This window comes from Saccoglossus kowalevskii, chromosome 13 (genome assembly GCF_978046115.1).
Source record: "Saccoglossus kowalevskii chromosome 13, keSacKowa6.1, whole genome shotgun sequence".
In the NCBI taxonomy this organism is placed as follows: Eukaryota; Metazoa; Hemichordata; class Enteropneusta; family Harrimaniidae; genus Saccoglossus; species Saccoglossus kowalevskii.
The window spans coordinates 19,321,934-19,610,291 of record NC_140653.1 but is presented as its reverse complement, the minus strand read 5'-3'; the positions used below and the strand labels follow the sequence as shown (position 1 = coordinate 19,610,291).

General features: G+C 35.1%; 15 protein-coding genes, 4 long non-coding RNA genes and 2 pseudogenes across 21 annotated transcripts; 13 read left to right on the top strand and 8 right to left on the bottom strand.

The window, feature by feature from the left end:
* Positions 1–5,660: 5,660 nt before the first annotated feature.
* LOC100372892 (uncharacterized) lies at positions 5,661–13,590 on the bottom strand. Of its 2 annotated transcripts, none has more exons than XM_085507021.1 (6): positions 13,531–13,590; positions 10,903–11,043; positions 9,328–9,472; positions 8,424–9,005; positions 6,888–7,031; positions 5,661–6,387 (listed from the first exon to the last, which is right to left on the bottom strand). In XM_085507021.1, the coding sequence occupies exons 2-6, from the start codon at positions 11,026–11,028 to the stop codon at positions 6,140–6,142; spliced, it is 1,245 nt and encodes a 414-aa protein (XP_085363147.1). In that variant the 5' UTR covers positions 11,029–11,043; positions 13,531–13,590; the 3' UTR covers positions 5,661–6,139. The 2 variants fall into 2 exon arrangements, with proteins under 2 accessions (XP_085363147.1, XP_006823772.2); XM_006823709.3 differs by having other exon boundaries at positions 10,903–11,054; positions 13,531–13,588.
* A 26,964-nt stretch (positions 13,591–40,554) lies between these two features.
* Positions 40,555–43,000, top strand: LOC144363552 (uncharacterized; annotated as a pseudogene).
* Positions 43,001–47,819: 4,819 nt separating this feature from the next.
* On the top strand, positions 47,820–51,865 carry LOC144363553 (uncharacterized). The gene is made up of 4 exons (XM_078014147.1): positions 47,820–47,945; positions 49,410–49,554; positions 49,875–50,456; positions 51,825–51,865. Exons 1-4 carry the CDS (start codon positions 47,820–47,822, stop codon positions 51,863–51,865), a joined length of 894 nt encoding a protein of 297 aa, XP_077870273.1.
* A 15,183-nt stretch (positions 51,866–67,048) lies between these two features.
* Positions 67,049–73,768, top strand: LOC100373335 (uncharacterized). Its single transcript, XM_006823710.3, has 6 exons — positions 67,049–67,116; positions 68,556–68,707; positions 70,138–70,282; positions 70,587–71,168; positions 72,295–72,438; positions 72,719–73,768. Exons 2-6 carry the CDS (start codon positions 68,582–68,584, stop codon positions 72,964–72,966), a joined length of 1,245 nt encoding a protein of 414 aa, XP_006823773.1. The 5' UTR covers positions 67,049–67,116; positions 68,556–68,581; the 3' UTR covers positions 72,967–73,768.
* Positions 73,769–87,116: 13,348 nt separating this feature from the next.
* LOC102805759 (epithelial sodium channel subunit beta-2-like) lies at positions 87,117–102,628 on the bottom strand. The gene is made up of 11 exons (XM_085506741.1): positions 102,493–102,628; positions 94,277–94,801; positions 93,820–94,004; positions 93,295–93,401; positions 92,252–92,415; positions 91,298–91,393; positions 90,394–90,505; positions 89,953–90,031; positions 88,495–88,626; positions 87,820–87,895; positions 87,117–87,524 (listed from the first exon to the last, which is right to left on the bottom strand). The coding sequence occupies exons 2-11, from the start codon at positions 94,709–94,711 to the stop codon at positions 87,366–87,368; spliced, it is 1,545 nt and encodes a 514-aa protein (XP_085362867.1). The 5' UTR covers positions 94,712–94,801; positions 102,493–102,628; the 3' UTR covers positions 87,117–87,365.
* An 18,529-nt stretch (positions 102,629–121,157) lies between these two features.
* On the bottom strand, positions 121,158–128,320 carry LOC146735053 (avidin-like). The gene is made up of 6 exons (XM_085506740.1): positions 128,256–128,320; positions 123,459–123,649; positions 122,955–123,015; positions 122,530–122,667; positions 122,207–122,405; positions 121,158–121,453 (listed from the first exon to the last, which is right to left on the bottom strand). The coding sequence occupies exons 2-6, from the start codon at positions 123,612–123,614 to the stop codon at positions 121,354–121,356; spliced, it is 654 nt and encodes a 217-aa protein (XP_085362866.1). The 5' UTR covers positions 123,615–123,649; positions 128,256–128,320; the 3' UTR covers positions 121,158–121,353.
* Positions 128,321–130,041: 1,721 nt separating this feature from the next.
* LOC100373490 (DNA-directed RNA polymerase III subunit RPC3-like) lies at positions 130,042–140,854 on the bottom strand. The gene is made up of 12 exons (XM_006823711.3): positions 140,643–140,854; positions 138,219–138,340; positions 137,457–137,590; positions 136,970–137,143; positions 136,762–136,856; positions 136,418–136,522; positions 133,305–133,478; positions 132,864–132,915; positions 132,457–132,584; positions 131,814–132,049; positions 130,750–130,902; positions 130,042–130,154 (listed from the first exon to the last, which is right to left on the bottom strand). Exons 1-12 carry the CDS (start codon positions 140,787–140,789, stop codon positions 130,082–130,084), a joined length of 1,593 nt encoding a protein of 530 aa, XP_006823774.2. The 5' UTR covers positions 140,790–140,854; the 3' UTR covers positions 130,042–130,081.
* Positions 140,855–141,084: 230 nt separating this feature from the next.
* Positions 141,085–154,747, top strand: LOC100373639 (m7GpppN-mRNA hydrolase NUDT17-like). Its single transcript, XM_078014150.2, has 6 exons — positions 141,085–141,180; positions 142,464–142,574; positions 145,590–145,799; positions 148,852–148,944; positions 150,610–150,842; positions 152,829–154,747. Exons 1-6 carry the CDS (start codon positions 141,097–141,099, stop codon positions 152,980–152,982), a joined length of 885 nt encoding a protein of 294 aa, XP_077870276.1. The 5' UTR covers positions 141,085–141,096; the 3' UTR covers positions 152,983–154,747.
* A 10,672-nt stretch (positions 154,748–165,419) lies between these two features.
* On the top strand, positions 165,420–174,516 carry LOC100373790 (m7GpppN-mRNA hydrolase NUDT17-like). Of its 2 annotated transcripts, none has more exons than XM_002740438.4 (6): positions 165,420–165,577; positions 170,908–171,018; positions 171,432–171,641; positions 172,864–172,956; positions 173,313–173,545; positions 173,680–174,516. In XM_002740438.4, exons 1-6 carry the CDS (start codon positions 165,494–165,496, stop codon positions 173,843–173,845), a joined length of 897 nt encoding a protein of 298 aa, XP_002740484.1. In that variant the 5' UTR covers positions 165,420–165,493; the 3' UTR covers positions 173,846–174,516. The 2 variants fall into 2 exon arrangements, with proteins under 2 accessions (XP_002740484.1, XP_085363146.1); XM_085507020.1 differs by having other exon boundaries at positions 173,313–173,460; positions 173,680–173,837.
* A 4,138-nt stretch (positions 174,517–178,654) lies between these two features.
* LOC102802367 (uncharacterized) lies at positions 178,655–182,512 on the bottom strand. Its single transcript, XM_006823702.3, has 2 exons — positions 182,126–182,512; positions 178,655–180,017 (listed from the first exon to the last, which is right to left on the bottom strand). The coding sequence occupies exons 1-2, from the start codon at positions 182,393–182,395 to the stop codon at positions 179,955–179,957; spliced, it is 333 nt and encodes a 110-aa protein (XP_006823765.1). The 5' UTR covers positions 182,396–182,512; the 3' UTR covers positions 178,655–179,954.
* Positions 182,513–195,643: 13,131 nt separating this feature from the next.
* On the top strand, positions 195,644–210,242 carry LOC100370478 (sorbitol dehydrogenase-like). The gene is made up of 9 exons (XM_002740418.4): positions 195,644–195,810; positions 199,659–199,692; positions 200,726–200,890; positions 202,381–202,540; positions 204,707–204,825; positions 205,197–205,262; positions 206,534–206,709; positions 208,258–208,379; positions 209,731–210,242. Exons 1-9 carry the CDS (start codon positions 195,751–195,753, stop codon positions 209,888–209,890), a joined length of 1,062 nt encoding a protein of 353 aa, XP_002740464.1. The 5' UTR covers positions 195,644–195,750; the 3' UTR covers positions 209,891–210,242.
* A 5,018-nt stretch (positions 210,243–215,260) lies between these two features.
* Positions 215,261–219,997, bottom strand: LOC100373939 (protein dcd1A-like). The gene is made up of 14 exons (XM_078014148.1): positions 219,932–219,997; positions 219,425–219,626; positions 218,512–218,609; positions 218,154–218,224; positions 217,865–217,914; positions 217,684–217,742; positions 217,556–217,590; positions 217,334–217,428; positions 217,107–217,220; positions 216,823–216,917; positions 216,613–216,723; positions 216,398–216,512; positions 216,026–216,242; positions 215,261–215,393 (listed from the first exon to the last, which is right to left on the bottom strand). Exons 1-14 carry the CDS (start codon positions 219,995–219,997, stop codon positions 215,336–215,338), a joined length of 1,386 nt encoding a protein of 461 aa, XP_077870274.1. The 3' UTR covers positions 215,261–215,335.
* Positions 219,998–222,577: 2,580 nt separating this feature from the next.
* On the bottom strand, positions 222,578–226,489 carry LOC102804761 (protein dcd1A-like). The gene is made up of 14 exons (XM_006823714.2): positions 226,481–226,489; positions 226,156–226,288; positions 225,878–225,975; positions 225,662–225,729; positions 225,473–225,522; positions 225,243–225,301; positions 224,989–225,023; positions 224,798–224,892; positions 224,586–224,690; positions 224,302–224,396; positions 223,897–224,007; positions 223,585–223,699; positions 223,037–223,253; positions 222,578–222,856 (listed from the first exon to the last, which is right to left on the bottom strand). Exons 1-14 carry the CDS (start codon positions 226,487–226,489, stop codon positions 222,799–222,801), a joined length of 1,248 nt encoding a protein of 415 aa, XP_006823777.1. The 3' UTR covers positions 222,578–222,798.
* A 2,987-nt stretch (positions 226,490–229,476) lies between these two features.
* Positions 229,477–237,252, top strand: LOC102804876 (sorbitol dehydrogenase-like; annotated as a pseudogene).
* A 4,174-nt stretch (positions 237,253–241,426) lies between these two features.
* On the top strand, positions 241,427–252,803 carry LOC100374094 (sorbitol dehydrogenase-like). The gene is made up of 9 exons (XM_078014151.2): positions 241,427–241,539; positions 242,556–242,589; positions 244,784–244,948; positions 245,428–245,587; positions 248,833–248,951; positions 249,260–249,325; positions 250,870–251,045; positions 251,309–251,430; positions 252,384–252,803. Exons 1-9 carry the CDS (start codon positions 241,480–241,482, stop codon positions 252,541–252,543), a joined length of 1,062 nt encoding a protein of 353 aa, XP_077870277.1. The 5' UTR covers positions 241,427–241,479; the 3' UTR covers positions 252,544–252,803.
* Positions 252,804–262,539: 9,736 nt separating this feature from the next.
* LOC100374247 (protein dcd1A-like) lies at positions 262,540–268,251 on the top strand. Its single transcript, XM_078014149.2, has 14 exons — positions 262,540–262,623; positions 262,947–263,079; positions 263,722–263,819; positions 264,037–264,107; positions 264,190–264,239; positions 264,341–264,399; positions 264,551–264,585; positions 264,683–264,777; positions 265,417–265,530; positions 265,784–265,878; positions 266,008–266,118; positions 266,271–266,385; positions 266,618–266,834; positions 267,920–268,251. The coding sequence occupies exons 1-14, from the start codon at positions 262,558–262,560 to the stop codon at positions 267,975–267,977; spliced, it is 1,317 nt and encodes a 438-aa protein (XP_077870275.1). The 5' UTR covers positions 262,540–262,557; the 3' UTR covers positions 267,978–268,251.
* A 1,118-nt stretch (positions 268,252–269,369) lies between these two features.
* LOC100374395 (aldehyde dehydrogenase 1A1-like) lies at positions 269,370–277,098 on the bottom strand. Its single transcript, XM_078014141.2, has 13 exons — positions 276,954–277,098; positions 274,639–274,743; positions 273,192–273,332; positions 272,974–273,100; positions 272,659–272,849; positions 272,458–272,571; positions 272,165–272,267; positions 271,820–272,004; positions 270,952–271,116; positions 270,419–270,576; positions 270,248–270,322; positions 269,759–269,798; positions 269,370–269,538 (listed from the first exon to the last, which is right to left on the bottom strand). Exons 1-13 carry the CDS (start codon positions 276,993–276,995, stop codon positions 269,512–269,514), a joined length of 1,473 nt encoding a protein of 490 aa, XP_077870267.1. The 5' UTR covers positions 276,996–277,098; the 3' UTR covers positions 269,370–269,511.
* Positions 277,099–278,346: 1,248 nt separating this feature from the next.
* On the top strand, positions 278,347–279,236 carry LOC102802604 (uncharacterized). Its single transcript, XR_438571.3, has 2 exons — positions 278,347–278,492; positions 278,943–279,236. It is a non-coding gene; the product is annotated as an uncharacterized LOC102802604 (long non-coding RNA).
* A 1,402-nt stretch (positions 279,237–280,638) lies between these two features.
* LOC144363550 (uncharacterized) lies at positions 280,639–281,440 on the top strand. Its single transcript, XR_013422752.2, has 2 exons — positions 280,639–280,765; positions 281,133–281,440. It is a non-coding gene; the product is annotated as an uncharacterized LOC144363550 (long non-coding RNA).
* Positions 281,441–282,969: 1,529 nt separating this feature from the next.
* On the top strand, positions 282,970–284,170 carry LOC144363549 (uncharacterized). The gene is made up of 2 exons (XR_013422751.2): positions 282,970–283,149; positions 283,888–284,170. It is a non-coding gene; the product is annotated as an uncharacterized LOC144363549 (long non-coding RNA).
* Positions 284,171–284,989: 819 nt separating this feature from the next.
* On the top strand, positions 284,990–285,885 carry LOC102802691 (uncharacterized). Its single transcript, XR_438572.3, has 2 exons — positions 284,990–285,144; positions 285,562–285,885. It is a non-coding gene; the product is annotated as an uncharacterized LOC102802691 (long non-coding RNA).
* Positions 285,886–288,358: the final 2,473 nt, after the last annotated feature.

Here is a 288,358-nt window from a genome sequence, read left to right as displayed (position 1 = left end):
TTGAAGTCATTGTAAAATGGTAAAATAATTACAAATTCATACCTTGATGTGCCAGTTGCAGTACTGCAATCGTCCTATGATTCAACACCATCTAAATACTCCGCAGGTTATGCAGTCCACCAGCAGTCACTGGCATCAGCGTTACTATGAAATTTCACTGGGGATCGAGGCAATATTCGCGAAATTTCATTTAAGTGTACTTGGAAGTGCCAGTGAAACTTGGGAAAAATAAATTCCCACACGTATATTGAGGCTCTTTTCTGGGCCATTATATTTAGAGACATGAACAAAAATACTGGTCATTTTATGTATGTAATGAAAAATAAAATGACCATTATACTGCCCATAAAAAAAAAATGTTCATCAACTCCATCATTCAAAAAGCAATTGTAATTATTCTGACCAGTATAAAAAACATGGGTCATTAAAACCACCATTTTAAAAACACTGGTAAATATTTTGGTCACTTAAAAAATTCTGGTCAATACTCTGGCCATTAAGAAAATAGTGGCCATTATAATGGCCAGAAGTGACTTTTTAAAGGGGTCTGAGGGGTGTAAAAACAGTGTTAAAGTGAAATGAAGAATTATTATAACCTTCTCACTAACCTAAAAGCACAAATAAATATTCAAAAGTTTTGAAAATTAAAACTTTCCGAAACGCGACGGAATTTCCGAAAGTAATCCGGACGCTGTTTTAACAGTAATATTGTTTCTGGTCTGGATTAATTCTGATCGATTTATTGCACAATTCGTTATTAGTACATGTGAAAGAAAGTCAAACATTAACACATTCCACTGCTTTCCCTGTATATTTGGTTTTGGTATATGGTTGAAATTAAGAGTGTGAAAGGTTGTAACGATATTGACATACAGAACCAAGAAACAAACACTGTTCTATGCTTTTAAGACATCATCTGTAGACAATCAGCTAACATCTGTGGGATATGTGGTGATGTGTTTGGACGTAAACGATGACCTTGGTTGCGCTGGGTCACACAAAAGTACTTAAAAAATCCAGGCAATTATGTAGAAGACACTAGGTTGGTATACTGCATTCATATTTTGACTTTAGGGTCTTGATATTGTGGTGCAAGTAATATAATTTTCAAAAGATCAGCATCATAATTACACATACAGAGTGAAACAATCTGTATCAAGATTACAAGTTTGTCAGTACGTAAATTTAAGTTTATCTGCAATAGCAGCAATTGTAGCGTCTTTAATCAAATGCGATATTTGAGATCCAAACTAGACTGTCAAAACTAATAAAATCAAATGAGCCATAGCATTTGCGAATAAATATATAAGTAACATATAGTACTATACGCAACGAAATTTATAAATGATCAGCCACTCCCAATCGCGTGTTTTTCTTTTAAATCACAGCAATTTTTGAATTTTACACTAAAACTATCAGGAGACAAAACCTGATCCAGTTTCCAAGCAATCATCATCCTTGCTGCCATAATCCCAATCTCATCAGCTGCACTAGCACCATGTCTATTACCACCAACTGCCACTCTCAGTGTAGGTGTCACTATATCACAGTACACATGGCCAGTCGGTGTAGTTGTTATAACACAAGAACCGCCATGTGCTGACACAGGCTTCACTCCTGGTAAAACATCTAGGGAACTTAAATGTATTTGGTAATTACCATATATTGCCCAAGTGCGAATAATAGTTATGCAATATTCATATTTCCTAATGACTTGGATAATCGAAATGCACTTGTTAACATGCATGTTAGTTAATCGTATTAATACAAATAACATGTCAATGAATATATAATTTGATCAGTTCTCATTAAGTAATTATTACACTTATTGATCAGCATGTATACTGGACAATGAATGTCCATGACACTTAGATAGTATATGTCAATTTACATAATTGATATGCAATATATCATAACTATCTTGTAAAATGTTGAGATTTGCATAGTTATTAGTGCCATCACAGGCATCACACATGCATATTTACTAACTGAAACTTTTGTATATATACTTCACATTATATATAAAACGTGCAGGAATATGTATCTGTTATCTAACACAGCCCTCAATAAATCTGGCATCATCGTTTTTACTAAACGTCCTTCATCATAATGAAAAGAATAGATTGTGTGTACGGGGTTTTCTGCAAGATTATAAAAAGAAATGAATCATTTCAATTTAACATGCGTCTATTGCTATACTTCATATAACATGATTGGCCCATTTCCACCAATCAGACAGCAGGATGCTAATGTTAACGTAATTTGAAATGTCAACGTATTCATTTAGAAAGGGAAATTGTAGCAAGGAACTGCATAAAACTTTTGTAGCAAAAGTCTCATTGATTATATGTAAAATCAGAATCTGCGATGTAAGTGGAGATGATAAAAATACTCCTGTGTAAAGTGAATGAAATATTATTTGATGTTTACTGAACAAAAAACAATCATTTTTGACTCGTGCTGTTTTACAGAATCAAAATTAATGATATACTGAGGTTCACTCTACTGTAAAGTGCTTCATATTCACATATATTCGCGTTTTTCAATAAACAAGTTAAAATGTATATTGTCCTATATAAGTGAAAATAAGGTTCGCACAAAACAGCAAAAGTCAATTCCAGACAGTCACAATTTCTGTGTCGAGATTGATAATAAAATAAATATATAATCAACATGATTGCAGATATGTTAGAAGCCCATGACCTTTGTATAGGTTGCTTATCGTGCAATGATCTATGCTTGTAACAATGCTGATAATGGGATGTATATCATGATATGGTGAACAGATATCACAATATGATGAATAGATGACATACTACGGTTAAAGTTTATGATAAGGTGAATGGATATCATATATGAAAAGATATCATGATATGATGAATGCATACCACAATATATAGATCAGATATGATATGAATGGATGTCATGTAATACTGTATGAACGTTAATACAAGGCGAATAAACATCACAATATATCGAATGGTGTGATATATGGTTGTTGAATAACATGTGGTGTACAATGCAATATACAATATGATGAATTGGTATATGGTGAATTATTTTGTGTATATGTAATTTGCTACCCTATGGGGTGGATATCATGATATAGTAAAAGTATATCATGATATGGTGAATCGATATACATGTAGAGACTCAAAATCTTGTATAGGTCGATTGTCATTCATGCTTGTAACACTGCTACACCACTCCATCAGTGATTAAATGCATGACAATAAACGTGGCAATGGATATATAGCGATATGATTCTACCTCATGATATGGTAAAGGGATATGATACAGTAACAGCGATTGAATAAATAACATAAAAGTATGGTGATGGGATGAATTCCTTGATATGGTGAACATACATCACGATATGATGACTGAATGTCATGATATGATATGATATATGATAAATTGATACAATGATACGGTAAATGGATATTACAAATTGGAAATCATGGAATGCTGAATGAACATCACTATAAGATATATCATGGAGAGACATGGGCATATTGCTAGACGGTCCCTCTAATAGCCTGTAAACAAGAAGATAGAACAGTTCTGGTATAGATATGCCGGACTAGGTGATTGTCAGAGGTTTCTGGTTGTGGGGTAGCCTCCTCTGGTGGTCATTTTAAATGATCTCGAAAGGAGTATACACCCCTAGACTATCACTATCAATGACGAATAGCTTCCTGCGAGTTACTAGTACCATTAGATGTGGGGAATCAACTAAATTGTTTAAGGTGATAGACATAGTTTAAATAGGCAAGATCACTTAGCTACCGTGCACTACTAAAAGCATGTCTAAGTGCAGCAGAACCGATAAGACCAGCTCCAACAATACACAAGTTTTACTTTAATTTACTACTTCATTCATGACTGCGACTCAGAACTCTTTGAAAACTGGAAAATAAAATTGAATAATACATCTGCACCTCAATATTGGAACCATTGCACATTCTAGACAAATGAATATTTTTTAGAAAATTCAAATTTATATTTATAGAAACAAACTGGGTATATTTAATATATTATTAAGACTGGCCTTATATGCGTCATTGGCATATTTATCAGTGAATGGTTTAAATTGAGGGCACTCTCCTTATAACAATAAATTTGTTTTAACAATATTTTATTTCACCCATGTGTCCGTCATACGTTATTATATATAAAGTGATAATTAACGACCGGGGGATAGTGTTCTTCGCACAACATGTTTTCCAATTTCATGTTAATAAAAATGTATATTACCGCATTGTATAATGGACCTATATCGAACACTTGTGGAATAAATTTGACGATCAATAATCAGCTTTTTGTTACCTTTGATCTAGAACCATAAGAAATGACATTAATGAAACAATAAAGAAATAGACAAGGAATGATCAGCAGCCAATATACAATTTTGAAGACTGAAAGGCCCAGACATTTGTTATTCTTGTTACTGGTTACCACACACATTAGTCAAAAATAAGCAAAATAAAAGCACAATATTTGTAACCATTTTAAAAATAAACAAATAAACAAAATTTGGAAAATAAATTTGTTTTCCGGGCCTAATATTATTTAATGCTAGACGACAGTCAATACACAAACATAGTATCTGTCTTATCAATATTACTTTATCTCTAATTGCTTACACAGTCCAGGTGGAACACTACTGGCATTTTCTTTCTATGCTGGTGTCAACAACCTAACCATTATCCACCTAATAGTACATTATCACTCAATAATATCAACGTGTACTATCATAGAATGTAATATCATATCACATGGTAATGGGCAAACAGTCTTTTTACAATCAATAACAGTACTGTACAGTTAAACTTGTAAAATCAAATGTCATTATTAATTTACTTCCGCATGTTTTAAAATTATGTAAACTTCATATCCTATTAATTTATTTTCTGTGAAAATGTCAATGATACAATTGATCTGTTTTAGTTTTTACAACACATCAACTCAGAGATACATATTCACAAGAACATGAACAGTTCAAACCAACAGAAAGCCTGTAGAGGACGTTGTATTCTTCAGTGGTCACCTGACATATTAAATGAGGTTTTAAGTAGTTACACACAAATAGTTCTTTGTTTGCGCAGATGCTCGAGAATGTTTTTTGTGAATAGCACATTTCAAACAACAAAATACTCCCTGCCCCTCAAAACAATTGAACCATATCATGTTGTTGTCCAGAGATTCTGTTCCGTCTACATATCTGGCTATATAGATTATATAAGCACAATTACTGGTGTTTGTGCTGCATGCTGGGTAAAAAATACGTAGATTATTTGTTATGCAGTATTAGCTGTCAGCTAACAGTGAGATTACCTACCCGCACTTCTGGTTCCTTTGATCGACACTTATTAATACATCACCAGCGTTACATCATTTATTATGTCAGGTGACTACTGAAGAATACCGCGCCCTCTATATATTCGCGTTTGTTTTCAAATGTTTACGTTTCTCCATGATCACGCATCTATTCCTTTTTGTTCCGACTTTACGTGTTGCGGCAGAACATTGGCAGAGTAACAGAACAAGAGACAATTTCAAAAGTATCGAACCCTGTGCTATCACTATACATCATTTAAGATACGAGATTTTTCTCCTGATATAGATACAGAATGTCAATGAAAGTACCAAAATCCCCATTTGTATTCAGATATTTTATTCATTCTATCGTATTTATTCATGTAAATGTATTTTTCTGTAATATTATTTTTATGGCCCTGTGAAAAACAACCACTACTATATTGTAGATAGCTGACCGGATAACAATACACAAATTCACCAGCTATCCAGTATTTATTATGTCACAGCAATGTGTTGTTGCAGGGGGTGCATTTATGTGAACCAGTGTTGCATTAAAAATCTTTGCACACGAAATCTAATTAACATATTTAATGCTATATATAGTCATATGACCACATTAAAAATGCACAAATATCATGGCACTATTGAAGATCTGATGGTTTTGTGTCATGCCACATGTTTTTCGCTTGCATGGCCCAGAACAAAGACGAATTTTCTTTACTTTCTTTACAGTATAAATGCTGTTTTAACTCCCTGACTATTCGCAGCGAACCAAATTTATAAATGATCGACCACTCCCAATCACATGTTTTTCAAATCACAGCAATGAACTAGCTTTGTTTTTAAATTTTACTCTAAAACTATCAGGAGACAAATCATGATCCCATTTCCCAGCAATTATCATCCGTGCAGCCATATTCCCAATCTCATCAGCTGCACTAGCACCATGTCCATTACCACCAACTGCCACTCCCAGTGTAGGTGTCACCATATCACAGTACACATGGCCAGTCGGTGTAGTTGTTATAACGCAAGAACCACCATGTGTTGACACAGGCTTCACTCCTGGTAAAACATCGAAGACACACAAATGTTTAAGTAATTAGTATGCATACAAACAAATGAGTATGCATTTTCGGTAGATAAAATTAGCTAATCAGTGTGAATAATAGGTATGATTATTGGGTAATCTGAATGCAAACTGGTCAACATTCATGATAGTTAATCATACTAACCCAAATATGATAGTAATTAGTCAATGAATATGAATACACACTTATCAAATCGGCATGTATATTAGTTAATGGATATGCATGATAGTTAAACGTTATATATATATATATATATATATATATTCGATAAAATACATGCACAGTAGTCAATAAGTATGTAAATTTACCTAATTGATATGCAATGTATCCTAATAATCTTGTTAAATGCTGATTTGCATCGAGTTAATAGTTTTGATATTAGTGTCATCAGACATACTTACTTGATAAATGAAACTTTTTACATGTACTCAAATTCACATTTTTCTAAAAAGTGGAGGAATTTGAACTACCCACCTTTGACAATATCAAACATCATATCTAAAAGGGGTTTATGTGCTGACGCGTGTCCCTCAGTCCAGAACCAGTCTGCTACTTCTTTCTCTGTGTTGAGTACAGTGTTGAGTTTAGCACCATGTCCAATCTTTAGATAATATTTACCTGTGAACAAAATCAACCGTGTAACAAAAAGAGTAACATTGCTTACAATGTATTATATCATAATTGTATTGCATCGTATTATATTATATTATATTATATTATATTTTGGCACTACAGACATTTCAACACGTGTACAGACATGGTAACTTTATGCAGGATATGAAGCTGCATGCTGCATGTTTACAAGGTCTGATGGCAATCTAAGCTATTTTCACCTCCTCTAATTCACCTCCTCTCAGACAGCAAGCATTGTTGTTGAATGAATTTATCTAGTTTAATGTCATTGAGATTTATGCTAATATTAAAGAAGATGAAAACTGACCTGATCCTTTCTTAAAGCTATTGATGCAAAGATGCATGTTGTACATATTTATACTTATACATATAAAAAATACTATAAGTGCACTATACTATATCCTTACTCTTAAACAAGTTGAAATTAATTATGTTCATGTACACCAAAATACTATCAAATCTCAAACTGTGTATATGAATTGTCGTTGTAAATCTACTCCTCGTTAACCGATATAACATTATTGTGGGTCAACAAACTTGTAGCATATTGTAAAGATGATATGTTTCTGCTTTCATTAGTCTATATTTAGATCAAACGTGCAGTTGAAATCACCAACCATGATGACTGGTGTCTCATTTAGGGTATTGAAGTCATATTTTTTAATATAGGCTGTTAACATAGATGTTATCACATGACCTGGCATAATTGTGCAGCGTGAAATAGGTTAAGATTGGTAGATTTGTGAAAATAAAATGGGTACACCTACAACATTATTACTCATGTAAAACATGACAAACACGTTAAACAACCCTACATGTGGTTCCATATGACAGCAAGATATGTACTCTTGGAGCATACAGAACACATGGATGAGTAAACTGTTTGGCTGCAACATGACAGCCATAAACAATATACATTTTCTCATAAAACCACCTATACATTTACATTATTTAACACAAATCTGTCGACATGAACGATTTTACATGTTATAAGGTGGGTCTTTTATGCCAAAGTGACACATGTGTCACCTCTAATAATCGTTTTCGATATGAGACTCGTAGCGACGTACACAACCCGCGTAAAATACATTGTTTGTATACATGAAATTCGCAACGACCACCGGCCTTACGTAACTTGGCATTTCATGTTTTGGGCACAAGTTGATATACTGTGTACCTAGCTATCACTTCACTGATGCCAAGATAAATTAATTAAAGTTATTTTAACTATATAAAACTATAATTAAATAGCATTCAATTATAATTGTCTTTAATTAAATTGTATTTAAAATGTATTACCATGAAGGATTGGCATTTAATTAAATGGCAATCCATATATTGGCTTTATATTATAAAAAAAGTCGAACTAAATCCTACCGTTGGGGTATTTAATTGGTGGCAACATGTAAAGATCATGATTTCCTTCTTTTGTATATTTCCGTCCTATAGTTGGCATGTCTGTCAATCTCTTAGCATCTTCTGGTGTCAGCTCTGCGAAGGCCTGAGTCTTAGAATATAATGTAACGTCTAACTCCTTGCCAGGTGGTAACAGATGTCTGAATGAAGTGAAGGCACCTGTAGTTAATAGCACTTTCCTAGCACGCATGATGTGGCCTTTATGTGTAGTCAACTTTAACACATTGTCGACAGTTGATTGGTTACATTCAGTCACATGATTAATGATGTCATCAATGATGTCACATCCTTGCTGTCGAGCAGCTGTTTGCTGTGCTAATACCTGTTTCCTTCCACTGACGTATCCAGCGTGATTTAACTCAAGTATGGCCTCGTCGTTTGGGCGCATCGACAGATAATCATACCGCTCAGTGAGTTCAGTTTTATCAAGAATGTCAAATTTCTTTCCAAATTTCACTGCCATGTCTTTCATAACTGAAGTGTATTGATGTCCCTCTTTCACACTAATCATCATAAAGCCAACATCTGTGAAAAAGCGTGTTCCTGCAGAAAACAATCATATCAAATGGTTTCTACAAGATTATGTAATTGTCGCTAAATATTAGGGTAATACAAATCAAACTGCGACTTGTTTCAAGAAGCATCATGCACGCTGTATAAACTAATAAACGAATATGATATTTAAACTACAAACTAACTTCAACCTGATTTCTGCATTACATTAACATATAAAATATTGTACCTTAATATTAAAATATCTTTAAATAATTAGGGGTTGATATTATCTATATCATTATCAGATATCATTGTCTCCATATAGATAGATACATAGACATACGAAACAAAAATAAATAGCAAGACATACCAGTTTGTTGTTGAATTCCCTCATATCGTGATATTGATCTGTTATCTAACATAGCCCACAATAAATCTGGCATCATCGTTTTTGCTAAACGTCCTTCATCATAATGAGAAGAAAAGATGGTGCGTTCGGGGTTTTCTGCAAAATTCTAAAATGAAATGATTCAATTCAACGTGCACCCATTACTATACTTCATATTACATGGCTGGTCCATTTCCACATTTCATGAAACACACTGATATGTATGATGTATGTGCCAAATATGAATGAAAATGGTACATAAATTGTGGAAATATAGTAGTAAGGCCAAAAATTCAGATGGCTGTCAATTGGCCATCCTTGACAAGATTTTGAAACAAATTGTCATGGACATGCATCCTAACATGTATAAAGTACATGTATGTGCCAAATTTGAATGAAAACTGACAGAGCACGTCCAAGATACCGCATAAAAAAACAAGATGCCTGCCAGTCGACCATCTTTGATCCAATTGCGAAATAAATCGTCATGGACATGTATTCGAACATGTATAATCTATGTACCAAGTTTGAATGAAAACTGACAAAGCATGTCCAAAATACAACATTTTCAAAAAACAAGATGGCTGCCAGTCGGACATTTTGAATCAAATCGCTAAACCACTGCATGTGCATATGTCCCACATAAGGTACTAGGCACATGCAAAGAATGAACGGAATCGGTCCACAGGATTCTGAATACTAGTATGACTCTGGAAGACTGACCCACGGACGGATGAACACACGGACGGACGGACAGACTCAGGAACTCACGGACCGTCGGGGACATGTTTCTAACATGTATGATCTATGTACTAAATTTGAATGAAAACTGACGAAGCAAGTCCAAAATACATTTTCAAAAAACAAGATGGCTGCCAGTCTGCCATCTTTGATCCAATTGTGAAATAAATCGCCATGGACATGTATCCTAACATGTATAATCCATGTACCAAGTTTGAATGAAAACTGAAAAAAGCATGTTCAAAATACAACATTTTCAAAAAACAAGATGGCTGCCAGTCGGCCATTTTGAATCAAATCGCTAAACCACTGCATGTGCATATGTCCCACATAAAGTACTAGCCACATGCAAAGAATGAACGGAATCGGTCCGAGGGATTCTGAGATACGACTACAGACGGATGCACGGACGGACGGAGACCGAATTATAAGTCCCCTTTTCGGATTTCGTCCGAACAGAAACTAAAAAGACGTACATATACTTGACTAATAAACAGGAAGGCCTACACTATAAATCATGGCTTTTCGATTCAAAGCTGTTGATTTCAAACTGAAATTGAGAACTGGATAATATATTGGCTTTACCAAGTATTGAATTGATATAAAGATGAATACATAGATATGAATGATAAACCAATATTGTGAATAGAAATCATGTACTTGAATTAATAAACCAATATTGGGAATGGATATGATATTGTAAATTAGTATAAGAATATATGAAAAGATATATGGTGTATTGATGTAAGGCAGACATCAATTTAATACCTCCAATTGTGCCCTTTGCATTGGGTTATAAAATACTGTACTGCTTACCACAGGTTCTTTGGGTCCAATTAAGCATATTTTAGCAGCTGGTGATATAATAGTTGCATGTCTTGCTGCAGCAGAACCGATAAGACCAGCTCCAACAATACACAAGTCATATACTACTTCATCCATGACTGCAAATCAAAACTATTTGAAAACTGGAAAACACAATTAAATAACGCTTCTGCATCTCAATATTGAAAGCAATGCACACTCCAGACAACTGTATATTTTTAGATAATTTAAATTTATATATACAGAAAAAAACTGGGTAGGTTTTACATGTTATTGTATATAAAGTCTGGGCCTTCTATGCGTCATTTGCATATTTATCAGTGAATGGTTTAATTGGGGCACTCTCCTTAAAACAATAAATTCATTTAACAATATTTTATTTCACCCATGTGTCCATCATACGTTATTACACACAAAGTGATAATTAACGACAGGGGGATGATGTTCTTTGCGTTTACCAATTTCATGTTAATAAACAATGTATATTACGCGCATTGTATAATACAGTCATATCGAACACTTATGGACTTGATATGATGATCACAAATCACCTGTTTGTTATCTGCAACCAGGAAGCCGCATAAATGACATTAATGAAACAATAAAGAGATAGATAAGAGATGGTCTGCAGCATATAAACAATTTTGAAGACTGAAAGGCGCGGACATTTTTATTCTTGGTACTGTTCACCACACACATTAGTTAAAAATAATTAAAATAAAAAAGCACAATATTTGTGACAATTTTGAAAATAAAAGGCCTAATATTATTTAATGCAAGACGACAGTCAATACACAAACTTGGTCCTACTTTATCTCTAATCGTTACCTGAACAAACTGAACGCCACATACCTGGTCCAGTTACACAGACCAGGTGAGACACTACTGGCAATATTCTCTATGCTGGTTTCAACTACCTCCCCATTACCCACCTAATAGTATATACATGTACTGGCACTTAATAATATTTATGTGTACTATCACTATACCATATGGTAATGGGCAAACGGCCTTTTTTACAACAGTAATGTTGTAAAATGTAAAATCAAATGTCATTATTAATTTAGTTCCGCATGTTTTGAAATTATGTAAACTTCATATCCTATTAATTTATTTTCTGTGAAAATGTCAATACAATTGATCTGTTTTAGTTTTTACAACACATAAACTCGACGAAATACGCATTCACAAAAACATGAACACTTCAAACCTACAGTAAGCCTGTAGAGGGCGTTGTATTCTTCAAAGGTCAACCGACATGTTTTAAGTAGGTACAAAATGTACAACAAAAATAGATCTTTGTTTGCGCCGATTTTCAAACAACAAAATACTCCCACGCCCCTCAAAACTATTGCATCATATCACGTTGTTGTCCTGAGCTCCTGCGCCGTCTATATTAGCCCTGCGTACAGTGCCGTGTGTACGGGGACGCGTTCGGTTGATAGATGTGCCCACCATCTATCAACCGAACGCGTCCCCGTACACACAGCACAGTACGCAGGGCTACGTCTATATATGTGGCTATATAGATTATATGAGCACAATTACTGGTGTTTGTGTTGCATGCTGGGTAAAAATACGTAGATTATTTGTTATGCAGTATTAGCTGTTAGCTAACAGAGAGATTACCCAGGTGCAGCCAACGGCCAAATTTTCCAAAACCGTCATTATTAATAATTGTCCATCATGTACATACTTTTTATCGATATTTGACACGTTTTTAAATTTGGAGGGGAGGGGTTAAGCTGTTCGTAATTCCCCTTCCACTAACGTCAAAAAAAAATGCCCTCCCACTGCATCTTGGTTCCCGCTGCCCTCTCCCCACCCATCACCCCCTCTCACTACCTTCCCTCCCACTAGTGCCTGCAAAAAATGCCCTCCCACTGGGTAGTGGTCTTCAGAGCCCTCTCCCCACCTGTTCAATCTACTTAAATCCTACATGCAGTTAATTCTTCAACTTGATGTTTTATGTGTAGATTCAAACCATACTCAATCATACCTCAGCCATGAATCAGCATATTTCATTAAACCTCAAGTAGTGTGCGGGATTTGTTTTGTTTTTGCTAATTATTATTTTGAATTTAATTACTTTTTGTCAACATCTAATCATAATGTTGTCAAATTGGCGTGCTCACACGCACGTGTTTCCCATATAAGGGCAGACGTTGATTTATCAACAAAAGAAACTAATATCAACAAACATAAAACTCGATTGATCACTGATGGACGAATGTTATCCTGTCGGCTTCTTCGTCGCACTGAACTCTTCGCTGTTTGGTGGCGTTCATCATATCAAAGACACAACTGACCTCGCTTGACCCAATCTGGCAACCTGACGATTCATCTGTATTCTACGGGTATTATCTCTATATTCTCCCTCCCGATATTGTAACCACAAGTTCTTCTTTACCCACTGATAGTTATAATTTTCTGCCCACCATATGTTAACAATTCTGCCTGCCCACTTCCAAAAATGCATTACCCACACCCACTCCCCACAATATTAAGTCAAATTTTTCTCCCTCCCACTGATTAAATTAAATTTTGCCTGCCCACAGAAAAACGTTCGCGAACACCTTTTTGCACGAACAGCTTTGTTGACTGCACCTGATTACCTACCCGCACTTCTGGTTCCTTTAATAGAGACTCCAGTTAATACATCACCAGCGTTACATCGTGACATCGATTATTATGTCAGGTGACCACTGACGAATACGGCGCCCTCTACAGACTCGCGTATGTTTTTATATGTTCACGTTTTTAAATGAACACGCATCTATTTCTTTTTGCTCCGATTTGACGTGTTGCGACAGAACATCGGCAATAAGACAATTTTAAAAGTATCAAACCCTGTGCTATCACTATACCTCATTTAATATACGAGATTTATCTCCTGATATAGATACACAATTACAATGAAAGTACCCCAACCCCTATTTTTATTCATGATTTTATTCATTCTACCCTACCTTATTTGTATTGCCCCGTGAAAAACAGCCACTACTATACTGTAGACTGGCTGACTGGATAACAATAAACAAATATCACCAGCTATATACGTAATTCTGATGTCACAAGATTGTGTTGTTGCAGGGGGCATTTATGTGAACCAGTATTGCATTAAAATACTATGCACACGAAATCTGATTAACATATTTAATGCATATATGGTTATATGACCTCATTAAAAATGCATCACTATCATGGCACTGTTGCAGATATCGATGTTCAATGTCTGATGTTTTTTTATCGTGCCTCCCGGTTTGTATGGCCCAGAACAAAGACGAATCTCCGTTACTATCTTTATAGTATAAATGCTGTTTTAACCCTCTTTCTGGCTAAGATAGATATATTATGCTATAATACATATATTATTATAAACAGGGTGGTATTATAGCAATTGTGGACTTCTAATCCAGCTGGTCGCTTTATAGGCTTGCACTTAACGATAAAACCATATGAAACATGGCTTTAAGTTATCTAATACGCTATAATGCAATTGTCTTTAACATCACCACATTCAACTGTTTTGCCTGTTTATTTGGTTTTGGTAGGAAGGTCGAAATTACGAGTGTGCACAGGTGTAACGATATTGATATACAGACCCACTGAACACACACTGTTCTATGTTTTAAGACATCATCTGTGAACAATCGGCTAACAATATGTCGAACAATATGTGGTGAGATGCTCAGGCCCGTAGTTTGGGGGGGGGGGGGGTTGATCGAACCCCCTAAACTTTGGAAGTGAATAGATTTATGATCGTAGATTAGAACATAATAAAACAAACAGTATTAATTAAAATAATTATCACTTGACTCCATGAGGTAACTATCAGAGTAATGTAATGAGTAATGCATAGTAATGAGCATTTAGGTGGCAACGAGCTTTAAATGTCAATCTTGAAGTTATGCTGTCTCAGCTCAACAGCAGCCAACCAAAACAGGTTGTTATAAATGGGTATCTTTTATTCGGTTTTTCCGCGATGGTGTAATGAAGATCGCGTTCAAGCACCTGATGTTAAATATTAAAACAACATTGAAACAATAATGTAATGGTAGTCACTATCTGAATGATGTGGTGGTCCTGATAAGGGCAGTTTGTCTTGTGCTAATGTTCGCTCAGTTAGTAAAGTGTGGGGATCGAACGGGAATGACACGACAACACAAAACTGTACTTTCCTAGTTTGGTTCATTAGTTTTGTATTCTTCAAGTTAATGATGGCATATACACTGTTTTGTTCCAAGTGTATCAGCCAAATGTAGTCAACTTATTGTATTAGTACGTGTAGCCTGTGTTATTGGACAATAGTGTACAGCTACGGGTTGGACATATTACAAAAATGCCAAAGATTTATCATCACGAGTTGTATAGGTGGAAGAGCTTATTGTAGCCAACAATTTACCCTACAGTTTTGCTTCAGCACAGAAACTATGCGATGAATCATAAATTGCAAACATATTTTTTTTTACACGTTTTTTTTTTTTTGATGTCTCAGAAAATTTACTATATTTTTAATGGGTTCATAAAAGGAGTTGTAGTCATTGAAGTCTATTGATACCGCTGCTAAACTGCCACTGTATGCATATTATATTACCGCCCTCTAAAAACAGATTTACAGTGAACCAAATATATTTACATACTGTAAGAAACTTGGTAGTATGCCATTGGTTAGTGCATTTAAATTGTTTGATGCAAGCATTGTGCCAACTATTTCTTATGGTAGCGATATGGGGGTACGTAAATTCGGAAATCGAGATGGTACAGATAACATTTTGCAGATATCTACCCGGTACTTAGCATTAATAGTTGTACAAACAATGTAGTGATGTTAGACGAATGTGGAAGGCTGCCACTGTGCTGTGGTTATTTCAAGCGTTGTATCTCATATTGGTTAAAATTACTGAAACCCCAAAACATGTTATATCATGCTTAAACGATTAGACAAGACCGGCATACTTGCTTGGGAAACCCACATAGAAATCTCCTGTTCAAATATGGTTTCGGCATTGTCTGGTTTGAAAAACAAGTTGGAGATACTGCAAATTTCTTAGGTATATTTACTCAAAGAATAACAAAATAGTGGCATGCCTCAATTTCACAATCACCCAAGCTGTGTACTTTTGGAAAATCAAAGTAGTATTATAACATGGGAGATTTATTGGCAAGCAATTATAGACTAAAATATATACTGACGAGTTTACGCTGTTTTGGCCATAAACATAATGTAGAATTAGGCAGACACAAAAAGATACAGTTAGATCAATAATTTTTTAGTTTTTGCAGTGATACGTTCGAATTTAGCATGGTAGAAAATGAAATTCACTTTGTTTTTATATGTCCATTATATAATGATCTAAGGGCTGATCTTTTGTCAGTAACCCTATGCAACTATGCAAATACTGACAGTCTGGGCTTACTTCGTCGCTTTACAAACTGCCACACCATATATCAAATAGCTCTATATTTTTTAAAAGTTTTCAAGCGACGAGATGAATATGAATTCAGCTTAATTTAGTACCATATCTTTACATGGATGTTGTATTGTGTTTAAAACGTGCTATGCACTTTTCTACCCATTACATTTTGTACAATAGGCTGAGGCCCTGTACAGAAATAAAATTACATAATACAAAATTGACTAATACTAAAATGAATAATTGTAGACAGATTTCGACATGAAATCGTGTCACTTTTATGTGCGCTAACATCTGCGAAGAGCGAAAAAGCTCGTAAGTAGCCTTCTACCTTAAAATACTTAGACAATAATGCTAAGATAAGTACAGTCTTGTCTTTTTTGTGTACAACATTTTGCCGTAGTGGATCAATGGTGTGGATATTTTTGTCTGTAGGTGGGGAATGGCTCAGGACCCCTTCTCTAAAATGGTAAAATAGTCCAAAGATGTTATGTGAAATATCTTACCAATGTAACGCAAAAGTAAACCAATTGAATTTAGAATCGATAATATAAAAATATCTGTAACAGAGCTCAAAAACACTTTTTGAATATTATAAAATTCACACATTTCACATCAAATATATAATTGTTGTTTTCGAACCCCCTATTCAAAAGAGCTGGCTACGGGCCTGGATCCTTGGACGTAAACAATGATCTTGGTTGCACTCGGTCACTCAAAGCTACTCCAGGGAAGTTACGACACTCGGTTGGTACACTGAATTCAGATTTGGTCTCCAGGTTCTTGGTGGCGCATGTAATATACTTTGTAAAAACATCAGTAAATCAAACTGTATTGAAATTATAATCTTGCCAGTATGTACGTATACGTTTATCTGTAATAGCACCAATCTTTAATCAAATGCGATATTTGTGATCAAAGCTAGATTGTCCAACATTCAAAATCAAATGAACTATTGCGTTCATGCATAAATAGCATATAATTTTAAGTAACATATATTGTAGTACTATTCGCAGCGAATCAAATATATAAATGATCGACCACTCCCAATCACATGTTTTTCAAATCACAACAATGAACCGGTTTATTTTTGAAATTTACTCTAAAACTATCAGGAGACAAATCGTGATCCCATTACCCAGCAATTATCATCCGTGCTGCCATATTCCCAATCTCACCAGCTGCACTAGCACCATATCTATTACGACCAGCTGCCACTCCCAGTGTAGGTGTCACCATATCACAGTTGTCACACGCAACGTAATATTACCGTAATTGGTATAGTACAGGTGTGATGGTTCAAATACCAAAATGGCAACAGTAACATAAAGACTTCCCTGGCGGCGATGATAACATACGAACACGGAGCCAACAGATGAGGTTTCAACTGGTACTGGTATTATTATACTCTGCAAACATCAAGTACAATAACGCGGTAAAACTCCACTACTCCAATAACTAGATACTTAAACTCCAATACAATTCAACGAGATCTCCGATCTGAACTCAGTGCTAAACAACTCTTTTATATATACCTCCACTGTCTATAAATAGACCATTACATCAGCATACATAATGAGTCTGGCACTTACTATAAATTTCTAGAATGTTCCATTACCTTCTATTGCCTCCTACAGTGTTCTATTACCTATTCAACCAGTTTCTAAAAAAATCTAGAATATTCCACCCAGACACAGTACGGTTCTAGAACATTCTCAGTTACACAGAAGTGGTAAATAAGTCGTATGCGACAACAGTACACATGGCCAGTCAAGGAAATTCAAATGTTTAGGTAATTAGTATGCATACAAACAAATGAGTATGCATTTTTTGTAGGTAATATGCATATTAGCTAATCAGTGTGAATAATAGTTATGAATATTTGGTAATCTGAATGCAAACTTGTTAACATTTATGATAGTTAATCATACTAACCCAAATATGGTAGTAATTAGTCAATGAATATGAATATACACTTATCACATAAGCATGTATATTAGATAATGAATATGCATGATAGTTAAAAGTTATCTATATTAGATAAAATACATGCACAGTAGTCAATAAGTATGTAAATTTACTTAATTGATATGCAATGTATCATAATCACCTTGTTAAATGCGGTTTTGCATTGAGTTAATAGTTGTGATATTAGTGTCATCAGACATGCATACTTGATAAGTGAAACTTTACATATACTCAAATTCACATTAATTCATAAAACTTGAAGGAAATGAACTACATACCTTCGACGATATCAAACATATCTAAAAGTGGTTTATGTGCTGACGCGTGTCCCTCAGTGCAAAACCAGTCTGCTACTTCTTTCTCTGTGTTGTGTACAGTGTTGAAGTTAGCACCATGTCCAATCTTTAGATAATATTTACCTGTAGACAAAATCAACTGTGTAACAATCAGAGTATCATTGCTTACAGTGTATCATAGCATATTGTATTGTGTTATATTTTGTCACTACACAGGCCCGTAGTTTTTTTTTTTTTTTTTGGGGGGGGGGGGGGTTCGGGACGAACCCCCCCAAATATTGGAAGTGAATAGATTTATGATCGTAGATTAGAACATAATAAAACAAACAGTATTAATTAAAATATTTATCGTCGTTTGAATCACTTGACTCAGTGAGGTAACTATCAGACTCAGCCGAAATTGTATAGTAATTGTCATGATATGTAATCAACAAAGCATGTTAATTATCAACATATGGCAATTGACCCTGTGCACACAGGAAGTGCTCATTATGCAAATTATGTAACCTTGTTTACTGATACTTGTTTGGAGTTGAATAAATCAGTTCTTAGTAGTAGTAGCTAGAGACAGTGTCTTTGTCAATTACTAAACATAACATGGTGTCAGAAGTGCTGATTCCTGCATGACAATTGTTTGAAACTCACCACAGAGAAGTGAAGTGACAAGGGGTTGAGCTGAAGAGAAAGAACTTCTGAGAAAATCATTTAAAAAGCGAGATTTCCAGAGTCACCCAAGATCAAGCTACAACAGTGCAGAGAACAAAGAAAACAAAGGAACTCACAACAAGATACTGTGACCTTTTGACAAGAACAAAGACAACTGAGAAGTAAGTGTTCCTAGAAGTTATTGTAAATTATGGCACACAATAATTTTAGACAACTACCAGAAATGGATTTTACCACTGAAGGCAATAAGGCTGAAAGATGGAAACAATGGAGGAAAACAGTAGAGTTGTATTTAGATGTTGGTATGGCAGACAAAACTGATGCTGAGTTCACTGAAGAAGATGATGATAAAAGCACTGTACCAACAGACATCCTAGACAAGTTTGACAAACATTTCGCCTTAAAGAAAAGCCTTGTAGTTTCTCGTCACAAGTTCAACACTAGAAATCAAGAAAGAATCCATTGATGATTTCGTCACAGCACTAAAAATATTAGCAAAGGATTGTGCATTTGGCACAATGCGTGATGAACTGATTCGTGACAGAATAATATGTGGTATTTACTGTGAGCAGGTTAAAGACAAACTACTGCAGAAACAAGATCCAAACCTAGAGAAAACACTAACCATATGCAGAGCCCATGAAGAATCAAACCAGTGTACATAGTGTAAGATCAAAGAAAACTTATGCGCAACAAAAACAAATCAATAAATCTAACTACAGTGGCACAAAGCAAAAACAAAGCCATGATTATCCTAAGAAAGAGAGGTGTGGCAAATGTGGGACTGAACATGCAAGAAAACAATGTTCAGCATATGGCAGAAGATGTTTGAAATGCCACAAAATGAATCACTACCAAAAGTACTGTAGATCCAAAATCAGCGTCCACGGATTAAATGAAGAAGAATCAGATACTGAATCCAGCACACTATGTTGATGCCATCAAAAAGAAATGCAATACTGAGGTCATGGAAGACGAGTGCTATGTGACTACTGACATTCATGGTACAGATGTGAGATTCAAAATAGATACAGGATTTCAAGCAAACATCATACCAGTGAAGATATTCAAGAAAATCAAGGACTCTAGCATTCAAATTCAGAAGACTCGCATTACACTGACAAGTTATAGTAATGAAAAATTAAAGGTACATGGGAAATGCAAGTTAAACTGCATGGACAAAGATCTGGATTTCTACGTCACAGAGACTGACCAACCACCTTTACTGGGATTTAAAGCTTCACAAGACTTGGGCTTAATCAAGGTAGTCATGAATATTCAAAAAGAAGAGAAGAAAACCATGATAATGGAGAAATTTCCACAAGTGTTCGATGGAGGATTAGGCTGTCTAACTGAACCATATCATATCAGGTTAGACACCTCAGCTGTACCAGTAGTACATCCACCAAGGAAGATAAGAGCATCACTTCGTGACAAACTGAGAAAAACACTGGACGAGATGGAAAAACAGAAAGTACTTCATAAGGTAGATGAGCCAACAGACTGGGTGAACTCCATGGTTGTTGTAGAGAAACCGAAGACGGGTAAACTATGCATATGTCTAGACCCAAGAGACTTAAATAAAGCAATCAAACGAGAGCATTATCAATTGCCTACACTTGAAGACATAACAACACGTATGTCTGGAGCTAAAGTTTTCTCAAAACAAGATGCCAGCCATGGATACTGGCAAATACCACTTGATGAGTCCAGTCAACTACTCACTACGTTTAATACACCCTTTGGTAGATATTGCTATCTGCGAATGCCTTTTTGAATCAATTCAGCACAAGAGGTATTTCAGAAGAGAATCTTGAGAATTTTGAGAACCTACCTGGTGTTGAAACAGACATAGATGACATTTTGGTATGGGGTACAACAACTGCCAATCATGATGAAAGGTTGAAGGCTACACTCAAAAAATGTGAAGAAATAAATCTCACACTCAACAAGGAAAAATGTGAGTTTGGTGTCACAAAAATCGGGTACCTGGGAAATATTCTCACACCAGAAGGAGTACAACCAGATTCAGAAAAGATTCGAGCTATAACAGAGATTCTGCCACCAACAGACAAGCAAGGAATTATGCGATTACTGGGTACAGTAAATTACCTTGGTAAAGTTGTGACTAACCTTGCAACTATAACAGAGCCAATTAGAAGCATACTGAAAAAGAACATAGAGTTCTACTGGTCAGAAAGTCAGCAAAGTTCATTTGAGGCAATAAAGAATATCCTACCAGAACAAACAGGCCCTGTGTTAAAATACTATGATGTCACTAAACCAGTAACTGTTAGTTGTGATGCATCAACATTTGGCCTAGGAGCTGTATTGCTGCAGGAAAACAGACCACTAGCTTATGCATCTCGATCAATGACTGACGCTGAGACCAGATATGCTCAAATTGAAAAGGAGCTATTGACCGTAATGTTTGGTCTGGAGAGATTTAACCAGTACACTTATGGTAAGACAATCCATGTTGAGTCTGATCACAAACCCTTGGAATCCATCATGAAGAAACCACTTGCAGCAGCACCAGCACGACTGCAGTGAATGCTTCTCAGACTGCAGAAATATGACATATCACTGAGATACAAACCAGGGAAAGAACTAGTCACAGCTGATACGTTGTCAATGGCTCCCTTATCATCTAAGTCACTGGAAAGTAATGATGACAGCATCATGGATGAAGAATTGTCCTACGTCGTGCATCATGTCATATCAAATCTGCCAGTATCAGATGAAAAGTTGCAGATAATTAGAGACGAAACAACAAAAGATGTCTCTCTCCAACTTCTTACATCTGTACTAAGGAATGGTTGGCCAAAGAACAAGTCACAACTCCATGTCAGTATTAAAGAATACTGGAAGCACCAAGATGAACTAACCATCATGGATGGAGTAATATTCAAAGGAGAAGGAATACTGATTCCACATTCTTTAAGACAAGAAATGTTGAAATTAGTACATATAGGTCATATGGGGATAAAGAAGTCAAAGCAACGAGCAAGAGACATTCTGTTCTGAACACTCAAATTGTGGACATGGTATCAAAATGTAGTATTTGTCTGGAATATCGCAAATCAAACCAGAAAGAACCAATGATACCAACACCAATTCCAGATGGTCCATGACAAACTGTAGCAACTGACCTGTTTATGCTAGACAACACTAACTATTTGGGTTTGGCAGACTACTATTCCAAGTTTTTTGAAGTTATGAAGCTTGAGAATACTCGCAGTAGCACAGTTGTAAACTACACCAAGTCCATTTTCTCAAGACATGGAATACCATTTGAAGTCAGAAGTGACAATGGACCACAATACACTGCAACTGAATATCAGCAGTTTGCTAAAGAATGGGGCTTCAAACTTGTAACAACTAGCCCATACATGAGCCAATCAAACGGTTTGGCAGAAAGAACAGTACAAACCATAAAAAATCTACTCAAGAAAGCACGAGATGATGAGAAAGACCCTTACCTCAGTATATTGGAGTATAGAAATACACCAATTAATGACATCGAATCACCAGCACAAATTGTAATGAGTCAGAGGCTGAGATCAACATTACAAACGACACAGATGCACCTAAAACCAAACGTAATAGAACCATCCACCCTCAAAGAGAAACTGAAAGTCAGACAAGATCAGCAGAAAATGTTTTATGATCGCCATGCTAAACCCCTACCTCGCTTAAGCAAAGGAGAAACCATTCGCGTTCAACAGGGAGGAAGATGGGTGACAGCAAAGGTATCAGGACATGCCAAAACACCTAGATCATACAACATTGAAACTGCATAAGGAAAGCACTATCGTCGCAACAGAAGACATCTAATGAAAACAAATGAACAACATTATTTTGTAGATGATAGTGACACAGAAGAAGAAACAGAAGTCATACCAACTCGACCAATTAATGAAAGGACAACAGTGACAGCAGCAACAGTGCCTAATAATGCCCCTGTACCTGAAGTGAAAACAACTAGAAGTGGAAGAGTTGTCAGAAAACCAGACAGATACCAATCTTCTGTGTGATGGAATAAATACAAACAAGATCACAGGGCAGAATAATCCCTGTTTTTAAGTCTCTCATATCTATTGAATAGGATAGTCTACCCTATTTCAATATAGTTATAAACAAGTAGTATTAATTAGTTAGATGAAGTTTAAATTGATGATAACTGTAAACAGAACAATAAGTGTGAACTGATATGCATTCAATTAGAACAATAGAGTAATTAACTCCCACTGCATGGAATACAAGGAACTTTATAATGCGAAGAACTGAACTATAACATGCACTAGCATCGTTTTGATTTTTTAAATATTTGTCTCACTCATATTTTAACAATCTAAAAAAAGGGAGTTGTCATGATATGTAATCAACAAAGCATGTTAATTATCAACATATGGCAATTGACCCTGTACACAAGGAAGTCCTCATTATGCAAATTATGTAACCTTGTTTACTTATACTTGTTTGGAGTTGAATAAATCAGTTCTTAGTAGTAGTAACTAGAGATAGTGTCTTTGTCAATTACTAACCATAACAGTAATCACGGAATTTAAATGTCAATGGTGAACTTATGCCGTTTCAGCTCAACAGCAGCAAATAAAAAAAAGTTGTTTTAATTGGGCAAGCTTTTATTCGGTGATTCCGCTATGGTGTAAAGATCGCGTTCAAGCAGCTAATGTTAAATATTAAAACAGCATTGAAACAATAATGTAATGGTAGTCACTCTTTGAAGGATGTGGTGGTCCTGAATAGGGCCGTTTGTTTTATGCTAGTGTTCGCTCAATTACTAAAGTGTGGGAATCGAACGGGATTGACACGACACAGTACTTTCCTAATTTGGTTCATTAGTTTTGTATTCTTCAAGTTAATGATGGCATATATACTGTTTTGTTATGTGTATCAGCCAAATGTAGTCAACTTATTGTATTAGTACGTGTAGCCTCTGTTATTGGACAATAGTGTACAGCTACGGGTTTAACAGATCAATACAAAACTGATTTGAGAAAGATTTATCATCACGAGTTGTATAAGTTGTAGAGCGTCTTGCAGCCAACAATTTACCCCACAGTGTTGCTTCAGCACTGAAACTGTGCGATGAATCATATTTTTCAAACATATTTTTTTATACGTTTTTTTTTTTGTGATGTCTTAGAAAATTTAATATATTTTTAGTGGGTTCATACAAAACAGATGTAGTCATTGAAGTCTACTGAGACCGCTGCTAAACTACCACTATATGCATATTATTTTACCGCCCTCTGAAAACAGATTTACAGTGAACCAACAAATTTACATATTGTAAGAAACTTGGTAGTATGCCATTGGTTAGTGCATTTAATTTGTTTGATGCAAATATTGTGCCAGCTATTTCTTATGGTAGCGATATGGGTGTACGAAAATTCGGAAATCGAAAGGGTACACACAACATTTTGCAGATATCTACCTAGCGTTAATAGTTGTGCAAACAATGTAGCGATGTTGGACGAATGTGGAAGGCTGCCATTATGCTGTGGTTATTTCAAGCGCTGTATCTCATATTGGTTAAAATTACTTGAAGTAAAAAATAGCTGGAACCCCAAAAATATGTTATATCATGCTAAAACGATTAGACAAGACCAGCATACTTTCTTGGAAAACCCATATAAAAATCTCCTGTTCAAATATGGTTTCGGCATTGTCTGGTTTGAAAAAACAAGTTAGAGATACTGCAAATTTCTTAGAGATATTTACTCAAAGAATAAAAAAATTGCTAGCAAGAATGGCATGCCTCTATTTCACAATCATCCAGGCTGTTTACTTTCGAAAAAATCAAAATAGTATTACGAACTGGGAGATTTATTGGCAAGCAATTATAGACTAAAATATTTATGACGAGTTTTCTCTGTTTTGGCCATAAACAATGTTGAATTAGGCAGACATACAAAAATACAGTTTGATCAATAAATTTGTAGATTTTGCAGTGATACGTTTGAATTTAGCATGGTAGAGAATGAAATTCAATTTGTTTTTATATGTCCATTATATAATGATCTAAGGGCTGATCTTTTGTCAATAACCCTATGCAATTATGCAAATACTGACAATCTAGGCTTACTTCGTCGCTACACAAAGTGCCACACCATATATTAGCTCAGTATCTTTTGTACCTCGTAACAGTTTTCAAGCGACGAGATGAATATGAATCTAGCTTAACTTAGTACCATATGTTTGCATTGATTTTGTATTGTTTTTAAAACGTGCTATGCACTTTTCTACCCATTACATTTTGTACATGGGCTGAGGCCCTGCACAGAAATAAAATTACATAATACAGAATGAAATCGTGTCACTTTTATGTGCGCTAACATCTGCAAAGAGCGAAAAACCTCGTGAGTAGCAAGTAGCATTCTACCTTAAAATGCTTGGACAATAATGCTAAGATACATACAGTCTTGTCTTTTTTGTGTACAACATTTTGCCGTGGTGGATCATGGGTGTGGGTGTGTTTGTCTGTGGGTGGGGAATGGCTCAGGACCCCTTCTCAAAATGGTAAAATAGTTCAAAGATGTTATGTGAAATAACTTACCAACGTAACACAAAGTAAACCAATTGAATTTAAAACCGAGAATATAAAAATGTCTGTAACAGAGCTCACTTTTTGAATATTATAAAATTCACACGTTTCACATCAAATATATTATTGTTGTTTCGAACCCCCTATTCAAAAGTTTTGGCTACGGGCCTGCTACAGACATGCCAACACTCTTGTTAATTTGACGCAGGATATGTAGCTGCGTGCTGCATGTTTACAAGGTCTGTCATTGCCTCTGATGGCAATCTAACCTATTTTCAGCCTCTGTAATTTTATGAAGAGGTTCACGCAGACAGCGAGCATTTTTATTGAATGTCTATCTAGTTTAATATCACTGAGATTAATGCGATTATTAACGAAGATGAAAACTGCTCTGATCCATTCTTAATGTCTATTGAAGCAAAGATGCATGTTATACATAATTATACTTATACATATAAATACTATAAGTGCACTAGACCCTTACCTTTAAACAGCTTGCAATTCTTAATGTTCATATACCAAAAATACTATCAAATCCCAAACTGTGTATATGAACTGTCGTATATTTTGTAAATCTACTCCTCGTTAACCGATACAACATTATCGTGGGTTAACAAACTTGTAGCATATTGTAAAGATGATATGTTTCTGCTTTTATTAGTCTATATTTAGATCAAACGTGCAGTTGAAATCACCAACCATGATGACTGGTGTCTCATTTAGGGTATTGAAGTCATATTTTGTAATGTAGGCTGTTAACATAGATGTTTATCACATGACCTGGCATAATTGTACAGCGTGAAATGGGTTAAGATTGGTAGATTGGTGAAAATAAAATGGGTACACCAACAACATTATTACACGTTAAACAACCCTACGTGTGCTTCCATATGACAGAAAGATATGTACTCTTGGAGCATACAGAAACACATGGCTGCAACATGACAGCCATAAACAATATACATTCTCTCATGAAACCACCTATACATTTATATTATTTAACACAAATCTGTCGACATGAACGATTTTATATGTTTTAGGGTGTATCTTTTATGCCAAAGTGACACATGTGTCACGATTTCAACTAAGAGCCAAAGGTGGACAAATTCCCCTATGTTTCTCAGGTTGAACTATTACCAAATAATGACACAAATGTATGGAATAATATATTTTACTTTCATTTATAGTACCAGAGGTACATTACTTGGGGTTTGTAACTACGGTGACATGATACCAAGATCCCGTCACAATCTCGCTCTCGCATAAGCGTTCCAACTCAGAAAAATGCGAATGCGCATGCCCGAGGTAACTAGGATACTGGGATGTCCAGGTGGATCAAAATAGCTGCCCACGATATGACGGATTACGAGAACTATATTTCCTTTACATTTTCGATGTATTACATTTTTCACTATGATAGTGACAAGAAAAGTTTTATTGTTGCATTACAAACCTTGAACATTGATATATGTCATGTCAGAAGGTCGTAGCCTCAGTCTCGCTATCTACGAGAAGAGACTTGAATGGGATCTTGACATGATGTCACCATACAGTACTATGCGAGTTGCAAACCCCAAGTAATGTACCTCTGATAGTACTTGTAAATAAATCAATATATTGCCATAAACATATAAATGAATTTACACCACTCAAATATATATATATAGTTACATTACAAGGATATGCTCTAAGTACAGGGAATAATAGGGTCTACTTATCAAATAAATGTCAAGTATATTCCAGCTGGTCCGAATGGCGTACGAGTCTTCACCACGTGGCCGGTCTTTGTTGTATCACGAAACTTGCAGAGCGACGTTCCTTAGTCTTGATATTTCTTACAGGGCGGCACTGACGAATTGGACTGCATCACACGTCAGCACATAAACCCCTTTTAGATATGATGTTTGATATCGTCAAAGGTAGGTAGTTAAAATTCCTGCAAGTTTTTTAGAAAAATTTGATTGACAGTATATTTAAAAACGTTTCGTATATTTTATCTAATATAGATAACTTTTAACTATCATGCATATTCATTGTCTAATATACATGCTGATTTGATAAGTGACTATTCATATTCATTGACTAATTACTATCATATTTGGGTTAGTATGATTAACTGTCATGCATGTTAACAAGTTTGCATTCAGATTACCCAATAGTCATACCTATTATTCACACTGATTAGCTAATATGCATATTACCTACCGAAAATGCATACTCATTTGTTTGTATGCATACTAATTACCTAAAACATTTGTGTCTCTTCGATGTTTTACCAGGAGTGAAGCCTGTGTCAACACATGGTGGTTCTTGCATTATAACAACTACACCGACTGGCCACGTGTACTGTGATATGGTGACACCTACACTGGGAGTGGCAGTTGGCGGTAATGGACATGGTGCTAGTGCAGCTGATGAGATTGGGAATATAGCAGCACGGATGATGATTGCTGGAAAATGGGTTCACGATGCAACTTGACGTGTTGATGAACAAGTCTCTGCTGAATATGCACATACTTTTTTACCTGATGTGCGTCATAAATTACTTCTCCCAACAACACTGAGAGAACAACAGCATGCTCGGAATAAATAATTAGGTTAGATGGTAATGCTAGGGTTTCAGTGATGTTATGACCTTTATCTGAGAAAGGGCCAACAGTCTTGTTATGTGAAAACAAAATCTGAGTGGAAACTGTAGAGGGGGGAGCTACATTTTGTTGGGAATTATAGAGGTGATACTGAAACAAACCAGGTCCTGTTAATGCACAAAGACCTGAATTAACAAAGAAGTCAAGTTGTTATTAAAGATACATCAAGGGTTACTCAGATGTATGATTCAATTTCTTAAGCATGTGTGAGACATAGTTTGGTTGCACTTGTGTACTCTGAGATTTTAGACATGGGTCAATGGAAGTTTTCATTTATTACTAAACGCTTCAGCGTGGTATTAAGAGTTTGTTTTCAGGGGTGGGTGATACCAAGGTGGGAAATGGATGCACATATGGGGTTAATTCCTTGAATTGCAATATAGAGGGTTCAGGCTGAAATACAATATATAGTGTTTTCATGTTTCGTCTGATATTTCTGTGGTATTCTGCTGCTGTAAGTAATGCACGATTTGTTCCGAAATTCAGTATATTGTGTGTATTCCAGGGTTATTCGTTTTTTTGCTGAAACACCCCTAATTTTTAGTGGCAGAGTCGAATAGTCTCACTCCCACTGGGAAATCTGCATTGTTGCTTGAATGTGAGTTAATTAAACACATTTTCCAGACCGGCGAAAGAGTATGCAACAGCCAATTTTAACAGCCTGTCACATGATTTTACTCTGAATGTCAACATGAAAAGATGCTAGTCCATTTTACGCAGGAGTAATTGGGAGTAGAATATGTGAGGGATAGTATCAACAGAGATGTGTATAGTGAAAAGTAATATCTATCCTTCATTTGAATCTCTGAGCATTTCTGTTTTAGTATATTGGTTTGAAAATGTTGAACTTGCATAATTTGCAATGTGTTTTTTTTTACTGGGACTCCCCTATTGATCGAATCCCGGGTTTGAACGAAAACGGCACACCACGTGATTCGTTTGAATACAATGCTGATGGCAAACATGCCGTGTTACTGCGGTACTCCACTGACGGGATGACTTACTAGTACTGCATGCTACAGCTTCGCTTGTGATGTTGCTTGTTAGCCATGGATTACATGAATCTTGATTACCAGTCAAATGTTGCTCATTTGACGCTGGTAATCTTTATTTGGAACTGAGTAACTTCCTGGTACTTCGTACTATGATAAAAATCAGTCAACATACATCAAGTTCTCTCAATCGTAGTATTCCATGTGGTGTACACCTAATATGCCAAAAATGTTGCTGAACGATTTGAACTGAATAAAAATAGCAGACGAAAATTTGTTTACAAAATAAAAATACTTCGGTTGCCAATGAAAACCGGTAAAAAACAAGCAATATGTTTTCGGCTGTTATCATGGAAGAACATGAACGTGAAGCTAACGTCTGTTTATAACTAAAACCGGGCACCTTATACGAGGTTCGCAAAATAACATGACAGTCATTAGAAGTCACTTTATTTTATTGTTAGGACGTATTCAGCCGTTAAATGTATTATTTCCAACTGTTTTGCGATAGTATTTTCTAGATTGGAGGCAGCATTTACATTTTATTCAAAGTTCAAAGCTGCGTTGGGATTACGTTGACAGTGGTAACAATGTCGGCGCAGGTGATCTCTTACCAGTGTGCAACGTAGCCAAAGTAAAAGGCATGATCATTTGGGCACTGCTATTACAAGACTGGTAGGAGGCAATAAATTTGGCGAAAGTATTCAAAAAACAGATTTTGGCTGTTGCCATGGTAGCGGTGGGTCAGGATTGTTTTTTCCAATTAGTGATGGTACGACCTGCCTGTCAAGTATGAACAAAATCAGCCAAGCCAAAACAAATCACAGAAGAGTTAAAAAGCCATTCCTGCTGAACAGTTACTCTAACTTCGGTGTTAACTTTCTCATTAATGAAAAAAGATATCAAAAATTCAAATAGTAACTTTTTGCCCACACTCAAGCCGAGTACAATGAGCTATGTCTGAGGTGTTGTATCACAGGGAGTTGGACAAACTTATGTATTTTAATAAATTATTGAATAATAAAATGTTATATAACTTTTCTTGGTATCTATTTCAAGTATTTTTGTCATGTTCAAATCGTTCACCAGCATTTTTGGCATGTTAGATGTACATCACATAGAATACTAGGATTGGGAGAACTTAATGTTTGTTGACCACCTGGAAACTGAGTTTTATATATCTTGAAGGGCTCTCGGAAGATCCACCCGCTGCCTGGACCCGCAGTAAAATCTCCGATTAATGTGGAGCCGCAACCATCAACATCGATATACCATGAGGTTTCTGCTGGCGACGTTGCGGCGTTACTCAGTTCCAAATAAAGATTACCAACGCCAAATTAGCAAAATTTAACCGGTAACCAAGACTCAGTCTATCCACGACAAGCAAGCAACATCACAAACGAGGTTGTAGTGTGCAGCTCACGAGTCAGCTATCATGATTTATATTTCAGTCAGTTTGACAGTGGTTGCCATGACATATACTGATAAAGGTTAATGACAAGACCAGATGGCGAGCTGGTCGAAATCAACCAAAAACATCTTATGACTCTGCAGTTTTTAAGATACAAGACAGTAGCTGTAATTCTAAACCAATGTTGTTTGCGATTTTAACTAAGGTAGTATCTTTGTGGAATGTTAGTGCGAGATTATTACCCCATCAATATTAGTTAGCGTTGACAATGTATAGAAATGTTTTCTCTAGACAGCTTGACGAGTAATTAATTGATTATGATGTGTAAAACTTTCATCATGATGTGATTGGTTGTTTGTTGGAAGGCAAGGCCTTGGAGTCTATTATACTGATTGTAATTGGTTAAGGGGTGACAAGAGATAAAGATTGATTTAATGCTGTCTCGGGTGAAAACCAGGGACTTGGCAGAGAATCGTTTTGGGAACATGAACGAAGCTTGTGTGTGTCTTTTGTCAGCCTAGCGTGGAAACGACCGAATCCCGGTTACCTAAGTGAAAGGTTTTTAACCATCAAAAATACCTATCACACAGCGACGACCGATTTCAACGAAAGTCATTCTGTCAGTGGAGTACCGCAGTTGCACGGCATGTTTGCCAATGCACAGATCTGTGGAGGAACTTTTAACTTCAACATCAACCGTGTATCGTAGTTGCCCAGTTTAAGTTCTGGTTCTGTCGTGGTCCCAACTAAAGGGCGGCAGTCGTCATGTCGCGTCCTGTTCGATATGGGACTCATAGCGACGTATACAACGCGTGTAAAATACATTGTTTATTTACATGAAATTCGAACACGCGCTGCGCTACGACCACCGCGCTTAAACATCCACGAGTTATTTATTCGGACAATGACTCAAATTAGACGTCTGATTATTTTATTTTCACACGTACAGCGACACGCGTTCTACACTGACAAGCGTTGTTTGGTCGCAGCACTGTCTTGGAGCATATTAATGGGCAATCGGGTTCCCCGATCTAAATTTCTATCCCGGTTTGTTGCACGTTCTTTTTTTATATGAAATAATCAAATATGGGACATATGTATAATAACAGAACCCCACACCCTCCCTGTGGCTTCGCTCGTGAAAGTACGGCAGCAGGATACACCGCATCACTCGTGAAAATAAGTTCCATACGCAATGAAAGCCACGGGGAGGGTATCTGTCATAATACTTCATTGTCACTGAAAACATTTTTCCCCTGAAATAAATTCCAGTGAATATGCTATTTCCCTCATACTCTATTGAGACACAGCGCAGTGAAAATTGGATTCACATGTAATGCTTGAAAACATGTCAGCAAAAATAAATTAAGTGAAATTCTACGTGACTTCATAATAGTTGGAAATGAACACATTACACCCGACCCTACCACTCCATATACAATGTAAACTACACCTCAAAACATCCTTTCACCCACAGTTACTACCGTGTTCCACCAGTGTATTCTATTTGACGTCAGGAGAAATTGAAATAAATAAATTAATTATAATTTAAGCCTCTAGTTGATCACTGATTAAATAAACTACCTCGTCTTTATGTCAACTTGCAGTTATTCGTTGCCTACATCAGTGACTTCAAAAGATATGTTTCAATCCCAGGAATTTCACTCGCTGTTAATTGCATGGGAGTGCCAGTCTTTAATGAATGTCTATTGTCATGTCAATTTCTTGCGATTACTCGGAACATTAAGCTGTAACCACATACCGCCTAGGTGCTGTAATTAAATCCTGGTGTAAGCACCATATGAACTATGAACAATGCATGTGAAGCCAGCTGTGGGGTATATTCAATCCTATAGATTTGTCATTGTTTGGTAACTATTTGCTGCAAATGCAACAAATATCAATATAAAAAATATTACCCACACAGTATTCTACAGGTTACTTGTCAGTACAGTACTAGATTAAAGGAAATCACTTTATGGTTAGTTGTACCCACATATAATACATATCAATTCACCTGTTTGCAGATGTTCCATGTATTAATTTAACATGAGTATTTTATAATTAAATGACGGGGACTGTGTCTAGTTTTGATCTCCAATGTCGCATTTGATTAAAGACGCAATAATTGTTGCTATTAAAGATAAACTTATACGTACTTACTGGCAAGCTTCTAATTTTGATACAGATCGTTTCACTCTGTATGCGTAATTATGATTCTGATGGTTTTACAAGTAAATTACATGCGCCACCAAGAACCTGGAGACCAAATAGAAGGAATAAAATACATGAATTAAAATGGGGGTTGGGGTACTTTCATTGTAATTGTGTATCTATATTAAATGAGGTACAGTGATAGCACAGGGTCTGATACTTTTAAAAAATTCTTTTATTGTCAATGTTCTGCCGCAACACGGAGCAGAACGAAATAGATGCGTATTCATGGAAAAATGTAAACATTTGGAAACAAACGCGAGTCTGTAGAAGGCGCCGTATTCTTCAGTGGTCACCTGACATATTAAATGATGTAACGCTGGTGATGTACTAATAGGAGTCTCGATCAAAGTACACAGGAACAAGAGGTGCGGGTAGGTAATCTCAGCTAATACTGCATAACAAGTGATCTGCGTACTTTTACCTAGCACGCAACACAAACATCGTAATTTTGCTTATATAATCTATATAGCCACATATATAGACGGTGCAGCAGTTCAGAACAACAACGTGATATGATCCAATTGTTTTGAGGGGCGTGAGAGTATTTTGTTGTTTGAAATGGACTGTTATGATCGGGAATCACAAAAACGCATTCCGAGCATGATTTTGTGTGAAAATCGGCGCAAACAGAGATCTATTTTTTGTATAACTACTTAAAACGTGTCAAGTGACCTTTGAAGAATGCAACGCCCTCTACCGGCTTTGGTTTAAAGGGGTAATTTTTGTGTGAATACGTATCTCTTTTCCGATCAATTGTATTATTGCCATTTTCACAGAAAAATAAATTAATAGGACATGAAGTTTACGTAATTTCACATCATTCGAAACTAAATTAATAATTGACATTTGATTTTACATGTTTAACATTACTTTTGTAAAAAAGGCTGTTTGGCCATTACCATATGGTATAGTGATAGTACACATAAATAATATTAAGTGCTAGTACATGTATATACTATTAGGTGGGTAATGGGGAGGTAGTTGAAACCAGCATAGAGAATATTGCCAGTAGTGTCTCACCTGGTCTGTGTAACTGGACCAGGTATGTGGCCTTTCAGTTTTCAAAATTGTATATAGGCTGCAGACCATCTCTTATCTATTTCTTTATTGTTTCATTAATGTCATTTTATGCGGATTCTTAGTCGCAGGTAACAAACAGGTGATTTGTAATCGTCAAATTAAGTCCATAAGTGTTCGATGTGACTGTATAATACAATGCGGGTAATATACATTGTTTATTAACATGAAATTGGAAAACGCAAAGAACATCATCCCCCTGTCGTTAATTATCACTTTGTATGTAATAAGGTATGACGGACACATGGGTGAAATAAAATATTGTTAAATGAATTCATTGTCATAAGGAGAGTGCCCTCAATTAAACCATTCACTGATAAATATGCAAATGACGTATAGTATGCCCGGACTTAATACCCATGCCACACCCATTTTATTCTATATATATAAATTTTCTAAAAATATACAGTTGTCTGGAATGTGCATTGCTTTCAATACTGGGGTGCACAAGTGTTATTAAATTGTATTTTCCAGTTTTGCAGTCATGGATGGAGTAGTATATGACTTGTGTATTGTTGGAGCTAGTCTTATCGGTTCTGCTGCAGCTAGACATGCAACTATTATATCACCAGCTGCTAAAATATGCTTAATTGGACCCAAAGAACCTGTGGTAAGTAGTACAGTATTTTATACGCCCATACACTCGGCACAATTAGAGGTCGAATGTATTAAATTGATGTCTGCCTTACATCAATTCCCCATATTCTTATACTAGTTTACAATATCATATCGATTCCCAAAAATGGTTTATCAATTCAAGTACATGATTTCTATTCATAATATTGGTTTATCGTTCATATCTATGTATTCATCTTTATATCAATTCAATACTTGGTAAAGCCAAAATATTATCCAGTTCTCAATTTCACCGTTTGAAATCAACGGTTTAGGATTGAAAGACCGTGATTTCTAGTGTGGGCTTTCCTGTTTACTAGTAAAGTATCTTTATATCTTCTCTTCATCTGCTCTATGGTTTATCGCAATCCTAACACGACATCTTCAACCATCATGTTTTTAGTAGTGCACTGTAGCTGAATACTATATCCTATATATTCTCTGCCTCTATGGACAAGGTTCTTTCTTTTGTTTGATAGATTATCCGTGACCACTATGTGGCTTAAGTGACAATCACACCAACTATATCATCGCCATGCGCATATCCCTTTATCATATCATGTTGTATATTCATTTATTACTGCCTTCATTGTCATTCATTTAATCACTGATAGACAGATTTAGCTTTGCTGCATGCATTATATCTTTCTACCATATGATATAAACCCACCATAGAGTATCAACTTACAGTACTAAAACATATCAAGAATATAGAATAAATTTTGCAAAAATGCTAAGAATGAACAAATCGTTATTTGAAACAATAATAGGAAATAATTCATCCATTCTAAAATTTTCAAACTTTGGGGCATATATGAATAGAGCTTTGTTCTTTGATTTGACAGTTATTACAATATAAAATGTAATCATCACCTACTTCATTGCATTCGTGGAGATTATATAGCCTGTTTTCCTTCGAAATGCTTTTATGTCTACCAGATTCAATGGGAAGGGAATGTGCAGAAGTTCTAAATTTAGTATAAGCTATTCTATGATTTTTATTTTTAATTGTTTCTAAATAACGTTCAAATTCAAAATTTTCTTTAGAACACCTGTAAAAGTCAAACTTACAATTGTTCAACAGATTATTTTTCCACTTCATACGGTACAAACATTTGAGCTTCTTTTTTAAAATATCACAAAAATTATTCTGATGTTGGTCTGAATTAGTTAGATCTGTTATGACTAGTAATTTTTGTATAAAGTTAATCCATGGGCCATGCACAAAAGTTTTGGATTCTTCATAGGCTGCATCAATGATAGAATTGTCTTTGATAATATTTCATAACTGAAACACAAATATCCATTGATATTGACCTAATTCATTAGATGCTTTCCTGTGAACACCCAGAACTCATTTACAGAATTTATTGTGAAGTTTTTCTGCAATTAATTTATTTGAAAAGTATTTTGTTTCAAAATTGCAATTGTCGACTGTATATTTATTTTTACAAGACCCCTTGAAGATGTTCAGCATAACCCCTCCCCACACATCAGTTCCATATAAAGCTGTGGGTTTGATAATAGAGTTAAATATTTTTTTAGCCAGACTAACAGAATAACATTCCTCACTGATCCAAAGCATTTTGTACATCTTGAACAGTGCTTTCTGTGCTTCGTCTCGTAGCCTTGACATAGCATTATGAAACTTACCATTTGTTTGAAAAACAATGCCAAGGTAAATATAAAAATTAACACACTGTAATTTAGTGGCGTCCAAATAAAACTGAAATTTGTTTTCTAAGTTTTTACCTGAATAATGATTTTGCTTTTGTTAATATTAACTTTTAAATGCCAATTGTTACAGTAATTTTGGACTGTATCACTGCACTTGTGTAACCCCTCTTACAATAGTAATTCATCAGCATATAACAAACAATTGAGCTTGAAGCCATTTAAATCTACGGGGTCAACATTTTTAACATCATCACAGATTCCATTAACAAAAAAATTAAAAAGTTGAGTTGATAGTCTTATAAAAAAAAATTCCCACACCTAATCGAAGAAGTTTATATAACAGCCCTTATCGTCAAACTGAATCAAATGCTTTGGAGAAATCAATGAAACATGAAAACAAATAATTTCCTGATTTTTCAGTTTGCAATTGACATATTTATTAATTAAGGATTTAAGAATATAAATATTATATATCGTACGATGGTTTTTCTTGAAGCCAAACTGATTATCCACTATTTGATTAGTTCCTTGTAAGTACTTTGCTGTACTTAATCTAGTATTTAGCATTATAGTATATAATTTGGATACACAACTAGAAATGGCAATGCCTCTATAGTTATTAGCATCCTTTGGGTTACCTGACTTAAAAATAGGAATAATACTACTGTTCCAATGTAATGGCATAATGCCTGAATTTAAAACTTGTGTGAACATTTTAGTAAGAGAATTAATAATAAAGGGAGCCCCATGCTTCAACATTCATTTGAAATCATATCAATGCTTGAATTTTTGCCTGACTTTAAAAGTTTAATATGCTGCAATACTTCCTTATTAATGAAATCTTGATTAATAATGTGATTCTAATCATCTAAACGTTCCATACTACTAATATCATTTACAATAGTCTGTGAGAAGCTTTTATCTTCCACGTTAACATTTAAAGTGATTTAACCATGACTCTACACTGATGTTGTCATGGTTTTGTAGGTTTTTATCTAAATCACCAAGTTCCTCAAGTAACTTCCAGAAACACTTAGGATTAGACTCCTTAAGCATAATGATTTTATTACATAAATTATCTTTATATTCCTTTTTTTTTATTCTTAATTAGATTCTTGTATTTTGTATTAATTTTATATCGTTCTTGTCTAATACTATTGTGCTTAGGAAACTTGTCTAATAAATGTAAATATCTAATTAGGTTTCTTCTTACCTCACTGACATCATTGTCAAACCACTTTTTATGTTTTGGTTTATTAGCCTTTTTTATTTTGGGATTGATAACTTTAAGAGAACTCGTTTCTGCATTAATAATACTTGAATTGAAATTAGCCACTACTTCATCTACAAAATTGGAACTCTGAAAATATTGAAGTTTTTCTCCTATAGTCTTACTAGAAATTGCTTTAATATAATTTAACCGGCTATCGCCATCCCAAATGAATTTGCCAGGTAAAAGGGAAAGCAGGCTATGATCATCTACCATATTATGTTACATCCAGACAGAGACACAGATATTGGACAATGATCAGATAAATGGCCAAACTTTGAAATATTGAACAGCACAAAAAAGTTCTGAACTAACAATACCATAATCTACCAAACTGCTACACCCATATTGGTGACTCGTAACTTTACCCAAGGAGTCACCTGGAACTCTACCATTCAAAATCCTACAGTTACTAGCACAACAAAGTTTAACCAAAGCTTTACCATTTTTGTTGACAAATGAATCCATATTGTTTCTGTAATAATGTTCATCAATATTAAAATAATCTAGTAATGGTAAGTGGTCATTTTCATCATTAATAATGAAGTCTGACAGTTGAGCACTTCTAGCATTCATGTCACCCATGATTAAGACATCTCCAAATTCATTAAATCTGGTAATATCATTTTCTAAATGATCAAAAGTATCTAAACCTGAGTGCAATGATGAATTATAAAAGCTTGACCCCTCTGGAGAAAAGTAGCAAAAAATGTCCTGCTCATTTTAATCCATAAAAGATCTTTATGATTGCTATCGATTTTACTGAGACCCTTTTGGATTGCAGTTTTAAAAATAACCATAATCACCCCTGAATTTCTACCTCTAATTCTATGTCTAACTCTATCGCTACGAAAACAATTTAAACCAGGAAATCTAATCTACACTCACTATCCAACCAAGATTCTACAAATCCTACACAATCATGGTTTTTGATAAAATTTAAAAGTAAACTATCTTGTTGTTTATCCCCAATACCATGAATGTTCCAGGATGCAACTTCCAGTCTCCTGTGCATTAAAAGTGTCAAAATTGTCGCCATGTGTTCTTGTAACGGTGATTTCCAAGGTGGTGACTGGTCATTATAATACTGCTGATTATACTGCATTTGTTGTGGTAGTGTCTGCTGCCAGTAGTTTGCATCATTCCAGGATCTTTTGTTGTAATTGTTACCTTGCTACATTCCTTGGTTTGGTGTATATTGATAGTCAGGAAGGGCGGCGTTATTTCGGAAGTTGACATTGTATTCTCCATAAAACCTATTGTCATTAGCTTGCCTTTGCTTCTTGTGTTTTTGAAAGATTTTCTTGAAATTGGACCGATGCATATTACGTTTGTATTCATCATTGGAGCTATGGTTGCTGTGATATTTGTAGTTGGTTTTTCTTTTCCCATTATTAATAACAAAGGGTTTTGACACTCTTTTCTCTTCACCCTCTATACGTGACATCTTGAAACTTCTTCCAGTTATTCATTCAGATATATGTTCACCAGTTATGATATACACCTCATTATCAGCATTGTTACAAGCATAGGTTATGAATGAAAAGCTACCTCTACAAAGGTTTGAGGTCACAGAGTGCGAGCTGTAACACTACAGCACTCATGGTGATTATATGTTTATTTCATTATAAATCTCGCCATGAATATTTTCTGGTCTGACTCATGCCCCTAGGTAAAAAGGAAGCCAATACAAATGCATGAATGACAGAATGAATGACTGTCCGTCTGTTTATCGTGTTTTATTTTGCATCCTCAAAACAGTTTAATCTAATACTAAGAAATACTTTATTTTACCTAGAATACTTTTATGTTTGGCTGTTTTGTGTGAAATTTATTTTCACTGATTTGGGAAAATAGGCATTTTCACTAATACAGTGAAAATAGCGAGTATAAATTGTATGTGAGTTTCGGTATTTTGATTCTATGAACAGCATTAGCAATGCTGAGGCAAAAATTGATTGTGTGTTGGTTGTTCTGTAAACATCAAATAACATTGCATTCAGTTTACACAGGAGTACTTTTAGCATCACTAGTTTCAGTGCAGATTCGGATAAGGAAAGTTAAATATAATCAATGCAACTTTTGCTACAAAACCTTTATGTAGATCCTGTTTTCAACTGCTCCTTCTAAATGACGACGCTGCCATTTCAACTTACATTATAACATTGACATCCTGCTACCTTATTCTGTGGAAATTGCCCAACCATGTTATATGGAGTATAGCAATGGGTGCACGTTGAATTGAAATGATTCATTTCATTTTAGAATCTCGCAGAAAACCCTGAACGCACCATCTTTTCTTCTCATTATGACGAAGGACGTTTAGTAAAAACGATGAGGTCAGATTCAGTGTGGGCTGTGTTAGATAACAGATCAATATCACGATATGAGGGAATTCAACAACAAACTGGTATGTCTTGCTATTTATTTTTGTTTCTTCCATCTATCTATTTGATAATGATATAGTTAATATCATAATATAAACCCCTAAATATTTAAAGATATTTTAATATTAAGGTATAATATTTTATGTTAATTTAATGCAGAAATCAAGTTGAGATTAGATTGTACTTTGAATATCATATTTGTTTATTAGTTTATACAGCGTGCATGGTGCTTCTTGAAACAAGTCGCGGTTTGATTGTTATTCCCCTAATATTTAGCGACCATTACATAATCTTATAGAAACTATTTTATATAATTGTTTTCTGCAGGAACACGCTTTTTCACAGATGTTGGATTTATGATGATTAGTCTGAAGGAGGGACATAACTACACTTCAGTTATGAAAGACATGGCAGTGAGATTTGGAAAGAAATTTGACATTCTTGATAAAACTGAACTCACTGAGCGGTATGATTATCTGTCGATGCGCCCAAACGACGAGGCCATACTTGAGTTAAATCACGCTGGATACGTCAGTGGAAGGAAACAGGTATTAGCACAGCAAACAGCTGCTCGACAGCAAGGATGTGACATCATTGACGACATCATTAATCATGTGACCGAATGTAACCAATCAAATGTCGGCAATGTGATGAAGTTAACTACAGATAAAGGCCACACCATGCGTGCTAGGAAAGTGCTGTTAACTACAGGTGCCTTCACGTCATTCAGACATCTGTTACCACCTGGCAAGGAGTTGGACGTTACATTATATTCTAAGACTCAGGCCTTTGCAGAGCTTACACCATAGGGCGGAAATATACAAAATATACAAAAGAAGGAAATCATGATCTTTACATGTTGCCGCCAATTAAATACCCCAACGGTAGGATTTAGTTCGACTTTTTATAACATAACGCCAATATATGGATTGTCATTTAATTAAACGCAACTAAATGTCAATCCTCGATTGTAATACATTTTAAATACAATTTAATTAAAGTCATTTATAATGGAATGCAATTTAATCACAGTTTTATATAGTTAAAATAACTTAATTACAATGAAACTTAATTTATCTTCTCATCAGTGAAGTGATAGCTCGGTACACAGTACATCACCTTTGACCGCATGAAACATGAAATGCCAAGTGACGTAAGGCCGGCGGTCGTTGCGAATTTCATGTAAAAAAAACAATGCATCTCACACAGAATGTGTACGTCTCATATCAAAAAAGAAAAAAGGTGAGACATGTGTCACTTTAGCATGAAAGACCCTCCAAATAACATGTATGCTCAAAGAGTACACATCGCTGTCATATGTAACCACATGTAGTGTTGTTTAGCGTGTTTGTCATGTTTTACATAAGTAACAACGATGTAGGTGTAAGCATTTTACTTTCAATAATCTTAACCTATTTCACGCAGCAAGATTATGACAGATCATGTTAACATCCTACATTACAATATATGACCTCAATACCCTAAATGAGACAACAGTCATCATGGGTGGTGATTTTCAACTAATGAAATCAGAAACCGAGTATAAACGTATCGTCTTTACAATTGCTGTACAAGTTTGTTGAAGCACGATAATGTTAATTTTATTTAAGACGAGCTGATATGGTTACATCTGTGAACGGGGAGTAGATATAGTATAATATTACAATGTTACATCGACAATTCATGTACACACGATACGATAGTAATGTGGTGTACATAAACATAATGAATTTCAATCTGTTTAAGAGTAAGGATATAGTATAGTGCACTTATACTAGTTATATATATAAGTATAAATATGTATAACATGCATCTGTGCAACAATAGACACCACGAATGGATCACGGCATTTTTCATCTTTGGTAATATTAACATGAATCTCAATGACATTACGCTATATAAGACATTCAACAAAAATGCTTGCTGTCAGCGTGAACTTCTTCATTAAATTGGAGGGGTAGAAAAGTATTCCAGATTGCCATCAGAGATGATGACAGGCCTGCAGCATGCAGCTACATATCCCGCGTCGAATTAACAAGAGTGTTGAAGTGTCTGTAGTTCCAAAATATAATATAATACTATGCAATATGATATGATACATTGTAACCAATGATACTCTGATTGTTTACATAGTTGATTTTGTTTACAGGTAAATATTATCTAAAGATTGGACATGGTGCTAAATTCAACACTGTACTCAACACAGAGAAAGAAGTAGCAGACTGGTTCCGCACTGAGGGACACGCGTCAGTACATAAACCCCTTTTAGATATGATGTTTGATATCGTCAAAGGTAGGTAGTGATTTACAGTACATTTAAAAACGTTTCGTATATTTTATCTAATATAGATAACTTTTTATTCATTGTCTAATATACATGCTGATTTGATAAGTGTATATTCATATTCAATGACTAATTACTATCATATTTGTGTTAGTATGATTAACTGTCATAAATGTTAACAAGTTTGCATTCAGATTCCCTAATATTCATAACTAATATTTACACTGATTAGCTAACATGCATATTACCTAGCGAAAATGCATACTAATTACCTAAAACATTTGTGTGTCTTCGATGTTTTACCAGAAGTGAAGCCTGTGTCAACACATGGCGGTTCTTGCGTTATAACAACTACACCGACTGGCCACGTGTACTGTGATATGGTGACACCTACACTGGGAGTGGCAGTTGGTGGTAATGGAAATGGTGCTAGTGCAGCTGATGAGATTGGGAATATAGCAGCACGGATGATGATTGCTGGAAAATGGGATCACGATTTGTCTCCTGATAGTTTTAGAGTAAAATTCAAGAATAAAGGTAGTTCATTGATAAGATTTGAAAAACACATGAATGGGAGTGCCGATCATTTATAAATTAGATTCGTTGTGATTAGTACTACGATATATGTTACTTATATTTTATCCGTGAATGCAATAGTTCATTTGATTTTGAATTACTGTTGGACAGTCTAGTTAGTCTCCTTTTCATGTGCAGCCTGAAAAGGGGAGTGTAGTTTCTTTTTTTCGCCTTCCGTCTGTGACATCTGTAACATTTTCTCAGAAATTCTGCAGCATATATCGATGCAATTGACATGTTGATGAACAAGACTCTGATGAATATGCACATACTTTTTTTTCCTGATTTGCGTCATAAATTACCTCTCCCAACAACACTGAGAGAACAAAAGCATGCTCGGAATAAATAATTAGGTTAGATGGTAATGCTAGGGTTTCAGTGATGTTATGATCTTTATCTGAGTCAGTGACAGGGTCCACAGTCTTGTTATATGAAAACAAAATCTTGAGAAAAAGTGGTCAAAAATGTTGTTGTATATTATATCTTTAAACTGTAAATATTGCATTCCATTATTAAGAGCCATCACTGAAATACCTGATCATAAAGTTGAAGATCAGTAAAAACACTTTGCAGTTACTGTTTATAAATCTTGGTCAGGCACGTTGACACATGTGGTCTAAATATAGCTTCAGTTGTCAGGGTCGTGGTAAAAGAGGTCATACCGTTACAAATCTCATAGAAACTGTAGAGGGGGGAGCTACAATTTGATGGGAATTATAGTGGTGATACTGAAACAAACCCAGGTCCTGTTAATGTACAAAGTACCTAAATTAACAAAGAAGTCAAGTTGATATTAAAAATACATCGAGGGTTACTCAGATTTATGATGCAATTTCTTGAGCATGTATGAGACATAGTTTGGTTGCACTTGTGTACTCTGAGATTTTGTACATGGGTCAATGGAAGTTTTCAGTTATCAGTACAGTACTAGATTAAATAAAGGATATCACTTTATGGTTAGTTGTACCCACATAGAGTACATATCAATTCACCTGTTTGCAGATGTTTCATGTATTATTTTAACATGAGTATTTTATAATTAAACGACGGGGATTGTGTCTAATTTTGATTTCGCATTTGATTAAAGACGCAACAATTGTTGCTGTTACAGATAAACTTATACGTACTTACTGGAAAGCTTCTAATTGTGATACAGATCGTTTCTCTCTGTATGCGTAATTATGATTCTGATGGTTTTACAAGTAAATTACATGCGCCACCAAGAACCTGGGTACCAAATAGAAGGAATAAAATACATGAATAAAAATGGGGGTCGGGGTACTTTCATTGTAATTGTGTATCTATATCAGGAGAGAAATCTCATATATTGAATGAGGTATAGTGATAGCACAGAGTTTGATACTTTTAAAATTGTCTCTTATTGCCAAAGTTATGCCGAAACGCGTCAGATCGAAGCAAAATAAAATTGATGCGTGTTCATGGAAAAACGTAAACATTTGACAACAAACGCGAGCTATAGATGGCGCCGTATTCTTCAGTGGTCACCTAACATATTAAATGATGTAACGCTGGTGATGTATTAATAGGAGTCTCGATCATAGTACAACGGAACAAGAAGTGCGGGTAGGTAACCTCACTGTCAGGTAATACTGCATAACAAGTAATCTACGTATTTTTTACCTAGCATGCAACACAAACACCAGTAATTGTGCTTATATAATCTATATAGCCACATATACAAACGGCGCAGCAGTTATATGATCCAATAGTTTTGAGGGGCGTGGGAGTATTTTGTTGTTTGAAATGTGCTATTATGATCGGGATTCACAAAAAAAGCATTCCTGAGCATGATTTTGTGTGAAAATAGGCGCAAACAAAGATCTATTTTTTTTATAACTGCTTAAAACGTGTCAGGTGACCGTTAAAGAATACAACGCCCTCTACCGGCTTAGTTTGGTTTGAACTGTTCATGTGAATATGTATCTCCGAGTTGATGTGTTGTAAAAACTAAAACAGATCAATTGTATTATTGACATTTTCACAGAAAATAAATTAATAGGATATGAATTTTACGTAATTTCACAACATACGCAACTAAATTGAAAATGACATTTGATTTTACATGTTTAACATTACTGTTGTAAAAAAGGCTGTTTGGCCATTACCATATGGCATGATGCTACATGTACTATGACAGTACACGTATATATTATTAAGTGATAGTCCATATATATGATAGTATATACTATTAGGTGGGTAATGGGAAGGTGGTAAGTATGTGGCGTTCAGTTTGTTCAGGTAACAATTAGAGATAAAGTTGGACAGTTACTATGTTTGTGTATTGACTGTCGTCTAGCATTACATAATATTGGCCCTGATTTTGTTTATTTGTTGTTTATTTTTAAATTTGTTACAAATATTGTGCTTTTATTTTGATTATTTTTGACTCCCGTGTGCGAAGCACAAAAAGGAAGTCTTTGCAGTTAGTGTGTCTGTTCCACTGATATCTCAATAACCATACATTGATTGTTGATGAAACTTGGTGCATAATCGCTCTGTGCCAGTGCGCAGATTTGATTAGGTTTTGGTAAAAATCCTTGCATATTAATTACCTAATTTGCATAATTAATTAATTTTCAGCTTTTGATATTTCTTGTAGTAATCATCACATTTCAATAAAACTTGTTACATAGATGTCATATGACACTGCACATACCTGATAGTTTTTAGGGTAATATCAGTACATATTAATTACCTAATTTGCATAATTAATTAATTTTTAGCTTTTGGTATTTCAAGTAGTAATCATCACATTTCAATTAAACTTGGTACATAGTTACAGAGACCTGATTTATTAGCATAATTAGTTAATTTTCAGCTTTTCGCCTGATAACTCAAGTACTGATCATTATATTTCAATGAGACTTGCTATATAGATTTTCTAGGACTATGCAGAGACCTGATTAGTTTTAGGGTAAATAATTGTGGATATTAATTACCTAATTCGCATAATTAGTTAATTTTTTCCATGAATGTTCCACTGATATATAAAGAACCACTAATTGGATTTTAATGAAACTGAGTATTCGTCATCACATTTCAATGAACTTAGGACTATGCAGAGACCCAATAGTTTTTCGAAAATATTTATGCTTATTAATCACCTAATTAAGGTAGAGATGCAGTTTACCTGACAGGTATTTTAATTAGTTAATTAGAAAACTAAGATGACCTCCCTTGTCCACAAAACTATATATTTTCGGAAAGCTTATTGTATGAATTTTAAAATGTTGTTAGTATTTTTTGTTTATGGACAATGTAGTTAGAAATATGCACAAAAATGTGCTTTTTTGGTCAAAAGTGATTAAAAAAAATAGCTTCTACACCATGCTTCTGTTTCCTGTCAAAATTGGTCTACGGGTACATCTGTTTACTATGAAGAAAGTGCCGTCTTGAAAACTGTCTACCAGTTGTCAATTTTGCAGGGCAGCAGCTCAAATTTCACTACTTCAAGTTTATGCATAAATTAACACCCAGGCTAGTTGTCTGTGCGATTGTTGTAACACTGTTCAACCAAAAACAATGCCCTGACGGGGTTTTGAAGATAAACACATTGTCAATCATTTGTGAAAATTTCAAAACAAAAGGTCAAAGCGTCTAGGAGCTATTTTTTTAAAGTTCTGGGATGTGCACTAAAAAGAAGCTGAGATAATTGCTAATTTGCATAACAATTCACTCTGTAAGACGTTCGCTAATGCTCATAATTAAAATGGCTGTAACAGTTCCAAATTTAAATGTATTATCGTTTTGTAAAAAGTTAAATATAGTGCATAATATGGAGATCCTGTCATTCCTGTTTTTCAACATGTCTCTTTTTTATTATTTATGTACAGCCCTGCTTAATCTTGCTAAGCATTCAAAAGAGAGAATGTTTGTACCTGTTATTTATATTTTAAAATCGTCTTTTGAGTATGTTCCTCTATAGCCAAGACTGTTTGAATAATAAAAAGCAAAAAAAAAAAAAAATTCACTCCCACCACGAACCTGCATCTCTACCTTAAAATAATTAATTAATTGATATCTCCATTACTGATCATCACATTTGAATAAAATTTGGTACATAAATGCTCTAGAACAATAGACAGACCCCTATTAATTTTGGGTTGAAACTTGTTCATACTAATTCTCTAATAATAATAGTTTTTATGTTCTAATCACATTTCAATGAAACTTGGTACATATATATTACATTACACAGGCCTTTCTAAGCTTTATTTGATAACTCATGTGTGTGGTAACCAGTAACAAGAATAAAAATGTCTAGGCCTTTCAGTCTTCTTCAAAATTGTATATTGGCTGCTGACCATTTCTTGTCTATCTCTTTATTGTTTCATTAATGTCATTTCTTGCGGCTTTTTGGTCGTAACAAACGGTTAATTTTGTGATGGTCATATTAAGTTTTCGATATGGCTGTATTTTACAATGCGTGTAATATACTAGTACATTGTTTATTAACATGAAATTGGAAAACGTGTTGTGCGAAGAACATCATCCTCCTGTCGTTAATTATCACTTTATATTTAATAACGTATGACGGACACATGGGTGAAATAAAATATTGTTAAACGAATTTATTGTTAGAAGGAGAGTGTTCTCAATTAAACCATTCACTGATAAATATGCAAATGACGCATAGAAGGCCCAGTCTTTATATACAATAACATGTAAAACCGACCCAGTTTTTTTTTTGTATATATAAATTTAAATTATCTAAACATATACAGTTGTCTGGAATGTGCATTGCTTTCAATATTGAGGTGCAGAAGCGTTATTTAATTGTGTTTTCCAGTTTTCAAATAGTTTTGATTTGCAGTCATGGATGGAGTAGTATATGACTTGTGTATTGTTGGAGCTGGTCTTATCGGTTCTGCTGCAGCTAGACATGCAACTATTATATCGCCAGCTGCTAAAATATGCTTAATTGGACCCAAAGAACCTGTGGTCAGCAGTACAGTATTTTATAACCCAATGCAAAGGGCACAATTGGAGGTATTAAATTGATGTCTGCCTTACATCAATACACCATATCGTATCTTTTCATATATTATTATACTAATTTACAATATCATATCCATTCCCAATACTGGTTTATCAATTCAGACACACGATTTCTATTCACAATATTCGTATATCATTCATATCTATGTATTCATCTTTATATCAATTCAATACTTGGAAATGCCAATATATTATCCAGTTTTCAATTTCACCGATTGAATGATGCCATGATTTCTAGTGTAGGCTTTCCTGTTTATTAGCAAAGTATCTTTATGTCTTCTCATCATCTGTTTGTGGTTTATCACCATCCTAACACGACATCTTCAACCGTCATGCTTTTAGTAGTGCATTGTGTGGCTGAATGCCATATCCTATATATTTTCTGCTCTATGGACAAGGTTCTTTCACTTATTTGATAGATTATCCCTGACCACTCTGTGGCTTAAGTAACATTCACTCAACCATCTAATCACCATGCGCACACTCCTTTACCATATCATATCATATACTGCTTTCATTCATTCAGCTTTGCTGCATGCATAGGTTAATGAATGACAAGCAACCTATACAAGATTTTGAGTCCTTATTTATATATATAAATTCACCATATGATATACGGTATAATAATAATAATAATAATAATAATAATAATAATAATAATAATAATAATAATAATAATAATAATTTTTATTCATATTAAAAAATTGCTCACCATATACCTGTTCATCAAATATATGCTTTCAACACATTATATTCACCATATTGTGATGTTTATTGACATTATATTAACGTTCATACAATATTCCATGATATCCATTCATATCGTATCTTTTGGTATCTTTTCACAATATGATATGATATACACCTCATTATCAGCATTGTTACAAGCATAGGTTATTGAATAAGCAGCCTATACAAAGGTTTGAGGTCACAGAGTGCGAGTGTCATTCTACAACAAGATTGTAACATTTCTGCAATCATTGTGATTATGTGTTTAGTTTATTATAAATCTCGCCATGCAATTTGTTTGGTCTGACTCATGTCCATGGCATAAAACGAAGTCATTACAAATGCATGAATGAATGTCCGCCTGTTTATTGTGTTTTATTTTGTATTCTCAAAACAGTTTGATCTATTACTGTAAAATACTCTATTTTAGCTGGAATTAATGTTTGGCTGTTTTGTGCGAAGTTTATTTTCACTGATTTCGGAAAATAGACATTTTCACTTATACAGTGAAAATAGCAAATATACATTTCAAGTGAATATGAAGCACTTTAGCATCTATAGTGTCAGTGCAGATTCTTATAGGGAAATTTACTGCTATCTTATTTGGTGGAAATGGCCCAGCCATGTTATATGAAGTATAGCATTGGGTTTGCGTTGAATTGAATTGATTCAGTTTAGAATTTTGCAGAAAATCCCGAACGCACCATCTTTTCTTCTCATTATGATGAAGGACGCTTAGCAAAAACGATGATGCCAGATTTATTGTGGGCTGTGTTAGATAACAGATCAATATCACGATATGAGGGAATTCAACAACAAACTGGTATGTATATTTATTGTTGTTTCGTTTGTCTGTCTATCTATATGGAGACAATGATATCTGATAATGATATAGATAATATTACAATATCAACCCCTAATTATATAAAGATATTTTAATATTAAGGTATAATAGTTTATGTTAATTTAATGCAGAAATCAGTTTGAAGTTAGTTTGTACTTTGAATATCATATTTGTTTATCAGTTAATGCTGCGTGCATGGTGCTTCTTGAAACAAGTCGCGGTTTGATTGTTATTCCCCTAATATTTAGCTACCATTACATAATCTTGCAGAAATCATTTTATATAATTGTTTTCTGCAGGAACACGCTTTTTCACAGATGTTGGCTTTATGATGATTAGTGTGAAAGAGGAACATGAACACACGTCAGTTATGAAAGACATGGCAGTGAGATTTGGAAAAGAAATTGACATTCTTGATAAAACTGAACTCGCTGAAAGGTATGATTATCTGTCGATGCGTCCAAACGACGAGGCCATACTTGAGTTAAATCACGCTGGATACGTCAGTGGAAGAAAACAGGTATTAGCACAGCAAACAGCTGCTCGACAGCAAGGATGTGACATCATTGACGACATTATTAATCATGTGACCGAATGTAACCAATCAACTGTCGGTAATGTGATGAAGTTAACTACAGATAAAGGTCACATCATGCGCACTAGGAAAGTGCTGTTAACTACAGATGCCTTCACGTCATTCAAACATCTGTTACCACCTGGCAAAGAGTTAGACGTTACATTATATTCTAAGACTCAGGCCTTTGCAGAGCTTACACCAGAAGATGCTAAGAGATTGAAAGACATGCCAACTATAGGGCGGAAATATACAAAAGAAGGAAAACATGATCTTTACATGTTGCCGCCAATTAAATATCCCAACGGTAGGATTTAGTTCGACTTTTTTATATTATAAAGCGAATATATGGATTGCCATTTAATTGAACGCAAATGTCAAATCATTCATGGCAACACATTTTAAATACTTTAATTACAGACAATTATAATGGAATGCAATTTAATTACAGTTTTATATAATTAAAATACCTTAATTTAATTTATCAGCCCAAAACATGAGATGCCAAGTTACGTAAAGCCGGTGGTTGTTGCAAATTTCATGTAAAAAAAAACGATGTATTTAATACGGGTTGTGTACGTCGCTACGATCCTCATATCGAAAACGATTATTAGAGGTGTCACTTTGGCATAAAAGACTCAGCCAAAAACATGTAAAATCGTCCGTGTCGACAGATTTGTGTTAATAATGTAAATATGTAGATAATTCCAGGAGAGAACATACATTGTTAATAGCTGTCATGTTGCAACCTAACAGTAGTGTTTTACCCATGTATGCTCCAAGAGTACATATCTTGCTGTCATATGGAACCACATGTAGTGTTGTTTAACGTGTTTGTCATGTTTTACATGAGTAATAATGTTGTAGGTGTACCCATTTTATTTTCACCAATCTACCAATCTTAATCTATTTCAAGCAGCGGGATTATTAAAGATCATGTGATAAACCTCTATGTTAACAGCCTACATAACAAAATATGACCTCAACACCCTAAATGAGATACAAGTCATCATGGGTGGTGATTTCAACTGCACTTTTGATCTGAATATATACTAATGGAAGCAGAAACCGAGCATAAACATATCATCTTTACAATATGCTATAAGTTTGTTGACCTAGAATAATGTTAATTTTAATTAGGACGAGCTGATATGGTTACATCGGTTAACAGGGAGTAGATATACAAATGTACAATGTTAACGACAATTCATATAAACACAGTTTGAGATTTTGGTGTACATGAACATAATGAATTTCAAGCTGTTTAAGAGTAAGGATACAGTCTGGTGCACTTATACTATTTATATATATAAGTATAAATATGTATAACATGCATCTGTGCAACAATAGACATTAAGAATGGATCAGGGCATTTTTCATCTTTGGTATTATTCACATAAATCCCAATGACATTGAGTTAAATGAAGGCAATCAACAAAAATGCTTGCTGTCTGCGTGAACTTAGAGGGAGTCAAAAATAACTTAGATTGCCATCAGAGACGATGACAGACCTTGTAAACATGCACCATGCAGCTACATATCCCGCATCAAATTAACAAGAGTGTCGAAATGTCTGTTGTGCCAAAATATAATACATTACAATGCAATACAACATGACATGATACATTGTAACCAATGATACTCTGATTGTTTACATAGTTGATTTTGTTTACAGGTAAATATTATCTAAAGATTGGACATTTAGAGTATATTTAGAGTATATGTAATAAAGTTTCACTTAGTTAAGTACGCATGTTTCACGCATCACAACTACTAACTCGATGCAAGTCAACATTTAACAAGATTATTATGATACATTACATATCAATTACGTAAATTTACATACATATTGATTACTGTGAATATATAATTTATCCAGTATAGATAATGTTTAACTATCATGCATATTCTTTGTGTATATTCATATTCATTGTCTAATATACATGCTTATTTGATACGTGTATATTCATATTCATTGAGTAATTACTATCATATTTGGGTTAATATGATAAACTATCATGCATGTTAACAAGTTTGCATTTAGATTACCGAATATTCATAACTATTATTCACACTGATTAGCTAATATGCATATTACCAACCGAAAATGCATACTCATTTGTTTGTATGCATACTAATTACCTGAACATTTGAATTTCCTCAATGTTTTACCAGGAGTGAAGCCTGTGTCAACACATGGCGGTTCTTGCGTTATAACAACTACACCGACTGGCCATGTGTAGTACTACGAAATATGTTACTTATATATTTATCCGTGAATGCAATAGTTCATTTGATTTTGAATGTTGAACAATCTAGTTAGTTACCGTTTCAGGCTCAGCCTAAAAAGTGGAGTGTAGTTTCTTATTTGCGGTTTCTGTCTGTGACATCTCTAAAAAAATCAGAAATTGTGCAGCAGATATCGATGAATCATGGCAGGTTGATTTATAAGTCTCTGTTGAATATGCACACAATTTTCATAATAAATTACCTCTTCCAATAACACTGAGAGAACACTCATATTCGACTTTCCTATCAAAACCAAATAAACAGGCAAAACAGTTGAATGTGTCCATGTTAAAGACAATTGCATTATAGCGTATTATATATAGCGTATATAAAGTGCAAGCCTATAAAGTAGCCAGCTGGATTAGAAGTCCACAATTGCTATGCCATCCTGTTTCCTATAATGCATGTAATATAGCAGATCTATCATACCCAGGAGGGGGGTTTAAATATCATTTATACTGTAAAGAAAGTAAAAAAAATCGTCGTTGTTCTGGGCCATACAGGAAAAGCATGTGGCAGGACAAAAAACATCAGATATTGCAGATCTGGTTGAACCTCGATATCTGCAATAGTGCCATGATAGTTATGCATTTTTATTGAGGTCATATGACCATATAAACTATAAATATGTTAATCAGATTTCTTGTGCAAAGCATTTTAATGCAATACTCGTTCAAATTGTCTCTTGCCAACGTTCTGCCGCAACACGTCGAGTCGGAGCAAAAGAAATATATGCGTGTTCATGGAAAACATTTGAAAACAAACCCGAACCTGTAGAGGGCGTCGTATTCGTCAGTAGTCACCTGATATAATAAATGATGTAATGCTGGTGATGTATTAATAGTAGTCTCGAACAAAGTACGGCATGCAACACAAACACTAGTAATTGTGCTTTTATCCCTCGGGAGATTGCACAATGGGAGTGACAAGTATTTTGATCAGTAAAATAATTTTCGAAAAGTGAAAACTAGAGTGACTGTGAAATTAAAGTTGGTTTTAAATATTAAATATCATGGAATTTGCTTGAAATAATGTAAGGAAATTTAACTGAGAGGGCAGTAATCAAGGTTAGAATCAGGGGGTCAAAATACGTCACAATACATCCATCAAGGCGTTTGCAAAGCGTCATCAACTATGTATGCTTTAAAAGACTTGATTTGCAGTTTGTGTGAATTACCGGGGAGAAAGATTCATGCAACTTCTGTGCTTCTGCTTTTTTTGTGCAATGGAAATTAATACAAGAAATGCTGCCAAAAGACATGTCCTTCTAGTAAACAAAACAACCTTGAAACCTTTATCTTGAGAAATTGAGAAGACGAAAATCCCTTGGGACAGTCGTTGTGAAACAATAGACATTCTTTTCTAGAGTATTTGGATTATTTGATGATAGAAATTGCTGCTTTATGGAAGAGCAAAGTTCAATGTCATTTGCCACAGTGATGATGTTTTTAGAGGGGTGAATTGCAAGAAGTATTCGCCGTGACTCCGACTTTTCATTAGGGTTTATACAAGACTTACATGTTACTGCCTGGGAGGTTTAATGTCTTGTTTGTATTTGCACAGTGCAAATGAGGGATTTATTGTCAAAATATATACGAGTGCTTGAAACTATACAAAATTCGACCAACGCACATACGTTTCATGTGTTAAAAGAACATTGCGTTGATCTCGTGGAATTGTTGAATCACCAAACTGTCAGCTGTCACAAAACTAAACGTTTTGTCGACTCGTATGCAATTGTAAGATTATATTTCGGTATACTCGAAGTGAATCTCAGCACTGTGCTTTTTATAAATGTCATGGTTTGTTTGCAAGTCTCAGATAAATTGGGGCAGTCAATTTGTAAACAACTCGTTAGCGAATTGGCTAACTGCTTGGGTTTTGAAACAGCTAGTTGGCTTTCGAATCTCACTGGTGCCGACTTGTTCGCGTCTACTTTGGGCAAGACTATATTGCTTTAGGTGACATAGAATGGTTTTATTTGGCCTGGTACATGTCTGGAATCATCTGGACGCTTTGCCTTGTTTTGCAAGGCGTGAAAATAAAAGTAATACGAGTAATTTATAATTCATATTGGAGTAGCCATCTTGAACACGGCTTGAAACCAAACAAAAAGACACGTTGAGAAACAGTTTTCAACAAACCGGGGAGGAAATTAAATTTTCACATCCAAACGATCCGTTAGGGTAACATTGAGTCAAAACCTACACAGTTAACCAATTTGCTAGCGAGTTTGCAAATTGGCTTCCCCAATACTTCTGGGACTTGTAATAATTTACTTGAAACTGTACAGCAAATCACATATTTTCATTATTAGTTGTTCATAGTTTTTCTAAATTTCAGTTTTTTCAGTCAAAATTATTTACAGTAATAAAACATGTTTCCGTTCTGAAACTATTCCCAGTAATGACTGTGTACATGACAGCTTTGCCCCACAAACAATAGGACGATATGTGCGAGTGGATTAATAGGCCACTCCTTTGCTTCAATTCCAAGTATATATCTGAAAATATTCACTTGCTGTTTATCACCCATATTTCGATATCCCACAATGTGTTGACTGCGTGTCTGGTAATTCTAACTACTATTTCGCAAAATTTGATCAGCCTTGCTTTTACCAGTCATTTAAGTCAAGACCTCAGGACAACAACGTGATATGATCCAATTGTTTTGAGGGGCGGGGAGTATTTTGTTGTTATTTTGTTTGAAATGTGCTATTATGACCGGGATTCACAAAAAGGCATTCGCAAACAAAGAACTATTTTGTTTTAACTACTTAAAACATCACAATATGTCAGGTGACCTTTGAAGAATACAACGCCCTTTACAGGCTTACTTTTGTTTTGAAGTGTTCATGTTTTTGTGAATACGTATCTCTTCTCAGAGTTGATGTGTTGTAAAAACTAAAACAGACGTATATTCCAGTAGTGTCCCACCTGGTTAGTGTGAGTCGACCAGATATGTGGCGTTCAGTTAGTTTAGGTATTAAACACTTGTAGATAATATAAAATGGACAGGGCAGTTACTATGTTTGTGTATTGACTATCATCTAGCATTAAATAATATTAGGTCCGGAAAACAAATTTATTTTCCAAATTTTGTTTATTTGTTGTTTATTTTTAAAATTGTCACAAATGTTGTGCTTTTATTTTGCCTATTTTTAACTAGTGTGTGTGGTAGCCAGTAACAAAAATAAAAATGTCTGGACCTTTCAGACTTCAAAATTGTATATAGGCAGCTGACAATTCCTTGCCTATTTCTTTTTGTTTCATTTATGTCATTTGTTGTGGCTTCTAGGTCATAGGTAACAAACAGGTGATTTGTGATCGTCAAATTAAGTCCATAAATGTTCTATATGGGACCATTATACAATGCGGGTAATATATATTGTTTATTAATATGAAATTGGATGTGCAAAGAACACCATCCCTGGTCCTTAATTACCACTTTATATATAATAAAGTATGACGGACATATGGGTGAAATAAAATATTGTTAAACAAATTTATTGTTATAAGGAGAGTGTTTTCAATTAAACCATTCACAGTACTGATAAATATCCAAATGACGTACAGGATGCCAAGTCATAATAACATATTAAACATACCCAGTTTGTTTCTATATATATAATTTTCTAAAAATATACAGTTGTCTGGAAAGTGCATTGCCTTCAAAATTGAGGTGCAGAAGCGTTATTCTATTGTATTTTCCAGTTCTGAGTCGCAGTCATGAATGGAGAAGTATATGACCTGTGTATTGTTGTACCTGGTCTTATCGGTTCTGCTGCAGCTAGACATGCAACTATTATATCACCAGCTGCTAAATTACGTTTAATTGGACCCAAAGAACCTGTGGTAAGTAGTACAGTATTTTATAATCCAATGGGTCTTTGAGGCTTACTTTCAATAGATCGAAGCGAAGCGGCTGCTCTGCTAAGTACGACACCCCGATCCACAATCGAGGTCAAAGGTAGAAAATTGATGTCTGCCTTACATCAATTCACTCATATCATATCTTTTCACATATTGTTATACTAATTTAACGTATCATATCCATTCCCAATACTGGTTTATCAATTCAAGCACATGAATTCTATTCACAATATTTGTATATCATTCAAATCTATCTATTCATCTTAATATCAATTCAATACTGGGTAAAGTCGATATTTTATTCAGTTCTCATTTTTACTGATTGAAATCAAAAGCTTGGAATTGGAAGGCCATTATTTCTGGTGTAGACTTTCCTGTTTTTTAGTAAAGTATCTTTATGTCTTCTCCCCATCTGCTCTGTGGTTTATCACCTTCCCAACACGACATCTTCAATCATCATGCTTTTAGTAGTGCACTGTAGCTGAATGTTATATATTTTCTGCCTCTATTGACAAGGTTCTTTCTCTTGTTTGATAGATTATCAGTGATCACTCTGTGGCTTAAGTGACAATCACCCCCACCATATCATCACCATGCGCATACCTCTTTGTCATATCATGTTGTATATTCATTCACTGATTTCATTGTCATTCATTTAATCTCTGATAGACAGATTTAGCTTTGCTGCATGTATAGGTTAATGAATGACAAGCAACCTATATAAGATTTTGAGTCCCTATATGTCTATCAATTCACCATATCATTATATCCTTTCACCAGATGATATATGGTATCGATTCATATGGAAAAAATCGTTCACCATATACCTGTTCATCAAATATATGCTTTCAACACATGATATTCACCATATTGTGATATTTATTCACCTTATATTAACGTTCATAGAGTATTCCATGATATCCATTCATATCATATCTGATCTATATATTGTGGTATCCATTCACCTTATCATAAATATTTACCGTAGTATGTTATCTATTCATCCTATTTTGATATCTGGTCACCATATCATGACATACACCTCATTATCAGCATTGTTACTAGCATAGATCATTGAATAATAAGCAACCTATACATAAGGTTTGAGGTCAAGAGTGCCAGCATGTAACATTGCTGCAGTCTTGTTGATTATATGTTTATTTCATTATAAATCTCGCAGCAGAATTTCTTTGGTCTGACTCATGACCATAGCGTAAAATGAAGCCAATACAAATGCATGAATGAATGTCCGCTTGTTTATCATGTTTTATGTTGTATCCTCAAAAACAGTTAGATCTAATACTGTAAAATATTTTATTTTAGCTGGAATTAATGTTTGGCTGTTTTCACTGATTTCGGAAAATAAACATTTTCACTTATTTCAAGTGAATATGAAGCATTTTACAGTAGAGTGAAATCCGGTATTTTGATTCTATAAAACAGCATTAGCAATGCTGATGCGAAAACATGATTGTATGTTGGTTGTTCTGTAAACATCAATTAATATTGCATTTACTTTGCACAGGAATAATTTTAGCATCTTTAGCTTCAGTTCACATTCTGATAGTGAAATTTACATGTAATCAATGCAACTTTTGCTACAAAACTTTTATGCAGATCCTGTTATCAACTGCTCCTTCTAAAAGACTACACTGACATATCCTGCTATCTTATTTGGTGGAAATGGGCCAGCCATTTTATATGAAGTATAGCAATGGGTGCATGTTGAATTGAATTGATTCATTTCATTTTAGAATTTTGCAGAAACCTCCGAACGCATAATCTTTTCTTCTCATTATGATAAAGGACGTTTAGCAAAAACGATATGAGGGAATTCAACAACAAACTGGTATGTCATGCTATTTATTTTTGTTTCGTATGTCTATCTATCTATCTTTCTGATAATGATATAGATAATATCATAATATAACCCCTAATTATTTAAAGGTATTTTAATATTAAGGTATAATATTATAATATATTATTTTGTATATATTTAATGCAGAAATCAGGTTGAAGTTAGTTTGTACTATGACGGCTTAATTCTCGTCTTCTCAAACGTTATCTCAGGTAACCGTGGATTGATACGACCACAACTTTTTCGACCAAGCAAAGACCACACAGATCTGGAATTCGTGTCAACCGCTAGTCTTTGCACCATGTGTCAAGTGGTTATTATTCGCCTTTCTAAAACCATCGCACATTACATGGAAGTTCAAGATCTTGAGGCGTGGCCTCCACACATTCCACTCATGTAGCCAATCACATGAAGTATTTAACACGTCATAACATAATTGATTAATTGCTCCCAATACTGGGAAGTTACTTCTACATCCATATCATTACTTTATACCTGTGGGCACCAACAACATTAAAATAACATTTCGTAGCAACATTTATCCCCGTAATTTGTTCCAATCACTGACTCGACTACCCCCGACATGCCGTATAAGCCTAATGATGACCGATTATAAAGAGTGTTGAAAGATCTCGCCCAGCCTTTCCATCAAGAACCAATTATCCATCCGTAATCAGTGAATGTCGTTATAATCACATCTAAATACATGGACATATAAATCATGACACTTCCCCCTCTCACACTAGACTTATTCCTCCTGGCATACTACATTCACAAGTTAAATATGTCGTTATTCACTCAACACTTGTCATGCGGGCTAAATATAATATCAATACAAGAGGTATAAGTAAAACACACTGATTAAGTACAATGGCTATAATTCACTAATACAATGATTATAATTCTAAATATCCTACCCTTCCGGGGAGAAGTTGCAAGTACGTCACCTATTCACCAAATATTCAGCATCTGGTTCCCTATCTATGCATAACATCAATCATCTCACGCGGAACTTTAGTATAAAACTCAGACAATCCTACTAACAATCTGTAATAATTCCCTAAATTTTCTACAGCAGTGCACACTCTATCTTTCCATTTTGGGACCTTAATAGCCTTGGGCAAGAGAATCACACTCTCTTTATTATTAATCATATATTTCAAATCATCCCATCCTATATTTAACACGGAAGTGAACATACCTTGATCAATAGTCAGACTTTCAATTACAGGTCGCTTCACGAAAGTTAATTGACTCAGAGGAAATGTGCAGGGTCATGACTTTCACTAAAACAATTTGTCATTCGATAGTTCTAGTATCAACTTAGTACAGGGTAATTGGGGGCATGATGCATTATAGAATGATTGCGATAGCATTTACACAACCAAATAATTATTATTAAGGCCAATACAAAACCTGAACACAATCAAATTAGGGTTTCCTTTCGAAGTTGGATCACAGAATGCTTCCAATCTTGCAAGGGATGGTCAGTGATCAAATCATTTACTGGAAGATATAATGTTTTAGCCCAATACACTCAGGGCCCTCATGTTACATATAGTTCAAATTGACAAGATTAACGACACCCTACATATAATAGCTAAGTATGGTTTCAATTCTAGTAACAGATTTGATCCCCAGGAATGGTATTTCAGGAATTTCATTCAATGTATCGCTGATTAACTTGACGGCTGTAGAATAGTAAATGGGTCTATTTTTCTTCAGTAAGCCCACAATTTTGTTTAAATCCACTTAGGCTATCAAACGCGCGTCAGAACGCACAATTCCAATTTCCTCTATTAATCATTTTATTAGGGTGTTCTACATTCCACGGACTCTTATACATTGATTTCTCTGTAATTTCTATTAACATTTCATAAAAATGTATTAGAAAAGGCGAATTTACTGGATGCAAAAATGTAGGGGTCCCATCTTCAGTGCAGCCGGTCAAAAACCGGGATATATAAAAGTTAACTGGATATATAGCACATCCACATGGCAATTTAATTATACACATCGTATAACCTTTAATGGGTTCTGGATTTCTATCCCCGCATTTCATTAACCACTCGGTATTATTGCTATTCACTAATATATTTCCACCCCCTACTTCAAGCACCTTTGGGTCGTACACAGGATTAATTATTAAATCTATTTTACATGTATTATAAATTTCCTCCTTGTTGTCATAGTACAGAGCCTTCGTGCACGATAAGTCGCGCATATTTATTATGGTAATTACGGAGGGACAATCTCTTACTGACAGACCATTACAAGACGAAAATTGATCTGCAGTCATCTCAATATAGAAGGTCCCGAAATGTCACTTTCGCATTGTGATATTAATGATCCAAATTTGTATATACCAAATCAAAAACAGGATAATTTCTTTGTACCCTCTTTCTTTTAAAGCATTCTCCAACACCTTTGGTTCGACTAACTGCAAGGGCAACGTGTTAATTGAGCCAACTCTATGGCGTGTCTCTCTTTCAAGTAACTGTTACGTAATGTTTGCAACTGCTGGGAAGCATATCGAAACATAAGATGCGTAGATCGCCATTCATAATTTATCTCTTTTTCTAACGCTTCCTGAGTTAGTTCCGTGTCATTCAACCACTCTCTCCATTGCGATGAAAAATCGCTTCATGTTTTTTTTTTAAACCCACTTAGAGCAGTATCTATTCTCTTATTTACTGTGAAAACATACGAATTTAAATCTTCTTCATATGCTACAATTTGGTTCGTCATGACCTGGGTGGAGCTTTCTAGCGCCGCTACATGCCGTTTTATATGGGGTGAGAATACCGCCAAAATTAGCTTGGTGTCATTATTTGAACATTGTTTAGTTGTTTGGTCTTTATTTGGAAACTCGTTCGGTTATTATTTGGTCATTATTCGGTTATTTGGTCTTTATTTAAACATTATTTCGTGCTTATTCCATTATTGTGTTATTACTGCAGCATCCTATTGCTATTGTTTCATTATTTCAACTTTATTTCTTAATTATTTCATTATTGTGTAATTGCTACAATATTATGTTGTCATTGTTTCATAATGTTACAATTGTGTCGTTATTTAGACATTACCTTGACATTCAATTGTTATAAGATTCGATTATTTTCACGTCCAAATGTCTTGACATTCGGTTCGCTTAACTTGCGATTACCTTAACATTCGGTTCGCTTGACTTGCGATTACCTCAACATTCGATTACCTGACCTACATTAGCTGACCCCGCTATTCAATCCATAGTCATGGGCCGCCTCCGATAAAGCATCATTGCTCAAGATGGCAATGCGGCCTTTGTAAAAGTTAGCGGGAATTTTTAAATAATGGTCGTTTCGCCAACATCCGTCGTCAGAGCCTGTTGGTTAGAGAATATTACTTCTCCAAATGCGATGACTGAAGTGAGGAGGAATTATTACACAGTTGATCGTGACACGACTGACACGGTCAATAACCGGCCTTTCAGCGGACTTGGTAGTGCCATCACGGTTCTTTTTTTTAGTACAAGTTGAACCATGTATCATTCTGATTCTCATTCCCCGGCCTCTCTTATCTCAGGTACTTAATGACAGACATATTCCTGTTATGGACGTGATTTTTTTGCGTTTAATCCGTTATTGTCAAGATGCCGATATATTTGTACGGCTGATTTATAGCGCGCCATTCATTTCATGGCGCTACGAAATCGGATGTCTTCGTTGGTAACAACTGCATTGGCAATGAATTTGTGGGTATTATTGCCAATAGCAATCACGTCAGTGTCACGACAGTTTTTCGCCAGCCATGCCTCGCATCTGCAGTAATCATAGTTATGCTGTCTTCGAGGTTTTCGTAAATGTCGACTTCCGCTCGCAAAGCAGTTTCACAGTTTCAATTTTGTTTTGATTTGATTGCTGTGAATGTCTCCTCCGTCAAATTCCCCATATATTACTGGCCAAAGTAGCTTATTCCGACGGTTGACAAAACCCAATTCTGTAATTGACTAGAAATTTGCTATTTAGTAGACGGGGAGCTGAATTCCATCGAAATGCATGCCCCGATTGCAACGGGTTTTCATAAGTTGCGCCATGGACTAAATAAACTGGGTTGCAGTTGTAACTGTGAAATTTCGCTTGCTGCACACGGTTCTCGATAGATGAAACTGTGGTTATAAACATTTGCTGCTCAGTATCACCACACAATGTATTTACATAATTTCCAGAAATATCAGTATGTATGGGCCGGATTCATTCGTTTTATCGATCTTTATACATAACCTTTGACGGTTTATAGAATAATGTATGTTTGTGTTTATTCATATCACATTTATTGAAAGTATACTTCTTAGAATCATCATTTCATAACCATATGTTTTCTCCGTATTTCATTTTATGCATGTAATCCTATGGAAAAATTACTAGTAAGCACACCGAGCATTAATTTGGCCAATATTTGTTCGAACATCGGAGTAAACACCGTATTTATATTAGGTCAATGAGAACGCCTCCGCCCTAAAAATTGTTACTCGACGAGATCTATGGCAACGTAAAACGGTGTACGTTTTTGGCACTCGTATTGGATCATTTGCGTTTTAGTTCACATCTGTATTTCAGATGGAGCTGCACGAAATTTTACATCGGGGGCGAAATCTGCTCACAACCTTTAGGGGGTCCGGGGGCATGCAAAATTTTGAAATCTAGACCCGCTAAAACGCTATTTCCTGCATTAGGGGGACATTTTGCTGACACAAAAGATTTCCGCTTGATTTTGGAGGGGCGACGACCCCAACATTTTCCTCGTGGGGCGACCGCTGGCGCTGTGTATGTATGCTATTGAAGAATAAATCGAGGTTGAGTTGTAATTTTCACGTGCCCGTTTCAGTTTCACTGTTAAGAAGATCGACCCCCCCCCCACACATACATACGCGGGTCATAGATTGGAGTAAATTCATATCGTTTTCTAACGAAACTAAACTAAACGGTCCTTTTCAGAGCCACCATTATCTTCCCAAAAGAGTGATACCGTACCAAAAATTACATAATTTTATTATATTCACACAGAAGTAATAAACTGTCACACATACTCGCCACGACTGACAAATTACTCTTTGTGTGGAGTATAAACAAGGAAAAATTATTTCTGCGTGTTTTTTTCCGTGTCCCTAAATCTTTTGAATGAAATAAAAAAAAATGCACGCAAATCAATGTTACTATAGTAGTCTGAGATGTTATGACTTAAGGTTAGGAGTACTTTAGGGTCAACTACTAGTATCTTATTTCGGGATCGCAAAGACTAATTGATATACAGTAAAATACTTTATTTTAGGTGGAAATAATTTTCGCTGTTATTTCCCCCAATCACTCACGCAAACGCACACACATATGCTATTTCCATATATTGAATACGTTGGCAACGGAAGGGACAAGTTTAAATCATATTTGTATTAACACAACTTGAAAGCAACAGTCTCACAATGAATATATGTTCATCATTTATCAAACTAAACATTCAATGAAGCGGACTGTGACGGTTAAAACGAAAAGACAACTTGAAGGTTAAGACGAAAACATGTGGCAGTACGATTATTCTCGTCTACTACACGCTCGGGGACTACACGTTCAAGTATCCAACTTCCCAGCTTACAAAACATGATTAGTATCAGCAATAATTTATAGTACTGCCTGGATAATTGCGTATTATTAGTTGACATCAGACATAACCCTGTACAAGATCGTTTGAACAATGTCTCAAATTCCCGAAAGGATATATTCAAATAAGTTGGGATGAATATGAATTGAATATCCATAAGATCTTTTGAAAAATCAGCTAAACAGTTCACCACCACGATTATGGTGAATTGGCGAGTTTTCAACGAAGACGACTGGACGTCTCCGGTCATGAGCTGGCTGGTTCGAATTTATCCACTTTTACAGTGATGAATATTGCGTTCGAGTTGAGTTACTAGTAATTTCAAGCCTGATTTACATTTTTTCTTGTGGTGTTTTTGTCAAGGTATTAATTATAACTGCGTTGGGAAATGGCATAATTATATTGCCTGAGTGAAAGAGGCTGGTGAAACTGTGTCACAATGCGTAAAATTTATTACCAACGCGCGTGGTCGACGCCTCTGATTGAGTTTATTTTTGTATTTTTATTTTCGAAATGTGTCGCTGGCTGCGTTTTTTTATTATGTCTCGCAACTGAACGTTAAAGCTGACCTTGTTTTGGCTGCAAGTACCCTATCCACTAAAAAAATTTCCCCTGTTCCTCCATTTTTTAAGAAATCTGCCCTGACCACTGGGGGGGTACTGATATTTCCCGCCCCCTACAAAAAAATCGGCTGGTTAGATATCAGTATACCAGTGTATAAATAGACAATGGATAAAGGCTCCAGCCAGCTCTTTCAAATTTCGCGAGTTCGCGACACGGTAACGAGTCTTGTGATTAGCTCTTAGCACATTCTGGTCATCATATAATGATAAAGTCGGATCATTTCTCGCGAATTTCGCTATGAGCGCGTCGTGTCAGCAACAAGTTTTGCGGCATTTGATATTTCGTTACGACAGGCTCTGACGACCTCAGTCAGTTCCCTGGATGTTGATGAAACGGCCATCATTCAGAAATTCCCACTAACTTTTACAAAGGCTACATTGCCATCATGAGCAACGCTTTATCGGAGGCGGCCCGGGACTATGGATTGAATATTACATGTATAGCGGGGTCAGCTAATGTAGGTCAGGTAATTGAATGTTGAGGTAATCGCAAGTCAAGCGAACCGAATGTTGAGGTAATCGCAAGTCAAGCGAACCGAATGTCAAGACATTTGGACGTGACAATAACCGAATCGTATGACAATTGAATGTAATAGAATGAACAATGACAAAATAATATTGTAGCAATTACACAATAATGAAATAATTAAGAAATAAAGTTGGAATAATGAAACAATAGCAATAGGATGCTGCAGTAATAACACAATAATGGAATAAGCACAAAATAATGTTTAAATAAAGACCAAATAACCGAATAATGACCAAATAATAACCAAACGAGTTTCCAAATAAAGACCAAACAACTAAACAATGTTCAAATAATGACACCAAGCTAATTTTGGCGGTATTCTCACCCCATAGTTTTAATATGTTTATATCATTGATGTGGCTGTTCCAAATAAAGATAATGACACTTTTCCCTCAAAATCTAACAATCCTCTCTTCTGCCAATCGTCGTCTGAATTTCGGTTCTCTATCTCTGGGAATAACACCCGAATCACTCTCTCATCCCTCGAAATATGAGACATATAGAATTTATTCTGTTGCTCGACTAACTTTAATATCTCCCCGTATTAATTAGCGCCGCTCCTTTTCATAATTTAACCACGGGTTTTATCACTGATTCACTTTATGCAAATTGAGAAAAAACAACATCAATGAGGATGAACCTGTCAAATATTAGTATTAGTCATGAATGTTGTGCGTCCCAGGGTCTAAATAACGTCGTGCCTCATTACACCTAATCTCTTTAGAATACTTTTAAGCTATGGATCAATTTCTCCCGCCTTCTTTTGTTGGCTCTATCAGAACCTATCAGGGGGACTGGATTTTTCTCCAAAGATAATCTTGCTTGTTTTCGTTTAAATGTTCATAACATTTCCACGAATTTTGATCATGCGGCTTATCTGCCCATTTAATAAGATATTCTTTCCTATCATTTCTTAGTCGTCCCTTAATAATCTTTTCCATTCCAAAATATTCGATATCCTCACTATTATTTGGCTGGAACATGGACACACAATATGACATTATGTGCAATACTTTAAATATAGCCTCGTTAGCAGTACGCAGAGATTATTCTGATATGGTTTTTATGTGTCCGTGTTCGTCTTAGGACTGTACAGTTGTTGGAAATCAGTTTATATTACACGTATTTCATTGTACCAAATGGACGCATTGACGTCACTAAGAACGGGATTTTAAGTCGTTTGCCTAGGTTTTTTAATAACAACATAAACTGCATTTTTTTTTTAATCTGGGATTGTCAACTTTAAAACAGAAGGTTCAGTCTATTGTTTTCCATTTGTAATTTCGTTTACTGTTGTATTGTATTTAACAAATGTGTCTACTAACACACCACTGTTATTGGCCTTATATGACTGTTGTGGTTAAATAAAATAAATAAATAAATAAATAAATAAATAAATAAATAAATAAATAAATAAATAAATAAATAAATAAATAAATAAATAAATAAATAAATAAATAAATAAATAAATAAATAAATAAATAAATAAATAAATAAATAATAAAACCATCAGACATGGCAGATCTGGTTGAATCTGGATATCTGCAATAGTGTCATTTTTAATGTGGTCATATGACCATATATGCCATAAAATATGTTAATCAGATTTCGTGTGCAAAGTTTGTTAATGCAACACTAGTTCACATAAATGCACCCCCTGCAACAACACATTGCTGTGACATCAGAAATACGTGGATAGCTGTTGATATTTGTTTATTTTTATCCAGTCAGCCAATCTAAAATATAGTAGTGGCGGTTTTTCATGGGGCCATTAAAATAACATCACACAAAAGTACATTTACATGAATAAATAGGATAGAATGAAAAAAATACATGAATAAAAATGGGGGTTGGGGTACTTTTATTGAAATTGTGTATCTATATCAGGAGAAAAATCTCGTAACTAAAATGAGGTACAGTGATTGCACATGGTTTGGTACTTTTAAAATTGTCTCTTATGGCCAATGTTCTGCCACAACACGTCAAATCGGAGCAGAAAGAAATAGATGCGTGTTAATGGAAAAACGTAAACATTTGAAAATAAACGCGATTCTGTAGAGGGCGCCGTATTCGTCAGTGGTCACCTTACATAATAAATGATGTAACGCTGGTGATGTATTAATAGGAGTCTCGATCAAAGTACAAAGGAACAAGAAGTGCGGGTAGGTAATCTCACTGTCAGCTAATACTGCATAACAAGTAATCTACATATTCTTACCCAGCATGCAACACGAACATCAGTAATTGTGATTATATAATCTATATAGTCAGATATGAAGAGGACACAGGACCTCAGGACAACAACGTCATATGATCCAATTGTTTTGATTGACGTGGGAGTATTTTGTTGTTTGAAATGTGCTATTATGTCCGGGATTCATAAAAAAGCATTCCCGAGCATGAATTTGTGTGAAAATCAGCGCAAGCAAAGAACTATTTTTTATAACTACTTAAAACCGCACTTAATATGTCAGGTGACCTTTGAAGACTACAACGCCCTCTATAGGCTTACTTTTGTGTTGAGGTGTTCACGTTTTTGTGAATACGTATTTCTTCTCCAATGTGTTGTAAAAACTAAAACAGACGTGCATGTACCATGATCAATTGCATTATGGACATTTTTACAGAAAAATATTTAATAGGATATAAAGTTTACATAATTTCACAACATGCGGAAGTAAATTAATAATGATATTTGATTTCACTCGTTTAACAGTACTGTTATTGTTAATTGTAAAAAGGGCTGTTTGCCCATTACCATATGGTATGATATTACATACTATGATAGTACACGTATTTAATATTAAGTATTAGTGCATGTATATACTATTAGGTGGATAATGGTTAGTTGAAACCAGCATAGAGAATATTTCCAGTAGTGTCCCACCTCGTCTGTGTAAGTCGACCATATATGTGGCGTTCAGTTTGTTTAGGTATTAAACAATAAGAAATAAAATAAAATGGATAGGACAGTCACTATGTTTGTCTATTGAATGTCGTCTAGCATTAAATAATGTTAGGCCCGGAAAACAAATTTTAGTTTGATTATTTTTAACTAATGTGTGTGGTAAGAAGAATAAAAATGTCTGACCTTTCAGTCTTTAAAATTGTATATAGGCTACTGACCATTTCTTGTCTATCTCTTTATTATCTATCTCTGTTTTATTAATGTCATTTCTTGCGGCTTCCTTGTCGTAGGTAAAAAACAGATGATTTGTGATCGTCAAATTAAGTTTTCGTTAAGGCTGTATTATACAATGCGGGTAATATACATGAAAATAACATGAAATTGGAAAACGTGTTGTGCGAATAACTTCAGCCCCCTGTCGTTAATTATCACTTTATATTTAGTAACGTATGACGGACACATGGGTGAAATAAAATATTGTTAAACGAATTCGTTATAAGGAGAGTGCCCTAATAAAACCGTTTATTGATAAATATGCAAATGACGTATAGAATGCCCAGACGTTATATATGTTAAACATACCCAGTTTTTGTCTATATATAAATTTAAATTTTCTAAAAATATACAGTTGTCTGGAGTGTGCATTGCTTTCAATATTGAGGTGCTGAAGCGTTATTTAATTGTATTTTCCAGTTTTCAAAGAGTTTTGATTTGCAGTCATGGATGGAGTAGTATATGACTTGTGTATTGTTGGAGCTGGTCTTATCGGTTCTGCTGCAGCTAGACATGCAACTATTATATCACCAGCTGCTAAAATTTGCTTAATTGGACCCAAAGAACCTGTGGTAAGCAGTACAGTATTTTAAAAGCCCATGCACTGGGCACAATTAGAGTTCAAAGGTAGAAAATTGATATCTGCCTTACATTATTACACCATATCATTTTTTCACATTTTGTTATACTAATTTACCATATCATATCCATTCCCAATACTGGTTTATCAATTCAATACTGATATATTATCCAGTTCTCATTTTTACCGATTGAAATCCAGAGCTTAGGATTGGAACGGCATGATTTCTAATGTAGACTTTCCTGTTTATTAGTAAAGTATCTCTATGTATTCTCTTTATCTGCTCTGTGGTTTGTCATCACCCTAACACGACATCTTCAACCATTATGCTTTTAGTAGTACACTGTCGCTGAATGCTATAACATATGTTCTGCCACAAAAACATCATTCACCATATACCTGTTCATCAAATATATCTTTCAACACTTGAATGATATTCATCCACTATTTATCACACCTTTCACCATATTGTTCATACAGTATTCCATGATATCAATTCATATCGTATATGATCTATATATTGTGGTGTGCATTCGTCAGATAATATTATATCTTTTCACAATCGGATATGATATCAATTCACCTTATCATAAATATTCACCGTGGTATGTCATCTATTCATCATGCTGTGATATCTATTCACCATATCATGATATACACCTCATTATCAGCATTGTTACATACATAGGTTATTGAATGAAAGCTACCTGTACAAAGGTTTGAGGTCACAGAGTGCGAGCTTGTAACATTGCTGCAGTCATGTTGATTATATGTTTATTTTATTATACATCTCGCCACGTATATTTGTTGGTCTCACTCATGCCCCTAGCTAAAAAGGAAGCCAATACAAATGCATGAATGACAGAATGAATGACTGTATGTCTGTTTATCGTGTTTTATTTTGTATCCTCAAAACAGTTTGATCTAACACTAAGAAATACTTTATTTTACCTAGAATACTTTATTTTATGTTTGGCTGTTTTGTGTGAAGTTTATTTTCACTGATTTGGGAAAATAAACATTTTCACTTATACAGTGAAAATAGCGAATATAAATTGCATGTGAATTTCGGTATTTTGATTCTATGAACAGCATTAGCAATGCTGAGGCAAACAATTATTGTGTGTTGATTGTTCTGTAAACGTCAAATAACATTGCATTCAGTTTACACAGGAATACTTTAGCATCTCTAGTTTCAGTTCAGATTCTGATAAGGAAAGTTACATATAATCAATGCAACTTTCGCTACAAAACTTGTATGCAGATTTTATGTTTTCAACTGCTCCTTCTAAATGACAACGGCGACATTTCAACTTAGATTATAACATTGACATCCTGCTATTTGGTGGAAATGGCCCAGCCATGTTATATGAAATATAGCAATGGGTGCACGTTGAATTGAATTGATTCATTTCATTTTAGAATCTCGCAGAAAACCCTGAACGCACCATCTGTTCTTCTCATTATGACGAAGGACGTTTAGTAAAAACGATGAGGTCAGATTCAGTGTGGGCTGTGTTAGATAACAGATCAATATCACGATATGAGGGAATTCAACAACAAACTGGTATGTCTTGCTATTTATTTTTGTTTCTTCCATCTATCTATTTGATAATGATATAGATAATATCATAATATAAACCCCTAATTATTTAAAGATATTTTAATATTAAGGTATAATATTTTATGTTAATTTAATGCAGAAATCAAGTTGAAATTAGTTTGTACTTTAATAAACAAATATGATATTCAGTTTATACAGCGTACATGGTGCGTCTTGAAAGAAGTCGCGGTTTGATTGTTATTCCCCTAATATTTAGCGACCATTACATAATCTTATAGAAACTATTTTATATAATTGTTTTCTGCAGGAACACGCTTTTTCACAGATGTTGGCTTTATGATGATTAGTCTGAAGGAGGGACATAAATACACTTCAGTTATGAAAGACATTGCAGTGAGATTTGGAAAGAAATTTGACATTCTTGATAAAACTGAACTCACTGAGCGGTATGATTATCTGTCGATGCGCCCAAACGACGAGGCCATACTTGAGTTAAAACATGCTGGATACGTCAGTGGAAGGAAACAGGTATTAGCACAGCAAACTGCTGCTCGACAGCAAGGATGTGTCATCATTGACGACATCATTAATCATGTGATCGAATGTAACCAATCAACTGTCAGCAATGTGATGAAGTTAACTACAGATAAAGGCCACACCATCCGTGCTAGGAAAGTGCTGTTAACTACAGGAGCTTTCACGTCATTCAGACATCTGTTACCACCTGGCAAGGAGTTAGACGTTACACTATATTCTAAGACTCAGGCCTTTGCAGAGCTTACACCAGAAGATGCCAAGAGATTGACAGACATGCCAACTATAGCGCGGAAATATACAAAAGAAGGAAAACATGATCTTTACATGTTGCCGCCAATTAAATACCCCAACGGTAGGATTTAGTTCGACTTTTTTATAATATAAAGCCAATATATGGATTGCCATTTAATTGAACGCAATTAATCGTCAATCCTCGATTGTAATACATTTTAAATACAATTTAATTAAAGTCATTTATAATAGAATGCAATTTAATTACAGTTTTATATAGTTAAAATAACTTAATTACAATGAAATTTAATTTATCTTGTCATCAGTGAAGTGATAGCGCGGTACACAGTATCAACTTTGGCCAAAAACATGAAATGCAAAGTGACGTAAGGCCGGTGGTCGTTGCGAATTTCATGTAAAAAAAATAATGCATTTCACACGGGTTGTCTACGTCGCTACGAGTCTCATATCACAAAAGATTAGAAGTGAGACATGTGTCAGTTTGGCATAAAAGACCCACCCTATAACATGTAAAATCGTCCATGTCTACAGATTGTGTTAAATAAAGTAAATACATAGGTTGTTCCAGGAGGGAGCATACATTGTTAATGGTTGTCATGTTGCAGCAAAACATTAGTGTTTCACCCATGCGTTTCTGTATACTCACAAAGTTCACATCTTGCTGTCATATGTAACCACATGTAGTGTTGTTTTAGCGTGTTTGTCATGTTTTACAGAAGTAACAATTATGTAGGTGTATTCATTTTATTTTCACCAATCTACCAATCTTAACCTATTTCACGCAGCAAGATTGTGGCTGGTCATGTGATAAACATGGTGGGTGGTGATTTCAACTGCACGTTTGATCTAGATATAGACTAATGAAATCAGAAACCGAGTATAACATGCACCTGTGCAACAATAGACATTAATAATGGGTCAGGGCATTTTTCTTCTATGGTAATATTCACATAAATCCCAATGACATTAAGCTAGATAAAGAAATTCAACAAAAATGCTTGCTGTCTGCGTGACCTTCTTTATTAAATAGGAGGGGGAGAAAGTAGCCCAGATTGCCATCAGAGGCGATGACAGACCTGCAGCATACAGCTACCTATCCCGCGTCGAATTAACAATAGCGTTGAAGTGTCTGTAGTGTCAAAATATAATGCAATATTATGCAGTATGCTATGATACATTGTAACCAATGATACTCTGATTGTTTACATAGTTGATTTTGTTTACAGGTAAATATTATCTAAAGATTGGACATGGTGCTAAATTCAACACTGTACTCAACACAGAGAAAGAAGTAGCAGACTGGTTCCGCACTGAGGGACACGCGTCAGCACATAAACCTCTCTTAGATATGATGTTTGATATCGTCAAAGGTAGGTAGTTGAACTTCCTGCATGTTTTAGAAAAATGTTAATTAGAGTATATGTAAAAAAAGTTTCACTTAGTTAAATACGCATGTTTGATGACACTAACATCACAGCTACTAACTCGATGCAAATCAACATTTTACAGGATTAATATGATATTGTGTACATTAATTAAGATAATTTACATACATACTGATTATTGTGCATATATGTTATCTTTGTTAAAATAACTGTCAACATATCATGCATATTCATTGTCTAATATACATGCTCAATGTTTTACCAGGAGTGAAGCCAGTGTCAACACATGGTGGTTCTTGCGTTATAACAACTACACCGACTGGCCATGTGTACTGTGATATGGTGACACCTACACTGGGAGTGGCAGTTGGTGGTAATGGAGGCGGTGCTAGTGCAGCTGATGAGATTGGAAATATGGCAGCCCGGATGATGATTGCTGGGAAATGGGATCACGATTTGTCTCCTGATAGTTTTAGAGTAAAATTCAAAAATAAAGCCAGTTCATTGCAGTGATTTGAAAAACACGTGATTGGGAGTGGCCGATCATTTATAAATTAGGTTCGTTGCGAATAGTACTATATATTCTATTCATTCGTGAATGCAATAGTTCATTTGAGTTTAATAATTTTGACAGTCTAGTTTTGATCTCAAATATTGCATTTGATTAAAGACGCAGCAATTGTTGCTATTACAGATATACTTTTACGTACTGACTGACAAGCTTGTAATCTTCATACAGATTGTTTCACTCTGTATATGTGTTTATGATGCTGGTATATTACAAGTGCCACCAATAACCTGGAGACCAAATCTGAATACAGTGTACCAACCGAGTGTTTTCGTCATAACTTCCCTTAATTTGAAGTAGCTTTGAGTGACCAAGCGCATATGTGATATATGGGCAGCTGACAATGTATGCCACCACGTGTAATAATATAATTCGTAAAACATTGCCACCTGCAACAAATCACCCTATACCGTCATTTCATCACGATGTGGAGGTGCTAAAATCACTTTTGTATTTTTATTCAATGTATCTTCGGGAAACTTATGCGGGTGTATTGAATCACTTTTATCATAAAATGTGTTTTGAGTCATGTGTTGTATCAATTTGAATCACGGGATTTGCCTTATACAAAGACATGTTACTAGAGATAGACAGGCAGGCAGATTGACTCAGACAGATTCGGACATATACATCGGACCTGGTCCACTTGTTTGCTCTCTGGACTTGGCCGTTTGGCCAACGCCCAAATACAACTTTTGTACTCTATGCTTCGTTTTTCATCCGAATAAAGACCACCAGTTCATACCACTCTGCGCCACAGTTTAAATTCATTATTGACACAATGTACCTTATTGCGTATTATATAACCTAAAGCTATCATGGCCAGGGAGAGGGCTAAAACAGCATACTGTAAAGAAAGTAAAGAAAATTGGTCTTTGTTCTGAGCCATACAAGTGAAAGCAATGTGGCACGACAAAAAAACCATCAGACATGGTAGATCTGGTTGAACCTCGTTATCTGCAATAGTGCCATGATATGAATGCATATTTAATGAGGTCATATGATCATATATACCATTAAATATGTTAATCAGATTTGGTGTGCAAAGTTTTTTAATGTAACACTGGTTCACATAAATGCACCCCCTGCAACAACACATTGCTGTGACATCAGAAATACGTGGATAGCTGTTGATATTTGTTTATTGTTATCAAGTCAATCTACAATATAGTACAGTTACAGAATAAATAGGATAGAATGAATAAAATACATGAATAAAAATAGAGGTTGAAGTACTTTCATTGAAATTGTGGATCTATCTCAGAAGAGAAATCTCGTATCTTAAATGAGGTATAGTGATTGCACAGGGTTTGATACTTTTAAAATTGTCTCTCATTGCTAATCTTCTACCGCAACACGTCAAATCGGAGAAGAAAGAAATAGATGCGTGTTCATGTAAAAACGTAAACATATGAAAACAAACGCGAATCTGTAGAGGGCGCCGTACTCGTCTCGTCAGTGGTAACCTGACATAATACATGATGTAACGCTGGTGATGTATTAATAGGAGTCTCGATCAAAGTACAAAGAAACAAGAAGTGCGGGTAGGTAATCTCACTGTCAGCTAATACTGCATAACAATTGATCTACGTATTTTTACCCAGCATGCAACACAAACACCGGTAATTGTGCTTATATAATCTATATAGCCACATATATAGACGGCGCAGGAGCTCAGGACAACAACGTGACATGATCAGATTGTTTTGAGGGGCGTGGAAGTATTTTGTTGTAAAAAGCATTCCCGAGCATGATTTTGTGTGAAAATCAGAATTACGTATATAGCTATTGATATTTGTTAATTGTTATCCCGTCAGACAATCTACAATATAGTAGTGGCTGTTTTTCACGTGGCCATAAAAATAACATCACACAAAAATGCATTCACATGAATAAATAGGATATGATGAATAAAATATATGAATAAAATTGAGGGTTAGTGGACTTTCATTGAAATTGTGTATCTATATCAGGTGAGAAATCACGTATAAGATACAGTGATAGCACAGGGTTTGATACTTTTATAATTGTCTCTCATTGCTAATCTTCTGCCGCAACACGTCAAATCGGAGAAGAAAGAAATAGTTGCGTGTTGATGGAAAAACGTAAACTTTTGAAAACAAACGCGAAGATGATGTCTCCGGTCATGAGCAGAGTTTGCTGTGTTAATGTTAAAAAAGAATCCGTGTCGTGGTAACCCTTGACGATGTTTGCATGGAGAATTCCATGCTAATTAGCTAAACGAGAAAGTTTGTTTTTTTGCATGTGTTCAGATTTCGACAACTCCAGAACCAATATGTGCATGTCCATATACTCCTGGGGTCATGTACAAGTACGTGGATGAGTGACATTGTGGGATCATGTACAAATACCGGAATGAGTGACATTTTGGAGTCGTGTATAAGTACCAGAAGGGGTGACCTCTTTGGGTCATGTACAAGTACCAGGATGAGTGACCTCTTGGGGTCATGTATAAGTAGCAAAATGAATGACCCCTTGGGGTCATGTATAAGTAACCTGGATGAGTGACCTCTTGGGGTCATGTATAAGTACCAAAATGAGCGACATCTTGAGGTCATGTATAAGTACCAGCAAGAGTGACCTCTTGGGGTCATGTATAAGTACCAAAATGAGCGACATCTTGAGGTCATGTATAAGTACCAGCAAGAGTGACCTCTTGGGGTCATGTATAAGTACCAGGATGAGTGACCTCTTTGGGTCATGTATAAGTAACAGCAATAGTGACCTCTTGTGGTACCAGGATGAGTGATCTCTTGGGGTCGTGTATAAGTAACAAATGAGTGACATCATGGGGTGATGTATAAGTACCAGCAAGAGTGACCTCTTGGGGTCATGTATAAGTACCAGAATGAGTGACCTTTTGGGGTCATATATTTAATGCACGTGAATTTCCCAACAAAGGTTTAAATGTTCTAGTTGTCTGTGGTGTGGCACTGGTGTGGTAAGCTGTCGAATAAAATGTCGACAACCTTCGAACACATTGTTATGTTAATTTTATTTCCGGCATGTTAGTTGACTGAGAAATGAAAGATTTCTTGAATTTTCTCGGCGATAGCTACGTGATTTTGAACCAAAATTTTATCGGCAAGACTCAGAATGCGACAGTGACAGCCACTGAAACGTACTTGAAGTCAAATGAACACGTCAAGCAAAAAAGACTGTTTTGAGTTGTGGCATAAAATGGAGACATATACCATATACCAAAATAAGCGAGGGAGCAAATCGTTTTTATACACGCAAATTCCTCTATACTGGACCAGTATTGGTCCAGTAATTGTCCAGTACTGGTCCGACGCGTTATGGATAGCGATCGGGTCCGCCTCCATTATGGACCGTTATATACTGGTCCATTACTGGAGAGCTTTGGTTACGGTCCAGCATGCAGTTGGACCAGTGCTGGTCCATTGCCGGATCAGAACGAACGCACTGCGTTATGGATACATTATGGATACATTATGTCACATGACCTATGACATCACGAATTACCCACAATGCCGTACAGAATGCAATACAAAATGGCAGCCTTATTTGGTGGCGTCTTCTGCTGTGCATTATTTGTTGTTGCTGTTCGTTTCAGTACTGCCACTAGGTATTTGGTCTATCAGATCAAATAACTCGGCAATACAAAACGAACAACAACGCAACCAAAAGAAGCAACAGCTAGATCCAGTTATGTAAATTGGCTTCGGTGTAACGTCTTCCACAGTCTGAATTTCAGTACAACTTGTAATCAACTTTAGAGATTACCGACTATGGATGTTATGGGGTGTATACTACTGGAGATAGGACTGTAGAGGTAATTTTGGTGTGTTTCTATGTAAATTTATATTTAGAAATGTAATTTTCTGTCTGATCCGTTGTGTACAAGTGACATGCTATAACATAAAATATGAATTTAAAAATGTGTGAATTCTTAGCGTTTAGTAGAATTTTTTTTTGTCTAATCTTGATTTTAATGTTGCTGTTCCATAACATTATAATATACACTAGCTTTTGAATACTTGCATTAGATTTGCAAATCAACCCCTATAAAAAGAGTGAATTAGATGCATTATGCCATCAAAGTTGCAAGCAATCAAGATTAAAAAACCCGGCAGATTTAGTGTTGATATTGCTACCAATGTATACCTTATGCTGTTCATAACAGCATTTATCCACACCAACATTCATACATTTACGTTTATGATACAACCACAATGAAACAAAATTAGAATTCAGTATATGGATTACATTCATATTGTCGGTCACCCCACTCTTAAATGAAAAGTGACTGTACATTTATTTTAAAATTTGGAACACAATATTTTAATTAGAAGTTGTCAATTCTCGATGAAAACAAAACATTATGAATTCCATATTACATGGATGTATAACAGTAATTTAAAAAAAAAGAAAGATAGAACTCCTGTGTATTGAAGACATTGAAGACATTGGAGGTACATGTATGAAGTACAAATACTATAATATTAAAAACACATTTTCAATACACATAAAGTAAATATTTGGTTTATTGCATGCAAAATCATTGAAACATGTCTCATTTTGACCATAGACCTGTTGTCATTTCTATTCACATAAAGTACATGTGCTTATAATAGAGCAAATACAGTATTAAAAAATAAAACTGCAAGCAATGATCATAATTGGTTCCAAGTAGCTATGGTTTAATAAAAGATTATTATAAATACATGCTCTCATATATTTTGTCAGACAACACAAATGAAGCACCGGTTGCATGTCCCTATCTACAACAGTATTTGTTACCTTACAGTTATGCATATTAAGAAACACATATGAAACTAATAACAGGTAATTAATTAATATGCATGGATTTCAACCCTGAAGTAATCAGATTTGTGGATTATTAAAATCACCTATGTACCTAGTTTCATTAAAATTTGATCAGTGGTACTCGATATATTTGTGGAGCACCTATAAATTGATTAATTTATGCAAATTAGGTAATTAGTAAGTACAAAATGTAACCCTAAGCTGAACATGTAAATTGATTATCCCTAAGTATATACGTGTGTATGTACCAAGTTTTATTGAAATCTGTTTAGTGGTTCTTGACAATAGGTGAAAATGCTTAAAATTTGCTAATTAATATGCATTATCATTATTATCATCAGCATTATCCCAGAGTATTCATGTGCCAAATTTCATTGAAATCTGTTTAATAGTTCATGAGAAACAAGTGAAAATAAGTTAACTAATATTAAAATTAGGTAATTAATATGCACATAATTTCAAACAAAACTAGTCAATAAAATCTGATAATTGGTTCTTGAGATATTAGTCGGACACACACACACACTAACCGCAAAGAATCTCTTTATGTGCTTCGCTCATGGGAGTCAAAAATAATATAGTATAGAAATTTCAGATGTAGTTTACAAATTATATTACTACATGTAAATAATAATAATTAAACTGGTAACCACGGACTATTTGTTAAGAGAAATCTGTTGTGTAAATAATCATTATAATTATCGTTATGAATTAATATTTGCTTCTCATTGAACACCAATTGCCTCTCTATAACCTGTTGTGCAAATCCAGAAACAATCTTGCATGTTGTTCCTTCACAGTAGTGAACAAAGCTTTCTGCCTGCAGTATAGATTTAGATGGAATAAAAACTCGATGATTGGACAACTCGTATGGTTTACAATGGTATTTTGTTTGCTGGTGGTATTTGCATTTTCTTCATATTGATTTCCAATCATCCAGTCACTAATTGTTGGATATATTTCATGCTCTGAATTATTCATGATTCGTAGTGCTGCAACAAATTTGGCATACTATATCTGCAATGTATGAATACATAGTAATTTGTGTTAAATTATATGCTACAAAAAATTAAGACCTTGAACGTACTTTTTGGACTTTAGTACAACGTCATTTTAGTTTGATTACCTAACGTTTTTAGGTTCTTGTGCTGTAAGTTACAGAGCACATACCTAAGCGGTCGTCCCTCAGCAAATAATGAAGCAAAGGCATTTTCGATCTCGAAATCGCAAAACTCTCCCTTTTTACGCAAACTGAGAAGTTCGAATTACTAAACGAAGTACAGAACGACGAAGATGAAAAAGTGAATATTCGTGATGTATTTTAAGTCTAACCGGGCCGGAAGTGGGAATTTGTTAGTAACATATTTTAGTATAAGGTAGTGATAAAGAGTTATTGTACATTATGTTGATACATTTTGATGAAAATTTACAGATACGGCTTCAATACTATAGATGATAAAACGGATTTTGGCCCGATTGACAACGAAAGTTACTAGTGTTCGGTCGAACCATGGAAACAAATTGGAACCATTTATTAAGCCACAATATAATCATAGATGAAAGAAAATGATAAACTTACTGAAAAGCCGTATTTTTTTCTGATCGTTTTCATCTCTAAAATCTCGTTGAATTCTCGTTACATAGACATTGGTTCAGATGTATGTGGCAATAGTTGAAAGAAATAAAAATTTGTTTTAAAACTGTAAAAGGAAAATAAATATATAACATAAAAACACGCCGTACAATACTTCAGATTTTAATCAGATTGTGCTGTTATGCACCATCAATTTTTTGTTTTCAGTAATTAAAGTCTAAATTAGAAGACAAACCTGATGAACACAAATTTAGAGAACTGAGGCCAGCACGATTTTTGAAGCCAATAAATTACAATCAAAGAAAGCTTACGAAGTGCTCTGACGTGCTTAAGAGTATTGGAACCAGGATGTGCAAATAAGGAATGCTGTTATACTATATTAGAACCTCCAAATTACATGAAGCAATAATTGTATTAATCTCATGCTAAAATTATGTCTTATTATGACCACAGACTTGCCTTTTGTCTGAGATATTAGTTATGTTTCTATTATAGCACTAATTGTATGTCCTTATAACAGTGCTTGAGATATTACACTTATGCATATTAATGTGGCCAAATGAACCCATTATATAAGGTGGATAAATGATATACATGGAGTAAGTTTCATTTTCATGAGATATCGGTGAACAGACACACGCACGCACACACGCACGCACGCGAGGGGAGAGAAGAGAAGAAAAGGGGGGAGAGAGAGAGTTCTGTTCAAATGTCATATTGTCGTGTAATGTATAATGAGAGTTGTGACGTTACGTTAGTAGAATTAAAGTCGATGTCGTCATATCATCAGCAATGGCAGCAAAAGGCAAAAACGTCTGCTAGACACCGGGTTTATTTCTATTTGTTGTGGGTAGAAATTCTGTTAAAGATGAATCGGAAATTGTTCTAGATTACAGAAACGCAATAAAGAATATAATATAAATGTATTGCGGTCTATCCAAAGAGGATGAATTGAAGACTCTCCTTGTCTACTGCAAGACAAAACGAACGGCTTATTGAAATGCAAATTTTGTTACGATGCCAACCTGATAAATATGCTTACGTCCAGAAAGTTAGAAAAAGTGCAAAAAAAGATTGACCTCGCAAAACATCCAAACAACTTAAGATTCTATTTCTGGTGAGCCACAAATTGAAGGAAAGTCGTTGTTCAGATCACCAGAGATCAAAGACACTGTCAAATTAAAAATGATATTTTCAAACACCTTCAAGAGTGGTTTCCAGATAGTAGGCTGATGGATTCCTTCTGTGTGCCAGGTCCACAATTTATGCCTGTCGAGTTACAACTGTCAGTGGTGAGAGGGGATCTTCTTAGTATAATTTAATTAAAACAGCACATACAAGTTTATTAATAGTTCGTTATGTTAATAATCTTGCCATGACTTTTGTAGAGGAGGGCCTGACATACAGTTTCGATTTTTATGAAGTCTGGATCAATATCAAGAACAATTCTAGATTTTCATATTTTTTGGCACAGGCAGATCAAGTTGCTGAAAAGGATCTATGAAAGCGTGAGGGTTCAAACTAAAAAAATGTCAGAACAGGTTAATCAGTTGGCAGAGGGCGGGAATTCGCATGACCTGTTCACTCAAAAAGTAAAATATGGCATTAATCAGTATAAGCATAATATCAAAGTTGCGGACGTATTAGAAGAGGCGCAGTCCAAATTGCAGCTTGCAAAATATGACACGTGAAAGATAAACTTGCTGCAGGTATAGACTTAATCGAAGAAATTGATTCTACTTGTAAATACCTCTGAATACGGCTGGAATACAGCCCAAGAATACATCTCGCATGACTTGGCTATCGACAGCAAAGACGAGCTAAGAGGAGAATATGGAAGGCCGAAACGCGATTGAGCAGAAAAATCAAAGAAAAAGCTCAGAAGGAAAAGAAGACCCGCAGTCGAAGATTTGTCAGCCAACAGGACCTTACCAGTTCCAAGAGTTTGACTTGGCAGTAGGCATCCAGCGCTAGCAAAGGATACAGTGGTACCAGACAGGGAGTTTGTATTGGTTGTGGTCGGCAAGGGCATTGCCATTTTGAATGCGGAGCTATGCCAACAGGTGCAAATCTGCAGACGGGTCCCACTAGTGAAAATTACTATTACATGAAAGAAATGTATTCGAGATAAGTACCGATTCTCGTTTCCTCTGTCACAATTTCTGTTTTTCGAATGGTTGCGATACGCTTTCAGATGGAGGTGCGATGCCACGGTGTAGTCCGGTTGTGGTAATGGGTCGTCTTTTGAAACATATAAATGCATGGTTACAGTTTTTTGCTTCTAAGTCCGTTATCGATTCTATTAGGTTTTAGTATAAAATACCCTTATTCTCCAATGCGCCACCTATGTTTCTAAAAAAAAACAGGTCGGCACTCAATAATTCTACTTTTGTTGAGCGTTCCATTTCTAACTTGTTTTTGTCCACAGCAATTGAGGAGACGCTAGTGCATCCTTTAGTTTGTAACCTTTTATCAGTGGCGAGGGGAAGGTTGTGGTCTATATTGATGATGGTCTTGGTGCCAGAGGTTCACTAAAGTCTACTTCTGCTTGCGCAACAGCAGTGATTTAAATAATTTTGGTTTCTTAAGCAATGATGAGAAATGTCAATGGATTCGGGTTTGTAAGTTAGTGTGGTTGGGAACAGTGCTCGTTACAGTTGATCGCTTAGAGGTGGCTATCACTGATATTTTAACCAATTCCGGACATTTACGTACAACGTCCAGGTTTGTATCACCCAAGAAAGTGGCTCACGTTACCGGGCAGATTGTTTCCATGAGAACGGGTACAGGTAATATTGCTGTAGTGCGCCCTATATCCTTTGAGTTATTGGGATAGTTATTTTTTATTATCGGAAAGGGCCATTGTTGAACTAAATTTTTGGAAAGACGGAGCTCGTAAGGTTGGTATACTCTGACAAGGCGTTTGATAGGTATGTGGTTGAATGTGGCAATTCCGTGGTACGCTAGTGCATCCTTTAGTTAGTAACCTTTTATCAGTGGCGAGGGGAAGGTTGTGGTCTATATTGATGATGGTCTTGGTGCCAGAGGTTCACTAAAGTCTACTTCTGCTTGCGCAACAGCAGTGATTTAAATAATTTTGGTTTCTTAAGCAATGATGAGAAATGTCAATGGACTCGGGTTTGTAAGTTAGTGTGGTTGGGAACAGTGCTCGTTACAGTTGATCGCTTAGAGGTGGCTATCACTGATATTTTAACCAATTCCGGACATTTACGTACAACGTCCAGGTTTGTATCACCCAAGAAAGTGGCTCACGTTACCGGGCAGATTGTTTCCATGAGAACGGGTACAGGTAATATTGCTGTACTTGTGACTAGGACGCTGTAGTGCGCCCTATATCCTTTGAGTTATTGGGATAGTTATTTTTTATTATCGGAAAGGGCCATTGTTGAACTAAATTTTTGGAAAGACGGAGCTCGTAAGGTTGGTATACTCTGACAAGGCGTTTGATAGGTATGTGGTTGAATGTGGCAATTCCGTGGTACAAAGGGATGTGAGATGAGACAGAGCAGTGCATCAGTTCTACATGAAGAGAACTACAAGCAGTTTTCAGTCTTGTGTTGTATTGTACATATACTATCAGGCCATACTGTTAAGTGGTTTACAGATAACCGGAATGAAGTGTCTGTTGTACACAAGGGCAGTATGAAGCCCGATTTGCAGGTTATTGCTTCTGCTATATTTAGTAGCTGTTCCCAGCATGGGATTTCTCTAGATTTGGATTGGATCCCCAAAAGTTCAAATGAAAAGGCTGATTATCTAAGAAAAAATCATCGATATAGACGGTGTGGGCCCTTTTCTCAGTTGATAGGTTTGCATCATCTTACAACGCTAAATGCGAGAGATTCAATTCACGTTTTTGTTGTACAAACACAGATGCTGTGGATGCTTTTACTGAAGATTGGTCATTAGATAACAATTGCTTGTTACCACCTGTATGCCTCATTGGCAAAGTTCTGAGACATTTGGAACCTTCCGGGGTAGGGGTACATAGTGACATTATGCAGATCGACATATTTCTGGCCATTCATTTGTTCAAATGGAGTGCATTTCTTGCCAAACGACTCGCATTTGTTACAGGCAGAGCTCAAACACTGTTTGGTGGGAAATTGTTAAATTTTCGTATTCTGGCTTTGAATGTATGTAGAGACCATAGGTAAAAATGTGTCTAAACATTGCCTTGCAGGCTTATAGTTGTTTTAGCGATAGAGGGTATTGTATGCTTTGTAAGCCATAAAGGCATGTATTTTAACTTCTTGCCGAGTACAGGTAACTGCACTGGGTTCAAATGACTGAAGTAGTCCAAAAAAGAATGTTTTTGGTTTTCGCTTTTTGCTGTGATGGCGTCAGATAATGTACCTGGCTCAAGAGATTGATGGATCCATAGCAGCCTGCTTTTTGAATTTTTGCCATGACAATGGTTTAACCAATAGTCCTATGCTTGAGTGAACGAATGCGGTCCATAGCAGTCTGTTTTTTTGAATTTTTGCCATAAAAATGGCTTAGCCAATAGTAATTGGCTCGAGTGATCGAATGCGTTCCATAGTAGCAGGTTTTTTGCTTTTTCTGTTTAGTTGTACTTTTTACGTTTATATACACAAACTCGTCATATTTTCACTATTTCACCAGATACTGATGTATTTAAATTGGGAGTCTGGGAAGATCTAAGAATGAATAAGGAACATGCTAATCTTGTGTCAACATTGGAAAGCATATCGCTAGCATCAAGAGCGGACTCCACAGCCAAGAGTTATCTTAACGCATTTAATAGGTGGGCTAAATTCGCTAAAGGATGTAGTTTCCAGGTATTTCCTGCCAATCTTTCCCGTGTGTCATTATATCTAATTAGTCTGATTGAGGGCGCCATTCATAGCCAGAAAACGAAACAGTGTGTAGAATCGGCATGCTATAGCATTCAGTGGATTTACACTTTGGCCGGCTTTCCTTCATCTACTCAACATCTTTTATCAAGAACATCGTGGAATCCTCTAGACGGTTGCTTGGCAAACCACCAATCAAGAAAGAGCCCGTTACAGCAAGTATTTGGGACTTTTAAAACATTCTGTTTTTATGTTTACTTGCCTTTGCTGTGTTTTTTAGATATAGTGATTTTGTAGGCATTAGGGGTTCAGATATTGTTTTTAATGATACACATGTTTGCACCACTATCCAAAGCAGTAAAAATGAGCAGTACTACAAGAAAGGCAATCAAGTTCGCATTGCCAAAACGGGTAATCCTACTTGCCCCGTAGTATTTACAGGCAGCAGAGATCAAAGTAGGTATATCCGATCGTTATCTAATGAGGCATGGCCGTTGGAGATCTGATAAGGCCAAAGAAGGCTACATGAGAAACGATATGGAAGGTATGCTTGGCGTTACTAAGTCTTTAGACATTTTAAATATTTATGTCTTTAAGCTGGTGTGCTAGACTATCATGTATCATATTGTACTTAATTTATCACTAATATTATTTTACGTAATTCATGTTTTCAAGCATTTTCCCCTTTTGTTTTTGTCTATATTCGCTCGTCTGTCACGACAACACTCTGAATAATCGGGTGTGCTTACTTTTCTTGCGGTGCGGAGTAAAGCCAGAAAAAGATGTTTTGGTGGCACCTGTTAGAGAGCGCATTTGGCATACCGCATTGGTTTGTGGTAGTGTATTGTGTGACTTGGTCAGTCTATGCGTTGCCACGTCACAGCCAACAGCTCGTCAAGTGTGTATTTTGTATTATTTTCTATCATTTCAAGAGCTCTTGTTCAATTTTTTTTTTGGATAAATTAGAATGTATTAGGGTGAAACCCGCCACCCTCCCTCAGGCGCATTCAGCATGTGGCGGGTGTAGATTTCCAGGTTTTTTTTTATTTCCTTCATTGCGTGGTTTTTTTAGCTCTGGTGTTTTCTACACGGCTTTGTGCGCCGGTTATATGGCACTTAGTTATTTATACAAATTATTATTGTGCTGTAAATAACGATAATTAATAAATGGCGATTCGCTCGTGGCAGTGTGACAAGACTCTGAATATTCGGGTGTACCTACTTTTTTGTTAACCACTGTTTTAAAAACAAAACTAGTCCTATAACATCACCTGTACCTGACTCGGATGCACCAACCCGCTGTACAGTGTCAACACGTAAATGTAATTGACACAATCGCATATTGGGTGTAGCACCCTCTAGTGGTGAAGCCAGTGTGTAGGTGCCAATATGGCGTCATTCTAAGAAGTCCAATGTATGCAGATAAAATCTAAATTCATTTTACAGTTTTGCCGTCTATTGCTGGGTTGAGTTTTGAGTAGTTTGAAGGTTAGAAGATATTTTTCAAATTCTTTACATTTGTTGGTGGATGTTTACACGAAGCTTATATTTTCCAATGTATAGCATGCTGCTGTTAATAACAACTCAAAATGCTGTAGGTTAAATACCAGTTAGCTAAAATACATTGGACTGCATGCTCTGTATTCCAGAACTATGAGACAATTTTCTCCACCATTATACCCGGGCACTATGTAGAAATTGTCTATTAGGGACGTGCCATTGAAATGGGTCATGTTTTTTTCGAGATTGTAGGTATAAATATATATGGGTCATTTTTCTGCCCAAATAGGTATGTATTCTGGGTATAAATATCTGTAATATTTGAGCTGCACTGAGTATCTTTTTTGAATAAACACTGATCCATATGCAAGACCAAAATTCGATTAAATATTGTTTCAATTACCCCTAGTGATGTTTTTCATGTAGCCAAGTCAGATACACACAGTAAAATAGAGGGCGCAACTCCATTAATAACTACATGCTGGTTCAGCGCATGCGTACTGAGTTGACATAAACAATGGCAGCAGTTGTAATATTTGGTATAATTTTCTATTAATTAGTTTTCATTCCAGCGCCATCCTATGCAGGACTTGCCATTGGTTCTGTGACAAGTCAATATATACCGTCCATTTACTTAGAAATCGTAAAACCCTGACTCCGTTGAAATTAACATGTAATGCAGTAATAAAAAAAATCGCACAATGCACTCGCGTCTTAAAATCTGCATCACATTTCAGCAAACAAATCACTGCATTTTAAACATATAATCTTTTGCGTTCATAGCAGTATATCTGCCAATGATTAAAGAAACCCAGTAAAAAACTCTACAGCCAATGAAAGCATCTCCTTTTGATTTGATTGAAGCACGAAGATATGTCGGGTAATTGTTTAACAAATACTTAAAAATGTCAATAAAACAAATTCACACCTTTATGAAACCCATTGTATAATTGTAACATTTGACGTATGAAGTAACACAACTATATGCCAACTGCAACAATTTCTGTTTTTACAAGATATCAAAGTCAGAGATTATTTGCAAATATCCGAACATTTCCATAGATTCGGTAGTGTTTATATAGAGTTCTGAACATTTTAGGCGTCGTCAAGTCCAATCGAACGCGAAACTTTCCGGTCAACGATTTAAACAGTCTTTGTAAATCAAAATTCGATGTGATGCTTTCCCCGTTAGATTCTTTGCAATAAATCGCTGTTTTCCGGTAGCTGTACATTCCTTCCCGGCTACATTTGTGCAATATTGGTTGCCACTGCATCCAAAACAACTTCGAGCATTTCGTACTTCTTGGCTAGTTGTGCTGAACGGGTTATGAGCGAGCTTTTCAAACCTCGTTGCCTATATTGAAGATGTTCATCATGATACAATATTGAATTTCTGTAAACAAACCTCGACATGTAGTTGTTCAGTAATTAACATTCACATTTCTCTATAGAAAAAAAAAATATGCATGTTTTCCCAAAAAATGTGATCATGGATCACCTGGTTTGAACAAGGTAAGAACTCCTAAAGATACACAATGTGATTAGTTGTTCGCAATGCGACGACCACAAGTACTTCCAGGTCAATAAAACGTCAATGTATTCATGCGTTCACTGGCTCCATCTGGCCAGCTGTCTTCACTTTTCTACACGCTATATATATAAGCACACACAGGAATTCGATCAATTCGAATAGCGATACGACAGAGGCACCAATGTAGAGTCCCATAAGACCACCTAAGTTGCTCAGCAATCCGGTTTCCTGTCGATGCAGTTCATATTGGTATTGTAACGTACCATAAACAATTGTCAATAGTTATAAAAAAATGTTTTTTTCTTATTAGAACGATGAATTATAATATATATCCTCTTGGATGGCTTTGATTATAATAATATAAGAATTAACTTTGAATGAATCAGAAGAACGAGTTGTTTTGTATTACAAGTGTTGTGTGCGCCCTCTATCAACGATGGCGAGCAAAAACATGCAAAAGTTCTAAACCGTAATGAATTATTTTACATACTGTTTACAACTACCAAATTATCTATGTACTTACATCGAGAGCCGGTTTTTCTGTAATACTTTGATAATTCAGTTCTTGATAATATACTTTGAGCTGAATTAAGTTTCTCCTGTAATAAAAACGACAGTGTAATGAATTACTGGCATTGGCATTTCAGCAGTTAGTTTCCCGACTAAACGGTCTTCCAAATAAATCGCCGCTTACCCTACAATTATAAAATGGAACTGCCCAGTATATGTGCAGAACAATACAGCTCGTCGCTTTAAACGCGGTGATCGTCACGCAACGCTTGTTCGAATTTCATGTAAATAAACAATGTATTTTACACGCGTTGTATACGTCGCTATGAGTCCCATATCGAACAGGACGCGACACGACGACTGCCGCCCTTTCACCAAAACAAGACAATTCGATCACATCAGTTTCTAGAACACGTTATAATATACGCTGGATACCTGAGAGAATATACTAGTAGTTCCGTAACCAATACGAGATCTATGCTTAACAAACTTCTCCTCCAGGTTAAATCGATCAACACATGCCGTGTCTTTGCAAGCGCTGTCCCAATAATTAAAGAATAAACTACTTCCCAAAGGAAAGCAATCTTTTTTAGTATTTTTTAAATAACTTTTTAAAATGTAGTTATGTACAACAGACTTTCTGGATTTAGGGTGCTTTAAAAAATAAGTAAAAAAAACCTGAAGGTACCTTGAGTCTTCAATCGATCCTAACTGGTCTTGTATTTTGCTGCTTCTTTTGCTTAGCCTCCTGAAGAGGGTATCGTCGTAAGCCTCTGATGGCCACTGTGACATCGACACAACAGTCTCGTACGTCCGATCGCTGTAAAAACAAAAACAATCTGAGCGTTTCTCAACACGGGCGAATTGGACCCTAAGATGTCTGTCGTGCGCCACAGTAGGTATGTGTTCACAATATGTAAACATCTGCGTGGTCGTTCATTCATGCAAGCCAGGAAAACTGTTGTTTTGTCTGTGTGTGTGTGTGTGTGTGCATGTTTCTTTATTTTTATTGCGCGAAGTTTTCAACCATCGCAAGAGGGGCTGGTAAACAAAGTGGTCGTATTGCCTATGGCGGGTATTGTTTATTTACGGTAGTTGGCGTCATTTAAAACTTATTGCAAGATTTCCTTGACGTTTACCATATGGCTTCATTTCATGCCATTGCTCACAAAAAAGTAGGGTCACAGAACTCTTATTCGCATCAAAAACCGTGAGCAATTTACCGTTAATTCCTATAGTACAAAAATCAGCATATCTCAAATGTTTGTCCTAGTACATAGGTACAAATATTTATATGGTTATTCAGAGTTATATTATGTAATTCTGACGAAAACTATTTATTTCTTTTTATAAAATAATGCTTTAATAAACATGGGTTCCTGTAGCAATAGTTCCAAAAAGATCCTTTTTTTCAATTGTATTTTTTCGACAGTTTTGCTTTCAACAAAATATCTCGTGCTGGGTTAGAAAAATGTCGACAACACGTGTCTATGGCAACAACAAAACGCGATATCATTAGTTCGCTCTTCTGTATTGGATAAGTCGAATTGCCACAAAAGACCTTAATGTGGGGAACACTGCTCAAAAGTTAATTATTTTAAAAATAATGTTCTTTTCCACATATGTGACATTTCATGTCACAAGGATGGAGAAAGCGATAAAACTAAGGGGTACTATTCGGCTCGGATAAAGTTGATGTAAACGATGGAGTGAAACTAGCATGATTTGTCTGTTTTGCGAAATTTAAACATTGTTATCCATGGGTAGAAAACGTCGCAATATTTAAATTGTTGATCGGTGACATAGGGCGAACACATGATACATAGCGTCTTGCAGTGTACTTTAAGTCTAGAAGTATTATAAAATGACATTATTTATAATGAATTTAACTTTTACATGTTTTCACTGCTGTCTATGGATGCCACTATTAAAGTCCACGTACTGTTCACTAATACTAAAACGAATAATTGTTGCGCAAAATACTGTCCCTGATTACATACGCGGTAAAATAGGTCAAAAACGCAAGAGCAGCATTCTATCAAAATCAAAAAAATCGAACACGCGCTTTACATAAATGATGACGTACTACAATGACGTAATAAAGCTGATATACATATAGTGTATGTTATCGGGATCACATACTTACTTGCAAGAAGGAGGACATGTATCCGTGCAGCCGAGCTGATTTTTGTTGTGTTGGTTCGTGACACCTGCTTGGCACGTTGCTGCAATTCCCAAGATTGATTTGTATTAGTTGAAATATACGCCAAAAAGAGTCCTTGTGGGCTGACGTGCTCGCGCTCTATCTATACCAGTGAATTAACGTATGTTGTTATTGTCACGGTTGCCTAGGACGCAATACCTGTGTATGTGACCCCTTTAGAGTATGGTACACTTAATATTAAATATTGACAAATACGATTGTTTATGATTGAGTATTTGCGGTTTGCTGGTGCACATGACATTCTGTTCGACGATGATTCGATGTGGACTTTTCAGTTAGTACTGAAAGACGAACGAGACTGAACAAGTATGGCGACAGAATTGCGACGTGACGTCAGAGCTCGCAAATATTAGATTTACTTACTACCACCGGATACCTTGCTGCACATTTCGACATCGGCTGAATGAGGTAAAGTTGGTTCATAGCATAAACACGTATCGATCAGAGCTTGCTGTAAACATGAACTGAGACACGCCTGGAATAGATGAAATGAACGCTCAAATGTGCATCGTACAAACAACGCAACATCACAAAGTTAATTTCCCCCAGCCTCTATTATTCTAGAAACATTGACAGAAATTTTCTTCTCACTTTTTTTTTGAAAAACCCATATCCTAAATTATAAAAAAATAAATCTTAACATCTTTTAAATCTCCAGCTATAAAATGTAAAATTTACTCATGTCTGAAGAAATTCATTTTGAACCAGATTTTTCGACGAACAGCTCCGTTGAATGAACTAGTGGTCATGACTATGTGTAGGACAACTCACTTTCCATCACTTTATTGACACTTTGAGATGCAAACGCACCCACAGTATACCTATAATGAAGGTACTGCGATCTAATGGGTAATTTTTTCAACCAAATACGTTGCATAAATCCGCCATTTTAATTGGGATACATATGTATAATGCTTCACAATTTAAGACTGATACACGTGTACAACTTGAATGAAACATCTGGGCACAATACCCCATTCATAGCCCCGGTAACAATTTATTTGTGCATGTTGTCAAAACACCCACACCAGCGTTATTGTATTTGCTTTGAAATAAACCCAACTGTGACAATACATCGTCGTTCATAAACAACTATAGCTTACCTGGGTTTTATTTGTTATACATTCCTTTGCGCACTAAAATAACCCTTGATAATGTCTTTGTAATTCAACTCAACGATGCACAATGATCCGTTGTGGTTAGGTGGTTGTTTAGCATTGTACTGGTGTATTAGAGTGGAAAATTGGTTTAAAAACACGTGACATACCTCCCGGGAATACGAATAGTCATCATCATACAACATATCAATGTCTGTCCCGTCTGTGCAGTCACTGTAATCACCGCCTTTTCGAATGATTTCAGACTGGAAAACAACAAATGTAGATACGAATACATAAAACATGTTATTAGTAACTGTTGGTAACTTTTCAACAGACTGAACTCGTCGATACAGGTCACACTAATAGCGATCAGAGTCGTGTCGTAAGCCATTAGTGTTAATTGAAACAAACAATGAATAATTTACGTACTTTTCATGCTTTTGACTAAAAAATCTAAATTGATATGTTTGCACGGGTTTCTATAGTGAAATTATTTCTTCGCTTTTCAACATTTTCAGTTTGGTCAAAAGTCAAAACGGTTTTCCCAGGATTTACAATTCTACCTTCAATTACTAGTACGCTCTCGCGTGTTGAAGAATCACGTGAGTGGCTAAAATATCGGCGGGACGCCCGGTGCAGTTCTCCCCTGTATTTTTAGGTGGGATTGCTTTGCAGCCTGTTTGTGCCAAAAGGATCCTGAATTTTACTAAAATGGCCAAAAATCTAAAAGATGTGATTTAAAAAGTTCAGTTCGGCCGTGCCGTACTTTAACTATGGGAGTATCTCCTTTACCCGAGAGAGACGCGACGAACTTTCAAAACCGTATAACAGGGAAAAATAGCTTGTTATCTGAATGCTTAAAACCTGTCTAGACATATAATAAATGGTTATTACAAGTTCCAATCGTGTCATACGCCTAGGGCTCTTTATCCGCCGTGAACTTGGATACTCATTGAGCTGGTTGTAATGTTGACAATGACGATGTTGACAATTCTTTGTGAGTGGATGGCTATGCAAATTATCAATTGGTTTTGGGTAACAGTGAGAACATTTGTGTGTATATGACGCACCGGTAAATCGTGCCAGTAATGCTCAACAAATGTAAACCAACAGGAACTTACCAATCTCACTCCTATTGACGTTGAGAATCCTGGTGGGACTTCAATACCCTGCTCTTCGGGAAATGCGACAATTGAATGTGGATGGACCAAAACAACTGCTCCGGCGTTTTCGGTATAATCAGTCAAATACTCGTCCTGTTCTATAAATAACGTCAAAGTCAGGCCTAGAGAAATAAGAAGTTACAAGACCATAACAATAATTAAAACTCACGTGTCGACAACAATGTATTCCAGCATTGGATAATTCATAATGAGGTACAGTGGTTATGACTGTCTATATATAATTAGAGCGTTGATGGATCGGATCTTGACAGTTCTATATTGTTGAGCACTCAATTCCTTCTGTGCTTCTCTTCAAAGAGGTATATGGGTAACTGACAGGGGGGTTATTATTACAGGTGTGTTGAGCCCCGATGTGCCTTAAGCAACTCAAATTGAATGTTCCCCGAGATTTCATTGATTCATTTAACCAATTAACAAGGCATCTATAAACATTTCTCTATATGAATATCAGGGTTACTATCATTAATCTATATGATTTATTATACACCCTTGATACAGTGAACTCCATGGAGACATAAATATTTGATATAAACTAACTTGAACAATCGCGGGGCGTTAACGGGTGCACAACAGTACCTAGGTCAATGATTGAATGAAACCCATTCACGAGTAATGGGCGCTACCAAACGTTTACAGATATTTGTGGGCAATTAATAACACTCACACAACTAGAGCATAAAAACACCATACTAGAGGCACTGGAGGAAATCGAGTAACTAGCTTACTGTAGACTGTCGACAGTATTGCTGAACTAATGGGTATTTTTTAACTAAAATGATTTTACCAAATACCGTGTGCAAGAGATGATACGAGTGTGTGTAGCACGCCTACCTTGATACCCAATCGACTTTCTAAAAAAAAAAATAGATTGATCATAACTTAGAACAAGAAACTGTGCTTCACGGTGATCAAAATATCACGGGACTGAAACTCTTTTACATGTAGCATAGTAGAAAATATTTGTTCAAGCTAATACATACCTCTTGTAGGGCCGGGACGGACGGTCGAGAGGATCTCACTGTCGTTAATACCCGTGTTAAACGAGAAGCAATTACCATATTTGGAATTGAGTACTAACGTAAAATTACTGTAAATAAAATATTGTACATAATATGTCAGTGGATACGATCACAATGTAAATTTGCGTGGCAATTTTGGCGAACTCAATCAAATACCAATAGCAAACTATATTAATTATTTAGAATCAAAGACAATGTGTAATGTACAAATTATCAATATTATCGTTGCAAAACATGCTAAGGATAGCTAATAACACGAAGCTGTTTTACCGTGATTTACCGTAACAGAATTGAGCTGCTGTTTAATACACTGTTGTTCAGATTGCTCACATATACTGTTGGATTTTAACTTACTGTGCATTTTAAATCCGAGAAGCCACAAATAAACGTGCAAGTACCTATGTCATACATATCATACATAATAACACGCATGTAACCATCTTAGGCACGAAAGCCGCATATTATGTAATAAATAATACTACGTACGCAGTTGAGCACTTCCCGCCATTGAAAGTACACTCTTGAATGAAATCTTTGGATTGGTGACCGACTGATTTTCTTAGACTTGGATCTAGTATTGACATGATTCTGGTAAGATTAATCTCCGCTGCGTACTCGTCATCGAACCCATCGAAGAAATTTGAATCGTCGTCCCAGTCGCTATCAACAGGCTGTCATAGAGAAATTACGATATTAGCCGGAGACGCAATTATATCGGGTATTTTATGTACAGACGTCATCTTTTTATTTCGCAATATTTGTTGTTTTATGCAAAGTTTCAGAGTGATTTTAAATCACGGGTGCAACTTCCATTGAAAAGACAAATACGATTTTTCAAGGCATCACCACCATCGCCATTCTCATTACCATCACAACCACCATCGTCACGTGACCGCCATCCTACTATGACTAAGGGATATATACAATCAATGACATTACTCACAATTTCGGCATTCCAGTCAAATTCTGAAGTTTGGTTGTCATCCGTGGTATCAAAATCTAAAAATCCCAGTTCATTTAAATATTCCGTCCCCAAGTCACCAAGCTTGGATTGCCGTAACGGATTCAAGTTGCAGATCGTGACAGCTGGAAATGGAAGTTCTCTAAAAACCACAGCGATATCGTACGTCACATCGTAGTTAAAGTATTTTTTGACTTCGAGCGAGCCCTGCCAAAGAAAGATTCCCCACATAAGGAAACATATGACGAGCCAGATTAATCGTACAACTAACGACGTCGCTGCAGTGAAGCGACCAACACCGTGAGCGGTTGTTCTCTCCCCGAAATCTACCGCTGCCGCCTTGATGGCACTTCGTTTTGCAGTGTTATTGTTTTCGGGTGAATTTGAAGGCTTTTCTGTCAAGGTGAAATTCTCCATTTCTGTAAAACAGTCTTCTATTATAATATACTCTTTCAAATCAGCAAACAAATTGTCAAGTCTTGTCCACGGCAATAATATCTTCTATGACTGAAAAATGCAACGTATGTTTAGAATTACCATAACAATGAGCACGGGCTGTGTATGCGATTGGGTTACAGGGACTCTGTTCAGAACTGCATGGTGTATGCCTTAGAAAACGAGTTTATGCTTTGATTAATTGGGGTTTAATAGACGAATGGGACTCCTGTTTTCTGTGTGGGTCATTAATTGTCGGCTTTTAGTTTACACGTGCATAACTCTGATGATTTGTGGCAATATTTTGTGAATTACACATCCCCTGTCAGAAATTGTTCGACATTAAGTTGAAATAATGTAAACCCACAGTTAGACCATACCGCATTGTTCTGAATCTATGGACTGTGGTCTAATCTATTTTGTTTTGACTATTTGTCTGTAATTTGAACTTTTTACTTATGAATGTTCGTCTTCTGCAGAGAACTCAACGAAAATGTCTTCACTTAAAGAGTGGTCTCGGCATCAATGTTGCATAATTTTCAATAACAAATTTTAAATAAATAAGCTTATTGAAAAATACGCTAATCACATTGTGCAAACGGGTCATGTGTACAGCTTGTAAAATGAGCCATGGTTTAAATTAGCAAGAAGAGAATTTTTTAATTTTCTCTTGATTTTTCAAAAATCGATAAAACGTTTGCTTCAGACTTTGACACACTATCCCAGCTTTTCAAAAGATTGAAATTTTGGTAAGACGCTTCTCAAACTAGTGTTTTAAAACACAAATAACTACGGCTGCCGTTTCGCGGATATTTGCCTAATGTGTATCTTTGGGACGGCTTACATGATAACATCTTATCTGTATACTAAGTATGTTGTTGAAGATTGTCATACTATGACGGGTGATAAGCTTCCTATCGAAAACAATGCGTGTTTATCAAAGGTTCATTGACACAGGGGCGTCGATCATGGGGGGACAGGGGGGACACCCCCCTCCACTTTCCGAAGGGTGGGGGACACAATATCAACTGTACCCTCCACTTTCCAGACTTACCCAAATATCAATAATAGGCTTATAAAGCCTGCGTTTGTGTTAGGCCTTTGGTTCTGCCAGTGTGTACATGTACTGTATTCTTAATGATCAAGAATGAAAATCCCCAAGTATGCACCAAATGACTTCATTTTGGTTGCATTTTTCAAAAATTTCTACCTTCTGGGGTGGCACATCCCTCCTCGGGGTTACACACCTATATTCCGACACCCCTATGTTCCGACGTTCCTATATTCCGACAACCCTATATTCCGACAACCCTATGTTGAGATGCTAATAGGTTCTGACACCTACGAAATTTTAGAAACTTTTTGACATTTCACTGCGTTTTTATCTCTTTACTTTACTATACTATTCTTATTCAAATACTATTCTACGCTCATCTTTTGTAAGACAATGTTACATTTCTTTACATTAAAAAATAATTATGCCGGATTATACTTGCCACTCTTCTGGCCATGGGCTTTCATGGAGGTGTTTTTGTGACCCATCGTCGGCAATATTCTCAGACGCGATGTATCCTATCAAGCTTCAGACGCAAAATATTTTTTTTTTTTAATTATTGCCAAACGTTCAGATCAACAATAAACTATGTACCTGACAGTCTTCATGTGGGCCCCTGACAACTTGTACTCGGGGAGACCTAAATTACATTGTTTAGTACTTTTATGTTCGACGATCATCCAATAAATTCTGAGCCGGCCAGAATGTGCCATATTTTCAATGGAAATATGTACGCTAGTGGTCGGAAGCCAAAATTGGATAAATACCCCTCGCCATGGTAGAACAAAGCAACATGTCTTTTTCTCTGTTCAGAGCGATCAGTCTAGTTACAGAATACTGACTGTACAATTAAAATTAAGACAAGGCTGTCAAATTTACATGCCATAAAATAGACAGAAACATGGGAATTAATTTGGTCAATTTTGGCTGTAGAATCTGAGCCGTTTTGCCTCCGAAAATCAGGGTAAATATGTTAGCTTCAAAAAATTATACACAACGTCAAATAAAAAGAGAACTTTATGGGATCAACCTTATACAAAGATATAATTACGTAATAGCCTGTCACATATTAAATGGGAATACCGCAGACAAACACCATCATGTTATATATCAAATTAAAGCTATATCGGTGTAGTATCAGGGGGAAATTCTCTTTCTCTCGGGTTCTCCACACTTGTCAGGGGGGAAACTCGTCTCGTCTCTATATCTCGTCCCCTTGAGGTACGGGATCGGGAAGGTCACTTATACTTTACAGTCACATAAGACACACACAACGAAATACGTTTCAACTCTCGTCTTAGTCGATCTTTTGGAGCACTCTATAAGACACAGCGCCCTGGGGAAAAGTCCCCAAGACTCTCCCAAGGCTGAACCAAGACTCGCCCAAGACTGGACTGCGTCAAGGCTCGCCCCAAGACTCTCTCGGACTCTCGACTGCCCAGGACTGCGTCTGTCGTGGAGTATTCGCCAAGACCAACTCAAACTCTCTTTATTCATTTTCAAAACTCTAACCAATTACAAAGCAGTAAAAAGACTCTAAGGCGTAAACTTCAATCATAAAGCCAATCAAACTAAGTACTGAATACGTCATATCTTTTGATTAATCGTTCACTACATTAATAACTACGGATGTCAGAATAGCGACGGTATCTTGTAATTAGTTCCAAATCACTGAGCCAAGTTCCGTCCAAAACTTCAAATAGGCCTACACGATGACAGACATAACACAGCAATTCGCTAATAATCAGTTAATTAAGTCGGTCAACAGATACGCGAAAACAAATTCATGACACATCCCTTCACCCAAACTGAGATATGCCTCTTGGCATAACACGTTCATAAATCAAAGATACCGTCCTCTACTCATCGTCATACAGGTTAAATACAATACTAATAATAAAAGGTATAAATCAAAAAGAGTAAAACACACTAATTAAGTACAATGATTATAAAGTCTAAATACAATGGTTATAAAGTCACAAATATCAACGGTTATAAATCAAAAACAAGGGAAAGGCTACCAAACGACTCACTTTTCTCAAAACGGTTCGCTGAGATAACCCTTCGCTACACTGTCTCCGTTACTAAAGGTTACAAACTCTATATCAAAAGGTCAAAAAAAAAACTAAGGCGTGGCGGTGTAACCAAGCGATCAGCCAATCGCTGCAGTCGACAGCATGATCACGTGATTACCAGGGATGCGTCTCTCGGTTAAAGCATTGCAAAGCGGTAACTAATAAACAATGAATAAAAAGCTATTAATCAAACTCCTGTCATATACGCTTATGAACTTCAACTGAACTCACAAGTCATTAATCTAAGCAAAAGTCATACGGCGTGGAAACAGAATGCAAAGACAAAGCCGCTATATAAAACATTACTCCTCTGGCAAATAAGACGGGGAAAAGCGAAACGATAGAAACTACTAAGTTACATATAAACCTGTCAATCGTGAACAAAAGCTTGCGATATCAAACAATACGTATATAAGCGCACCAAACTCTCACCTCAAAAAGACATTAAAAAAACGTTACAAAGGCGCTCTCAACTCAAAAAGCGTCAGAAGTATTCCGGAAACAACACGTAAACAAAAACAACTCTTAAAACGTCGATATCTCTGTATTCGACAAATCTCAAAACTCTGAAAAAAAACACGTGGGGGCATCATTCCTCCCATCATAATACGTACTCATGAACTCATTAAAACACAATAAAAACTTAACAAAACTCAAAACACTGTGTTGCAAATACTTGTCCACTGAGGCGCGCTTAAATCGTTATAAAGGACCTCGAACGTCACTAAATATCATTTCAAAACAAAATCTGGGCGCTTACATAACATACAATTCGACATCACTAAAAGAAACGGTAAAAACGATAGGAAAAGCAAGCAATACATTACATTACTGAGCAATAGGGTTAGGATTCTGGAAAAGAGTTCAACGTCCTTGAGTTACACAGTGTCAGTTACAGTGTCCAGCGAGTGGTTCTCTAAGCAATACACAGATAGCTAAAGTCAAAGTCTATAAGCGTCTCTTCTCTTGTCGCGTTATTCCGGGTCGTTCTTTGTCATCTTCTTGTCTTTAATGTCGCTCAATTCTTAATTATACAGTCCTATCCGGTACTGGTCCTTCCGAAGGGGTTCTGAAATCTTCATCTCTTCAGCGTTGTACATCGGTGTCGTTCGGTAAAGTCGTTAGTCGTCAAACGCAGTTTCCGAGTCGTCTCTGCCATCGCTGCTAGTTAGTTCGGTTCACAAGAAAGACACATCTTCGCCATTTCACTTCTCTTCACAGGATGTCAATGTGTGTTAAACACCTGCCCGGGTTCTCCACCACGTATCAGGGGGAAATTCTCTTTCTCTCGGGTTCTCCACACTTGTCAGGGGGGAAACTCGTCTCGTCTCTATATCTCGTCCCCTTGAGGTACGGGATCGGGAAGGTCACTTATACTTTACAGTCACATAAGACACACACAACGAAATACGTTTCAACTCTCGTCTTAGTCGATCTTTTGGAGCACTCTATAAGACACAGCGCCCTGGGGAAAAGTCCCCAAGACTCTCCCAAGGCTGAACCAAGACTCGCCCAAGACTGGACTGCGTCAAGGCTCGCCCCAAGACTCTCTCGGACTCTCGACTGCCCAGGACTGCGTCTGTCGTGGAGTATTCGCCAAGACCAACTCAAACTCTCTTTATTCATTTTCAAAACTCTAACCAATTACAAAGCAGTAAAAAGACTCTAAGGCGTAAACTTCAATCATAAAGCCAATCAAACTAAGTACTGAATACGTCATATCTTTTGATTAATCGTTCACTACATTAATAACTACGGATGTCAGAATAGCGACGGTATCTTGTAATTAGTTCCAAATCACTGAGCCAAGTTCCGTCCAAAACTTCAAATAGGCCTACACGATGACAGACATAACACAGCAATTCGCTAATAATCAGTTAATTAAGTCGGTCAACAGATACGCGAAAACAAATTCATGACAGTAGCGTACAAGTATTACGTTGGATATTACATCGTATATTCCATTACTTATTGACATTATGAATTCATTAACTTTATTATACATTATTCAAAATCATCAAATGACATTTTCTGGGCAAATCCTGTCTATGATAAAATGAATTAGTCATGACATATTCCTGTATTTTTGCATTCTCAATATTTTATTTATTTATTTAAGAGAACGCTATTACACTGCCAAGAAATTACATATAGATAAAAAGGGAAATCAAATAGATGGCGAGACGTTGCCTGACCTAAGATTTATATAAGTAAATTAAACATATGTAGCAAAGAAGTTTGGGTAATTTTCACAAACGTAAAATACAAAATCGACTACTGCACAATGGAGCGAATAGGCAGTTTCAAATACATCTCAAGAACACGAAGGATATTGACAAAGAAATAATGTAAAGTATAAATACGGGATATACATGTTTTGGCAGATATAAGGATAAGTATTTACATTGTGTTATACCAACTGTAATTTATGAGTGTAATATATGGGAATATTTTCAGAATAAAGAGGAATATCAGAATAATGCAATGGAACAACGAAAAATAGAATAGAATAGTGCTTTCTGACTTCCTTAAGGAAATCTGTCTAATATGGACCTTAACCTTGAACGATGAATTATGCATCACATTTGCAGGTAGTATAAACTTGTGCAATATCCTCGCATTAGAGGAAGCCGGCCTATTGTACATTTGAATTATCGGATAAATATCTGATAATTCTCGATGTTTTAGATTGATATTAGACAGGGTCTACAGCTGGGTGGTGGTTTAATTTTTTTAAACTTGGAATTCTATGAGACCTATCAATGTCTTAGATTGATAGGAAAACGTATAACGTGTGGAGGTAATCAAGGAATGTTGGCCGAAAACACACAATATAGGAATGGAAAGAAATAGTGTGAAACCTTTATATTTTTTGGCAATTTCAAAAACTTATGCAAACACTACGGAATGCTAAATGCAGTGCCTATTCATCTCTCGCATAATAAATAAATAAATAAATAAATAAATAAATAAATAAATAAATAAATAAATAAATAAATAAATAAATAAATAAATAAATAAATAAATAAATAAATAAATAAATTGTAATTAATATGTAGATAAACTTGGAAAGGTGCTACCGGATGTATACGGCAACCTTGCAATTCCGCTACTGATGAATATCGAAGTACAACTTTCATAAAAAAGGTAAAATAATTCTCCGATAATTATCGATCTAAAACTTCGATAGTTAGGCAATCGGAGGATTTAAGGTTAGAACCACATCCAACAGACACGGATATTGTCAAATAATTGTCGAAGTATTAGAATGATACAATGGGCAACATTGTTTGATAATTCTCTGATAATTATCCGATAACATTATGCAAGATCCCGTCTTCACGGACTTTCGAGCATCATGGCCGGACTACACTACAGTTGGATTTCCAGTATTAACCCACAGGACATCCTGGTTTTATCAAGGTAGCAAAAGGTCACGCACGCCTAGTCAGATTAAGTTTGACACAAGTATACTGTGTGTCGGAGCATAGGGGTGTCGGAACATAGTGGTGTCGGAACATAGAGATGTCGGAACATAGGGCAGTCCCCCCTTCTCAGACACCACCCTGTTCGCGCAAGCCCGGACATTGGCCGCTTACGCGGACACAAAAGTGTCCCCCTCACTTTTCAGAATGGATCGACGCCCCTGCATTGACAGCATTATTATCAGTCAAAACTTCGTTCGAGAAACACAGTCATAGCTTTGCGCAACATTCTATTAAATCGCTTTTTTATTTCGTTTTATTTTCTAATTCAATATTCTATTTTAATAACATAATCATTCACACAAATGTACACACACCATTTTGTAATACAAACTGAACTGAGTTATACTTGTTTATATAATTGTCTATTACTACTGTATTATTACTAGTATTTCACTGCTATTTATATGGGTGAGTTCATTACTCCAAGGCCAAGAACGTATTTTAATTCTCTCTAGTCATGGAGTTTGTGGGTTCGATTCCCTCAGCCGACTTTATACACGGCAGTCCAATTCTCTGGTTAACAACGGGATTTTATATATTTCTCTAGTGTGAATGTGACCATGCGTGTACTAACAGTACACCCATCATGTGACTAAAGAGCTCCATAAATTATAGCGTACTTGTTTTTTTAAGTTTGTGAAAATGTTGTATCATGAAACAAGGTCGTCATTAGCAACTCCCGGGGTAGCAACTACGAACTATTTTCACTGACATTACACCAAATGATCCGTAGTATTTACCTCCGTATTGTAATAAATAATATTGAAATACTAACAGGCTGTGTGATATATCAGGGGAGAACAAAACTGTTATACGTCATTGGTATGGAATAGGACGTCGGCCGGCTTGACGTGCATACAAGCCTGAGTTTGTCCAGAGACAAAAGCTCTCTTTCTCTCTATTGTCCTTGAATTGGCGTATGAATAACCGCGTCACATTCATGGGTGGTGTGGATCGTTTGCTACCGAGCGCTCTCCTATGACTTTGCGATCCAACGCCTGTAGACGAGTACGTTGTATTACACCAAATGTATGTATTGTAATATTTTGTGTTGTATGTCTATATTATTGAAACGAAATAAAAATATTTTTTAAATAAAAAAAAATAAAAAAAGTTATTACACCAAATACCTATCACTTAACTTACCTGGTTATGACATAAACACCGGATTTCTGCATTGAACTGAATTTAACGATCGCGACTCAACATGATCTCTATCGTGATGGCATAATACAACAGCCAAGTAACAATTTATAGACGTAACTCCCTCACCGTTCTCAAGATTGAACAGCCGATAGCCAACTCAGATTTCACAATGTGTTTATTGAGTCTTACCCGTCTCCCTAACTTCACGTAAAGAAACACATAGAATCACAGTAATATATTAGACAATTACCATAATAAAGGAAGTGTCCACTGAACAAGTTACCTGTCAAAGTGTGTCCCATCGTAGCGGACGTAGTGGAACCGGCTGAGGGCTATATCGTTACGCCATTATTTCCGTGGGTTCGCTTGTGTAGAATCGAAATGGCTAAAAATTAGCACCGATGAAAAAAAAAAACTTACAAGTAATATGCGATGTTATTAACACATAGATAGTATAGTGCCTGTCAACTGAAAAAACGAAAATATACCCCCATCCGCATATAATGGATCACCCCAATACAATACAGTGTGTAACATTTCATAACGTCCATCGGACCAATAACAATACCGGTTCTATTCGCTGTAGACCTACGTAGTATTCACTTTCGTCCCAATTCGTCATAAAAATACTGTGTTAAATCTCAGCTGTACTGTTTAATTGCGCATGTGACAACTAAAACGAGCATTTCGTAAAGAATTAACTCAGGCGATGCATGACTTGCCAGAGCAGCGTTTATGGGAGACTTCAATTTACGCCTCGCGAATATAAACCACTTACAATGAAATGTGCTATCTATTGTTATAACTCTGACACGTTTGCACAAGCTTGTTGCTTGGCAACAATGAATTTAACAACTACCTGTCGGATGACCATTGTCGCTGAACGTGGCTAACGTGCTATTCACGTGACCTCCACGGAAGTTTATGTTTGTAAACAACGGCTGTTACCAGTTTATTGCATGGTATTCACAGCCACAGCGACCGTTTCTGATAAGCAGCCATGTTGTCGCACCCGTCTTCGTCGATGCCTGTCTTTTTCATCATTATTTCCTAATTTTATTTATAAACAAAGTGTCTTGTTTTAGCCTATTGACGTAATAGAGATTAATTAAAATGAAATTTACATCTCAGTTTACTTGACTTCAGATCTCCAAAAATACCGTGATTTCTTTTACAACGGATTTACGCGTTAGTTTCATCGATCCTTTGAAATTATGTAAGCAGCTTTAATTTACTGTATAGTCGTCTATCATGTAGTAACACGGCATATTCCAGTATTTTTAATTGACGCACAACAACAATATCGTGCATTGTCGCATTCACGATTTAAAAATAATAATATTCATGGCTATAACTAGTATCTAGTACCTTTGCACTCAGCATATAATTTATGTTGTCAGCTATTTATATGTTTATTGTCAATATATACTAGTATGCCATATTGCAGCTTAATATGAACAAATTAAAAAAAAGCAATTTGTCATGGTAATATCTCTTGATTTATTTTCTTAAATTAAATTTCAATTAAACATGTCAAATTTGGCATTCTACCTGTAACAGCCTAATATGTCTGAAACAATTATGTTTTATCATTGTTTTATTTTTTGTATCTGATCTCCCATAATGTTGCGTGAAATAGTAAATGTGGAATAATATAAACAGCAGTAAAAAAATACATTGCCATAATATCAATTTCAAAGTATGTTGCCTTCTCATTGCCGCATTTTATTGGGTGCATGCGCGTCAAAACACACTGGGTCTTCAGTAGATGACAACAATGTAAAGGAAAACATTTTGTCGTTCATTCAGGCGATTCATCGATCTACAAAGGGTTTAACCTTTACAGCCAACGGCTCTGATTACTGTATAATACCAATTTATTTTCTTGTCAGTAAGGGTGCGTGACACGCGATTATATGGTATGTGCTTTACATACTGATAAACATACACATTATGTATAATTATGGACGTCCTCATAAACGTCGAAGGCAATCAATCACCGGAAATTCATTTTAATATTTATAAATAAATGGTGCCTATTTCCAATTTAACTATAATTACAAAAGCAAATTGACATGTCCAAATAAGGTTACGCGCCCAAAATAGTTGCGTATATACAAATTAAATTATACGACACGACCTTGATATAAAATCTTAAATAGAAGCCTGCTCATAAATGGAGATACCCAATATGACACAATTATACCCCTGCCAATGCCAAAGTGAAAAGTTTCGGGTCACCAGCAAAGTTTTCGATAAAATGATGTTACTTCAATAAATGTCAGCCATTTTGTATGTAACGTGTGCACCATCAGTTCTTATTGTCAAAGAATATTGACTCATTGGATATTATAACTGTCAACAATCCACATGCAATATTGACACATTGGTATTATAACTATCAAATACCCACATGCAATATTGACACATCGGGTATTATAACTGTCAAATATCCACATGCAATACTGACTCATTGAGTATTATAACTGTCAAATATCCACATGTATTATTGACACATTGGGTATTATAACTGTCAAATATCCACGTGTACTATTGACTCATTGGTTATTATAACTGTCAAATATCCACATGTAATATTGACACATTGGGTATTATAACTGTCAAATATCCACATGCAATATTGACTCATTGGGTATTATAGCTGTCAAATATCCACTTGCAATACTGACTCATTGGTTATTATAACTGTCAAATATCCACATGCAATATTGACACATTGGGTATTATAACTGTCAAATATTCACATGTAATATTGACTCATTGGTTATTATAACTGTCAAATATCCACATGCAATATTGACTTATTGAGTATTATAACTGTCAAATATTCACATGCGATATTGACACATTGGTTATTATAACTGTCAAATATCCACATGCAATATTGACTTATTGGTTATTATAACTGTCAAATATTCACATGCGATATTGACACATTGGGTATTATAACTGTCAAATATCCACATGTATTATTGACACATTAATATTGGGTATTATAACTGTCAAATATCTACGTGTACTATTGACTCATTGGTTATTATAACTGTCAAATATCCACATGTAATATTGACACATTGGGTATTATAACTGTCAAATATCCACATGCAATATTGACTCATTGGGTATTATAGCTGTCAAATATCCACATGTAATATTGACTCATTGGGTATTATAGCTATCAAATATCCACATGCAATACTGACTCATTGGGTACTATAACTGTCAAATATCCACATGCAATGTTGACACATTGGGTATTATAACTGTCAAATATCCACATGCAATATTGACTCATTGGGTATTATAACTGTCAAATATCAACATGCAATATTGACACCTTGGGTATTATAACTGTCAAATATCCACATGTAATATTGACTTATTGAGTATTATATCTGACAAATATCCACATATATTATTGACACATTGGTTATTATAACTGTCAAATATTCACATGCGATATTGACACATTGGGTATTATAACTGTCAAATATCCAAATGTAATATTGACTCATTGGATATTATAACTGTCAAATATCCAAATGTAATATTGACTTATTAAGTATTATAACTGACAAATATCCACATGTATTATTGACACATTGGTTATTATAACTGTCAAATATTCACATGCGATATTGACACATTGGGTATTATAACTGTCAAATATCCACATGTATTATTGACACATTGGGTATTATAACTGTCAAATATCCACGTGTACTATTGACTCATTGAGTATTATAACTGTCAAATATCCACATGCAATATTGACACATTGGGTATTATAACTGTCAAATATCCACATGCAATATTGACTCATTGGGTATTATAGCTGTCAAATATCCATATGCAATACTGACTCATTGGTTATTATAACTGTCAAATATCCACATGCAATATTGACACATTGGGTATTATAACTGTCAAATATCCACATGTAATATTGACTTATTGAGTATTATAACTGACAAATATCCACATGTATTATTGATACATTGGTTATTATAACTGTCAAATATTCACATGCGATATTGACACATTGGGTATTATAACTGTCAAATATCCACATGTATTATTGACACATTGGGTATTATAACTGTCAAATATCCACGTGTACTATTGACTCATTGAGTATTATAACTGTCAAATATCCACATGCAATATTGACACATTGGGTATAATAACTGTCAAATATCCACATGCAATATTGACTCATTGGGTATTATAGCTGTCAAATATCCACTTGCTATACTGATTCATTGGTTATTATAACTGTCAAATATCCACATGCAATATTGACACATTGGGTATTATAACTGTCAAATATTCACATATAATATTGACTCATTGGTTATTATAACTGTCAAATATCCACATGCAATATTGACTTATTGAGTATTATAACTGTCAAATATCCACATGCGATATTGACACATTGGGTATTATAACTGTCAAATATCCGCATGCAATATTGACTTATTGGTTATTATAACTGTCAAATATTCACATGCGATATTGACACATTGGTTATTATAACTGTCAAATATCACATGCAATATTGACTTATTGGTTATTATAACTGTCAAATATCCAAATGTAATATTGACTTATTGGTTATTATAACTGTCAAATATCCAAATGTAATATTGACTCATTGGGTATCATAACTGACAAATATCCAAATGTAATATTGACTCATTAGGTATTATAACTGTCAAATATCCACATGCGATATTGACACATTGGGTATTATAACTGTCAAATATCCACATGTAATATTGACACATTGGATATTATAACTGTCAAATATCCACATGCGATATTGACACATTGGGTATTATAACTGTCAAATATCCAAATGTAATATTGACACATTGGGTATTATAACTGTCAAATATCCACATGTAATATTGACTCATTGGATATTATAACTGTCAAATATCCACATGTAATATTGACTCATTGGGTATTATAACTGTCAAATATCCAAATGTAATATTGACTTATTGGTTATTATAACTGTCAAATATCCAAATGTAATATTGACTCATTGGATATTATAACTGTCAAATATCCAAATGTAATATTGACTTATTGGTTATTATAACTGTCAAATATCCACATGTAATATTGACTCATTGGATATTATAACTGTCAAATATCCAAATGTAATATTACAGTTTATTTATTTGCTTGATAGTATGTGTTTGTTACTAGCACCGCGTTGTGCAGGTTGACTAATGTCTCATCGTTTTCCTGTTTAATCCTTGAGTTCGAAATATCTTATCAATTCACGTGGATTGACTGCTATCCTGGCAACATATCGACTTCAAGTTTCTAACCGAGAACTAAGAACACAGATCATAGCTGTACGAGACTCCGGTGAGGATATTTATTGAATTAAAATAATGTTGCTGAACTCTGCATTTGCACGCATGCCATTTCATTGTGACGTGTTACGACTTGAACGAATCATATTAAGTATTTTATGAACAAACATTGTCTCAACTATCACGTCGGTTTTTATCTAATATTTTTAAACAGTTAAATATGTTGAAAACTCTTTTCTCAAAACGTATTACTTTATGACATGTCATTTACCGAACACATCGGAAGAATATATTTATTCAAACAAAGTAACCATATATCCATCATATTTACGTTTTTTATCAAATAAATATTGAAATAGTATGGAAACAAAGCGAATAGTGTGAAACGCGTTTGAATCAGTCATTAAGTTTGAGATAAAATTGATTAGAATTCCATTAACAGGGAATGTTTGATTGATTAAATTACAAATTATATTAAAATAATTACGTACCTTTTAGTGCATGTACATAGTGGGTTTGTTTAGTGGGAAAAATCAATATTTAACTGTTGTGGTTACAGATCAATAGAGGTGGATAAATACAGAAACAGGTTTCAATAAGCACTGTATCCGATATACTCCGTGGTATGACACAGTGGGTGATTAACTGTATCGATAATCTTACTGCATCAGTGAGGGTATCGATAATCCAAAAGTATTTCACACAGTAATACATGTTGAAGTTTTTTACTAGACGTATTGTAATATATGATCATAGTTAATAGCGGACCAACAAGTAAGGATATGTCAAAGTTAAACTATGTTGCCTACCATCCGTGAAGAGAACACGCGCCTTAATAAATGTTTTTTGCAGCTGGGACTGCGCAGTATGCATTAGCATAACTATTTACGCCAAAATCTCAATACTTCAACAATTGATTTAGATTGACATGTAATATAATGTAACATATCTCAATAATTTAATTTCCAGTTCTGTTTCTGAGGTAATCTAAATAATCTCCGAATTATCTGATGTTATGGATAAAAAATAAAGAAAAACGCGTTTAGTCGACTCACCTGCACCGAGACGGTAACGATGGGTTTTATAGAAGACGGACGGTTGTACAACCCCGACAAAACACGTGAGCCCAGTATAAAAGTAACCAATTACAGTCATTACTGTTCATGACAAGTCCATGCCTATTGCAACGTATTTATACTAGGACAGATACAATTGTGACAGTTTGTTTTGATTGGTCGCCAGGCAAGTGACAAAGTTTACATTTATTGTTTGTTTTTTTCAGTTTTATATCAGATGAAATCGATTTCAATAGATCAAGCTGTTCTAACGTACTAGTAACTTCTTCCGGAATAGCGAGAGCCCCGATGACGCCACTGTTACCGATTATCTCAATTTTGAGCAACTTTAAGTTGAGTTAACATTTAAAAAAACACTTCGCACAAATAGAACAACATTTTTTGAGGGCATATTTAAATCATATTCACCAACAAATCGTATAACGATTTGCAAATAGTAGCATTTTTTGTTTTACTTGAACGCGTTTGAACGATTTATACGTCAAGAACCATCACAAGCGTTGTGTTAGTGCCCGGGCCGATTGATAGGTGGCGCTGTCTAACCCCACTAAAATAGTTGTACAGGGCGAAATTTGTTTCCACCATAATGAAATTTGTAAAGGATTATGGGTTATAAAATTGAACCACAGAGAGCGTTTATGGGAAGGGGGAACTCGTATCTTTTCCATGCAGCTTTCAAGAAACGTCGTCAGTTTTTTTAAAAATTGTATGGTTATATTGGTGGTCTTTCAATTAATGTCATTGGGAAGATAGTTATAATTTATTGGCTGCAAGCTGTCTGTCTATAAGTATGTACCCAATTTTTAAAGAGAATTCAACAATTTGCTTGTGTGTCAAATTTCAACTTCCAATTGAAATATGCATTATTTATAAACCGTATTAACTAGTCAGAACCTAATCGAATTTAGCCTCTCCCGCTGGAACGCGATTTAACACAGCTATCTGCCAGCAAAATATTATGTTTGTTCAAAATGTTGCTACGAGATTAGTAGTGTTTGTTGGTTCTACCCTGAGTTCAGATCACATTCTTCAGATTGGTATCTGCCACTGATCTGCCAAAGACACTGAGGCTCTGTTTCGATCGCGAGTGTATGTGTTCCAGCATTGCCTACAGCTGGTCAGCGCTAGAATACATGATACGTGATAACACTAGGTTCAAATGTATAGCCTATATGACACGCCATGATAAAATCTACAAAACGACTTTATAATACGTAAACGGCTATAGATATACTATCCTGTCACGGAGTTTCAACAAGGGTTACAGGTTCCTATTTCGATTATGCAGTTCATTTTTAAACAATCCCTATCTACATAAACTGTATCAGCCATAACATAAAAACGTTTGGGTAGGCGTTGACTTGTTGCAGGTTGAATATTTTTATTGACAATCTTAAATAAACTTTAATTTTCGATAATTGTTCGGTATGGTACATATTAAATGAAATGTGAGTAATAAAAAACAAACATATCTGTATTGAATTTCACAGCACACACATGCGCTGTTTAAAACTCACTGAAGTATACGATCCGCGTACGGTAAAAAATACATTTGTAACTTGAAGTGGATACATTATTTTTAATACATTTGTTGTTTGCTTTATTCGAAATTTCATTCTAATCCAATATTTATCAAATATACTCAAATCAGAATCAGAATTATGTTTTACAACAAGTGTGGATGTGAATATTAGTGTTTTTATTTAACGCTTGTATTAATCAGGGGATTATGTGGCTGTCATTTTTGACTTCCAAATGGAAGTCTTCCTATCCAAGTGACGCCAAATCCATGGACGCACACCCAAAATGTGAGTCAATAGTGAGACCCCTTCACTTTTTTTCATAATTTATATTAATATTTAATCGAATTTAAGTCAAGTTTGCGAAGCTTAGGTTTAGTATCGGAGGAAGGTATGGTTCAGTTTATATTAATATTAATATTAATATAATTGTACCATACCTTCCCCGATACTAAACCTAAGCTTCGCAAACATTTCTATGTTCAGTCACGGGATATTCAACTTTTATTTAATTAAACTTAATCCAGGTGCTCTGGAACTATTTAGACAAAAAACATGGTGAAAAATAAAATGTATTTTCTGTATGTATGATAAATTTTGATAGTGTGAATCACATTTTTTTCTTCATGTTATGTATCTCAAATTAGTTGCCAAGCTTCTTGTTTGAAAAGCAAATCTCATCTTTATTGATTTATAAATTTTACAGGCCTCGAATATTCACAAGAACGTCGACCTCAAACAGGCCGTTAACTACAGTTAGCCGTCTCGTAGCCGTTCTTCAACTATCGGATATACAGGCTCGTAACGTATTATTTATTGCGATGCAGTAATCAACAACCTCCTACGTGTGTTAAAGTTTACAGACACAAAATTCAACATAAATATCGTCTATTCGTAGAGAGGTAAAGCTATGCCAATTGTTGTATAGCATTTGTTCTCACAAAAATACATTTGTACCGTCGTATTTACGATATCACGCGATGTGGTATACCTGGCCAAGAATACGTGGCGTTGAAAATATGTGACTCATCAGCAAATGTTCTCAAACAATGCCTCGGAACGTCTGGCTATTTTGAATAGTTATTTCGGGCAACAATCACCAAATATTACCTGCCATATATCATGTTTATTACGTGTACATGGGAGCAGACAAAGAATATTGCAATGTTCTTATTGTTTTGCATATACGACGTTTTAATTATTTAAATAAAATGGCCTCACGAGGCAAGATGGATAATAGAATCGATTTCTTCAATGACGCACAATAAAGCGAAATTTGTATAGTCTCGGGAATTCCGGAATCAACGGAATGAAATATATATCCGTGACAGAAATATATGTGATATCACTCATGATACGGATCATTTGTCATAAATGATTCGAGGTTATTGTTTAATTTGTGTGTGTGTGTGTTTTGTTTTTTAGAGCTAGTAACAATACCGGATTCTGTCGTAAATTGACCAATCGGAAAAAAATCGCCACGGACGAAAGAACGGCTGGTAGGCCTAGTCCTTACTTGGGATTCAACACTTCAAAACATTATCATCAAATATTTTATTGGGACTTTTATTTTATTGAAAAGTCCACCTAGGCCGACTTTCAATGCCGGCAGTTGGACCACCCAAGACGATAGAAACTATTGCAGAAGCTAATCATAAAATGTGATGCATGTTTTGTTGTTGCTACAGTTACTGTTCTACGTACAACATGGGTTCCCATACACCCGAGATGCTGAATTAAAAAGTAGACCGCCTAAGTTGTCATTACAAAATCACATTAACGAACCTGGTACGCCAAAGACTTTTTTTTAATTGTATTGGTAACAAAAGTATGCAACCCGGTCATGCTGCATTTCACAATTGTTGATTATTACTCAGAGGTAATTATAATAACGTACAAAAATAAATTCGTTGAAATATTTTGAATTGTAAATAATATTCAACTTAGTTTTGTAAGCGAATGATTCCGGTCGTATATAAACGCTCGATGCTGTACGATATCCGCCATGTTTTTCCCTTACACAAAGTGACCTGGAACGGTGTTCTTTAACCTGATAGGTCAAATGGCTGATTATCCAATCAAAATGGTGAATGATATCAACGTGTTCAAATTATTATTTAAATATGTTATTGAACGCAAGATATTTGCTGATGTTGTAGTACTATTTTGGACTTGGATGTGAAAACGGCATGATTTTTTAAAATCAAGAAATCAGTCGGTTGTTCGAAAGATGAACTGAGCGTTTAAAGAATAATTTAACATTGTTTACAATGATAACAGCTCATTGTCGAAACGAAGCTTACCCATTCACGTTTGTCACAACATCTGTCTTTCATCTCCATGGTCACAATAAAATAAACATCATACTCTTGAATATGCGTTAATAACTACGGTAAAACTTAAATTAGAATTAATTTTATGTCGAAAAATGACGTCAAAATATTGTTTAAAGACACCTTAAAAACTGTCGATGTTGATCCCATTTTATTTTTTTAAACCCAAACTGCCGTTTAACGTCCCAGGGCGAATTTACGGCGGAATCCGGTAGTTTACACAAATTACCATTAATGCATTGCGCAGTTCTTTTCGAATGTGCTCGTCTGCGGCAAAATATGCGGTGTGCCAACAGCTGTTTCAGTTGTGACAAAAATAGCAATGTACAAAATAAATAATGTATTTATTATTATCCGTTCTACGTAGATCTACAAAATTAACGAGAATATAACAGCCGAACACGTTATTATATAAAAATATTAAAAAATATTGCAAACTTAATTATACATTTAAGAAATTAATTAATTCCCATTAATCTGTAGAAATGTTATTCATGTTGTCATTGTTTTATTCGTGTACCGGAGGCACCATTCGACGAATAAATATAATACCGATAAATTGAGCGTACCTACCCCCCCCCCTACACACACGCCTTGAGTTGCGAGAATATGAATCAGTTTAAATTCATTCTGTCAATCGCAATCACCAAGTTCTATGGACAATCACTAAACGTAAAATCATAATAGCGTTTTAAATTATTTATTGAATTATCAATCAAACGCCATCTCACGAAAGTATAATTAATTAGTACATGTAATTTTTCAGCTACCTGGTACAATAGAAAATTCGTTCTAAATTATGGTATTACTATTAAATATAATACATACCCGGCGACGACGTGAGATGACAGGAAGTCAATCACCTCTTTTAATGGCGTTTTTCAGTCGTATTCTTATTGACATATTGCCACTGAACACATTCATGATTTATAAAAGCGAAAACACCCGGTAATCAGAATAACGTGACAAGTATTTGTTGTTCGCAATATAAAAATAAGATTTGATTTTTTTTACACGGGACAGTTGCCACAAGAGTGTTTATCGTGCAACACCACTGACACCGATAACAAGAACGTTGTCAATGATAGATATTATCGTAGATTCATTGTGAACTTTTTACATCAAGCATTTTAACTCGCATTGTGTGAAATTTCCTTTCCTTGACGGCATGACTGTGACATGAGTGACTACCTATGCACATCCAGTATATATATAAAAGGTAAAACTGGGGAAATACAACATGGAGGAAAGTTCCTTTCCAATTGAATAAACAAAACGTAGATAATGCCAATTTTAAAAAATAACAATTATGTATATGTATAACTTAATTATTTATAACATCTGTTGCTTGGTGTAAAGTTCCATAAATAATAACGGCGTGTAACCGCAACAATGTCTAAAATATATATATATATAATGTTATTATTCCTAGTGCGAACGAATGTGCCTCTATATTTTAACAAAACGAACGAGTATTACGGCACATTTTTCATGTATGTACAATGTAGTGATGTGTAATATATTTGTTCTCTTCAATCAATGTATACGAAAACAAAGAAAAATTAAAACCAAACATAACTACGATATTTATGCTGCCGCTTCGTGTATTTCAAATGGTAAAATGCTACTTCTAGAACATAACTCCGGACTCCCTGAGAACGCTTCATAGCGTTTGATTTGGTTTGTAATTTCCCTAAAAAACATTTAAAAAATATTGTTGATATAATACGATATCAACAACGCTCCGGCGTTTGTTTATTGGTTAAATAGTATTAACAAAACTGTTGTATTCATAATGTATCAACAAATACTTACCGAGTGCGGAAATTTTGCTGCAGAGTTCTCGGCCAGGCTGAACAAACAGACGTTCAATTTTTAGAGTTGCAAATTTTATTAAATGTACCAGCGTATCATATCTCGCGTGAAGTCGTTAAAAGAGTTAATGGACGTACGCTTCATTAGTGAGAACAATGATATTAGATGAGTCACGTCAATTGTCAATCATCACTCGTCAAACAATAACACCTTGTTTTGTGACATTTGGAGTCTGCGTGCGCAGCTGTACGCTGAGAGCGACCTCTCCTGGGAATCTTTCATTTTATGATGTAATACATTATAAATGAGAATGAAATTCTCCGGAGATACCATTAATTTACATTCTTAAAATATATGGTTCATAAAAAAATAAAGGTAAAATACTCAGAAATGAAATTCATATCGTAATTAATCAATATACGTGCCATAAGGATAGACAAACTCGACTTCACAAAATGAACGAAGAAACACATTTTGCATTGTCAGCCCAGGGGTAACAGTTAGTTACACGTACAAAGCATTTCCTGTTTTGTAACGCAGTCAAAAACCATTCCGTCTAAGGAAAACACATTCAGTATCATGGGAGAATAAAACAACCTATAATGTTGTTGACTTTTTCACCGTTTTTATATTCTCGTAATTTCGTGCCAGGAAGTATACAGAAGTTGGTAGGTACCCATCGAGTTAATAGTTTTTATCCAAATCGACGGAAAATCAAGACATCCCGTGTACCAGGAAGAATACATTTCAAACCCCAAACCCCAGAACGACAATGAATTACATATATTTGGTCACGTACTCAGCCCCGCCCAGTGAGGTTACTTTTTACCCAGAAATACCTAGATGTCCAATCACTAGAATTCGGTTATGCGTTGAAGACTGTAATTAACATATCGTATATAATATACCGGCAATTTAAATGTCAAAATATGTCGTTCTGATTGGCTGATAACGTGTTTTAATCAGGCGAATCGTAAAACATACTTAATACACCATATACCACGTTTTTTCATGTTTCACACACTAGAAGTAAATCCTGTCATCTACTGAAATCGAAATATTTTGGGATTCGAGCATAACGGGAACATTGCGACCTGTTGGAATTAGAATTAGGTTTAAACGACGCGTAAAAATTATGGTAGCTCGTAAACTCTGAAGTTTTGTCGATTCAAATCGGGAATACGGCGTTAATTGACGTCTTTTTATTATTATGATGATGTTGATTTAGCGGAGTTTACACATATCAACGTTGCCGTTATTTTACTAAGGGTGGGCGGGTGCTGGTTTTACGTTTGGACATGGTTTTTGGACTTTAACAGTTATTTCAATGTCCCAGAACATTAGACAAATATTATAACATGAAACAAGGCACTCGAACTCACAATCACGACAATCGCTCGGCCTGTGCAAGAAGACGCGCTATCTATTAATGTAAGGGCAATACATTACCACCGAAGTCAGGTATACTACTTTATTTTGCTCAATAATCTCCATATCGGAGAACATCTTTTGGTATAATACACCCTTCAAACCCTAGAGGACAAGTCACCCGCTTGTATTTTTGTATGTGGAAACTTTATTAGAGACTGCACTACTGTAAGGACAGCACAATATAGATCCGAGAGTTAAATGTTCCTTCCGACTGAACGCCATATTCCCAACACCGAATGCCGCTAGTCTGGCTAGTATGCAGTATGTACTCTTTCCATCATTGCTGATTCACCGGTGACTGTGCAGCCAATCACGAAAGTCAAACTTGCTATCTTCCTGAACATGGATCTAAGTAAGGAACCAATTCTCTGCGCATTATTGGCCAGAGAAAAGTCTGTTCGAGTTTAATTAAATAGCCAACAATAATTAGTTCACCATTACTAATCCAGTCTTAATGAAACTCTAGTTTTTGCGTGGAGGGTAAGAATAAAGTTGACTTTGTTTGCGAGATGAAATAAACTAATCTTAAAAATGAAATATGCAAAATAAAACGAAACTGTCAAATCGAAAGCGACTCGAAATTCACTGGTATTATTCTTTGGTCGAATGTGTATATTTGAAAACCTATGTACAGGAAAAAAACGTCGACTGACACGGCATCCTTTATTCAAATATATATACTGACTGATCTCCCGATTCGTGTGGCAACAGAAACGTTCAAATCAGATAGAGATACAATGCTTTTAATGTATCTCTGATTATACTGTTATTAATGACAACACGTGCATACATTTGTTTCACACGAGGTTGCAGTATTGTTTAGGATCAACAACTTGCATTTTTTGAGTAGACATTATAAACATATATTACAGGAATTTTATAAATAGATTGTTTACTAATTGTGATTTGTAGTGGCACTCCACAGAGCTTTAACAGTGAGACACATTCCTATTAATCACGTGACCGATTGCAGCGATTGGCTCGTTGCATGTTTACTCTGCCACGCCTTAGTGTTTATGAGGGAGTTTGTAAGATTTGTAAGAGAGGGGGAGGATGAAAGTGGGCAGCGAGGCGTGGCCACAGTTGACGGTTTGGATGCATAAACCTGAACTATCTGATACGAACATGTATCTATTCCGTTCTGGTACGACCCTGGTGTAAAAGTGACGTGTACGGGTCATCTGCACACTTGCCTGAGTCCCCTCACCTCGATGTTGATTTTGCAACATATGGTGGAGAATCCGGGCAACTCTATTTACGTGAGATTTCGTTTGTATGACCATCAACGTACATTTCAGTACGACAGTACGAGTGAATGACGAGTCATTCAGGTCGAGCCGAACAGGCCCGTCTGAACACAACTAATAGTTCATTCAACCTGACGCCACAGTTCTTTCAGAAGAATTTATAATGCCTCTCAGTGACGCGAACTCGCCATCCCATGTTGTCAAGTTATTTTTATTACATATCGGAATTACAAAATACCCCAAAATCGTTACTCAAATTCTTCAAATTCAGTTTATGAAAATTACTGTTTAAATTATACAAGGCTTTCAATGTTTTAAAAAACATTCATGGGCTGATTCTAAATAAAGATCATCTTGTTATCTACTACAGATATAATTCAAATATTTATTAGAAATTGATTTAAGAGCTCAGCATTGTCCGGTACGCCCATACATCTCGCACATGCTTAACGTGACCCGGACCACCTACTTATACTCACTATGAACCGTTACTTGCCAGTATTTGACGATTTAGCAGCAAATTTATCGAATTATCAGCCAACTTCGGCCGCTTGATTAACCAATTTCCGAATTTCTCACAAATTTGTCATCTTTCCAGCTAACTTTAACAACTTTGCATTCCAGTTTTAAACTTTTCACGCAACTTTTACAACATTCCATTATTGTTTACGACATGTAATTTGCAGAAATTAATTACGGAATTCAACCCTTACTAAAAATATTAGTTGTGTTGCGTCATCGCGTCTCTCGCAAAAATTATAATATAATCGAATTTGTTACATTTCAATATCACACTAGGTGTGTAGTAATACATGTTCACTCATTCGATAACATTGTCAATTTCAAACACAAAATAAATGAGGGAACATTTCTCCAACCACTGGGTTCTTGGAACTAACATGTTTCACACCGAGGTTGTTACAACAAAATAATTATTGATCATTTTTGTTTATTTTAGAAGACATTGAAAATATAAGGTTAAAGGGCAGTAGTCGTCGTGCTGCGTCCTGTTCGATATGGGACTCATAGTGACGTATACAACGCGTGTAAAATACGTTGTTTATTTACATGAAATTCGACCACCGCGCTTTAATCTTAAGCAGTGGTTAAAATTTAAATGCCTAAAGGTACAAGTATCTTGTACAGCTCGGTTGTTGAATCCCACATTATGACAGTTTAAATAAGCATATTTTGGTTGTTTTTTTTAAAACTGAACAACTTGATGTAAATAGATGAACTAGGACATAGAACGATTATTCATGAAAAAATTGAATTTACTTATTTGAACTGAATTGGGAAAAATACACAAATTAATATTTTCATCTAACTTCGACTACTGTGCAACCAATTTTTCGACATGGACTTTTCGTACTGCTTTTCTGACATTCCAACTAACTACGACAACTTTGCAACCCATTTTCTATTCTTGCTAACTTGGCAACTTGGCAGCCAATCTTTCGATTTTGCAACCATTTGCAAATTTCTAAGTAACTTCGACCACTTGGTAACACTTTATTTGATTTTGTACATATTTGATTTGACGTTTCTGATAATTGCCAATCTATTTTCTGGATTTACAAACAGCTTTAATAACCAACTAACTGTCAACACTTACTAAATATAATAGAAATTCAGTCGCGTTATTATCTCGCCATCAAGAAAAACCGAAGTTGACAATTTCAAACACCCCAGAAATGAGGGCACACTACTTTTGACCAAACTACTTTGAACGGCACATTTCAAATGACTGGGCACCTGAAGCTACCATATTTCAAGCCAAAGTACTTATTGATAATCCCTGTCTATTTTAGGAGATGTTGAAAATATACAAGGTTAGTCTTGACCAGTGGTTAATTCACAAATTCACAAATGGTGGGACACTTACAATTGTTTTCCGTCAGTCACAAGTATATAAAATATATAATCACATATATTTACAATAGAAAGGAGGAGATAATGATCGTATTGGCGGTGATAATGATCGTATTGGTGATGATAATGATAGTGTTGGGGATGATGATCGTATTGGTGGTGATAATGATCGTATTGGTGGTGATAATGATCTTATTGGTGGTGATAATGATCGTATTGGTGGTGATAATGATCGTATTGGTTGTGATAATGATCGTAATGGTGGTGATAATGATCGTATTGGTGGTGATAATGACCGTATTGATGGTCGTAATGATCGTATTGGTGGTCGTAATACTGATCGTATTGGTGGTAATACTGATCGTATTGGTGGTGATAATGATCGTATTGGTGGTGATAATAACCGTATTGGTGGTCGTAATGATCGTATTGGTGGTGGTAATGACCGTATTGGTGGTCGTAATGATCGTATTGGTGGTGGCAATAATCGTATTGGTGGTGATAATGATCGTATTGGTGGTGATACTGATCGTATTGGTAGTAATACTGATCGTATCGGTTGTGGCAATGATCGTATTGGTGGCGATACTGATCGTATTGATGGTAATACTGATCGTATTGGTGGTGGCAATGATCGTATTGGTGGTGATACTGATCGTATTGGTGGTGGCAATGATCGTATTGGTGGTGATACTGATCGTATTGGTGGTAATACTGATCGTATCGGTGGTGGCAATGATCGTATTGGTGGCGATACTGATCGTATTGGTGGTAATACTGATCGTATTGGTGGTGGCAATGATCGTATTGGTGGCGATAATGATCGTATTGGTTGTGATATTGATCGTATTGGTGGTAATAATGGATCGTATTGGTGGTGATAATGACCGTGTTGGTGGTGATATTGATCGTATTGGTTGTGATAATGATCGTATTGGTGGTAATAATGGATCGTATTGGTGGTGATAATGACCGTATTGGTGGTGATAATGATCGTATTGGTGGTGATAATGACCGTATTGGTGGTGATATTGATCGTATTGGTGGTAATAATGGATCGTATTGGTGGTGATAATGACCGTATTGGTGGTGATAATGATCGTATTGGTGGTGATAATGATCGTATTGGTTGTGATATTGATCGTATTGGTGGTAATAATGGATCGTATTGGTGGTGATAATGACCGTATTGGTGGTGATATTGATCGTATTGGTGGTAATAATGGATCGTATGGGTGGTGATAATGACCGTATTGGTGGTAATAAATATCGTATTGGTGGTGATAATGACCGTATTGGTGGTGATAATGATCGTATTGGTGGTGATAATGACCGTATTGGTGGTGATAGTGACCGTATTGGTGGTGATAATGACCGTATTGGTGGTAATAATGGATCGTATTGGTGGTGATAATGACCGTATTGGTGGTGATAATGACCGTATTGGCGGTGATAATGACCGTATTGGTGGTGATATTGATCGTATTGGTGGTAATAATGGATCGTATGGGTGGTGATAATGATCGTATTGGTGGTGATAATGACCGTATTGGTGGTGATAAATATCGTATTGGTGGTGATAATGACCGTATTGGTGGTGATAATGATCGTATTGGTGGTGATAATGACCGTATTGGTGGTGATAGTGACCGTATTGGTGGTGATAATGACCGTATTGGTGGTAATAATGGATCGTATTGGTGGTGATAATGACCGTATTGGTGGTGATAATGACCGTATTGGTGGTGATAATGATCGTATTGGTGGTGATAATGACCGTATTGTTGGTGATAATGACCGTATTGGTGGTGATAATGATCGTATTGGTGGTGATAATGATCGTATTCGTGGTGATAATGATCGTATTGGTGATAATGATTGGTGGATTGTGATGAATGATTATGGCGCCCTCTATATACCACAATGCATGTCGGGATGGCTGCAATAGTATGGGTACACAAGCACTTATACTTACACAATCTACACTGACAACAAAATACCCACGCAATGCAATATATACATGCTGTTTTCAACAATAAACGCTGGTGAAATAATGTTTTTATTTATTGTGTACCGGGATTACGAGATAAATACAGTTACCATCACCTGTACGCACACTATAATTTCACTGTTATTACAATGTTGGGATTACAATATACTATTAACACATTTCAAAACACAAACGTGTTTGGTGATCCATGAACGCACGCACGTCAGACGTCTACTTTCTTCCCTTCCAGGGGAGTGTGAGTGTTCGACGACTTGCGGGGACCTGGTGCATTCTCGTAACGGGTGAACATCTCCTGGCCAATTCTGTAAAATTTAGATTTAATAAAGACGTATTACTAACATATAAGATGGTTTAATCTCATCTCAGAGTCGCGTACACCGAACATCAATAGTTCCAACTCACAACGTCAAACTAGCTTCTGAAATTTTGCACACTATTCTGCCTAAGCAAGAATAATGAATATGCAAATTATCTTTGGCTATAGCGTGATATTTTCATAATTTTTGTGGGTATTTTGGGAGTAGAAAAACTGTGTCACCGTCATATTTATTCAGTGAACACACGCGCACCATCAGTAATTTTATTTGAAAAATCATCTTTTTCAACTTCCCACCGATTCCCGATTCCCGAATTACCGTCAGACGCGATGTAATTCTATTTTCGCATGCTTAACCAACCAAACAATGGGCAAGGGTAGGACCAAAATATAAAAAGTCAAAAGAACACCGGCAGACATGCACCCGGCAGAATTCGGCATATTTGAAACATTTTTTTTTAAAGATAGCAGACTGGGTGAGTGTGGGTGGGTGGATACAAACGAAAAAGTCGTTTGCAAGGAAAGCCTGTGGCAAGCGCACAAACGATGAACGCGCAAACGCTATCGGGAATCGGGAATTATAAACAACAACCCAGCGATCTAAAATTTAAAAACTTGAATAACTGCTATGGTTGTGATTTTCAAGCAGCGCATTGAGTGAAATGTTTTAATGATATTGGCTACCAGATCTCTATAAAAATATTACGACAATTCCATTCGTACAGATTATTTTACTGACCTGTTAGCCATCCATTTATCTTTGCAATTGTCAACGGTACTTGTTAAAACCCAGGTTGTGTCTAATACATGGTTGCCTTTGCAAATCAGGCATTGGCCAGCCCAGCTCGTGACAGACTCACCCTCGTTCCAAGACACGGAAAACCCAAAAGTTGTACCTGAGGTACTCGCGGTGCCATGAACGATGCTGTATGATGTTCCTACAATGAAAGCGTACCATTTTAATAATACTTAGGTGTTTGGCGAATTCGCTTACACTTTGTTCGCTTTATAATCGCATGTTGATGGCGCTGTTACACAGCTGGAGCGTCGCGACAGTCTTACCTGCACTCCCTTCACGTACTTCCACTGCAGTGCGGAATTCCCCGGTAACACTGCCATCATTATGACGTGTCAGCATCAGTTCGGAACCATTCTCATTGTACCAAGTACCATCGATAGAACATAATTTGTTACCATTGTCTACAGATGAAGTTAACAATGACTAAAATTAACAATAAACATAAGATAACTTTATTGACATAATAAGTAAAATAAAAAAGTAAAAGGATAACATTTAAAATATTATAAAAGTAAGTAAAAAAATAAAATAACAAATTAGTTAAAGAGCAATTGAAAAACTAATACTAAATTACTGAATAGTAGAGAATCAGGTGGTTTACTATTTTATTATTACTTATTATTAGTTAATAGACATTAATTAATGATTGATATCAAGTTGTGGTATATTTAGTAAATGTAATAATTACCATGATCCACCAACTTGTATTCAGAATGCTCGTTTATCTTGGGTAGGATTTCATCAATTGTCTAAAGTAATTAAAATAGATTGAAGCGAGTCAGTATGCAGCGTTCTGCCACCATCGTCGCAGTATCCATGATGTTGCAGACAGTGTGCGTGTTACTCGCGAGATTTGCCAATTTTCGGTAAAGAATTTTAGTATTCACGTTCGTATTGGACTTTTTTTATTCGACAACGTAGTGTCATTCTCTTATTTGTCTGGCACAAGATCAGAAATTACAGCGTCTGTTGTCATAGTGAAATAATGAATTGTGCATATGGTAAATATGTATTAAACCTTCTCACAATTAATTACAGTAGATACGAGTTTACATTGAGTACAAGTATAAATATTACACATTACACATTACAAAGGCATTCAAGATAATAAAGCACAACCATCCGTCGATAGAGGGCGCGCATCACACGACTCGTCAAAACAATATCAGTTTATTTGAATAGACATTAATACCTCAATAGATGCTACTTCGCGATAGTCATTCGGTTCCTCTTCCTCGGAAGACGAAGACAGATATTGATAGTGCGCTTCCGTCTCCAGCCGGTGAAACATGGCATTAGACAACGTTATTGCCATGGTGACAAGAATACACGGGAGCAATATCTTCATGATGACGTAGAGGTGACGTAAGTGATGCTGTGAAACTAATTAGCAAGTGATCAAGTGATTAACTACAGAGATCAGTGATATCAAATGTAAACAGTCATTAGCATCATTGAAATACCCAGAGGAGTCAAGTAATCTTTTTTTTTCAAATTAACTTCAAGCAACTTTGAAATAATAAAATGAATCGAGATATGGATTCCTACATATGAAAATTTGTGCTTACAACTGGTTTTTAATCCGTGTCGAAAACGTGCACAGAATGGTGGTTTTGTGCACGTTTTCGACACGACTTATCAGCTACCTCAAGTGCCAAATCCATGAAATAAACAACCAATGTCAGTAGAGTAGCCTAGGTGTTAAAAATGGATTAAGTACTGGCAAACCAACTTCTGCATAGGTATGTCTCTAAACGCTTGCTTTCTGGTTGATTTAGTCATCTTTTTTGAACTCAGAAGCCCGCAAAACCTAATATTACATGTGAGAAAGAAACAAATCCGTCGAGATTTCCCGTTTTCCCGTAAAAGGGATGCTGGCTGTTCCCTCTCTGGACTCCCTCCCCGCGTATACTAGTACTGGTACTACTATGGATTAGTACCTTCCATGGTACTACCAACTCTAACCATATCCCCATTTGGTGACGCATGTCAAGCTATAAATGGGCATCAATACTCATTCCGCCCAATATTTCGCTTCTATAACATTTTAATCAACAGCATATCGCTTAATTTCCGACCGGAAAAACGACCATGTTTTTATCCCTTTTTTTTCTCACTCGCTTATTAAAAACACTGACCGCTTGTTGAAACACTGAACACTGGCACATGAGTTGTCGAAATGGTTGTTTTAGTGCTAAAGTTTGAGGATTCAACAAGTATTAACCATTATTTAATTTCGAACGACACTTCCAAACCATCATACTTTTTTTTGTTCGCGAACGTAACTTGAACTATGACCTCTTGTTATGTGAACGTTCCACAACAAGCTGTTTAGAGCGGGACTGTGTTCCGCTTGAATCCCAGGGCTGCTACCTCGTTTCAACAATATGATTATCGAGACAATTACGTGATACAGGCAATGCTAACTCCTTACGACAGAGAGCAGAGACACCAGGAACATATTGATGTCACGGCCATGTATTTAAAATGCGAGCATGCAGACGGGCGATATTTCTGGGTTCGCGCGCTCGAAAAAATAAGCGAAAATTATTCAACAGGCGGTTGCAAAAGCGATTAAAAATGGTTGGGTGAAATTAGTGCTGTTCATTCAGGTCCTTTGTAAAAATACGATCGGCCAAGATCTACAGTATATCATTCTGAGGCACGCTAGAGACAGACAAAAGGCAGTTTTAAATATTGACACCGTTCGTATTTTTTACATGTAAATGAGTCAAAAAATAGCGATGATCGATCGAAACGGACTCGCTTTGCAAGTTTTAACGGCTACGTTCTGCTGAAGATGTAAGACTTCACTTTCGGAGTTATTACCGAAGATAATGTACGACAGCAAAAAAACAACAACATTTGGTTATGTGAAATAGATTAGCATTCATGTAGGTCCAATCAGTACTGTTGTATCGTTTATTTCGTCAACTGAATGTTACTACCCGGACCTGCTCGTCGATTATTATTGCAAATGTCATTTCTTCCTCCCTGGTCAATGAATCCAGAATCAATTGGGTATAAGTACGTTATTTTAGAATGATTTTCATTTGGTTTCACGTGATAGTTAATCTGATTTATCATATAGCATTACAAACAGGAAGTCCTCGGCATGGGTCGGAGTACCAGTATACCCCAGACCACTCGTTTTGTGATGAATGGTCTGGGTGTGGCTTGTGGGTAACAATAAAAAATGAATTTCGGTGAGGTTGTGATTATTTGGATTTTTGAGAACGGATTTTTACTATTGAAATGAAATTATCACGTCTAAGGGTGAATGGTTAATAGGTGTAGTGATGTTAAAAACATAAGTAGTTCTTCTTCTTGCGTACACCACAACAACAAAGGTTTATTTTTTAACACATATCTCCAGTCGTTTGGCGTTTGGACGTAACCCCGGAGTTAAACCATAGACAATATAGTAGGAAGGACAAGCAACTCCAGCGATTCTATTGTAGCAGGGTAGGCTGGAAAAAAGTTAAGCTGCTATAGTCTTTGTTACAGGTATTTTAATTAGTTAATTAGGCAACCAAGATGACCTCCCTTGTCCACAAAACTATATATTTTTGTAAGTATTTTTTTATGGACACTGTAGTTTGAAATATGCACAAAAATGTGTATTTTTGGTCAAAAGTGATTAAAAAAAAAAGCTTCTAAACCATGCTTCTGTTTTCTGTCAAAATTGGTTTACGGGTACATCTGTTTACTATGAAGAAAGTGCCATCTTGAAAACTCTGTTTTAGGCGGCGAGAGTCGTAAACTCTCGCGAAATGCGGTATTCTAAATGATCGCGAGTTCCCGTGTGTAGATGATTTGCTCGATGTTTTTTTTCGGATTTTGATGACGGTGGAAATGATAGTGCAGAAGATCCAAACGCAGTAGACACAGCAATTCGTGTTAACAACTTTGTGTGTGTGATTCAGAGCCCGGGCATCCACATCGAAAATAGCGAAGATTTGCGTTTTCTTGATCGTCACGTAAAAGAAACCCTTTGAAACGCTAACAAAAAACCGAAAATAGTGAAAATAAAATAATAAAGACAATCGTGCCTCATTTATACACAAGTATTCGAGTTATTTTGTTGAAACTATTAATAAAAACAGGGTATAATGTAGGTAGACGTGTATTCAGGCTGAAAGACTGGACGTGTAGTCAAGATGGCGACAGACGTGAAAACGGAAGACGGAATGAAAGTCTATTAAAAAAAATGCGAGACAGAGAACAACAAAAAACAAGCGTAGTCGGTGAAAATACAAAATTTGAAGTTTCATGCATCATAAAAACTAAAATTCGAGTGTGAGCTATAGTCAAGATTGTGACAGACGGGAGAACATACGGATTCAGTCTGTTTGAAAAAAAATGCGTGGCAGAGAACAATAAAAAAACGAGCATAGTCGGTAAACAATAACATAATAAATATGATGAAAACAAAAATATTCAAATGTTTTGTCGAAAACGTGGTACAAACTGAATATAGCATGTACGGAAACATTACTGCCGTCTGAAACTAACTTTTAATTTATAATTAGACAGGAACATATATATTAAAAGTAATATTTACATCTGATAACTATTGTGTGTTCGAAAGATGTGTATTGCGGAAAGAAAACGACTCGTTTGGGGAAAGATACTTGTAGTTCGATACGAAAGTTGTGACATCGCATCGAAGTAAATAACACGTCATTGTTTACTTGCTCATTATAATATTCCAGCCCAGCTTGCGTTGGGCATACGGCGTTTGACTTTGGTGTTACCATGGAGCATGGACATTTCTACCTCCATAATCTTATTACCTCCATGGTGTTACTATACTACTATACTGTCTATGGTTAAACAGGGCCCAAATTGATAGGGAGTAAAACACGGAAGTGGAAGAGCTGTCCTTGCATTGACCAATCACACAAGAGCTCACAAACACCAAAGAAATATTTGTTGTTGTACTTAACAAAGGGATTTGGCACTAAAAACAATGGAACGTTTATAGGCTTAACGTTGGATTTAGATCGTGTTATAATCCAAATCCCCTACAAAGACTTGTAAGCACAAATTTTCATATGTAAAAACAAATAAACGTCATCATTACGATACACTGCCAATAATGACAGCGGATGGTCTGTGTTATTATATTGCTACAATCAGTCAAAAAAATCATTCCCAGAGGTAAGTGATACACCAGACACTCATGGCGGATGTTAAAAAAATGACGATAATACTTGAGGAAAAAGGAATCACTATTTAACTTAATAGCACAAAATAAGTCTCTGGATTTTCATTCAAATAATTTTAATCGCAGCCACGTTTTAGACTGCCAGGGCTTTGGGACATAACAACTGCCAAGTCCGAGACAATACAATACTAATACTACTAAAGTCGTTTGTGTGGCATGTTTACAATCATACTTCAAAGTTCTAAGGGCGTTTCATCTGTAACTTTGCGGCTGACTGAGAAATATATCAAGATTAGAAAGATAATTTGTTATCAATAAGATATTAGATTACGGCATGTTTACAGTCGTACACAAAGTACGAGGATTTACAGATTAAAATAACAACCACGGTACCATATACCTCGTAAAATATTCTAGTAGACGTATTTATTACCTTGTTTTTTTCAGCGTGAACGTTCGTGCAACACACCAGAGTCTCAATGGGCGGTTTCAATAGTTGACTGATTTAAGCGAATACGATGAGAATACATGTTTTTTTTCTATCATTCATACAACACTGTTTCGTTGTGATCCTGTTTTTATATTTTAACTTGTTAAACGGCGCATTAGCTCATTGATCAAGTTACCAAGGATAACTAATCTGCGTCATGGTAATACGATGCACGCATTCACTTCAAGATCTGTCAGCCTTCCGAGGTGCCCGAACACGGATGGGTAGTCTTCAAAAGCGCCAAAACATAGCGGTCAACTCCTTTCAAGATTTTGATGAAAACTCGAAAATCTCAAATATTGCCTGTTCTGAAGCGAACCTCAACTTACCTGCTACTTCTATAAGTCGATATGCCTGCGATGATCCTCCTACGTCGCTGTGTGCACTTTGCTCCGATGTTATCTTACAATACCCGAGGAACAATAGGACCGATTACAACGTCGGTTCGACAACCTAACGCGTGATCGTACATGACGCACAAAGTATCAACCAATATGCAGAAAATATGTACAAATATATTTTGTTCATTTACACATGACTGGGCATTTTATTTTGTGATTCAGATTGATAAACTGGGTCTAAATTGTAGTACCAATTAAGAAACTGCGTTATTGCAATATTTTTTATGGACTTGTCACATCTGACGGACTTTTGACTGAATACGGACGGAGACATTTTCCCGGAGAAAAAAAAAAAAATTTCGCCAACTCTGCTCACAAATGTGGTGAATAGAAACACGGAAATCGCGAATTGCTATTAAACTAGATACCAAACATGTCGCTGGTGGCGCTGTTGAAGTGAATTAGGTTTTGCAAAGTTCAATACCGGTATATCTACAAAATAATTGACCTTAAGCCAGACTTTTATTATCCCTTGTTTCGCGAACCCGCCAAATGAACAGGAGCCGAAAGTGAAATAAAAATAAAATTTTATTTCAGCGTAATTTCTCGCTGTAAGTGCAAAAAATTGCTAAAAACAATTATTTTTATCTTCATTTTTTTCACCGCCCGCTGCATAACAAATCCAGGTTGCATTTTCGTGGGAGTATCATGATCAAAGTACCGAAGTCTCACGCAGATGAGAAACAAGGTTATACATTGAATAACATTTTATTTCATTTCTTTTCTCCGATCAATGATCTCACTTACAATTCTTTGAGAATCACACAAATCTAATGAAAAAAAAAAGAATTAATTTTATTTTTTCCACTCTCCTCAAAAGAATTGCCTTATAAAAGTCTGGCCTTACAAGAAAAATAGAAGCCAATAATGAATGTTGCGCCACACTTTCAAGACGAGGTCAACCTCAAAATATGATATTGGAGCTGTTGGTCAACATAGTGATTTTCAACTACTCTAAAAAACAAATTAATAAATGTAAATTGAAAATATGAAAAATAATAGAGAAATGAGAAAAGTAGAAAAAGTCAAAATTAGGATATTATTTTGATCAGAATGGTTCTTTTTCAGGTGTTTATTTTGTTTTAACAAGTAAAATCATCTTCAACATCTACAGTATTAGATGACACAATATTTTTATGATAATATTAATCATTTACTCTATTAATTTTAAATGAAACTTTAATACATGAATAAATCAGGCGACAGTTCCAGACATTGAATGTCGCTGTTGTTTCTCCTGACTTTTTTTCTTTTTTGTAAGTGCAATTTGCAAGTGCTAGTGCTGACACATAATGCATTTTGCCACAGAAGTCATTTCCTGTTTGGGACTACATGACAGGGCTATATGGCCATCTCCCTATCAAATGGCAATTTTAATGCACTATCCTGGCGTCAACAAGGCTCGGTCGAACACAAGCACCTGCAGACCTTAACCAAGGTTCCCCCAAAGTCACATTCGTTAGTGAATGAATCTCGGCCAGTGGAATTGGCCTTCCCATTGAGTCTGTGGCACACTCACCCAGGGTAGGGGGGTCGACCCTTTAATGTTCAGCCTAAGTTCTACCGATCATGAGTATGATGTGTGAATGGTTTAATTTTAATAATTTTAATTATTGTGTAACACATTTTATGGTTTTTGATGACAATGCACATGTATCTTGATACACAGTAAATAATGATGGGAGTAAGCTTGACACAGAAGACAAAGAAGCAGTTATTTGGACTTTAAATTTTATTCAAACACCAAATCCTGTTCATACAACCATTTGTACATAGCTAGTAAGGATAAATATAGTTTCTTCAACTTGTAACTCACTTTGCTCCAATCTGAAAACGATGAAAGAAAAAAAGATATCAGTGTGTATTTTTTCAAACATTGTGGAAGTAGACATAAAAAATATTATTTTAAATACAATATTTTGAGACACAAAATGTATAAATCTGAAAAGAATAAACCAAATATGCCCGCGTAAACAGACAAAGGACATAAAACTTGTAAATAGGACGTAACATAAATCTATGAATGAGTATGCTGTTTTCACCTGAGAATCACAAATAAAAAATGGTAATGCTCAAGAAATCTATATAGACAAACCCCACTATCAGCAAAATGATTTGGCATGAGACAAAGCAGGGGGGAAGGGTCTATAAAAATAAGTCATAGTAATGTTGCTCAGTCTGCTTTAGAAATGTAAGACTAGGTTTTTTCTTTTTATCACCACACATTAGTAATTCTAAACCAGAAAAAATCACCAAACATATTTTAAAAATTCAGTTACAAGTTTCCTGTTTGGCAGAATCTTTAAGCATTGGAGTCAGGCAGCCAATCAGCAAGAGTCTTACAAAAGAACAGCTGGAAGACGAGGAATAAGTACAGAAACATAAAGCCTAATTGCTTTGACATCAGACCAATCATACTTACTTATTGACATTGTGTTTGAGTTTGTTGAGTTGTGCTCTTTCAGGTGGAGTTATCATTTCTTCAAGTTCCGCTGTTTGTTCAGGATTACCATCATTGTTTCTTAAAGATGCAGCCACTACTGCCTCTATCCTCTGTGACCTCTCAAGCAGCCTCCTGAGAGGAACAAATAAATGAAATAATGCATCAGTATAGCTAGAGTTGTCATGCTAATAACTTATCTAAAAATATGCCATTTTTCTGTTGTTGTCATTCATTTTTGTGGGTTTTTACTTAGTTATTGATTCTAGAAATCTACATATATGCAAACTATTAAGTTCCAGTAGTGGCTTGATCAATCTTAAACAAAATGCAATCTAGTCCTGGATTTGCCATTTCATCTGAATTAAAACACACACTCAAACAACAAGCAAAGTTTTAAAGCGACAATATCTGTGATTTCAAACATTTTTTGTTCAAATATAACCACATAAATATTACTTTTGACACAACAGCATGGATAATGTGACCCTACACAAAAGAAATGTCACATAAAATGTGACGTGGTAGCTAAGAGTTGAGTAGTCTTTGAAAATTATAATGAACAACGCCTACTATTATGAGAAACAATGCTCAGCCTCTCAAGATTGCAATGTATTCTGACATTTCGTCTAGGGCTTCTGGTTGGTTGTCTTCTTTACCATAGTCTCTGAGGTTCACTTGACAAAACTGTATTTCAATATATGCCGCCGTTTGGAGATACGGGCACAACACCCGGCCATTTTTTCCCCCACTTCCAATTGATTTAATGTACAAAGTTGGTCTACAGCATATTTGATTCGCCTTCAGTGCCACATTTCAAAGTGGCACTAATGACACAGAAAATTAGAGAGAAAAAAAACGATAGCTATTTACAGCTATTGTCGCATTAATACAGAGCTTAATTTCTTAAAGAAAAAACAAAGTATGGAATATCATTCCTGAAATACAGAAGACAACAAAAAGGAAACTGCTAACAAATGAAAAACGTAATAAAGCTATATTTTTTAAGATGGCATAATGTAATTTCACAAATACCACAAAAATACCTGTTTTCATATGTGTCATGTTCTCGTCTGGCTATTAAATTAGCGTTGGTTTTGTAACACCTCTCAAGCAGCATTCGACAAACTTGGTTCAAGTTCACAGAAAATAAATAAAAGGTCCTAGATGGTGCATGGTCAGGGGTTCTGGGGATTTCTTGTACGGATACAAAGTGTTCAGAAAACATTTGGTATAGAAGTTCCTTGGCCTCTTTAGCTGGAATCATTGCAAACTCTTCAACCTGAAAAATACTGTTTATTTTACGAAATATACTGCATAAAATTGGTATTAAGGTATGCCACCGGTGTGTTTTCTACGCTGATATGACACGCCACAGATGCAACAGAAAATCATATGTTGATATAGTGATCTTGAACAAAAATAATTTGATGAAATTAAATTCACATTTTAAAAAAAGTGTAAATACAAACAAATTCTGGGGCCACAACAATTTTGTTTGTGCTTCAGGTCATCTACACAGACAATTTTCTTTTTTCTTGAAGGCGAACCTCCAAGCTTCAACAATTAAGCAGCCATAACTTGATTTTAGGTGCACTATATCACCATTTGTGGGTTAATTATTACAATATATAAATATAATTGATATAATTATAATTCTAGTAATGTAGGTTCTGAAATGTTTCTTACCTGTTTTTGTTCAAGGTGCTGCTTCAGGAGTAACAACCTGAATATTCTGTAACATTTTGAACCAAACCTTTCCTGTACAACTGACTCTATATGGGCTATACACAGTGATTTTATAGCTTTGTAAATATCTGAAGACAGTTTTAAAGAATAGTACTCAACACTGTCAACCACCTTATAAGACTTAATGGTAATCTCATTTATGAGTCTGATCGAAGGACATCAATTAAAAGTCAGAACACCTATATTTATATACACTTTCTTGGGAGTTGTATTTCCTGTTACATTGCTTGCAATTGACATACATGAGGATTTAACAAGTCTGACATGTATAATGTATATTTCTATTTTAATATAATATTTTATTATGTGCACTTAGTAGCTAAAAACCATACTAATATAAAGGATACTGATGACATATATCCCACCACCGCTCTCACCAGTTTTATTGATGAAGTCAATCTGAAAACAATCAAAAGACAAAATTAGTAAAAAGTGATATATAAAACAAGATCCGACGAATCCAGCAATACGCATATTTGTATGAAAATACTGCTTCCCAATAAGTGCAAGAATTTCAGATGCTTTTCCATAAAAACTATGCACTTCCAGTAATTTATGGAATGTGTCAATGTCAGCTAGGTCTTGAAAAGATATGATCACTTGTGATATAACATGACATTTTCTTGTTGTCTGTGAATAACCTCCAATTTTTAGTGCTTGTAAAATTTCCATATTTCTTACTAGGCTCAGAAATCTCATAAATATGTACATGTGATATATATGATCACTGAACACAATATGAACCACATTATAAATATACGAGTAAAAAGTAATTTGAGAAAAATAACCTGGTCATCAGCAAGAAGTTTTAGGTACTGGTCTAATGTGGGTCTTGGGATGTTAAGTTCTCTTGATAACGCGTGAAATATTTCATGGCTGGACATTGGTTTGGTCAGTGTTGCCTTGGGATCTGTGGTCAATTCACTCATACGTAACATTGTTCGTACAATCTCTGCTCCAATCTAAAATGAACAACAATGTACATGTAAATGACATAGTACAGTAAATAATTTCAACACTAGGAATTTAACTTTTTAACCTTTTCAACACCAGTTTCCTCTTTTCATCACAAAATTCACAAATGTCGTCCCAGTTTTAGACTGCACTTTCCTTCAGAAGATTGGGACAAGAATAGCCAATTTTTTTTAGTAAAAACTGAAAATTTATGCAAATTATGGTTCATTTAGAGAAATATTGAAGAATAAAAGAAATCAAAGAAAGCTTAGAAAGAACTCCTGTGTGCTGGGACTATTGGAGACACATTAAAATTAATTCAAAATTTAAGATTTGCTTTCCAAACGAAAAGCTTGGCAACTAATTTTTGTCTGCTATTTGAGATGCATAACATGGAAAAAATGTGATTCACATTATCAAAATTTATAATACATACAGAAAATAAATTTGATTTTTCATCCATGGTTTTTAGTCTAATTTATTCCAGAGCACCTCTGCGATGAATTCAATTTAAATCTGACTTTTTTAGATATCAGAAATGGGCTAATAATAGATAATCAATATGCATGTTTATCAACATTAAACATTAAATCATGTCTGTGGATTACCTCAATGAACCAAATGAATTATTATACAAATTATTAAAAGCAATTATTATGCATAGATTTAGGTCTGTATATTGTTTCAGGATGCACATGTACAAAGTTTCTTTATAATGTGATGATTAATTCTAACTAAATTAGTGGAAAACTGAAAAGTAAATTATTATGCAAATTAGATAATTATTATAGATGTATATACCCCTAAAACTATTTTGAACATCACATTGTGTTAGAGTACATATGTACCAAGATTCACTGAATTAAGATAAGTACTGTCACAGACCATCTGTATACGAAGTTTCATTGAAATGTGATTAGAACCAAAAATTATAATTTACTATGCAAATTTGGTAATTAATATGATCTGATTTTAATTCAAAACTGTGCATTGTTCTGTTCAATGTTCAATGTACCAAGTTTCATTGAAATGGGATAATTACCGGTAGTACTTGCGATATCAGTGTAAAAGCCAAAAATTAACAAATTATGCAAATTAGTTGATTAATATGCACACATGTTTACTTTAAATTAATCAGGTTTTTGGATTGTTCTAGAGCATCTATGTACCAAGTTTCATTGAAAAGTAATGGTATTTGAAATATTAAAAGCTGAAAATTGATTAATTATGCAAATTAGGTAATTAATATTTCACATATCTGCTAGACTGGCACAGTCTGGGCGATTTATTTCTTTTTAAATTTAAAATTAAATTTGACCTTTAAACTATATCTAGTTAACCTTTGTACCTAAAGGCTTCACTTTCCTTCAAGTTTCTCGATCGTCAATCATAACAAATGAATTACTATTTATAACGTTCCATACAAATTATTCTAATGGAGAGAAGTAGCCTGTGTGTAGCTTTATCTCGCTTGGGTTACAGTGAGGCGCGATCTGCACAGAAGACAAAAATTTATTGTTTTACTGACAGCCACAACGTTTTCGTTGCTCTTCCGACCGGAAGCGGCAAATCGATTGCATTTGAAGTTGCTCAATTCTGTTTAGATAAACATCAGTTTGGCACTGTCGAATCAGATAACTTGAAAACCATAGTAATTGTCATCTCTCCTTTGCATTATGTTGCGTTGATGCAAGAACAAGTATCAAAGCTGCAGAAACTTGGACTGAAGGCATGTTATTTTTATGTGAAAACGAACACTATACCAAACGACGTTCAGCGAGGTAATTTCAACTGGGTATTCAGCAGTCCGGAAACCATTCTAGCTCACAGAAAACTGTTACTCTTCAAAGAATACAATGTTTACCTCATTATGCAGCGCTCACGCCCCCACTCCTTTTCTGTATCTGTTCAGTGATGTCACTGCATATCATGAATCAATAATAGTAGCAGATTAGCTGCAAATAAGACCAGTCTGTGGTGGTATCGTGTTCACCCCACCTTTTGCAAAACTATTTTTTCCATTTTTTTTTTTAAAATCACCACAGCTGGGCCAATCTACATATCTACCTGTACAGCGTCCTATGTATCTATGCAAGTTTCAATGAAATGTGATGACTAGTACCTGAGATATCAGTGGAAAAGCCGAAAATTATTAAACTAATCATTATGCAAATTAGGTTAATTATATGCGTAAATTTTTACCCAAAACTAATCACATCCGTGCATTAGTCCAGATCGTATGTACCATGTTTCATCAAAATCTAATGAATGGCTCTTTAGATATCAGTGAAACAGTCAAAGAACAGCTAAAAATTAGCTAATTAAATCAGGTAATTAATATGCATGGATTTCAACCAAAACCTAATTAAATCTGCGCATTAACCCAGAGCATTTTTCTCCAAGTTTCATTACAAACCAACATACAGTTCTTGAGATATCAGTGGAACGGACAGACAGACACACACACACACACACACACACATACATACATACATACAGACAGGGTAACTGCAAAGACTCCCATTGAGTGCTTCGCACACGGGAGTAAAAAAGTGCAGAATAATTTGGGTGAGAAAGTCAGGTGGCAAAAAGGTTAAACAGCAAAGTCAACTTTTGCAACCAATCATAGGCTCTGAATCAGTGTAAGTTTCAATTATGCTGCAATAATCTGCTAGTCTGTGCAATATGTTATGGTTCTTTACATGCACTGAGAACAGAAACAGCACACATACGGGACTGATTTTATGACTCCTTCAACTTGATTCCATATTCCTAACACTGAATGCTGTGAGCATGACAAGTAGGCAGTATGTACATATCTTTTTTCACTATTGATTGGGCAGTCAACCATGGATTTCAAACCTACAATCTCCCTGATACTGGACGGCACGCTAATATTGTGACACATCAGATTGATTTTTTTTCTAATAATATCACCTCTACTTACTTTATCTACTCTTCTCGACACTGCATCAATGATAGCCTGATCTCTGAGATGCTGATGGAATCTATCAAAATTAGTATGCCAATAAACACCATCATCTGGAAAACTCTGCAAAAAGTAGACTGAATTTAAAATATTAGAAGATGCAAGCTTTATAAAAGAAATTATGTATGCACACCCAGACAAGTTTGTAGCAACTTTAAATGAATTTAGTACCAATAACAGTACAGCAAGCATGTATGAATACATATTCATTACAATTAGATACAAAGTGAAATCTGTAATTGGTATTCCCATATCCCAGTATAGGGTCTACAAGTGTGAATAACTCTACAATATACATGTACCTCACTTGGATCTTCAGATGCAGTGGAATCAGTTCTTATTCTTTTTGTTCCCCTATCTTCATCTTCTGATCTTCTTCTTTTTCGGGATATACAACCTGAACACAATTTGAACACAGGTAAAAACTCACACAAGTAGTGATCACTTAAACTGACTTTCATGCTAATTAGAAACGGACATTTGATGGAGACTTTAACGACTTTACTTTACCTTCAATTTTCATTGCTTCAGGTATTTTGTATAAATCTTCTTCCTCAATTGCTGTTTCTGACTCTGTAACTGTTGAATCGATGTCTGATGGTGGATTCACTACTCTTTGGAGAAAATGGGTGCTCACCAAATCAATAAATTTATCCCGCACAAAACTTTCCTCTACCGTTCTATCTGTGAGAATAGTAGACAAAACATTTGAAATAATAGTTGCATATTATGACCAGCTTGTAGCATAGAATACCAGTTTACATCAATCTATATTGAATAAATACTTAACTTAGCCTTGAAAATTAACAAGTCACTGACATGACACAGCCCGCTGAAACTAGTCAGCCGTTTTTAATCAGAACCTGACTGATGTACAACTGATTTGTAAAGTTTAATTTGAGCAGGTTCAGTATAGGTAGAATTCTTGATGCATTTTGAGCTTTATTGACACCATTGAATCACAAACAAATGCTTGAGTATTTAAATGCTTAATCACCTTCTAACGCTTCATTCAATCTTTCTGTCACTTTGCGCACCACTTTACTCATCAATAATTGACCATTCTGTAAGATCTCTTCTACGATCAGTTCTCCTGCATCTCCATAAAGTGTTTTGACAGAATATATATACCTGAAAACAAAAATAGTTTAAAATCAATATTGAAAACACAGTCCAGTTGTTTTTCGGACAATCAGATATTTGAACTTGTGTACGCACACTTAAAAAAATAACAAAAGGGATATGTTTCATAAAATACAAACTTTGTTTCCAATAGGTATTTTCTTGTTGTCAACAGATTCAATGGATGGAAAAGAACCAGAAATTATCAGAAAAAACTAAATAATTGAATGAAATGTGCGTTGTTTGATTGATTGACAAGAGTACTATTTCTGATAGGAGAAACCAAAAGTATTATATCAAGAACGGTCAGTCACAGCGAGTCATTCAATGAGGGCGTACTACGTTTTTTTTACGTTATTTTAACCTAGATGCATCAAGTTTTTTCAAACCTGTGAGTACTTTGATTGTCTTTCAAAGGATTGAAATTTCCAAACTTAAATTCGATGAGTAGGCATGTACATAAGATGTTACTGGCTAGAATGGATTATGCATATGATTTACATAAAATGATACGCATTATACATTAAGTCTTCTATCCAAATAGTTCGGTGTTCTTAGGAATAGGAGTAAGTGACTAGCGCGAATACATGTGCAGTATAAGGACTTATGCCAGCACTAGTTCTGCAGAGTTACATACCTTGGATACCTTGACAATAGCAATACAGTTTTCACACTAACTTGGTAATATATTATACCACGTTTGGTAGACGTGAACTTTGCCATATTGTGCGTTATAAGAACACACAATGCTTTGCGTACCTGAAAGACAGGATGTTCAGAGATTAATGCTTTGCATACCTGAAAGACAGGATGTTCAGAGATTAATGTTTTGCGTACCTGAAAGACAGGATGTTCAGAGATCAATTAACCTTTTCATCACAAATTCACATAATTTTGTTTATAACCTGCACTTTCCTTCAGAAGATTGGGACATAAATAGCCGAATGTTTGAACTACAAACTCTGCAGTCTGCTGGCTCCAAAATTATGATTCATTTCGAGAAATATAAGAATATACAAAAAAAAAAAAAAAATATTGGGCTAGGTCTGATGGTGAAAAGGTTAATAGAATCCCAAACCACAGGAACTTAGGATGAGGTTTCATCTCGTATGTATAAATAATTAAATTCTGTACGATACATTTGAACCTAAATAAAAATGTAGTATCTTCTTTAAGGCAGAAGCCTACTCATAAATAAAAATACCTAAAGTTTACTCAGCAATAAATTGTACTCTAGGGCATTATAAAGACATGACTTAAAAAGTTGGGGGGTCACCACCCAAATTTTCGAGAAAATGATGGTTGTATTATAATGGATAGTGGCCATTTTGTCAGTATCATTACGTTTTTACTATAGGTTCTTATGCAGAGATATTACAATATATGCCATATCTCAAAATGTAGGTTGGTGACATACGTTGAAAAAATTTAAATATTGTGAATAAGAGCATAATGTCAGTCCTGAATTATTAAAAAAATCAGTGTTTTAAAACAGATCAGAAAATGCATTTTTTCTTTAATATTGTGTTCTGTGGAATTGTTCTAAAAATGGGGATTTTTGAGATATATTAAGACAAGTTTCTCAAAATACGTCACTGTAACACACAAAGAAATTCTATTCCACACAGCCATGGGACAATAACTCAATGAATGATTTCACACAATAAATCAATGAATGATTTCACACAATAAATCAATGAATGATTTCACACAATAAATCAATGAATGATTTCACACAATAAATCAATGAACATTGACCAATGTTTCTCAAATATCATGAGAAGGCTTCTACTTTAAAGCATATTCTATTCTATTTATATAGCTGGTACATATGTATAAGTTTTTAAATTTTCTTCTCTGATACATTTTTTTTATAGGGGTGAGGTTTCTAATGATAGCAAAAGTAAGGACTAGAAATTAGAGAGAATTGAATTAACAAATTATCATCTTATGAATAACTCAAATATCTATGCAAAACAATTAATAGAAAAATTCTAATGTTCTTATAAAATGTTTTGATGTACCGGTATTTGAGCATGGTCACTACAATTGATACACCATAAACCTTTGAAAGCAAACACAGAATCATTTTTACATAAGAAAATGTGCACGCACATGTATTAATTAGTGCTGCACAAAATAAAAAAAACATTATTTCATTCTAAAATTCCCATCATTACCCAGAGTTAGTTTATTATGTAGCTACTTCTTGGGTGCTTTAGTGTGTTCTACTTGTTTCTTTAGCATTATAAATGTAATACACTGAAATGGTGGGGAATTGTATATTTCAACAGCTTAGACTGCAAAAATTGTAAAGCTATCTCTGTGTAGCAAAAATAGAAACTGCAAATTCAGGAATGGTTTAATTCTCTGTGTATAATATAAACATATGATTTTCTCAACAAATGTGGTCAGTGACATCTAATTTTGTGAAACTTAATTGATCCCCCTTGATCAAATCTTTGTTAGAACAAATGTGAAGAACCCCCAAAACATGATTTATTTTTCTTATTTTGATTACAGGCCTAATTGTGTTCATTACCAGAATATTCAATAATCTGCATAGCGGTAACCATACTGGAATATCAAATGCTTGTACTGAATTTCTGAATACAGTTAGTATTTATATTGAAAGTATCTTTACACTATCAAAACAACAAATGTTTGCAGAAATTTTAAGTTCAAGAGATGGGTTCATTGCCTGGATCCCCATCTCTTGAACTTAAAATTTCTAAATTTATTACAGCATATTATTTTACTATAAGTAATTTTATTCAGATTTTAGTCTTTTATGTATTTTCTTTTCCTTTGTGTACTTTTGTTTTATTATATTTAATGTCTTTTAAATATATTATTTTGTGTCAAATAAAATATACTATATTATAAATAAATAAATACAGGTGGTGAGCTGTACGTGGAATCGTTATACAATGAAGCTAAATGATTTCACCAAGAGCTAACAATATCGGGACACAGTGTCGTATCCCCCCCCCCCCCACACCACCCACTATTTCGAATGGACCATGGTAAACCCTTGGAAAACCTAGAGAAAGTCACTTACCTGATCTAGTTTTAAGTTCGTATCTAGAGCGATTGCACGCAGTGCTTTCAAGCCATACTTTATCAAGTATGATCCGACCTTTTCCACAATTTCACCGTAGTTCTCACGCAATAATAGCGAAGCTAGTCGTATTTGTATGTTTGACATTTCACTCAAGTGTGTTGCAAAAGTTGCATATATGCGGTCTGCTTCTAATAGCCTCACAACGCCGATAGTGTGTTTAACTCATCCGCGTTTCCGTAAATAGTACTATATCAATGCATGGTATATAGTTCACTATTTTCTACACTTACATATAAATAATGCATTAATGATATAATATTTTATTTAAACCTCCGTACTGCTCATCTGTTTATCGATTTCAACTGGGCGAAAGAATACTACCGCAGTTTGCGCAATGACATGATTGAAAGGTCACAGTGAGTTGGTTGAGGTGAACAGCTGATTGGTGAGAATGGCAACTCCGTCGAGTTCACGTGTTTGGGTTTATCTTCGTAAAGGAGTTGAAAACAAACCACAATTGGCGAAGTTTATACAGGTATAGTTAGTCCAGTGTTGTCATGAATAGACGTATACCAAATTGAATTGTCGCGTTCTTTGATGATTGGTGTATTATGGCAATGTACAATTTTAAGTTATCATGCAGCCAGCTGAGTGCGAAATTAAATGATCAACGAAACAACTTGTCGTTTAAAGTTTAATAAAACGTTTATCCGAAGATAAGTAATTAGATTTTAATCGTCACCCCCATAACCCTTTCGTTTAATATGATAAAATTAACATTACTGAAAGAAGCTGTCCTGTATGCGATATTGAAGATGAAGAGCACTTTCTGTTAAAGCGACGTGCCGCGTCCTGTTTGATATGGAACTCATAGCGACTAATACAACTCGCGTAAAATACGTTGTTTATTTACATGAAATTCGAACGCGCGCTGCGCGACGACCACCGCGCTTTAAAATGTCAGTTATACAAACGTAAAAGGCAGATCCTTCTCAACACAATTAGACAGTGTTCTGAGGACAACACTGATACAAGCTTTATCAACATACTATGCACAAAGAATACTGTCATGCTAAAATGTCTAGCAAAATACATATATGAATGCTTCAACCTAAGAGAAAGCAAATTAAAACAACAGCTGCCTCACAGATATCTAAATAAGTAACTTTCGGGCAAGTTTGTTGTTTTAGTTTTGTTTAGTTATTTTTTCTACTAGTGTATCTTCTTTTTTTTTTATTCTGAATGTTTCTAACATGGAATGACAACAATGCTTTATTGTACTTAGATCTATGTCCATTTTTTGGATACAGTGTACGACTTCAAAAAAGACTATATTATTATTATTATTATTATTACGATATTAAACAATTATTAATCCCCATTTGAAATTGTGGTTGAGAAAAATATATATATATGCTTGAGTGTGTCCCACAAAACACTTGATGGTTTCCCAAAATAGATAGGAAGCAGATCTATTGTCAATGGATCTTTATTTAGCGGTAAAACATACACGTCAAAATACACTGCTGACTAAAATGAGACTGAAATGTGGCGCACAACTGGCACATGACTAACTAGAAATTTGAAACAATGTAACAACACTGTGGCGCCAACAGGGACGCATGAAATATCAATGTACTAGTATTCAAAGTGAAAAAGTGTAAATAATTGAATGGAAATAAACGAATATTCGAACCCATCCCCGACAGAAATAAACATCTATAAAAATTTTGATATAAAACAAATTTACAACTTCATGAAATCTAACCTAACAAATTTGTTTTTATATTAAAGCAAATGTTTTTTTTTACTTTTCAGAGCATCTTGGATTTTTTTGGTTGCCATGGACACATAGGAGAAGTTAGTTGTGTGCTTGAAGACAACAAGTTAATAATTTCAGACAGTAATGAGAACCGTGTCTTACTTAAGGTCATTAATATGTTGGATTTTATAGCAATTTTTATCTTTATGCATTTAATTCTTTTTATTCAGAAATGTTATCCCCAACAGGAAAACACTTGAAATTCATGATTATGTCATACAGGTATCCTCATCCTATTGATTGTCATTGGTCATTAAAACTGATGTATGTGAAAAGTATGTCAATTTCATAAGGTAAAAATGAATTGCTTAGTATCGGTACTCCAAATCACAATAAAAAGCACGCAAAACACGGATTAGAAACATGAGTCTATGAAACATTGTACACGCGATACAAGAACAGGCAACATACAAAGTGGAAATGTACATGAAGGTACATAAAATGCAAACAGAACTAGTATAGTGGTTTGTACTGATAAAGAAGTCATGCAGTCAGCACCACTTTTGAATAAATTACATTTCCCATGTGACGATTTTAACTATTGAAGGCCTTCACTATGGTTGTCATTGAAAGTTTGTTTTAATTTTCTGCACTTCTTTTTAGTCCCTGTTCGATCGCAGTCTAAAAACGGGGACTTATGGATTGACCTTTGTGCATCTGTATGTCCGTGCACCTGTATCTTAGACATGATTGGACCAATCACAATCAAACTTCACACATACATCATACATAATAGTATACATATGCACATTAATTTGTTCCCCATTTTGATTCAAGATTGCTGAATAGTAGTCATTTTTGTGCTAAAAAATCATCAAAATCAACTTTAATGCTCTTCATTTTATTTTTCATATCGGATTTAAAATGGCCGACTGGCGGCCATTTTTTTTTTAATGAATGCAGTTTTAGTGCCATATCTTTGCCATGCTTTGATTATGTTTGAATTTTATATATTCATTATACATCATGACATAGATATATATATACTGATTCAAAATGGGCAAATGGCAGCCATTTTTGTGCTAAAAAATTAAGCATTCTGGCATACCAGAACTGAATCTTGGTGTTTATGGATGGATTTGGTACATACATTAGAGAATATTAGTTTCTGATGCACATCATTTAATTTTTAGATTGGATTCAAAATGGCTGACTGGCGGCCATTTTGTTTTAAGAAATGCGCTTCTAGAGCCATTTCTTTTTCTCAAATTTTATATACTAGTATTCATCATACATCATATTATAGATATATAGATGTATTCAAAATGGCCGACTGGTGGCCATGTTTTAATTAATGCTGTTCCAGAGCAATATTTCTCAATATGGACAAGTACTCGTTTGACAATCAGATACAAGATGTCGATCATTTTAATGTTAAAAAAATCATCATAATCAAGCATCATCTTCTGGATCCCATCTTGAATTTTCAAGGTGAATGTTTCGGCGAAGCACTCCACTACCACCTTGAAGTATTTCATTAGGAATATGTGTATGTGACAATGCCCTCACAGTTTGGAATCAGTTTACCAACAGCCAATCATATTGCTTCTTTCATCAACGCGCTTGGCCAAGCTATCAACATTGTCGGGGCATATGCAGGGTAATCTTGTTACACGGTTCAGGGGGTGTCAACAACCATCCCAAAGTACCGTTTTCTGAGAGTTTTTGGCCTTTGTTTTCACCATGATGGTTGCCAGGCGGTGAAAATGCTCGCACAGTGGAAGCTGTGTTAGCTTGCAGTGGATGTTGAGGCAATACAACATTCGGACAAAAGCCGTTCAGGGTACTTAGTTCGGAGTCTGATGTGTTCGTTTTTAGTCGCACTGGAAATGGTAAATCATTATGTTATTATGCTTTACCAGCCTTGCGACCATCGAGCGTGGTAATAGTGTTGAGCCACTGTTGAGTATTATAGAAGAGAAGGTGTTATACCTCAAAGTTCATGGTGTCACTGCAACATATATTGACAGAAATGAAGCCAAAGATGAAGACATCAGAAATGCAAAGCCCCAAATGCTTTTTGGTAGTCATTGTAACAAAGCTTTCTATTGGTCGGTAAACTTTCTATCGCGCAACCATCTGACATACACGGTTATGAATAGAATTACCGCACGGTGTTGTGGAGGGAGGAATGTTCGAACGGAGCAACACCGTGCAGGCAGACGATGCTGGATCCATACTCCTGACATGTTTATGTTCCAACTATATTACTATAAACAAAATTATATATCTTGATGTGACGGGGGACTATGTCATGCATGACTCGTTAATTGTTGTCTCTCGTAAAAATGACATTTATGAAAAAAAAATTTAACCATTCAGTGCCATCTACAAAATAATTTTGTACAGTCTGGCTGCTTCTTTTCACATGAAAAATTGATAAAAATTGACAAAGCTGATTGATCAAAAACTAAAAGCAATATCTTAAACAGTCTGTATCACCAAAAATAATGATGAATTTGAGTGGGAATAAATTTCGGGATGGGAAAAAACTGGTGTTCAAAGGTTTAATCTGACCTCTGAAATGTATATGTGTGAAAGTAAAGTGCCATAATTGTTTGGTGATTATTTATAACTTGTAGAGAATTCTATCAAATTCTGCATGCGATACAGTCGGTGTCATTACTGTGACCGCAATTGCATTTGGACATGTTTGACTTCAGGCAGAAAGTATAAATAATTCTCTGTTTTCCGGTAACACTACTACTTGCCCATATTTTTGGGGAAGTTTATTTATGTACTCAAATCTATTTATTTTTATGGAAATTAGCTAGGGGCATTTCACCTACATGTATGCTGTAATTTTAGATTCCCTTTACTACTTCTTTGCAGTAAATGACTACGGTAGCATTTGAGTATGGTTCACAAAAACCAAAGAATACAACTAATTGGGAAAAATTAAATAAACTAAAAGTACCCCCTCACTACCCAGTATTTGTTTTACCATTACCGAAAACACCAGATTTGATTTCAGTTTTTATTTGGCCTCAGTTGATTTTGTGATGTACATATAATTCACCCATCTAGCAAAAATACCGATTGTGATATATATTTTGCACATTTTGTATGCTGTCTGTGGCGGCTCTTTAATCGATCTGAAACATGTTTTCATTTATTCATAGAGACCATCATTCTGTCCAATTCATTGCATCAAATCAGATCAGATTAGTGCTGTATCTGAGTCAGTCCTGCAGCGTGGAGTTGATGTTGGTGTAGTTACGTTATTGAGAACCAAGGATAAGAGAACCCTACTTACGAGAAGAGCCCAACATCTGAGAATCTTCCCTGGTATATGGGTTCCTCCTGGTGGACATGTAGAGCTAGGAGAAAGTGTAAGTTTTTCAAAGTAAGAAATTATATCATAAAAGACCATTTATCCCCCGGTAATCCCTTTTGTGATAAAAATGGTCACGTTAATAAAATACATATAGTCCTGGTGGAATACTGTAAAATGACTAATTTTCACTGGGTTTAAATTTCGCTGATTTACCATTTCAGGCGTATTCAGTGGGTTTTAAATTCACGGTTTTATCATTTATATAATGTGTTCTATGCTAAGTTTTACATATTCACTAGGTTTTAATTTAGCGCAAAAATTTTTGGTAAAATTTTTGAGGTAAAAATCAAGGATTACAAAAACATTAGATTGAATACATGGTGCATCATTTGTTGTAGGAAATCAAAATTTCCATCAAATCTCAATTATTTGCAATGTTTTATGGCCAAAAAAACCTGATTTCAATCATGAGTTAGCACCGTGGAAAGGACGGATTTATTTATAGGTAAAATACCTTGCATTTGTCATTATGAAATCTGTTATATGCTAATCACCTATTTACAAAACATCATTCAGCAAAATCAATACGATAAAACCAGAATAAACTTCAACTTCAATGATAACAAAATCAGCTCAAAGAACACCATTGCAGGTTAACTCATATTCTGGAAGACATGGCAGAAATATTTTAAAACATTTTCTAAAACGTGCTTTCACAAAAAAACAAAATTGAAGTTTTCATATGATTTAAAGCAAACCAAAGAAATGATATTTTTTTTGTATTAAGCTATGACTGAATAATAGACAGTACTGTTACATCTACAGTAAAGTAAGTTATTTTTGTGTGTACGTCTACAGCTGTAGGAGATAGTTGCATGATGTTGGCAATCTTTCAGCGTCATTAACACCACAGACTGTCAGTTCAATGATTTTTCTTTCCATTAAGTAAAATCTATGTTAAAGTTGAACCAGTTTTTCCAGTTTTTTCGACTTTTTACAATTAACATGTTTTGCACCGTACTGTGAATACATGTGTTCAGAGACAAGATCCTATTTCCAATGGGCTGGAGCGTTTCTGTGTCCAGTGTAAACAAAGGAAAGTATTTGTGGGTAACGTCAATAACCTATCGTAGTTTACCATATATGAGGGGAAATTCAGCAATTCAGTTATGGAACAGCAAATTTTGTTTTCAATGTAGAATAAGTCGATATTACACATGGGTATTTTCTATATTTTATGCCCTTGTGGTGGGTAAGTTTATATCGCAAAACTAGGCATTGAGGTGTTCTTTTCGTCACATAAAACAAATTGACTAATTGTTATTGAATCGAACATTGATAGTGTTGAGGTCTAATTCAAAAAACTTGTTTATTTGTACTCAGCATGAACATCAATACATTGTACAGCAAATACTTCTTGATATAAAATATGGATTGTTAAATAATAGTTTCATGAGGAGTTGACATCGTAGAGAGCATAGGAAGGAGGGTGTGCGCAACAAGCATGAGGTTGCGAAGCCACCGTAGGAGGAATTACAGCGATGGCCTGAATCGGGCTTCTCACGACAGCGCTTTGCCTGGTTAATGTAGTTGTTGACGTTAGAGCGGCATTTGTCTCGGTGACAACTAATCGGAGAAGTGCCAAACATGTGTTGGTACTCTAGAATATATTATGCCAAAAAACCTTCCGAAAATAAAACAACGCTAATGATTGACGCATACAACGAAAACGTAACACTGTTGTTCCATATTAGGAATGACAAGCGACTAAGACGATACAGAACTTTAGCAAGAATTTTGGTGGTAAGCGACAAAGTATCATGACAACGCAATGGAATGGGAAACATCGTAGCGATTGTTTGGAGATAGCGTTGCTACAGAAGCAGATCTAGTCTCTCAGGGTTCAACTCGTGTTTATCAAAACAATGTCTGAAGTTACAAAACTGACTGAGAACACATCAAAAAAAGTGTAAAATTTTCAATGTTAGTTAACTGCGCGCGACAGCCCTCAAGTAACGATTTATGAATATGGCTGACAGTTATGCCATTCACAGTGTTGGTAATGTTTTCATCTGTAGTAGTCTGCCAGTACAAAACAATGTATTGAGAGATATTTGAATTGGTAAAGCTTACAACTACATCATTTCAATGTGTGCCTTCACTTGAGGGTACTATTTACAGCAATGATAAATTTCATGTCAATTATTTTTTGATCTGATCTTGATTGGCAGAATTCTATTTTGGTTTTAATCCTTTTGAGCACAAAAGTCAACATTTTCTCCATCACATATTTTAAACCCTTACAATTTTTTTTTCAAAATTTTGATCAAGATTTGTAGCTGGTAGTAAATTATGTCTATTTGGTTCAAAATTATCAAAAAAAATAGAAAAATACATAAAAACAAGAAAAATATACCAAAATGTTGTTAAAATTATGACACTCAAAGGGGAAAAAACAAACTCAGACATACAGTACCTGAAGAGTTTCATTCAGTTTTGGCTTGAAAATCGGAAAATAATAGATTGCTGATGCACAGAATTTTGTTCCAGTATTTGGTTGAAAAATGTCCGAGTGGCAGCCATTTAACTTTTTTTTTGCTGAGTGGCTGATATAATTTCCCCGATGTAACAATTAAAGAGCAAACAGTGAAATAAGAAAAAACAAAACTCAGCGAACGAGTATCTTGTATTTTATACAGTATGAACATTTTTAATCTATTACACTTTGGTTTTATGTTGTATCAACCTTTTCACCACCAGTTATCTCTTTTTATTACAAATTCAACAAATTGTCCATCAGAAGATTGGAACAAAAAATAGCCATATTGTTTGAGTAAAAACTGTAAATAGACTTAAATTTTGTCAGTGGGTGCAAAAATTGGGGTTCATTTCCAGAAATATTGAAGAATATAAGAAAAAAGTGCAGAAAAGTTTGGGTGAGAAAGTGGTGAACGGGTTAAGGCTGACACAGCACAGAACATCTTTGTATTAATTAATCATTTCAATGTTATAAACCGACCAAACCAAATATAATCCTTGTATCAAAACATATAAAACTATGCAAAATTAAAATTCTAACCCAACTTCTATTTATTTTTTTGAGTTAGTTATTTGAAGCTGGTCTCAGAGAATTACATGAAGAAACTGGTCTCTCACTGAATCCCAAGGAATGCCCTGGCAAAATAATTTGTTTGTGGGAGGTGAGTTGTCTGCTAGAATTATATTGTGGCTATGTTTGATGCAATATGGATAAAAACATTTTATTAAATTGTTATTTGATAATCAAAGATGATTAATATTATTTTATCATGAAGTAAATAACGGTTGTACTGATTTATTTGATGAAACAATATAAATCTCTTATTCACGTGGGCACTGTATGTTTCATTAGGCACAATAATAATCACTGCACGTGGGTATTAGTGTTTTCTGTTGAATGATTACTAAACAGTATTAGTGTGGGCTGCAAAAGTAACATGATAATCATAATGAAATTTGGTTATCAACATGCAGTATGAAACAACAATGTTAATAGTATACGATAATGATCATAGTACCGTTAGATATAATGTGTACTGGGGTCAGTCAGAGCTATGACTGTGTATCATCATAAACCCATGGCACATGATGCCATCGTGCCAATGTGCTTGCGATTACTCCATTCAGTGCACGTCCCCTATTGGGACTATTAATTGTATTGGCTTGTGCAATAGAGAAACAGCTTCACAAGATAAGACTATTATAATATTTTAGCATCATTGTACATTACAAATAACAACAAAAATTAAAAGGCCTTTCAATGGGCAAAGACATATTTCGTTTAACACAAACTGTGTTCTAAGCTTGTTCTAAAATTAAAGGGCTATGGTCGTGTTCGTTATGGGACTCATAGCGACGTATACAACGCATGTAAAATACATTATTTATGTACATGAAATTAAAAAACAAGCTGGGCGGCAACACCTGCCCTTTAATATTGATTGTTTTTGTTTTTTTGTTTACATATTTTGTTAGAGTATGTTTTTAGGGTGTGCCCGACAAAACAAATTACAACAAGTGACAATATTTTTATAATCTGTTTATAAGTTCCTGTTTGGACGAAGTCTTTTAATTTTATAATGTAGATGTCAAGTGTAATTCACAGATAGATCACCATTGTTTGACACCCCCTGCCATGTGAATTTAAATTAAAGGCATGACAAATGTTAAATTGTATTCAACACATTATTTTGAACTGATATTTATTAAAACTGCAAATTTGAAGATACTGCCTTCATCATTTTTTTCAACACAAGAGGGCGCTTGACTTGTAGAATGGGTCTATTAGCCACTTTAGTCCAGAACTAACAATACAATTACAAAGAGTTGCAATTGCTGTATTCCCTATCCCAGAATCTCAAATTCGGTCATTACACATATGTTTACATTGTAAGCCCCATGTAAAGATTTATTGTAGGGCACCATGGCAACAAGTATTCATATTCATGAGATGTATGGTAATGTAATTTTAGTGCCTCATGTCGATCCTCAGACTTGCATTTTCTCAAACATACTTTAAACAATTTTAGAAGGTGCAATAACATAGACATGCACCTCAATTTTTTTTCACTTTCACTTGTCATCTATGTTTTTCTTTGCTATGTCTTAAACTGGAGGGGTCATCATGCAACACCTGTTAAAATTTGATGTAAATAAATAATCTGCTGTACTTGCCACTTGGGACTCAAGTTTCAAGGACATGCTCTCAACAACGACAACCCCTCCGCTTTAATATTACCGATACACTTTAATATGACGTCAACAATTTAACGGGACCAAGTCATTTTCAATGACTTGTTGACTATAAATTGTGTTTATTATTTCAGTCTGTCTATCCACCCTATTTATCCAGAGGTTTACCAACACGACATCATATAATTGTGTATATGAGCATAAGTGTAGACCAATGTCACGATGACCTTGATAAAAATATCCATTTACAACGTAGTGAAGTAGAAGCATCTGCATGGCTGGATGAGATGACCGTTCAAGCTATTGTCGCTACTGATGAAGAAAGTGCAATAGAAGCAAAGAAGTGCAATTTACCAGAAAATTTTCTGTGAGTTGATTTATCATTATATTGTATTGTTATCTATTTGGTTTGCAGATACCTAGTAGTTGACTTAAAGTGCCTGTGAAATGGCTGCTATTTTGTCTCCTAAAATCATTCATTGGTACATCAATATATTATTAATTTTTATGTTTATAAGCATAAATTATTTTTTTAAGTGAAAAAATGCGTTTTAAACTCAGTCTAATGCAATTTGATTTTTGTGAATTTTAAAACGAGGCTCCTCATTAGCTTCTCATTTGCATACAGAAATTCCCCTTGTGATGTCAGAAGGGGAAGTTGCTGGGCAGCTTACATTGCCAATACATGTAAATAAGGCAAATTGCTTGTACTAAATGTGCTTGACTAAATTGCCACTTATGTACTTGTTCGTTGAGGACAAATGAACTATAATAAACACATAGTATCAAGTTTGCACAACGATCGAGTTGTTAAGAAGTCGTAATACATTGACAGCCCGCGTCAAGCTGCAAGTAACAAGCGTGTGAATTCAAAATTCAACTCCATTTACCGAACAATTCAGAAACTTTTAGCCTGCGAAAATGAAAACAATTAGCAGTGTGTAAGGGCTGCAAAATTTCCTGTTTGTCCGACACTTCGTTTTGCGTCAATATCAAAATTATTGCCATCTTTTACATAACACAGTCTAAATGGTCTCTATAAAGTGGTATTTAGAATCGCAAAAAAAGTCAAGGAATCTATTTCTTTCAAAAGTGTTGGTGTTGCGCCAGGTTTAAGTTTTCGGCGCTTCTCTTTAAACCTAGTTTTTTTTTTTATGAACAAGGATAATTTTGCAAAAAAAAAGAATCTGCAGTAAAGTGAACACTACATATGACGCTGTATGGAGGAGGGCCATCCCAACCTTATCCCTGTTGCTTTCACGGCTGCCATCCACTGACATTGAACCGCAAAAAATGTATATCATTTAAAAGTAACTGTAAAATACTTTATTTTTCGCTTGGAATTAATTTTCGCTATTTTCACCAAAGGAATAATTCAGTGAAAATAAAATCTAGCAAATATACTTTTTTTCCTATATTTTACATTCAACTCATCAGAAATCAGTGAAAATAAATTCCATCTAAAACACCCAAAAAATCTTTTCAGCGCAAATTAATTCTAGCTAAAATAAAGTATTTTACATTATGTTGAGAAACGCAGTGTACGGCTCAGGAGTATGGCTTTCTCTAATATTTTGGCATTTGGTGGCGCACTTTTGGTGAGAGTCGGAAAAACGGAAAAAGTTGAATACTAGTAATCATTCTCAGCAAAAAAATCAATAACTGCCCAATTTAGTGGAACTCAGATCTAAAATGGGAAACGTGTGGGTGGGCATTTCACAGGCACTTTAATTTGTTTGAAAAAAACACACACACATCTGTCGTATAAACGTCGTAAGGTCAAATAAATTTGACTCCTGTTTACAATTCTTTTTGAGTAATTCAGTACTGTAAAATACAGGAGTGGTTCAGCAAAACACACGATTTTTGCATAAATGTTACATCCACCATCTCAACCAATATGTGTTGTACTGTATAACAGCAATATTTTTCTCATCTCTTATATCATTTGTAATATGTCCACTCTGAACAAATGGATATATTATAATATTTAATGACTTTTTTATATACTCATTTTCTTTGATATATGTAGGGTGGTACCTTGGGTGAACCTCTATCAGATTTGTTCATTTTATGATGATACCTTCTATTTTCTAAATGAATGTTTTTGTCATGCTTTCATAGGTACAGATTTTACCATCATTATGCATGATTATGTTTTCAGAGAATCATCACGAAGAGCGGAGATATATCAGCTTGTTTTAGCTTGTCTACTATATTACCGGTATATAATCCAACCAAAATCAGTGCATGTTTTTTCATGTAAATTGATACTGTTACACTATGCATGTAGGGTTGCATATTCAGTTCATGTCAGATCATCTTTACGTCACAGTATTTGCATCTCTTTCAGTGCCACTGTGCTAGGCGACGATTCAAAGCAACACCACAAGCAGTTGAACACTTCTGTTCTTCTCAACAAAGCTCCTTTGTCTGGTAATGATACTGAAAGGATCAGCACAGGAACCAAATTTGCATTATCTCAATGGCTGGATTTTAACAAGTAACTTTAAAACATAATATACATGTACATCAGTGGTGCAATACATATTATTATTATACATCTGTCAGCATAACGCCATAAGTTACAGTGTGCCGTAATTTTGTGTTTTTTTACAGGGTATTTTCATCCTACCATATTAGGAAATGCGAATTCCAAATATGGAATGATTATGCGTGTAAGCGTCCTCTAACAATAAAAACAAACATGGTTTGACCGGACTCCATACAAAGAAGTTCGCTGATTCTGTTCTAAACTTTTGGATTTCGGCATTCCCATGATGTATCTTTGAAAGGAAAAGATGTATATAATAATAAGGTTATTACAAGAATACCTCAAGAATATCTCAGACAGTACGCCGTGCATCAACCTCTGCTGCGTGTTGGTCGATACTCCCGCTGTACTGTCTTCGAGCATACTTTGAGGTATTCTCGTAATAACCTCATATTATCTTTTTAGCTCTTGTGTATGCTTAGCTCAGTCTTACATGGGTACACTTATGAGTGTACTCTCAGGTCACTTGACACACAGTCATTACTTGAACACTTTGATGTGTATTAATAAAGCTCAATCTCTGAGTTGACTCAAGAGCCATCAATGCTGGAACGCAGATGGTACGACGCATGATGAGACAATTCTTGTAAATAGGTTGTATCTGTACGTACAAATGTATCAAAATCAAGCGTTGCTGTTAATTATGTACATGGGTATAATTGGGTATGTATTGAGTAGATTATGTTCTAATGGGGGTACATTACTAGAATGGCAGATGGTAACCTATGTTAGTTCTAGTTTTCAACTTATATTCATATCGTTGACATGCCTGGCCTGCATTTACTCTGATTTTACAAGTGTTTATACATATACTAGTAGTACATCATAGAACACATACATATTTCTATAGTGCAAATTGCCTAATGCCATTATGGTAGGAATATGGTCACATATATTTGCATATATTTGCAAAGAATGACTATACCATAAAAATGAAAAAGAAGAATGAAAAAGCGACATACTATTTTAGCGAATTGTGGTAAATGACGTAATAGCGAAATGTTGATTTAGCGAATCTCTCTTGTCTGTCTGTTATCACCTTCATAAAAACAAATAAAAACTGTCAAGTGTAATAAGGAAGCACTCCAGATTATTTTATAGTTTTCTGTGTTGTTTACAAAGTATGTGTGTGGAGAAAAAAACGTTGTTTGGCTGCCATTTTGAATTTATAATGAAGTCATAAGCGAATTAGTTCTCTAAGACATGCTCATTAAAAACACAGTTTTACAGTATGTTAACACACTGGCAATCATCAATGCCAATAATCTTAACATAAGTGAACAAATTGCAAACTAAGCAAATGTACATATAAACTGTTTTCAACCAAAAATTTTGTATTAATGATATTACATTATATTGTCGCACTCATTTTCAATTGTACTGTATATTGATAATATTCTTATTTGAAAAAAAACTTTACACATGAATATTTATATGATCATGCATTTGCTGATTATTAATGGAATAGACGCTCATATTTAAAAATCTAATCACAGTTTTCATAAATATCCTAATTGTTTTGTCAGCTGAAACACAAATTATAAACAATTTGTTGGAATACATGTATATGAACTTCAGAAAGTTCTAGCTTGTGTGCAACTATAAATTGCTATTAGTCTGCGGTGTATAAGTGAATCCTGTCTCTCGATTATAAGGAAATAGCACAAGGCAAGATTTCTCAGGGAATTGAAATAAATATGCACTATTCTACTGTAAAATTGTGTATGTGTTTCATATAATGTATGTATTGTGTATTTCTTATAACTTTCTTGTGAATTTAATGGTAATTTGCATACAAAGTTCTTCAAATTGTACTTGTTATTTGCCAAATGTGGACTTTATATTGTTTTCACAGTTTATATGTACCTGTTAATATATACTTATTCATTTAGTAACTAGGAAACACTTGGGGAGCACAGACCTCCTTCCTGGAGCTCATTTCCCACATATTGTGACTTACACCTAAAATTAATGCCCCGATACTTTTTTATTTTATCTACATTCTTAGATTAATTGACAATAAAAACATACACTCTGCACTTGAAATTATATAATTGCTATCTCCATGAAATCTTCACTAACATTGATTGGATTGGCTATTGCATCATACCCAAAATTGCTCTTTTAACATCTCTACCAAAATCTTATCGAAATTGCTGTTTCTATAGTACAAGGGCAATCCCTCCTGGAAGTGTAATTTTTTTGAGCTGTACCGCAGACACACAAACCAATGCTACCATTTGATTGAGAATCTGAATGATATATTGTGGTTTCACATAAGTGCATAATGTTCTTAGTCAATTCAAATCCCCTGACATCACTTCATGCTCACCATGGCGACCTATGTATCTTTCTTACACTCTATTGTTTGTTGTTCCGCCTTTTGTATTGTGCTTTTGGATTTGTAAATTTCCCATTGATTATAAATTTGGTTACTGTGTATATTATTTCACCATTTCTTGGTGTATATATTTAAAATGAATGATTCGTCCAACTTGCATTGGATGACAAAACTCCATAAAACACCGAAAAATGCTAGACATGTTCCAAAAGAATTTTGAGAAAAAAGATAAATAACTTTCAACTTTAATTAAAGCTTCCATCCTGTTTTCCACTATGCCACATGGTAATTAAAGTTATGCATTAAAGGGCTATAATCGTCGCGTTGCGCATCTGCGACATTTGTGTTGATAAACATTGATTTTCTAATAATGCAGTGCACTCCTGTATTAGAATTCATAAGTATGAGGTTTGACCTGGGAGCGACTTGAACTAATTACAGCCAGTGACTCCTTTGATATCGCCTAAAAATGTAAAATAGCCTAATTCAAGCTTGGTAGTGTCTGTTTTTTTTCGTTGATCTGCGCAACAGTTAAATTCGCCATTTTTGACTCCCGTGTGCGAAGTACAAAAAGGGAGTCTTTGCAGTTAGTGTGTATGTGTGTGGGTGTGCGTGCGTGCGCGCGCGCGCGCGTTTGTGCGTGCGTGCGTGCGTGCGTGTGTGTGTGTGTGTGTGTGTGTGTGTGTGTGTGTGTGTGTGTGTGTGTGTGTGTGTGTTCCACTGGTATCTCAAGAACCATACATCAGTTTTTGATGAAACTTGATGCATAGATGCTCTGGGCCAATGCACAGATTTGATTAGGTTTTGGTAAAAATCCATGCATATTAATTACCTAATTTGCATGATAATTAGCTGATTTTTAGCTGTTCCATGACTGTTCCACTGATATCTAAAGAACCACTCATTGTATTTTGATGAAACTTGGCACACAGATGCTCCAAACTAATGCACAGATTTGATTAGTTTTGGGTAAAAATCTGTGCAATATTAATTACCTAATTTGCATAATGATTAATCAATTTTCGGCTTTTCCACTGATATCTCAAGTACTAATCATCACATTTCAATAAAACTTGGTACATAGATGTCATAGGACACTGCACAAACCTGATAGTTTTTAGGGTAATATCAGTATATATTAATTAGCTAATTTGCATAATTAATTAATTAATTTTCAGCTTTTGATATTTCAAGTACTAATCATCACATTTCAATGACACTTGGTACATAGATGTCATAGGACACTGCACAGACCTGATAGTTGTTCGGGTAATACGAGTACATATTAATTACCTAATTAGCATAATTAATTAATTTTCAGCTTTAATATTTCAAGTAGTAATCATTACATTTCAATGAAATTTGGTACATAGATGTCATAGGACACTGCACAGACCTGTTAGTTGTTCGGGTAATACGAGTACATATTAATTACCTAATTAGCATAATTAATTAATTTTCAGCTTTTGATATTTCAAGTACTAATCATCACATTTCAATGACACTTGGTACATAGATGTCATAGGACACTGCACAGACCTGATAGTTGTTCGGGTAATACGAGTACATATTAATTACCTAATTAGCATAATTAATTAATTTTCAGCTTTAATATTTCAAGTAGTAATCATCACATTTCAATGAAATTTGGTACATAGATGTCATAGGACACTGCACAGACCTGATAGTTGTTCGGGTAATACGAGTACATATTAATTACCTAATTAGCATAATTAATTAATTTTCAGCTTTTGATATTTCAAGTAGTAATCACATTTCAATGGAATTTGGTACATAGATGTCATAGGACACTGCACAGACCTGATAGTTTTTAGGGTAATATCAGTATATATTAATTAATTAATTTTCAGCTTTTGATATTTCAAGTAGTAATCATCACATTTCAATAAAACTTGGTACATAGATGTCATAGGACACTGCACAGACCTGATAGTTTTTAGGGTAATATGAGTGCATATTAATTACCTAATTTGCATAATTAATTAATTTTCATCTTTTGATATATCAAGTAGTAATCATCATATTTCAATGAGACTTGCTACATAGATCTTCTAGGATTATGCAGACACCTGATTAGTTTTAATTGGATATTAATTACATAATTTGCATAATGTTCCACTGATATATAAAGAACAACAAATTGGATTTTAATGAAACTTTTAAAGAGAACTATGCAGAAACCCAATTAGTTTTTGGTACATATTTATGCTTATTAATCACCTAATTAACATAATTAATTAACACTGATATCTCAATTACTGATCATCACATTTGAATAAAATTTGGTACATAAATGCTCTAGGACAATAGACAGGCCTGATTAATTTTGATTAATATTAATTCTTAATTAGCATAATAATTCATAATTTTTTTGTTCTGTTCTGTTCATATTAGTTACCTGGTTTACATAATTAGTTTTCAGCCTTTCCATCAATATCTTATGTACAAGTAATTTTGAATTAATTTTTAATGTGTCTTCAATACTCTCAGCACACGGGAGTTCTTTCTAAGCTTTCTTTGATTGTTTATATTAGAACAATATATCTCGCACATGCATGGCACGAAGACAACCGCCAAAAAAGGTCATCCCACCTCAGAAGCCAATCAGCGACGACATTACATTTATATGGCAATTTCGGTTTCAAAAACCCCAGGAAACTATTCTATATTCTTTGTGTAAATGGGTACGTGTTCGTTTGCAAGGAATTTTTCCACATAAAAAAGATAAATTCGGCGATTGGCCTATTATGTTACCCAAACGGATCATTTGGCTGTAAAAGTTTTTTTCCTGATTTGTAGGACTGTGAAAAACTTGTTTCTCAACTTGTCTTTTATTTAGTTTCATGCCATATTCAAGATTGCGGCCCCCATATAATAAATATCGCATTGATTGTGCATGTGTGCGTCCAGACCTATATCATAGGCATGCCTGGACCGATTACATTCAAACTTCACACATACGTCATGCATGATATTATACATATGCACATCAATTTGTTTGGCGATTTGATTCAAAATGGCCGAATGATTAAATTGCCAGTTTTGTGTTAAAAAATCATCAAATCCAGCATTTCTGGCATTCCGGAACCGGATCTTGGTCGTTTATGGGTGGATTTCATTCGGATCTGAAATTAGCAACTTGTGGCCATTTTGTTTTTATGAATGCCGTTCCAGAGCAATATTATACATGCTTTGATCATGTTCAATCAATAACGTAAAACGAAAACACAACAGAAAATTAGAAAAAAATACAACATATAACAATTGAGTCCATAAACTATTATATAATTCAATATACTTTAATAAATTACATGTCAAGTGAACCTAACATTGTCTCACTTTTGTCTCAATTTGTTGTGGCCTTCCAGATTAGAAATGACGATGTCTGTCTGGTAGTTATACTTGAATATTGAAATCATTGAACAAAATCGTGGTTTAATTGTTTTAAGTTTAGAGTGATAAATGTGAAGTTTACAGAGCAAGATCAGTGCCGAGTGTTTATCATTACCTAATAATATATCGTTTAATGTGAAATAGCGTATATCTGTTTGGCCTTTTTGACCAAAAATCTCTAATGCAATAGCATTCATAAAATAAATGTTCTATTGTTTCCAGACTCGACTCGCAGAATGTGCACACAGCCGATTCTGTTTTTCCCATTTTAATTAAACTATAGTTTGTAGCTAAAAAACTATGAATGATTTTATATTGAAAGGCTTGCAATTTGGTTTCTTTGGTTATTTTGAACGGTCTAGCAAATATTAAATGCCATTCATTATCTGGCTCGCCTAAAATTGATTCCCATTTATACATGATTTTACTTGGCATTTGTTTAATTTCATTCACTAGATGGTTATAGACGTTTTTGAAGGTTTTCCAGTGAAAATAAACTTGTCTAAATATGGATTTTTAACAAGTTCAACATTTTTTCCTTCTTTTTCTATTTCCGTTTTCCATTTCTTTGGGATTGACAATAACGTCGATTGGAATGTAATAAATCATTGTTGTTGGAACTAAATCATTAACGTTGTTTATTCCTTTGTTGTGCCACTTTGAAATAAATATAGTTTTGTTACCTTTTTGAATTTCCCAGTTATACCACACTGTTTCACCCAGACAGTTCTTTGCTGTCTTAACTTGTCTAGTGCTATCTGTCACCCTGCTCCATATGTTCGTTATTTCCCGCCAAAATTCATTACTAACCTGATCGCATATTGTACGTAGCCCATTGCTCTTGTAATTCCAAACAAATTTTCCCTCACAGAAAGCAAACTTTGTTAAACATTTGTTTCCAAGGACTGGAACTTTGGGTTGAGAGGGACCTTTTTATACAGGACATCTTCTGACTTTTAATTATGCTCGTTATGTGTGGCATTTTCACTCCTCCAGAGTATATATTATTTACCAGAATGTTTCTACTAACCCTATCCTCCTTACCATTCCATACAAAATTATATAACAATTGTTCTAATTCTTTCATTATTTTTTGTGAAGGTGTAGGCAACTTGAAGGTTGAGAATAAATGATTAAATGTTGGCAATATTAGGCTTTTGATGAGTTATTTTTCCAATTATCGTCAGGTATCTTTGTTTCCAAATGTTCAGCAGCCGTTTACTTTCCTTAATTTTAACTAGAAAGTTTATTTCAATAATGTTCAAACTTTATATATATATATATATATATATATATATATATATATATATATATATATATATATATATATATATATATATATATATATATATATATATATATATATATATATATATATATATATATATATATATCATGTCGCACATCAATCTGATTAAAATAAGATGTAGGTATGAGGCTCCAATTTGTTTTTTAATATTATTTTTTTATATACATATAACCTTTTATATTATATTTATTTGTATTTTAGTTAGAGGCGAGTGGGACACAATTTTCTAAGAACTAATTAACGACAAGAAAAACCAAAAAAATCGACATATTCAAACTAAAATACAAATAAATATAATATAAAGGGTTATATAAATAAATAAATATATATATATATATATAATTGGAGCCTCATACCTACATCGGATTTTAATCAGATTGGTCGCACATATGCACAGGTCTGACAGGTATGAGTTTGACAATCAAAAGCAAGATGGCCAAATAGCGGCTGTTTTAATTTTTAAAATAATCATCAAAATCAAGCATTTCCTTCATCCCATTTCGCCATGTCTGTAACATTCTTTGGGCGATTGCAATCACGTTTTACAGTGATATTGTTCTTCTTAATTACTATGCATTTGTTTCAAGTTCTAATTAAAAATGACCGACCGGTTGCCATTTTGTTTCAACTACCCGTAATGTGGTTCCAGGGCAATATCAGATACAAGATGACTGAATCTCAATCATTTTAATGTTAAAAATAATCATAATCAAGCATCAGCTTCTGGATCCATACATCTCAGACATGTTTATGTATCGACCTATAAACAAAACTATTTATGTTAAATTTTATAACTAATGGTTATTCTAGAGCTTTGCATTGTTTTGAGAAATTAATTTGACCTACATTCATCACTTTACCTTGTCAGTCACGGTAGCTATCATTTTGTTTGGTTAATGTTTGGTTGAGTTTACGTTTGTGTGCATTTCTCTGTGCGTAATTAATGTTTAGTATATAATTTATTTGAACATGCCTTCTCGCATATATGTATAAACTAGTCTATGTAAGAATATATGAAAAACCCATTTATGCATGCGAGTCACCCATTAATGTATTGAAGTTATGTTCTGTGCTTGGTCATGAGGTAACCAGAACCAAATACAAGAGGATGAAAGTACGTTTTGGCGTCTTTATATTTTGGAATGGCTTGACCATAGCTGGTGAATACCAGTCTTGTAATCCTACGATGTGCATGTACGTTCATATGTTCAGGCGATGGAGGTTGCCACAAAGTTTGTGTCGGTCTGAAAGGAATAAATAACATACCATGTATTTGGCTTTTGAGTGCACCGGGAAACGTCCATGGCTTGTGCCTTCTATAATCATTTGGTGAATTAATTAGTCTGTGATAATACCTTTACACTTAACCCGCCCATTAGTAATTGAAAAGCTTGCTTAAGATAGCCAACAATGCCAATGATAAAATGAGGTGATCTAGCATATAGGCTCCATGTGTAAATGGAATGAGAAATAAGTACGTGATATGAACGGGATAAGGATTCGACCTTTGTCTCGGTCCTAGTTATTTAGATTGTTTTCTCACTCTTAAGGACATACCGCTCGCAAACAGACTTCGACAGACGTTCAGAAAACCAGTCTGCAAATAAAATAAATGTAGTTTTCAGAGTATACTGCTTTCAAAGCTATAAAGAAAAAATACGCCGTTTGAAATTAAATTCGTGTGAAATATTCCCTGCTATTTGTGACATTCACAAAGCTATCAGGAGAACAAATTCGATTAGAATACGCTATTTTAGTGACATGCCGTAATGTTTTTTTTTTATTTCTAAATGCCCTTACAGTGAACTCCTAATCAACAAAACTGATTCCTGACTGCTGCAACATGTTTGACATATCCACTCGCTTTAAAACAATATGGTAGTTACAATTATATGTGACATAAGATGGAAACTTGTATTTAATTTTATTCATAAAAAATATCGCGGAATATACTTGTGTTTCATTCAAATCCAAGGGGCTCTCCTAATGGATAAAGGATGGGTTTTTGCGGGCTCCTTTCATTCTTTGGCTAACATGTGTCAACTCATTTGTTTAGCCTAAGGGCTTGGTGATGGGTAACTGGGGGAATTCTGTGACGTTTTCTTCACCAATTCACGATTAGATAAGTTGTGCGTGTGCGAGGTTTTGTAAATATATTTTTCTTTTGTAATTTTCTCGTTAGATTATTTTCCCTGTATATGCTTTGGTACCTCCTCCACAATTCTCAATGTTCGTCTTGTTTGTTAATAACTTACTCAACAAAGCAAGTACAATCCGCTGTCATAATTTTGACATGTCTCTTTTTGAAAACTATCCACACTTTGTATGCATCTTTATTCATTCCCGTTCACTGAATTACCCTTTTAACAAATAAAACAGTACTTTGCGTTGCCGCAAACCCTGTTGTATTCGAGCTGAGAAACAAATCCAGTCAAATACAGATTTTGTCCTTTTTTTACGGTTTTTTGACTTTCAGAAAAAAATATAGCCACAAATTACGATACTGTAGAGCAATTAAGATACATCTAGTAGTAATTGTGTTACTGACTTTTTGGCATAGATTGTTATTTAGCATTCTTTACAAAAGACATATAAATAGGTATAAATTGCTGATAAATGGTGAGGAAAGTTGATTAAAGGTATGTCAACTTCTGCTACCATGTAAAAGTGTAGGTGAACATCCGTAATACAAAAGCATTTGAGAATATATAACTGACAAATTTCAAACATTCAACGTCTTTGAATGAAATTTATCTTCCTCCTTAGTTACTTCAACGTTCAAATTTAAACAGTGTGTATTGGTAGCAGCTAGCACTAGTTGGGAAATTCCGCTGCCACAAATATGTTTTCAGAGCGTTTACTTTCATCATTCAAACGATTCGATTTTTAAATTGAATTTCCTTTTTTATAGCTCAACATCAAAATCTTAGAGAGGGTAATATTGCGTTGAGATACTCTCACTTCATCAAATTTGATAATCATCATAAGATGTGTATAGCACATTAATGAACGTGTAATCACCTCCGAAATACTTTCGCATTTGTCAAATCTCACTCCATGCTTTGTAGTCACTATGACGCTTTGAGCTTTGTTCGGTCTATTAATGGTATCTTGACTTTAATCAATACCTTTTTCTGGTTTATCATATACTAGTACCTCGTATTGTCCGACCTCGTAACGCTATGGAAAGTGCGGCTTCAAATCGGGGCAATGATTTCCTATCGCGCCCTGCCCTGCGCTTTCATCGGTCATAACATAACGCGTCATTCAAAATTACGTCGTGTGTTTAAGGTCAGGGCGTGGTAAAATTGGTATATGAGAAAGGTATATGATAGAAAAAAACGCCGCTCTCGCAGCACGACCTCGGGCCACAAAAGTCCGAAATGGCATGCATGTTCTCTAACATAAATGGGACATTATTTCACACAATTGTGTTGCAGCTAAACTCTACCAGCATGTTTAAAGGGCGGTAGTCGTCGCGCAACGCATGCGCGACATATATGGGTCTCATATAAACAAAAATGGCGACTTTGACCAGGCCCAGGTCAAACCTCATACTTGTGATTTCCATTAGAAGAGCGCATTGAATTGTGGGAAAATCAATGTTTTCAACAATAATTTCGCACATGCGCAGCGCGACGACTACCGTCTAACATGTTGCTCAAATTTTATCCTTTGAGATGGTTGAGGTGAGCAGCTGATTGAGAATGGCATCTACGTCCAGTTCACGTGTTTGGGTTTATCTTCGTAAAGGAGTTGAAAACAAACCACAATTGGCGAAGTTTATACAGGTATAGTTGCTTACTATTGGACAACCCATAGCTATCAATGTTTATGTGGTGGTGGTCGTGGTAAGAAAAGGGTGTTTACAAGTAGATCGTGTAGCACTTTAGCAAATATGGTTTATGTTTGTATTAGTTCATATATTTCCGGGTACCTCAAAAACGTATCTGCGGCTGAGTTTTGCCCTTTTGCTCCACGAGGGGTTAGGGTTAGGGTTAGGGTTAGACCGTCGTGAGACAGGTTAGTTTTACCCTACTTTGCCTACCGAGAGGCATCCGATTTTGTAAGAAGGCACGGTTAGGGTAAAACTAACCTGTCTCACGACGGTCTAAACGACGGTCTAAACTCAGCTCACGATTAGACCGTCGTGAGACAGGTTAGTTTTACCCTACTGATAGCCACAAATTACGATACTGTAGAGCAATTAAGATACATCTAGTAGTAATTGTGTTACTGACTTTTTGGCATAGATTGTTATTTAGCATTCTTTACAAAAGACATATAAATAGGTATAAATTGCTGGTAAATGGTGAGGAAAGTTGATTAAAGGTATGTCAACTTCTGCTACCATGTAAAAGTGTAGGTGAACATCCGTAATACAAAAGCATTTGAGAATATATAACTGACAAATTTCAAACATTCAACGTCTTTGAATGAAATTTATCTTCCTCCTTAGTTACTTCAACGTTCAAATTTAAACAGTGTGTATTGGTAGCAGCTAGCACTAGTTGGGAAATTCCGCTGCCACAAATATGTTTTCAGAGCGTTTACTTTCATCATTCAAACGATTCGATTTTTAAATTGAATTTCCTTTTTTATAGCTCAACATCAAAATCTTAGAGAGGGTAATATTGCGTTGAGATACTCTCACTTCATCAAATTTGATAATCATCATAAGATGTGTATAGCACATTAATGAACGTGTAATCACCTCCGAAATACTTTCGCATTTGTCAAATCTCACTCCATGCTTTGTAGTCACTATGACGCTTTGAGCTTTGTTCGGTCTATTAATGGTATCTTGACTTTAATCAATACCTTTTTCTGGTTTATCATATACTAGTACCTCGTATTGTCCGACCTCGTAACGCTATGGAAAGTGCGGCTTCAAATCGGGGCAATGATTTCCTATCGCGCCCTGCCCTGCGCTTTCATCGGTCATAACATAACGCGTCATTCAAAATTACGTCGTGTGTTTAAGGTCAGGGCGTGGTAAAATTGGTATATGAGAAAGGTATATGATAGAAAAAAACGCCGCTCTCGCAGCACGACCTCGGGCCACAAAAGTCCGAAATGGCATGCATGTTCTCTAACATAAATGGGACATTATTTCACACAATTGTGTTGCAGCTAAACTCTACCAGCATGTTTAAAGGGCGGTAGTCGTCGCGCAACGCATGCGCGACATATATGGATCTCATATAAACAAAAATGGCGACTTTGACCAGGCCCAGGTCAAACCTCATACTTGTGATTTCCATTAGAAGAGCGCATTGAATTGTGGGAAAATCAATGTTTTCAACAATAATTTCGCACATGCGCAGCGCGACGACTACCGTCTAACATGTTGCTCAAATTTTATCCTTTGAGATGGTTGAGGTGAGCAGCTGATTGAGAATGGCATCTACGTCCAGTTCACGTGTTTGGGTTTATCTTCGTAAAGGAGTTGAAAACAAACCACAATTGGCGAAGTTTATACAGGTATAGTTGCTTACTATTGGACAACCCATAGCTATCAATGTTTATGTGGTGGTGGTCGTGGTAAGAAAAGGGTGTTTACAAGTAGATCGTGTAGCACTTTAGCAAACATGGTTTATGTTTGTATTAGTTCATATATTTCCGGGTACCTCAAAAACGTATCTGCGGCTGAGTTTTGCGGGCACACATAAACCATAACACTGATGTCTGCGCGTTGATTTGCGTGTAGTTTCTGCGGGAACGCAGATGCTGTTTTGATCAAGTCTTCGTGTGCTACCGATTCTTTTGTTTTAATGCGATCAATGACATTCGTTAACCTAGCAATAAAACTTGTTTTCAGTGCTGAATACACGGAGGTGACGACAGAAAGAACTTAAGCAGAAAGCAAGGCCCATGTACAAAGTTAACCGAGCCATTATTTATTGTTTTCCTTCTTACGAATGGTACGAGTATACTGACTATTTAATAGTTTGAATGTCGGGGCCGAAAGTACTCAATTTACTGTGGTACGATGGGAAATAACTCAGTAGTTAAGGTATAGATGCAGGTTCGTGGGCACTCAGAGTATTTTTTTTTCTTACCCAGACAGTCTTGGCTAGATAGTGTTAAAATTTCGGAGCATTGTCAATGCTGGAACATACTAAAAAAATCGATTTTAAAATATAGGAAACCGAGGCATGCGTATGTGATTAAAAGTCACGAAAGTTTGTTTACGTTGCTCTTTAATTGACAAGTCACTGTTGATATTATATGCAAATGAGTTGCTGGTCTGTAAAATGACTAATTTTCACTGGGTTTAAATTTCACTGATTTACCATTTCAGGCATATTCAGTGGGTTTTAAATTCACGGTTTCGTCATTTAGATAATGCGTTTTATGCTAAATTTTACATATTCACTGTGTTTTAATTTAGCGCATTTTTCCAGTCAGCGAAATAAGCTAAATTAAAACCCAGTGAATAATTACCCCTTTTACTGCGGCGATGTGTGACGTCGTGTCCTCGACCCAGTTTAACCATAGACTCTCTTGTTTAACTTACCTCAAGCGCTATTTGTTTTGACGACGTCTCTACGAACAAAAGAACGTCTGGGCTTATTTTTTAAGCTTTGCATTCTCGGACAATGACATTTGAAGGGTGAAATACTGACTGGGATTGAATATACGGCACACATCCTGCATAACAACTTTGTAATATGAAAACAGAACATACTATATATACGCCTGGACCATTTGTTAATAAACAATTGATAAACGTTGTGTGAAAGTTTCACTTGAAATAAACAAGAATCGTGAGAGCTATTTAGATTTGAACTTCCATGGTAAACTGAAAAACACAAGTGGAGATAATGGATAATTTGCATAACCATTCACTCAGTAAGACGTTTGCTAATGCTCTTAATTAAAATGGCTGTAACAGTTTAAAATTTAAACCTATTATCGTTTTGTAAAAAGTTAAATATAGTGCATAATATGGAGATTCCGTCATTACTTTTTTACACCGTGTTTCTTTTTAATTATTTATGCCCTGCTAAATCTTACTATGTATTCAAAAAAGAGAATGCTTGTACCTATTTTCTCTATTTTAAAATAGTCCTTTGAGCATGAGAATTGTGACAGTCTATAGCCAAGACTGTTTGGATAATAAAAATCAAATAATCACTCCCAATTGCCCACGAACCAACATCTATACCTTTATTACCATTTAATATAGACTGGCCAAGCGAAATTTGGAAAAGTGGAAATATGGCGGTGAGAGTAACTCCCGCGTCAGGTAGGCAGTTTCCGTGGGACTTTGCAACACCCCCTATCCTAGACGATCCAGTGATCGTTGAAGACGCAATAATAAAGTTGCTCGGCCTACGTGACAGTTAATCAAAACACCGAACGCGGTATGACTTTGACCATGGAGGTAAACCACTCTTTGATGTTACCTTGTTGTACAGATACGTGTTTACTGTTATGTATTGAACACTGCGAGATCCCATGATTATGATATGAATATAACGTAATAACAGGACAACGAGTCGAGTATAAATACAGTATGGCCGACACACGTCGCTACTATGTCGAAATTATGAAACCCCGCAACCATCATGTGAAAGCGGCTGTGCCTGCAGGCAACTTGTGATTTTCATACTATGACACTGTTTTAAATGTTTTATATTCGTGCATACAATAAATTCTCTGTTTATAGGCAAATTTGCATCATTTAGACCTTTTTCCATTTTAGATAATCTGTTGAAAAAGCACGTACCGTGAATGCGGTTTGTAACTTGTACATTTGTAAAAAAAAAAATGTCCAGTAAAGTATGTGTTTATTATGGCGTACACTAAAATCGGTATCTATTACGCCGGTGACCACAACATCACCTGTCTCTTTAGAATTCAGATACGCGAATTAGTCGCTGAACGGAAGTGTCAACGTGATGTTGACACCCGTGCCTGTTAATCAAAAGTAGTCTACGCGTTCAAGTAGTCTACGCGAACTCAAGTTTGTGGTCTTTCAAAGGCAGTGATTAACATCAAGCCAAGAAATGGCTTGGGTTTGTAAAATACCGATCACAATCGAACTTATTTAGGTTTATTTCCTCAGCATTAAACGTAGCCTTGCCCAGTTGACTTACTTGGCATTTTTTTGTTTTATACGATATCATTCGTATTTTATAGAACCAAGGACTGTGATAGAACATCTCATGTTGACCACAATTTAAAAAAAATATATTTATATAAAATTTCCACTTTTCAAAATATCTCTTGGCCAGTCTATATTAAATGGTTATTAAATTAACTATTGAATCATTTCCCATCGTACCACTGTAAATTTAGTACGTTCGATCCCGACATTTAAACTACTAGTATTGAATAGTCGGTTCGTAAGAAGGAAAGATTAAATAATGGATCGGTTAACTTTGAACATGGGCCTTGTTTCTTGCTTAAATTCTTTCTGTCGTCGCCTCCATATATTTAGCACTGAAAAATTTTTACAAATGAACCGGTAGCACACGCAGACTTAATCAAAACAGCATTTGCGTGCCCGCATAACTTACACACAGATCAACACGCAGACAACAGTGTTATGGCTTCTGTGGCGACATTAGGGGCACACCATCGGCGCCACGAGATTCAATTGTCTAGCTGTAAGTTAGTATTTTGGGATTATAGTTACGTAAGGATAAAAAGACTGAAATTTGACTAACCCAGTGTGGCATCCGAATTGTTCACCATAATTGCATTGTCTATATATTTATAAATAAGTTATGCATACTTACTTCACCTTGTTTCAGCAGCTGGATTTTTCAGATCAAGATTTGTACCACCTTTGTGTGTGTTCTTAGCCAGATAAAAGATATACAAGAATAACTGGAGTGATGGACACCAATATAATAGTACAATATATGTCCACCGAACAATTCTACACATACTTCTATGCCTACTTCATGTCATCTTAAATAGGCTGGGAATGTTGCATGAACAGAATGGGAGTACTTTTCATTTGTGATGTCTGATAGTGGGAGTTTTCTTCCTTGCACTTTCCTCCAGATCTTCCTGACAATATTAACATGTAACTCCAGAATAGAGAACCATGAACCATCACGAAGTGTATCAAGATAATCATTCGTCGGATTGAATACGAATCCTCCACATCCTCCAGTTTAGTTGATGGCAGTTAACACGACGATACTGGAATACATTGTTTGAACAAGTTGCAAGAAACTGTTCAAGGCCTAGATGTCTACGATTTAATAAATTTGTAACTTGTTAATTTACCTCCTCTCGTTTCTAAATAAGTGTATGATAATTGATGTAGATATCAAACTAACCTTTTCTTAAGACATCCCCGTAATCTTTCAACATTTTTTGTATTTGGCGACCGCTATGCGAATGTTTGCAGCGTTCGCCATAATGCAGGAATATATATTACAATACAAGGAGACAAAAATCAAATCTCCCTTCCCAAGGATGACGCATTAATCAACAAAGGGTCTAAATGAGCTGATTTTGTATTACTTTCTGTATAAATAATCAAGATGATCTTTCAAAAAAAAAAAAACTCTTTAAATTTAGTTGTTGTCAATCTATTGACTATTGACCCTATGGATGAGACGACTATTGTTTATCTTATCACTGTCCAAAGAAGGAAACTCTGCGCGAACAATGAATTCGGCTATTTGTTATATAGCTGTACTAGGGAAATTTGTTATAAGTGTATCATGGACAGCGGCTACATTTACTATCATTGTCTCACAATAACATATCAAATTCTGTTCATATTTGATGTTGTTTTGAACAGTGTGATTTTAACCAGGTATACATCATTCAACGATACATGTACAGTCAAATCTGTGTTGGTGTGCACACAAAAGAAACAAGGAAACTTAAACTCTCATCGAGTGTTTGCATATGCACTAGCTATGACAAATAAATGCTAAAGGATATATAAGCTGATATATAATATAATTGTATATGTGACACAATTGAACCTATAATAAAAACTACTGTACTATAGCTATGCCGAGATCAGTGAACAGTTTTCGTTTAGCATTTACTAGGGAAGTACTTTATTTTTCATTCCAAACAGTACCGGTTTACTAGTTTCTTTTGTTCCCGACCATGTACGTTCGCTAGGAAAGTATTCTTCCTTCGTTCCAAACAGTACCCCTTTAGTAGTTTCTTTTGTTCCCGACAATCTACGTTTACTAGGAAAGTATTCTTTCTTCGTTCCAAACAGTACCCGTTCACTAGTTTCTTTATCCCCAATATTGTACATTCACGAAGATTTTTTTTAGAACGCGCTTGGTCCCACATGATCCAAGTGGATAAATAGTACGACGTCTCCCTCACTACTTGAACATGGGACACAGTTTTTGATCCGCTGATTCTAACCAACGATTTCCAGTCGATGAGCTATGTAGATGCATGGCTACTCTATTGTACGAGCTAAGCTGCAGTTTCTTGTTTGAATGCAATATGTAGTTTACTATGATATGTATATGAATCAAGTGCAATTTTTACACGTTTTTGTCCATTGTCTTTTGTGTACATGCAAAATGAGTTACAATGTGCAAATCACAATATAGCCTATAGATAAATTTATTTATTATGTTGTTGGTTTGTTTCAGAGGATAAAATGTAAATCAGTAACACACATTCTCACTCCACATCCACCCTATCCATGGGGCCCATTCGGTTTAATGGAAATGGACTAATTAGAGAACCAGGACAATTACTATCATTACTATCTGATATATACTCGACTCCATGAGAGATAATATATACATATTGTGGCTGTGTTAAAATTGACAATATTTTTTTATTTTTTTTTATTTTTCCAGAGTATATTGGACTTTTTTGGTTACCATGAACACATAGGAGAAGTTAGTTGTGTACTTGATGACAACAAGTTAATAATTTCAGACAGTGGAGAGAACCGTGTCACAATAAAGGTACGGTAATGTATCCTCGTTTATTTCCCTTTGCTGACATATTTTATCAGTATTGAGTTGTTGCAGTTTCTAACATGGGTTGCAATTCTGGCCTTGCGGGAATCCATGACTGTGTAAATTACGTGTCTTGTGTTTATCTTCGGACAACCAATTTTTAATTTATTCGGTATGGTAGTTTTTGAATAATTGCGAGAAATTTTTAGAATAGGTAATACAATGTCCCTGACTGCACACATATGGTTATGAAACATGTACGTGCACAGATAAAAATTATGTTTTCAAAGCACGAATGCACAATTTTACACGTGTTGTCTAGATTGTATGGGACCCGAGTCAAACATAATACAGTGCGGCGACTGTGGCATTTTATTCTCTCAGATCTCTTCCTGAAATATAGTTTGATTTATTCATAGAGACCAATGTCTTGTCCAATTCATTGCATCAAATCAGATCAGATTAGTGCTGTACCCGAGTCAGTCCTACAGCGTGGAGTTGATGTTGTAGTATGTACGTTATTGAGAACCAACGACAGAAAGACTCTCCTCGCAAGAAGAGCCCAAGATTTAAGAATCTTTCCTGGTGTGTGGGCCCCTCCTGGTGGACATGTAGAGCTTGGCGAAAGTGTGAGATTTCTTTTCAAAACTACGAAATAATTCTATAAAGCATACAGATCGGTTGCCAATTTTATCAGATGAAAGTTGCTTCCAGGATACAACATGATATATTTTATGCGAATTTGATCTGTGGTACATCGTGGCCATTTCAGGATGTAAACTCGTTCGTACAATTAAATAAATACAACATTAGTATATCAGGCTCACTTTATATTATATTTCAATCGTGTGCATGCGACGCAAAACATAGTATATTGCCTAATATGTTGATTTCAATTATTTCCATGAGATAGTAAATTTAGCATCTTTTGGCATTTTTTTAATTCATTATCATTATCAGCGTCTTTAAATTTCCGCGAATTAACATTATGGCATTTTACAACTGTCAAATAACGGCCAAATAAATACGTGGAATCATTAATTACTAAGGATTTGGCGTAGAATTGGAAATTACTCCAAATAAACACATGTCCAATTCGGGGACAGGATAATAGTACATGTATATTCGGTTATTAGTGAAATAGTAGGGCGCCACCAGATGGTCTGGCTTAGCAAGTGCGTCGTGTTTCTCTTATGAATTCGGCGCTGATTGTGCACAAAGGAACAAAGGAAGGCATTGGATGGCGGCACATCGTGTATGTGGTTAAGAAAGGACGTGGAGATGATCCGTGGTACATCGTGACCAATGATTGGTTGTCCAACTGTGGGCGTGTCTTTTATTTCTGTGCTAAATGTGCAACACGAAAGTCCTGCCATTTATTCTTCATGGTTGTTCGGCCATAGTCGTCTGCGCCAGTATCGCGAGTTCTAAGTTTGGTTTACTATGTTGGTAAAATCGCGCAAATTCGTTTTACCGCCACTTTATAGCGGTTTTCACGCAGACACCAGTTAATTCCGTTACCCAATGGCTGAAGCAATTTCACATCGACCAGACACGTCCCAAAACAGATAACGAGATTTGTCAGGAACGGCCAATGCGCATGCGTATAAAACAGCTGGTCCTAATATCCTAATTTTCTAATTTCCTAATAATTGTAAGGATGATACTACATTTTGAAATGGCCATGATGTACCATGAATCGAATTTATGTCTTGTGTCTTGTCTTATACAACACAGAATGTTACGTGTCAATTATGTTATAAACCTACCAATCCTAAATGCGTATCCGTGCATAAAGCATGTGCATACGTATCGTGCTTATCAATCTCTGTATCGTTATTTCTGAGTTAGTTAATTGAAGCAGCTTTTCGGGAGCTACATGAAGAAACTGGCCTCTTACTGAACCCTGAAGTATGCCCTAGTAAAATGATTGGCTTGTGGGAGGTGAGTTGTTTACTGGAATTAATGTGTGAATATGTTGACGCGTCAGTCATAGTTATGTAAATTTGCAAAAATGTATGTCGTCATGCACCCAATCATTGTTATATCCAATCAGGTTTCAATTGCACTGATATATGTAATTTCGCATTAACCAATCAAATGGTTTTGAACAGTGAATTGTGTCACAAGATGACGATAGACAGACTAGATGCCGAAATAGGATAGGTTTGAATTCTAGCACCAGTTACTAAATATATATCAACGTATAATGTATTATAAATAAAATATGTGCTCTCCTCTAAATCGTTACTTTCGTTATGTTCTTTACTCGTAAATATCCAATATGTTCATCATTTCAGTGTGTCTATCCACCATTTTTATCCAGAGGTCTACCAACACGACATTATATAGTTGTGTATATGAGCACAAGTGTAGACCAATGTCACGATGACCTTGATAAAAATATCCATTTACAACGTAGTGAAGTAGAAGCATCTGCATGGCTGGGTGAGATGACCGTTCAAGCTATTGTCGCTACAGACGGGGAAAGTACATTAAACGCAAACGAATACAATTTACCAGAAAGTTTTATGTTAGTATCATGTTTATCATTGTTATATTGTACTATAAAATAGTATACTAGTATTAGCAACTCCTGTCTCACATTCTGATCCTCGTTACATGTAAAATTAAGTATGTTTTTGTTTTTTGTTTTTTGTATTTTAGTGCCACTGTACTGGGAAACGATTTAAAGCAACACCACAAAGAGTTGGACACTTCTATTTTTTTTGCAAAAGCTCCTTTGTCTGGTAAGGACATTGAAAGCGTCCTTCCATTAACCAAATTTGGTTTATCGCAATGGCTGAAATTCAACAATAACATTACATCTTAACTATTTTAAGTCATCTTCCCATCTGTGGTTCAATACACTCAATGGGCTTGTGGTGATGGTTTGGGTGATGATTGTTGGACACTGTTTTTACAGGCATAATCTTTTCTTTAATCGCCAAGTTGACTCGTTGACCTGAAAATTGAAATTGCTTTGTGTTTATCTCGAAAGTACAAAGAACTAATCCCTTGTATCCATATCATAAGCCCACCATTATAACCGAGGTCTACATGCTAAATTCTTGTCAAAGTCTTGTTAATTTAAGCTAACTATTTCAATCATTGACAATTGTGTAGACAGATAGATTATTACATACCTCGAATATTTGTTACAGCACATTGTCAGACAGATTCCAAACACAATGAATAAATTTATAAGCACATATATTGTTAAATAATCTTATTTACGATGAATAAGTTTTGTAAACTGTGTCATGTTATGAAATGTATTATTGCTATAGTAATTGTTAATATACCACCGTACACAAAAATGTTTAAAACATTCAGTTTTGTCATTTTTTAATAACCGTAATTATAACAGATGTTTATTAAATAATGGGAATAATTGTATTTTGTTTTCAAAGTCTATTTGATTTATATTTAAAGACATTGGTTGTTAAGATGTATACATTACATTAAATGATTGTTATGTTACAAATAACAGGTTATAACTCACTAATTTGTCTGGTTTACTGAATAAATAACGAAATATATACGAAATATATCACAACTATGTCACCAGGGTGATAAAAGTTATAAAAGTTTTTATGTGGGGCTGACAGTATGTTCTCAAGAAATGATTATGATGATCATACCCGGCTGGGTATTCGAGTGATTTGTAAAATGGATGATCACTGTTACCACCCTTATTATTTCAGGTTTTCAGCGAATTTGTTGGAGACTAATTGTTGGTCAATATACATTGCATTCAAGTTGGAATCTAAGTCGGTTAACTTCTCATACATGTATTTATCATTCGAGCCAGTTGCATTAAATTCTCAACTTGTCGTCTCTCATTATAGCAATGTATGTTTAGAGTTTACGTACACTATACAGTTGGTTATAATATTGTGAATGAGGTCGGGAAAAAATGCCTGTCAAAAAACAACTGAGATACAAACTACGGACGCTATCAAAACGTTAGGTAAACTGACTCAACATAGTTGATATCAGTGCGATCTGAGATAATGGTTCCCCATAGTGAAGTGATTGAAATGTATGAACCCATCAGTTGCTACGTTGGCGATATGACGGTGCATAAATATTCACATGCAATATGTTGTGACTTGATGTAGACTCGGATGTGGTTCGAGTGCACCATAATTTATGTGGTTTCACATAATTACTTACAAGAAACATATCATTTACATCTGTCATCGACGTTCAGTTCATGTCATAATATTCGTGACACCGGAATACGGCTTAGAATAAAGGCTTCAATTAATGAATAAACTGATACACTGACTTCTACATTTATGTTACGGTCTCCATGAACTCGTTTGTTTATATTACATTAAATCACTAAATGTGACGTGTATGCTACAAAGAAAGAATAAATTTCGATAACATTGAGTTGTGTGGAGAATTGTTGAATTATTGTTTGCAGAACTTCGTCTTGATAACATTATTATGATGTTACGTATCATATTATAAAACTATTGTTTCATTCTATCAGGTGAAGCAGTTACCTAAAGAGTGAAATCCAAAAGCAATAGTTACCATGAATTTTACGCTGACACTGTGGTGATATGGGTTTTTGATCTGCCCTGTCATGCGCCACACTGTACAGCTTATTATTCCATACTATATACGTGCAATACATCACACGAATAATATCAAACAAAATTAAATACGTTTTGGAATATTACACACAAAGTTGACAACATTGCCCATTTAAATAGGAATTGCACAGTATCGATAAGAGTACAAGGTTAAGAATAACCATTGCGTCAATTAGTATTAATGGTGGGGATAATGACTAGAAACCTTATCTGGGTATCTTGTAAATTTGAATATTCAGGACCACGGACAATTGGTATACCTTGGAATGTGACAGCGGAATGTGGCGCATAATACATTCTGCCTCTATTACCAAAATGCTATAATGAATAACTTTTTCACGGCGTAAAATGTACACCCAGCTACCGACTAGATTTTCTTTTTTGTCGTCTGTTTTGTATTATACGAGCCATTTCGCCATATAAATAGCGATTGTTTTTAAAAATAATGCTCTTTGTTAATTTCTGTCCATACAATAATGATTTATTTGGTTGGGTTTGATTTTAAAAGGATAGTTTTTATCTGAATGTACACCCTTTTCAAAAACGAATCTCATTTGCCGTCACAGTCACCCTTGTAAAATTGTAAAATTATTATATTAAAATTATTACTAACAGTATGTTTGTGTTTCTTAGTGTCAGGAATGGGAATTTAAATATATAAAAAAAATCTAAAGGGTAATTCGTGAGTAACACTTATTTCAGTTGAATCTTCGGTTAATCTGAAACCGGGAAACTGTTCTGTTTCACTTGTATTGTTGCTAAGTAACCAGAGAAATTGCATCTCGTGTGTTAGTATAGAGCTTCTTATTGATTAGTGTATTTATCTGCGATATGTGGATGCATTTTTTAATATTCAATAGAATTGAATAATGCGTTTCACGTTGTTCACACAATTAGCCTGTGATCGTTTGCAACACATTTTTATATCGTTACAAATAAGCGTATCATATCAGCGTATCAAATAATTAATTTAGTGTCCTAGTCGTCTCCTAGCAACCCGCTTAGCCGTGTACTTGATGTGTCTGGTTCTTATGTAGAATACACCGCTGGCATTGAATATTTTTTACATTATTGAATTGGTACATCAGTATCAGGTTATTTTAACAGTGAGTATCACTTACTAGACCATATTATTTACGACAGCAACCAGGGAATTCTTTTTATCCAATTGCTTTAGTGAATCACTCAGAAACTGTAATGTGACAACATCTGCATATTTTCAAAGCTTAAACATAGAATAACATATTTACTGTGTCTGTAATATTTATACGAGTATGCATATAACGAAACCTACATATTCCACTAGGCAAACTGTGTTACAAAACGTATATGTACTATGTGTTTTCCTATACCAAAGCTTTTGGGACATCGCCATGACAGTTTCGATTTGATTATAGTTAAAATCGATTTCCGATTGCCCTCGGTTACTACCTTAATTGAAATTGCAAACAGTATTGAAAGACTGAAATAACGTTAAATATTTGTTTGTATTTGTTGAATTCATAACATTGTTTTCGTCGTGTATGCAATCTAATAATCTATTCAATTCAAAATAAAGAAAAATGCAAATACACATACTATTTAAATTAATAGTACGTACTGTTACTTCTCCATATAGTTCAGTTATTTACTAGTAATATAAGGTGCATATAATACGAAGACGGTACAGCGATCATATCGACCAATGCGTAGCGGAGATCGACGCGAGGCGTTCCCGTACCGTCTGGCGTAAAACTGTGGAGGAGCGTGACAACGATCAAAGAGACCAACATTTAACGATTTAACTTTATATATCCACGATTTTCGTTTGCCGTCGACGTCTCAGTTCAGAAAAAAGTACCTCCGACATTCACCTTTCCGGGTCAGGAAAAACGTGTAAGGTTTCAGCATACCTTTTCATCTCACGTGTTATCCTTACAGCATCGTTGTAATGTTAACATGATCCAGACAGATGTCACGTTGACATATCATCTTCAGTCTAGTATGGTGCGATGTGATGTGAAAAGGTTGGTAACTCGAAAACAAATATGTCAGCCTATTGCGCATGCTGGCGTCATATTTATAAATGTTTTAAAATTCTAATGAAAGGAAGCACAATAGGAAATGATTTTATTCAATATTATGGCCGTGACGTTTAGAAGCAATGAAGACGAGCCATCAATTCGGGTGGTATCTAAGCAACGAGATATCCGCATCGTAGTTTTCTATTGACTGCCTTTACTATGAAAATAAGAAGCAATTTGACAATTCTCTTCTTGACGATGCCACCATGAAAATCGTAATGAAACAATTCACTCATTGGAATATAGTTATAAGCATTGTGACTATGGCCCATCTCTCGTGTTTATTACATGTGCTTTTATAATTAGTACATACTTTTATAATTATAACTAAGGTCATATTGTGGTTTTAAAACCATGCTTGAACCAAAAATGATATTTTTTGTAGTCACAGAGGCTAAACACAGACATGCTCTAGCACGTATTCGCTGTTCCAGTCATAGATTGCGCATTGAAGAGGGACGCTATACAGGGTTGGAAATTGATGAAAGAATATGTGAGTATTGTTCATCTAATGTAGAGGACGAGTACCATTTTGTTCTTGTTTGCCTATTATTTCCCTTATGAGGAGTATTTTGGCATTTCCCAATTCAGAAAAAATATTACAGTCTAATGCGCTCAAAATCTGAAAAGGTACTACGTAATCTTGGGTAAATTTCTACATAAAGCATTTAAGCTTAGAAGGAAGTTTTCGTTACTCTCGGTATAATAATATATATATGTACATTCTCCAGTGCTTATGTATTCTTTTGTTTATCTGTTATGTATAGTCATATGGGCCTGTGGCCTAAAAGACAAAAAAAATTAATATTTCAATAATTAGTACACGCTTGTTAAAAGTTGTCATGACAAAATCACTTTGTATAAAACATATATACATATGCGGGGTCGCAACTTATATATAAACATTGATGCATATGGAGGCTTTAGAGGCACGAGTAAGAAATTTATCTGTACGACTGCAAGCAAACATCAAGAACGATGATCGGTGGGTGATGTCCCTTTATTAACGTAATATGGGGACAATTACATGACAAATTACAAAAAGGGGAATATTTCTTCATCAATATGTTATATAACAGATGTGAACTCGTTGCCAGTGTATCACTAATAAAATACAATATAGTGGGTTTGTATAGAAAAACTATATCAGTTTACATTCATGTAATTATAAGTTGTCTTAAAGACGGGACTAATTCGCCCGTTTCCGCCTAAGAATAAACTATTGTACTGTCTAAAGACACGTCACAATACGTTTCCAATAATACACCAAATTCAACCTGCGGGGATATACAATGGCAGATCATTAACTTCTTTTGTTGTCGGCGGCGGCGGTGCAATTCACAGTAATAACAACTTCGTAAAACAACAAATCAGTAGACATTATGATACTGCACTTGCTTAATTAGTGTTTGAAGCGCATATTATATATATAAATATATAAATACACTTGTGTGAAATGGGCCCGTGTTGTGTAATTACCTTTTCCCTGCCAACGCATTCGTGTTGCTCGCTCTATATATAATCAACAACGGTTATGCGCGACGCAATGACAGATCTGGTGGCAGATCAACAATGATATAATAACATAAACCACATTCTAAATCGCGTAACAGCGGCAATTGTGGTATTAGAGTCTTTTTATCATGATGTGGAAAAAAATAAAAAATGAAGAAAAAAAACATATCATATTTTGAATAGTTTAGTAGTCATATTTTGAATACTGTAATAATACTTGTTCGATATTGCATATTTATATAATATTGTTTCATGTTTTATCGAAATATATTTTGATGACATAATCAGATGCGCTTGCACATTGAATGAGTGCTTGTGCTATAAGTAAATCTTAGTCTAAATAAAATTATAATTCGAAAATTCTAATATTTTGTCAATGCTGCATCTTCAACTGAGTGACATTGACGGCTCGATGATGATAATCGTCTGAAGACGAACGCGTGATATCTAATATCACAGAGGCAATGACGAAGGCGGGAAAAAGATAACTAATTGGCAGTTTTCTTCACAGATTACACTCAACGAGTGCACGATATATTTTGAATTATTGTGAAGATTACATTATCGTTACAGACAAGCTTAGACTAAAATTGTCTAAATTAAGATCCGCCCTGTACAGTTTGTATGTGGAATGAACACTATAAGAACACACTTCAACACATTACGAAATAAAACTTCACTCCGGTTGCTGTGGCAACGATGACTTCACTCCAGGCACTGTGAATGCTTGACATATGACGTCATCTCCACTCGATCAAATCATTCCCATTTCTCGTAGATTTATGACAAAGGGATCTTCACCATTCTCACCGGAATCCTGAAAGTAAAGTCATAGCGTTTAAAAGAGAATCAACCAATTCCTGGGATTGTGCCGAGGAATTGTGGGATACGATTACATGTTCTTTTCTTATATAATTTGAGTACGCTTAGTAAGTACGCTATGAGATCAGAAATATGGTGTTAATTTCCGGGTGTGAATTATAGAATAATGGGATGTTATCCATGTTGTTCTTTAATGCTGTAACCTTAGGTTTAGATCTGGGTATCCCTGTTAGCAGCCGAGTACTCAAGTTCAACAATGAATAAAGGTGACAATACAACATTTTCACTGGGCCTTCTGATTTGACGAGAGACAGTGTGATCCATACATTAATACTCCGACAGGAAAGTGTACATGTTACATTGCTGACTACTTGTGGCTATCGCGTATTTCGATGTGACTGTAATCGAATTAGTTTTGTTCCTGTTAATTTCTCTTACTGTCGGATTACAAGTTGATAACAAGTTTCAAGTGACACCTGCATGTATTATCATTAATATATCACTGAGTAAACGTAGCCAAAAGTATTCGTGAGCAAACGCTGAAAAAGAAATCTCGGAATATGTATCGCCCTTTCGTTTTAATTTTATCTGCGTCATAGCGACCACCACGTGAAATGGACCCCAATTGTGATTTAAATTAGGTAACGGCGTGCCCATCACTGCCACTAGGTTGTGTATCACGGTGAAATGGATGGTACGATACTATTGAACTAGTAATTATAAATTACTAATACTAATACTTTTTCATCTTATCCCTCTTCCAGACTCATAAAAATGGATTCGTATCATGGCCATATGAGAAGTAGTTTGCGACTTGTGTTTATTTTGTTTCCACTGAGCAATTTCCCAATGGTTTTGGTTTATATACGGATGATTCTTTGATAACTGTCGACCCGAATGCAATAATTATGACTAGCACACAGGTGGAGTAAAACGATGCTTAAAGTACAGAATTAGTATAATAATTTATTCTTTTAGACACGACACAACTATAATAATATATAACCGACTTATATAATATAATATGTAACCACACGAGGCTATAAATTTTTAAAATCATGCAATGATAGATTTAAGCTTTGAAAAAAAAGATGAACACAAATAGTTAAGAAATCATCTTCGCTAGCAAAGATCTGTTATTTCAAATTGGCTGATTCAGCCATACCTCACGATAAATTTGCACTGAGTTCGCGAAGACGAACGATTCTGACTCGGGAGGTGCTCGGTAAGATATTAATACAAGTAACTTAAATTGTTGTTGTCATAGTATCCGTCACTTGATCAGTGTATTTTATAAAACAAAATGTTATAACAGTCTGAGGTAAATTAAACAAAAAATTATCGAATACAGAGACACGTATGTTGTAAATATATTGATTCGCTCTGAGATAAGTCTTATTTTTAGTAATGATTGTATTAGCCTTACTGGTTTGTGCTCTATCATGATGCACACGTGGGTGTTTCGAATCACATGTACGTATTGAAAATTCAAAGTGGATGTGTATTGTTGTTTTGGTTTTTGTTCTGAAAATATGATAATTACAGGTAGTTTCAACATGCGATGACGTAAAAGATGTAACAAACTATTAAGCGCAACGCTCAAAATGTTCAATATATTACGTAACCTCTAGATTGCAATAATGAAGAAGATATTAATCTCCGCATTTCTTGGTTTAGAGGTGAATCCATCTATTATGTTACCACACTTGTTTCAAGGATATTGTAGTATATAGCCTAGAGTATTATGTGTTTTCGTGAACAAACAACATCGGTGTACAACAGCGCAACTTCGGGGGCTCCCTCTCAATAACAACCGCACGCACACAAAAAGACAGTTGAAAGAATGAGAACATGGAAAAGTATTCAGGAAAACAATATCTCTGAGATAAAAGAGGCAACCAATCACATGACGCCTCGTGTTGATAAACATGTCTTTCTTCAAATATCAATCTTTTCACATTTACCGGGTAATGTTGTATATGACTAACACAAATTCTATGTTGGATCTTTGTAAACTCCTGCCTATTTAATACGACTCGTATATATTCCCATTCAGATTTGGAGTTGGGTATGACAAAAGATACCTGAAAATGCTGATCTTACCTGTGTATTAGACATCGAATATTCCTTTTCTTTTTTGTATTTTGTACTTATAACTGAACGGATAGCGAGGACGACACACACCAACATCATAATAGTCATACACGCTGCGGCGCCAATAATAGTTATATCGTCATACGTCGTGTCAGCGAGCTCTCTTGCCGTCACCATCTTTACCTGCTCTGTGGTAGCATACACGGCTGTAGTGGCATTACTGAGAGTCGGCACACTGGCAGCAATCGCATTGTAATTCGCTTCAAAAAACAACTTCATGGTGAGACAGTATTTTCGATTCGCGTGTGTACTAGGAAGTGTTGCTTTGTCGGCACGTTTCGAATAACACTGAAGATGGTTCACTGTAATACGGACATACGACGCATTAATCCATCTGCGCATGCGTCTTTTCAAATTATGATAATTGTCATTCGCACAGAAGCAAAACATGTTACGTAACACAGATGTCAGCGATCTCATTCATGGGTGCTTCTTTTTAGAGTATTATAATTGTAGACCAATCAAAATGTTGCAGTTGTTATAATCATGCCATTATCAAAGACATGTACGTGCGTTTCAATGAACAAAACTGTCCACGAACCTAAATTAACCCCCCCCCCCCTAACATCATTGTTAATACGACTGCTTCGAGGCAAACGAATGCATCTTTCAATTAAAAAAAGCCATTGTGCTCCCTGTGCCAATATATATACTTGTGGAATATTATTTATTGCTGTTATGTGGACAAATAAAAATGTCGAAAATTACATTTACATAAACTAGTGTAACAGTCAAAGTCCATCGCTTTTTGCGACGATGTTTCCTTCATACCACTCCATCATAAGTACGCCGCGGCGGCTCAAACCCACCAGCACGTGAACGTAGAATATTGTGCATTACGTATCAAACCAATACATACGTCCAAGTAATGAAATTTAGAACTTGCGGTGGATCCCATTCCGACCAATTTTCGTTGTACAGTTGATGCACAGACACGGTTTACAAATTGAATTCGCCTTCTAAACCTTGCCCAGATTATGTTAATGTACGACCGGGAGTACGGTTTGTTATGAATGACCCGCTTTATTTATTTAAAAAAAGTGCATCGTGTAATATGTCGTATTTCAACTGCTAGAATCGTTCTCAATGATAAGCAAAGTCGCCATTCAATTAAAAATAGATCGAAGAGTTCTGTCTGTATCGCGGTAGGATAAACGTATTTTGCCGTATGTGGATTGAGTATTTACTGTTCTAATCTGTTTTTAACAAATAGTTATATTTAATAATGATCAACATTATATAGTTTTTTTTTATTTCGCCCTTAATCTGTTCATTCAGTCGGTGTTGGAATCAGTGTACTAATTAAGATTAAAACTAGCGTCAGAGGGTAATGTCTGATTGCCTCATTAAACTGAAAATTAATCATAAGCCGTATACGGAGTATTATTATTCTGTTCGTATTGTCAGCTCGATTTCAATATTAATTGGCCTTAATTCTAATTATGGTTTTTGACATTTTACTCGTTCACCAATTCAGTACTTTGGCGTCTACCAATTGGCTCGTCCACTAATGCTGTACTGTGCCGCACACTCGTCCACCAATCCAGCTTGTGGCGTCCAATCGTCTTCCAAAACCGTTACTGTGGCGTTCACTCGTCCACCAATTCAGAACTATGCCAGGCCACCAAACCGTTACGGTGTCTACCAAGCCAGTACTTTGGCGATTAAACTGGGCGTTGCTTTAGTAAACGGATACAAAGGACAAGGTACCCAAAATGACTTTCATAAAAACACAGCCCGTGGTTGTGCTCCTATGACGAATCTATCTTTGATCTGATAGTTTGATTGTAGTTCCTTCCCAATTACAAAATACTAGTAGTCTCTTTTCTCAGCGGCAAAAAGCCGGACTAGCGCCCAGTCTTCTTCTGAATCAACAAAGCGATGGGACGACTACTTCTGACTTACCTAAGCAGACGAGCTATGAATGATGTAACATATGTCCGTATTAACATGTACCACATTTTTTTCTTCGGCTCATTACTTCATTTCTCGTCTACACAAACAAACTAGCACACGTAAGGGGCAGTGTTCACGCTATACAATATGTTTAAACAGCAACCAGTACTGAAATGGTTCAGGGGTTACTAGAAATTGCGGCATCGTCCATTTCTGTAAATGGGATACGATTTTAAAAATAAACCAATAATCATGAATACATCTGTGTTGTATCACGTCAGTTCAGTTATTGAAAACTGTGAGAACATTTCAAGTAATATCGTGGTTTAAAGAGCGGTAGTCGTCGCGCCACGCATGCGCAAGATATATGGGTCTCATACAAACAAAGATGGCGACTTTGACTGTTGCGCAGATCAACGAGTACAAACTGGGACGATTCCAAGCTTTAATTAGAAACTTTTTAGGTGATTGGAAGGTATCGAAGGAGTCGGTGCCCAGGTCCAACCTCATACTTGTGATTTCCATTTGAAGAGCGCATTGGATTGTGGGAAAATCAATGTTCATCAACACAGGTGTCGCACATGCGCAGTGCGACGACCACCGAGGTTTCTTGCTTTATATTAACGTCAGCCAAATTGTGAAGGTGTGGTACTAGACGCAACGTCGCCATGGTCCCTACTTGTAATTCGGAACAAGTAGACAAATCATTAATTATTTCTCGCAGTTCACGCAAATTCAGTCCATCACATTTATCAGATAAATGCAATTAGAAAGCAGTTTTGTACAAAAAAAAATATTAATCTCAAAACTAGGTATGTTGTCTGGAAATGGACATATCTGAATGGAACCAACCAATTACACTATAAATCGATTAAATATATTGCGTATTGTATACAAACACAGTGTTCAAGATTAATGCATGGTGAACGCATTTCAAGCATTTTTCTTCTAGCCTATTCGATGCATGCATGGATTGACTTTGTTCAAATTTGGTGTATACATAACATATATCCACGATTACGCATTACCATTAATTTATAAATCAACAGGTTTCTTTGACTTGCTAGTATACTTATGCGGTTTTCATCAATTCTCTTTTTCACACCAAACGCAGATGAAATAAATAAAAATACGGTCAGTGAACTAGTATGCATCCAAAAGATTTCAAACATTCGTGAAATTATAATTTTTGCGCAATTTGCTATGGCAACACAGAATAATCATATCCGAAAATTTTGTTCAGTAACACATACTGAAAACATCCTGTAATTTATAGGGTGTTTTCAGTGAATATCAATTGAAACAGGTTCAAAAATGTTCATTTCTATTGGATATAAAAAAATGATGATTTGTGTTCAAAATTAATGTATGTAACGTTTTAAAAACAAAAATAGTCTGAAAATATTTAGCCCCTGTTTACTTAATATTTGAAATGCCCGAGAACACATGTTTTCTCAGTCTCAATTTAATAATAATTATGCGAGGTTTAATATTATAAAACCACGAATATTCAAACATGAAACGACAATTAATTATTCATAATGCGTACCGTTCCTATGGTAACCTAAGACAAAGGTTCACTTGTCTTTTGTTCGCCATTCGCCTCTGGTCGAGTGGTGCAGCGCTATTGAACGTTTCATGCGTGCTAGGTATATTACGTAACCGTTAAATTGACTTCTTTCAAATGAAATCTACTCCTGAAAGGACGATAATGACTATTTCTTCCAGATTATTCCCTCCATGCCCAGACAACAGATTAGATCGCGAGGGTCAGACGAATTAACCTTTGTATCAAACATATAGTATCAAACCTGTTTTTCTTAATAGCAGTAATGCTGAATATCAACTGTTTACAGGATTAGTCTTTTCATATTCCTTGTAATAATTTCTAATAATTCTAATATCTATGTCAGTGTTACTGAAAAACGTGCGTTTCACACACACAAATAAGAAAATAAAAAAACATGTCAGAATGAGACACATTCAAGTTCTGACGTATTCAAGTTGTACGACGTGAATTTAATTCAATTTTCTATATTTTATTTCAAATTGTTTTCAACTAAAAAACGCTTAAATCTCCCCCAGAAGGAATTAAAATCGTTACATAATAAAAACACACACTAACAGTCACAACAATGCACAATAATTACCAAAAAAAGGAAAATACAGAATTCAAGATATAACGCTTAAGGTAGAGATGCGGATTCGTGGTCACTTGGGAGTGATTTTTTTTTTTTTTTTTGCTTTTTATTACCCAAACAGTCTTGGCTATAGACTGTTAAAATTTTGAATTGTGAATAGCGTAACAAACTCAAAAGACTATTTTAAAATATAGATAACAGGTGCAAACAAATGAATGCTTAGCAAGATTTAGCAAGGCTGTACATAAATAATAAAAAATAAACATGGTGAAAAAAGAAATGACGGGATCTCCATATTATGCACTATATTTAACTTTTTACAAAATGATAATAAATTTAAATTTGGAACTGTTTACAGCCATTTTAATTATGAGCATTAGCAACCTCTTACTGAGTGAATAGCAATTATCTCAGCTTCTTTTTAGTGCACTTCCCAGAACTTTCAAAAAAATACCTCTTAGACGCTTTGACCTTTTGTTTTGAAATTTTCACAAATGATTGACAATGTGTTTATCTTCAAACCGCCGTCGGGGCGTTGTTTTTTGTTGAACAGTGTTACAACAATCGTACAGACAACTAGCAAAAGGACAATTTACAGCAAGTCTCAGAAGTATTGGGGCAGCCAATTTGCAAACTCGCTAGCGAATTGGCTAACTGCTTGGGTTTTGACTAAACAGTTGGCTTTCGAATCTTCTGGCGCCGACGCTTGGTCGCGTCCACTCTGGGCGAGTCTATATCGCATTAGGGAACATAATATGCTTTTACGTAGCCTGGAACATGTCTGGATTCCCCTGAATGGTTTGCTTTGCGGGGCCTGGGAATGGCTAGAGTTAGCTGGCGTACAAGTGATAATATGATAAATGCGATTACAACACCGATATTTACTATATGGGGGTAGCCATCTTGAACACTGATTGAAACTAAATAAAGAGACAAGTTGAGAAATGGTAAGGATTTGCCGAATGGTAAGGATTACCACGTATTAGAATATTACGAACGCCTTCGGCAGCACTCGGTGATTTTCGTGACAGTTCGATTTTCATGCGCTAAATTAAAACCCAGTGATTATGTAAAATTTCGCATAGAATATCTAAATGATAAAACCGTGATAAAACTCGCTGAAAACCCAGTGAAAATTAGTCATTTTACAGTATGACGACGATCGATAACATGCACGAGTTTGACTACGATGTTGAAACTGCTATTTTTTCTCAAATTGTCATTTTGAATCTTATGTCATGCACCATTGCAAAGGTCATTGCACAAGCTTTCTTTTTGACTAAAAAACAGTACTAGCAAGATTTCGAAACATTATAACATTGGCGATACAAAAATACAACGGAAAATGTGCTGAAAAACGAAGAATTACATGAACTTAACAAGGAATTCTCCGATTTTCAAAATTCCAACTTTCCCGTACCCGCAAACACGATTCCTGTGAGTATAAAAGGTCGGCGCACGCTTTATGCCCTTTGGCATTTACTGTGATACTGCAAAACAAGACCTTGGAGTGTGTACTGTACGCAGCAACCATGAAAGTAAATGACGCGTCGGCGACGATCCTTGGGTGAAACAATCTGATTAAAATAAGATCCTGGTTAGCTTAATTTGTTTATATATACAATTAATATTTATTTTAATTATTTTTTGACGTTACAATTATTTTGCTGTAAGAATGGGTTTGTTTATGAAAGCCCGGCGCGGCAAATTTATTGTAAAGGAAATATTAAAACGAATAATAATAATAAATTTAATAGTAATACTACTACTACTACTACTACTACTACTACTAATAATAATAATAATAATAATAATAATAATAATAATAATAATAATAATAATAATAATAATAATAATAAAATATATTAAAATAAAATTAAGCCAACCATTAAGCATATTGTAATCAGATTATGAGTGAAAGGACGATAAGACAAAGGGAATTTTGGGATTAAACTTGACTAAAACAAAAGAAATTTAGGGGGATTATTTTGGCTGTGACTCCTTTTTTCACCTCCATGGTACCAGCTACCCCCTTGCCCCAAGTCTATTTTTGTTTCATCGAGCGACAAACACGTTTTTTTCTTTCTGATCTTGCTTGCTATATTGCCCGAGTTAGTATCTAATCTAGTTGACCCGTTTTCGTGAACTCTATACTGTTGTCTGTGTCTGTATTTCTAATACTTTGTTCACACGTGTGCCACAGGGCCGGGTTGACTAACTTTGTAAACAATTGATGCTGTTATCGAATGCCTAGACTGTCGACAGTTCTCGTACCTAATAAAGAGTCACTTATTTTCAAACGCCATAGGCGTGTTAACGAAATGTCGAAGGCATTTCAAGCCGTAAGGCCCAAGAGACTGTTATAGCAAGTAAGCGCCCTCATGCGGCATTACGTTGAAATTGCCCGATGACGTTCCTGTTGAGACTTGTCACTCAATCTACTACTACTTCTTGTTTATTGGCGACCCGTTTCGCTCATGATGATCGGTGTATGACGTAGTTTGAGTGACAAGTCTCAGCAGAAAAGTCATCGGGCAATTTCCACGTAATACATGAGGGTGTTTACATGCTATAACAGTCTCTCGGGCCTTACGGCCTTCGCTTGAAAAATACCTTCGGCATTTCATTATAACGCCTACGGCGTTTGAAAATAAGTGACTCTTTATTAGGCCCGAGAACTGTCGACAGTCTATCGACCACCATGTACTTGTAATGTATGATGGAATTCCAGAGCGATGCTGATATTGAGAGCATGCTTTTAAGACGGAGTAAGTACGGGGTGCCGGTCTAGCCTGAAAAAGTCATGTGAGTCGCGCACTCCGCGGTGCTCCAAACCCAGTTAGTGGGGTCTGATGCGGGGGGGGGGGCTACTCCCTTCAATTTACCTTACGTGGTGTCACACGCAACGTAATATTACCGTAATTGGTATAGTACAGGTGTGATGGTTCAAATAACAAAATGGCAACAGCAACAGAAAAACTTCCCTGGCAGCGATGATAACATGCGAACACGGAGCCAACAGATGAGGTTTCAACTGGTACTGGTATTATTATACTCTGCAAACATCAAATGCAAACAATAACGCGGTAAAACTTCACTACTCCAATAACTAGATACTTAAACCCCAATACAATTCAACGAGATCTCCGATTTGAACTCAGAATATTATAACATATAATATTACATGACTAGCAACGCAGTCAATAATACGAATACGATAACAATTTCAAATAAAACAACAATATATCAAATCGAACTGAATAAAGCTCTGAGTACATAAATTTGAAAATCACATACAGTAGAATATAATAAAATATGAAATATAGTCATAAACGAATAACATACTACTATACTGTTCGAAAGTTCCTCAGTCCATCAATCTACTCAGGTAGTCCGCTACCACAATGTCCCGTCCAGGAATATCCTCAACACGATAATTATATCCCTGTAGAGTCATCGCCCATCTCATCACTTGGTCATTTGCACACTTGGCTTTAGCCAGGTAAGACAATGGTTTATGATCTGTCTGCAAAATGAACTCCACACCTGCTAAATATAGACGAAATTTATTCACGCCCTATACAATGGCTAAACATTCCCTTTCTACAGTTGAATATTTCTTTGCTGCATTGGATAACTTCTTACTTGCATAAGCAACTGGGTGAAGCTTCTCACCATGATTCTGCATAAGTACTGCTCCAATTCCTACCTGAGACGCGTCCGTCCGCAACACAAATGGTTTCTGTGGGTCTGGCAACTTCAAAATTGGCCCAATAAGTATTCCCGCAAAGTGTTATATGCTTTCTCCTGAGCCTCTCCCCATACAACTTTGTTGGGTTGTCCTTTCCTTGGTAGGTCACTCAGGGGTGCTGCAATAGTTGCGAATAAGGGGATGTGGTCTCTGTAGTAATTGACCAGCCCAAAGAATGATCGGACACTTTTCTTGGTTGCTGGTCGCTGGTCTTTGCGCTTCTCGAATTTTCTCCATGTTGTTGTGACTTGGACTCACCCAATTGTGTCCAATTTCATGACCCAGGAATTCTACTGATGTTGCACCCAGAACACACTTGGATGGTCTAGCTGTTATGTCCGCTGCCCTCAGTCTTCGTAACAACGCAGATAATACTTGAACATGCTCATCCCAGCAGCTTGAATAAACTATCAGGTCATCTATATAGCTTCCAACCCCCTCCATACCTGACAATAATTTCCTGATTCCCCGCACCAGAGTAGCTCCCAAATTCTTCATTCCAAATGGCATCTTTAAAAATTAATAAGTTCCATCGGGAGTAACAAATGCTGTCTTTGGTATATCTTCTTCAGCTACTGGTATCTGCCAATAACCCTTACTTAAATCAATTTTTGACAGGAACTTACTATTATGTAGCCTCTGAAATATGTCCCCTGTTGTTACCATTGGCTCAGGGTCAGTTACAGTGACCTTATTTAATTTCCTATAGTCCACACATATGTGATTCGATCCATCCTTCTTCTTTACAATCACCACCGGTGATGCATAGGGTGATGTGGACTTCCTGATTACTCCCATTTTTAACATATCTTCAATATCTTGCCTAAGGTTCTCCCTTATTGCATATGGTAGTGAGTATGGCTTAGATCGTATTGGTGTATCATTTGTCAGGTCAATCTTATGACTGATTATCTTGGTCTTTCCTGGCAAGTCAGTAAACACCTTATCATAAGTATTGACTAAACCCACCAGTTCTTTTCTTTTGTGTTCTGTCAGGTCTGTACCAATTTGAACATCTTTACCTGACTCCTTTGGTTTACAAGTTCCTAACTCTAGAAGATCATCTTCGTCTACAGCATTCTCTTCATCTGACTTGTTGCACCCCGCTGTAGCTGCGCGCACAGCATTCATCAGGTCTATGGCCGTATTTGTTGAGTAACTTGTCTCACTTCCATCTGGTTGAGGTGACGTTTCTCGCTCAACATACAACTTCAACATATTTACATGATACGTCTTCACTTTGTCACCTACCCTCACTCGATAATCGTTTTCGCCTATTACCTGCTCTACCACATAAGAACCCTTCCACTGCATCAACAGCTTGTTGTTTTCAGCAAAATTAACACCTTATCTCCTTCCTTAAGCACTCGCTTCTTCGTTTTATGATCATAGTAACACTTGTATCGGTTCTGTGCCTTCTGTAATTCCACTCGAGCAATCTCTAAAGTCTGTTCTAACCGATCTCTCAACTCAAACACATACTGGTAACTATTAACTATCTCAGGAGTATCGCTCTCTTGGGTCCATAACTCTTTAAGGATCTTCATTGGGCCTCTAACCGTTCAGCCATATAACAGCTCAAATGGGGAAAAACCAGTTGACTCCTGTGGTACCTCTCTATATGCGAAGAGTAAAGCACTTTGCCATTGCCTTGGTTTTTCATGGCACAACCGCTTTAACATCTTCTTCAAAGTACCATTAAACTTTTCCACCAGTCCATTACAAATGGGGTGATAGGGCGTAGACATCGGTCTCTTAATGTTGAGCAATCTCGATACTTCTTGCATGCATTCTGACACAAACTGAGTCCCCATGTCACTTAGTACTTCTTCTGGAACCCCCAATCGGCTATAAAAGTCAATCAATGCCTCGGCTACAGTCTCCGTATCTATATTTTTAAGTGGAACCGCCTCTGGATACCGTGTAGCATAGTCCACCATAGTTAATTAATAAATTAAAGTTCATCACATAAGAACCATGTTATAAAACTGGGAAACTTAAAAAACAACACGTGTTTCATTGAAATGATCAGCCTGAATTGTTTTGAGACATGCTCAATCGTAGATTACTTAGATCGAATAATTCAGAGTTATTTTTTATTAATTAACTTCATGTACCGATATAAAAAAAAATATTTACGTTATTAGTTAACAATGTTTAAATATTTTACAAATAAAACATAATATTTAAAATTATTAATAACGTAATATAATGAACAGAAATTAACAATTCTAACATTTTCGAAATTAATGTTACTTATAACATTATAAAATTATGTTATAATAACGTAATTAATTAGAAGTGGTAAAATAGTAATAAAATGAAACGTAATATTATTGTGAATCATTGATGCAATTTAAAAATCGTGGAATAATGTTCATATAACAATAATAGATAAAATAGTATTATAACAAAATTAAATTATGTTATAATCACGTTTTTGTTCAAAACAATAGAAATGATAGTAATAAAAATTATAAAATTGATGTTTTATAACTATTATCATTAAGCGATATTTTAAAATGTTATTTTAACGTTTGAAATAAAAACGGTATAAAAACATTATATAAGAACAATATTCTGAAATAATTTAATGACAATATAAATTTGACATTTAATAATTTAATAGATGCATTCTAAAAAATTACGTTATAATTAAGTAATAAAAAAAACGTTTCCATGTCAAGTTTATTTAAATCGTTTGAATGACATCTCAAAAAAAACATAACATAAATATAATTTTAAACGTCATAATGACATTTTTTTTAAATGTATTTTTACCATGACAAAAAAAGGATGGTATAATTACGTCATAATAACGATTTATTTAATAACGCTATAATTACGTTTTCAATCACCAGCGGCGTATAGTATCTGTAGTATGCAGACAATCTACACCAACTAACTATAACTAAACTAAATAATTAACTATAAAATGTTTTTAAAAAAAACTGAAAATTGGTGGGGGGGTCACATTACTTTTAATCTATGTCCGGGGCACTATCATTTTCATTGTGGATACAGGGGGGTATTGATTTTGTTTCTAGATTTGCAAAAATGTGCCGACCCAGCCCGGCCTTTAAAACTGGTCGGTTCCTAAACATCATTTGCATCTCTTAAACAAAAATGAACGTCTAGACATCGTCTTTTATACAGATGTACAAATTTATAATAATAATAGTCTTTATTGAAATCGTATCTTAAAAATGGACATAGATCTAAGTACAATAAAACATCGTTGTCATTCCATGTTAGAAACATTCAGACTAAAAAAGATACACATATTACAGTTACTTCTATCATGGGAACTATAGTTCCATGCTTCTATGATGTATTTTAAAGAGAAAAACAATCTATACCGATATTATTTGTAACTGACTTTGCCGCCAACAATAATTACACTGAGCAGTCATTCTGAATGTTGGCTATTAAAGTTTGGAACAATTTGTGCCGAGGCTTGACGCAGGCTCATTTATACCCCCTCCCAATCACCAAGATTTAAAGGGGGAAATCACCAATCACCAGGAAATCCAATTACCTATTCACCAATCACCAGGAATTGTTGTTAAATATAAAAGCAATTATTGAAGATATTTGACATTAACTTTGATTGCTAGTCAGACCTAGTAGTTAGACAGACATTTCTTAACTGATCTTTCTGTTTGAAACTATCTCCTCCGTTTCTAAACTGCTGTTCTCATCATTACTGTAGTCGTCCCGTTGTGCAACAGTTTCCCCAGTTGCTTTCTGTTCAGGGGCCAACCTATCTTGCACACAATGCTTCTCTTTGTTCAGCAATTTATGAAATGTCACTTCTTTCGTGTTTTCTACTTCCTTAATTTCTGAACCACTGTTTTCATCACTACTGTATTCCTCTCTCTGCTCGTCAGTTTTCTCAGATGTGTCCTTCTCAACACCTGACCCATCTGAAAAATCATGTCTCTTTCTATGCAATGTTTCACCAATCGGTATCTCCTTCTCGTACAAATTCAGTGGCAATGTACCTGCCTTATACTTTGTGTTGTCTTGTCGGATTGATCTTTGTCTAACAACGTTCCCATTGTCAACGGCCCAATTTCTCATTTTCTCTTGATCTACTTTTCTCATGCGTACAACTGGTAATGGTTGGAGCTTTGGGTGTCTCAAAATGAAACTTGGTTTGTGGCTGGTGGATAAAACGATGAGGGATTGGTGAAGTAATAGACTGACCAATTACATGATCTTTTCAAACTTTCTTTAATTGTGTTCCCAAATGATCTGGCATACTGATACAAAATAAACAACTAAATTAAGTAAAGATGACGAAAAATAGTTTTTCAAATAAAAATAATATCAAAGAAAGCTTAGAAAGAACTCTCGTGTGCTGAGTAATAGAGACAGATTAAAAATTAATTCACAATCACTAGTACTTGAGATATTAATGGAAAAGCTTAAAACTAATTATGCAAATGAGATAATTAATATGAGCAGATTTTCGTGTAAAACCAATAAGGTCTGTGCAATGTAACAGACCATCCATGTAGCAAGTTTCATTTAAATGAGATTAGAACCCAAAACAATATACTATATTATGCTAATCAGGGAATTAATATCAACCGATTTTAACCTAAAACTAATCAGGTTTGTACATTGCATATATAGCCAAATAATGACGTTAACTCGTGATCTAGAAAAGAATAGAAATCAGTAAATATGAGAGGAAGGGGGTTCATGTATGAAAATAATTTGCACATTATAAGAATTGTTCTCAAATGAATAATTCAAAATTAATTCTAATAATATACGTTGCTGTACAACAGGAGAAAAACGCTTTGACATTTTTTCCTTGTCTACTATACATTATTAAAAGTGGCGAACCCTTTAATATTCCATTAGAAAACTATGACGAAATAAGGAATCAATAAACAATAGGACAATTTAGAAGAAAACTATAATTCATCGTGTAATAAAGCGTGTTAGCGTTAAAAGACGTACATGAAACCTCAAGTATTTCCTAGACACACCAGCAAACCACAGGCGCTCGGAACGTTTCTTGGATAATAAAAATAACTTAAAGTAGGGTCGGCATAGTTAGTCAGTCGCCGGTACATTCGCCTACCACTCATATAATAACAAGACGACGCCAGCGAAATTCGAAAGCCAACTGTTTAGTCAAAACCCAAGCATTTAGCCAATTTGCTAGCGAGTTTGCAAATTGGCTGCCCCAATACTTCTGAGACTTACTGTAATCATTATAGAACAGTAGATTTGATTGGTAAAAGATCACCATACACTTCGAAGAATTGACCAATGGGAAGAACTCTCATACTACAATTACACGAGTGTATACAAAAACACTCAGGTGAACCGATTTTAAACTATTGGTGGCGCAATTTAGCGTACAATACAGAGAACGGGAATAAAGTCAAAGAACGCATAACGCGAAATTAAAAGTTGCGAGAACGTATCACCTGGAATTCATTACACCTAATAAAACGTAGAACGAGAAATTAGCTGAGAACGAATCACAATGAATTAAAAATCCCGAGAACGCATCACCAGGAATTAAAAAGCCCTCATATCGGATAACGACAAAAGTATAAAGGGGCCTGTTGACGGCCGTTCTGGACTTTACTGAACGCACAGATTCGTCCCTGGCTTAAGGTAAATTCGAATTGAGCATGCGCGGTGACACGAGATATATTGAACACTGTTGACGAGGTCATGCCAGCTGTTTGAGTGCTACAGTTCAGTTCGTTTCGTCGTAAGTTACCCCATTCGCTTCAAACTGGAATCTCAATTGAACAATGGCAGGAGAAAGCAAAAACCTAGCTGCCCTTCTTCGTAAAAAGGGGGACCTTGAAGTGGTAAGTTTGCAATGAAAATGATAATTGTATGAAAGATAATTACATAAATCCTTGACTTGGTGATTGTATTCCGGGCTTTTAAAATTGTATTTCATTTGTGAAGGCCCTTAATTGTGTCCTAGCTATGGACCCTGCTATACCAGATGAGGTAAAAGCACAGCAAATTGATGCGCACTGCTTGAGGTCAAACGGATTACTACGCGAGTGTGCGATAACAAATGCCGCCCACTGACCAACTCTGGCTTATATGATCTGCTGCGATAACATTGCCCATAAGATTATTGAAAACACATACAATTTCCTATGAGGAATTGAATGGTTGAATATCAAAAAAAAAAATACAAAAACAAAATACAATTTTATGAAGAAACAAAAAATGGAGTAAACACTAAAAATGCATCTACGAAATGTGTTGCTGTCTTGTATTGGTATTAATTTAATATGCAAATTCCTTCTTTTTTTTTTTTTGGTGTGGACTTCACCTTGTTTGTCACCTGATTTTATATTTAAATAATAGTTGTTTAGTTGAAATTAAGTAATTTTCCAGTTTAAATAGCTTTTTGAATTTTCTGTAAGTTCTAAATTTATTTTCATTAATCTTGTTCAATGTCATTCCTATGGTTAATGAATTGAAAAAATAAATTTCTAGCAGTCAAGTCTGTACTATCGAGCTCATTTTTTTTTTATACAGTATTTAATTACTCAGTCACAATCAGGGTGGTCATGCACCGATAAGTACGACACATGAATTAGTAACAGCGAGTGACAAATTGTTAAATGCAGGTCAGATATTTGCAAGATTTCGAGCACTTTTCTATCAAATTACCGGTAACTACACTAAAAAATAGGTGTGTGAAATTTCTAGATTAGCCAATGAATTTGACTTAGGTGATTCGGTTCTTTCCAACATGACACTTCATATAAAGTGATTGTTTATTTTTTTGAATGAAATATCTGAAAATAGTACGAAACTTGAAATCGAAAGTTGTGCTGTGGTAAATTAAGGTTTGGTTGGGTGAAGTTAGAATTATTTTCATAAAATTTCCGATGTGGGATTTCATGTTTTTTTTTTGTGGTATTAAAATATATTTTTTTTTACAAGAATTTAAAATTTCATAAATTAGAATTTTGTTTTGTAAATGAGAGAAATTAAGTTCTGTTGTATAAATTTAATTTTTTTGTTTTGTTAATTCAAGTTTTGCTGTGTAAAGTTTTATTTTGTAAATTGTATTTCTGTTTCGAGGAATTAAGTTTTTGAGGAATTATTAAACTAAGTACATTTTTTTCGTAAAATAAATTTATGTTGTGAGAAGTTAAAGTTTTGTGAATTAAACTTTTGTTTCATAAATACGATTTGTGTTGTGAAAATAAAAATTGATTGGCATCTGTGTACCTCTCTCCTTAACCATTAACTATTTATTTGTTTATTAAATACTGCTGCATCTTTTATTGATAACTCATTGATTCGTTGCTTAGTGATTTGTGAATTACCCTAACCTATTCACAACCTTGATTCATGGTGTTGTCAGAGAAGGTTTAATTAATTATTATTACTATTATAATCCACATATTGTCTGGGTTTTGGGGGTTCGTATTTTGCTGATTATTGATTTGTGAATTTACCAAAACCCATGGACAACCCCTGGTGAACCAGTAGCTGTGGTTCTGTAGTTCAAATTGCGATTGTTTACAGTTCTTGTTGACATTTGATTTTCCTCTTGTTGGATACCACCAATGAACTATGATACTGGGGGTTCATGATCGTGTCAGTGGGTGAACACTTGCTGGTATCAGCATGTCGCCTTTGCCCATTATGTATTCTAAGTTAGTAATCAAGTTCTGTCACCATTCTTCAAATGTCAATCGCACCAAGGCTTCAAGGGTAGCTGTCAAACATGGTCGCATCATTCATGGGAAGAAAATTTTGCCCAAGTTCAGTTCACCTGTACCTTGTTGTGAAAATACATATACCATCTGATATTAGTCAAATTTTACTCCTTATTTTCAAATTTTAAATAGAGTTTACTTGACAGACCAGAAACAGATGGGATATTCATTCAAATACTTAACTTTTCAGAGTGGGTATACATTACTGACTGTGTATAAATCATCAAAATCCCTTGGAATACTACATTATTATGTAGATTCCAATGTCAACAGGTGCATTGCATCTTTAGCACTAATGGACTTCATTTAAGCACTGGCATTGTATTTATTAATAGGACTCAGTCAACTTTTGTCAACTTTCTCGAAATAAAACCCACATGTTTATCAAGATTTGTTCCAAGTTGCGTTGTATATTGATTTGGTTAAAAATTATCAAAATTGATACAAAAGATGGTTGAAAACAGGCATACACTGCAGTGTTGGAAAAATTATGGTGCTGAAATGTATACTGTAATCTGGTATGTTGGGTGTACCTTTATCACCTTTAATTCTCTAGTTTTAGTTTCAGTAAAAATGATTTTTCCACTTCTGCAGCAGCGTTCTCCCCGGGATTTTGGTCAAGGATGGCAGCCATTTTGTATATTAATTAACATATAATTTGCATAATTTATTCATAATAATTGTTTTCTCTTGTGTGTGTGTGTGTGTCTGCCTGTTCCACTGATATCTCAAGAACCATATGTTGGTTTTTGATGAAACTTGATGCATAGATGCTCTGGGCTAATACGCAGATTTGATTAGGTTTTGGTTAAAATCAGTGTTTATTAATTACTTAATTTGCATAATGATTTGTCAATGTTTGACTTTTTTACTGATATCTCAAGTATGTACTAATCATCTCATTACAATGAAACTTGGTATACAGATGTCATAGGACAGTGCACAGATATGATAATTTTAGATTATTATTCATGCATATTAATTACCTATTTTGTATAATTAATAAATGTTAAGCTTTTCTGCTGATGTTTCAAGTACTAATCTTTACATTTCAACTTGGTACATAGATGCTCCATGACTATTCACAGACCGGATTAGTTTTTGGTTAAAACCAAGCATATTAATAACCTAATTTGCATATTGATTGGCACATTTTGGTCATTTTCAATTCTTTCTAAAATACCATTCAAAAAATTTTGATGAAACCTGGTACAATAGATGCCCTGGGATAACACATAAACCTGATTAGACGTGATATAAGTACTGTAAAATAGTTGCTGATAGGGACATGCAACTGGTGCTATAGTTTTGTCTGACAAGATATATGACCAAAATAACAAGTCATTATTTCATTAAATATATATAATTGTTTAACCATAGCTACTTGGAACCTCCCAGATTATTGCTTGCTGTTATATTTTTAAGTGCTGTATTTTCTCTAATAGAAGCACATGTGCTAACTTCATGTCTTCAATACCTTCAGCACACAGAAGTTCTTTCTAAATTTTCTTTGATTTTATTTAGAATGAAAACATGATTTATGGTTTAAGAAAATCAATAAATCATAACAAAAATATTATTATAGATCACTCATTCGCAATTTGTTGTACAAAAATATTGGCAAAATATGTAATGAAGGATTCTCGGTTAATTGAGAGCAATTAACGGTACATCTAAGCTGTATAAAATAATCCTGGCTATCTGATATCTGACCAGTTGAATGTAAAATATAGGAAAAAAGCTATATTCACAGGGTTTTATTTTCACTGAATCATTCCTTCAACAAAAATAGCGAATATAAATTCCGAGCGACAATTTTACTATATGCTGGATCATTTAGTTTTGTCTTACTTTGAGCAGAGACCCATGAACCTATGCATATTATTATAACATATGAATTCATGCACATGCTTTTAAACTAAAAAAGTAAAAATATAGTACTGTATTCTGCTCTGTTGTAGGTAGAAGTGGAAAAACCTTCACCTGGTGAAAATGGTATGTACATTGTTTATTGTTTTACACAGATATTAAATCAGCATAAAACACAAGTTAACTTTCTCATAGCCACATTTCTGAATCAATTTATGAATTTAAAACCTCATGAACAAGTTCAAAATTTTACTGACAATGAACAATTAGAGGTTATTTGAGGGTAATACTGCAGATAATGTGTAATATGTAGCGGTAAAAAAATGTCTATATTGCTTTGAGCAATACCACATGTTATCTTTAATATTATCTACATGTATGAATGATCTTTTTATCGTGGAACTGACCACTAAAAAGAGAGCAAGCGTGAATAGTAGACGCCAAAACCTGTTGGTGAAGAACACAGTGTGCATACTTGGGAACATGCACTCATCATTATTGTGGAATATGTAAATATTGGATGCGGGCATCAAACACCAAACTATTTGATTTGCCAAAGAGTTCATAAAACTAATGAATTTTTAGCTCTGCTGTCGACTTTGTCGAGCGGAGCTTATCATATGAGTGATTGTCCGTCGTCGTCATCCGTCGTCGTCCATGTCAATGTTTTACTTTTTCGACTTCTTCTTGAAAACTACAAGCCTGAATGCTTTGATACTTGGTGTATATGTACCTTGGGTAGACCTCTCTTAGATTTGTTCATTTCATGATGATATCTTCAATTCTCTAATTTTGATGAATATTTTTGTAACTTTTGGTAAAAAGTGATATTTTTCACTTCTTGTTGAAAACCGCAAGTCTGATTGTTTTGATACTATACATATTGTTCATTTTCTAATGATATCTTCTGTTTTTTAATTGAAATGTGCATTGCTAACAGCGGAGCTATCTCAGCCGAGAGGCTGCTTGTTAACAATTTCTGAATTCTTGCAAAGTATTGAGTTATTTGAATCTGTAATATTTAAATTTGCAAACAATGTGCACAAAATGAGAGTATTAACATTTGCGAATGGAATCACCCGTGAATGATGCTATAGAAAGTAAACAAGATGTAAATCTAACGTGTTCATTAGTTTATTTCATTTTTCTATGACTACAGAGGTTCTACTTGCTATTGACTCAGTGGGGATTTGCGGTTCAGATGTTCACTACTGGACTCATGGAGAAATTGGAGATTTTATCGTGAAAGCACCAATGATATTGGGACATGAATCAAGTGGAGTAGTGGCAGCCCTTGGTAAAGGGGTCAGTACTCTTAAAGTTGGTATGTTCTATTTGTATTACAAAGACTTCATAAAATGTTGATGTACAAGTACTGAGATATGTGATGAGAATCTTGCCTAAACTGAATATGTCATATACCTTGCACAGTTATTGCCCTGCCTCGTAACACTATGGGCAGTGCGCCCTCACATCATGGCCTTTGCTGCCCTTGGTCGTGTGGCTTAGGCACCCTTGCAGGCATGGACGCTTCTACATTCTAGTGTCTAGAAATCCTAATGCAAATGAGTGATTATTCATGCATATTAATTACCTATTTTGTATAATTAGTAAATGTTCAGGTTTTCTGCTGATGTTTCAAGTACTAATCTTAACATTTCAACTTGGTACATAGATGCTCCATGACTATTCACAGACTGGATTAGTTTTTGGTTAAAACTAAGCATATTAATAACCTAATTTGCATATTGATTAGCACATTTTGTATGTAGTATGTGAGAGACTGACAATATCTGCCATTTCCAATGCACTAGAAATTCATGCATATTTAATTGACAAACTATCTTTATTGCATCATTAAGTTGAGTACCTGTACCCTTATCTTAGAAATTCCAGTATGGTCCATTGCATGGGCAAAGTTTCAGCAGGTGAGCGATCTTTTGATTGCAACAAATTTATTATGAGTCAGTGAAAACATCTAGTGCAGATCAAAATATTAATTAATATTTTTTAGAACATTTTAATTATTTCCGTGGCCTATGCTAGAGTTCATTTAAAGCTGTTTGTAGTCACTGATGCCTATTCAAAAAATCATGGGAAAATTGTGACTCCTGTGTATCGGTAAACTTTGTTTGCCAAAGAGTTGTTATTACTGTGAAATGTAATACTTCATCAATGATTTCCAGAACATTCCAATTTTCTGTTCATTTTAAACAAATCATGCCATTTTTCACCCAAATTAATGCTAAAGGATTCACTCCAACACTTAAAAATGACTTCTATGTTGTGTTGCATCATCGATCCAACTCTATGCAAAATACGTTCTGCTGGCCCTATCTAGCACTCTCTAATTGATTAAAGAACAGTAGTCGTCGCGCCATGTTTGCGCAAGATGTATGGGACTCGTATAAACAAAGATGACGACTTTGACTGTAGCGCAGACCAACAAGTACAAACTGAGACGTTACAAAGCTTTAATGGAGTATTTTTAGGTGATAGGAAGGTATCAACGAAGTCACCAGGGGTAATTAGTGCAAGTCGCACCTAGGTCAAACCTCATACTTTTGATTTCCATTAGAAGAGCACATTGGATTGTGGGAAAATCAATGTTTATCAACACAAAGTTGCACATGTGCAGCGTGACGACCACTGCCCTTTAACCACCAGCTTGACCTATAAGGTCAACTAGCGCCTGAAACAAGCATGCTGGATAACATTTCAAGTTGAGTGTTTGTGTGTGGTCAAAAATGTTTGCTCATGATAAATGTAAGTTGAGATGAGTTTCTGATGGAGCAAATATGGTATGTTTTATAGGTGACAGAGTGGCCATTGAACCAGGTGTACCATGTAGACAATGTGATTACTGCAAAGGAGGAAGATACAACCTATGTCTTGATATGGTGTTTTGTGCCACACCCCCAGTGCATGGGTCTCTGGCAAACTATTATTGCCATGCAGCAGATTTTTGTTACAAGTATGTTCAAATATTTTTAATTATTCTTAGAATTAAAGACAAAATTTGTGTTGCTCTCAGGTGCGAACATAAAGGCATTTTTACTGCCTGGCAACCACCACAGTTGGTGAAAATATTTGGTTGAAAACTCTCCAAAAACTTTGGTTGCTTATGACTACCCATCGTCCGAATCGCACAGTCTCGTGTCTTCGACCTTTAGGCCTCTACACGATACCGTGCGGGATCGCATGGGCTAATTGCGTATCTTAAGCAGAAAGATCTGATTGGGCGCACCTCGAAACAAAGCGCCCAATCAGCTTGGACGTACCAAATTATAAAACAAAATTCCACTTCCTGTTTTTGTCGCTATGAACACATCCTTCCCGCACAAAACTGCATCGATTGCCTGTACCTGATGAGGCTTGAGGACACCAACATCGAAAACTTTCGCAATTTTATCATCACAAATATCACGATTCAAGGGCGCCGCCATTATGTATAAAATGAAACAGCAAAGGGGGATTTGTAACATGCAAACTGATTGGACAATTATTAGCCGCAACTGACTACTGGGGGTGCTGTTAGAATACATATATTACCCTAAAGTTGAGTTTTATTTGTTGAGCTATTTTCACAGGTTTTTTTGACGGCATTTCACAACAGCTTGCGTAGAGCTCATGAAAATACATAGTACAGTGGTGTGTGTCTAGATCTGCACCAAGAATACAAAAATTTGTTTTATGTTCTACTTCTATAATATTGTTTGCCCCACCCTATAGCAGGGTTTCCCTAAAATTTTGATGAGAAGGCTCAATGAAAAAAGTAAGATATATAGTAAATAATACTTGTTCTCAATAACTATTAAAAAAATAGCTACCGTTTGCCAAACCCAGAAAAACAGCGCTGCATTTTTTCACCCAGTTTTCTGCAATTTTTTATTGCAGACTGTTTATGTCGACCATGTTTTAACAAAGTAATGAAACTGTCAACTCTGAAAGAAAATCTCAGAAACACTACTCGACTGATCATTCAAGAGTTGAACTGTTACACAATTTTTGTGATTTGCCATTCCCTGTCTTTGTTGCAACAGCTAGTAATGCCTCAATTGCATGGTTTTGGTGATCAGTGAGGTTTTTTATCTTGAAAAACTGCATGTTCTGCTTGTGTCGCCATTTAAAAAAAAAAACACTCTACTGTATCTTGATACAAGATAGAAGATTAGCTGTTTATTTTTGTCGCATCTCCCCTCTTTGTTGTTGAGGGCGCCTACTAAATAAACACTGTAGTAGTTCAATCTGCCAATGGTTAGTTTGGAGGGGTGAAATGTTTCTTGACTGGCGGAGATGGTCATACCAGTTTTTATTTATGTTATTCCCTGATGACCGATTTCGCTATTGTGCATTTTGACTATTCTAACTATTAAAAACACTTGTTTTTTTAACACTTTCAGTACAAATTTCAAACGCTGTAGGCTTGACGATCTTGTCTCTGGTTTTATCTTCATTTCCTAGCTGCGACCAAATACACAGTACATGCTGCTGGCTTAGTTTTTGACCTCTGCATTTGTACACATACATCATGCATCTTAGTATACACTTGCACATTTACTCAAAATGCGGTTGCAGAATTACTTCTTCAACATGCCCTTATCAATCATGATCAAACTTTATTAATGCATCGTGCATTATGTCACGCATATGCCCATATGTACAGTTGTTGATCCGATTCAAGATTGTCAAATGACAGTCATTTTAATTTATCAAATTCAAGCATTTTTTCAGTTCCTGGATCTGGGTCTCAGTTGTGTATGCATGAATATATTTACCACAATGTCTCATTTCAGTGGCAGCGCTTTTTAATTTCTAATAACTTCATACAGTAGGCATGTCTGAGCTAGACATCAGCCACAATTGACACAAGCCCAACAGACATTGTAGCACATATGAAAAATGTTCACTTTAATAGCACCCTTGGTTTACGCAAATGACACGTTTTAAATTTATATCACATAAATATTTTATATAAAAAACGTTCATGCTTTATTCTATGTATTCTGTGTATACATACATGTGTATATCTCTCTGAAATTCAATAAATAATTCTCTAAAGAATCATATTATAGTTGTTTTCATGATAATTGATTGGTCAAATCTGTAATGCATCAGTGTTTTTTTTTTTTTATAACAGACTTCCTGATCATGTGAGTTTCGAGGAAGGTGCTCTTTTAGAGCCGCTGTCTGTTGGTGTTCATGCATGCAGACGTGCTGGGGTCACCCTGGGGAGTAAAGTACTTGTGTGTGGCGCTGGTGAGTTCACAAATTGAAGTGTAAATTAGTCTGATATTAGTGAGAACATTAGATGTAGGAGATATAGCCTTGGCTTTACTGACATTGCCATACATGTACAGTTTTCAATAGGGAAAAGGATAAGAAAAACATTCCTTCAATTAACGATGCTACAAGCTGCTATAGCAAGATGAATTGTTTGGCTTGCTTTGTTTTTTTTGCCAAAATATTTTGGCATATTGTAATTAGTATCATTACTTACCCATCTTATAACTCTACCAATTAATTGCGAGTAAGTATGCAAAAATATTTCCTGATAGTCAATAAAAAAGTTCATCATTAGCTGCATGTCACCACACATTTGTTGATAACAATTACATATTATGTATTAGGTCCTATTGGTCTGGTGAATCTACTGACAGCGAAAGCCATGGGTGCAGCTAAAGTCATTATCACAGGTAGGCATACATATATATATATAGACTGAATTTAGCTTATGTAATATTGTATGTTGTCAGGTTGTGCATTAACAAATGTTTTTTTACACCCACTAGGTGTCAAACATTTCTTTTATTATTGTTAATGGCAGTTTGAATTTTCAGTGATAATTCTTTTAATTACATACTATTGACTTAAATATATTTAGGTAGCCAAAGTTTTTTATAGTTTGTTAAATTACACATGTGAATACTACAAAGTCACACTTATGTTATATTAGATAGCCAATTTTAAGCCTTTTAAATTTTTTCTCAAGAACCATTCAACTGATTTTAATGAATCTTGATACACAGATGCTTCCAAATAATGCAAAGACCTGATTGTTTTTTTGAAATCCATGCATATTAATACCCTAATATGTAAATATGCTTTTCAAGTACAATCAAGTACTTACACATATTTCAATTAAACTTGGTACATAGATGCTCTTCAATAATGCATAGACATGATTGGTTTTTTGTTTAAAGCCATGCATATAAATTACCTACTTTGCATATTACCCGGTAGTCAATTTGAAGTCTTTCACTCTTTTCTAAAGAACCATTCAACATATTTCAATAAAACTTGATGATCTAGGATAATGTGCAGACCTACTTAGTTGTTGGTTGAAATCTATGCATATTAATGACCTAATTTGCATATTAATTAACAAATTTTAAGCATTTCCACTTGAAGTACCATTTATAAGATTTAAAAAAAAAATGGAACATAAATGCTCTGAAATAAAACCTGGTTAGCTTTTGTGACATCTATAATAATTAGGCATAACTGTAATATCTTACTGTTGCAGATAGGAACATGCAACTGGTGTTTTCTGATAAGATATATGACCAAAAAATCAAGTCATATATTATATTATTGCATTAAATGTTTATTGTTAAACCATAGCTACTTGGAACCACCCTGATCATTGCTTGCAGTTAGATTTTTCTAAATGGTGTATTTGCTCTGATAGAAGCACATTTGCTAACTGTTAATATATAGTAAATACAGTATTCCTTATTTGTACTTCATGCCTCTAATATCTTCAGCTCTTGGAAGTTCTTTCTAAGCTTTCTTTGATTCATAGTGAAAACCCAGGTACATGTATATGTATTTAATTAAGATACAGTGTAATATTATGTTCTTTGATTTCTTGACACTTGAACTGTAGTTGAAATATTAACAATTTTTCAAGTGAATTCCATATACGTTGTTTGTTTACCATTACAGATATTTAAAATATTTTCAGATATAGACCAGGGCAGACTGGATGTAGCCAAGCAGATAGGAGCTGATTTTACAGTGTTAGCAGACAGCAAAGATGGACGTGAAATGGCAAAGAAAATAGAAAGTACACTAGGTTGTATGCCAGATATCTCAATTGAATGTAGTGGTGCACCATCTAGTATTCAGACTGGGATTTATGTAAGTGGCATTTTTTGGTGATACTGGTAATTTAAACATTTTTATTAAATATTTCATGCAAAGATTTTTAGTCTCCATTTGGACACAGTCCGAAAACGGGGACTTATGTTTCGAATTTTGTATGATCGTGTGTCTGTGTGTGTGTGTACGTGCCGTCCGGACCTGTATCTTAGATATGCGCCTGAACCAATCACAATCAAACTTCACACATACAACTGTACATCATACACAAAAAATAATCAAAATCAAGCATTTATGGATGGATTTTGTTTAAACTTGGTACATATGTTGGACATTATGGGACCTTGATGCACATCATTTTATTTTTCAGATCCAATTTAAAATGGCCTACTGGCGGCCATTTTGTTTCAATAAATGCAGTTCTAGTACCATATCTCTGCCATGCTTTGACTGATTATGTTCAAATTTTTTATATTCTTTATACATCATGACATAGATATATTGGTTTGATTATCTGATTCAAAATGGCCAAATGGCAGCCGTCTTTGTGCTAAAACAATCATCAAAAATCAAGCATTCTGGTATTCCAGATCTGGATCTTGGCATTTATGGATGGATTTTGTTCAAACTTGGTACACATACATTAAAGATCATGGGTTCCTGATGCACGTCATTTTATTTTTCTGATCGGATTCAAAATGGCTGACTGGTGGCCGTTTTGTTTGAATGAATACCCTTCTAGAGCCATATCTCTGATATGCTTTGACTGATTATGTTCAAATTTTATATTTTCGTTTTGCATCATGTCATAGATGTATTCAAAATGGCCTGCAAGCCAAACAATTCAGCTTGTTTCTTATGTGTGCTTTCCATCCGTTCTGTTTCTTTTACATCTCAAACATTTTCTCTGAAATTCTGCAGCAGATATCGATTGCAGGTTGATGAACAAGTTACTGTTGAATATGCATGTTTTTTTACAGATCTGAAAATCCTAAGTGGATCTTTTTCATGATTTATATCATAAATTCCCTCTCCCAACAACACTGAGAGAACAACTGAGCATGCTCAGAATAAATAATTAGGTTAGATGGTAATGCTAAGGTTTTCAGTGACGTCATGACCTTGATCTAAATCAGTGACAGAAATGGACCACATTTTTTTGGGGGGAGGGGGCTTATGAAAAATTAACATTGAAATCTTGAAAAATGTGGTCAGAAATGTTGTTGTATATTATATCTTTAAACTGTAAAAATTGCATTTAATTATAAAGAGCCATCACTGAAATACTGGATCACAAAGTTCAATGAAGATCAATGAAAACTCAGTGGAAACTGTAGAGGGGAGTTAGGGCTACATTTTGATGTGGTGATTATAGTGGTGATACTGAAACAAACCCAGGTCATGGACCTGAATTAACAAAGAAGTTTAAATTTGATAACTAACAGGGACTGTGCCATGCATGGCTTGTTTTCTTAGTTTTAAAATTACAAATTATTTGTTTTTCATTTGAATAGCTGGTTACAATCTAGTCTGAACTAGTTGTAGCTGGCTGTATACATATATATGCACACTTTTATATATTTCTAGGCAACAAGATCTGGTGGAGTTTTGGTTCTTGTTGGATTAGGACCATCAGATGTGACTTTACCAATAGTGAATGCAGCTGTGCGAGAGGTCGATATCAGAGGAATCTTTAGATATGCAAATTGGTGAGTTAGCTTCACTGATTTCTCAGTAATAGAGTAACGAACTATTCTGTGTTTTAAAGGTTCATTTTTTGCTAACTTTTTAGCACCGCTATCGACTTTGTCAAGCGGAGTTTATCATATGAGTGATTGTCTGTAGTCATCCATCGTTCGGCATCTGTCGTCAGTAAAAACTTTTTACTTTTTCTACTTCTTCTTGAAAACTACTAACAATTATTATTGATTTGATGCTTGGTGTATATGTACCATGGGTAGACTTTTCTTGGATTTGTTCATTTCGTTATGGTATCTTCAATTCTCTAATTTTGATGAATATTTTTGTCATTTTTGGTGAAAAGTGCCATTTTTTCAACAAGGGAACAGGGGAGCAGATCCTCTGGCAACCATAAAATTCTGATTGACCAGGAATCACATGTGGCCACAGTCTTCAACTGTGACTTGTCTGATAGTAATTTTGGCTTCAAAAAAAACATAGAATGCTCCATTTTAACTTAAATTATCAAAAACGACACACCCTGGTAGGGAGAACCATATCTCCCCCCCACTTGGTGGCGCCACTGAATTGCAGTGCTTCCTCTTGCAGGAAACCTGCTGTGTTATGTGACATTATCACATGTAATTTTGACGAAGTTTTATAGATGAATTAAAAAATAACAATACATGCAATTTGTGCTCTTTAGGGTTACTGACTGATGAAATATGACTGTCGAAACAAAATCAAAACTGTAATAACTGTAATTATTAAAAGGTCATACATCATGTACTTACAAGATAAAACCTAGCAGCCAGGCCAATCAGAAAGCAATTTGTTGACAGGTTTATTCAATGTATTAAGCCTTGTTTATATGTTTTGATTCAACTGAAATTAAACCCCATAATTTGCAAGTTCAGTACAGAATGGTAGCACAAAAATTGATCTCTTCGCTTGTCAGAATGCCATTGAAATAATCCCTACCCAGTGCACTTAAGAATGGTCTGGTGACTACGGAAACAATGTAGGCGACACAGAATTGTGTGCTATCAACTGATAGGCTGTCTTCATGACTTCAGTACATTACTATGGGAACTTGCATGCTTACCGGTACCCGTCTACAGCCCTCCAGAGCAATTTGCTATTCTAATATTCATAATCGTCGCATGATAATAGACGATATCTCGTCTAGGTAAAACTTAGAAAACTTAGTTATGATAGGCATGTTATCCCAAACCTCAAAAAAACAAATAAATTTATGTTCTGTCAAAACTCTCAAAAATATGACATTTTTTGTCCACTTTGTTTTCACCAACTTAAACTCACTACTGACTTGTGTACAATTTAATGAAGGTCAAAGTTCATGTTTTTTATTCCTTTCAGCTATCCAACTGCATTAGCAATGATTGCATCTGGTAAGGTGGATGTCAAACCTCTGGTAACTCATCGGTTCACACTGGCTAAATCATTAGATGCATTTGAGACAGCCAGAACTGGTGCAGGGGGAGCCATCAAAGTCATGATCAAGGTGGCAAATAAATAACGCTGCAGGAAATTCATTAAAACAAAATGACTGTAGTTTGAGGACACTATGTAAATTTGTTGATAGGATTTTCAATCTCCAATATAGTCAATTGAGTAATTGTAAAACTTATTTTTTGAGCATTTTTACTCAGGTTTTGGCTTGCCAAAGTTTCCTCTGAGCTTGTTCTCTTTGACCCATCAATGCTAAATGGGTCACAGCTGGTGAATACAGAATAAATTTATCTTGGATAGTATAATCGCTTGTACAAATCAACACTTCGGATTCGTACATATTTTATGAATTAACAGAAATAAGACAATGTGTCAACACTTAGCAAGGTAATACAATAAAATATCACTGTCAAACTTAATAGTTATTATCATCTCGACAGTTTTGTCACACATTTTCTGAGTTTACAATTAAACTTGTTCATTCTATATGTAATGTTACATATACAGTAGTGTGATATTTAATGCTGGTTTAATCTCCTGACATATGTGGTGCTGATATCATCAGTGCACTGAAATATAGACACTGGGTTCAATGTATAAGGGCATTATATTGAATTCTGATGCTGCAGAACTTATCACAATGTCAACATAGTAATATATGGTCACTACAACAACAGAAAAGGCTGCAACTTTAGACGATTTTGAATGTCTGTTTGATAAATTAATACTAAATGCAGTATTTTGAATCCAATCATGGTACCGAATTATGTACTTTTGTATTGTTTATGTTCTTTTGACTCTATTTACAAGAATTCTTAGACTTTCCTAAATTGGAATGGAGTTTAGCTTTGAAACATCCATCACAACTTTAAATCCAATTTCTGGATTTATTTTTAATTCCTTGATTTTTGACTTAGAGAATAGAGATATATAATGATGTACTTGTGACTAAAGGAATCAAAGGTTGCTACGGAGTTGACGTTAATTGAGTGTTTTTCAGAATTGCTCTAGGATCAAAAGCTAGATGTTTACAAATTTAAGATTGTATTACTGTAAACTGAGGAACATTTTTAGGGGAATATGTTGGTGTAATATCGAACACACTGTATTCATTCAGAGATATATTTAATCCTGTAATAATATTCTTAATGCCCATGTACAAATGAAATAAAGTACCGGTAGTCAAAAATATTCACCACTTGAGGGCACTCATTAGTTGTTCGTTGAGGGCATAGATCATGTGCGTTGACAGTATTCATTCCTATATTCGGCGTTGATGGTTGTGCATGTAAATGCCTACATTAGTACATAATGGCTACATTTAACTGGACCAGGGAAAAAATGTTTCTAATCATTTTGTTTACTAAAATTTATGTGGCATTGTTATTAGAATGATTAATGATACTCTAGGATAATGCTCGCACCTGATTAGTTTTTGGTTGAAATCTGTGCATATTAATTATCAATTTGCATATTAAATAGCACATTTAAGTATTTGTCACTTCATTCAACATAATTTAATGAAACATATATAGTCTGGGATAATGCACAAATCTGATTAGTTTTTGGCAGAAGTAAATATGATTTGACTAATATTACCCGACTATATAATGTGTGTGACCTCAATAATATGCTTAAATGTAATATCTTAAGTACTGCTGTAGATGAGACATGCAACTGGTGCTATAATTTCGTTGTCTGACAAGATATATGATCAAAATATCAAGTTATATATGGTGATTATTTCATTAAACGTTTATAATTGATAAATCATACTACTTGGAACCACCCTGATTATTGCTTGTAGTAATATTTGTAAATGCTGTATTTGCTCTAATAGAAGCACATGTGCTAACTGTAAATATATAGTAAATACAGTGTTCCTTATTTTGTACTGCATGCCTCTAATACCTTTCTACACACTGGAGTTCTTTCTAAAAGTCTTTTTCCACTGATATCTCAAAAACCATATGTTGGTTTTTGATGAAACTTGATGCATAAATGTGCTAATGAGAGGATTTGATTAGGTTTTAGATGAAACCATGAATATTAATTACTTACTATGCATGATAGCTAATTTCACTGTTATCCAAAGAACCATTCGTTGGATTTTGATGAAACGGATTTGTTTAGTTTTAGGTAAAAATCAATGCACATTAGTTATCTAATTTGCATAATGATTAGTAAATTTTCGACTCTTCTACTGATACCTCAATTACTAATCACCATATTTCAATGAAACTTGGATGTCATAGAACAATGCACAGACCTGATAGGTTTTAGGTTAATATCCATGCATTTAATTACCTAATTTGTATAATTAGTCGATATTAAACTGTTTATATTTCAAGTACTAATCATAATATTTCAATTAAACTTGGTAATAGATGCTCAAGAACAAGAAGCTTTGCAAACTAATATTTGTCTGCTATTAGAGATGCACAAAGTTTATAATACGTGCAAATTAGCATTGTTCCCAGGCACTTGTTTACCAAGTCTTATTGAAATGCAATGATTGTTTTTTTTTATTCGGACGCAGTCAGCAAATGGGGACTTATGTTTTGACCTTTGTACATCAGTGTATGTGTTTGTGTGTGCGTGCGTCTGGACGGACCTATGTCTTAGACATGCCTGGACCAATCACAATCAAACTTCACACATACATCATACATAATATTATACATATGCACATCAAGATGTCTGAATGATGGCCATTTTTTGTGCTGAAAAATCATCAAAGTCAAGTATTTATGAATGGATTTTTGTTTAAACTTGGTACATACATTGGACATTATGGGACCTTGATGCACATCATTTTATTTTTCAGACTGTCGGCCATTAATGAATGCAGTTCCTGTGCCATATCTCTGCCAAGCTTTGACTGATTATTATCAAATTTAATATATTCATTATACACCATGACATAGATAAATTGCTTTGACTATCTGATTTAAAATGGCCAACTGCAGCCATTTTTGTGCTAAAAAAAAGCATCAAAAAATCAAGCATTTCTGGCATTCCAGAACTGGATCTTGGCGTTTATGGATGGAGTTTGTTAAAACTTGGTACATACATTAGAGATTATGGGTTCCTGATGCACGTCAATTTATTTTTCAGATCGGATTGAAAATGGCCATTTTGTTTATATGAATGCACTTCTAGAGCCTTATCTCTGATATGCTTTGACTGATTATGTTCAAATTTGTTATACTCATTTGACATGTTATAAATATATTGACATCAATATATTTATAACATGATGTCAAATGAGTATAACAAATGGCTGACTGGTGGCCATTTTGTTTTAATTAATACTGTTCCAGAGCAATATTTCTCAATATAGACAAGTACTCATTTGACGATCAGATACAAGGTGTCAATCATTTTATTTTTTAAAAATCATCATAATCAAGGATCATCTTCTGGATCCATGCATGTTTATGTTCCAACTACCGGATTCTGCCGTAAATTCGCCCATCCAAAAAATCGCCCTGGGAGGACCTTATTTGGGGTTCAAATTTTCAAAAAGTGATCATCAAATATTTTTAGAGGGCTTATATTTTCATTGAAAAATCCACCTACGCCGATTTTCAACACCGGCAGTTGGACCACCGAAAACGAAAGTAACTATTGCAGAAGTTAATTTAAAATTTTATATATTTTTTTCATGCTTTATTAGAAACTAGACCGCGCATCTTTCTTAGAAAAAAAATCACATTAACGAACCTCGTGCGCCAAATACAATTATTTTGTTTCATTTTATTGGTAACGAAAGTATATTCTAAAAGAAGTTTCAAATAAAAACGAACCCAACTGCATTGCTTAGTAGCAAATGATTGTGGTAGCGCAATCCGGTCATGCCGCGTTTCACAATTGTTGATTATTACCTAGTAATGATTATAATAGCGCGCAAAAAATAAATTCGTTGAATTGTTATGAAATGCAAATAAATTTCAACTTATTTCATCGTAAACGAATGATTGCGATCGCATCAACACTCTATACTGTAGAAATGAATATCTACCACATTTTGACCTGGAACGGTGTTTTTTGACCTGACAGGTGAAATCGCGATAATTAACCAATGATGATGATGATGCCAACGTGTTCAAATTACCGTAGGTCATTTAAATATGTTAATGTTATTGAACGCAGCACGGAAGAGATTTATATATAAGAGTATATATCTTAAATATATGATAACTAACAGGGACTGTGGCATGCATGGCTTGTTAGATATGGATAGACAATTGGGAATTGTTAGGCACATATATTTCAATCCAAAGGTAATTCAATTTAGTTTTAAAGTAATAATATGTCAAATGTATTCTATGCAGGCCTTTTACTCTTCGAACCTTATTAGTTTCGCAGATGCCAGTGCATCTAACACTGACCTTTAATCTAGCAGAGAAAATGGGTGCTGGCAATGGACTACCAGATTATTTGTCAGAGAAATTTAGGGAAGCGGCAGACAACAAAATGTCTGAACAATTCAATACTATTAATGCAACCAGTGGTAAAGCAGAATATATATTTCTTAGTTTTAATCTGGATTTGTAATTACTAGGGATTCATTTTCCCACATCTTATTTTTAAAAACCACTAATCACATTGTTCTTAAATTTGTATTTGGTATGTAGCGTTTATGTACAGATTAAATTATTTAGTTTAAAATATCGGCATTTGGTCACGTGGTTCAGCAGCGGCCATGCATGTCGGATTTAAGCAAACCCGGAAATGCTCTATTTATTATACTTCAAGAGTCTCAGTGATGTGTGTTTTTTATTGCTGGTATACACGAACTTTCATTTTTTGACATCTTAATTTCCTTGCAGATAAATTATAACATGCTTTAAATTGTACTTACGGTAATTCAATTAAAATTCAAAAGAGTACTATAGAGAAATTGAAATAAATACCACAATGTTTTTTTTTCTTTTGAAAAATGTAGAATAAAACATGAGACATAACAGTTTCTATGCATAACTTTTTTTTAGATGACTATTTTTGTGTTAAAAATGTCGACGATGTATTGCTCATATATACCACGTATACAATCTCTCAACACAAGTGAAGCAATCTAATGTGTGTACACTGACTATACTCATTTGATTGATCATTTTAATATCAGAATTAAACAAAGAATAATACCAATTGAAATGCATTTGTATTGACAGATGGATAGTGCAGTCGCTGCACTGATTCTAGTAATACTTACGAAATCTGCTGTGACCAATGTTTTTTTTATGTCCAGTAAAATTTTAATGATTCGTAAACAACTTAAGATGTTATAAAGTTACATCATGCTTGTATGATTTATTAATTATATGAAATACATGCAAATTTAGTCGTCATAACAATGCCTTTCCATTTACCTAATGACAAACATCACATACACAATTATCATTCAATATTCATGATTTCAAATTCTTGAAAATGAAATTGAAATATATCGTGATTTATTTGAACATGTTTTACTGCAAGGTACTGTAGATCCATGGCATCAAAGCATTTATATCTGGGGTTTGGCTTCTTTGAATAGCGCTGCCATGGACAGACGAATAAATGGTCTGAAAACAAGAATATGCGAGGATTGTCAAGATGTGGCAACATTTACTCATGTTTCATCGTCAATGTCACATTTGAAGCTAATTGCATTAGTCAGTTGCTGGAAGAGTTATTTGGTTTTTATAACTATTTATTCCGTAGCATGTTTCTTTTCAATTAATCCTATATTTTATTTGCATGAAGCTCGTGTCAGTTTCAGTATGAGTCTAAGAGTCTACGCATTATAACAAAGGCCAGTTAAGATGCCGACTTTATAAACAAATTAATTGCTTCGGTATATATAAATAACTAAGGCATATGTGTTTTAAAACTCCTCTAATGTGCAGTTCAATATAACTGATAGTTTGCATAATCTAAAATGTTATTTCAAAAAACATCGTCAACAATGCTGTGTTTATTGTTCTTTGTTCAAAATACATGCAACTAAAAAAAGCATCATAATCTACGCATTGCGTATTTCTTCAGTTACAGACAACATAAAGAAGATACCTATGTATTACAAAATGTGTACCAGCAACATCGGACGACTCAACTCTAATAACTGACTTTGAATAAATTAAATAAGTGTTTGTGTTGAGTCATAAACCGGTTTAGTATACATTTGTGTCAACAAAACTATTATTGGGCATCATACCTGTCGTACGCCATCACCGGTCCCGATGCGCCCTTCTTTCTAGCATTTGCCACAAACATGTAATTACGTGTTAAGTCATACACAGCAATATGAAGATCTCCAGTCTGAACAATAGAGACAACATCTCGAATTGTATTTTCCGCTGTTATGTTACCATGGTATTTCTGCAACTGACGTCCAAGGACTGAGCTGTAATCAGGGTCAATCCAGTCCATTCCTAAATAAACGAGTACACAAAATTAATCTTCCAATTGTTTTCTTATGATTTAAGACGAATAATGGATTATCTTTGCAAATTGTACGAATGAAATTCAGTCTTGCACTTGGGAACAATAGTTGATTGTATAACGAGTAAGAATTTTTTAAACTCACCCCAGTACACAACATGTCGTATTTTAGGATGCCAGGCGGCTTCTGGCCTTATGTTCATATCGTCAAAGAAATCGGCAACTCCTGATGAATACTCGATACCTCTAAATGTTTCGAGCTGTAACAAACGTCAACAAGTGTGAACAACTGAGGAAGAAGTTAATTCAAATGAGTTTGACTATGGGAGAGAATTAATATCACAAATTATCCGTACTCACTTTAGCATCACCAACTCCAAGGATCAGATCGCAAGTTCTTCGCGCGTTGGCAATACGATTTAACGCATCGTCCAATGTGTTATCAAACTGAAGAATGTCTCGTAAGATGAACTGCAATTTAATTTGTTATTGAATCTGAGTTGTCCGTTTCGTACTGTGATTGTGAACAATATTCGGCCAAGTATATAAATACTATTCGAAGACTCCTACCGTGAATGGAATTCCAAATCTGGATTCTTCGCCAAAGGAATCGTCAGAAAAGTAAACCCCGATCTCACTAATGGCCATCTGTTTTGAGGACATACCTATTGATATTGTACACCAATACATATATGTGTGATTGAGGAATATCATTAAATAATTGCATTAATTGTTCATATATATGCGTTTTGGTCGAACGAGTTGATATAAACTACAGACGCGAGTATATGTGGAGAGATCACAGTTGCTTATACAGTTCGGAAGGGAATTTTGCAACTGCAAGTGAGCTTTACCTGTGATAGAGCCAATCCATCCACTCCATCCAACATTAGCAAATGCATGTCCATTGGTAGAATTGGTTTCATCAATATGATAGACTGTTATCTGTGGATAGTTCTGTAACGGACCTATTAATATATAACTAGGACATTATCCCCCAAACCAACAAGTCTGTGCGTATAACGCTCTCCCACTTTTCGTGTTACATTCAATAAACAGTATATGTGTAATAATGTATCACCTCCAGATGCCCAGTCCAGAGCACGTAACTGCATGACTGCCCCGGGAAATGGTAGAGCGTCACCCCAAGCTCCATACATAGAACAACTGCCTTTCCTATTTATGAAAATAGTGTATTATATTATATAATATATCAACAAATTATGCAAATTAAAACATTATAGAAGTTAGAAAGTGCCTACATGGATACGACAGAGATTGTTATCTTGAAATACACACTCACGTCAATTCGCCAAACATATGGATACGTTCAAGTTTCTGAAACGTAGAGAAAATACGTAATGGCATTCTTATAAATATCAATTCATGTTAAATAACTATAAATAAAACATTGACATGTATTAATATTACCTTCACATCTATTCTAGCACCATCAGACAAACCTTTCATCTCTTCATAAAAATAAGAAGCTACAAAGACAACCACAAAATTGTCGGTTGAAAAGTATATGTGATAGGCTTACTATTAGATTGAATAATCCAAATTTACTATAATTTAATAATGTCTATAAACTTGCTTAAAATTTACCTACGTGTAAATGGTTTAGTTGCGGCAATTTCCAATTCAAGAGCAGCCTCTAAGCTGTAAATGAATATGCATCGGTAAGGAAGCGAAAATAAGAAGCCTCATAGTCACACTCGTGTGCCTGATAAAATCATCGTCCATGTCAAATTAACAATAGCATACAGTTTCTTCAATTTATAATGAATACTTTTTAAACTGCCGTAAGCAACGACTTACTATTGACAATATGGCCGAAGATAGTCAATCATGTCATATGTATTTAATCAATATTTATCGATAGTAAAAATCGTTCTTACCCTAAATTGGCGACATCTTTCAGGAACCATGGTTGAAAGAATCCCGGAATAGTTTTATTAACTGCATCGATCTAAAGATTACAGTAACTAGGTAAATAGTGGTGCGATTTTATTCATCATAAGAATTGAGGTACCTAGTCTACTATGTCTATTACAGTTATGTTTTGATAATCGAAGAACATGGCTCGAAATTAAACTGTATCAAACCAAGGGGTGGGAAATGTAGAATGTTCTAATTTTGTGTAAGTTCATGATAAATAACTATTATGTCTTTTGTAAAATGTTAAGCATTTTGCTAAAAAGTTAATATATTATTTCTAAACAAAACAATAATGGACAATTAATACCGGAGCCTTACAATTTCTTGCTCAAAATAGTTCCAGGCTTCATCCATCATTGCACTAGCTTCGTCCTTTAAAATCGTTCCATGTGCATAACCTTTCTCATAAGGAGTACCTAAAATAAAGAATACGAGAAAACATACAGAGATATGATTGTTTTATGATGAGATCGAGGCGGCGGCACGAAATCTTGCATGAGGGGGCGAGATTTGCTAACCTTGCGCGACCTTACTAGGGGGTCCGGGCATGTTCCCCCTTAATAAAATCTAGACTCTCTGAAACGCCATTTCCTGCTTTTGGGGGAGGCAAATTTTGCTGACACGAAGGATACAACACGTTTAAAATGCATTGTTTATTTACATGAAATTCGAACACGCGCTGCCCGACGACCACCGCGCTTTAGGGAAATCAATCTATATAGATCAGTTAAAAAGCAGTTTTGTCAGTTTATGGGCATTATACCATTGTTTCCCATATGGCAACGATATGCCTCAAAATACATATAAAAATACATGCGTTAAAATATGCTTACTGGTGAAAAGAATAACATTCTACCTCGATGTCAACAATATAAGGATTACCATTGGGCAAGGAAAGTCACGGTATTGCGTAAGCAAAAGCAAAAACATTACCTTTCCCCACTGAAGTGAGAAGAATCATTGAGTTGTGCCACTTGTAGAGCATTATTATAAAACAGTGACAATTTTTCATATATAATTATTCATAATTTCCTCTCGATTGTATTTCAAAGAAGCAACCATTAATCAACTCCATACGATACATTGACAAAACAGCACTGTACGTATACTGTGCTTGATTCGTGATGATGATACAAAACACAAAATCAATGAATATCCTAGAAATGTGACATTCTTAGAATTGTTCATTACAAAAAAAGAGGACTTAATGCACTGTTTAAACCATTCTTACCCCAGAGGTGAAGCACATTTATGACGTCATCTCCTTTACCAACGGTATACAACTTTGCATTCTTTATCTGTTTCACAAACGTCGGAGGATCAGTTTGAAGTGGATTTAGATTCGATTTAGCGTGCGGATCAGGCTGGTAAACCGGGCGAGAAGTAAATATATTATTACATATGTAGAACCAACACGTGTATGGCTGTAGAAACTATAAGCAATGCTTACGTACTCAATACTTCAAAAATGCATAAACTAGAAATTGGTGGGAAGTGCGCCATCTAGAGATCGATGTCACTTCTTTTCGTCTTACAAACTCAAGGAAGGAAGAATGGTATCTGGTCAGCGTAATACGTAATACATTATATAAGATTCCATATATTGTAATGGATAGACAATAATGACAATATCTAATCCACGTCACAGGCACCGAAAATGCTGGAGTTGTGTTGACAATATCTAAATCCACATGGGCTTGGTCAATGCAAGTACAAATAGATCGCCATTGGTACGTACCTTTGAATAACAACAGACAAACGCAATCGCCATACATAATGATACAAGAATTGGTGTACGTAACATTTTCCAACACTTAGTTGTGATCAGAATGATATAAATGATATAAACAGTTCGACGCTCCTTTGTTTCGTCCCCGGAGCAGTCATGTGATTTCATTTAATCATATGACAGATAAGATGGTATGTCGAATGAATGATCGTACATACCTCTAGAGATAGAGAGTGCGTTGAACCCGTTAGATATGTGTTTTCATGTCAGACTATTTCAATATATAAAGTGAGTTATGCAAGGTGTGCAACACAATTAGATTGATATGTACAAGTCTGCGTATATGACTTTGTTCAACTTGCACACCTTAATTACCAATCAGAGCACGCATACAATGATACACTTCTACATCAAATGTTAACGACGACTAATCACCGACCCAAATATTCAGAAAAATTAAGAACTATCTTAATTTAACAGCTCTCAAAAACTCGCTGGCTACTCAAACTGCGTGTTATGCGTTGTGCCGTCACAGGAAGCGCTATCCAAGCTCAGACCTGTGTTATATGACTAGCCAATTTTGCAATAAACTGTACTTCAAGGCAATATATGGTTATTGACCTAAAAAAAGTTCGGTCACCAGCCTTTTTGTCGAGAAATTTATGGTTGTATTTTAGTGGAAAGTCGCTATTTTGACACTATAATAACACTTTTACCAAAGGTTCCTATGGCAGAAATATTATGCAATATCTCAAAATCCAGCCTGGTGACATAGGCTGAAAAAATCATACATTGTTAATGATGGAGCACTGTTTGTTCTAAATTATTTACAAAATCTGGGTTTTAAAAAGTGTCAAAAAATGCAATTTTTCTTTAACAATGTGTTCTATAAAATTGTTTTAAAAATAGCAATTTTCAAGAAATATTATGACACGTTTCTCAAAATGCATAGCTGTAACACACAAAATAATGCTATTTCATTGTACCATGAAACATTAGTTTCATGATTGTACATAATAAACTAATGAACATTGTCATGCGATTTATGACCAATTTTGTCAAAAATTATGACTGGGCTTCTACCTTTATCACATAATTTAGTGAAATATTGTTTGGTGAATAAATAATTCAATCTTTGAAACAACAGAAACTAACACACATAATAACGATAATCAAATTTCTGTGTGCAGTTCGAAAGTACTCGTAATTACCGGTTTAGAAATATTGTAAGAACAAACTGGCCCCAAAATTGCGCAAATTTGCAATAAGTTTACGCTGCTAATGTCTGGTTCGGAAGGCGTTGTACGCGTGATTTTGTCCTGTTCAAGGACGTCCTATTTTCGAACTAATTAAAACCAGTAGCGTTTTCGATTATCTATCTCGAGGCGTAAGATCGGTGTAGAAACGACACCGACCCGCAGCTTCAACGCATGTTATGTCTAAGGAGTAATTTTTATGATTAATAAAATAATGTGAAAAAAATAATTAATTTGAAAATAGATTTTTCAGAAACATTTGTTTCAACAAATTATGTATGCTTTATCAAACCGGAATATAACAATGAATGTAATATATAAAGTATTATTCGTCTATCGTTTGAGCATATAATTGTGACCCAGTTAAGGTGGAAATACAAAGTCAGCAAATTCGTTTGTTTGGATAGCACTTACTGTATTGTATATCTAACGATTGGAGGTCAGAGACCGACTATAAGACTACAAGTAAACACGTAACAACTGGTGATAATTGCTGGAGTATTGTCTGGGTATTGAGTATTTTTATGAGACACATGTGTAAATAATGTTTATTTTGTCAGTCAAAATTGTCACCAATTCGAGTCTATTAAATGAACATTACATCACGCATACAATGAATACCACGACTAATTGAATATTATATTGGTTGAGACAACTCCCATTGACATTGGTCACCGCAAAAGAGGCATCTACTGAACGAGTTGTCGATTTCTTATTATTATATGTGACATTTTGTGTTTTGAGATAATGTTTGGAATTTTGAGATACTGTTTGAGATTTTAGTTTCAGGTTGCATTTACACTACACCGTGGCAACATTTTTGTTTTCTTGTTGTTTTGTTTTAGTTTTTCTGACAGGCGACAGTTCCGGACAATGCATGTCACTGTTCTCCTGACTTGTTTTCGTATGTGCGAATTGCAAGTGCTAGTGCTGACACATTTTTTGTCACAGAAGCACTAGCCATATTCATGTTTGGGACTAGAGGACAGGGCTGTGCGACCTTCTCTTTATCACATGGCAATTTAATATGCTATCCTGATGACAACCAGGCTCGGTCTAACACAGGCACTTGCGGACCTTAACCAATGTCCCCCAAAGTCGCATTCGTTAGTGAATGAATCTCGGCCAGTGGAATTGTTGGTAACATTTGTATATGGCCAGAAGACGTATCATTATAATATTGCCCAATAGAAATGTTCTATTATTACCGAATATCATCCTTAAATTCAGTTCCCGATGGCACCATCTTGATATTCAGTGGCATCATCGACCATATTGAGCAATTAATATCACTAGTAATCTTGTACGAAATTTATAAGTAGCTATCTGCATCAGGAATATTTAGTCACCATCATATTTGTGCTCGGATATAATTATAAAATTAAAACACTACTGAAAATTACACATTAATGGTTTAATTCGACTGGAAAAGGTATAACATAGCGCACTTTTCAATTGGAGAGGTGGATCCAACATAACTCGTATATATCACATCTAGATCACGGCGTGATGGACTAAATGAGATGCTTGATGTGACTTTGTAATTACAATATAGTTCAAGGAAATGTGAAATAAAAATAAATTTGAAATAAGATTAAGTCTTCTATTGGGAACAACCCATCACACGGTAGGCCTGGTTTCACCGAATAATGTGTTCATGTCCATACGAACAAACGGTCTGAAAGACATGGGACATCGTGAATAAATTAAAGTATTAAAAGCCGTAGTAAAATTTGTGAATTTCATATAATATGTAAACGACACTATTATAATACACTTTCATAAACAGGGAAACTGTTATTCCCAGATCAGTGAATTAGTCTATATTGACAAATTATATTTGGGTTCACATGCCTACCTGTCGTATGCCATCTTGGCCCCAGACGCGCCGTCTTTCCTTGCATTTGCCACATACATTAGTCCGTTCTTAAGGTCGTAAATAGCAGTATGTGTATCGCCAGTCTGAACGATAGACACGAGATCCCGTATTGTGTTCGCAGGGGTGATATTACCATAGTATTTCTTCAGCTGCCTAGCAAGAACAGCAGTCCAATCGGCATGTACCCAACCTCGACCTAATATAAAATGGATGGTTTTAAAATGTAATTATCTAGCAATAGCAGCACCTAGTATTAATAACTATTTCAGTGCATCAACATATCATTCACTCAAATAAATATAAGATATAATATAAAATTAAGATACTGACTCATTTGTACAATGTGACGACCACAATACCACATCGTCCGCCTGTACGGTGCTGTTCCGTTCAGACATTCCTCTCTCCCAACCGTGTATGTCACGTAGTTGCGCGATAGAAAGTTTACCGACCAATAGGAAGCTTTGTTACGAATGATAGTGGAATGCTTTGCCGGAACATTCACATACAATATATAACATACTTACTATAGTAAACAAGGCCTTCCATGCGTGGATGCCAATCACCAACAGGCATCATATTCTGGTCATCATAGAAGTTGGAAACGCCGGCAGAGTAAGCCACGCCACGGAATGTATTCAACTAAAAAAAACCCAGAAAAATTACTAATAAATTATTGTTATACAACCATCTGTTTTTCTATATGACACAACAAATATATACTTGTGAAAATGACCGCTCGCATCAATGTTGGACTTTTCATGGCGATGTAGCAATCACATAGGCTTAAAACGATATAATAATATTCAGTAAACAACAACATATTTCTTCATGTTTACCTTGGCATCGCCAACTCCGAGCAGTAAATCACACGTTCTATGTGCATTAGCTATACGATTGATGGAATCATCTAGGGTATTATCATACTGAAGTACATCGCGTAGAAGATACTGTCGTGAAGAATAGTTATTATTAATTCGTTAAAATTTCAGACATTTGTCATACAGAATACATTCCATGAGTTATGACATAATATTTTAAATAAACCAATGGCAAGCACGCGGTGAATCACGTCGTCAAGCGATGATATCCGATCAATCAGTACAAATCGGTTACCAGGCGACTAATTAACTTTGTATCACATAGATTGATGACTAATATATCAACATGGTGCATTACTGGGCACATTGATTTCTGTTAAGTGTATATTTGAAGGAGTCGGCAGAGCATGGTGGTTAGCTTACCGTAAATGGGACACCGATCCTTGATTCAGATCCCCATGATGCATCTGCGTCTACAACGCCAATTTCACTTATAGCCATTTGACGATCAGACATGCCTAATTCAAGACCAACGGACTTAAAAAATGTAATATTGTTTTCAGCACCATTTGTTATTTGTGATTTATTAACATAGCACAATACAAAATACTGAAGGAAGATAGTGCATGATTCCCAAATATATATTTTTAGAAAGCGAAAACTTTCCATCCATCACCGATTACCCCATCAATATATAATTGGCTTGCCTGTGATTGATCCTATCCAGCCACTCCAACCGACGTTAGCAAAAGTGTGCCCATTAGTGGATTCCGGGTGGTATACGGTTACCTGAGGATGGTTCTTGAACGGGCCTACAAAACATGAGAAGTGACACCGAGTTATGAACATGTAATTTCTTTGGATTGAATAATAGCAAAGTTCTTACTAGTAGCTTTTATACATGTACTGCACGACATACCATCAATATCCCAATCAAGTGCACGCAACTGTAGAACTGATTCTGAATCGGGAACAGCCTTACCCCAAGCACCAAACATTGAACAAGTTCCTTTACTAAAAATGAAAGTAATTAATATTATACAAAAGTAATCAAACATACATTAAAAGCTGAATACATATTATTGTTAAGCATTATTGTTAGGCACTCACGTAATTTCACCAAGCATGTGTATTCGCTCGATTTTCTGAAACATAATGTAAATATGTATATTATAAACGAGTAGACAACTGTAATGGTGTGACATAATATAGACGGAATATTGTTCGTACTACTGAACGGGTTTATTTTCACAATAAACATAACGACTGTAAAAGTGCATCTTTATTCAGAGCTTATGGGCTTATTCAGCGCATATAATTTGATGTGTGATGTATCACGACTAAACATCATTATCAATACATACTTTATAATCTATTCCACTGGCATCAGATATTCCTTTAAGTTCATCTAAAAAATACTGACCTAATGGAGAACAACTTACATCATTATCCACATTATTTACGATACCGGTCATTTAGACTGATTTAAACAAAGAAAAAAACATGTTCTGAACATTCGTCTTTCTTTCCTGGTAAATTACCCTAATTGAAACATTTACATAAACATGGCCATATATGGAAACGTCGCACTTACTTGTGTACTTTTTGGTAGCTAACACTTCAAGCTCCAAAGCAAAATCCATCCTAAAATACGGTTAGCATATTATTGATAACATATTATACGCAAACTGTATACAACATATTAATATCCGACATATTTACACTTCGTGTATCAGTGTTGAAAAGATTCTACATTTAGTAAAAATACAAACTATTGTCTTACCCAAGGCTGATGACGTCTTTAACAAACCATGGCGATAGAAATGACACTGTTTTATTCACATAACCATACTAAAAATAAAATGTAAGATGACAAATGTATATTTACAATACATGTAATATTGGGTGTAGTTTCCCGCGCACAATATGTGTAATCATTTTAAACTGAGCACGTTTATACTATTTTCATGCCGAGAATGAAATCAAAACTAACACTAACCGCTTCATCTTCTATATATTTCCAAACGTCGTCAATAAAAGATTTTGCTTCGTCTTTCAAAATAGTTCCATGAGCGAATCCCATTTCGTACGGAGTGCCTGTAAGTATTAGTGTGTTCTCAATTTAAATAAGCGTAGTATAATTATCATATAATGATGTTTTCAGTCACTTGTTATATGGGACACATTACATTGGAATATATTATTGTGAATATTTAAATAAAAATAATTCATGTAAAGTGTGAACATATGCCAGAATCATCGGGAATTAACACCTACCCCAAACGTGAAGAACTTTAATTTGGTCATCGCCTTTTCCCACTGTATACAGTTTAGCATTCTTAATCTGCTTGACGAAGACTGGTGGGTCGGTTTGTATAGGGTTCAGATTGGGTTTGGCATGTGGGTCGGGCTGTTAACAAAAATAAAGTAAACTAAAAACAGATCGGTATCTCGTCTTTCAGAAACCCTTACAAAGTATATCATATTGGAGTAGAGTAGTGGAAAATAGTTTCAAATAAGGTATATTCGTAAAGAACCATGCCTGATATCCGTAACAACATACGTTTACAGACAACAACAAGAGAAGTACATGTTTACTCACCCCTGACATAGACAACCGGACTATTGCCGAGAAGACAAGCAGACTGCATAGACGGTTAAACATGGCTGTCTCGGTGGCGTAATTAGGACGCAATATCTTGTGTCGGCATGGCTGGTCAAAGGCTGGTCGTAGACAACTTGAGGGGCAAAGAACACAACTCTGTCTATTTTATAGATAACGGTAGCAAAGAGCAATTCGATAACAGTGAAGGTTGCAATGTAAAACTAGGTTAGGGCCGTGGAGATCAGTCATAAGTGGTATCAGCAACCCTATTGACGGTGCACAAGCATACTACAGACCAGAAAAGATTAGTTTGAACGTTAGGGGCGCCAACTATATCGATGCTTTACGCTTCCATCTTTCACTGGATCATTGCTTTTGCAAGTATAACAAAATATAACAAGCCAAATTAGATTTGTGCATCCTAATTTTGATTGAATGTTTCTGCAATACCTGACATGCACTGTTTTCCCTGTCGATGTCTAGTCACCCCCACTATTTCAAATGATCAACCCTTTACTTTACACTGTACGTTGCTGGTAGTGAAACCAAACATTTGAAATCATCGAAGTATCGCTTAGTTTGTGCTATTTTTTCATTATGAATTTTTTATGTGTTTTTTCCTTAATGTGAAATACTCTTTCCTAAAGTATTTTTCGTGTAGATTTTTATTATTGATCCTTTTTTCCCAGTTTCATTCCTCACTACTTAATTAACTCAATCATTTCATCAGTAACGAAAGTCGAAAGTAAAAACAAGAAAATCAAAGAAAGCTTAGTGTGCAATGTAGCTGTACATAATAGTCTTTTAGAATATTTGTCATGTGACGAGATTTAATTAGCACGTGTAATTGGTATTGCTATTTTTAGTTTGCTTGGTAATCTTGACAACTGGTGTATCGTGGTCGTGTGGACGTACATCTTACCCGGATCGGTTACTGGTGGCACAGGCAGTGTTAGAAGCTCTATGGACTTGATGTGGATGGTAGCTGAAGTATCGTCGATGCCAAGATTTGAGGAGCGTAACAGAAAACTGCAGGATTACAATGAGACACAGACACTGTAAACTTACCACAGTTTTGCTTTGCCTTAATTTCCTGACCTGAAGGCCTTGTATGGCCAACTCTCAGTTTTACGTAATTACATTTTAAGCAAATTTTTGTATTTCACATAAATGGATAACAGATTGATCAGAAGTCGTTGATCTCTATATGTACATTAACGTGATTTATTAGTGATAATTTCTTGTGCACAAGTTTCATGTTAATTTCTATGTATGAATATATATTGATGAGGTCTAGAGAATGAAAATAGCTTAGTTAATTGTATGAACATTGTCATCACAGTTCATTGTGTGCTCCCATGTGCGTGGCCAATCCTCGGATCCGTTACAAATAACAGCCAATGTTTTATTGTCATGTGTGAAATGTATTACAAGTTAATAAATCATCATACCCATAAGGCTAAGGGTGGGAGTGCTCTATAGGCACTTGCCAACTTGACGTACCTGCAGAAAGCAGCACAGGAGCAACTGTAGCACAAATGCTTTGTTCCTGGTAACAATTACCGAATCATTATTAACTACTTTAGAGAGTGGAGCTAAATATACACTTCTGACAAAAACGATGGCTATAATATAGACGTCTGTAATAAGTTATAACACAAAAATACCAGTATTTGTGCGCCTTGTAACACTGCAAGATACAATTAAAGAAAAAGGCAATGAATAAATATGTTTTTCACACATTCACAGTAAGTATTTATACAATTTTCTGACCTAAAATTTCATATGCATTAGCCAATACAGAGAGTGTTTCCCCCAAATCTGCAGGGGTGTATATGCATTGTATACAATCGGGGAGGCTTCGAGTGCGGATTAAGGTTTGGATTAGGGGTGGGCATACAAAAGGAATTTTTCCCACGTTAAATATTTTTCATGAAGTGTCTAATACAATATGGACATTTTATAATGACGGAATATAAAAATTCAATGCGAGGTGATTTGATGTTGAATATCAAACTTTGTATTTGTTAAAAACAGTTTTTGACGATTCGATGCACATATTTATAGACTTAAACTCAGAACTGCTCGGGCATGTCAATTTTTATTAATCAAATCACCGGTAGCTAAAGAAATTGTATACATTTTTATGAATAAATATAAAAATAAACCTGACGCTTAAGTGTAAACGTCCTGTCCCAGACTCAAAATTCACTTGACCTTTTTTTATTTCATGGTGTCAAATGGCTAGTTTTCGAAAATCTCCAAATGTGAGCTTATTATACCCCAGAGGTTCCTGTTATATAATTTATGTAAATATTTCTTTAAAACCACTCCCAACAATTACATATTAGGCGATGATGAACTACTAACCTGTTGTGTAGCAAAATAGGGAAGCTGTGTTTGCCTGTTTTGCTCAAATCGCGGTTTTAAAACAAGTAATTTGCTGGGAAAAGAGATACAAATGCATTGATCTTAGAATACTATATAAATTGTTATAAACGTGTTTTAAATGCATATTTAAACTTTGCTAGTAGTCCGTTCCTTCGTGGGGAACTGGTATATCCCATCTTATAACTTTGCTAGTAATAAATCCTACCCCCACTAGATCCAAGACATCCACATGTGTATTTATTGCCATAGTAGTTTATAAGTAAATAAACGCTGCTCGGACTGATAAATATGATATATAAAAGATAATATTTGGTAATCGTAGTCCTAAATAACTATTAAAAATAGCTTGACGTTTCAAGCAATGGCTCTTTATCGATAAACGTCTAGCTATTTTTAATAGTTATTTAGGACTACGATTACCAAATATTATCTTCTATATTTTGTATTTATTGCCGTATGATTGTCACCCTATGACGTCCTCTATGGTTGACCTGTATTTAATATATAACTGTGAACACTGCTGACGAGGTCACGCCAGCTGATTGAGTGCAACAGTTCGCCGTAAGTTCTGATTCACTCAAAACTGGAATCTCAATCGTACAATGGCAGGAGAAAACAAAACTTTGGCTGTCCTTCTTCGCGAAAAGGGCGACCTTGAAGTGGTAAGTTTGCAATGAAAATTATAATTGTATGAAAGATAACCATAAATCCTTGACTTAAAATTGTATTTCATGTGTAAGAGCTGTGACCCTTAATTTTGTCCCAGCTATGAATTCTGCTATTATAGCAGACAAGGTAAATACACAGCGAATTGATGTACACCGCTTGGGGTCAAACAGATTACAAAACATGTAGTAACTGCATGTATAGGGCGTTGTACTGTGACGTCAAATGTTTACATTTTGTAACAAACATGCTTAAGCTTGCCAGAAAATGATTTTTTTAAATTTAATTCATTCAATTCCATATAGTCTAATATAATTTAATAAGCAAAATTATTGTAACAAACAAGTACTGTATCATTATAAACTATTTTAGAGCGTGCTAAATATAATCTTCAGACAAAAAAGATGGGTATAATATGAACGTATGTAATCATTCATAATTTATAACACAATAATACCAGTGTACGCCTGGTAACTGTGCAAGATACAAATAAAGAAAAAAAGGCAATGAATAAATCATATTTTCACACACGTTATTTCACAGAGTAATTATATATTTTCTGACCTAAAACTTTAGCCCATAGATGGTTTGTTTCATATATATACAGGATTGTATTTTACAAGCGTTGTATACGTTTTGGGATAGTTATTTTTGTAACCCCCACCCTTAACCATACTCCTCAAGCACATTCAATTGCATATGTAGACTGGGCATATACAATTGAGTTGGGGTGAAGGTTAGGATTAGGGGTGGGGCATACAATAGGAACTTTTCCCTACGTTAACTGTTTCATGTAATGTGTTTCATGACATTTTTTTAATATCGGAATATAATAATTTTATGTAAGGTGATTAGATGTTAAAAATATCAAACTTTGTATTTGTTAAAACAATTTTTGACGATTCGGTGCCAGTATTTATAGACTTAAAATAGAACTGCGGAGGCATCTCCATTTTTATTAATAAAATCACCAGTTGCTATAGAAATTGTATAAATCCTTATGAATATATAAAAATTAACACTAAAGCGTCCTGTCCCAGACTCCAGGTTGACTTTAACACGGTTGAACCAATTGTCATAATTTATGTCATAGCGCCAAATGTCATGTTTTCAAAAAAAAATTGCCAAATGTTCTATAGACATATTGAAAACTTTGGGGAAACATTGATTATACATTTTTTAGAAGCTCACATAAGTAATTGCTCATATTGTCTGCTGTATTTTCTAATTCTCACTTACTTTGACCAGAGACCGACGCACCTGTGTCATTCATAATAAAAAGAATATAGTACTGTATTCTGCTCTGTTGTAGGTAGAAGTGGAAAAACCTTCACCTGGTGAAAATGGTATGCATATTATTGACCCGGTGTCAAAAAGTAACACCAAGGTCAACAAATAACACGCATTTGTTCGCTACAACAACAAAACCAATGGAATAAGTTACATTTAACATTCCTACAGAGTTGTGGGTGTCTTTATGTGAGTTGCGTTTCCACCCTGTAAAGATGTGAAGCAACCCCCTCAGAAAAGCCATAAGCATAAACTGTTGCTGTTGTAGCTAAAAAGTAAACAAATGTATCTACAATGTAACTGACCACAAAAGACAAACCAACGTCTTCTAACTTGCATCATATTCAGTGTACATGTTACAAATCTAATTTAATTTAATTTAATTTAAGAGTCTCGATTATATATATTATGTGGTTTAATTCTCATTACCCGTCTACAATAGCAACATTTTATGTTGTCTATATTATCCATAGGCTAGTATACATTTAAAAAATCGAATGCAACTTCAACCCCTCAAATGCCTTTCAACCTTTTTCACCAGCAATGTTTGTGTTTTAGCTGCTCAAATTTCAACAAAAACTAAAGGCAATATCTGAAACTGTCCAAATGAACCGAAATGATAAAATTTAGTACCCCAGTAACTATTGTACAAAATATGAAAATATTTGCACTGATTTATGGCGGGAAAATATCTGACAGGGAATCGTTTAATATCTATGATGTTACATATTAGATGATAGAAAAAGTGTGAAATATCATTCCAAATCACTCTCGGATGCTTTACTTCAAAACAGACGCCAATGTAATCTGCAGACAATAAATCCCAATAAGACTTTAGAAATTATTTCAACTTAACGTGAACATATATGCCTAATGTGTTTAGTTTAGTTTATTTTTCCATAAATATAGAGGTTCTACTTGCTATTGACTCAGTGGGGATTTGCGGTTCAGATGTTCACTTCTGGACTCATGGAGAAATTGGAGATTTTATCGTGAAAGCACCAATGATATTGGGACATGAATCAAGTGGAGTAGTGGCAGCCCTTGCTTGGTAAAGGGGTCAGTAGTAGCCACTTTATTAATATTTTATATGAAAAACTTACATTTATCGTTTTGAAGTTCAACAAATCTATTTAGTTTCATGATAATTGAGTGGTCAAATATGTAAAACAGCAATGTGGATATGGAGTAGGCACTACATAAAAAATGTGTCATTTTGTTTTTATAACAGACTTCCTGATTATATTCGATAATATTTTGTATTAGGTCCAATTGGTTTGGTGAGTTTACTGACGGCTAAAGCCATGGGTGCAGCTCAGGTCATTACCACAGGTAGGCATAAAGCACCATTGCGTACATGAGTAACACGAGTACGATTTTTATTTTAGACTGGATTTAGCGTCTGTTAGATTGTTTGTCGGAATCAGGTTATCGGTGTGCATTAAATATAATACATAAACTACTTGTTTTTTATAAATTGATTTCAATGTTTACTACTTGCACGACTACATACTACATACACAAGAAGCTTGAGTGTTCAAAAATGTCTTGCATTGTTATTTTCAGTAATAATTCCTCACAAATTCGCCTAAATATAGTTGGTTAAAAAAAATTCAGCTGCAGCAGCATGTACGTTTTGTACAAATATGGAATATCACAATACTAAAACGGACCAGGGCATGAGCGTGTTTCTTTACATGAATTATGATTTTTCGACAACATTTGAACAACAGTTTTGAAAAACGTTTTAAAAATACAAATTTACGTTGAACTTGATCATTCAGTAATTAAATTGCATATGTGGTACATCATTCGTTGTCAAAAACCAACATTTTCATCCAAATCAAATACTACCATTTGCAATGTTTCATAGCAAAAAACAGAATAATAATACGATTACGTAGGTGCCATAGGAGAGACTTTCAATTTATTGTGAATTACATTTAATTTGTTAACACGAAAGCTGTTACAAATTTTGAGTACACGTTTGACCTTCTAAACATTCATCTTCGCCAGCTAAGGAATGTTTGTCTCGAGTGTTTCTACAGTGTGTATTTAATAGGTGCCTTTAACGACAAGGTGGGTGAGATGCGTAAAAAATAAACAGCCAATCAGCTACGAAGGGCGTTCAATAAGTAATGCCCCTGACCCATTTCCCATAGCAGGAGATTAAATTGGCACAGTTATTAGTCTTTCTTTACATAGGAACCACCCATCGTTTGATGCAGCTCTGGACACCGTTTTTGTAGAACACCCCAGGTTGGACCTCCAATCCTATAAATTGTTGATAGCTTCTTTTAATTTCAACAAAAGTGAAGCGTAATAGGCTCCGGTAATTGTGGTACCTTTTGCCAGGAAATCTGTTGAGGTGGTGAGTCCAAGTGCTTCCACTGCATTGACTGGGCTTTGGTCTCTGGATCATCCGAGCACTCGACGCATTCTTGCTTCTGGAAAGGTGTGAGCAACCTGGAAATTCATCTGGCAGACACCTTATGCATATGCAAATGGTCATGAATGATAGTTTCCACACACCCTGTACTAATCTTGACCTCTTGGACTATTAATATTTGGCGAACAGTAATGCGTCGATCTTCCAAAATGGCTGCCTCAAATTGACGGACAGACGCCTCATCAATGGCAGAAGAGGGACGACCAGGTCATGGAGCTGTTTCCACAGACTTCCGGCCATGTTTGAATTCACGATGCCAGCGTTTTACAAGGTCATATGACGGGGCATCATCACCATAAATTTCTTTCATTTCATCAAAAGTCTCCTTTGGTGTGCGTCCATTCAAATACGAAAAAACGGATCACTGCACAACACTCAACTGGCTCAACATTTCACACCTGACTCAGTTAAAACACCTGATAGCATATTGTATTCACTTGCAATGCATTGACACATTGTCTTACTTTAAATCAGAAACCACAATTCAGAGCTGTTTTTGGCAACATAACCCATAAAGATGTAATTGACACATGCAAAATTTCATCTAGATCAGACAACTGGAAGTGGGTCAGGGGCATTACTTATTGATCTTGTATCAAAATACAATACAGCGGTTTTTTAAATGGCGACCCATGCATAACAGATCACGCAGTTTTTCAAGATCACCAAAACCATGCAATTGAGGCATTAATAGCTGAAAAAGACGAGTTTGATACGAGGACAGAAAGTGGCAAATCATGAAAATTGTGGACCAGTTTAACTCTTGAATGATCAGTCAAGTAGAGTTTTTGAGATTGTCTTTCAGACAGTTTTATTATTTTGTTAAAACATTGTCGACATAAATATTTGTCACTTTGCTAACGAAGTATGCCTATAACGTTGGCATAACAAATGTGGGAAACTGGGTGAAAAAATGCAGCGCCAGTTTTGGGGGTTTGGCAAAGAACCTAAACACACACTACACGCACGGTTGATAAAAGAATGGTGAAGTAACTGTGCTACACGTCGCCATTTCCGACATTTTTTTCTTTAGCTTACCGCGTGGTGTTACACAGCGCCTGATTGGGCGCCTTTTCCAACAAGCGCATCCAATCAAACTTGGCCATTTGTTCAACAAAAATTTAACAGGCTGAGTCGGCAATGAGTCGCAGTGGCGGCAACATTGGGGTGGCAGAGGGAGTGATCTCCCCTCGAAAAGAATGGTGGGGGTGGGCGTCTGTTAGAATATAGATGTGATCTAAATTATATTGTACTTTTAAGAATTGTGTATACAGGTGCAGTCTAGCGCCACCTACAGTTAGATATTGTGTGTAATAATATTCCCCGGATGTTCTTGTTATACTTCCGGTTAATGCAACTTATAGTTGAATGTTGTTTATTTTGCCCAACTATATCTTTGATTATTTCCCCCATCATGGCTCACTCCGCTCCAGTGACAGCGTCGATTCTCGAAAATCAATGTGAAACCTTCTGTGTCAGAAAAATGCACCCTTCAAAATGCAGGAAATAGCGTTCCAGAGGGTCTAGATTCCCAATTTTTAAAGGGGAGAACATACACCTTGACCCCTAGTAAGGTTTTTGTATCAAACTCCGACTGAATAATAAGCAATAGTACAGTTATTATTGTGTCTACGTCTACATTTCATAGATAATTGTTTGCGCGAGGTTTTGATTCTTCCAATGTTCCTAACACAATGTATCGTCAGTTTTGTTTTCATTAATTAAAGCCTAAATTGCATATCATGATCTGTTTCAATTTGGCTAAATGGGAATTTATCTAAATAAAGAATTCTGCCATTCCTGTGCTGCATCTCAATTGTGCATTGACGGGATTTTGTTCAAATTGTGTACATGTGTTGAACTTGATGCACGTTTTTTTTTTTTAGGTCAGCTTCAAAATGGCCAACTGACAGACATTTTGTATTGACAAATCATATTCCAGAGCATTGATCTCTGACTGATTGCAATCAAACCGTACCCATCATGTCAACCTTATTCAAGCTCCGATTCAAAGTGGCTAGCTCATTTCAGTGTTGATTTACTATTGAACAAGTGGGACTGTGTCATGTCACCATACGTTAGATCATAAAATCCAAATTACGACCCATCTTTCACCAAAATTGCTTACTGCACATTGAAGCATGCGCAGGTAGCACTTTAACAATTATTCGAATGAGCTCCACGCCACGTTGTATATTTACACATATTCAAAATATAAATAATTACAGGTAAACACCAGTGCAAACCTGATGTAGCTAAGCAGATAGGAGCTGATTTTACAGTGCTAGCAGACAGCAAAGATGGACATGAAATGGCAAAGAAAATAGAAAGTACACTAGGTTGTATGCCAGATATCTTAATTGAATGCAGTGGTGCGCCATCTAGTATCCAGACTGGAATATATGTAATTGGCATTCTTTGGTGATACTGGTAATTTAAACATTTTTTATTGAATATTACATGCAATGCTTTTTTTCTAGCTTTAATATTCTATTTTTGGAGACCATTTTAAACTGGTACTTGCTGAATCGATTGCAGTCTAGTTTGCAGGTGCAGGTGACTGTACAAACACGTATATGCAAGCTTTTAATTATATATTTCTAGGCAACAAGATCTGGTGGGGTTTTGGTTCTTGTTAGATTAGGACAATCAGATGTGACTTTACCAATAGTGAATGCAACTGTGCGAGAAGTCGATATCAGAGGAATATTTAGATAAGCAAATTGGTGAGAATTTATTCAATGACAGACTTGTTGATTATCTTGTACTTTAAAGTTTTTTGCGAACGTTTTTGAATATTTTAATTAATTTTGGTACCAAATAAATATACATGTGGTAAAACAATCAGAGTTTGTGTGTCTGCTAGTGGACATAAGACCTCTCTGTGTAAAATAGCATATTTGGCAGACGATAATAACCGAGCGTTACACAATTTCGGGGCAGGGTCACGGATTTTCTAGTTCCAAATACAAGACTTTGCGTCAGCCAATCAGATGGCTAGATTCAGACTAACCATGTTATAATAGGATATAGGTGCTATATATATGTAAACAACACCTAGACAATTTTGCGTCAGTTTTATAGATACAAATAGCATTAACAATAACTTGTGCTCTTTAAGGTGACGAAATATAGATGAAATATTACTGTCGAAAAGAAATCGAAACTTATATAATGTATTCTAAAAGTCATACTTACACGATTGTTTAATTAGCTACCTAAACACCTACAAACCAGAGAGCGGCGTTTGTTGACAGATTTTTTAATATACTAAGCCTTGTTCATATGTTTTGATTCAACTGCAATTCAACCCTATAGTTTGAATTTTCAGCGCAGAATGCTAGCACAAACATCAATTTCTTTTCTGTCAGGACGTCATTAAAAACCATTATCATTACAGGAAATCCTTTCTGAAGATATTTTTTTTAAACTGAGTTTCTTCTGCTTACAAATCAAAGTTTGATAATAATAAACTTGGTGAAGCACTTCGTAAATACGACACAGTACACTACCAGGGGAACTCGCATGCCCAGACCGACCCATATGTACTGCACGCCTAGAGCCCTCCAGACTGATTTACTAGTATAATATTCATGGATTTTTTTTAGTTTAACGATCATAGACGGCATCTAGTGTAAGTAAAACTTTGCAAAAACCTATAATGGTTATGATAGGCGTGTTATTCCAAACCTCAAAAAAAATATGTTTTTTCAAAACAGGTCCACTTTATTTTCACTACCATAACTTAAATTCACTTCTGACTTGGGTAAAATATAAATGACAATCAAAGTTTATGTTTTTGTTTTGGCTTCAGCTATCCAACTACATTAGCAATGGTTGCATCTGGTAAGGTGGATGTCAAGCCCCTGGTAACTCATCGGTTCACACTCGCTAAATCATTAGATGCCTTTGAGACTGCGAGAACTGGTGCAGGGGAGCCATCAAAGTCATCACCAAAGTGGCAAATAAATAATGCTGCTGAAAATTTCAAATCTTTCCTTTATACTAAAATAAATTGATCGTGGATAGTATCATCGCTTGCACAACGTTATTAATGTATAGGTAAAGTAAGACAATGTGTCAATGCATGGCAAGTGAATACTATCAGGGGGAAATCTTCTCTCTCTCGGGTTCTCCACCCTTGCCAGGGGGAATCTCGTCTCGTCTCTATATCGTCCCCTTGAGGTACGGGATCGGGAAAGTCACTTTAACTTTACAGTCAAATAAGGCACACACAACGAAATACGTTTCAGCTCTCGTCTTAGTCGGTCTGTCGAGCACTCTGTAAGACACAGCGCCCTGGGGAAAAGTCCCCAAGACTCTCACAAGGCTGAACCAAGACTCGCCCAAGACTGGACTGCGTCAAGGCTCGCCCCAAGACTGGACTCCCTCAAGGCTCGCCCCTGGACTGGACTCGACTGCCCAGGACTGCCTTCTCTCTCTACTGCGTCTATCGTAGAGTATTCGCCAAGACCAACTCAAACTCTCTTTATTCATTTTCAAAACTCTAACCAATTACAAAACAGTAAAAAGACTCTAAGGCGTAAACTTCAATCATAAAGCCAATCACACTAAGTACTGAATACGTCATATCTTTTGATTAATCGTTCACTACATTAATAACTACGGATATAAACTGTCAAAATGAGTAGTCTAAAAAGCGGCGGCTATCTGGTAATTAGTTCCAAATCACTGAGCCAAGTTCCGTCCAAAACTTCAAATAGACCTGAACGATGACAGACATAACACAGCAATTCGCTAATAATCAACTAATTAAGTCGACCAACAGATACACGAAAACAAATTCATGACAATACAATAAAAGTTACGCTATCAAGCTTAGTTATTATCATCTTGACAGTTTTGTGTAATTGCTGATATCATCAGTGCACTGAAATACAGACACTGGTTTCAATGTATAATGGCATTATATTGAATTCTGATGCTGCAGAACTTATTACAGTGTCAACATAGTAAATATATAGTCACAACAACAACAGAAAAGGCTGCAATTTTAGACGATTTTGAATGTCTGTTTGATAAATTGGTAATAAAAAAATGAAGTATTTTGAATTCAATCATGGTACTAAATTATGTACTTTTGTAACTCTAGTATTGTACTTGTTCTTTTGACTCTAAATCTATTTACAAGAATTCGGGAAAACATTGCTTATACCCTGTGGTCAGTCACCACAAGTATGTTATATAACGTATTCTTGCATTATGGTAGGTGTCACTTTTAAAGTTGGGACAAAATCGTGTGTATTTTGCCACAGACGTACCTGTTTCATAATTTACGCAACTATTTCATTAAAACCACTCCCAAAAATTATATCTTAAGCGTTGATTAACTACTAACCTTATGCGAAGCAAAAATAGGGAAGCTGAGTTTGCCGGCTGTGCTCAAATCATTACCATTATGCCACAGAGAGAGACAGGATTTATGTATCTCAAATTCTGCTGACAACACAATCCAGTGACTGTATCAGCAGTCTAAAAAATAAACATGTGCAATGGGTTGTTGCAAAGTATTTAAACATGTGTGCTTTTCATTCACACAGCAAGGGATCTGTACTTTTCACTCACAATTTATGTCACAATACTATATAAATTATGTTAATGAGGCTTTTGCGGCCACGATAATTATTAGCGTGTTTTAAATGCACATTTAAGGTATAGATGCAGGTTCGTGGGCACTTGGGAGCGAATTTTCTTTTTCTTTTTGTTTATTATTATCCAAGCAGTCTTGGCTATAGACTGTTACAATTTCACAGCATTATGAATAGTGGAACAAACTCATAAGACAATTTTAAAATATAGAAAACTGGTACAAACATTCTCTCTTTTGAATGCTTAGCAAGATTTAGCAAGGCTGTACATAAATAATCAAAAAGAAACATGGTGAAAAAAAAGTAATGACGGGATCTCCATATTATGCACTATATTTAATTTTTAACTTTTTACAAAACGATAACAGGTTTAAATTTTAAACTGTTACAGCCATTTTAATTATGAGCATTAGCAAACTTAAGAGTCTTACTGAGTGAATGGTTATGCAAATTAGCCATTATCTCCACTTGTGTTTTTCAGTTTACCATGGAAGTTCAAATCTAAATAGCTCGCACAATTCTTGATTATTTTGAGTGAAACTTTCACACAACGTTTATCAGTTGTTTATTAACAAAGGGGTGCCCGGGCATATGTTTAGCATGTTTTGTTTTCATAATACAAAGTTGTCAAGCAGGATGTGTGCCGTATAGTCAATCCCGGTCAGTATTTCACACTTCGAATGTCATTGTCCGAGAATGCAAAGCTTTAAAAATCAGCCCAGACGTCCTTTTGTTCGTAAATATGTTGTGAAAATGTCAAGACAAACTGACAAAACCTGTGGGAGCTAATTAATTTTCAATTTCTCTGACCAACCAGAAAACACGAACGGAGATAATGGTCGTTTTATGAAAGTGACGTTAATCGTCCACAAAAATGGCTATTGCATCACGACGACATGCCAAAATCTATCATACACCGACGCTTGCTGATGTTCAATCGTCAGATAAAAAAATAAAATAAAAATATTTACAATACTAGGAAAACGGACGTAAAATCGTCCGCGGAGTCAAAACCTTGCCAGAAAACTGTCATGGCGTCGTGTTATCTTGTCCACTTAGGGAGTGGCATAATGGATTACGATTACGTATTCATACAGTTATATAAACACAGCGATCCCCATTGGGTGGGTTGAGTCTAAATTTACCTTTCCCCAAACCTTTAAAAAACACTCTGTATGACGCAGTTTTTCACGATCTCCGGTGAAATGGACCGTGCGTAGTTAGACGGCCAGGTTGAAATGGGCCTAATATTTCGCTACACAACGGCTACTCACAGTTTCTGTACTAAATCGCTCAAACGCCGGTGAGAAAAAGTCGAAATGGAAGACAACTATTGTAAATCGAAACAGGTTTCATTCAACTTACGAGCAGACGAGACGGGTCGATAAAAATTAAAACGAATCCTGACTTCTGGAAATACCTCATTCATAGAGTGCCATAGTACCAGAGGTCGCCGAGCACGGCCGTAAAACGTACTTTGCGACATCGCTACAGACGTATGCTAGCTGACAAGGGGGTTTCCGATTAAGGTAACCGAGATGGCATCGCAGAGTGCGTGATTTTTCCGCGGTGTTTAAAAACAGCATCTCGTTGCCGGTGTTTCTGTAATTTTCGGGGTATTTGTTATTTTTAATTAACCGAGCATTTCACGTTTGTGTATTTTGCCACTGAAAAGTTAGTTATCGATGACAGCACAGCAATGGTCTGAATGATGTTTATCCACTACTACATCGCAATGCTATCAGCACGGTGATCGTTACAGCGAAACGACAAATGTGTAATTAGTCAGTTTTATAATGCATCGGAGAAAAAAATATGTAACAGTACTCCACTGGAAGCTGCCAGGCTAGAAGTTGGCGACATGTTGCGAGATAAGAGTGAAAAAGTTTACTTATCATTTACAACTGCATGTTTTTTTTTGTATTCCGCTTGCATGCTGGAAGCGTCTACGTCTTGTCTTTTTTAGTAGTTTGCAAGACTAGTTAATTGCGCCTGAGGTAAGTTAAACAGGGTCGCGGACAGGAAGTTACATATCGCCGCACCGTAACTGAGACCAGCAACTCATTTGCATATAACATCAACAGTGACTTGTCAATCAAAGAGCAACGTAAACAAACTTTCGGGACTTTTAATCACATACGCGTGCCTCGAATACCTATATTTTAAAATCTTTTTTTGGGCATGTTCCAGCATTGACAATGTTCCGAAATTTCAACACTGTCTAGCCAAGACTGTCTGGGTAAGAAAAGCAAAAGAAATCACTCCGAGTGCCCACGAACACACATCTATACCTTAAACTTTGCTAGTAGCCCGTTTCTTAGTGGGGGACTGATATACTAGTACCCCATCTTACCAGCTTATAACTTTGCTAGTAATAAATCTTACCCCCCCCCCCCACTAGATCCAAGACATCCACATGATGTGTATTTATTGCCGTATGATTGTCACCCTATGACGTCCTCTATGGTTGACCTGTATTCAATATTTAACTTTGAATATTGTTGACGAGGTCACGCCAGCTGATTGAGTGCAACAGTTCGCGTTCGCCGTAAGTTATCTGATTCACTCCAAACTGGAATCTCAATCGTACAATGGCAGGAGAAAGCAAAAACCTAGCTGTCCTTCTTCGCAAAAAGGGGGACCTTGAAGTGGTGAGTTTGCTATGAAAATGATAATTGCATGAAAGATAATCATAAATCCTTGACTTAAAATTGTATTTCATGTGTAAGAGCTGTGACCCTTAATTTTGTCTCAGTTAAATGCACAGCGAATTGATGTACACTGTTTGGGGTCAGACAGATTACCAAACATGTAGTAACTGCATGCATAGGGCGTTGTACTGTGACGTGAAATGTTTACATTTTGTAACAAACATGCTTAAGCTTCATAGAAAATAAAAGACAAAAGACAATGAATAAATTATTTTTATACACATTTTGACAGCACAAGAGTTATTTCACAGAGTATATGTCTGTGCTGAGTACACCTATATTTATCTACACGGAACATGTACAATTGAATTGGCTAGGTGTGACGGTTAAGGTTAGGATTAGAGGTTGGGCATACAATAGAAGCTTTTCCAACAACGTTAAAGATGCACCTTCCAGTTAAGCTTAATTTCACAACAAATTTACTTTCTGGATTAAAATAACAATGGATAACAAAAGATAGATTAACATTGTAAACAACATAAACAATAGTGTCCCATGATTCTTTGGTGCAATCCATGGGATTGAGCGGTTCCCCTTTAACTGTTTTATGTAATGTGTAGTAATACTATGAAATGTTGTTAATAATATCGGATTATAATTTTATGTTAAAAGTATAAAACTTTGTAAACAATTGGTGACGATTCGGTGCCAGGATTTAAAAACCTAAAATAGAACTGCTGAGACATGTCCATTTTTATTGATCAAACCACCAGTTGCTATAGAACTTGTAGAAGTCTATACGAAAAATAAACCTGTCCCAGACTCCAGGTTGACTTGAATGAACACGGTTGACCCAATTGACCTAATTTATGTCATAGCTTAGAAACGCACATAAACCAGTAATTGTTCATATTATATGCTGTATTATTTAATTTTTACTTACTTTGACCAACGACCGATGCACCTGTGTCATTCATAATAAAGTGAATATAGTACTGTATTCTGCTCTGTTGTAGGTAGAAGTGGAAAAACCTTCACCTGGTGAAAATGGTATGCATATTATTTATTGTTTTACACAGATATTAAATCAACATAAAAAACAAGTTAACTCCCATAACGAAATTTCAATTTGCATTGTTTTTGCGGGTCCTTTTTCTTGGACCCGGTGGAAAAAAGGTCACCAAGGTCAACAAATACCACACATTTGTTCGCTACAACAACAAAACCAACAGAACGCCATGGAGTTAACTACGACTGGATTAAGTTACACTTTAACATTCCTACAGAGTTGTGGGTATCTTTATGTAAGTTGCGTTTCCACTTTGTAAAGATGTGAAGCAACCCTTGCCTCACTATACCACTCATTTCATTTTGAAACTATTCGAGGGTCGCCTCCTGTGTGCAAACATACATGTAACTACAGTGTAACTGACCTCAAAAGAAAACAACGTCTTCTAACTTACATCGTATTCAGTGTGCATATTTACAAATCTAATTTAATTTAATTTAACCTAAGAGTCTCGATTATATATATTATGTGGTTTAATTCTCATTAGACATCTATAACAACAACACTCTGTATATATGAACCATAGGCTAGTATACATTTAAATCAAAGAAAGCTTAGAATGAATCCCTTTGTGCTGAGAGTATTGGAGACACATTACAATTAATTAAAAATTTGAGACTTGCATTTCAAACAAGAAGATAAGGAACTAATATATGTCTGCTATTTGCAATGCACAACATGAAAACAATGTGATTTATATTATCAAAATTTATAATACATACAGAAAATATATTCGCTTATTCATCCATGGTTTTTAGTCTAATTAATTAATTAGAACCGCTGTGATGAATTCAATTCAAAATCTGATTTTTTAAGATACCAGGAATAGGATAATAATAGATAAACAATATGCATGTTTATCAACATTAAACTAGTCACGTCTATGGTCTAGCTCAATGAACCAAATGAATCATTATATAAATTAAGCAATTATTATACATATATTTAGGTTTGTATATTATTTCAGGGCGCACATTTACAGAGTTTCATTGCAATGTGATGATCAATTCTAACTAAATTAGTGGAAAGCTGAAAAGTGAATTATTATGCAAATTAGGTAATTATTATAGATGTATATGAACCTAAAACTAATTAGATCATCACATTATGTTAGAGTATATATGTAGTTGAAAATTGGCTACTAGTAACTATGCAAATTAGGTATTTAATATGCACTGATTTTAACCCAAAACTAATCATATATCCGCGATATAAGTCTAAAACCTGAAAATTAACTAATTATGCAAATTAGTTGATTGATATGCACACATTCTTATCCAAAATTAATCAAGTCTCTGTATTGTTTTAGAAAATTTATTTATCAAGTTTCATTGAAAATAATTGTGTGATAGTACTAGAAATATCAAACGCTGAAATTTGATTAATTATGCAAATTAGGTAATTAATATTTCACATATCTGTCTGTCCATTGTCCTATGTATCTATGTAAGTTTCTTTGAAATGTGATGATTAGTACCTGAGATATCAGTGGGAACGTCGAAAATTGATTAATCATTATGCGCATTAGCATAAAGCATCTAAGCACCGAGTTTCTTTAAAAAACAACATACGGTTCTTGAGATATCAGTGGAACGGACGGACACACTCTCATACACACGTACACACACACAGACAGGCTAACTGCAAAGACTTCCATTGTGTGCTACGCACACGAGAGTCAAAAATTCAACCCATTAAGTGGCATTATCAACATTTGGCACCAGCAACAAAATGTTTGTGTTTTGGCTGGTCAAACTTCAACAAATCTTAACAAAAACAATATCTGAAACTGTCCAAATGAACCAAAATGATGATGAAATTTAGTATCCCAGTAACTATACAAAATATGGAAATATTTACACGGAATTTTGGGCGGGAGAATATTAGACAGTGAAAGGTGTAATATATATGATGTTACTAAAGCGGGAGAGGCGTCACCTGCGCACGCACGGGAATTGAGTCCCTAGCGACGATAACAACACACACTAAAAACGCAAAGGCTCGTGGGTAGACGCTTGTTTGTAAACAATGACACGCCATGGCCACCTGACGCATGCGCAGGTGACGACTCCCCAGCTTTAACAATAAATCCCAATAAGACTTTAGGAATTGTCTAATATTAAGTTGGAAATATATGCCTAGCGTGTTCATTATTTTATTTTTCCATAAATATAGAGGTTCTACTTGCTATTGACTCAGTGGGGATTTGCGGTACAGACGTTCACTTCTGGACTCATGGAGAAATTGGAGATTTTATCGTGAAAGCACCAATGATATTGGGACATGAATCAAGTGGAGTAGTGGCAGCCCTTGGTAAAGGGGTCAGTACTCTTAAAGTTGGTATGTTGGCAAATATTGTATTTTAATTACAAAGACTTCATATGATGTTGATGTTCAAGTAGTGAGATATGTGATGAAGATTTTACGTTTACTAAATATATGTCACAAATTACAGGTTTAATAAACACATTATCTTTATTGTATGCCACTGTACATGTAGGTGGTTTCATACCCCTATCTTACTAATTATAAGTATATCCATTGTATAGGAGATATTTCAGTAGGTGGGTGATCAGTTTCAGAAAGCGTTTTCATAACATTTCAATCTTTTCTTGGGCCTAAATTAAGTCAAATTATGTTTTTTTGGGAACTGATGAATACAATATCAAATTGTGAATAGCGTGAATGAGCAATTCGCTGTTGTCACAGTGAACAGTGTTAACTACTTAAGTGTATGCGTGTGACCAAAAAACCATTGCTTGCAGTGAAACTAAGTACGAGATTTGCTTCTGATAGACCACATATGGTATGATTTATAGGTGACAGAGTAGCCATTGAACCATCTGTACCATGTAGAAAATGTGATTACTGCAAAGGAGGAAGATACAACCTATGTCCTGATATAGTGTGTGGTTCCACACCCCCAGTGCATGGATCTCTAGCAAACTATTATTGTCATGCAGCAGATTTTTGTTATAAGTAAGTTCAAATATTTAGTTGTTCTCTTCTTTTCGAATTAATGACAAAATATCTTATTCTAAAAGCGCTGTAGTCGTCGCGCTGCGCATGTGCGAGATATATGGGTCTCATATAAACAGATGGCGACTTTGACTGTTGCGCAGATCAACGAGTACGAACTGAGAAGTTTCCAAGCTTTAATTAAGTAATTTTCATGTTATTGGATGCATCGAAGGAGTCACCGGCGGTATTCAGTGCAAGTTGCGCCCAGGTCAAACCTCATACTTGTGATTTCCATTTGAAGAGCGCTCTGGATTGTGGGAGAATCAATGTTTATCAACACAAATGTGGCACATGCGCAGCGCGACGACTACCGCGCTTTAACCGCCGCAACAACTAGTCTGGTTGAGAAAATTAGTACAGTGGGGATAAGTCATGACGGTATTAAACAGTAACTCCGCGGACAGGTTGTAATGTTACAACTCAACTGGACATTCGCGTAGTTTCGCTTACGACTCCAGTCTTGAGGTATTAATTTATCGCTGTCGATACCTAGAAAGACATTAATCTCGATGTTCCATCTAAACAACGAAAGGGTAGACAATTTCTCCCACTATTTCTGCTAAATTTGCTACAAATCAAAATGAGTATGGTCACAACTTCATTGATTGAACGGGGGCTGTTGTCGTTGAAAGTAACTTACAAACAAAGGCCAGTTCCACGGTGACGTATCGTTTGTAATGAGAAACTAATGCAGTCAACGAAATTCTTCAACAATTCGAGCCACCCAGTCACTCAATTTAGCGATACTGTTAATTTTCCAGCCCATGAAGTACTGAAAGCTAGGTCAATTACCGGCTGTGCAGGAATTCTTGTTTTCGTGTTACAAATTTATTTTCTTTGCAATTTTTCCAGATTGCGGAGCAGAGCCAGACGAGCAATGTTGACATGCCCATTTGCGTTCGGTGATACTCTATTGTACGAATATCATATTCAGTTTACCTTGCAGGCTGTGGCATGAATTAAGCAGATAAACACTAAAGTAGATTGGTCTGTCAGGGTCAACGATACCTTTAGTAGAACTACTGCATGTTGCACAGTTAATTCATGTTCCATTTACCACAGTGCTTTTTCATAGTAATCGAATACGAGTTATGCGGTACAGAAATGAGTACTTGGCTAAAATTGCACTGGCATAAAAGGACGCGCAAGGATTTCCCACAATGGTCGTGAAGTTTGTAATAACGTTAATGCCATGTTCCATTGAACTTGTTTTTCAACTGTGTAGCACGGCAGGACGTTCCTGGCAACTTGCATTAGCAATACAAAAGTAAAGGCCAACCGAGTGTTAACAAGCAGTGACTGACTAACACTTTTATATCAAATATAATTGTTGATAAGTTTGACTTTTATTTACAGAAATACGCATATCAGGGTTTCGCAAGTAACAGTTTACGTGATAGATATATGACTGGAATAACAATGGCTCTCCATGTACATACGAGTGCACAAACAAACTTTCGGCAAATGAAGATTCCTAAACATTACTTAGTTGAAGAAAGGGTATATCATTGGTCTATTTGAATAACCGTCATTTCCTCTACTATCGGGTTTACCCACTTGGCTTGGCCTGGGGAAAATACTCCAAAACATAGTAGTAGATTTGTCAGTACCGCGCGACCTCGAAGGAGTTCCTAGTATTAATGAATTGATTAATAAAGAAGATTTTTTTCTTTTCTTAAATATTCGAGTAGACGAAATCAAAAGTATCGACCCAATGGAGCAGTTGTTTAAATTGGATATTATGGACGCGTTCAAACAGATCCTAATTTATCCATTCATTTTGAATCTTCAAGGGGAAACATGGTGAACAAATGTAACTTTTACACTATATTGATGTTTGGTTTTTGATCAAGCTCCAAACTGTTTGACATACTAGCTCAGTCAGTGTGCTGGTTCATAGTCCATCCATCTTGATGACTTTTGAAAGTCACCAGAATCAGCACTGCATACAATAGCAGCTACGATATCACTATTTAGGTCGTTAAATGCATCAGCTTCAAATAAAACTACTGGGCAGACATACGTGTTAGAATTTGTAGGTATTACACTTAATTCCCAAACCATGGAAGAATCTCTGCCTTGCAATAAAATAACAAGATTGTGAATTTCATCGAAATGTGTTCAGGTGCCAAGTCCATTACTAAACTGTTGTGGGACACCTCATCAGTGATTCAGGCTAGCATTCAAAACACTTGGTCACCCGACATTTACAATCGGTGTATAACAATTTCGCGTACAGCTAGGAATGTCTTAACATTGTGCATCTTCCATTCATTAGGGTTGCCAATTATCTGTATGTATGGTAGTAGCATATTAATCATATGCAATCACTTCATTTTTAGGGTCATTCAGCAATTAATATTGCCGAATATTTGGGTACTTAGCTCAGTAATGAGCTCAACAATCCCAAAATACACAAACAACCGGTCGGACAAGTTATCAATCACCTTTTGTGGTAGCAGCCATACATCAGAATTTGTAACTCTATCGCAGTCATGGCTTCTGCATTTCAGCTTCTACTGCAATTTATTTGACTACAATTACATGAGATAGAATGTGTACACTCCACTACATACTATAACTAGAGACAACTTCCATTATTTGGACACCACAGTTATATCTGCACTGAACTCTATGGCAACAATTGTATGGGGTATGCGTGTAACCTCCGCTCAATACTATCGCCATATAATTTAATCTTGGTTAATCATCGGGCAGTGGAGGTACTTTGTTTTATGTTATTTAGATCGAATTGAAAATGGCTATTTTCTTTTTACAATGCTATTCTAAATGTACATGTCTGACATGTATGCATCTTACATCATTTCGTACATATGCACATTTATGTATTTGGTGATCAGATTTAAGATTGCCAAAAGAAGGCAATTTTACTGGTAAACAATCATTTCAGTGACAATGCTTTCTGATTTCTAATTATTTCATAGGTATTTTTGTGCAAGACATCAGCCAAATTTGACACAAGCACAACATACAATATAACATGTACATCAAATAGCACCCATGGTTCATTAAAAAGGGTTGTTTTTAAAAGCCATTCGTGTGTGTGTGTACATTTATCGTTTTGAAGTTCAACAAATAATATAGTTGGTTTCATGATAATTGAATGGTCAAATATGCAAAACAGCAATGTGGATATGAAGTAAGCACTACATAAAAAATGTGTACATTTTGTTTTATAACAGACTTCCTGATCATGTGAGTTTTGAGGAGGGCGCTCTTTTAGAGCCATTGTCTGTTGGTGTTCATGCATGCAGACGTTCAGGGGTCACCCTGGGGAGTAAATTACTTGTGTGTGGGGCTGGTGAGTTCATAAATTGTACTGCAACTTAGTCTAGCTTGAAATTGGCTTTAGTTGCCATGTCATATAAAGTTTCAAATAGAGAAATATTTAGAAAACCACTATTTCAATTAACTATTACAAGTTGTTATACAATATGAGTTGTTAGCTTGTGTTGTGCATTTGTTTCAAAAAGTAATTATGTAATAGTACTTAGTACATCTCTAATTGCAAATAATATGTGGAAATATTTCTCTAAAAAGCAATAGAAAGGTTCAGAAAAATCAATCATAATCTGTAACCACATATTTGATGATAATATTTTGTATTAGGTCCAATTGGTCTGGTGAGTTTACTGACTGCTAAAGCCATGGGTGCAGCTCAGGTCATTATCACAGGTAGGCATATACCACCATACCAATGCCATATGTGTATAATCTTCCTTTTAGATAGGATTTAGCTACTGTAAGATTGTTGTGGGAATCAGGTTTTCAATGTGCATTAATAAATGTTTTATAATACCAGGTGTTGAATAAGTATAATTAGTTTAAATAGTTAATCTACTTTTCAATGGTTGTTCAACTTGATTTCAATGACTACTACTGGTACTACTGTTTCTGAATAATCGCAATCCATGTGGAATATACACACAAAGAGCATGATAATTCTTCACAAATTCACCTACATATATATCTGTAACCAAAGTTATAGTTGGTTCAAGTAAACGTGAATACTACACTTATGATTTGTATCCTGTCTGATTAAAGATAATTTCAACTACAGTAACAACATTTTGTCCAATATTACAATATCAAAACTGATCAGACAGTTTTGCGTGGCTCAATTCGTGGATTATGATTTTCAACAACTTTTGAATAACAGTTTTGAAAAACAGACACGTTTAAAAAATACGAAATCACGTTGAAATTTAGAAGTGATAAAATTTAATAAGTAAAACTCAGGGAGTACTAAATCATTAAATTGCATACTTGGTACATCATTTTCATCAAAACAATCATTTTACGATGTTTCATAGCAAAACAAAAACACAGAATATGGGTATGATTAAGTTAGAGAAAAGACTTTCAATTTATGTGTGAATAGGTAAAATACAATTATCAACACAATTATAATCACCTTTTTTAAAACACACTGTGCAGCAAAATCAACGTTTGTTCATTAATTAAAGCCTCAAAAATTGGAACTTAACTAAATGTTAGTGAAAAAAAAAATATTTTGTGATTGATCAAACTTGTAGAAGCAAATAAATTATTTATAATAAAATTACTTTTATCTTCATTTAAGTCATTATTTATATTGTATACACTGTAATAACAATTGTGACTGTTATTGTTTTATCCACATCATTAGATGGTTATGGACTTTCATATTACTCATATTTATTGAGACTTTAGCATTACTTGTCTCCAGACCCTACTATAAATTTACTGACTATAAGTTCATTAATTATTTTTAATGTCACATCATGATCTTATTCAAAATGACCGAATAGAGTGGCCATTTTTACTTTCGAATTCATCTAAATAAAGCATTTTGTCATTCCTGTACTGCATCTCAGTTGTGCATAGACGAAATTTGTTCAAACTTTGTACATGCATTGAACTCAATGGGTTCTGTTGTTTTTTTAAGATTCGAAAATATCAACTTACGGACATTTTGTATTCAACAAATCTCGTTTCTGATTGCACTCAAATTGTATTCATCATGCCAAGCTTATTCAAGTTTTGATTCAAAATGGCTTGCTCATTTCAATTTTGACTTACTAATGAACAAACCAAAACTACTTATTACATATTGGAGCTGTGGACTTTTGTTGAGCTGCAATTTGACCAGTAGTTGACATATTAACAATTATTCAAATGAGTTCCATTCTACGTTGTATATTTACCATTACACATATTTAAAATATAAATATTTGTAGATATAGACCAGGGCAGACTGGATGTGGGCAAGCAGATAGGAGCTGATTTTACAGTGTTAGCAGACAGCGAAGATGGTCGTGAAATGGCAAAGAAAATAGAAAGTACACTAGGTTGTATGCCAGACATCTCAATTGAATGCAGTGGTGTGCCATCTAGTATCCAGACTGGGATTTATGTAAGTGGCATTATTTTGGTGATACTGGTAATTTCAGCACTTTTATTCAATACTTCAAATTTTCGCTGTTGCTTTAAGATTCCCTTTTTTATATGTTAAGAGCTATAATGATAACTGAATTGTTTAGAGACCATTTTAACTGGTAGCATACTAGCCTGAACTGGCCTCAGGCTAGTTATAATCGGTCGGAGGACAATTTGTAGTTGCTGGTGGCTGTAAATATATATATATGTATATGCATGGTTTTAATTATGTATTTCTAGGCAACAAGATCTGGTGGGGTGTTTGCTCTTGTTGGTTTAGGACCATCAGATGTGACTTTACCAATAGTGAATGCAGCTGTGCGAGAGGTCGATATCATAGGAATCTTAAGATATGCAAATTGGTGAGTCAGCTTTGCTGATTACTCAATGACGATTAATTATTGTTTTGTTCTTTATAGCTTCATTTTTGCTAACATTTTTGAATATTTTAATACATTATGGTACCTAATGAATAAACATGTGGTAAAATAATTAGAGGATATAAACAGTAAGCTCGGGTATTTGGTAGTGGATATAAAACTCCTCTGCAAGAAATTAGCCTATTTTTTGCGGGAATAATGACCTGGTGTAAAACAGTTCATTCAGTTTTGGGCAGGATCACAGGCCTTCTAGCGCCAAATGTAAGACCTTGCTTCATCCAATCAGATGACTAAATACAGATTAACCATGTTAATAGGATATATGTGCTAGGCAATTTATACTGTGACATTACCACATTTATTCATTTGGTAATTTTGTCCCAGTTTTATATATTAAAAATAACAATACATGCAATTTGTGCCCTTTAGGGTGACTAACTGATGAAATATCACTGTTGAAACACAATCAAAACTGTAATAACTGTAATTATTAAAAGGTCATACCTAAAAGATAAAACCTAGCAGCCAGACCAATCAGAAAGCAGTTTGTTGACAGGTTTATTCAATGTATTAAGCCTTGTTTATATGCTTTGATTCAACTGAAACTTAACCTTATAACTTGCAAGTTCAGTACAGAATGGTAGCACAAAGATCAATCTCTTTTCTGCCAAGCCGTCAATAAAAATCATTATCTGACAGGATTTTTTTTGAAGCTGAGTATTGTCAAAGTTGTCGCGTCAATACGATCTCTCTTCTGCTTAAAAATCAGATTTTGATGGTAAACTAGGTAAAACTTAGTGTGGAGTCCACCCATTTTGAGTGCCCTTCACGGTGCACTCAAGAATAGACCCAAACTCGTGTTTTCCTTACCATAACTTAAATTCACTTCTGACTTGGGTAAAATATAAATGACCATAAAAATTCATGTTTTTTAGCTTTCCAACTGCATTGGCAATGATTGCATCTGGTAAGGTGGATGTCAAGCCTCTGGTAACTCATCGGTTCACACTCGCTAAATCATTAGATGCCTTTGAAACTGCAAGAACTGGTGCAGGGGGAGCCATCAAAGTCATGATCAAGGTGGCAGATAAATAATGACTATAGTTTGAGGATGCTATGTAAATTTGTTGATGGGATTTTCAATCTCCAATATGGTCAATTGAGTACCTGCTTCCTTAATTCTGTTTTTCGTTTATACTAATACTGAATGGGCCACAGCTGGTAAATATAGAATAAATTTATCTTGGATGATATCATCGTTTGCACTTTGAATTCATACGTAAACATGAATTAACAGAAGTAAGACAATGTGTTAATGCATGACAAGTTAATACAATAAAAGATACTTCTATCAAGCTTAGTTATCGTCTTGACAGTTTTTTGTAGTTGAACATTTTCATAGCTCCCATTTAAATTCGTTCATTCTATATGGATGGACACGCATACAGTAATGTGACCTTTAATTCAGATTGTATACACTTGTTTCAACTAAAAGGGGCTTTATATCGATTGTGATGCTGCAGTACTTGCCACAGTGTCAACATAGTAAAAGCATCCATCGCAACAGTAAATCTTTTTTGAATACAATCTCTGTATTTATTTTTAATTTTCTTCTACCTAAGGTAAGTCAAAGAAAAAAAATGAAATTTTCATCACTTGAGGACATTTTCCCCATTCTAGATGTACGTTGAGAGCGTAGGTCATGCACGTTGATAATAATAATTCATTGAATTTTTTTATTCAGTGCCTATGGTTGTGAATAATTTAAAATATAAATACCAACTCGTTGGGAATACATCGTTACATAACAGCTATATTCAACTTGACCAGAAAAAATTGTGTTTACCAAAATTATGTGGCATTGTTATGTTATGTTACCGTTAGGAGTTAGGCTGTTTTTGTTTTGTTTTTTATTTCCGTCACTGATCAAAATTTTGAGAGTTTACTAGTAATGGGCGAACCATTAGAAAGTGGAAAAACGGATCAATAACAGAAACAAATTCTTCACGAATAAATATTTTGAAAAAAATATTTCACATTATGGAGAATGAATACAGCAATGTTGACATGACCAGGACCGTGCTGTAAAAGGATGAAAGGAAAAGCATAGTTGTAGTTAGAGCTCCTAACGTTCAAATTAAACTTTTCTGGACCTAGTTGTTGATTGCAACCTTTACTCTTATCGTATTGCTATCGTTGCTACTTTTATCTATAAAATGAGGTCCGTGACACATTTGAGTAATGTATGATGGTGACCAACCATGACGGCACAAAATGTTGCATCCTAATTGTTGCATCCTGCGTAGTCGGGTTTTCTTCTCGGCAATAGTGCGGATGTCTATGTCTATGAGTAAACATGCACTTCTTTTGTTTTTATCTGTAAATAAATTGTCACAAATATCAGACATGTTTTTTTGGTAACAAATCATAAACTGAATTGGCAATACATTATCGAATTTAATCAAGTTTAAAGACTCCTGTCTCACATTACCATATTTCATTGTCTTGTATGCAATTTGGACTATATTTGCTGCATATTTGTTACGGGGAATTAGAATAAGTGTTTTTGTAGTAAAAAAACGGTCACGCTTTTCATGAAACTATTTTCCCTACTTAATTGTACTTTTCCAGCATAATATGCTTTGTGCTAGGTTTTGAAAGACGAGACATCGATTTTTTTTATTTTACTTTCTTTATTTTTTTTCAAACTTAAAGTGTTAGATACCAAAATGTACACAAGTAAGTGCGACAATGGAAATACACTGTAAATCTTTCCTGGTTTTCATTAAAAGACATCTTTTTATATGAAAACTCACTGATACGGGGATATAAGTGCGTCATCCAATTTTATACAAGCAGTATTAACAAAATTGAGTGAAAAGTCTGGGGACTCGTGGGTGAACATTATGGTATGTATGCCAAACAGACAATCACCAAGAGTGACGTAATTCAACGCATAATGAGATGGGTCATGACATTACCTTCAGGAAATAATTGTATGTCAAACACCCACCTAAGTACAACGAGAAATCGTGGTGAGTCAAGTACCTCGTCAAGATTCGTATTCGAGCAAATTTTAAAAAAGAAGTGAAAGACTATTTAATCCACTGTAATCATCCTTAGTCATATTCCAATATGTATATATAGAGGTATACAAACATGTATCGGTGTGTAAGCAAACCATTGTAAATAAGTTTTTTCTGTCTACTTGATTGCCCTTTTTAATAAATAGCTATTTAAAAATATATTTTGATGGGAAACAGACTAGACTAGCTCTGCATGAGCTAATTTCTGTTTCCCAGCCATAGATTAATATTATTATTATTTATCAATATTTATTAGTTATTATTTATTGTTGTATTGTTATTTTTTTATGTAATCTATGGCAAATAAACATTATTATTATTATTATTAATATTGATATTTTCAATAATAAACAGCTGCTTTATTTTTCACATATTGTGCGAGTGTACATACCCTGTACCTGTCTTAGTTGAATAACCGATGGAATTAAACATGAACATCAATGATGGTGCAGCATCATACAAGAGTTAATTTCATGTCGATCTAATCATTAGATTCATTTTCTTTATAAGTAACAATATGGTATTACTACACATCTGTGAAAATTTACGTATAATTTTAACGAGCTCCTCTAGGTCTATACTAATACATAACCATTTAACTGTTATTTATTTTTAATTCTTTGCAAAATGTTGATATACCTTTCGTAAACGACGGTGTTTGAACACTATTGAACACTAGTATATGTTGCGCACGTTCATTCAACGATTGTGTTATACCATCGGAAGTGTGTGGACAGGTGGCATATTCGTTAAAGAAGCAACAACATCTTGGACCGAATGACTTTTTCAGTGTTTCTGAGAAAAAAAGGAGACCGGAAATTATCTTAAACAAACCTGAAGGTATGACGACGGATAGAAAAGTGAAAGATAAATGAAACAGAATAAATGTAGTGCATAAATGCAGATTAGAGATTGAGTGTGCGTTGGGTCGAATTTAATGATTTTTTATTTGTTCCACTATTCTTTCCATATCATAATGTTTACTTGTGAGTCTCCAGACTTTTCACTCAATTTTGTTAAAGTTGGATGTACTAGTCCATAAATGTATTTTTGTGTTTTTACAATGTGCCCAATTTTCATCAGAAAGTGATTTAATAACTACTCACAACACTTTTCCAAAAATTCTAAAACACTACTGTTTTGATAGAAAATACAGGTGTTTTTTTATATTATAATACATATGTTTTTAATTACAACAGTTTGCTTTCAATTAAAACGGTGTGTTTTAATGAAAAAACATGGGAGTGCTTGCACGATTTACAGTGTACTACAGGCGATGCGAGTTGGCGATGCCAAGGTAACATTTATTATATATATTACAATATATTGTTTTAATCCTCTGTGATTGCTACATCCCTGGGATAGGTGAAGCATTAATATGGACAGTTAATTTCACAAGTACTCGGTATATATTTTGTCATATAGAAAAACAGATGGCTGTATAACAACGATTTATTAGTTATTTTTCTGTCATTTTTATTCAGTTTAAAACATTCCGTGGCGTGGCTTACTCTACCGACGTTTCCAACTTCTATTATGACCAGAATATGATGCCTGTTGGTGATTGGCATCCACGCATGGAAGGCCTTGTTTACTATAGTAGTAAGTATGTTATATATTGTACGTCAATAATCCGGCAAAGCACTCCACTATCATTTGTAACAAAGCTTCCTATTGGTCGGTAAACTTTCTATAGCGCAACTACGTGACATACAAATTAGATATACAAATGAGTCAGTATCTCATTTAGAGAACATCGAATACCCAAGATGGAACTATTGCTTGTTCTGTTTTAATCTTATATTTATTTGAGTGAATGATATGCTGATTTACTGCAATAGTTATTAATACTATGTGCTGCTATTGCTGGATAATTACATTTTAAAACCATACATTTTATATTAGGTCGAGGTTGGGTACATGCCGATTGGACTGCCGTTCTTGCTAGACAGCTGAAGAAACACTATGGTAATATCACTCCTGCAAACACAATACGGGATCTCGTGTCTAACGTTCAGACTGGCGATACACATACTGCTATTTACGACCTTAAGAACTGAATAATGTATGAGGCAAATGGAAGAAAAGACGGCGCGTCTGGGGCCAATATGGCATTCGACAGGTAAAGCATGTGAACTCGAAAATAATTTGTCAATATAGCCTAATTCACTGTTTTTTAAGGATCTAGGAATAAAAGATTTCCTGTTTATGAAAGTGTATTATAAAAGTGCTGTTTACTTATTATATGAAATTCATAAATTGGGCTACTGCTTTTAATAGTTTAATTTAGTCATAATGTCCCATTTCTTTCAGACCGTTTGTTCGTATGGACATGAACACATTATTCGGTAGAACCAGGCCTACCGTGTGATGAGTTGTTCTCAATAGAAAACTTAATCTTATTTCAAATTTATTTTTATTTCACATTTTCTTGAACTAATTACGTACATTGTAATTACAAAGAGATGTGATTCATACGAGTTGTGTTCAATCCACCTCTGAAAAGTGCGCTATTTTATACCTTTTTCAGTCGAATTAAAACATTAATGTGTAATTTTCAGTACTGTTTCTTTTTTATATTTATATCCAAGCAAAAATATGTTTACAACTGAATACTCCTACTGCCGTTAATAATTGCTCAATATGGTCGATGATTCCACTGAATATAAGGATGATGCCATCGGGTACTGAATTTAAGAATACTATCGGGTAATAGTAGAAAGGTTCTATTGAGTAATATTATAATGATACGTCTTCTGGCCATATAAAAATGTTGCCAACAATTCCACTGGCCGGGATTCATTCACTAACGAATTCGACTTTGGAGGTCCTTGGTTAAGCTTCGCAGATGCTTTTGTTTGACCAGGCCTGCTGATATTCAAAACATGTTGCCACGGTGTAATGTAAAAGACGATACCAACGGGCAATATTATAATGATGCACTCGGGAAATACTACTTAAAACTATCTCAAAACACAAAATGTCACGTATAATAATAAGATATGACAACTCGTTCAGTAGATGCCATTTGTGGTGACCAATAGCAAAGGAAATATTATAATATTCAATATAATATTCGTTGAATAGATTCTAATTGGTGACAATGTTGGCTGACAACATAAACATTGCTTGCGCACGTGCCTCATAAAATACGTCAGCAATTATCACTAGCTGTCACGTGTTTACTTGTAGTCTTATAGTCGGTCTATGACCTCCAACCTTTTGATATACAATACAGTAAGTGCTATCCAAACAAACGAATTTGCTGACTTTGTATTTACCCCTTAACTGGGTCACAATTATATGCTCAAACGATAGATGAATAACACTTTATATATTACATTCATTGTTATATTCCAGTTTGATAAAACATTTGTTGAAACAAATGTTTCTAAAATAGTTAATATCGAGACAAGGTAATAATTATTATTCAAATTAATAAAAAAAATACATTATTTATTTTATTATTCATAAAAATTAGACTTTAGACATAACATGTAGTTTCAATAGCCAACGAGTACTCGAGGTCGAGGCTGTTAAATTAAGCTAGTCTTTAATTTTTCTGAATATTTTGGTTGGTGATTAGTCGTCGTTAACATTCAGTATTTCAGTGTATTATTGTACTCGGTATTCTGATTGGTAATTAAGGTGTGCAAGTTGAACAAAGTCATATACGCGGACTTGTACTTATCAATCTCATTGTGTTGCACACCTTGCATAACTCACATATATTGCCATAATCTGACATGAAAACACATTTACCGGGTTCAACGCACTCTCTATCTCTGGAGGTATGTATGGCTAGATTATTACTCATCCGACCATCTTATCTGTCATATGATTAAATGGATGGTTTAAACAGTACATTTGGCCCTCGTAATGAACAATGAAGAATGTAACACTTTTGTATGATCACAAATCATTCAAGCACAACATACGTACAATATTTTGCCAGTTTATCGTACAGAGTTGATTAAATTACTGCTCCTTGAAAATACAATTATGATGGATTAAATATGAAAAAGTGTCAACGTTTTATTAATAATGTTCTTCAAAGTTGGCACTACTCAATGATTAATTTTATGCTTTTACTATCATGTTCGATGTACGTAATTCCGTGACTTTCCGAGCCCGTTGGTAATCCTTATATTGTTGACTTTGAGATAGAATGTTGTTCTTTTTACCATGGTTTGGACATAGTAGACTAGGTCCCTTCATTCTTATATGATGAATCAAATCTCATCACTATTTACCGAGTTACTGTAATCTTTAAATCGATGCAGTTATTAAAACTATTAGTATAACTGTTTTCTTTGTAGCTTCTTATTTTATGAAGAAATGCAAGGTTTGTCTGACGGTGCTAGAATAGATGTGAAGGTAATAATAATACATGTCAATGTTTTATTTATAGTTATTTAACATGAATTGATATTTATAAGAATGCCATTACGTATTTTCTCTACGTTTCAGAAACTTGAACGTATCCATATGTTTGGCGAATTGACGTGGACTGGGTATCTGGAGGTAATGCATTATTATATACATTATTATATATATAATTTATCAGGAATGTATATATATATATATACAAATAACGCATATATTTAAAGATTTACCTCAATAACACACATATATTTTATATTGGTGTACGATATCAATTGACATGTCTTCAGCACAGATGGCCGTTTGTGAGATCGGGGTTTACTTTTCTGACTTGTAGACTGAATATTTCATTTGTGCAATTTACAAAGATAATCAATTATATAAGAAAACAATTTGATTACAGCCCGGTCCTCGGACGTCAGTTGCAGAAATACCATGGTAACATAACAGCGGAAAATACAATTCGAGATGTTGTCTGTATTGTTGGAGATCTTCATGTCGCTGTATAAGACTTAACGCGTAATTACATGTTTTTTGTGGCCAATGCCAGAAAGAACGGCGCATCGGGATCAGTGGTGGCGTATAGGTATACAGTACAATAACAGTTTTGTTGTCATCAATACTAATCTGATTCATAAATCAACCCAAAAACTCATAAACAAATGTATCAGTTACCCCCGAATTAAAGATGAATCGTCCGTAAAGTTGTTGCTGGTAGAAAGTAACTTCTTGCATTATGCAATGTACAGTAGAGATACACAATGAGTAGAAAACTATGAATAGTAAGTTTTATTTTAGTTACATGTATTTTGAACAATTAATAATGTATGATAAACACTGTATTGTTAGCAATGATTGTTAGAAATAAAACTTTAGATTATGCAAATAAAAACTTGCATGTCTTATTGATGTGCACCGAAACGATGTATTTGCTTATTAAAATTGGTATAACTGGCCTTTGTTATAATGCATAGACACTTACATATGATAACATGGCATGGGATAAATGATTATAAAAAACAAATGAATCTTCCTGCAACTCACTAATGCAACTAGCTTCAAATATCACAGTTATTCAGGCTCCCGACATTGACGATGAAATATGAGTAAATGTTGCCATATCTTGACAAGTACTCGCATATTCTTGTTTTCAGAGCATTTATTCGTCTGTCCATGACGACGCTGTTCAAAGAAGCCAAACGACAGATATAAATGCTTTGATACCATGGACCTACAATTCCTTGAAGTATACCATGTTTAAATAAATCATAATGTAATACAAAAACATCTTCAAGAATTGAAATCATTAATAATAAAAGATAATTGTGCATATAATAGTACCATTAGGTTAATAGAGTGGCATTGTCACGGTGACTAACTTTGCATGTTTTTTTTAAATAATTAATAAATCATACAGTCGAGCAAAAAATAACTTTTGAAAAATCATTTATATTTTAGATTATCAGTCATTTATATTTTAGATTATCAGTCATTTATATTTTAGATTAGCAGTCATTATATTTTAGATTAGCAGTCATTTATATTTTAGATTACCAGTCATTTATATTTTAGATTAGCAGTCATTTATATTTTAGATTAGCAGTCATTTATATTTTAGATTAGCAGTCATTTATATTTTAGATTAGCAGTCATTTATATTTTAGATTAGCAGTCATTTATATTTTAGATTAGCAGTCATTTATATTTTAGATTAGCAGTCATTATATTTTAGATTAGCAGTCATTATATTTTAGATTAGCAGTCATTTATATTTTAGATTAGCAGTCATTTATATTTTAGATTAGCAGTCATTTATATTTTAGATTAGCAGTCATTTATATTTTAGATTAGCAGTCATTTATATTTTAGATTACCAGTCATTTATATTTTAGATTACCAGTCATTTATATTTTAGATTACCAGTCATTTATATTTTAGATTACCAGTCATTTATATTTTAGATTACCAGTCATTTATATTATTTTAGATTAGCAGTCATTTATATTTTAGATTAGCAGTCATTTATATTTTAGATTAGCAGTCATTTATATTTTAGATTAGCAGTCATTATATTTTAGATTAGCAGTCATTATATTTTAGATTAGCAGTCATTTATATTTTAGATTAGCAGTCATTTATATTTTAGATTAGCAGTCATTTATATTTTAGATTAGCAGTCATTATATTTTAGATTAGCAGTCATTATATTTTAGATTAGCAGTCATTATATTTTAGATTAGCAGTCATTTATATTTTAGATTAGCAGTCATTATATTTTAGATTAGCAGTCATTATATTTTAGATTAGCAGTCATTTATATTTTAGATTAGCAGTCATTTATATTTTAGATTAGCAGTCATTTATATTTTAGATTAGCAGTCATTTATATTTTAGATTAGCAGTCATTTATATTTTAGATTAGCAGTCATTTATATTTTAGATTAGCAGTCATTTATATTTTAGATTAGCAGTCATTTATATTTTAGATTAGCAGTCATTATATTTTAGATTAGCAGTCATTATATTTTAGATTAGCAGTCATTTATATTTTAGATTACCAGTCATTTATATTTTAGATTACCAGTCATTTATATTTTAGATTAGCAGTCATTTATATTTTAGATTACCAGTCATTTATATTTTAGATTACCAGTCATTTATATTTTAGATTACCAGTCATTTATATTTTAGATTACCAGTCATTTATATTTTAGATTACCAGTTATTTATATTTTAGATTACCAGTCATTATATTTTACTGGTCGTCAAAACATTGGTCACAGAAGACTTCACTATTAACAGAATCAGTGCAGCGACTGCACTATCCATCTATCAATATTTAAATTGGTATTATTCTTTGTTCTAATTCTGACATTAAAATGATCAATTTAAATTACTACTCGACTTACACTCAATGGATTCACTCACTTGTTTTCAGATGTGTCGAATTTATACATTCTAAAGATTTGGTTACTTGAAAACATATTCTTTTGTTATTACAAAATTATACATTAAACAAAGCGTTATGCAAAACGGCTTTAAACTCTTATGCTTTTCATATTTTATTCTACTTTTATTTTATTTATTTATTTTTCGGTTTTATTTTAAATATGCTTGGAAACTTACTTTGAGTGTTGTCAATAGGATATATGCAATAAGTAAACCATATCCTATCCCTCGGATCCGTGAATGTAATTCATTTAAATGAGTGCTGCACACAAAGCTGACATTTGGTGTGGGTAAATTAACTATCCATGACTATATATGACAGAAGTGATGTAAGTGGGAACGCACGGAGGAAATCGACCAGTGATACGTATGATACATATCCACGAAATATTTATTATGGGCGATTTTGAATAACGATTACCTGCCTGCACATAAAAAAAATAAATTAACAATCCATAATAAAATGAATAAATCGGATTCGCAAAAAAAATCGTCGTCGGATTAATATCAGTCAGTAGTCAGTATTACTTTTTAAATCGTCAAATATTAGATCGGCAAACGAAATTCCTAAAACGCGTGGCCTTATCTGTCGACTGATGCGCATGCTAGGATCGGGTGATAAAGAAGTAGGACTCCAAACTTTGACCCGTCTCATATATCGGTCATCGATCAACACAAACATGCAACCACAATGGCTGGCAGAGTAACATTCATTGCGACGCTGGTCGTCGTGTTCGTTTTTAGCTGTCATGCAAAGGTGAGTAGTTCAGTCAATAACCAGTTTTATTTCCCATGATTGCCTTCCTCATAGGACTGTACAATATATTTGATTATATACCGGCAAGTGGTACAAATATATCAATCAAGCAACGTGGTTTACGGCTTTAGCTAATGAGTTAATTACGTTGTGTACGAAGATGTGTTAGATGATTGTGCGATCGAGGTGGACGGAGACTACGACAGCGCCCTCTGACCACACCATGTATAGATGACCACTAGATGGCGCTGGAAAAAAGATACATTGTAGAATATATAATGAATACTACTTTATTGAATGTATTGTTGTTGTGTATTTCATAGCCTGACCCACACGCCAAACCAAATCATAACCCCATCCAAACTGGTCCACCAGTGTTTGTGAAGCAGATAAAAAATGCAAAGCTGTATACCGCTGGCAAAGGAGATGACGTCATAAAAGTGTTGCATCTATGGGGTAAGGTTAATAGTCATTTCAGTATAAATACTATTATAGAATCATTTATTGTATCTGCAATTATTTCTCAATTTTAAACTTGATATTTGTGCACAAATATATAAATAATGTATTTTATTTATGGTTGCATATAATTAATTGTTGCCTTCATTAATTTCTAGGTGAAATTAAAATGATCTATTTTACCTGGCAAAATGACTAATATTCAGATACACAGATTTCCAATCATATTTGATTGGGCAATGACCAGATATTTTAAAACTATTTGAGTGTTTTTTAAAGAGCTATATTAATTAGTATCTATAGTATATAATTCAACATCCCCATGTAATATAAAAAATAATTGATATTCGTTTGTTTAAATGGTGGCAGTCGTCGCGCCGCGTCCTGTTCGATATGGGACTCATAGCGACGTATACATCTACATGAAATTCGAAGACAACCAATGTCCTTCTAAGCTGCATAATACTAAATCGCTTAGATTGAAAAACTTGTACTTCATGAGCGTGAAAACTTAGTATTTTATTTGTAAGACAACAATGTGTCTTTACATGTTTAGACGATTTCAGTAATAGCACATTCTTCACGGTGTCAAAACAAACCATGCATTGTACATAATTCAGCATTTTAAAAATCTGGTAGGCACTCCATATGAGATGGGATACGCCCATGGGACCATTTTAAAAGACGAAGCCACAGACTTATTGAATGAAGTGTGGGGTTATTTAGAAAAACAGGTGGTAAGTCAGAATGCCACTATCTGAGATAAGCTGAATTTACAATATAATTTATATAATAAAATATTTTGGTCCGGCGGTCGAGACATGGTTTAAATATCAAAAGAATCTCACTGTGAATGAACAGCATTTTTCTATTGACTTATACGGTATCGTTTCATTACGTCGACATCCTACTAATACTATTAATTGTTTTATGTACATTTTCTTTTCAATTTAGACAGACGCCATTAATGGTACTCTTCCTGGATTCTTCCAGGAGTGGTTTCTGAAGGATGTCGCTGATTTGGGGTAAGGTATAACGAATACACAATATTATATATTATGTCAGACGCTCAAAAGCAAAATATATTAATTATTTTTTTTTTTGAAGGCTAGACATTGCGCTTGATTTGGAGAGAGCGGCCACCAAACCATTTACACGTTAGTACAGTTTTTTTTTTACGCAATTAAAATAACTAACGCGTGTTATCAAAAACGTTCATAATACTGTCTAAAATAATAAATTATGTTCAATTTCATAGCTGATTACTTTGACGAGGAGATGAAAGGTATATCTGATGCATCTGGGGTCGATGTGAAGGTAAGTATATGTATGTATTTATGTATACATGCACCTGTCATCTCATTGTCCATTTATTAAAATATTGCGGAAACCATTTCCATTATTATTATTATTATATTACATAATAATAAGTACACACATAGCACTCAATTTTGTTTGTATTTCTCAGAAAATAGAGAGGATTCATATGTTGGGAGAATTGACGTAAGTAAAGAAAAACATATTTTACTTCAACCTTCTGACAGCAATAATAAAAAATAAAAGCGCATTGGTGCCATAATGTGTCAACTATTGTTTACAGAAAAGGCAGTTGTTCAATGTATGGTGCTTGGGGTAAAGCTGTTCCAATGCCAGGTTCAGTCATGCAGTTACGTGCTCTGGATTGGGCTTCAGACGGTACGTCACCGTAACGTTGCAACAATGAAGAATTAACATGTTATTAAAAGTCAACTTAGTTGTCACCTTGGATTATTCAAATTCCACGATAAGCCAGTTCATTGTTTACAACAAGCAATAGTTTGTAATTTCATTCCAATTTGAACAGAATTTTTTCAAGTAAAAAGAACTATGTGTTAATGTTAATGGAATTATACTAAGTTATGAAATCACAAATCTCAAGAAAATGCACGTGACATAGTGAAAATTGCAGCACATTAGGTTAACAGCGTTCAAAGTCACCTTTGACGTTCCATTGCATCATGGGTAAAAACAAAATTTAAGCCTAAGGAACTTACTAATTCATAGAGTCTAGTTGTCCTTACACAGTTACGTTATTGTCTTATTGTTGACAATTTCTGTAATAAACGGTGGTACTGTAGAGTAATTTATTTTCGAGATTTTCGCTGAAGAAATAAATTAGTGAAAATAAAATCTATCTTTTTCACGATGTTTTACTTTCAACAGCTAAAATATCTTTTCAATGACAATAAATTCCAGGAAAAATCCTTCTACAGTAACCGAAAGTATATTTGTTTGTTAATTTTAAACCTTTGAACGTTAAAGGAACCGACAACGATACGATATTCTTTATTGCAGGCCCATTTCAAAACCATCCGCAAATTACAGTTTATCATATCGACGAAACCAATAGTAATAACGGTCACACATTTGCCAATGTGGGGTGGACGGGATGGATTGGTTCCATACAAGGTGTGTTTGCTTATTTCGCAAAAATAAAACAAATTACAGTTCCTGAATATGTAGAATTGTGTAAACGTATACTATACAATAGCATATCGAAATCCAAATCACGGCATTTGAGCCAAGGGGAATTAAATGCAACACTAACATACTTCTCCACGAATTACTGGTGTGTCAGTATTGTTCGTATTGGTAACCATAAAGTGTGTGTCTAATGGAATACCCATAGCACTCAACAACTCCATTCATTGTATTTTTTTAGGAATGTCATCCAAGCAAATGGCAATCAGTGAAATTGGTGTCTCCTATCCAGATGATACATTTGTGAAAGAATCCAGATTTGGTTACCCATTTACGGTAATTTAGTCTACCGATCAACTAGTATTATCAAGAAAAAAACAATTGTCATTATAATAATATTACTAACCATTATGTACGTGTAGGTAATGACCAATATTTCACTTACTTGTTATTTCCCCTTTTCAGTATATACTTCGAGATATTCTGCAATTTGACAATACCTTGGACGATTCTATAAACCGCATTGCCAATGCACGTAGAACATGTAATCTGATTCTTGGAGTAGGTGATGCCAAGGTAAGACGTACAAACACTTGTATTTACAGTGACATCCAATATTATTATTATGTTAATATTATGGGAAATCGTTTATATCTTGTGTATTTGTATTTTTCGTATTGTCTCAGTGATCATTTAATATTCAACTGCTGGTTGAATGCACTTTTCAGCTCAACACATTTCGGGGGATTCAATATTCAGCGGGAGTTGCAAATTTCTTCGACGACATGAACTTGAGACCAAATGGTGACTGGCATCCAAAGATTGAAAACGTTGTATACTGGGGTAGGTCAATGTGTACTATGTGTACGTATATGCGTGATGTGTTCCGTTGTGCTGTCCTTTGCCGTGTCGCGTCACGTCGTGCCGCGCAGTGGTGTGTTATGTTCATTCACTGACTCTAAAACGGACATTTTAGCCAAACAGACTACATCAACATGCGACTTTCGCAACAATAGTGTATGATTGGTGTACCTCATCTCATTACATACATGAAATACTACACAATGTGTTACAGGAATGGATTGGTTAGACCCTGATTACAGCTCGGTTCTTGGTCGTCAACTTCAGACCTACCATGGTAACATAACAGCGGTAAATACTATACGGGATATCGTGTCTATTGTACAAACTGGTGATCTACTCATCTGTGTGTATGACCTGTCCGGCAATACCATGTATGTGGCCAATGCCAAAAAAGAAAATGCCCAGGGACCAAAGAATGCATATGACAGGTGAGTTTATCGAAATTGACATAAATACTTACAATAAACATCAAAATATCAAACTAGAGTACCTACATCTATCAATTGAGCCAAATTGAGGTTTATTCATGTTTTTTAGCGGAGGAGAGTAAACATATTTCCGCGTGGTGACTTTCGAAATGCTAGAATTTCTAACAATTTCTAGAATCTAGAATTTTTGGTTTCGGTTAATAATCACAATTTAAAGTTCAACTGTAGTTCTCAAAGTTATGCCTGTGGCGGCAACATCGCCCTTTCAAAAGTAAGATTTTAAAATGAACAACGAAAATCAAAATCTTTTTTTCAATTTGAGACTGTTCATTTTATTGACACGCTTGGGAATACTGCCAGTTATTTTCATATTGAGTCCGCGGCCGCGGGATAAAGGAAAAACTATAATAGTTCAAAGGCAATTGCAATCAACAATGTTTCCAGTACTCACACTTCGTCAACATGATGATCTGATCAATTAAAATTACGCAAAAAAACAAAATATTAAAATGTTAGAAATACACTTGGCTGTCATTGGCCATGGACTTGCATTGTATGTTGTTTATGGTTCAATTGTTTGCTTGAAGTTGAACAGCAATCTATATAAAGCGCCCGAAGTTGAAAGCGCTGTCAAATGAGATATGACAGTAAATAACACAAAGACAATACTCCATGTATTATTGGCGTCTGCAGACTCCAAAAGTACATACATGTATAACAAACACACTATTCAGTCTCCCGATATACTGGTTTGTAATATAACATACAATTATGAATACACTTTCCTATCAATCGCGCCCTCTAGTGACAAAACGCTTCTGGCGTAAATCGGTGACACGAAGGCCGTTCAAAGCCTCAATATTCCATCAATGGCGATAATTTTTGAGAGATTTTACTATATTCTAGATGTCAAAAAACTACACAACCAAAAGCAGTGATCTAATTGGAAGGACATTGCTCTTATTCATATACGTAATTGTTACGTCACAGAAGCAACCCTAGAGGGCGCGATTTATAGAAATTAATAGTGTTTGGCCATGTATTTCAATCCAAATCTCAAAATAATATTATTATCCTATTTGCAGACCATTCATTCGATTGAACATGAAAGTGTTATTCATGGAATCAAGACCAACGTTATGAGAGTTTTTTATTAGTATATATAGACAACATAATCCGCCTATAGAAAATAACTTACGGTTGCATATATTATATTGTGAATGCACTTCGTAAATTAATATTGAGAATGTAGTACAGATTTTTGTCACGTGTTAATCAAAATGAACTTTTTATAATTTATGGATTCCATGGTTACATCTAAATTTTTATAAAAAAGATCATGGCTTGCTTAAAGAAGGGTGTTATTGGTATTTTTGAATAAAGAATTCTCTGTCTGTTATTTCGTTCAAAAACTTAATTCACCGTATATTGAACATTTTGTGTAAACTAAGTCATTTGTGTACATAAGCGTCATGTGACAGACTAAATGCTGGACGTCCGACTGGTTTAAAAGAAAAAACGTTTTTCTTTTAAATGTTCACAGGGGAGTGTTACCAGCCCTGTGATTCATAACAAGTTAACACCCTTATTCATGGGCCATAATTCCGTGACAAAGCATTGTATTTTCAAATCCTTATAAATCTACTTTTCTTATTGTCCTTTAAATCATGTGACACCAACGTAGTAGATTTGAGACAGTTGCACCCATATTTAAAAAAAACACATACAAATTGTAGCAAATTTAAACATGGTTGATTTGTTCTAATATCAGAAAAATATTTATATATTAATCATTGACCAGTCCTACTGCAGAACATATTGTCAAGAATATTTTACTTCCTGAAAATCTCTACTACACCTTTACTATTGTAAAAGAATTGTTTACAATAGGAAATATATTATGCTGTCTTTAATTTAATTATCTTGGTATGCTTTAATCTAAACACCACAACGACAGCGTTATATAAAAAAAAACAATTGAGAAGGATCGCTGATTGGATGAAAATTTATCAGGTGGAATGTAATAACTAACAATATATCATTTAGTTTATGTACAGCACGCAGAAAATACACTCTAAGGATGTCATCACCACAAACCACGCCAACATCTAGGTGCGTCGAATGTTCATAATCTTCCTTACTGAGATCAATACAGACTCACTGAAATAACAGAGTCTTATTGGTCTAAACACTGAGTGAGTTAACAGATAATTTCTTTAAACAGAGTGCATTAATTATGAATAACTTTATATCCCAAAGCAATATTTTTGAAACACACAAATATGAAAAATATTTATAACCACAACAAAATTAAGCTGAAGGAGCATCAGTCAAATTGAACTTAAACTATATAGTTCTACGCGCTAGAAATACCTTTAAAATGGGGAAAGTCCCTAATCTATACGTCTTGAAAACTAACGGGCGAATTATGCCATAATTGAAGATTGATTAGCAACAATACATTTGCATTGTAATGACACGAGAAAATAAAAACAAAGTAATTTTACATTAACCAAACCAATGCCAAGCAATGTCTCACTTTGATTGATTTATTACAAGATACAAACAATTATTAATTACATAGAATAGCGATTGTCCGACTTCGAAAGTCATAATTGGACTGTAATTAATGTTTAATGTCCAATGATATGTGTTTCATAATGTGATATGCTCCTCGTCATTTATACGGAAGTTTAATTGTGACCTGCAAAACAAATTCAGAGACATCACCTTTTAGTATACATTCAACACTCAAATTTAGATCATCACGCCAAAATATATGTGTGGTCGCTCTTGATTACATACACAGTTAATGAAACTTTTTTATATACTTCTATCTCATGAGCCACAGCAGCGTGGTTGCTCACTAAAACAATGTAACGTTACATTTCCCACTAAACCTAACTTAATAAACTAATACTCACAGTTTTAATCTCAGTATACTCATCCAGGGCACTCTCTCCCCTATAAAAACAGAAAGGTAGTATTAGTTTTTAAGAAGTGTCCAGTGATCAGGTGAGCCCGACCTACAAGTCAAATTATCTTCAGTTTTGCTTATGGCAAAATATGTTGTGTACTGCAGAAATTACTAATAAGCTGACCAAATCGATCGTGATCAAGGTTCAACAAACGGCGAATTACTAATCTACCATATACGGCTTCATAACGAGTATTATTCAAAGGGACCATTACAAATTGCTACTGAAATCTGTTTAAGCACTCAGGTTAACTCGACATTCAATCGTCCAAATACCAAAAGCATTTGTCGTAATTACTGAAAACCAAATAAAATTAAGTTGAAAGGTTTCATTTTCAGAAACAAGCCACTAGCCACCTGTTATCCAATATATCTAGCATATCCATTACTCAAACCCAACATTCTACGTAAGAACCAAAACCATGCACAAACTTACAATTCTCTTCCTATTCCTGACATCTTGAAACCACCAAATGGACTCTGAGGTTGGAGAACCGTTCCCGAGTTAACCCTGTGAATGGACGATTGAAAAGTTGTATATTCTTTATCATAAAAGGAAATATTCTCGATTGTAATTTCCTTAATTGAACAATATTTCTACTCTTACCATACGGTTCCTGCTTGAATGGAATTGGCAATTGTCAGTGCTTTATCGATATCCTTGGTGAACACATATGCTCCTAGTCCATATGTTGTTGCATTGGCTCTTTCAATTACTTCATCGATCGTCTTAAACTTCATCAACTGCATGACTGGTCCAAATATCTACAATACAACAATGTATATAACCATATTGATGGACGGGGTCACTTTAATTTACTCCCTATTATTGTACTCGGGTTCCTCTATTCTTTAACTAATTCTCTTTTAAACAATATTGTTACCGAAATAACATCTATATGATAAGTCTGGTTTACCCGGGCAGTAGAAACTGATAAATGTGATGTGAAATATGTAAGCGACATCTTGATGCAAAATGGTCGACTTGTATTCTTGTCCACTGTATTCGCCTATATACTTTAACAACAACTAAACTCACACATATAAATCAATTATTTCACCTGAAATAATGCCCCATCCAGAAATATCATCTCTACATTTCTAAGTTGATACTTGACAATGAAACATGAGAGTATTTACCTCTTCTTTAGCAATACGCATGTTATCTTCAACATTTGAAAACACTGTGCTCTCAACAAAATAGCCTTTGTCACCATGACGACCACCTCCGCATTGTAATACAGCACCTTCTTTCTTCCCACTTTCTATTAGCTCAAGAACTCTTTCAAGTTGAACTTTGCTAACCTAGAATACATAAACACGTTTAACTAAGGCACAATGTCATTTAGAGTTCAATAATATTGTGCTATGATGTGATTAGCAGAACGGCTCCTGCGGGGGGGGGCAGTTGATAAATAGCTGGGTAGGGAGGTGCCCCTGAGTGCTCAAAAGTGTGACCATTTTTAGACCTGGATAGTAGCAAAATCTATACCCATATTTATACCAAAGTATCATTTCTGTCATCATTGTTTATTCCAAATAAAACAGTTACCGTATTAGTTTGCTCTATTAGAAGATCATCTCCAATAGAAGCACATGTAAGCTAACTGGTTTCACTGAGGAATGTGCGCCGTCTTCCATTCCGTGTTAAATCTCCGTGTAATGTTGATTGCCTTGTTTAATTTCCGGGTTGATGTATATATGGATCTGAGGCCGGAATCTGAGGTAGAGATATTCGCTCATAGAATGAGCAAAAGTATACCAAATCGGAAAAAAATTACCAATATTTATACCTATCTTAACCAGAAATAAGACAGATACTTATATCTAAAATCCAAAAAACGAGGCCAAATTTAGGTGCACGTCCCCATTAGGCAAGTTCTATGTATTGGCCCAGGGAACGGCTATGTGTCATTGGCTCAATGCCTAGTGACTGATAACATGTTTACAAACTAAACTTAGTGTATTGATCACCTTTAGTTTGGCGAGGAGAATTCAATTAATATACCTGTGGACCAGACTCAGTCTTTTCATCGTAAGGATCCCCAATTACACGTTTTTTTGCCCGAGCTACACTTTTCCTTACGAACTCATCATAGATGTCTTCATGTACAAAAGTACGCGTGGCAGCACAGCACACCTGTCCAACGTTTCTGAATAGAGACTGATGCGAAGCCTCTACAGAAACTTCCACTGCAAACATAATTTCGAAAAAACATATCACAAATAACTGAAAAATCAGCGAAATATATTTTGATATCACTTTTACTTAGCATCAGTACAATATGCAAATATATATTCCTAAATAAAACAACAGTAGTGTATTATCTAGATGTTAAGTCAATGTTCTTACCATCAGCGTCGGAGAATACGATGTTTGGACTTTTGCCTCCAAGTTCCAATGTAACTCTTTTCAGATTAGATCTTGCAGACGCTGCTTGGATAATTTTTCCTACCTATCATAGTAGAAAGCAGAGATTCTGGAGGTGAACTTTTAGATGCATGAACTCACGTGTCTAAACTTAAAGGTTCACACTAAAAGTTATACAATTATACGTGTTTGGAACAATATATATTGCATTTATACATGCCTGCATACTGCATTAACATATCATTGACAGTAAAACACTATGACCTGTTACACACCTCAGTAGATCCAGTGAATGCAATTTTATCAACATCCATATGTTCGGCAAGAGCACGCCCTGCAGTGGGACCATACCCAGATACAATGTTGACAACTCCTGCAGGGAATCCGGCCTAGGGATAAGTATAATACAGAGTATAATTATGATATAATACCATGTGGAAGATATGAAACACATGGGCATAAAACATATCACTCACCTCCTTGATCAACGATGCACAGTAGATTGCACTCAACGGAGTCTGTTCAGCTGTTTTCACAACACACGTGCACCCACAGCACAGTGCTGCGCCAATCTTCATGAAGAGTAAATAAACGGGTGAGTTCCAAGGAATGATCTGACCACACACACCAACTGGCTCATGTCGGGTATAGCAGAAGAAAGGCCCATCTATAAAGGACAAAGTTTGTAACTAATAAGTCGCCCAATTGTCCACCTATAATCTGAACATTTGTTTGTTTGTTCTTACTTGATACATTATAATTCACTTATCAGGGCAGATAATATTACTTGCCTATTGGAATTGTCTTTCCATGAATTTTATCAGCATATCCTGCGAAGTAACGGCATACCTTCGATGATCCAATAACTTCTCCTAATGCTGCCATGTATTGCTTACCGTTTTCCAGAGTGACCATTTTCTGGTTAAAAATGAGAAATTTTTTTTTTTTCAGATTACACCCAAAACCGATTCTTAAAGAATATGATTTAAATAAGTTGTATAAAACTTACTCCCAAATACTCAGCGTCCCTTTCAACCAGATCAGATAATTTGTACAGTAGCCTTCCTCTTGCTGATGCATCCATTGTACGCCACGGTGAACCAAGTTTAAATGCTTCTTTTGCCGCGTTCACTGCAAGGTCTATATCAGCCTGAGATAGAGTAACGTAATGTAGAATACGTGTTACATACGTGATTATTTTTACGATAATAATATTCACAGTGTTTGACCACAGTCCTTCTATCCCCGGTCTGAAAACGGTCATTGTATTAGGTGTGAATTGGCCTCCTTCCCTGGCAAAGGCGTGCTGCTGGTATGCGCAAAGTATTGTCAAGTGATCAGTACACAGTCGGTCACTATTTTTCACATCTGTATATGGTCATATTTTAGCCGGCGAGTAGTTCTTTAATTTATCTAATTTACCAGCACATTTTCGTAACAAATTGTCATACCCAGAAATTTTTCGTGTTTGACCAATATTTGTCTTCGATTTTGACATTTTATGATCGAAACATATCATTAAAAATTGGTGGGCTGATTTGTTTTTGCCAAACCGCATTTTATTAATGTCTAATTTGGCGATTTTTATTGATGCTTTTTTCGACGACGTTTTGATACGCTATTCACTGCTAAACAAAATCAAAAACAAAAATTGTTTTATACTGGTGTATCGAATAAAGTCATTAGTTATTGCATAGTTTACTTGAATAGTTATGAACCCCCAAGAATCAGAAATATCACAGGTATTTCGTTCGACCACATCGACAACCATTTTGACAAGATTTGTTTAGGAATGTCAGCATGTTGGTACACGCCGTTTTTCCCTAGAAACTAGAAGATGAACATAATTCCCGATATTAATCTATACATGGCAGAAACTAGATGTTTATGAGTTGGTAGGCTCGTTTTGGTACGTATAGGAGTTCAAAAATTTTCATATTGCTAATTTTGCTTACTTGTTTTGTTTACGTTGTAGTTGCCTGTAATATAAGGTCAAAGTGACGTCATACAATAAGATATCGCTTTGCATGACGGTAAATTTACCGATTTTAATGAATATTCTGACGGTATCGTAATTTGTTGACCGGTAGAGGACGGTTTGTTTACCCACAACGCGGTTCGAGACAAAAGAACGCTAGATATTTCCAGACCGGTGATAGAGGGACTGTGGTTTGACAATCGACTCTAACATTGTCTTTGGTTCGACTCAAACAATATATAGTTAGCCATGGAGCAATTCGACACTTATTATAGTTGATAGGATTACGTAATTGATTTCCACTGTGTCATTGTAGAATACATATTAGTGTAATTGAAAATTAAAAATAAAAAATAAAATATTTCCATCCTATTAGCCCAATATTATCGTTATACTTCGGCAATTTAATTCGTTGACAAGAACTAGAACAAGCTACCACAATGCTTGATTATTGTTTTGATAATGTTGGTTCACTCACTTTATCGCCTTCCTGTACATCACATATCTTTTCTTCATTGGTTGGATTTAAAACTGCAAATGTCTTGCCACTAACAGAATTCACAAATTCATTATTTATGAAAATCTGAAAAACACAATAAATAACAAAAATACCAAAACAGACAGACTAATGATGGTCAAGTAGTAATATTAATTCAGAATTGTGCATGGCAACCTTTAAAGCTCACATTAAATATTTAAATTGGAGGACACATTTATGCTTAATATAAGATAAACAAGAGAAATCCCGAAATTGTTTTAAACGTATTGTTATGCAAATTAATTGTAACACGTTTACAGTTATATTACATTTACATTAAATTATGTAACTATTATTTACCTTGTACAATGAGTACATGTACTAGTATATGTATCATTGAAGCACTGTAATTGTTAGCCTGACGAGGTCGCGTGTGTTGCGCCCTCCAAATGTAATTGTGTTCTAATAGCAAATAAATGTTTGCAAATTTTTATTTTCCATTGTTATCTTGCAAAGGAATGTCTAGACCACCATACCCTTGATATGCAGGCGGCCATAGCGTATCGTTGTTCACAAACAAACGTCTACACATGAGCCTTTGCGTTTTTAGCGTGCGCAGTAATCGTCGGACTCAAATCATGTGCGCGCAGGTGACGACCCCTCCGCTTTAAGTGTAACAGAAAATATTTCGCAGTTATTTATGAACTCTCATGTTATTTGGTCAACGCATGAACAGCTCTTCCAATACTGTGATTTACTACTCCCTGTTAATTTGAAAACTGTTAATTTTATTCCGGGGTTACGTGCAAAGTACTGATTAAGATGTTTTGATTACAGGGAGGTTTTTTATACAGATCACTGAAAGCTGGCATCGAAAGTACACAATTTACTGTTGTGCCTGGAGACGGTAGGATGGGAATCTTGTTTAAATCGGAGGGGTCGTAACTTGGGCACGAGTCCTGGGCGACGATAACAACGCAGACTAAAAACACAAAGGGATATGTTTGTAAACAGCGACACGCTGTGGCTGTTTTTGCGCATACGTAGATGAAGCACACCCCCCCCCCCCCCCGCTTTAAATTCGACGGATTATTTGAGAGGTTGGAATGATAAAAATAATTTGCCTATAAATAAATGTCATTTATTACCGGCGATTAAAAAAATTGAACTTCATTAAAAACCTAACAACAATTTCGAATTGCACTTTATAATACTCGTGGTGAACTTTTATTGATTCGCTCCGACGACTTAACTATGAATGGTAGATGTTATTCAACATATTTATTTTGGTGGCTCTACCGAATAAAATAAATAAATAGAGCAGCGGCGAGTTATATGCATTACAAGTGAGCTGCAGACACACCCGCTTATTTAAAAATCAGTGTCTAACAACATCTCCTGCAGCCCCAGTACCTAACGACGCCCTCTCGACTGGAGGTATGTGTTGAAAAGTAATACTAAGTTATTGCGGTGTGCGCAATACGATGAACAGCTTGTTATGTTTTTAAAATCACTTCACCCATTGAAGATACACCCCTAAATGAGATGATTTCATCTCATGGAAAGAATCTGTCGTCCTGGGCGATAGCGATAACAATGAGACGAGTGTTAAGGGGTACACTGTATTATATGATAATGATAGACCAACTATCACACGAAACAAAATACAAATCATTCTAAAATAACTTACTAATACCCTATTCTGGATTCATTGACCCGAATGAAAAAAATAGCTTTGCGATAAATATGCAAAGTTGATTGTAACTTCGGGTTGAAACGAAATTTAAATATGTCGTAAATTATCTAAGGTAATAACCCCCAAAGTAGGACGTAGAGGTTACAACTTCCAAAGATAGTCTGTTTCGATGGATTGTCACTTAAGCCTTTCTTCAGAATAATAAATTCTCAATGTTGGTCGGTCTTTCTTCAAAGGATATGTTTCTTCCAACTGAATGTATCCCGTTTATAGCTTGACAGGTGTCAACAAGCGAGAAAATAAAAAAGCAATAGGGAAGGAGTCCAGAGACGGAACAGCCATCACCATCATCGACATTGGCTGTTTATCCTATTGATTTAGCATTTTAGCTGACTGATAACAAATGTCAAACTATCTGCACGTTCTGAATAGGATTAAAACAGGAGTTGTAAGCGGAAATTGTCACACGTCGATGTAAACACTGACACTTTCCCGCATAGTGGCAGAATAACCCAACCTCGGCTGTAGTGGCGGAGATGATACTAGATTTGACCGTATTGTTGTTCATATAAACGCTTCTTTCATTCTCATTCTGAGGAACAAAACATAGATACTTCACCTGGGTGTACTTCACATCTGGCTTGTCTACTTTTGCAGTCATTTTTCGTTTATACGTTGGGGTATATTAATCTTGTCTATTCGTCCTACAACAGTGCCTACTGACGCACGAAGTCACCTGATATATCAGCTGTTTGACCTCGTGACAGGGTTCATGGCCGTTGTTCAACTGGAAAAGTGCCTAGTATTTGAGTTGGTTGTCGTGGTATGATTTTTTAACAATATAGTATGGTTTTAAACATTGTAAAAAATATGGATAAATTAATCAATGAAGGTCAAACAGCATTTATTAAGAATAGATCAATAGGTGACTGTGTTCGTGTCATTGAGGGAATTATGAATACACAAAAAATTATGAAAAATATGGGGTGCTTTTAACTATTGATTTCCAAAAAATCTTTGATAGTCTTGAATGGGATTTTATGTTCAGTTGTCTACGTAAATTCAACTTTGGTCCCTCTTTGTTAGGTTGGTTACAGGCCTTTTATTTAAATCCATCTGGTTGTGTGATGAATAGTGGACAGTCAACAGGTTATTTTCCCTTTCTAGGGGAGTCAGACAGGGGGATCCCCTATCGCCCATTTTTTTCATCCTGTCTTTAGAAACACTTTTGATAAAGCTGCAATATGACAATGGAATCAGGGGGATTAATATTGGTGGTTTTGAAATAAAACATTCTGCGTATGCTGATGACCCCACCTGCTTTATGTCAGACCTTCGTGCTGCTGAGAACCTCTTCACTCTTCTTCACCAATTCTCAGTTTTTCATGTTTAAAAATAAACAAAAGCGTATGTACGTCCTAGGTATGGCATAATACAGTTTCATGTCGCAACAATATAACAGCAGTCGCCCAATAATCGATCAGATGAGAACACTACTTTATAAACTTTAATAGTAATCATTTTTGCACTACTAGACTACATGCAATATATATCAAATTTTGCGAGCAAGCACTTTGCACGATTGCACAGTAATCGTAACATGCATAAAAAACACATGATCAAGTGACTACAACCATCAATAAGTCATGTTTGTGTGTATTTTTTTTAAAACGATATACATATATAGTTTTTTGTAAAGAATAATCATGTTTTTACTGAACTTCAAACCTTTCGTGATCAAATAATTGTGACCTTCAAAACTTAATTCAAATTAATAAACTGAAACATACAATAACATCTTTAAACTTATTTTTGTTGATATAAATTAACGTGCCAATCTCTTGCAAAGCGACCTCCTAAATTACAAAAGAATCACTTTTAAATCTCTCATGGTAATCACAATCGTGGTTGCACAGCTTAGCAACGTAGTTCAAAAACGAAATGAACGACGAAATGACATATGTATACGCTTTGTATGAAGAAACGAATACACGAACAAACAAACTGGCAACCGGCGGTATCATCCTACGCACATTCATATACATATAATGATTGACAGAACTCAAAAAAAATACCACATCAGTTTGTGAACAATATACAGGTATCCTGAATTCAGTGTGCATTATCATTGTTTCGTCACAGAAAAACAATCAGCAAGGCAAGTAATATTTAGTTTATATAATAATGCTATGTGATCACTTTCACTTTCTTTGAATGTGGCCATACATACATTGTGACAAAAAAGAGATTGAGAACTGTTACGCGCAGATTGAGAACTGTAACACGCAAACATCTGTTCTGCAGCTTTTATCTTGTAAAAATTAGCATTTGTGTGTAAAAGAACATGAGCGCGACGTGACATTTTCAATTTATCATAGCCACGATTACCAGGAGATTTTTGTGTAATAGCATTTAATAAATATAGCCCAGGAGTTGTGGCATAGGTACTCACTTCGTGCAGTCATGAATTATTTGAATAAAATAGCCATCCTATATGCGTTTCAGACATAATAACAACGCACTATGGAACAATGTTTCATAAACCTGACTATATAATAATATAAATAAAAAACATGACACTTTCTATATATTGTACATATTTACACAGGGTTCATCAATAACATGGCAGCAAGACGACTGATTCTGTTGTTAGCAATTATCGGCATAGCTGTGGCCTTAGAAGACCTACAGGAAGCTATAGCGTTTTGGGCCGAGGAACAAGGGACATTGATGGAACATCACCCAAATGTTGCAGAAGAATATTGGTCAGAGGTCGAAAATATTTTAGAAAATGATGCAAATGTTAATGGTGCGTAGATGCTGAATACAACTACCTTCCAATGACTGGCAGAGAATGTCTTAGATACCCTGAAGCGTTGAAATAAAATAAATGGAAATGAAATATATTATTGTTTCACATATTTAGTGAGTTGGTGAATGAGTGAGCGGTTGGTGGACGTACATAAAAGTTGACTTATTTGAATGAATACAATAAATAGACGCAATAATTTTTTGAATATAATATAATTTTAAGAGATACGTATCTTGGTATTTGGTTTAGCATGCATAAATATTTCCTGACTTAAATAATAAATTTAAATTTAAGTTAATTTTACGATATGCAGTTTGATAAAACTGTGTAAATATCTGCAAATTATTTGAGTTCAATTAAACTGCAAAAAAATTGAATGACTCCACTTATCAGATCAACCAAGGTGTGAGCGCATGGGTGTACACGCGCACATTGTTTTTATGTTGTGGTAGTAATTTCTAGGCATATTAGATAGAGAATGGATGACCGTGCGTTGCATAATTGTCAGACCCATGCCCCAATATTAGCCCTCCTTTGTGTGGTCATTGGTTTACTAAAGCAACACGTCACCCATCTGTCGTTTATCTCAGGTCAAAGCTACCTAAGAGTACAAAATCAAAGACAACGGGAGCAGAGTCAACGTAAAAAGCATTGTCAATGTGACAAATGTGTCGGATTTGTTTTCAAAGCAGGGATTTTGAATGTACGCTTTGATTAACCACCCAAGATTCCCAGCAGGTGGAATAGTTTGGCAATTTCTAAATACCTAAACCTACAATCTATTATTACCTGAATACCACGTGATCTATAGAAGCGGGATCAGTCTCTCTTCAAATGTTTTCGCTACGTTCTGTGATATATTAATTTTAACTTGGTCTTTTGGGCTTTCACACTCTTTGAATTCAGGGACCCCAAATATATTTCAGATCTCTCCACGAACATCGGGTCAGACTTTTGGGGAGGTAACAGACATGAATAAAACAAAAATCATTGACACGGAAATTGCAATACAAAATAACAACTTGGATTAATTTACATCTAATATAAATATTATTCAGCATATAGTTGGCCTGTGTGACGAGGCAGTAGCCATCCTGGTTGTATAGTTAAAAATTCAGCATTCACTTGGTAAAAAAAACGAACACACTAAAAAAACTAGCAGAAATGATGTGAATGTAAAGAAACTATATACAATTAAGATAAAGACATGAGTAACTATACACAGAAAGCTCAAAATAAATGAGGCTTTACCCTCCTTGACCTCAGGGACCTCCATAATTACAAAATAATCGAGATCTTTCCATGAACACATGGCCCAGGCCCATTGGTGTGATATGGCAATCGCCACTTTGGTTGCACTAGTTAGCAAGCCAGTTCTTGCTTGGAAAACTAAATGAACACAACTAAATCATGCCCAAATATCTAGCAGAGACGAAACTAAATAAATGAAAAAACAAACAAACTAACAACTGGTGGTATTATCCTACGCACATTTATATATACATTGATTGACAGAATTCAAGAATATCACAGCAGTTTGTGAACATTACACAGGTATCCTGAATCCAGTGTGCATCATCGTTCGCTTGTCACAAAAAACTATTACCAGCATTACCAAGGCAAGTAATTTTTAGTTTTATTTACTAATTATACATAATAATTTTCACATTCTTTGAATGGAATCATACACTTGAATCTGGCTGTGGCAGTTTTTGTAGGGTAAAGAGCAGACATTTTGTGAAAAACAACATGAGCAGTCATGAGTACCGGGCAATGTTGCTAGATCATTGAGTAATAACCTTAAATAAGAATCGTCTGAGAGATATGGCATTTGAGCTCATGGCGAAAAGCCACTTCACGTAAATAATTTTTTAAAAATAGCAATTTCCTCGGCACTCGAAGCATGATAACAACACATAATGGAACAATATTACAAAAACATGATTATAATATTTAAGTATTGAAACATTACACATATTTACACAGGTTTTTTTAATAGCATGGCAGCAAAACGAATTATTCTGTTGTTGGCAATTATCAGCATAGCAGCGGCCTCAATTGACCTTCATGCAGCTGAAGTGGAATTTGCTGAAGACGACGCAAAATTTATGGAAAATTATCCAATAATTTCAGGACAATTCTTGTCAGAGCTCGAAGACGATGTGGAGAATGCTGAGGCAAATAATGACTGGTAGAGGCTAAACACAACTACTTTTGATTGACAGGTATAAAATGTTGTAGATAATCTGCTGATGTATTGAATTAAATAAATAAATAGAAGAACAAAAAAATAATGTTTCACAGTTAATCGATGAGCTAGCTTTGGGAGGGGTTGGCTTAGGCGTACATGAAAAGTGAAGTTATTGTGTGTGGGTGTGTGTGGGTGTGTGTACCCGCATTTGTTATGTTGTGGCAGTAATTTCTGACCAACTTAGAAAGACTAGCGTCACTGGAAGACGATGTGTTGTATAATTTACTAACCTACGTCTAACTAGTAGCCCTCCATTTTGTAGCAGCTGGTTTATTATAGCACCACGTTGCATTCTGTCCTCGTTCATCTAAGGTCAATGATTTCTCCGTGTACAATATAATGACACCAAGAGCAGCCTCTGCTTTAAAGCCGCATTTACTACATTATCTATCGAATTCCATTCTGACAGCATATTGAAAGGAACAATTTCAACTGTAGCATTATATTTATTTTAGATTTGTCATCGACGTAACGCGTTCGCCAGGACACGTCAATTAATTAGCAATGCTTCCCAACTAATGTAAAACAGTTGAACGCTTATCAGAATTCGTATTCTAATAACCATAACCAGGGAGAGATCTTATTAGGGGAAGGGCAATAGACCCAAATAAATCTGCAACCTACGACTAGGGTTCCCCTGCTATTCCTGGGGACAAAGAGATTTGAAAAAAAAAAATGACATACGGTCAGTCAACCATCCTTTGTGTTCCAATCAATGTACCCTCTCATGACGATAATGGAACATATAATTCATCCTGTCAGATACAATACACGTTTAATAACTTATTACAGCATTAATTAATTTTAAAATGTTTTGATTTGATTGTTTTTTTCTTCTAAAATAGCTTAAGTGGATACGAGATTCAAAATATAACTTCTTTTGCGAGACTGAGTTGAACATTGGCTCCCTATTCGTGAGGTTTTCGGTACATCACTAATGAGGATTTTTTTTTTTTTTTACCCTGTTCCAGATTAGACAATACAAAATTATTCATTATTCACATAAGTAAATTTTAGACCATGGTTGTCCGGAACAACCCCAGCGACTTTCATCGATTTTCGTCTCTATGCAATGTATTATTATGACCATTTCTGAAGGCTGGACCAAAATATGTTCATTGTCCTCCAATAACAACTTGAAACGCGACTCTCACGGAGTTCGTGTGATGGGTAAGTGATGGCAACGTTACTATTATTGGCGACACAGCTAACTAATTCAGTATTCGGCATAACTCACCTATTGCTAGAGCCCCATAGCATAATGACTAATATATAGACATTTAATTCGTTAAAATGTGGATAGTGACCTGGTATAATGCGTGTGTTGTCATATAATTTTTAGAGAAGGGGGAATTAATTTCCCTTAAATTGATTGCGCCCGTTTACACTCTTTGAATTCTGTGACCTCCTAATTTTCAAAAATTCTCTATGAACACATGGACCAGGTCGTTTGGTCTGACGTGGCAATCGTCTTCTTGCTCGGTAAACAAGCTCAAATAACGAGCATAGATGATTTGGAAGTCGAGGTGTGTCCGACGACGAAATACTACGTCATATAATACGCGTGTGAGCTGAATGAAGAAACGAACAAACAAACAACCAGTGATACTATCCTACGCACACTCATATATATACACAATGATTGACAGAATTCAAAATTATCACAGCAGTTTGTGAAAATTATACAGGTATCCTGAATTCAGTGTGCATCATCGTTGGCTTGTCATTGTAAAGAAATTCACCAGTTACAAGGCAAGTAATGTTTAATTCTATATCTTCATTTTCTTTCTTTTGAATCCGACCACACACTTGAATTGTGAAAACCACAGATGAAGCAGTGTAACACGCGAATCTCAGGTCTGCAGCAGTGTTTGTATGGTAAAGAGCAGTAATTGTGTGCAAAACAACTTGAGAAAGATTTGAACGCATGACGAAAAGTCTCATTGTAATGCAGTCATGAAATATTGGAATACAACAGCAATTCTATATGCATTCCATACATGATAACAACATACTATGGAAAAATATTAATATAAATTGATTAATATTAAATATTAATTAATATAAAAAATACTATAATATTTAATACTCCAAACAGGACACTCTCTATATAATATGAGGTTATTATGAGAATACCTCAAAGTATGCACGAAGACAGTACAACGGAAGTATCGAGGGCGTACTGTCTGAGTGCATACTTTGAGGTATCCTCGTAATAACCTTATTATTATTATACATATTTAGAACAAGTTTAGAACAAAATCAGAGAACTTCTTTATGTGGAGTCCAGTCAAACCCTGGTGGCAGCTATGTTCGTTTTTATTATTAGAGGACGCTTACGCGCGTAATCATAACATTTGGAATTTGTATTATCTTATATGGCAGGTTGAAAATACCCCGTAAAATACCGAAAAATCACGGCACGCTGTAACTTACGGCGTTACGGTCACAGATGTATAATAATAGTATATATTGTATATATTTACACAGGCGTTTACCAATAGCATGGCAGCAAGACGAATGATCCTCTTGTTGGCAATTATCGGCATAGCAGTTGTTTTCAGTTTAGAAGAACAACAGCTGACAGCTGAAGAGTATTTGATTGGAGAAATAGCACAAGAAATGGTAGATCACCCAGAAATTGCAGATGAATATTTGTCACTGGTCGAAAATGATATAAAAAATGAACTGGCAAATGATAATAGCGTTTAAATATGTACCTTTGGTTGTAGAGGACCTAATGGATTGAATTAAAATATATAGAAAAGTAAAATATGAATGTTCCACATATTCAATGAGTTGTAGAGATAGCGGATGGCGAGAGTGTGTGCGCGCTTTTTGTTTATGTTGTGGCAGTACTTGTGGCTTCTTAGATATAGAAACAACACTGGATGACCGTGCATTGTACAATTCTCCTTTGTGTGGCCATTGGTTAACTATAGCAACACATCGCCCATCTGTCGTATCGTTTAAGGTCAGTGCTACCTAAGAGTACAAATCTAAGGCAACGGAGGCAGAATATGCTTCAAAAGCCGCATTTACGACATTATCTAAAATCGAATACCGTTCTGAGAGGCTATTCGATGCGACAAAATGAATATGCACCAAGGCGAGAATGGATGAATCATGTTTTTTTGAGAGACTTGTTACATTCAGAATATTGTAGTTCTGTTTTACCATACTGTACATTTTGATAGTATTATTGTGTACTGATTTATTCTTATTTGGGTAGTGATAGAGTACCGCGTGTTCAATTGGACCAGGTTCGCCCTCCCTTCAAATAATTGCGCCACGTTCTGAAATAAATTGCAACCGGATTGGTCTTTTGGGGCTTTACTTTTTGAATTTATGCACCAAACCTCGTTAAGCCCCCTCCACAAACATTCGGGTGAGATTTTTTGGAAGGCAACAGACTTGAATGAACCCCAAAACATTAATATTTTTCTGACACGATAAGTGCAATACACAATAACTGCGCGAATGATTTTACATCTAATATCACTATTTCCGGTCAGCATACGACATGACATGTATGTGTGACGTGGCAGTAGCCATCTTGCCTGCATTGCTTAGCATGTTATTACTCAGAACCACCGGTGGTATTATCCTACGCACACTCATATATATATATAGTATGATTGACAGAATTCAAAAATATCACATCTGTTAGTGAACATTATACAGGTATCCTGAATTCAGTGAGCATCATCGTTGTCACAGGAAGACAATAATTACTAGCATTACAAGGCAAGTAATATTTAGTTTAATTTAATAATTCTATGTCTGATGACTCATCACTATCACATACTTTTAATGCGACCATACACTTGAATTGTATAACGCAAACATCACGTTAGCTAAATTATGTGTACGGTAGAGAGCAACAATATTTGTGTAAAACAACCTGAGCGCGGCATGACATTTTATTTTTGATTTCAAGTGTCCATAGTCATGAGTTTCAGGCGATATTACTTGATTTTTGGTGTAAGTTTGGCCCGTGAGTTGTGAAATTTGAACGCACCGTGAAATATTGTCACTTCATGCAGTAATGAAAGATTTGAATAAAATAACATTTCTATAGGCGTTCCAGACATAATATCAACACACTATGGAACACTATTACGAACACGAGACTTCATATATATATTGTACATATTTACACAGGAATTATCAATAACATGGCAGCGAGAAGAATGATTCTGTTGTTGGTCATTATCGGCGTAGCAGTGGCTTTGGATGACCTACAGGCAGCTGAAGAAGAACTGGCTGAAATCCAAGCACATTTTATGGAAAAATACCCAGAGGGTGCACAACAGTATATTCCACTGCTCACAGAAGATTTAGAAAATGATGCAAACAGTATTGGCGTGTAGATGCTGAACACAGCTACCTTCTATTGACGGGCCGAGAATGTCGTAAATAACCTGATGTGTTGAATTGAAATAAATGGGCGATGAAAAAAATATGTTTTACATATTCAGTGAGTTGGTGAGTGAGTGGGTGGTGGAAGTACATTGTTATTTCACTGAATACTTTAGTGAAAGTTAATTTCCACCATAGAAGTGAAACCGATTGAAATAACTAAATATTCTAATATAATTTTCGGAAATACGTGTTCGGTTTAGCATAAAAAAACGTTTCTTTACTTTAAACATAAATTCCAATTTAAATAAGTTATTTTTTACTATATGCAGTTTGATTAAACTGAGTAAATATCTGCCAATTGTCTGAGTTCAATTGAACTGACTAATATGCAATATAATTGAATGACTTCAGTGAGATTCAGAATTCAGTGAGATTTCTCCATGTACACACGCCAGGCCTTGTGATTTTATGTGGCAATCGCAATCTGTGTTGCTGCTTACCATGCCAATACCGGTGGTGTTATCCTACGCACACTCGTATATATAAATATATATATGCAACGATCAATCAAAACAAACTTTGTAACCACTACGTTCTGCTGCAGATGTGGGAAATCGCTTTTGGAGTTATTACCGAAGAAAATGCACGCTATGTGAAATTCGTTAGTACAATTATGTAGGTGCAATCGGTACAATCGTGTCATGCTCGAAATTTATTGTTCATCAACTTGGAATATTTATCGCAAAAGTCTTTTTTTCCTCGGGTCAATGAATTCGGAATCAATTGGGTATTAGTACTTTATGTTAGAATGTTTTTTAATCGGTTTAGTGTAACACTAGCGTTGGTCTAGCATCATCATATGATAGCATTACAAACATGAAGTGCACGGTATTGGTCACGGTGTACCCCCGACCGATATTATCGTTGTCGACCACACGAGAGTGGGGGACAGTTATAACTTTCAGATGTATGAACTGGGGAAGTCACAATGTGGATTGTGGGTATGAATAGAAAATGTATGCCGATGACTTTGTGATTATTTGGAATTTTGATTTTTAACAAGTTGCTCCTCGTCTTACGTACACTGCAACAATAAATGACTATTTTTAACACAACCCGAGGTCGTCGAGAGCGGCGTTAGGTACTGACGTTGCCTGTCATTTTTATAACACGCTGCTGTTTTTTTTTTTTTTTTTATCAAATTCGGTATCACCTCGTGAATAATTATTGATGTACCACCTACCATTCATTGCTCAGTCGTCGCAGCGAATTAATAAAGTTCACCATGAGTATTATCAAGAAATCGATTCGAAATTGTTCTGTTTGTACGAATTTTATATTCATTAGATGTCGGTAACAAATGCCCTTTTTCATAGACAAATTTATATTTATGTTAAACCTTTTGAATAATTCACCAAACCGAAACAAATTTACATCCTACCATCTACCGTCACCACAGTCAATTGGCTGGTTCCCGCCTCAAGTGTCATGGCGCACCAAGCCACAAGAGGTTGGTAACTAGTAATGCGTCCAGCATTCTGATTGGTTGATAAAGTTCTCATTCTTTGTTTATTTTCTCTTGGTTACCTGACGTCAGCGCTTACGCTCGTGGCACTTCTAAGTATGGAGCATAGCTTTATTTTTTGATATCACGGATATAGAACTATTTCTTTTGTTATCACTTTGAACAAAAATAGCGAAAAACGCTACAACCACATCCAGTATCAACGGTATAAGCAAGTGGAATGAATGGACGCGGCGTATTACACACACGTTAACGGAAAACGGGACTTTTTTTATATTTAATAAACTTTTATTGAGTCTTAGTACAATAGTACAACAACTTACAAGTAGCACATACATTGTTTCATAGAAAAATTACATCTTAGAAAAGTAACTGTTCATACACTATGTCAGACATTAAAATGTGATTAATACAATTGTGGTCTTATTACTTTGCCAATACTGCAAGGAACTTGCCCCATTTTTTAAGGTGCTGTTCAAGTTTCCCGTTTTTGTTAGCTATTATATATTCTATTTTTTGTATATTGTGTACAAATGGTTCAAAAGGTCTAAAATAGGGAATTCTATTTTGACATCTACATATGTAAATATACCTCTTTGCTATTAATATTAAAAAATTTAGCAATATTGGGAACAGCGGGTTTCCCAACAGTATTGACATTGCGTTAAGGGAGCTTCTTAGCCCAACCTTCCTGCCCCAATTTTCTGAGAATTTTGTCCAAAAAATATTCACCAATGGACAATCAACCATGAGATGTATTAATGTTTCATCCTCAACCCTTGCAAAATGTACATAGCTTGGTTTCACAAATTTCAGGTCTAATTTTGTGTAATCTTATGTTTGTAGTGAGAAGGTTATGATTAACCTTCCACTGGAACTCTCTTAATTTTGTATCTATTGTTAATTTAAATGGCAAACAATATATATATTCCCATTCATGTATTGTCTCTTTTAAAAAATCAGCCAAAATACTTTCTGATTTAGGAGGGATGAAGCCCTGAGCAATAATACCCGGAGTGACCTGCTTTGCAGTACATTGTTTTATATGGATATGACAGTCTGTGAATTTCA

What these genes read in the sequence shown, in the direction of transcription:
- LOC100373790 (XM_002740438.4), top strand. Translation starts at nt 165,494, where the DNA reads ATGGCATCTACGTCCAGTTCACGTGTTTGGGTTTATCTTCGTAAAGGA. An exon ending in AGAACCGTGTCACAATAAAG is followed by an intron (nt 171,019 to 171,431) that starts GTACGGTAATGT and finishes ATTTATTCATAG; the next exon opens with AGACCAATGTCTTGTCCAAT. An exon ending in AAATGATTGGCTTGTGGGAG is followed by an intron (nt 172,957 to 173,312) that starts GTGAGTTGTTTA and finishes TCATCATTTCAG; the next exon opens with TGTGTCTATCCACCATTTTT.
- LOC102802367 (XM_006823702.3), bottom strand. Translation starts at nt 182,395, where the DNA reads ATGAAGTTGTTTTTTGAAGCGAATTACAATGCGATTGCTGCCAGTGTG. An exon ending in ATTCGATGTCTAATACACAG is followed by an intron (nt 180,018 to 182,125) that starts GTAAGATCAGCA and finishes CTTTACTTTCAG; the next exon opens with GATTCCGGTGAGAATGGTGA.
- LOC100373490 (XM_006823711.3), bottom strand. Translation starts at nt 140,789, where the DNA reads ATGTCAAACATACAAATACGACTAGCTTCGCTATTATTGCGTGAGAAC. An exon ending in CATCTGAAGATCCAAGTGAG is followed by an intron (nt 136,523 to 136,761) that starts GTACATGTATAT and finishes TACTTTTTGCAG; the next exon opens with AGTTTTCCAGATGATGGTGT. An exon ending in TGGTGGGATATATGTCATCA is followed by an intron (nt 132,585 to 132,863) that starts GTATCCTTTATA and finishes AACTGTCTTCAG; the next exon opens with ATATTTACAAAGCTATAAAA.
- LOC100374094 (XM_078014151.2), top strand. Translation starts at nt 241,480, where the DNA reads ATGGCAGGAGAAAGCAAAAACCTAGCTGTCCTTCTTCGCAAAAAGGGG. An exon ending in AAAAGGGGGACCTTGAAGTG is followed by an intron (nt 241,540 to 242,555) that starts GTGAGTTTGCTA and finishes GCTCTGTTGTAG; the next exon opens with GTAGAAGTGGAAAAACCTTC. An exon ending in AGCTCAGGTCATTATCACAG is followed by an intron (nt 249,326 to 250,869) that starts GTAGGCATATAC and finishes AAATATTTGTAG; the next exon opens with ATATAGACCAGGGCAGACTG.
- LOC146735053 (XM_085506740.1), bottom strand. Translation starts at nt 123,614, where the DNA reads ATGAAGATATTGCTCCCGTGTATTCTTGTCACCATGGCAATAACGTTG. An exon ending in GCGAAGTAGCATCTATTGAG is followed by an intron (nt 123,016 to 123,458) that starts GTATTAATGTCT and finishes TAATTACTTTAG; the next exon opens with ACAATTGATGAAATCCTACC. An exon ending in GATAAATGGATGGCTAACAG is followed by an intron (nt 121,454 to 122,206) that starts GTCAGTAAAATA and finishes TAAATTTTACAG; the next exon opens with AATTGGCCAGGAGATGTTCA.
- LOC144363553 (XM_078014147.1), top strand. Translation starts at nt 47,820, where the DNA reads ATGGATGGAGTAGTATATGACTTGTGTATTGTTGGAGCTGGTCTTATC. An exon ending in TTGGACCCAAAGAACCTGTG is followed by an intron (nt 47,946 to 49,409) that starts GTCAGCAGTACA and finishes GATTCAGTTTAG; the next exon opens with AATTTTGCAGAAAATCCCGA. An exon ending in GCCAATTAAATATCCCAACG is followed by an intron (nt 50,457 to 51,824) that starts GTAGGATTTAGT and finishes TTTTGTTTACAG; the next exon opens with GTAAATATTATCTAAAGATT.
- LOC102805759 (XM_085506741.1), bottom strand. Translation starts at nt 94,711, where the DNA reads ATGGAGAATTTCACCTTGACAGAAAAGCCTTCAAATTCACCCGAAAAC. An exon ending in GGCGGGAAGTGCTCAACTGC is followed by an intron (nt 93,402 to 93,819) that starts GTACGTAGTATT and finishes TTTTATTTACAG; the next exon opens with TAATTTTACGTTAGTACTCA. An exon ending in CGTCAATAGGAGTGAGATTG is followed by an intron (nt 91,394 to 92,251) that starts GTAAGTTCCTGT and finishes GTTGTTTTCCAG; the next exon opens with TCTGAAATCATTCGAAAAGG.
- LOC102804761 (XM_006823714.2), bottom strand. An exon ending in AAAGACGTCATCAGCCTTGG is followed by an intron (nt 225,523 to 225,661) that starts GTAAGACAATAG and finishes ACCGTATTTTAG; the next exon opens with GATGGATTTTGCTTTGGAGC. An exon ending in CTGGATAGGATCAATCACAG is followed by an intron (nt 224,397 to 224,585) that starts GCAAGCCAATTA and finishes GTCTTGAATTAG; the next exon opens with GCATGTCTGATCGTCAAATG.
- LOC100374395 (XM_078014141.2), bottom strand. Translation starts at nt 276,995, where the DNA reads ATGACTGCAAAAGTAGACAAGCCAGATGTGAAGTACACCCAG. An exon ending in GTGCATCGTTGATCAAGGAG is followed by an intron (nt 272,572 to 272,658) that starts GTGAGTGATATG and finishes ACTTATCCCTAG; the next exon opens with GCCGGATTCCCTGCAGGAGT. An exon ending in TGCGTATTGCTAAAGAAGAG is followed by an intron (nt 270,577 to 270,951) that starts GTAAATACTCTC and finishes GTTGTATTGTAG; the next exon opens with ATATTTGGACCAGTCATGCA.
- LOC100374247 (XM_078014149.2), top strand. Translation starts at nt 262,558, where the DNA reads ATGGCTGGCAGAGTAACATTCATTGCGACGCTGGTCGTCGTGTTCGTT. An exon ending in GTTATTTAGAAAAACAGGTG is followed by an intron (nt 263,820 to 264,036) that starts GTAAGTCAGAAT and finishes TTTTCAATTTAG; the next exon opens with ACAGACGCCATTAATGGTAC. An exon ending in CATATGTTGGGAGAATTGAC is followed by an intron (nt 264,586 to 264,682) that starts GTAAGTAAAGAA and finishes TATTGTTTACAG; the next exon opens with AAAAGGCAGTTGTTCAATGT.
- LOC100370478 (XM_002740418.4), top strand. Translation starts at nt 195,751, where the DNA reads ATGGCAGGAGAAAGCAAAAACCTAGCTGCCCTTCTTCGTAAAAAGGGG. An exon ending in ACCTTCACCTGGTGAAAATG is followed by an intron (nt 199,693 to 200,725) that starts GTATGTACATTG and finishes CTATGACTACAG; the next exon opens with AGGTTCTACTTGCTATTGAC. An exon ending in AGCTAAAGTCATTATCACAG is followed by an intron (nt 205,263 to 206,533) that starts GTAGGCATACAT and finishes AAATATTTTCAG; the next exon opens with ATATAGACCAGGGCAGACTG.
- LOC100372892 (XM_085507021.1), bottom strand. Translation starts at nt 11,028, where the DNA reads ATGGATGAAGTAGTATATGACTTGTGTATTGTTGGAGCTGGTCTTATC. An exon ending in TTGGACCCAAAGAACCTGTG is followed by an intron (nt 9,473 to 10,902) that starts GTAAGCAGTACA and finishes ATTTCATTTTAG; the next exon opens with AATTTTGCAGAAAACCCCGA. An exon ending in ACCAATTAAATACCCCAACG is followed by an intron (nt 7,032 to 8,423) that starts GTAGGATTTAGT and finishes TTTTGTTCACAG; the next exon opens with GTAAATATTATCTAAAGATT.
- LOC100373639 (XM_078014150.2), top strand. Translation starts at nt 141,097, where the DNA reads ATGGCAACTCCGTCGAGTTCACGTGTTTGGGTTTATCTTCGTAAAGGA. An exon ending in AATTGGCGAAGTTTATACAG is followed by an intron (nt 141,181 to 142,463) that starts GTATAGTTAGTC and finishes TTTACTTTTCAG; the next exon opens with AGCATCTTGGATTTTTTTGG. An exon ending in ATGTAGAGCTAGGAGAAAGT is followed by an intron (nt 145,800 to 148,851) that starts GTAAGTTTTTCA and finishes TTTTTGAGTTAG; the next exon opens with TTATTTGAAGCTGGTCTCAG.
- LOC100373335 (XM_006823710.3), top strand. Translation starts at nt 68,582, where the DNA reads ATGGATGGAGTAGTATATGACTTGTGTATTGTTGGAGCTGGTCTTATC. An exon ending in TTGGACCCAAAGAACCTGTG is followed by an intron (nt 68,708 to 70,137) that starts GTAAGCAGTACA and finishes ATTTCATTTTAG; the next exon opens with AATCTCGCAGAAAACCCTGA. An exon ending in GGGAATTCAACAACAAACTG is followed by an intron (nt 70,283 to 70,586) that starts GTATGTCTTGCT and finishes TGTTTTCTGCAG; the next exon opens with GAACACGCTTTTTCACAGAT.
- LOC100373939 (XM_078014148.1), bottom strand. Translation starts at nt 219,997, where the DNA reads ATGTTACGTACACCAATTCTTGTATCATTATGTATGGCGATTGCGTTT. An exon ending in ATGGATTGGCTCTATCACAG is followed by an intron (nt 216,918 to 217,106) that starts GTAAAGCTCACT and finishes CAATATCAATAG; the next exon opens with GTATGTCCTCAAAACAGATG. An exon ending in GATTTGGAATTCCATTCACG is followed by an intron (nt 216,724 to 216,822) that starts GTAGGAGTCTTC and finishes ATTAAATTGCAG; the next exon opens with TTCATCTTACGAGACATTCT.